Raw genomic sequence first — 288358 nt, forward strand, 5'->3', positions numbered from 1 at the left:
AGTGAGGGAACCGCCAGAAGGCCCTCGGCGCTGGACATCAGCATCCAAGCAGAACAATGGGGGTGTTGCGAGTGGTTTCCCCACACAGGACACCAATACCAGGGGGGCGCAAAATTGAGAAGACCTATAACTGAGAAGATACATTTGGGGTTCCAAATTTTGCCCATGAATAGGGTGCTATGTAACAAAAGATTACCAAAGTCTGCCCCTGCTACAAACCCTACAATACCTGATCACTAGCCATGCTGGCTGGAGCTGAAGGGAGTTGCAAGTCCAAAATCAGGAGAGCCCCCATTCTGGTATGATAATGCGGCGGGTGCATGAACTGTGGAGCCATGTGGAGCCTAGCTTTATGCCACAGTTAGGTTCAAGCGTGCCAACCCCCCACTTCTGCCAATGGGGTGCATGTTATTTTTTTATTTTTATATATATTAAAAAGTCCATAATTTTTTTATTCTGAACATTGCTTTCAGACAGTCCCTTCTCAAAGACTAAAAAGCACAATGATTTGTACCAAGACACAGGAGGACGTATGTCCAAGGACACCAATAACAGGAAACCTCATGTAAACTGAGACATCAGATTGAGAGTAATTAAGAAATAATCAAACTGTGTAAATACAAAATTATCCGGGGGGGAGTGGGGGGAGAAAAAGATATAAGCATATGGTCTTGGTGCAGATGGGCATTTCCTTCTGGTTCGCCAGGATTTAACACCACAGGCATCGCAAAAAGGAGAACCTCCCTCCCCACCTTTAGCGCCTCCTTCTGTCAGGACTCCTGCTCCTCCTTCTATGGCCACCCCTTCACTTCCCTCTTGGAGGTCCCTTGACAAAACACCAATCCACGCTGATTGGCTGCCCCATAAGCTCTTGCCCATTCAGTCCCTCCAGGGCTTCCTGGGCTTCTTTGTACGTTTCATATTCTACCAGGGTGTAGGTAGCCCTTTGGTAACCTGTCCGCCAGTCAAGATTCAGGTGGAGGTTCTTGATTTCCCCAAACTTGTCATGAAAGTCCTCTTCGGTGGCCTCCTCATGGACACCCGTGAAGAAGAGAATCCGGCCTTCCACCGATCTCTGGGGACCCGGCTCATCCCCATCTTGCTCCACGCTGTGGTAACCCTCACGGACTTGGGCTCTGGAACCCTTCTCTCACCCAAACCTTTCCTCTTCTTTGCTTTTTCCTTCAGTTTGTGGATGCTTTCATCACCATCCTCGTCCATGGCAAAGTCCTCACCACCTGCCTCATGGAGGTCTAATACATCCACCATCTTGGCCACTCCATGGGGTACATGTTATGACCACTTAACATGATATTATGAGACATCACTAATAAATGGGGAGTATATTGATGAAAACTGAGTTATTTGCAGAGTTATTTGCAGCCGAGATTGATCACTTTGTGCATTCAGCATCATGCATATCATTTATGGCATGTTCTGTAGAACAGCCAGATCTCCAAAAATCTGATTTGTAAGAAAGGGGATAATTGAGAACAAACAGCTGCACTGAGCATTTGTGAGGTTATTTGTTCCCGGAGTGGGGTAGAGATTAACAATTTTAATTAACACCAAATCAATCTATAAAGATGTCTTAAGAAGAGGGTTTTTGGAACAGGGTCGTTTTCATAGTTGAGCGGGTTGGCAAAGAGTCTGTAACAGCCCAGAAGTTACTCTGCCAAAACAATCACAAAGAGACTGTGACACAAAGGAATCAGATGCACTTATAACAGAAAAATACATGTGTCAGTAGGCTTTTTCCTGGAAATTGTGGGTTATAATCTCATATGTGATAGCCAGCCAGAGGGATAATGAAGGGACCCTATTTTTAGCCGGGGCTGTGCTCTCTGGCCTACTTAGGATAATGATTGATCTAGCCCTTATAGCTCACTAGGGCAGCCTCCATCTGAATGGTGAAACACGGCAACATTTTTGAGAACTTTTTTCTCTGCTTTCTCTTGAGAGCATTAGAGAAACTTCTTAACAGGTTTTTATGAAACAGGGAACTACATTGTCTGGGAACAGGATGCAAAACTGTAGCAGCTATTTGACGAATTAATGAATGAATTAAAAAAGCAAGCAATTGTGACAGGGCAGCCTATTGCACAACCCCAATCTGCATGCCTTTCAAGCCTCTCACATTCCCTATGTAATGGCCAGATATGGGAACCATTAAGTGGGGAATTACAGGGTGTTCAGAGCCCCCCCCCCCGCCTCCCGGGCACAGAGTACTCTCACTTTCCGCTTCAGTGTAGCTTTCCAACTGCCCGGTGGCTTTATACAGAATCAATAGGACAGGAAGGAAATCTAGATTCTTGGCACAATTAAAGGGGACACATATTGCTAGGCTACAGAATGACTGTCAAACTGTGCAGATATTTAACTCTTAATGCATGTCTGCTTTCTTAAAATAGCTCCAGAGGATGCTGTTATCTTGCTTCCGTAGCTTTCGAATGAACTCCCCACATCTTCACCCTTTTCCTTTCTTTACCACTTTCTCTGCAAAGAGTAGGGCTGCTTCCAGATGTGGGTGGTTTAGCAGCACCAAGCAATGCTGTTCTGCTTTAATCTAGAAGAAGAATCCCAGCCTCTGCTTTTAGAATCTGTTCTGTAGCCAGGTGGGCTGTTCTTCATTCCCAAGCCTCAAATGTTGAAATACAGTGGTACCTCGGGTTACATACGCTTCAGGTTACATACGCTTCAGGTTACAGACTCCGCTAACCCAGTAATAATACCTCGGATTAAGAACTTTGCTTCAGGATGAGAACAGAAATCGTGCTACTGCGGGGCGGCGGCAGCAGGAGGCCCCATTAGCTAAAGTGGTCTTCAGGTTAAGAACAGTTTCAGGTTAAGAACAGACCTCCAGAACGAATTAAGTACTTAACCCGAGGTACCACTGTAATGCCATTTCAATTATATGAGGTGGGGACCATGATGTAAGGGAATGCACTCCTAATCATGATACTCCCCCCCCTGGGGTGGGGGTGGAGAAACGGGTATAAAGGCAATGGCAGTTAGAAAGGGAAGAGTTAATGTTATGTGCTGAATCCTAGAACAATAGGATCCAGAATGCAGCAGTCTAATTGGTCCGCAGGAGCCACCTAATCCAGCTCCTGGATGAAGTGAATCAACAATCTGATTGGCCTGCAGGAGCAGCCAATCAGGCTTCTGGAGGAGGTGAATCAGCAATCTGATTGGCCTACAGGAGCAGCCCAGAATTAGCCAATCACGCAGGGTCCATTGTTTAAATAATGTATATATAGCTAGACATTTTTTTAAAAAAATAATATTTATTGAATTTTCAACAAGAAAAAAGTTACAAAAATAGTAAAAAAAAGAATACAGAAAATACAAAAACCAGAAAAATAAAAATAGTAAAGAAAAGTAAAAACAGTTAAAAGTAAATCCCTCTTTCTATTTTCTTACCACTCATTTACTTATTTTCATGACTTCCTCACACCTCCCTTTTTTGTATTCCATTTAATAATTAGTTCAGCAAATCCATACCCTCTTTGTTTACCCTTAATTTCTTATCTTCACATATTATAACTTTGAATTTTCATCTAATATCAATCCATTTTTACATATTCCTTTTGCCTTATTGCTAAAACCACTTCATTTCATTCCAACATCATTAACATTCAATAATTTTGCAATGTTTCTGTAAATAGTCTTTAAATTTCTTCCAGTCTTCTTCCACCAACTCTTCTCCCTGGTTTCGGATTCTGCCAGTCATTTCCGCCAATTCCATATAGTCCATTACTTTCATCTGCCATTCTTCCAAGGTGGGTAGATCTTGTGTCTTCCAATACTTTGCGATGAGTATTCTTGCTGCTGCTTTAGCATACATAAAGAAAGTTCTATCCTTCTTTAACACCAATTGGCCGACCATGCCCAGGAGAAAGGCCTTATATAGCTAGACATTTTGAGGAAAGTTTCATTCATTGCTACTATGAGCTGAATAAAGAGCATGAAATTCACACTCAATTCTGAGTATATTTCAGTTAAAGTGAAGAGCCAATTTCCACAAAGGAAGGAAATGCAGGTTATAACTAGTCAAATCCTCATAAAACAGCTGGGGGGGGTTGTGCAGTAGTTCACTTCTGTCAAATTGTCCATAAAGTCAAATTTTCTGAGTGGAGGGAATAAAACATGGGAGGAGGGTGTTTTGACCAGGATTGTATTTAAGTAATTTTGGAATCTGGACTTAGTGGTCTTGGGGAGCCTCCTCTTGAGCTGGTAATGTCTGCTGCCTCACTTCAAGATGTGGTCACTTATTCCTCCTGTGTTTGAGGGAGTATCTTCTCCTTCTGCTGAGTGGGATCCTGAGCTCCTGCCTCAAAGTCCTGCCCCAGCACAGCCACTGGTTTTGATTATGATGCCATGCAGATGCCCTGTTTAAAAGTGAGTGAATGAAGCACGGCTATTCCACGATAAATGCCCATTGTGGAGGCAGCTTACTAAACACATGAATCTTTAAAACAAAATAAAAAAATTCCTTCCAGTAGCACCTTAAAGACCAACTAAGTTAGTTCTTCTAAGTTAGTTTTCGTGCATGCACACGAAAGCTCATACCAAGAACTAACTTAGTTGGTCTTTAAGGTGCTACTGGAAGGAATTTTTTTATTTTGTTTTGACTATGGCAGACCGGCTACCTACCTGTAACTGGAACACATGAATCTTTGGCAGCCATTTTTATACCAGTTTCTGGCCTGTAGCAATGAGGAAATAACCCAGTGTCCTTAGGAATGACATCCTGCAAATAGGCGAGGCTTCATATGGCAACTCACAGACTGAGCAATCCATATTAGAGAATCCCCCAAATATCAATTAAGAGTTTAGAATAGACCTTTTTTAATTGTTGTGCACTAATTGGGCAAGTGCCTTTTACAGGCACTAGACAGATGTGTGTTTCCTACAGGCGGTGGTGGGGGGAGGAATCTCCAAAAGAAAGGGAATAATCTCTAGTGAAACCTTATAAATATTTAACTTCTCACCTAAAAAGAGATGTTTGCAGAGAAAAGAAGGTGAGCAAATTACTGTCGCACTCTCACGGAATATAGTAATAGATGATGGCACCCTTGAAAAAGATGTGTGATACTCTCCCAGTCCGTGTTAATTGAGAACAATTACTCTTGTGAGGGCTCTGTTTAAGTTCATGCCACAATATGCTGTAAAAAAGCACAATGTGAATTGGGTTAGCCTTTTATGCAAATCCTTCCTGTACTTGGCATGGCTTAGTTATTATTGATGGCCACTAGCAGAGCATTGCTGCTTTTTAAAGCACCTTGCATGTGAGACAGTTGTACTGCAGAAGACACTACTTTTGCATTCCAGTTTTCACATTTCCCTTCTTCCATGCCCGTGTCTATTGCACTCCCTGCATTGGAAGTTTCTGCTCTGTACTCGGAGGCTGATGGATCCAATCTGCCTGGACACTGAGGTCCAGTGCCAAGGGCCTTCTGGCGGTTCCCTCGCTGCGAGAAGCCAAGTTACAGGGAACCAGACAGAGGGCCTTCTCGGTAGTGGCGCCCGCCCTGTGGAACGCCCTCCCATCAGATGTCAATGAGAAAAACAACTACCAGACCTTTAGAAGACATCTGAAGGAAAGCTTTTAATGTTTAATAAGTTATTGTATTTTAGTGTTTTGTTGGAAGCCGCCCAGAGTGGCTGGGGAAACCCAGCCAGATGGGCGGGGTATAAATAATAAATTATTATTATTATATTATTATTATTATTTATGACGTACTCCTGTCGAAGCCCTGGCCAACTTGTGGAACATCTGGATGGCTCAAGCCATTGACACAATCGCCACTTTGTGGAGCCCACTTCCGTCCCTGGTAGGGTGATAGCTTAGGGTGAGGAAACAAGCTGGGAAACAGCTTGAACATGAGTGGAGGTAAACTCCAGTCAAACACTGGTGAGGACTAATATCATTGAGCATACTTTGCTGCCTCCATTGCATCCTCATTGTGCCATCAGGCAGAGCTTTTCTGAACCAGGATGAATGGCAATAAACAGCAACCCTAGACTTTAATGTGCAGCAAAGCCGGGTGTTGTTTTTGCTGCAACAGAATAACTAGGGAGTGGCTAGCCTTCTGGAAATACAGTGGTGCCCCGCAAGACGAATGCCTCGCAAGATGGAAAACCCGCTAGATGAAAGGGTTTTCTGTTTTGGAGGCGCTTCGCAAAATGAATTTCCCTATGGGCTTGCTTCGCAAGACGCAAATGTCTTGTGAGTTCCTGTGGGGTTTTTTCCCTCTCCCCCCCCCTTTTCCTAAGCCCTAAGCCGCTTATCAGCTGATCCGCTAAAAGCCGCTAAACCGCTAATAGCGCTAATCCGCTAAGCTGTCAATGGGCTTGCTTCGCAAGACGGAAAAACCGCTATACGAAGAGCCTCACGGAATGGATTAATTTCGTCTTGCGAGGCACCACTGTAATTCCAGCTTGGGTTCTACCTGCAGCAAGTTTGGGGTAAGAGAAGTTATGGTAGCAGATGCTGATTTGTACTTAGAAAAAATAGACTAAAGGCTTAGCTACACATAATGCCAACTATGTTTTTACTTTTTTAAAAAAAAAGAAAAGACAGGTAATGTTGGGAACACAGCACAGCGGAAGAGGCTGCCCAAATGAGTGAAAATTCCTGCTGTGCTGCAGTTAGGCTTGCTGCCAATGATATCTTTTCCCAAAGCCTAAATGCAGTACATGTGTGCCAGGGGAGGGGTTTCATTGTTTTCATGGTGGGGGAGAAGTTAAACCAGGGGTCGGCAAGGCTTACCAGGCATGGGCCAGATCACTCCTGTGGAGATCCTCTGTGGGCCGGGCCGGCACAGCGCAACACTGGAAATCGCGTCTGCGCATGTCCACGGTGCCAGAAATTGCTTATGCACATGCCCAGACACCGAAAATCATGCCTGCACAGAAGCGATTTCTGGCATCTGGGCATGTGCAGAGGCGATTTCCGGAGCTGCAGAAGAGAGTCCCTGCACTGCGCTGTACTGGTTTAGCGCGGCTCGCGGGCCAGTTAAACGGCCTCTGTTGGCCCCTTTCGGCCGATGGGCCTTAGGTTGCTGACCCCTCAGTTAAACCTTGCTTTTTGCAAGTTGTATTCCTGATGAGCATCACTCCCCACCCCAACCTGTAAGGGTTGTGACAAGTTTGAATTTGCTGCTACCTGTATGCAGTGGTACCTCGGGTTACATACGCTTCAGGTTACAGACTCCGCTAACCCAGAAATAGTACCTCAGGTTAAGAACTTTGCTTCAAGATGAGAACAGAAATCATGCTCCGGCAGCGCAGCGGCAGCAGGAGGCCCCATTAGCTAAGTGGTGCTTCAGGTTAAGAACAGTTTCAGGTTAAGAATAGACCTCCAGAACGAATTAAGTTCTTAACCCGAGGTACCACTGTACTTGTTCTTGCATCTCTTCCCATAATGCTGCTCAGCCTGTACACACGTAAATAAGCACATGGTGACAGAAGAATGCCATAGTTGATTGGCATAGGCCGAGAATATTGCACCGTGGGCATTTGGTCCACAGGTTGAGACAGCTTTGGTGCTCCCTGTTTAGTGTCATTATGGTAGTTGTAAGGATGGACAGACGAATCTGATTCTACTTCATGTCACTTTTGCATGCGTTGGTTCAATGTCTATTTCATCCTGTTTCCACATTAAACTATGAACTGTTGTTTATTTTTTAAAAAAATTCTGTATGAAAATTATCACAAAATATTGATTTTATACCAAAGTACAGATTTCCAAAAGGGACGTGGGTGGTGCTGTGGGTTAAACCACAGAGCCTAGGGCTTGCCAATCGGAAGGTCAGCAGTTCGAATCCATGTGACAGGGTGAGCTCCCGTTGCTCGGTCCCAGCTCCTGCCAACCTAGCAGTTCAAAAGCACCTCATGTCCAAGTAGATAAACAGGTACCGCTCTGGCGGGAAGGTAAACAGCATTTCCGTGTGCTGCTCTTGTTTGCCAGAAGCGGTTTAGTCATGCTGGCCACAAGACCTGAAAGCTGTCTGCAGACAAACACAGGCTCCCTCGGCCTATAGAGTGAGATGAGCGTGCAACCCCAGAGTCGTCCGTGACTGGACCTAACGGTCAGTGGTACCTTTACCCATACCTTTACTTTACAGATTTCCAAAGCCAGTACTGGAAACTTCAGTTGCTGTTGTTTAGTCGTTTAGTCATGTCCAACTCTTCGTGACCCCATGGACCAGAGCACGCCAGGCACTCCTGTCTTCCACTGGCTCCTGCAGTTTGGTCAAACTCATGTTGGTAGCTTCGAGAACATTGTCCAACCATCTCATCCTCTGTCGTCCCCTTCTCCCCTTCAGAGAAGTGTGAAATCTGAAGAATAACTCCAGGGAAGCAAGAGTTTTGCCTGTTCACTTAAATACACAGACCAAATGAAATTTGCTTCCCTCCCTGTATAGTTGCAATGCCTTCTACATATTATTTCTAAGATCCAAGTGGCATAGTTGTTTATAAAGAAATCCTATTTAGTTCAATAGACTGAAATATCGGCTTATTTTGCAATGTTCATTTTTTTAAAAGACTGAAATAAATCTAACATTATCACCATCAATAGCCCAGGACACACATATTAACCATGCATAATGGTTATTATAGTAACTGCTGCCTCCCGCATTATTATTATTAGTAGTAGTAGTAGTAGTAGTAGCAATAGACTTGTTAGTCTCTCACTGCAAATGTGTCTCTAAGCAATGAACAATAAATTAAGAGCCAAAGGCACAGCATAAAAACAAACAGAAGAAATTCAATAAATTTACAATGACCCCCTAAACTCACCTAGAAGTGCTGTGGAGATAGAATATAAAAATGGTGACCAAACTGATCTATTTTTCTAGTGTTGAACAAGTTGTTCACTCAGTCTTTAAATGGTTACATGTGTCAGAGGGCCTGGGCCAGGTTCCCGGTCATTTCACATTTAACCAAACAGAAATCCCTTTCGCTTCTAGGCATTTTCTCACCAAGAAATACAAGCATAACCATCTTCCTTCCTGGCCTTTGAATACTTTAACTTGAGATGAAAACACAGATTGAAGTCTAAATGACTTACAGCCGCCTAAGGAGTCTTTTGTGATAAATGCTGGAATTGTAGAAATCTCATTTTGGTGTTTATGTGGTGTGAAGGCTAAGTGAGTTCATATTTCCATTTAGTAAATCAGTGGTCAGCTAGATGGCTTTCATATGGTAGCAGAAGTGGCAGGAGGAGAAAGTAATAAGATTTATTGGAAAACATAAGCTTAAATATGGTTGTTGTGACCACAGAAAGTTTCCAAAGTCCCGAAAGACCATTTCTCGTTCCCTTACCCCCCACTGAAGCCATGTTACACTTCTTTGGTTTGTTGCTGAAATGATGAGATTAAATGGTAAATAATAACCGATAATCATAACCAGCCATATTGCACAGAATAGAATTGAAAGTCATGGGCAGAACAGCTGTCATTCTGTTTTCCCTCACTCTAAGATGCAAAGTGTCTGTTTCACATGGCTATACTAACAGCCTTATAATGGCTGTAAAAAATTAAAGGCAGACCCTCGCGGGAGTCTCCCTTGAGCAGCTTTTAAAATCTGAGGATGCAAATTTCAGAGGGAGCTGCCATTAGTGGTGTTATACAATATTCCCTTTTCAGGAATAGAGGGGTTGGTGGTCCACCTTTTGACATGAACTAGCCTAACCTCCAGCTTGGGATCAGCCTGTGCTATGACAACCTTTGATGCTTCTCTTATGGAAACACTTCGCAAGCACTTCCACATGAGCTGACAAATTACTATGAGCAGTAACCTTTGTACCCAGTCCTCATGTGATATGATAATTCTTGGCATAGCTCTTTAGATGGCCTGCCATTGCATTGTGGGATTTCACAGTCCCCCGTCTATTTCAATTAGCCTATAATAAAATGCTACCATATTTTTCAGTCATTGCTCAGAGCTGGGCACATGCATCATCCCTGTTAACATCTTTTAGGGTGAGGGGAGGCTCCGCTAAAGCAAAAGTTCCCAATTCTTGTATGAAGGGAACCGGTTAATTAAATTTGTCTTTGTACATTGAACCTAATTCTCGGGCCTGCTCATGGTCTCAGAAGGAAGCTCAGTTTTAGAGACACATACTTTGTGCTCCTTTATCTCCATCAGACATTCATAGCCAGCTTATGAGATAAATGAGGAAAGCTGCCACTACCAGACTTGGAGCTGCTTCACACGTTTAGGACTATGTCAGGTGGTGGTGGAAAGACAAGACGGAGGTGAAAAATACTTCTGAGCTACATGGGAAGGGAACAAAGAGCAACAGGTGTGGTGAGTGAGTATACCTTGTTCTATTCCTGTCCGGTGTGCTCCAGAGCCCATAGTGTGCCAACCATATTACTTGGCATCTGTTTCTATAAAGGCAGGAATCTAAGAGAGAGACGTTTGGGTTGGGACAGGATCCCATGTCTAATCCAAAGATCCACAGTGACATAGGATCAGACTTTAAAATAAAAACTAGGAGTTCTGTATCCCCATTCCTTCACTGACCAGTCTTTCTCCATGTGCGGCCAACAAAAGAGGTTTAAAGACTCTCTCTAGGCCATGGGTAGGCAAACAAAGGCCCGGGGGCCAGATCTGGCCCAATCGCCTTCTAAACCCGGTCTGGGAATCAGTGTGTTTTTACATGAGTAGAATGTGTCCTTTTATTTAAAATGCATCTCTGGGAGATTTGTAGGGCCTGTCTGGTGTTTTTACATGAGTAGAATCTGTGCATCTCTGGGTTATTTGTGGGGCATAGGAATTTGTTCATTTTTATTTTTCAAAATATAGTCTGGCCCTCCACAAGGTCTGAGGGACAGTGGACTGACCCCCTGCTGAAAAAGTTTGCTGACCCCTGTTCTAGGCAAATCAAAACAATCTAGTATAAACACTGACAATTGGGAGACACTGGCTTACAAGCGCTTCAACTGGAGAACAGCCTTGACCAAAGGTGTCATGGGCTTTGAAGACACTCGAATGAAGGACGCAAGGGAGAAACATGCTAAGAGGAAGGCACGCTTGGCAAAAGCTCACTGTGATCAACTCCTGCCCGGAAACCAATGTCCCCACTGTGGAAGGATGTGTGGATCCAGAACTGGCCTCCACAGTCACTTATGGACTCACTGTTATGACTGTGTTCATGGAAGACAATCTTACTTGGAAGACAATCTTACTTGGCTATGAGTGATCGCCAAAGAAGAAGAAGAAGAAGAAGAAGAAGAAGAAGAAGAAGAAGAAGAAGAAGAAGAAGGGGCTGTCATACCATCCCCTGACGCTGGTGCATGTGTGTATTTTTAGGCCTTAAAACAGTATTGTCACTTTAGCCCTCCAAAGAAATGAGTGGTCAAAGGAGGAAGAAAATATAAAGAGTCAAATAGCATATTGGGAATAATAAGGGTGGCACTTTCAAATGAATGAATGTTCGTTGTTTTAGCTCTAGCCCCTAACCAAAGTAAAACTGTTGTCTATGTACTTAGTGATGGTGGTTTACAAATCCTAATGCGCTTGAATTGCAAACAGAGGGGGCAAAAGCTTTTTTGTTTAATGCATGCTAAGGTCAGATTGCAGCATGTAAGAGAAGCAAGAGGCCAGCCTCCTCAGAGACCTATTTTGCTAGAAGGCCAAGAATCTACTTAATAATAACATACTTAGGCCTGTCTCCCATGGGTGCTCCAAGGATAATGCTTGTAAAGTGCTTTGAAGATGCAAAGTGCAATCTAAGTACTAAGAATTAGTGACCTTCAGCAGAGCCCTGATGAGAGGGATAAAAGTGCCTGGAGCCACTACTTTCCATTCAGCCTCATATGTCCTTACCATGAAGGCATAGGGAACAGGTCGACCTAGTTTATAATGCAGCGTAGAAGGCACCTCCTGTTTTGTTGCTTCGTCCAACACACAGAAAGAGCCTTGTGTTCAGGGTAAAGCAGGGCAATTGCTATACCAATACATCATTCCTAACCATGATCTTTCAGAGCTGTTGACATCATGCTACCGCTTTGCTGCAGGTAGACATGTCAGGGTCTAGTGTTGTGCTAAATAGGACATGTGCTAAATAGGATTAGCACAGTGGTGGGGGACCATCTCCCACTAGTGATTGGGGAGGCCAGAAGCAAAGGCACATAGAGCAATAAATTTTAAACTAGGCTAGTTTCCACATACACTTACACACCCCTCTTTGTTCTCCATTGAGAGTTCAATGACACATTCTATACCAGGCAAAACAAACTCAAGGTATGTGTGAAGCAGGGCTGAGGTTCCCATTGGTTTTGTTTAACTTGGGGATTGCTTTATATTTGAAATATTGTTTTTGTTGTTTTGACGTGTTAGCCACCTTGTGTTTTATCAAAGTAGGCTGGATATATGTTTTTTTAAACGAATCAGTGTTGGGGACACCATTTGCATTTCCCTCAGCAGCCCAGAGCATCACTACAGAAGAGCACTGTGGGGAGTTAAAATGGCGGCTTCAGAATCCTCCCCCTACTTGTCACTGATGTTTGGCTGTGTCCCCTTTTGGCCCAATAAAGGTTCTGTGGCATTGAAAAACCTTCATAAGCCCTGCACTGATGAGAGCCATTGGTCCAATACAAAAAGGTTGCCACCCCTTTACCGAGAGCGCCCCATCTTCCATGCCTTTGTGGCCATGCCCTGAAGAAGCTATTAACAAGCTTATTAGCACTAACAAATCCTTTTATGAGGCATTTTGGAAGGCCTTCCCCTACCAAGGAGCAATGAACAGTTAATTTCCTTTCCATGCTTCACTTTCAGTATGTAAATAATTAATCACATTGATATTCTGTCAATACATCTTTCTTTAATGTTTAAACACGTGTTAATAATTCAAATATCTATGGGTGACCTCTCTGCACTCCTGTGATTTTTGAAAGCCCCAGTGCTCTTTGAAGGAAGTCTATCCTTATCATGTACAGCACAAGTTAAAAGCCTTTTGTTTCGTGATCTCCCTCCCTCCCCCTCTCGCAACCCTTCCAGCAGGGCTCCTTTTCAGAAGGTGTCCTCTTTGCCTGCACGGCCCCAGTGCAGTTTTTAATGGAATACAAAGTTCAAGGAGTTCGAACCACCAATTCAATTATAATAAACAGGCACAGCGAACCACAGGCTGATTGACAAAGGCAGTGTGATGTGAAACCTGTTCACCCTCAGTTACATTTTCAGGATGTGTTCTTGTTTGAGGACAAAATGTGAATGGGGGAGACTTGGTTCCATTTACATAATGAACTGGTGGAATCAAATGGCTCTTCAAAGCATACTTACCGTAAAGACTGTGATTTCTCCCACAGTTTTCTTCAACACACATAGCATATGACAAGACTGGGCATTTATCACTACACAATTGCTTCCAGGACTATCTATCTATCTATCTATCTATCTATCTATCTATCTATCTATCTCTCTATCTCTCTATCTCTATCTCTATCTCTATCTCTATCTCTATCTCTATCTCTATCATCTATCCATCTATCATCTATCTATCTATCTATCTATCTATCTATCTATCTATCATCTATCTATCTATCTATCTATCTATCTATCTATCTATCTATCATCTATCTATCTATCTATCTATCTATCTATCTATCTATCATCTATCTATATCTATCATCTATCTATATCTATCTATCTATCTAACAGGCTTTTTATACTGTCCTGTTTAATCCTAAAAAACCTCAAAGCATTGTCATTGTACGTTTCTGAGCACAATTCAAAGTGTTGGTGTTGACCTTTAAAGCCCTAAACGGTCCAGTATTCCTGAAGGAGAGTCTCCACCCCCGTTGTTCTGCCTGGACACTGAGGTCCAGCACTGAGGGCCTTCTGGTGGTTCCCTCACTGCGAGAAGCCAAGTTACAGGGAACCAGGCAGAGGGCCTTCTCGGTAGTGGCACCCGCCCTGTGGAACACTCTCCCATCAGATGTCAAAGAGATAAACAACTACCTGACATTTAGAAGACATCTGAAGGCAGCCCTTTTCAGGGAAGTTTTTAATGTGTGACATTTTAATGTATTTTTAATCTTTGTTGGAAGCCGCCCAGAATGACTGGGGAAACCCAGCCAGATAGACGGGGTACAAATAATAAATTATTATTATTATTAACCTGTCCCCCCCCCTGTCCCCCGTTGGTTTCATCCAGGTTAGCTAATGCATTTCACACCTTAAGATGTAGACCCTCTGTGGGCTAGGGTTAACATGCAAGAACTTCAGTAGACTTTCCAGCTTTCATGTAGCTATGCCACACAGAATAGCTGCCACTGCTTTGCCTTTTTCTAGGTCAGTAAAGCTATCTTGCTATCCCTCCCCAGAAAAGAAGTGCCTAGATCTGATGAGAAATCTATGCAGTTTTCCCCCCTGTTTGAACCAGGGGTTCAACCATATCATATACCTAATGTGTATTATCTAAATATTATGCAGGTCGATGCATTTATATATTTGAACAGACATTCTGATCTCCAAGACAATAGTACACAATCCAGTTCTCTCCACCCCATTCATCCAGCGCCGAGGGCCTTCTGGTGGTTCCCTCGCTGCGAGAAGTGAGGTTACAGGGAACCAGGCAGAGGGCCTTCTTAGTAGTGGCACCTGCCCTGTGGAACGCCCTCCCAGCAGATGTCAAGGCAATAAACAACTATTTTACTTTAAAAAGTCAACTGAAGGCGGCCCTGTTTAGGGTAGTTTTTAATGTCTAATGCTGTATGGTTTTTAATATTCAGTTGGAAGCCGCCCAGAGTGGCTGGGGAAACCCAGCCAGATAGGTGGGGTATAAATAAATTATTATTATTATTATTATTATTATTATTACTACTACTACTACTACTACTACTACTACTACTACTACTCTAAGCTAGTGCCTGCTTAGTCTGTACTATTTTTCTAATGGGCATCATAATATATGATTTGGCCTCCCAGAAAAGCCTTCATTCTGTCCCACAGAAGTGCTCTGCTGACTGTAGACAAGTCATCAAATGGCAGGAGATCCTTGATTTCTGTTTTGATTGTTTGTTGAAAGTGTAGCTCATGTAGCAGTGATGTATTTGGTTTCTAGTGTGGAGATCTTTCACTTCCCATATTCTGAAAATGAACTGTGATAGTCACTAGGGTACGATCTGATATTATATAAGGCCCTGTAAGTAACACAGCCAATAATGGGAGTGGAGATCAGAAAATTATCACGCTGCAAGCTTATTTGATAGTCTTTGGCAGATAAGTTATAACCCTTAATCTGTGAGCGACCCATCTCTACCTAAATGTACTTCATACTTTGCCCTGTAGAACTGGGGACACGTCTGCAGAAGCCAGCTTCCACTTATGTATGCCTCCACCTGGATTACAGCAAATGTAGCACAGCTTCACTGCGCTGGCCCTACATTTCTGCACAACAAAGCAAAACTCTATGTCTGCTTGTACGTGAGCAAGCTGAGATGCCAGTATAGCTATAGAGCAGTGCCACCAAGTGATTAACTGATCTAAGTAGCCAGAATGGAATATTGCATGACCACAAGCTTAATGTGAGTCAACAGCGTGATGCAGCAGCAAAAAAAGGCTAATGTTATTCTAGGCCACATCAACAGAAGTATAGTGTCCAGATTAAAGGAAATAATAATACCACTCTATTCTGCCTTAGTCAAACCACACTTGGAATACTGTGTCCAATTTTGGGCACCACAATTTAAGAAGGATGTTGACAAGCTGGAATGTGTGCAGAGGAGGGCAACCAAGATGATCAAGGGTCTGGAAACTAAGCCTGATGAGGAACGGTTGAAGGAGCTGGGTATGTTTAGCCTGGAAAAGAGGAGACCCAGAGGAGATATGATAGCCATCTTCAAATATCTTAAGGGCTGTCACATGGATGAGGGAGGATGCTTGTTTTCTCCTGCTCTGGAGGGTAGGACTCGAACCAGTGGCTTCCAGTTGCAAGAAAGGGGGTTCTTACTCAACATCAAGAAGAACTTTCTGATGGTAAGAGCTGTTCAACAGTGGAACAGACTCCCTCCAGAGATGGTGGAGTCTCCTTCCTTGGAGGTTTTTAAGCAGAGGTTGGATGGCCATCTGTCATGGATGCTTTAGCTGAGATTCCTGCATTGCAGGGGGTTGGACTAGATGACCCCTGGGGTCCCTTCCAACTCTACAGTTTTTTGATTCTATGATATTTTAATGGGTAATACAAGGGATGGCTGTCATTGTTTTTTGGCCATGCTTTCCTTCCTGTGTTGCCTGTTCCATCCTGCAGACTCCAGCTGGGTCATGATATTGACTCTTTTCCTAGTATAAATACAGAACCAGATTCCACACACTCCCCTTCTCTCCTAATGCTTCACTTTCTGTGCAGTGTGGTGTAGTGGTTAAGAGCAGTGGACTCGTAATCTGGTGAACTGGGTTCGATTCCCTGCTCCTCCACATGCAGCTACTGGGTGACCTTGGGCCAGTCACACTTCTCTGAAGTCTCTCAGCCTCACTCACCTCACAGAGTGTTTGTTGTGGGGGAGGAAGGGAAAGGAGAATGTCAGCCGCTTTGAGACTCCTTCGGGTAGTGATAAAGTGGGATATCAAATCCAAACTCCTCCTCCTCCTCCTCTTCTTCTTCTTCTTCTTCTTCTTCTTCTTGCCAACTCCATTTTCTTTCATCTTTCTTTCTATCATTATTTTTGATGTGCTGCTGCTACTGCTGCTATTATTATAATATATCATTATAATACCCTCATTGTGCATGGCAAGTCACAGAATACAAGAGAGTAGGTCCCTGCCCTGAAGCGCTTACAATGTAAAATTCAATACAGGGGAAACAACAGAGGACAGAGGAGGCAGGAGTAAACAGGAGATGAATGGGCAATTATTGCAGTTAAATGTACTTAGGATAACTTTCAGACTTAGTTATAGTGGGCCCTATTGGAAATACGCTGTCATATAATGACATTATCATTAACCTTACTGAATGACATTACCTTACTAACATTTCTATCCTAAATACACTTATGCTCAAATTTACATGGTATGATTATTTCCTCTGTGGCCTTTTTTAAAAAACAAAACAAAATACCGAGACTTGAAGCAGCCTGCATCTGATCTGAAGCACAGGCAGAGAGAAGCTCACTACTTTCCCTCAAGCTAACCTAAAAGTCAGTTCCAGACTTTTGTCTGCATTATTTGCTTTTTTCTGGAAGCAAATAATAGGGAAATGAGAGCTAAGCCTTTAAGTCATGTGAAAGCTCAAATATAATGCGGAAATTAACAGTTAGGGAAACATCAGGAGAATGGAATAAACTGCCCTATGATTTCAGCATTTGTCACTTCAGTTATGTATAGTGGTACCTCAGGTTACAGACGCTTCAGGTTACAGACGCTTCAGGTTACAGACTCCGCTAACCCAGAAATAGTACCTCGGGTTAAGAACTTTGCTTCAGGATGAGAACAGAAATCGTGCTCTGGCAGCGTGGCGGCAGCAGGAGGCCCCATTAGCTAAAGTGGTGCTTCAGGTTAAGAACAGTTTCAGGTTAAGAACGGACCTCCGGAACGAATTAAGTACTTAACCCGAGGTACCACTGTACATCTCACTTCTGCCTCCATGACATACTTGAAATCTTTTAAATTTCAGTACAGATGTTGGGAGGGGCATAAAGGCTCTCATTTTTCACACTTTTAGCCAGAAGCATGAAACAATAGGCAGGTGTTTCTTAAGAAGAAAATTCCATGTGGGTAACAATCAGCATGCTATGAGTTTTTGGGTTGCTATGTTTAAGTCCCCCCACAGCCAAATATACAAGCAGGAAAATGAAGAGGTATTACATGGTGGGATAACTCACTAAGTGGAGGCTGTTTCCAGAAGCAAAAGTAACAGGTGATCCTGCCCTCTGGCCCACTGGATGGTTTTAGTTTTCAGGAATGACCCAAAAGGAAGAAATCCATGCTTGTTAATGATGAACTTTCCAAGTCCAGTTACTGGCCAGTTGCTTCATTCTCCAGTGAATGGCCAGTTTTAACAAAGAGCCGCATGTATGTTTATGCAGGAATTACCAGTAGGCTATCATTGCCTTTTAACAAATGTGATACCATTAGAAGTTTGATCACATGTGTCCTTTTTAAAAAATATTTTAAAAATGGATGATTATTTGAGTCATGTCACATGAAAGCTGCAATGGAACACTTCCCATCCCCTTCCGACAATAAATGCTACATTCCTGAATTTGCAGAAAGCAACAAGAAGACAGATTTTTAATAATAATAATAATTTATTATTTATACCCCGCCCATCTGGCTGGGCCTCCCCAGCCACTCTGGGTGGCTTCCATAAAAACCAAAAATACAGTAAAATCACACGTTAAAAACTTCCCTGAACAGGGCTGCCTTAAGATGTCTTCTGAATGTCAGGTAGTTGTTTATCGCTTTGACATCTGCTGGAAGGGCGTTCCACAGGGCGGGCGCCACTACCGAGAAGGCCCTCTGCCTGGTTCCCTGTAGCTTTGCTTCTCGCAATGAGGGAACCGCCAGAAGGCCCTCGGCGCTGGACCTCAGTGTCCGGGCAGAATGATGGGGGTGGAGATGCTCCTTCAGGTATACTGGACCGAGGCCGTTTAGGGCTTTAAAGGTCAGCACCAACACTTTGAATTGTGCTTGGAAACGTACTGGGAGCCAATGTAGGTCTTTCAATGCCGATGTTATATGGTCTCGGCGGCCGCCCCCAGTTACCAGTCTAGCTGCCGCATTCTGGATTAGTTGTAGTTTCCGAGTCACCTTCAAAGGTAGCCCCATGTAGAGTGCATTGCAGTAGTCCAAGCGGGAGATAACCAGAGCATGCACCACTCTGGCGAGACAGTCCGCAGGCAGATAGGGTCTCAGCCTACATACCAGATGGAGCTGGTAAACAGCTGCCCTGGACACAGATTTGACCTGTGCCTCCATGGACAGCTGTGAGTCCAAAATGACTCCCAGGTTGCGTACCTGGTCCTTCAGGGGCACAGTTACCCCATTCAGGACACTTCGATTCTATGCATACTTGAATACACAGCATACATTTAAAGCACACACTCCCAGAAGAATCCTGGGAACTGCAGTTTACCCCTCACATAGCACCCTTAACACACTACAGTTCCCATGATTCCTGGGGGCTAGGGTCGAATGTGCTTTAAATGCATGTGTGTACGCAAGCAAGTGCTGTTTATTTCATTGGACTCCTTGTCATTTAACTCTGCTTAGGATTGCATACTTACGACGTTGTTACCAATGGCAACTTACCCTGAGCTGGCATTCCAGCCTCCTCCTTCCTGAAGCATCTGTGTCTTCACTCCTTTGATTAAGGGACCGTCAGCATTCAAAGCAACACCATCTGCCTCAGTGGTGATTGTCTTGTTTGTTTCCATTTATATCCCGCTTTTATACAGCTTCACATTGAAACTGTGGTTCTAAATTCTTATTTAGCCGTGGGAGTTCATGAGGTCAGCTTGTGGAAGAAATTCCCATTTTGGGGGCTAACTCTTACCTCACATATGGTTGTGTGGATGCAGTGGGATCACACACACAATAATAAATATATATGTCTGACAAAAGAGAGGTGTGGCGATCACACAGGGTCCCTGGGTGTTTAACGGTCTATTGATCCCTGTGCCACCACTGTGATCGCTTCCCCGCTGCCACCAACCAGTTACTCTCTGGTAAAACACTGAATCCAGTCAGTTGTTAAAAGTGAACCACAAAAAACAAGTTTATTTCACAAACATTAACACGTTTATGGTTTCTCCGATAATATTCCTGTCAGTATCTTAACTTTACAGTGGTGCCTCGCAAGACGAAATTAATCCGTTCCGTGAGGCTCTTCGTATAGCGGTTTTTTTGTCTTGCGAAGCAAGCCCATTGACAGCTTAGTGGATTAGCGCTATTAGCGGTTTAGCGGCTTTTAGCGGATCAGCTGATAAGCGGCTTAGGGCTTAGGAAAAGGGGGGGGGAGGGAAAAAACCCCGCAGGAACTTGCAAGACATTTTTGTCTTGCGAAGCAAGCCCATAGGGAAATTCATTTTGCGAAGCGCCTCCAAAACGGAAAACCCTTTCATCTAGCGGGTTTTCCGTCTTGCGAGGCGTTCGTCTTGCGGGGCACCACTGTAGTTTCTTTACCAGCCTATACCTTCCTAATACCTTCTGACTGATTATCTCAGCTGTTTGACTGATTCCTCTTAACAAATTCTCTCACACCAGACTAGCCCAACCCACAGACTTATCTTCCCTTTCTCGTCTAACTCCAGACTGTCTTCTCAACCACTCTAACTCTAACTTTTCTTAACAAATTCTATCTGTGCTTAAACCTTATACACAGTTAACTCTGCCTCTTGGGTTCCCACTGGTTAGTCATTTTACAATTAGTGAACCCTTTCCCTATGAACCCATAGGAGGGCAAACGCCACAAGAGGCGCTTCTGTGTTTATGCTTGTGCGTGCATAAGCATGTTCCAGACATGTATGAGAACACACACAGCAATGAGGAGAAGCCTGCTGCCACAATGTCGCTGTCTGCCCTATGCACATTCATTGAACATATGGAGCCCCAGAGGCTTTTTTGAAAAGGCACTCAAGAAAGCACAGTACCACCAAATCCCATAGTTGCTGGAAAGGTTTTAGAGAGGAGGATACAGTGGGACTCTGTGCATGTGCTAATGCAGGGGTAGGCAATCTAAGGCCCATGGGCTGGATCCAGCCCAATCGCCTTCTAAATGCGGCCCGCAGATGGTCCGGGAATCAGCGTGTTTTTACAGGAGTAGAATGTGTCCTTTTATTTAAAAAGCATCTCTCGGTTATTTGTGGGGCATAGGAATTTGTTCTTTTCCCCCCTTCAAAATATAGTCCAGCCCACCACATGTTCTGAAGGACGGTGGACCGGCCCACGGCTGAAAAAGGTTGCTGACCCCTGTGCTAATGGCATACTTTCCTAAATGAGTGCTGCACAAGTCCTATTGTGAAGAAAACAGCAAAGTTGAAAATTGCAGTCCTCCCAAGTCAATAGGTTACCAGTCTCTGCTAGATACACCTGTTTCCACATAATGTTTTTATATATCAGGTTGAGATGTATCCTTTAGATGTTGAGATGTAATCCTTTAGGCCTAAGGAGATGCCTGATTTAAGAAATAGCTTCTTCTGCTTCTGGGTTGCTGTTTTATGATGTTTATCGGTTTTATGCTCTGTATTTTAATGAATTGTTTGTGTAACCAACCTGGGTTGGGTATAATACAGAGGAGAAGGAGAATTGATTTATTATTATTACTTAAGAGCATTTTGTTGACGTTGAAATGTCTTATTTTTTTCTGCCAGCCATTCTCATTCTTACTGAGAGAATATATCTATGACAGGTTATTAAACCGTGGCTAGTAGAAGCAAGCTTCAAAGCACTCATTTTAAATGCTTTTTATTTGTGCAATTAAGTGCACAGGTTTTTTGCACGCTCTATGGAAATGGCTTGTGGTACATTATTTACTCAAGCAATAGTATGTTTTAAACAAAAGAACATGTTTTGCGGAGTCCTGTTACGAAACAACACTGCCCAGTAAACTAGAAACTTTCCCTCAAGGAACTGTGTTCAAACATGTGCTAGAAAGTGGTTTATGAACATATTTAAGTATTTACATTCTGAAGACGATGCAGCTCATCAGCCATGTTGAAAGCCTCTAGAAGAAATGTGACTTTCACATTCACCTGGCTCTTAGTGCATGTCTACAGCAGTTCTGCTGCAGCCAAAGTCTTTCCCAGCCCCCTGAGATTCTTTAACTGGGCATGCCAGGAATTCAACCCAGTACCTTTTCCATGCAGATCTTGAGCTCTAACTGAGCTTTAGGACTGAATCTAAAACCTACCCAAGTCCATCATCTACAGCCTATGCTTGTTATTGTTGTTGTTTAGTCGTTTAGTTGTGTCCGACTCTTCGTGACCCCATGGAGCAGAGCATGTCAGGCACTCCTGTCTTCCACTGCCTCCCGCAGTTTGGTCAAACTCATGCTGGTAGCTTCGAGAACACTGTCCCACCATCTCGTCCTCTGTCGTCCCCTTCTCCTTGTGTCCTCCATCTTTCCCAACATCAGGGTCTTTTCCAGGGAGTCTTCTCTTTTCATGAGGCGGCCAAAGTCTTGGAGCCTCAGCTTCAGGATCTGTCCTTCCAGTGAGCACTCGGGGCTGATTTCCTTCAGAATGGAGAGGTTTGATCTTTTTGCAGTCCGTGGGACTCTCAAGAGTCTCCTCCAGCACCATAGTTCAAAAGCATCAATTCTTCGGCGATCAGCCTTCTTTATGGTCCAGCTCTCGCTTCCATACATCACTACTGGGAAAACCATAGCTTTAACTATACGGACCTTACAGCCTATGCTATCCCTCTACAATTGGGCTGCTGTGTGCATGTCTTTCATACCTTATGTGACAGACCAGAGCTAATTGCTGAGGTGCCTGAGTGCTGCAGGGTGCTATTGGTTTGCGTCCATGTCCTGCTTGCAGCCTTCCCAGAGGCATCTGGTTGAGCACTGTGTGGTCAGAATACTGCGCTAGTTGGGCCTTTGGTCTGGTCAAGGAGGGCCTCTTCTTATGTTTATCTGTGGCCAGCCATAGCAACATTACATCATCATCTTTCCAACCTCATCCTGCCCTTTTGGAATGCTACAACTTACTGGAATTTAAAAAACAACAGCACTCACTGGCTGCAAAGAGAGGGAGATGTAACAACAGGGCTTACTGTTTTTTAAATTCCATATTTATTTTTATTGTTGTTAGCTCTCTTAGCACCATACATATACACGGGTGAGATACAAATCTAAATTAGAAAATATAAATCAATACAGGGGTCCACGCAACCCATTCTGGAAAAAGCGTTGCTGGAAATGAGCCAAAGTGCTGATTGTTCAAAAAGCTTCATGCCTTCTAAAAGGAAACGGGCCATTCTCTACAAAAGAGGTATTAATCTTGGGGGTGGGAAAGTGATCAGCCCCCTTTGGTGCGCTGGGTGAGAATATATTGCTTTCCCTTTCTAGGATGGGAACATCTGCATTCACTGTGTCCACACAAATGTTATTTCTTCATGCGGCCAGACACCTGAATGGTAATACAGACAAAATGTCTCTGTCCCCCTCCTTTCATTGCACAGTGTGATCCACAAGAAGCTTCTCCAGCTAAGAAACTAGAAGGAGGAAAACCGAGAGAGTATCATAAATCTCTCCACTTGCTCACTAAGCATAGAAGGGACCAAAGGACTAATGAATATGTAATTATTCACTGGCAAAATCTGGCAATTAACCAGCTACTTCTGTTTCCTTTGTTCACTGAGCCAGGGGCCCACCTTCTTCTCTCCCACCCAGATATATTTTTGACATCCTTTCCTATTAGAATTCTGAACCAAAATTAAACCCATCTCACAATCGAGCCTTGTTGCTGAGGAATGCTCCCACGTCATCTGTGTCATGACAACAGATGATAGAAACACAGCTATTCAGGATTCAGAGTGTGTATGTTTTTCTTCCCCTCCGTCCTCCCTCTCTTCCCCCCTCCCCTTCTCTCTCTCTTTTTTAAAACAGCTTTAAAAAGATTGGATAACAAAAGTGATTACTTAGTGATGCTGTGCTGAGCTATCTAAAGGAAGGGGCAGGTAGACCTGCCCACACCTCAAGAGACAAAAATAAGGTAAAGTGGGTGATGCTTCCGGTTGAGTTGCGGGGGTGCAAGAAAAGGCACTTCCAGGGGAAAGAAGGTGGCCAGAGAATAGGGGTGCGAGAGGAAAGGATGGAAGGAAGGAAGGGAGGGAGGGAGGGAGGGAGGGAGGGAGGGAGGGAGGGAGGGAGGTCATTAACAGAGAGAATCACAGCAAAAGCTGGGGAAGATCTAGCTATGGTAGAAGTGCCAGTATAAACATTTCAAATATATATTTTTGGCCATGTGGGCTGGGTGTTTTTTAGTTCTCTGTCAAAGCTAGGCAAGAGGTGGGCTTATATATGTAGGGCCATTTGCTTGCTTGAAGGTGATTTAGCAATTCTGTAGTGAGAAACAGTTTTCCTCTGTTTAGGAAACGTGCAATTCAGTAGCCTTGGAGAGATATGGGGGAACACCCTCATCTCCTGCTATGCCCACCCAGAATGCCTGACCACTAGGGATGTGCAATTCTGTCAATTTCAGTTTCAGCCCCACATACGGTTTTATAAAATCAATCCTCAAGGTTACAAACACTTGGATAAGGACCCTCAGAAGAACCAGAACCTCTGTAGCAGACACTGGTGACAAACTTTTGGATGCTGTCATAACCTGTTTCTCCAGAAGGAAAGGAATTTTAGGAAAACATTTTAATTTTAGGAAATTTAAAATTTTAAGGAAACATCAATGCGCCAACATTAGTTTAGTCTGAGTACCTTTCCATCTTCAAAAGCAAGCATTAGAACTCCCTAGGTAACATTGGGGTTGCTTACTAGAATTGTAGTCATCAACTCCAATTTGTTCAGCTTCATTCACTTGTCAGGACTTCCAAACTCTGATTTAGGGCAAATTTGCCTATACAGTGGTACCTCAGGTTAAGAACTTAATTCGTTCTGGAGGTCCATTCTTAACCTGAAACTGTTCTTAACCTGAGGTACCACTTTAGCTAATGGGGCCTCCCGCTGCTGCTGCTGCTGCCACCGTGTGATTTCTGTTCTCATCCTGAAGCAAAGTTCTTAACCCGAGGTACTATTTCTGGGTTAGCGGAGTCTGTAACCTGAAGCGTCTGTAACCTGAAGCATCTGTAAGCCGAGGTAAAGGGTAAAGGGACCCCTGACCATTAGGTCCAGTCACGGACGGCTCTGGGGTTGCCGCGCTCATCTCGCTTTATTGGCCGAGGGAGCCGGCGTACAGCTTCCGGGTCATGTGGCCAGCATGACTAAGCCGCTTCTGGCGAACCAGAGCAGCACATGGAAATGCCGTTTACCTTCCTGCCAGAGTGGTACCTATTTATCTACTTGCACTTTGACGTGCTTTCGAACTGCTAGGTTGACAAGAGCAGGGACCAAGCAATGGGAGCTCACCCCGTCGCGGGGATTCGAACTGCCGACCTTCTGATCGGCAAGCCCTAGACTCTGTGGTTTAACTCACAGCGCCACCCACGTCCCGTAACCTGAGGTACCACTGTATTATTGATGAGACCCAAGTCCCAAGATCCAGATGCTCTCTCACAATAATGTCATATAGATGTTAAACAACACTGGTGAGAAGCCATTATGTGTCAGTCCTTCTTTTGCAGAACTAACTTTTTGCAGAACTAACGCTTTACCTTTTAAAAAATATATATAGAAATGATAGAAGCATATGGGGCATCAGGCCTGATTGGGGTAATCGGGTGTTGAAGTCAGTCTAAATGAAGGTTATTTTCTACAATAGAGATTGGCTGATCTTTTTGTTGGCCTCCAGGGTCCACATGGGAGTTGTAAGAGTGGCCACCAGTGGGTACGGCCACCCTACATTCTTGCATGCAAACCCACCCACCCCCAATCTGATCCATGCAGAAGCCAGCTTGTAACCCCATTCATCAAATAAGTAATCTGACAACCAGGGAAGGGGTGATTTGCATCTCCATCAGAGTGCAGGGCTAGGTGGGAAGATTTAAACTTCTCAGTGTACCCCGGTGCTTTGTCTGCTTTACACACACCCCTTCTTTTTGCTGTTGCTGCCAAAAATCAGTGAGATCTTGAAGGGAAATTTGCTACTTGGGCTCACTCAGGCCTGCGGGTCAGAGGTTAACCACCACAGTTCTACAATGTCAAAAGCTACGGAGAGGTTTAACCATATCAACAGGGAAACGTTTCCCCATCAGCCCTGAGGAGAGTCAGATTATTCATCAGGGCCATCTATCTCAGTCCCATAACTACATCAGGACCTAGACTGAAAAGAGTTTTGGGGAAGTTGTGTCACCCAGAAATGAATGAAGTTGCACAATCACCCTCCCTAAAAAGGAAAGGTTGAATATTTGTTTAAAATTGGGATTTGCATCTTGTCAATAAAATATTACAGCTTAGGCAGATAGACATCTGATTTAATTCAGGGGGCATCTACCACCCTCTAAAGAACAACATATTATCCTAACTGGTTGATTTAAAGATGTGCCATGGCTCTGTTTTGGAGTGCAAGGTGTTGGTAGTTAGCTCTCAAAACAACTGCAAAAGCTGGGAGCAGAACCTGGGTTCGTGACTCCATTCAGAAATCCACTCATGCTTTCCATACAAGTCATTATGATTTATTACAAATTGCTCTGGGTGTAATTAACTTCTATTTTCTTCTGTCACCGATCCAATTGATGAGAATGGATTTGATTTCAAAATCTTTTAACGTGATAATTCTGAAACAGCTTTTCCTTTTACATCTGCGTAAAGTTAAAACAGCCACAAGAAAGCGCAAGCAAGTTGTGATGTAATGATGTGGGAAATGAAAACAAAAGCAAACTGTGCTGGCAAAGACATAAACTGGATTCGACTCCAGTAATTAAATGTGAGCTGTGGAAGACGGAGAGGGAAACCAGAAAAACATGCAAAACAAATTGCCAGAAAAGAAAGGGAGAAAGATAAATGAGAAATAAAAGGCCGAAAGATTATAAACAAGGCATCATTATATGAAATCAGGAAGACTGTTTTCTCTCACTTATCAAATTGTACACAAGTATAAAGCCACTTTTCTGTTTTAAGGGTAATAAGATTAAGGTCCCATGTAAATATGACCCAGTGCCTTTTTATATAAAATATGACATGTTCAGCAAGGAAGGATGTGGAACATTAGCACATCTTAACAGTATAGATTACTTTAAGACAATTTCCCAGGCCCAATAAAGGCATTTCTCTTGCTCAGACAGATTGCCTCTCACACACAGGAAAAAGACTCTGCCATGGAAAATCCCTGTGAGGTGCTCTTGGCAGGACTGGAGCTGTATTTCAGTTTTTGATCTAATATAGTCTGGGCAGGGTGGGGGGCGATCATCTCACACCCATCCCCACCATCCCACATGGTTCCCAAAACACACTCCTCCCATGCCTTTTTAATTAAAAATGAACAGAACATTTTTTTTAAGCTATGTTTTTTAGCTGCCAGGCAGTTCTTTTTCCTACAGTCTACTAGAAATGACCATAGTTATCCCTTATGAATCAAACCAACCAAGTCCTCAAGTGAACTGTCAGTGTGAGTGTCTTTAAAAAGCAGAGAGAGAGAGAGTTTGGATTTGATATCCCACTTTATCACTACCCTAAGGAGTCCCAAAGTGGCTAACGGTTTCCTTTCCCTTCCTCCCCCACAACAAACACTCTGTGAGGTGCGTGGGGCTGAGAGACTTCAGAGAAATGTGACTGGCCCAAGGTCACCCAGCAGCTGCAGGTGGAGGAGTGGAAACGCGAACCCGGTTCACCAGATTACGAGTCCACCGCTCTTAACCACTACACCACACTGGCTCAGGCCCTACACGTTGCTTAAAGGTAACAGGAAATTGCTTTATGCTGAGTCCGACCATTGGTCCATCTAGCTCAGGGGTCAGCAAGGCTTACTGGGCATGGGCCGGATCACTCCCGTGGAGATCCTCTATGGACTGGACCAGTGCAGTGTGATGCCGAAAATTGCATCTGCGCATGTCCATGACACCGAAAATAGCTTCTGCGCATGTCCAGACACTGAAAACCGCCTGCGCAGAAGCAATTTTCGGCATCTGGGCATGCGCAGAAGTGATTTCCGGTGCCACGGACATGCGCAGACGCTATTTTCTGGTTTTCTGGAGCCATGGAAGAGAGTTTTCATGCAGCCGGTTTTCATGCAGCACTCGGGAACTTGCCAAGCGGGCAGCTCTGTTCAGGGGTGGCTCATGGGCCAGTTAAGCGACCCTCATGGGCTGCTTCCGGCCCATGGGCCTTAGGGTGCTGACCTCTGATCTAGCTCAGTACGGTCCACACTAACTAGCATCAGCTCTCTGGGGGTTTAGGCAGGGACTGGATGCGAAGCAGATCCACTGCTCCTCAGCTATGACCCTTCAGCTAAGCAGGGGAATGTCCTCTATTTGGAGTGCTGTCTGCTCCAAGTCCAGTTTAAAGAGGAAGAATCGTAAGAGTTCCGGCACCTCTTTTTCTAGAAAAATCACGCTGTGCAAAGCTGATACAAAACGATGTCCTATTTTGTCCTACTTTGGTGAGGAAATATCAGTGGCCACCCCATTCCAAACAGGGAAGATTTCCCTAGTCACAATCTTCTTGGATACTAGGCCAAACCGCCTGTTTCTGCTGGATATTAACAGAATGATGAACTGCAGCAGGGTTCCCGTCTAATGAGATTTTGTTTATGAAATCCTTTAATAAAGCTGCAGAGAGTATATTTTTGTTCCCACTAGCTTCCAGCTCTCCTTTGAAAGGCAAAATTACCACAATTAATAATACCCTGTTTTGCTCTATATAATTCCTGCAGATTGCATTCTTTGTTCTGCTGTTTATCATCTGGAATTTTTAGTGTATGCGCATCAACTTCAGATCCATCTCTACACCCACTGGTGCTCTTTAGAAGCAGAATACATTTCATTGATATTAAAAATAGTAAATGAATCCCATGTTTTCTTCTTTCTACAGCGTTTTGTACCATGTAAAAGAGATGAAGCATATTTTTTTTACAGCTGTCTTGGCACCATGCCTCATATATAGGGATAACACACACACCAAATTCACTTTTCTCTACTTTATAGTTGCAAGCATTTTTTCCTTTGCCATCCTTTTTAGGTTGCAGAATTTTCACTCTAGGAATTTCCACAACAATATGCATTTTGACCAATTATTATGAATGTACAAAGCGACCTTTTAATGGCACAGACCAATGGGCAATCTGCTACGATTGTCTGCTATGATTGGCAACTGTTAATAGCTCTCCAGGGTTCAGAAAAGGATCTTTCTTAGCCCTACCTGTAAATGCCCAGGGCCGAAACTGAGATCTTCTGCATGTTAAAATTGTGCCAACTCTTAGGGGCCAAGGTCCCTTTGGGTCCCCCAATAAAACATTTGAGGGGGCCAGCCATTCAAACGGTGTATGTGGGTGGGTGTGTGGGTGTGTGCACGAACACACACGCCAAATCTTGTGATCAATTATGTGGGATGGAACTTATCTGCCTCCCCCCAATATTTTATTAAAGATGGCACCCCTGGCTCCACCACTAAGTTACACCTTCTTCCCACAATCTTGTTCTGTCATACGGGTTTAACAGTCAGGGCACTGAATTGTTATGTGGTTTTTATCTCTGTTAAATGTTCATTGGCTCTTGTGCTTCCACAAAACAGGGATTGGCCAATCAGTTGCTCCCATGGGTACCCACATGCAACCCAACCTCACTGCTGTCCTGTACTACCCCAGCTCCATTGCGGTTAGCTGCAACTAACCAGCAGACAATCATCTACTGAAGAGCTGTCCAGTCCAAGTCTGGTTTAAAGATTAAAAAATGCAGGGCCCTTGAAGCTGTCCAGCAAGAGTTAGCTCCAGGACAGCTGACTGAATAAGACACTGAGGTCACCAGGGCGCAGTCTTCCTGTTAGAATTCCTGCTCCGTGATTGCAGTCATGGGATTGTTGTCTTTCACATGACGCTGTATGTTTTGACTCTACAGAGTGGGAAATGACGGAGACAGGATGTTTGTGTTACTGTGTTCCGTGAAGTGGGACTATTGTCCTTTGTTTTGTTTTTTTCTCTTTGCTGTCTGATGCTAGAGAGAGAGGGAGCCATGGTGCAGTGCTCCGTGTGTGTTTATATGTAAATAAAGTAGATTAGCCAAAATGCTGAGTTGCTAAGGTCTGTTACACAAACTGCGAAGACTCTGCGGATCCCTAAGTGTGCCGGTGTCTGTTGGCATCGGTCGCTGTGATGTTCGGGCTGAAGAAAGCTTTTGAAGCTCCCGAACGATTGACCAGGAGGGAGAGAACATGCCAGTTGGGCATGTGTCTCTGCCAGGGTCCTACTCGAGCTACTATGGTGAGATGCATTGTATTTCCATTTAGATTTACAGCTATTATTTCCAACTTGACATCTACACATATTAACATATGCAGTGCTTATGCAAATCTGCGACATCTGTTGTCCTCTTTTTTGTGACGTGTAATTGATCACCCTGGCAGGCGAAAGGACCAAGCAAGACCAGAAGGCTGGGCCCTTGTATTGAAGCCAGGCTTGGCCAATCTAAGGGATGCGGAACCTGTGGCTCATTTGATGTTGCTGTACTCTGATTCCTTTCAGCTCCAGCCACAATGAGTAATGAGCAGGGATGATTGGAGCTTGTAATCCAAGAACATATGGAGGGCCATAGGATCCCCATCATGGATTTTGAAGGTTCAGAGTATCTACTTATCATAATGGCCAGTGCTGTGCTCACCTATTCCCTTCTGTGCCTAAAGAAGACTCTGATATCCAGTCCTTTTTTTCTTTTTAAAAAAAAAAAAAGTTTAGGGGTAATCTCATTTTGACTCAAGAAAATCACCAGTTTATAGTTCAAATCAGGGGAAATAAATACAGTAAATGGACAAAAGTACAAAGAACATGCAATACACCGGGAAAGGAAATGAAGCCGCCATCAGAGGTGGTAACAACAAAACTGACCTATCACAGTGCTAGATTCCAACTCCTATTTCACACATTAAACGCCCGCTTCTGTCTGAGACTCAGGAAACACCATGACAGGAAATGAGGCCACCATCGAGGGTAGCAACGGAACTGGCGATTCACTGTGCTAGAGAAGAAACTAATATTTTAAAAGAAATTTAGTTTCTTCTCCCATTAGATTCACAAAGTGTTTAGGGGTATGCGTACCCCAGTGTCCCCCCAGAAAAAAAGCACTGCTGATATCTAGCTGAGTGCATAGAAGCCTCCAAAGAAGCTAGACTAGGCACCAGTTCTGTTCTGTTCTCTCTCTCTCTCTCTCTCTCTCTCTCTCTCTCTGTGTGTGTATATATTCAGCATTCATTCACACAACTGCCCTGCTGATCCCATGCAGACTTGAGGATTGCAATGCCATATGTCCTTTTCCACTTCCCCCAAAGCATTTTTCCATATATTTCAATGGTGAAGGTGCATCTGTTTACACCAGGGGTCAGCAACCTTTTTCAGGTGTGGGCCGGTCCACCGTCCCCCAGACCATGTGATGGGCTGGACTATTTTTTGGAAAAAAAATATGAACGAATTCCTATGCCCCACAAATAACCCAGAGATGCATTTTAAATAAAAGGACACATTCTACTCATGTAAAAACATGCTGATTCCTGGACCGTCCATGAGTTGGATTGAGAAGGCGATTGGGCCTCATCTGGCCCCCGGGCCTTAGGTTGCCTGCCTCTGGTGTACACAATGGGGCATACACACCACAAAGCTGTGTCACACATTTAAATGAATGGAAATATCCACGCATTCAGAAACTCCATATTCAAATTACAGCTCTCAGGCTGTGCTTAAGAGTAATGTGAAGTCATCTCAACGCCAATAAAGGCAATCCAAGAATTGCTCCTTAGTTCATGCTAGGAAGAGGTCTGCCTCCTCATACCACTGGATTTAATGCTGGTTAAATTAGTATGTCCTAGATTTACACGGTTCAGTGTTTTGAGGTTTTTTAATGTATTCAGCTGTAATGAAGTATGATCATACTTGCTGCATAAAGCCAAGCGATTTCCTGAAATCTGAAAGGCTTAGGAAATTGGTTTTTCACATCTCTTCAAGCTCCTGTACTGACAAAATCCAGCAGTCCAAGGCCACACACAAAGAAATACTTTACTGCTAAATAATATGATCCATTGACAACCATATGTCAGGAGTGCTCTGATGGTGTTTCCTGCTTGGCAAGGGGTTGGACTCGATGGCCCTTGTGGTCTCTTCCAACTCTATGATTCTATGATTCTATGATCTTGTGTTTTGTTCAGCCATAAAGTTAGAATTTTATAAACATAAACATAGAATCATAGAACTGTAGAGGAATCTTTTGCCCACCATGGGGCTCAAACCCACAACCCTGAAATTAAGAGTCTCATGCTCTACCAACATCCTGGTATTAAGTGTTAGAAGACACTTAAATACTGGGTTGGATCCTGACTAAGGCTGCAAATCTAACCCAGTTTGCCTCATAGTAAGCCCCATTGAATTCAGCTTCTGAGTAGAAATGGAGCAGAAATTGAAGTGTGCTAGTTAGCTCCCCTTAAAATCAGTGAGACTGAAATCATGACTAACTTTTCAAACTGATTTAAATGGGACCCAAGAGCATCTAGCTTATTTGCCTCTAACCCACTGTCTTTATACTCCCAAATACTATTATGGCATACGCAACTACTCACAAGATTTGGCATGAAGAGTGGCGATAGGAAGGGGACTTTGTCACATTAATGAACAAAGGACAGACAGACAACATATAGAATCTAGAAGGCTTGACGTTTACTACGACTCTGATAATGATTCTTTATGGAGATATATAATGAATGTGAAATAATTACACAGCAGGATCCTTGGAAAGAAATAACACTTATTTGCAAAAGAGGACCTCTGTGTCATTTGTCTTATTAGCAGATGTATAATTGCAGAGCAAAAGCACCCAGATTGTCAGCCAGCTTGATGCTAAAATCTGCATTCAGAGGTGAAAATTCTGCAGTTATGCAGTTGTGGTTTTACAAGCATGAAATTTTGTGAGTAAAATCTGAAGTTTGGCATCTAGAAAATGAAAATTTAGGAGGCAACATTTCCCCTCCTGAAATCAGTTTCTGGAACCTAAACTACCTTTTTATTTCCATAGCAAACAAATTGGATTTCCAGTATATTTCTTTAAATCTGTCAAGGTGGATTCCTGATGTTCACTGAATGCAGTTTGAAACTGTAGGAGGGGGACTCTAATTGGTCAAGCTGAGCCTCATAGGAACAAAAAGAAAGCTGCCTTCTACCAGGTCCATCTATCCCCAAATGATATTCTCCAGGGACTTAGACGGAGAAAAGTATTTTCCATCACCTGGTACCTGACCCTAGTCTGGGGAAGCAAGGAATTCCCCCTAAACTGGGGAAGCAAGGAATTGAGCCTGCAAAGTAGGTGCTTCACTACTAATCCATCAACCTTCACTCATTTTTAATTTTTCATTAACAACCTGGGAGCATGCATGCTACTTTGGGAAGAGGATGATTATACCTTCACATATTTTAGAGATTTATTTATCATTTATTCCATTGTAGTCCCGTGGAACAAGAGATACAATGCCAAATTGAAGAGGGTAGAGGTGAAGGTGCAGAGATCCCCCAAGCTAACCAGTTAGTTCCGTTTTCTTTTTGATATTGGTGACATTCCATGGGAATATTGTGTGCAGTTCTGATTGCCCCATCTCAAAAAGGACATAAGAGGCTGGAAAACATGGAGAGAGGGAAACCCAAATGATCTAAGTGTTGGCACATCTTACCTTCAAAGAAAGACCCAAGCATTGCAGCAACCATATCTCCCTTTTTCCTCTCTCACAATACTAAGTCACGGAGATACTCCATGACATTGATTAGGTTCAGAAAAGATAGAGGAAGGACTTCTTTGCATAATACAAATTTATGGAATTTGCTAACACAAGAAGTGGTGATGTCCACAAGTTTAGATGTCTTTAGAATGGGAATCTGTTTTATATCCAGAAGAGAAGAAGAAGAAGAAGAAGAGTTTGGATTTGATATCCCGCCTTTCACCCCACTTCAGGAGTCTCAAAGCGGCTAACATTCTCCTTTCCCTTCCTCCCCCACAACAAACACTCTGTGAGGTGAGTGGGGCTGAGAGACTTCACAGAAGTGTGACTGGCCCAAGGTCACCCAGCAGCTGCATGTGGAGGAGCGGAGACGTGAACCTGGTTCCCCAGATTACGAGTCCACCGCTCTTAACCACTACACCACAGGGGACAGTGCTGCAAGTCCATCCCCAACATCATGTGGCAGCCTGCCTTGGTGTCCACTCATTGAGCATGGGCATCTGAGCAGGAAGCCTTCAATCATACAGCACTATGTATATAGTTTTCCCACACAATATTGAACCCAGATCACATGGAAATCCTACAGGTGGAGAGCTCTACATCTTGCTGAATGCTTCATGATTTTTTTCTCTCTTTTTTGTATTTGTAATTGTTTGCTGCAGTTTTTAAGTTTCTCTATTCAGCTCCAATTGCCCACAGTCTTAGTATCTTCATTTCCTATATTGTGTCCCCACTGTCTATTTTTAGAGTGTAAGTTATTTGAGGACAGCGACCGATCTTTGCCTAGGGACCGTAAGGCTCAATGTACATGGATTGTGTTGAGGACAGAGATGTATGTACACGTTTGACTAGATCACTGTAAGAGACTCTGCAACCAATTGTGCTGAATTATTGTTATGATTATTGCCTAGAAGCAGTAGAAATTTATTAGTAGTAGCAGTACTTCAGTTTAGTAAGATGAATGAACATAGGCAATTGAGCAGAGTGTTGGATCATCTGCTTTGCATACAGAAGGTTCCAGGTTGAGTCCCTTGCACCATATTTTAAAAGGATCTGGCAACAGAGAAGTGGAAAAGTATTTGCTTGAGACGGCTGTTGCAAGCCTGACTTGACAACACCAAGTTTGATGGACAAATAATCTGACTTAGTCTGAGGCAGATTCCTGTGTGAGGTACTCCTGAATACTGGGGAATTTTTCCTCATAAATAACTCTGTGAATGTGGACCTTTTCCCATCCATCTCAGTAAGGGCTCTTCTGCACTGCTCTCAAAAAATCCACATTTTTCAAATCCGTTTTGTGTATTGTAGCCCTCTGTGGTTCTGTACCTATTCGAGTTGTTCGCTGTTCTTGCATTCCATTGTATCTGGACCACACATGCTGCCTATTTGTATTTCAGATCTAGAGTCATGTTGCTTATTTTAAAAGCCCCACCCTTCACAAGCAAACCATAAAACCCACTGACATTCTCTTCTATCCCTTTTTTCTGGCCTGCAGCATTACTGACAACTCAGTCTCAGGCACTCCTACTCAGAAGTAAGCCTCACTGAGTGCAAAGGGACTTCATCCTAGGTCAATATTGTTACACATACACCCAGTCTGTGAGCGGAGTGAGATTTCAGGGGTTCCAGGCTCATTTACCTGGGGTCTGGGTTTCCTTTTGATAATGAGGCACAGCAGAGACTGTGGTATCTTTATGATCTATGGTTTATTTGCATATATATACAACCTGAGCCTATGATGGAGAGGTTCCATGCCACAGCCTTAGATTCAAACAGAAATCAGCCATTGTGCCCAATGACTCACTATCCAACTTGCTAACTCTCTAAGCTTCTAGCTCTCATTGCTTCTAAATTCTCACCCCTAAGGGGGCCCACTAGGGGGCGCATAGGAAGATGGCCGACAATAACATCTCTCCGACCCACGGGAGGTATTTGGAGGCTATGTTGGGAGTAATTAGCCTCCCTAAACCCACTCAAGATGGTGAGTGGGGCCGTATGCCTGCTGTGCCCGATACCACCCCCGAATTTTTGAGGGGGATGGGGGCATTAGGCACAAAACCCTCCCGTGGGTCAGCACTCCTGGACGCCATCTCTGACCTGCGCCACTAGCTGCGAGAACTTCAAAAGAAACGATTTGGCACGAAGGAACGCACATACTTCAGGAAATGAGGAGGAGTGAATACTGCAACAAAGAGGTCTCTGGAAAAACAAGATTTAATTTATGAGAATATACGTCAAGATACGGTATGGCAAAGACTGATGGGGAGGGGGAAAAACATTTTATTTTTACTTATGTGATTAACCCCAAGAATCCCCTCCCTTCAAGAGTCAAAAGCCAGAAATGAGGTTTTAAGGACTTAAGCTGTGAATCTAAGGCTGTGTGGAGATAAAATTTCGAATCAAAGTATGTTTTTAGAAGACTGTGGAATCTATAAGAGCTTTGTTCTGACGCATTCAAAAATGTCGCCATCGCCATCTTGGGAAGCTCTGTCGGAGGAATAAGCCTGGGAGGACAGTGAATATCGTGGGAGAGACTCATCAAAGAGGCTTTAAGTACGACAGAGCTATGAATTTACAAGGGAAAAAGTGATCTTATCTCCAAAGGTGATGATTTATGGGAACCATCTGGATGGAGGTTCATGACGGAAAATCTACGCAGGAGTATATCGGCTTAAGGAGACCATCAGGAGAGACCATAAAGGACAAAGAGAAAATATTTGATTAAGAAGTGATGTGGAAACAGCAAGATAAGACTGGAAAGAACTATGAATATGTGTTTGGACTGTTTGAACATCTATTTGGACTTATTTGGACTGATTTGGACATTAATGCAGAAGTAATGATTAGATCAGAATCCCTCCTCAGATCTGGAAGTATGGGACCCCCCAACAAAATTTAAAAAATTGGCACTGTAATTTGGAATCTATGTGATGTGGTTTGATTTGATGTGATTGGCCGGTTAATAAAAATTTATTTAAAAAATAAAATAAAATAAAATAAATTCTCACCCCTAAGCCTTACCTTTTTCTGTAGAGTGAAAGCCAGCCCCCCTCCATTTGCCATCACATGCAAAGTTTAATGACTCATCTCCCAGGCTATCACACCATGATGAAGTTAAAAGATAAAGGGACCCCTGACCATTAAGTCCAGTCGTGGACGACTCTGGGGTTGCGGCGCTCATCTCACTTTATTGGCCAAGGGAGCTGGTATTTGTCCACAGACAGCTTCCAGGTCATGTGGCCAGCATGACTAAGCTGCTTCTGGCATAACCAGAGCAGCGCACAGAAATGCCGTTTACCTTCCCGCCAGAGTGGTACCTATTTATCTACTTGCACTTGGACGTGCTTTCGAACTGCTAGGTTGGCAGGAGTGGGACCGAGCAACGGGAGCTCACCCCGTCACGGGGATTCAAACTGCTGATATTCTGATCAGCAATCCCTAGGCTCAGTGGTTTAGACCACAGCGCCACCCGCGTCCCATGAGGAAGTTAGCCTTGCTTAATTAGCTATTAATATTTTGTTGATTCTAAGAGATTGTCTAGCACAAAGTTTAATATGCACAAGTCTGGCTTAATGCACAGGTGTCTGACACCCAGTCTTAACACTCCAAGCATTGATTAAATTCTAACCTTTGCTTGATCCAGAGATTATAGTGGTCTAGCACCCACAAACTCATAGCATTATGTTTCTCGCTGTCTGCAACCTTGCTTTATGTTTGCAGGCACCCAGTGGCAGGATTCAGCAATGGCACAGAGGAGAAGTTAAGGGGGAAATGGGATAACCCCAATACTGTGATATGGCAAACACACATTACATAGCACAGCAGAATGTAATCGGTTTAAAAAAACCTTTTCAAATTGCTACTGATTAGCTGAAAGGCAGATTTTAGCTTCAGAAAAACTGATATGTCACCCAACCAGTAGAAAAGGCAGGTACTTTTCTACTCCCAAAAGGTAGGAAAATTTCATTTTACCTACATGGTAAAATCTGAGACGGTACAGATGAGGCTTAAAAAACAGCAACAACTGTTAGTGACAGAAAATGTGACTTAGAAAAACACTAGAGGGCAGTGGATGCTGTGCGCTATATCACAGTCTCCAATGAGCTCTCCATGCAAGTGAAGTTACCAAATTCCTTATCTTCAGCAAATGCCAGAGAATGACAAAGAACAGTCCCTTCAATTTTGGAGAAGGGACAAAGTGTGCTCGCAGGAGTTTACTGAACCTTAAAGATACGCCACATCCATTGCGCATCACTGGTCTTTTCAAGCTGAATTCCCATGTGTCAGTCTTAGGACATCCTTTTCAGACATCAAAGGAGGCTCTGTAGCGAAGCCACACACAGTGAATACCAGCAGGCGCAGCAGAGGAAACAGAGGCAGGAGAGACCTCAGAGTTAAAGTCATCTGTAATTACAGAGGCTGTGGGATCAAACAACAGGATTGTTTTTAAAATCCTGCCAAAAAAAAGGGTTGCGTGAGTAAATAAATAACCACAGGGAGGCATTTGGGGAGAGGGTCTTTCATTGATTAGCTTTTAAGCATTTGGCAGATATCTATCTATCTATCGCATCTATCACAGCCTTAGTGCCACGATAGGTGCTTTGCATTTTAGTGCCCCAATCCAAGGCTTGCACTTTGGGCTTTTGCTCAGGGGAGGTTTGGTGAAAGTAAGGGCTGTCCTGCTTTTCAGTTGCACAGGACAAAACCCACAGGAGAAAGGTGATTATTAACTCCCATCTGCTGGAAGAAGGCTGCTGGTGCTGCAGGGAGAGGTTTTGTTCCTGCAAGCTATGAAGATCTGCTGAGAATTCTAATGCTTGTTTACCAACTGAAATGTGCTTTGTGAAAGAGCAGGATGTTTCCAAGCAAACAAGGTGTGAACATCTAACACACTCCCTCCCCTCTTTCCATGACCCCCCCACCCTTCAGATGGAGTTATGAATTTGGATTCAGTTCTGTGCAATTTGGATTCATTAACCCATTCATTATAAGATTGCATACAAGAAGTATGGTCGTTCCATCACTCTTTGTGCCTTTCACTAATGATGGCTCTGGAATATATATGATGGTTCCTTCTGCAGAAATGCCAGATTCAGGGTTTCTAATGCTTAATTTGATTAATTGCATCCTATATCTCATTATATGTTGGGACACTGGTGGCGCTGTGGTCTAAACCACTGAGCCTAGAGCTTGCCAATCAGAAGGTCGACAGTTCAAATCCCTGTGATGGGGTGAGCTCCCATTGCTCAGTCCCAGCTCCTGCCAACCTAGCACTTCGAAAGCATGTCAAAGTGCAAGTAGATAAATAGGTACCGCTCCGGCAGGAAGGTAAATGGTGTTTCCATGTACTGCTCTGGTTACGCCAGAAGTGGATTAGTCATGCTGGCCACATGACCCGGAAAAACTGCCTGCCGACAAACGCTGGCTCCTTCAGCCAGTAAAGCGAGATGAGTGCCACAACTCCAGAGTTGTTTGCGACTGGACTTAACTGTCAGGGGTCCTTCACCTTTACCTTATCTCATTATATAGCTGTCCCAGTGTGCGGATTTATTTTTAAAAGAATACTGAGAAATATTTATAGGAAACAATCCTATGTAGCTACCACTAAAAGAAATTGGGATTGGGCTGGGAAATAGCAATTCTTGGTGCAGAGATCTCAGGGTGATCATTGATTGCCCTGGGATCACATGTGAGCAGCACCTTGCTGAAGCCAAGCAAGTCTAGGTTTGGACAGTGCCTGAATGGGTGACTACCAAAGATCTACTACATGTTTACATGATGGAGGAAAGGTGGGAAATAAATGCAAGAAAGTTAACATTAAAATGAAAAAGGATAGAAATCACGGTGCAAATTCAAACAGGAAAATTAAATAATGAGGGATGAAGTGTGAGGCAGTGGTCATGAAGAGAGACAAAGGGCTCATCCATACTGGAGTTTAATGTGGATTTGAGGTTCCTTGTGTCTCTATTTTTATTTTTGCAGGTTCCACACAACAGTCTCCTCATCCAAGTGGCAGCATGAATTTCTCCTCCAATAAATTCAGATTTTCCTGATCCATGGATAATCTGACAAGGAAGAAAATGCAATATAAAATCATGTCTAAACTAACTGTGGATGCTCTGAAGCACGTTGTGTGGGCAGGATTTTAAAAACCTGTTTTACTGAGTGTCATCTATCACCACACCCCCTGCTTCCATCAGTCCAAAGGAAAGCATTCAGCCTGCCCTTTCCCACAAGTTGTTGCTGAAGGCATGTCTGCTGCAGGCATTTTTATTTTTTATTTTGAAAAACTCCTTGGCACAGAAGTGCTCTTGCACAAAAGTAAGTATTGAAAAGGAAAAGGAGAACTGCAGCCTTTTACAAGAATGACTCCAAATCCTTGCCTGTCATGGAGCGATACACATTTTCTTTTGTGCAAATCAGGTATATAAGAAAACTTGTATTTTTAAAAGAAGAAGAAGGTGCACTGGCAGATTTTGGAAGCATGAAATTGAAAGCACACATGGGTGCATGACAGTGACCAATATGTGCACAATGTATGCACAAATATGGGCACAGCCAAAGTGACGGAGATGCCCAAACGAAGCACACAAAAACTTTTATCCTTTTGTTGACACTGGAGCTGCTTAAATGATGCCCAGCCATTAAAAGAACAAACAAACAACTGCTCAATAGCCTTCAGCATTTTAGAGGAATCTAAATATTCCTATGTTGATAAATCGGATAGCAAGAATGTCTTTAAAAGTCAGAATTCATATGAGTATCAGGGATGGAGAACACCATGCTCTTCTTAATTGTTGTGTGGTACACTCTAAATATAGCATGTAGATAAGCCATGGGGCAGGGAGGGGGTAGAGAGAGTTCAGCACATCTTTGTAAAGCCATAGCTGATAAAAGTGGCAGAACTGTGAAGTGAGCCCATGAGCCAAGAGGGCAGTAGTAATATGGGGGAAGGACTGGCTGGGCCAATGAACTTGTGGGAAGAATATTCAGGGTGAAAATATAACCAGTATCGACAACCTTTTTATAAAACAATGGAAATGGTTTATTGACTATCTACAAACAAATTGTAAGCAGATAAAGACATTGGCAGGATTATTGTAATAACCTGCAGTTTCAAAAGAATATATAATCAAAATAGATGAATAAAAGAATTTAAGGAACTGCAGAAAGAGGAGGAAGGAAGTCAAGGTTTGCAATGTTAGAACTATTGTTAAACTATTGAAATGTTTATAAATGAAGTTATAGAAAAATAAAATATAACCAGTAGGTTTTTTTTGGTACCTAATTAATTAAAAGGAATCTAAAGCAGAAATATCTGTATACAAATTTCATTTCTCCATCCAATTAAAGTGAAAATGGAAAATATATAAGGAACCAGTCACTGTGGTCTCCAGGGGAGTCACTGTTAGTGGTCTGCCATGGCCGTAGCAGGAGTTGTTCAGTATTGGGGGCCCAGTTCTGTGGAACTCCCTCCCAGATTAGATTCCCCCCGCCTTGAACTTCCTATGCCAATTGAAGACCTTTTTATTTCAGCAGGCATTTTAAGTAATTTAACTGATTTTATGGTTAGCTTTAGCTGGCTTTATCTTTATTGTATCTTTTTAACCCCACGGTGGCTGGATCTAGACACATCAAAGAAGCGTTTCAGTTAAACGTGTTGTAAACTCATACAGGGAAATCCAGTCGGGAAATACAGGACTCCAGAGCGCCACCTGGTGTCACAGTGTTATATCACCTTTAGTGACATCTTTTATGCATTTAATTGAAAAAGCCCCTGTTCTGCTCTTTTAGTGACATCTTTTATGACGTTTCCAGGTCACTTCCGGGTTTGGCGTGATGCATGTATACACGCATAAATGGGGTGTTGCTTGTATTAATTTCTAAGCACTAAAACTAGAAGCTGACTGTAGACAGATACTCCGGTGATCACTGTACTGTTTCTATGCTGGAAATAACTTTAATTCAGAATATCCCCAAGGACACCAAAGAAGTATTACTGGGCTGTGAAGTGACTGTGGAAGGTCAGATATCAGAGCTACCGGAACCAAAGTTTTACCCTAGCCTCAAAAGGTGGTGCACCACACTCTGGCTCTGCCCACTACCACCAACACATTTCTTGGGCCACTTAAAACCAGAAGGCATTAAGGGTTTTCCTAGTGGGATTGTGTGTCTTGCCCAAGAAAGGAGATTCCAACTAAATATGAGGAAGAACTTTCTGATGGTGAGAGCTGTTCAACATTGGAACAGACTCCCTCCGGAGATGGTGGACTCTCCTTTTGTTGTTGTTGTTGTTGTTGTTTAGTCATTTAGTCGTGTCCGACTAAACAGTGAGCCAACAGTGAGACACAGCAGCTAAAAAAGCCAATGCAATTCTGGGCTGCATCAATAGGAGTATTGCATCTAGATCAAGGGAAGTAATAGTGCCACTGTATTCTGCTCTGGTCAGACCTCACCTGGAGTACTGTGTCCAGTTCTGGGCACCACAGTTCAAGAAGGACACTGACAAACTGGAACGTGTCCAGAGGAGGGCAACCAAAATGGTCAAAGGCCTGGAAACGATGCCTTATGAGGAACGGCTAAGGGAGCTGGGCATGTTTAGCCTGGAGAAGAGGAGGTTAAGGGGTGATATGATAGCCATGTTCAAATATATAAAAGGATGTCACATAGAGGAGGGAGAAAGGTTGTTTTCTGCTGCTCCAGAGAAGCGGACACGGAGCAATGGTTCCAAACTACAAGAAAAAAGATTCCACCTAAACATTAGGAAGAACTTCCTGACAGTAAGAGCTGTTCGACAGTGGAATTTGCTGCCAAGGAGTGTGGTGGAGTCTCCTTCTTTGGAGGTCTTTAAGCAGAGGCTTGACAACCATATGTCAGGAGTGCTCTGATGGTGTTTCCTGCTTGGCAGGGGGTTGGACTCGATGGCCCTTGTGGTCTCTTCCAACTCTATGATTCTATGACTCTTTGTGACCCCATGGACCAGAGCACGCCAGGCACTTCTGTCTTCCACTGCCTCCCGCAGTTTGGTCAAACTCATGCTGGTAGCTTCGAGAACACTGTCCAACCATCTCATCCTCTGTCGTCCCCTTCCCCTTGTGCCCTCAATCTTTCCCAACATCAGGGTCTTTTCCAGCAAGTCTTCTCTTCTCATGAGGTGGCCAAAGTCTTGGAGCCCCAGCTTCACAATCTGTCCTTCCAGTGAGCACTCAGGGCTGATTTCCTTAAGAATGGATAGGTTTGATCTTCTTGCAGTCCATGGGACTCTCAAGAGTCTCCTCCAGCACCATAATTCAAAAGCATCAATTCTTCGGCGATCAGCCTTCTTTAGGGTCCAGCTCTCACTTCCATATTTATATGTTACAGTTATAGTTTGCCCTTCCTCCACGGACTTGAGGAGGCATGCATGGGAGACCATGAGACCATGGGACTCTCAAGAGTCTCCTCCAGCACCATAATTCAAAAGCATCAAATCTTCGGCGATCAGCCTTCTTTATGGTCTAGCTCTCACTTCCATACATCCCAGAACTACTGGGAAAACCATAGCTTTTACTATACAGACCTATTGTTGGCAAGGTGATGTCTCTACTTTTTAAGATGCTGTCTAGTATCTTAAAGACTCACCTTACTTGGAGGTTTTTAGGCAGAAGTTGGGTAGCCATCTGTCTTGGATGCTTTCATTGAGATTCCTGCATTGCAGGGGGTTGAACAAGATGGTCCTTGGGGTCTTTTCCCACTCCACAATTCTATGATACCTTTAAAAGCATTCTTACTCCACTTCAATAGTCATGGCTTCCCCCCAAAGAATCCTGGGAACTGTAATTTGTTAAGGGTGCTGAGAGTTGTTAGGAAACCTCTTGCAGAGCTACGGTTTCCAGCACTTTTAACCAACCATGCATGGTGTGGATGTGGCCTACACAAGCGACCTTATGACACCACTCAACTGGTTGGAGTACATTATTCACATTAGCATTTATGCCACATACTGGAGAAGGTTATCTCTGCTTCTGCCACTGGTTCAAAGCCACACACTGGGTTTGCTTGTGTCGCTCACCTGAGATATACCAAACCTGGTGAGGGAAAAGGAGAACCATGCTTGTCAACTTCACCCTTGGTACCCTTGGTACGGGAGAACTCTCAGCCCTGACACCCATGTGATGGGCAGAATATCAGAAAGAAGTATCTGCACACACCGACCACCTGTGCCCTCAGGAATCCTGATCATGCAGGGTTCTGGATGATGTGCACAGCCTGAATATATACACTTGTACACACATGGGTTGGGACGCGGGTGGTGCTGTGGGTTAAACCAGAGCCTAGGACTTGCTGATCAGAAGGTCAGTGGTTCGAATCCCTGTGACAGGGTGAGTTCCCGTTGCTCGGTCCCTGCTCCTGCCAACCTAGCAGTTCGAAAGCACGTCAAAGTGCAAGTAGATAAATAGGTACCGCTCTGGCAGGAAGGTAAACGGCGTTTGCGTGCGCTGCTCTGGTTCGCCAGAAGCTGCTTAGTTATGCTGGCCACATGACCAATGCCAGCTCCCTCGGCCAATAAAGCGAGATGAGCAACCCCAGAGTCGGTCATGACTGGACCTAATGGTCAGGGGTCCCTTTACCTTTTTACACACATGGGTACCCCCTTCCCACATTCTGTTTGACATGGATGTCTGTGGCATGTGAACACTGGGATGGGAGCAGGAGGCAGAGTCCCCCGCATGGATTATATGCACTGAGTGGGAACTGGATAACTGCCCTATGTCTTGGATTAGCAAATGACTATAATTCCTGGGTCTACAGGCTTTGTTGCCAATGCAACAGGCCACAAAATCAAGCCATAAAGGAGCTATAAAGAAGGATATGCATGAGAATAGCAGGTATGAGTCACCTCTGTGAATATTCATCTGTTGGATCAGATATCCATTTAGATGTGTTGTTCTCCTCCCAAGGAGCCCATTGTGTTAAGGTCTGTTACAAGACTCTGCCAGAAATACTCTTAGGTGTACAATAACTATATTGTGATTTGTCTGGCACAGAACAGAGATTTTTTTTACAGATGTTCCCATTACTGGCCACTTGTTCTTTTATGTTGCTCATCATGTCTTTCTTCCCTACCTGAGGCCCTCTAAGCAAACCTGTTGTGCTGTAAAGATTCTTGCTGTGTCTTTTCTTCCTGTGTAGTAGTTCCATGTAGCTGCAAGTACCGTACATGGTTGTGCGTTCGTCTTATTCAGAAAATCAAGTTCTCTAGGAAGGAGCCAAGACAGCTTTTAACCCATTGACCAGAAATGAGAAAACATGCTCTGAAGAATGGACACTAAGAGAAAATGATGATCAGTGTTTAGGTAGGGTTGCAGCTACAATGCAGCCTCTACAATACTGCAGTTGCTGAAGAACTGTGATGGCAAGTCACTATATTAACCGAAGGGCCCAATTTATTACCAGTGTTACAAGGTAAAGGGATCCCTGACCATTAGGTCCAGTCATGACCAACTCTGGGGATGCGGCGCTCATCTTGCTTTATTGGCACAGAAACGCCGTTTACCTCTCTGCCGGAGTGGTACCTATTTATCTACTTGCACTTTGATGTGCTTTCGAACTGCTATGTTGGCAGGAGCAGGGACCAAGCAATGGGAGCTCACCCCATCGCAGGGATTCGAACCACTGACTTTCTGATCGGCAAGTCCCAAGCACCTTTTGAGTTTTCAGTGACTTCTTCAGGCAGAGGCTGCATAGCAGCCATCTCAACCTCCCCTTCTCACTTTCAAGATCAATTCAGCAGGGAGACAGGAAGGCATGCTACATTCATTTTCATTCTCACCCCATCCTGGAGAGAACCTGTTATGTACTGAGCTGAATCCTAGAACAATAGGATCCAGAATGCAGCAGTCTGGTTGGTCTGGGGGAGCCACCCAATCCAGCTCCAGGTGAAAGTGAATCAGGTGAAAGTTGAGATGGCTGCTATGCAGCCTCTGCCTGAAGAAGTCACTGAAAACTCAAAAGGTGCTTGGGACTTGCCGATCAGAAGGTCAGTGGTTCGAATCCCTGCGACGGGGTGAGCAGCCAATCAGGCTTCTGGAGGAGGTGTATCCGCAACCTGATTGGCCTACAGGAGCAGCCCGGAATTAGCCAATCACACGGGGCCCATTGCGTAAATAATGTATATATAGCTAGACATTTTGGGGAAAGTTTCATTTATTGCTACTATGAGCTGAATAAAGAGCATGAAATTCACACTTGACTCCGAGTATATTTCAGAACCTTAAGTGAGATGAACAGCAAAGCGGCAGGTGAGTGGATGGGGAAAACACAGAGACTTGTTTCCAGTGCAGGCACAAGCATCCTGTCAGCGTAAGGATTCCCACTTGTGCAATGGGTCATGACTTTGGGCAGCTCCCATTTAAAAGACTAACATTGAACCATTACCTTCTGGCTGTCAATATTTTGTGGGAGGAAGTCAAGTGCATACTGGAAATTTTAAAAACTTAAAAAAAACAAAACCCTATTTATCTGCAGCTAGAAAACTGACAGGGAAATATGTGAGATGAACAGATGATGAGTGGAAAGACATATAAACATCCCAAGAGCATATCAGAATGAATGGTTGTTGCTGTATAACCACTCTGCAAACAAACTGGGATGAATGCACTATAAAACTGGATATACTCTAACATCCTTGTGAAGTTTGTGTAAAGCAAATTAAGATGAATGCTCAACTATTAGATCGTCTGGAGGAATGATCCCGCAGTTTCATTTGTTCTTTCTGGCACACTGATCTATTGGTCAATGGCTCATCTGATAGGCCAATTGTGCAGCAGGCAGTTGCACTATGTTTTCCTGCCTAGTCAACTTCATGAAGAAGAGATTTCATCCACAGGTCACAAGATGAAAATGTGAAGTGCTGTGCATATTTTTGGCTGTGGCCAGGCTTAGCAAATGATAAAATATGGCTCACATGATTTATTTATATAATTTATTAGTCAAATTTCCTCAGTAAGACCATGATGAAGGTGACAGACAGATAAATTACCATAGATCTTAAAAAAACAAGCTAAAAATCTGCACTTGGGTGCATAGCAGTGATTCAAGCTTTAAAGAACTTGGGGAAACTTATTCCAAAGCCCTGTTTTAGCAACCGGAGTACTTGGCTATTCTGTTTTGCTTTTAATGGAAATTGCTTCTAAAAAGCTCGTTTTATATAATGTGTAAGATGTCAGGAAAACCAATATAAATGTTATTGCAGGAGGAAACCTGTTTCAGTTCCCATGATTACACTTTAAAGCAGCTGTGCCCCTTGAGAACAATTGAGAGATTTATTTCTCTTATAAATCCTAATTTTATGAAAAGGTCATGGTTTCCTTAAATAAAAAGGAATTTGTTGAAAGCTATAGGAGGAATGGCCTAAATTGCATTGTTATGAATTTGTGGGGAAGGAAGGAAGTTACATGCAAGATCCTTCTAATCTATGGTTACCAGATTTTTTCCAATGAATCCGGGGACATTTTTTTAAAAAATAATAATCATGTTTTATTATCCATAATAATAATAATAATAATAATAATAATAATAATAATAATAAAAAATTTTATTTATATCCCGCCCTCCCCAGCCGAAGCCGGGCTCAGGGCGGCTAACAACAATAAAATAGTACAACATTCTAAAATCATTTCACTATAAAATTAATTCAAATCAAATTGATGGCAACCATTAGGCTAAAGTTCTGTGAGGATTACCAAAGGAGGGGGTCAGACTGTGCCTTGGCCAAAGGCCTGGTGGAACAGCTCCGTCTTGCAGGCCCTGCGGAAAGATGTCAGGTCCTGCAGGGCTCTAGTCTCTTGTGACAGAGAGTTCCACCAGATCAGAGCCATGGCCGAAAAAGCCCTGGCTCTGGTTGAGGCCAGCCTGACTTCTCTGTGGCATGGGACCTTCAGGATGTTTTTATTTGAAGTGTGTAAGTTCCTCTGTGGGACATACCAGGAGAGGCGATCCCGTAGGTACGAGGGTCCTAGGCTGCATAGGGCTTTAAAGGTTAAAACTAGCACCCTAAACCTGATCCTGTACTCCACCAGGAGCCAGTGCAGCTGGAATAGCACCGGGTGAATGTGATCCCACGGCAAGGACCCCGTAAGGAGTCTCGCTGCGGCATTCTGCACTCGCTGGAGTTTCTGGGCAGTCTCTAGGGCAGCCCCAAGTAGAGCAAGTTACAATAATCCAGTCCGGAGGTGACCGTCGCATGGATCACAGTGGCTAGGTCAGGGCGAGAGAGGTAAGGAGCCAACTGCTTAGCTTGGCGGAGATGAAAAAATGCCGCCTTTGTTATAGCTGCAATCTGCGCCTCCATGGAAAGGGAGGTGTCGAAGATTACACCCAAACTCTTAACGGATGGTGCTGGCACTAATTGCATCCCCGCAAGAGATGGGAGTTGCCCCCCCCCCAATCCCATATCATCCCGTCTTAGCCAAAGGACCTCTGTCTTCGAAGGAGACATGGTTTTCATGGGGATCCAGGCTGTACACTCCTGTGCTCCTGGCCAAAAATCAAAGCCCTTGACAGGATCCAGTAAAAAGCTGGAAGTTTATTATTTGGAGGAAAAGAAATACCTGTACAAAAAATTAATTATCTAATAATTATAATTCCTCAGGTTTCAGGGCTGAACCCTATCTCAAATAGCTAGAAATATTTTTCGGAGGGGGAATAAATCCCCTCAGCCTTGACGATACAGTGGGTTTGTGCTAGTTTTTAAAAGGAGAATTGAAAGAGCCGGAAAGCCTGGCTGTTGTGTCAGGCGACACGGGGGGGGGGGGAGAGAAGCGCTTTGCTCATGCTCAGAGGCACTCTTTCCCCCTCAGCCGTGAGTGAGCCTGGTGCATGGAGCTTCACGAGGGATCCTGGACAGGCCCAGACAGAGGGGGGGGCATATGGGCCACTTGGTCCCGGCCTCCAATTCCAAAGGGGGCCTCGGTCAGCATATTCACAATCACAGGGGATGCATTGGGGCAAACGCGGAGGCGCAAAGGCGGTGGTGGTGGTGGGTGGATTCCCTGGGGCCATGGCTGGCAGCACAAGAGAAAAGCATCCCCAATGTTTATATACTTACTTATTTACAGTCATACCTTGGGTTGAATATGCTTCGAGATGAGCGCGTTTGAGTTGTGCTCCGCGGCAACCCGGCAGTAACGGAGCACATTACTTCCGGGTTTCACCGCTTGTGCATGCGCAGATGCTCAAAATGACATCATGCGCATGCGCAGAAGCGCCAAAGCATGACCCGCGCACGCGCACAGACACAGGTTACGTTTGCTTCTAGATGCGAACGGGGCTCCGGAACGGATCCCGTTCGCATCTAGAGGTACCCCTGTATAAGACTTCGGTTATCCCCCGTCTGGACTTATCTGGAATTTTGGACTCCTGCGGAGCTCGATATATGGATACCTTTAAAAATTTAAAATCTGGCTGTATAATTCAGAACCAATGTGATTTGAATAATGTGATGTGATTGGCCTGTTAATAAAAATTAATTTAAAAAAAAAAGTCTTCGGTTATCCTCAGGGTGAAAAGGGGGGGCACATTATCTACCTGGCGTGGGCCTCTGCCTGGCTCTGCAAGGCCCTGATCCTGGAGATCAGCAGGCTGAGAGAGGATAGCCTTTCTCTGCAGCCTCAGACGCAACAGCAGTCACTGCCGCTGCTGCTGCCGCCAGTTTCCTGCAAGCCTGATCTCCTCCTCCTCCAGCCGAGCCTCCTTCTGAAGCCGTCTTGCCTTCCTTCCTTGCCGCCAGCTCTGCATTGCCTGCATGTTTGACAAGCCCATAGCCAAATGATGCCAGCATTTCATACAAAATTTGCATATATTATACAGCACATGCACACACGTTTTGAAACGATTGTGAGAATTCAAATAGAAATGCAGCACATCTCATCACAAACTTAGAGCGGGTGACCATGTGCCTGATTAATCTGCTGCTAATGGGCAGCTTACAAGGTCCCTGCTCTCTCTTCCTATGGTTCTTTACAGTCTTAGCCCAATAGCACTTGGGCTACCCCCATCATTCTGCCCGGACGCTGAGGTCCAGCGCCGAGGGCCTTCTGGCGGTTCCCTCATTGCGAGAAGCAAAGCTACAGGGAACCAGGCAGAGGGCCTTCTCGGTGGTGGCGCCCGCCCTGTGGAACGCCCTTCCAGCAGATGTCAAAGCGATAAACAACTACCTGACATTCAGAAGACATCTTAAGGCAGCCCTGTTCAGGGAAGTTTTTAACGTGTGATATTTTACTGTATTTTTGCTTTCTATGGAAGCCGCCCAGAGTGGCTGGGGAGGCCCAGCCAGATGGGCGGGGTATAAATAATAAATTATTATTATTATTATTATTATAGCACTTCAAACAGAGGATGCCTTCACACCAACAACTATGTAAATTGGGACATGTGTTCATCTTAACTCCTTTCCACTAAAACCCCCCGAAAACCCACTCTGAATTGGCTGCTTCAACCAAGGAACCTACTTTCCCCCCTGCATATTGTGGCACCTTTTCATATTCCCCCTCCCTTTAAACTTCTTATTCACATCTTTGCTGCTTCTGCATTGGCTCTGCAATTGGGAGACTCCCCGCAAGAAAACCTCAAAAGGCTAAAATGTAGTTTTGTGCACATGTAGTGCTACTTCAAGCTTGGAAGTACTCAAAGTTGGAGCTGAGAGGGTCAGGCAGGGCCAATCAATCCAAAATATTTCCCTTTGGGACTGTCTTTGTGAGTAGAATGTGTGGATCAGTCTAAAAGTGGTTCTGTGTGGCTTTCCCTGGTACATTTAGAAGTTATGGAATAAAGGATAAAGGTCTGCTGTCAACATCAGCTAGCAAATCACACTGGAATTTAGCAAGTACAAGAAGATCTTCATATTCTGCCATCAGAAAGCCTGACTTCTGTGTTACAGATGACAGCAGCAAACCTCAGCTGCACACCAAACAGAAAACAAAGTTGGTAGCGGCCAAGTATGAGAGAAGATGGGTAACAGATTAAAAGAATGCATATGTCTTGGTTTTGGAAAAAGTGATGCAAGCAGGGATATTAATGGCATTGAATTCCAGTGGCCCTGACATATGCATTTGGTCAGACAAATGTTGCTTTTCCAATAATATTCTTTGACTTTGGACTAACTTGCCAGCAATTTGCCAAACTATAAAATCACAATACCACATTTGACAGGAAGCAACTCTTGCACAACATGAGTTTCAGACAGTGTGGTGCAATGCACTTTGCTTGCTCCTGTTTCCTGACTGAGTCATACTGCATAATATAGTGATATACAGTAGGCATTTGGAAGCTAGGAAGATCCCTAGGACCCAAGCATGGGGCAAGAGAGAGTCCTCAGCAAAGTATTAAAATCACAGAATCATGCAGCACAGTGAAGCGTGAGGAATAATAGGCTGTTAGACCTTGTAAATATTCTGTTTAGTCTGCTTACAGTGCTTCCCCTGTTTCAACCTCTCTCATGATGAACAGACCACACCATTTAGTAAATCCAAATGCTGTACTTACAAATTCCAAAGGTCAGACTCACACATTATTCCATGCAGCAGCAACTAAACTCAGGCAGAAATCTAGGGGTGCAAAATATAGTGAAATAGCTCTATGCACGCAGTCTGAGCTAGCAGGGAGCAATCTTAAACTCCTTCCTTCCAGGCAAGGGGTGTTACCCAACTGAGTCTAGGAATACAATTCTGTGGTCTTAACCCTTTCATGCAAGAAGGCCAATTTCAAAAAGCTTAAGGAGCTACTGGATGAGAGACCATGGTCAGAAATCCTCAGAGAAGGTAGTCCAAGATGCATGGGAGTCTGTAAAAGGAAAAATACTGAAGACTCAAATACATATACAGTAGCAGGTTGAAAAGCTGGCAGACATTGGGAGGAGAGGAAGCGCTGTAATGGCATCTGTGTGTTACGCAGCCATGAAAAGTCCATTAGACAGACGCATGAACTCATCCAGAACCTCCATGCAAATATTCCCTTAGTTATAGTATGTATCTGGCAGGATACAGCCATCTTGTAAAGGAGTCACACTCACATCTTTGAACTCCGGGAAGGCCCTAGACTAGTTTGTGGTGGGGAGCAGCAGCAACTAAACAATGAGAATGACCTTGGGAAGACAAGAATTTGCTACACATAATTTCCTAAAATCAGGGGAAATAATGCCAGCAATGTTTATTTTCTTATTGAAATTGGCTTCTAATGATCCCATATGTCCAGGATTAAGTAATGAATGGTAATGGGAACTGCTCTTGTCCAGGTCATCCTTTTCCCTGGATGAATAATGTCAAGAAAAACATTACGGAACATGCCAGCCTTAAAAGCTTATACTCTCACAATAGGGTAAAATTAAGGAGTTCCAAGGCAGTTCCTCCCTCCCTTGCATTAGAGGGCTGCCTAGGACAGAGGAAGCCTTAACCCATTTCTGTGTCTGTGTTTATTAGGCCTTCTACACCATACATGAAGCGGGCCAAAGTTCAAATGTGAGGTAAAATTCTGCAGCTCCTGACTGACTGCAAGATAGTGATGTACAATAGGGTAGACAGCATGTCACCACGGTTGCCTGTCCGATGACACCTGTTAATGGTTTCCCTAAAAATCTCTTCAAAAAGCCACAAAGCAGGAGAGACTGTTTGCTCTTCTTGCACTGAACACACGAACTGTTAAACATGCCAAATTTCACTGGATACCAGCATTGGAGACCTTCCTATCTCTTCTGAACAGAGGAGAGGTGAAAAGAGCTTCTCTTTGTGAGGAAGAACTTCAGGGGCAAATACTGATGGCTTCCCCTCTTCATACATGTGGGAGCAGGCTTATGGAAGGCATGCCCACCATTTTCTACTTTTTTTAGATGTGTTATGCCATGGCCCCACAGCAGTAATCTTTTGCTCTGTCATGCCACAGCGGCAGCCATTTTGTGATTGGCATTCACAGCACTCAAAATTAGGTATATATGCGCCCACTGGATCAAACATATTGGTGATCCCTGGTTACATATTATTGTCAGGCAGCTAGGAGAGATCAGGAGATAAAAAACAACTAGCAATGGGACATGGAGCTATTATTCTACGCTCCCTTAATGGGGAGGGATTAATCTTTCTATTTTGGTTTCTTTCAGTCTCAAATATGCCACATTTCCACATCAGTTTGTGATATTATTATTATTATTATTATTATTATTATTAAAAAGAACCCACACACTTCATGAAAATTCATCAAAGTTTTCGTGCTCATTTTCTCAAATCCAAAAAGTTCAGACACAATTTTGTCTAATATCCACATGTTGCAAGTAACATTTCTTAATACAATGCAATTTTGTATGTTATTTTCTCACTATATGTACTTTTGCACACACTTTCCCCCACTATATGAATTTTCGTGCCCATTTGTTGGAGAAATGTATCACAAAATTCAGAAGTGTGTGGATTTTGAATAATAGTTTGAATAAAAGTTGTGCCCTTGCTTATGTATTGTTTTGAAAAGTGCAAATTAGGTAGATGTGAATTAAAATGAGAACAGGACCCAATTTCACTCCTGTGTCCAAGTGCAAACCTTGTGCAAGGGTTTGTGCAGCAGGGCTCGTTTCCTCTTTCCAACACCACCAAATTTGGGTCTGGGGTCAGGAGAACCTCCAGAACAGCATACAGGGCGAGAACAATGTTGAATTTGATCAAAGTCCTTCTGATTCCAAATTACTCAATAGCAGCAAGTTTCAAAAACAACAACAACATCTTTCTGCCATGGCTGGCCTAGTGTTAATTGCTTGCCTCAACGCTCCTTGCCTGTAAAATCTGAGTATTGATTGGCTGCCCTTGATCAGATCTTTGTGCGGCCCTGCTTGTTGCTCTGCAAAAAGAGGAATAACCAGGCATCAATATGACATTAGAAATAGCAGCATTCAGATACCATCGGGAGAACATTGCAATCTCACAAGACACTCTGTTGCTGACATCGAAGTTGCCATTCTCTAGCTCGAAATTGCTGAATTACTCAAGAGGGTTGATTCTATTTGATTAGGCTTGAATGGAGTCAATTGTTTCATGCCCCGCAAGGGGTGTTAATTAACATAGCAGAATTAGGATGGGTTGTGTGATCAGCAATTACTGCTGTTGTGACCGGTCTCTTTGTTTATCTTAAAGTTCACAAAGGACTGTCGCAGACTGTACTTTTGCATTTCATTCCCATTTTCCCATCTCCCCTGCATCCCATTCCCATGTATTTTGACATATTTTGTACAGTGGGGGGGGGTATTTGTATGTTGTTGTTGTTTTTTAGTCATTTAGTCATGTCCGACTCTTCGTGACCCCATGGACCAGAGCATGCCAAGCACTCCTGTCTTCCACTGCCTCCCGCAGTTTGGTCAAACTCATGTTAGTGGCTTCGAGAACACTGTCCAACCATCTCGTCCTCTGTCGTCCCCTTCTCCTTGTGCCCTCCATCTTTCCCAACATCAGGGTCTTTTCTAGGGAGTCTTCTCTTCTCATGAGGTGGCCAAAGTACTGGAGCCTCAGCTTCATGATCTGTCCTTCCAGTGAGCACTCAGGGCTGATTTCCTTCAGAATGGAAAGGTTTGATCTTCTTGCAGTCCATGGGACTCTCAAGAGTCTCCTCCAGCACCATAATTCAAAAGCATCAATTCTTTGGCGATCAGCCTTCTTTAGGGTCCAGCTCTCACTTCCATATGGTCCAGCTCTCACCTTCCATATTTATATGTTACAGTTATATTTTGCCCTTCCTCCATGGACTTGAGGAGGCATGCATTGTTCTCCCTCCCTTCTTATCCTCATCACAACAACCTTGAGTCACTCAGTGAACTTCATGTTGGAGTGGGAATTTAAATCAGAGTTTCCACAGTCCTAACTTGACACTTTAATCCAGCGTGGAGTCTTTTTTTCTAGGCCAAAAGCCACATTACCCCACAAGAATGTTTTCAGGGGGTACATTGAAGTTTTTGGGGGTGGCCAACATGTTGCCCTCCAGATGTTTGGACCACAACTCCCTCCAGCCACACATCCAATAGTCTGGGGAGGTTCCTGATGGCGAGATAAAAAGGACTAGCGGGCTGCATTTGGCCCCACAGCCTTGAGGTACACCACCGCTGCCCTAATGCAAGGGATTTATTTTTGCTTCTCGTATTTAGCATTCAAAAGCTATGCTACTTTTGTGTTGCAGACCATATTAAAAGAATATTTTTTTCCATCTTCTTTATCCCTAGGGACTGTACCTTTCAAGTAGGTTAACAAATGCATTTCTGGATCAAGAGGGATATTAATTTGCAAAGTTTTAGCATTAAAGAAATCAATTGCTAACATTGCTTCACCTCTGAAGAAATCCACCATTACGTTTTGGCAAATCTCAGAACAGGGAGCCAATTGCTTCACCTCACTGGTAAATCTGCTACCTGACAGTCCATTGAGCGAGGGCGGAATTTGCTATAGGACAGCCAGTGTAAACTGATAACCTCCTTCCATGCTATTCCCTCCTTTATCAGTTTTCTCGACTCAGCCAGTGGATCCCTGGTGGAGTCATCTAAACCCATCAAATTCTGAAGCTGATTTTTAACTAGCGGCAGAAAGCAATGCATCTGAAGTAACCATAGAAACCACAGCAACTAGGACACAGCTGAAGGTTGCCATGTTTTGTTCTACCCCCTTTAAAAAATGTTCCTCATCCAAAGTCTTTTTTCACTTGCCATATAATTTCAGCTGGGTTTTTTAAAATAATGCACGACACCCTACGTAAAACCACCAAAAGAAAAAAAAGCCCTGTGTTCGCAGGCTGCCTCTTGTGTTGTCCAAGCAGCAAAATTGTGGGGATGATAATAACTTGCATCTGGCGGTCTCATACGCATTCACATTTGCTTCATTGAATGATGAGTGTTCCTCTCCCAACCACATACAAGAACTGGATGTCTCTCTCCCAGATTACAAGACATTGTCAAACTTGAAGGAGAATGTCACATGTTATAAACATGAGCACAAGCTCGCCTTAAAAAGGCCTTCACTTTTTGAAAAATAAGAAGATGTTATGTTCTCCTGGTTTTTCTGGGATGTGATGGGAGTCTATTGTTGAGCTGAAATTACCACCTGCTCCCACAACCCCATTCATAGGTCATGAAAGTGAGGTTGAACAGCAGTCTCCAGTGCTTTCTTCAAGGGAATAAAACATTCTCATATACTTAATGCGTTCTGGAGGTCCGTTCTTAACCTGAAACTGTTCTTAACCTGAAGCACCACTTTAGCTAATGGGGCCTCCTGCTGCTGCTGCGCCGCCAGAGCACAGTTTCTGTTCTCATCCTGAAGCAAAGTTCTTAACCCGAGGTACTATTTCTGGGTTAGCGGAGTCTGTAACCTGAAGCATATGTAACCTGAAGCGTATGTAACCCGAGGTACCACTGTACAGTAGAACCTCGGCTTACATTACCCTCGGGTAACATAAACTTTGGGTTGCGAAAGTGGCAAACCTGGAAGCATTTTTCCGGGTTTCACCGCCGCACGCATGCACAGAACAGGCATCTCTGGTTGCGGAAACCTCAGGATCCAACCTGAGCACTGAAATGGATCCAGTCCGCAATGGGAGGTACCACTGTATATATTGTAACGTCTATTTTTTTTCAATTTATAGAATCCTTTCTATATGGCAGTTGCATTCAGTGCGAGACACAGCTATCATAGGCCTTGTGGAAGAGGGGGAAGAGACATTTTCGGTGCTCGAGTGCTTACTCGGACATGTGGGGGAGACCTGCCCCTGCTTGTTCTCGTGTCAGACATTATTTCTCTGTCATCAGGGACAGGTGTCAGCCCTGCTATCAGCAATCCAGAAGGCTATCATGCTTCCACTCCATGTGCTGTTCCAAGTGAGGCATTATGGGGGTGGAGGGGAATATGGTGGCCCCCTGGCAGTGTCCAAGCTATAGTTTTGAAGGGGTGAGAAGGACGCTGCTGCTTCTGTCACTTCTCCTACCTTCTAAATTTTCTATAACTTCTTTCTGCCTTCCTAAATATCCTTCTCTCTCTTTTTTTCCTCTGCCCCTTTTTCGAATAAAAAAAAATATTTTGGGCAGCCCTGGGTGGGGCTTATTTTCCTGTATAAGATTCCACTCATAATTGTCCTACTAATTTTTCCTGAGTCAACTGATTATACGTGATAAAACTTGAATTTTTCCTAGTAACAATTAATGGAATACTGTAAATAATTGACAATTTGCTGCCCTTTAAAGGTTCCCAAAAAGTTGCCACCACATCCAGCCTAAACTGGGCCCTGTGTGAAATATTTTACCGCAGATAAAGGTACATGGAATTAAGGATTAGGCTTTAAAGCATGCTCCCAAATCAACTCATCTTTTATCAGTATTGAACCTCTCTCTCTCCTTCCACAGCAAGATAGCCTTGATAGTGTGGGTTGGGGTATACGGCGTCTCCGAAAAATTTTACACATCACTTGGGAAGACAGGCAAACTAATATCAGTGTAGTGGAAGAAGCAAAGATCACCAGTGTTGAAGCAATGATTCTTCAACATCAACTTTGTTGGACTGGTCATGTTGTGCGGATGCCTGATGATCGTCTTCCAAAGCAACTACTCTATTCCGAACTTAAAAATGGAAAGCGTGATGCTGGTGGTCAACGAAAGGGGTTTAAAGCAAAGCTTAAAAAATGTAGTATAAACACTGACAACTGGGAAACACTGGAGGAGTTTGGATTTGAGGAGTTTGGATTTGATATCCCACTTTATCACTACCCGAAGGAGTCTCAAAGCGGCTGACATTCTCCTTTCCCTTCCTCCCCCATAACAAAAACTCTGTGAGGTGAGGCTGAGAGACTCCAGAGAAGTGTGACTGGCCCAAGGTCACCCAGCAGCTGCATGTGGAAGAGCAGGGAATCAAACCCAGTTCACCAGATTATGAGTCCACCACTCTTAACCACTACACCACACTGGCTCTCTAGTTGGAGAACAGCCTTGACCAAAGGTGTCATGGGCTTTGAAGACACTCGACCTCAGAACGCAAGGAAGAAACGCGCTAGGAGGAAGGCACGCTTGGCAAATCCACACTGTGATCAACTCCCAACCGGAAACCAATGTCCCCACTGTGGAAGGACGTGTGGATCCAGAATTGGCCTCCACAGTCACTTAAGGACTCATTGTTAAAACCGTGCTTACGGAAGACAATCTTACTCGGCTATGAGTGATTGCTAAAGAAGAAGGAATACTGTTACTGAATAGCTTGGCTTCCAGTGGGGCTGAATTAGGTAGCATTTGATGAGCTCCTTCATCATTTGTGAGGTCAACAGTGGTGTGTCCATTTTCTCATCCCTGTTTGGATCATGTCCCCAGGTCATTTACAACTCACTCGTAAGCATGTTTGCTCAGAGGTAAGCCCTCTGAGATGTATTCAAGGAGACGTATTTTTCAGAAATTGTGCACAGCATTAGTCTAAGGCTCAGGCAGTCCAATCTAATTTTAGGAAGGACTGTGGCAACATAACCACAAAAGTAGGAAGCTGAGCTGGCAGCAGCAAAAAGGGAAAGAACCACAGAAAGAAGAACAAGGAATTCTTTAGGATCCAAAATGTCTCCTCTGCCCCAGACAATGTCCCACTGGGATCTTCCTTTTCTGAACCATCAGCAGTCAGCAGACACATGTTCAAAGCTGTTCGTAAGGCACAGAACATTTGTTTTGGCGTTCTATTGAAAACAGTTGTGCGCCTCTCTTCATCCAGCAGATTCCAGGGCGGTGAACAATGAGCATATAAATAAATATATGTCATAGAAAACACTAAAATGTACAATAAAACCAGAGTGTTGATCATCATACGACGTGGCAGGTTAAAAGCATTCAGTAGGCATTACATGAATTAAAATGCCTCGGAATAGAGACATGTCTTACATTAAAGGTAAAGGTTTAGTGCATCCAACACATGGAAAACATGGCAGCTCAGAAAGTGCCCCCCACCCCAGAAAAAGACAGCGATCCCAGTCCAACTTTGTCCACATGTAGCAGCCAAACAGTGGACAGCTGTGGGTCTTGCTGGATCGGGAGCGGCTCTGAAAATTGGGGAGGGACGTGGGGTTCCATTTTGCAAGTAATGGTAGCACTGCTTGCGTTAGGAGCCTGTTCTGCTTGCATATTTGGAAGCAAACAGATGCAAACAGAAAGTCTCCAATGCTTTCTAGCTAAATCCTGTGGAATTCTCATTGCTGAAGGAAATTTGTGCTGTATGACGATATACTGCTGCAACACTTCAGCTGAATCCTAGATTTGTTGTTGTATCGGTTATATAGACTTACTGAACTCACTTGCTGAGCAGAACACGTCCTGCGGTGTCAGTTTTCATTCCAGGTACAGTGGTGCCCCGCAAGACGAATGCCTCGCAAGACGGAAAACCCGCTAGACGAAAGGGTTTTCCGTTTTGGAGGCGCTTCGCAAAACGAATTTCCCTATGGGCTTGCTTCGCAAGACGAAAATGTCTTGCAAGTTCCTGCAGGTTTTTCCCCCTTTTCCTAAGCCGTTAAGCCGCTTATCAGCTGATCCGCTGATAAGCCACTTAACAGCTGATCGCTAAAAGCCGCTAAACCGCTAATAGCACTAATCCGCTAAGCTGTCAATGGGCTTGCTTCGCAAGACGAAAAAACCGCTATACGAAGAGCCTCACGGAACGGATTAATTTCGTCTTGCGAGGCACCACTGTATCAGAGTTAAAGGTAAAGGTAAAGGGACCCCTGACCATTAGGTCCAGTTGTGACCGACTCTGGGGTTGCGGCGCTCATCTCGCTTTATTGACCGAGGGAGCCAGCGTACAGCTTCTGGGTCGTATGGCCAGCATGACTAAGCCACTTCTGTCAAACCAGAGCAGCGCACGCAAACGCCGTTTACCTTCCCGCCAGAGCAGTACCTATTTATCTACTTGCACTTTGACGTGCTTTCAAACTGCTAGGTTGGCAGGAGCAGGGACTGAGCAACGGGAGCTCACCCCGTCGCGGGGATTCGAACCGCCAACCTTCTGATCGGCAAGTCCTAGGCTCTGTGGTTTAATCCACAGTGCCACCTGCGTCCCATGGTATCAGAGTTACCTTACAAAACCTTACAATTTGGTTTTCGGGTTGTATGATACAGATGAGCAAGGTTGCTATAATGATAGAGGAATGCCTACTGAGAAAATATTCCAGTTCGTAGTCTACGTATTGTTAATCTTTGAACTGAATCACATTATAATTTTCTAAATGAAAGGATGACATGAATGCCCCAAACGAGCCTGAAGTCCCGTACCACCTTACCTGGGAGTAAGCCCCACTGAAGTCAGTTGGACTTGCTTCTGAGTAGGCATGTACAGGATCGTGCAGTCAGCTCAGCTACCTTTATCTAAACTGCTGCCAGGCAGAGAGGATTTTGGAGGTATGACTTCTCTCATAATTAGGCATTTTTGGAGTAGGGATTTGGCAACCTGAATAACGTGGATCTCCATTTCGTTAGAACTGCCTGCTACACTGTTTTCCTCATAAAAGCAGAATCTTCCTGACGGGAGGATACTGCCACCTAGAGCAGGAGACACATCAGTACATAACTGCAGAAAAGTCGTCAGGTTAAAGTCATAGTACACTTCACAGATTTTATTTTTTAAAACATATTTTTATTAACGATTTGCAAAAGTAGGTTCAATGTCTCTTTTTTCAAGTTACATTTTCTAGAGATTTAGAACCAATTTTGTCTCGCAACCATGTGCATTAGGAGTGAGGGACAATTCTGTCACATGCAAACTCGTCGGCTATATCCTGTCATAACCCAAACCCTGTCTCACTCAGCGACTCAAGCAATGCGACTATTATTGGAAGCGATTTGACAGGGCCTGTGGTATCTCTGATAGCAAAAGAACATCCCTCTCCACGAGCCCTAGATTTGAAGCCGTTTTAAAAGGCCTTTTCTTTTTCAGATGAGCGTAAAACGTGTGTCATCCTGTCTTACCACACAAGCAGCCCTGTAGCCTGAGAAAAAGAACCACACAAAAAATAGTGAAAGGTTACTGTTTTCTTTGAACAGTGCTCTGTCATTCAAGAACTGTTTTTATATTTACAATTGCTTTTTAAAATTGTTATATATATATATATAAATAAATATCAAATCAAATATCTTTATTGCGGTCCATAGACCCACAAAACAGTTTCAGAACAAGATACAGTTAAGACAACCAAACAACAGGTGGAAGAGACTGAGGTAGTCATTTTGTTATGTCTAGAGCATGATGGTCTTTTCTTTCTTGCGACCGCCGAAAGAAACTTTGCCGCCGTCAGTGTAATATCATTTGACCTATCCTCCAGAAGGTATTTAATACGGGAGGCTTCAGATTTTCCCGGTAAATTTGCCAGTAAGGGTTTGATCAGTTGATCCCTTGCTTGCTCATACTGCCCACAATGCAGTAGGTTATGCTTCATGCAATCAACGTCCCAAGAACATAAACAGAGCCTATATTCTGATAGGGGATGCCTCTCAGTCTACCATTAGAACTTCCGGTGGAAGTATTGTACATTTAATCTACCTTTGGTAAATAAATGCCAGTAGTATGGGCAAAGTAGTATGGGTATGGGCAAATTCCTAAAATATGAGGCTAACTGAAAGTCGTGCCCGTATTGGATTCCAGCTGCAGTCAGGCCACAGATTACAACGGATCTGGATCGCAGGTTGCTATGTGAGATATCCCAAAGGGATACAAGGATAGTATCGTAGCCCAGTTGTTACAAAAGGGATGATGACAGTCCAATCGAGGTGGCTTTTCTGGCCATAGTTTTCAGGCATGGGCTGATACACACACACAAACATATGCAATCATCACATTCAAAAACTGTTTTTATATTTATAATTGCTTTTTAAAATTGTTTTTATATATGCAATCACCATTTTAACTGTTACTATATTGTGAATCGAAGAATTGATGCTTTTGAATTATGGTGCTGGAGGAGACTCTTGAGAGTCCCATGGACTGCAAGAAGATCAAACCTATCCATTCTTGCCCTGAGTGCTCACTGGAAGGACAGATTGTGAAGCTGAGGCTCCAATACTTTGGCCACCTCATGAGAAGACTCCCTGGAAAAGACCCTTATGTTGGGAAAGATGGAGGGCACAAGGAGAAGAGGACGACAGAGGACGAGATGGTTGGATGGTGTTCTCGAAGCTACCAGCATGAGTTTGACCAAACTGAGGGGGTCCATGGGGTCACGAAGAGTCGGACACGACTAAACGACTAAACAACAACAAACAATATTGTGAATTGTTTCAGGATGCCTCGAGGGAAACTACTAATAAAATAAAATAAAATATTAACAACAACTCCTCTAATAAGAACATTTCCTTTTTTGATCCCTCTTGCCCAGCACCAGCCTTCGCATATCCTTTAATAATTAAAAATTTAGAATATAAAACAAGATTCTCTCACAAGCAGATCTGGGTTCAGGAAAGGTTCTTTGAGGCAACACACAAGGAGTGTACGAAACACACACACTGCTGCTGAATGCCTGGGACTACAACTACCACCAGAACTATAGCAGCATGTGAGAAATTATCCCAACTGATCCCAAAATGATCGTCGTCTTCATTCTACGAAAAACAATGTTCTGACTCTTTAGAGACTTGGTCTCGTGATTGAAGATGATTTTGTCGAGAGTTTTCTTTCTCCCCGCTCCCTCGCATGTTCTGTGCAAAAGTGGTCATGAGAAACAGGATAGGCCAGGAGTGGCCATGACCTTACATGATATATTGGAATGAAGAAAATACTAGCTTACAGTGCAGTATATCCCATGAGACATATTCCCACGTAAATGCGTATAGGATTGTAGCCTTAGGCAGGCAAATACCATAATGAGACGAGTGAGAGCCTGAGAAAAATCTGATCTAAAACCAAAAATGCACATTGTGGAGCCAGCAGTGAATGGCTATTCCACTAGACTCTAGAGGGGGGAAACTGCTTTGTGGGAGGCCAGAGGGACAGCTTTTATTTCTTACATTAATAGATTTCCTCACTATCTCTATCTAACCTTTGGCTTCTGCAATTCTTTTGCATCAGTTTCAGAGCTCTAATGACAAAAGGATTGTGAAAACAAAGAAAATTCATCTTTGGGTGTTTAATTCACAATGTCCTTCCCCAAATTTTTACTGTTATTGAATAGTCAGTAAAGTAAAACTTTAAGTACTGGTGGTTAACTTCAAATATATATCTGTTTAAAGTATCAAGCAAAGGCCCATTTTCAAGTGAAACCAATACACAAAATGCAGGACAAATGAAAATAGAGAGGAAAGGAGATTTTAATTTTTTTTGCATTAAAGATGAGCATAACTAACTCATTAAGGAGAAGAAATGTCTGTAATGTTTCAACACAAAGTACAATGGAGCACATCTATTTCATGTATTTGTACAAAAAAGCTTTTGTTTCTTTTTCGTTGCCCACCAAAGGCATTTTTGATTATTTGTTCATTTTTCACTGGTTATTTATATATTTGTATCCAATTCAGTGAGTATAGTCCAAATGGTCTACCCATGTATTAATTTTGAAATAGATTTATCAAGCTGAAGAGATCAGTATTTCATATATTAATGGAATAATGTCTAAAATGCTACAAAACAAAACAAATTCCTTCCAGTAGCACCTTAAAGACCAACTAAGTCAGTTCTTGGTATGAGCTTTTGTGTGCATGCACACTTCTTCAGATACACTGAAACAGAAGTTTCCAGACCCTTCTATATAGTGAGAAGGTGGGGAGGGGTATTACTCAGAAGGGTGGTGGGAATGGGTGATTGGCAGATAGCTGTGATGAGCCTGTTGACGACTCTTAACGACTGCAATAGGTCTTACAGGAAAAAGCAAGGGGTGAAAAGGTGAAAAATGGCTTTGTCATGTATAATGAGATAAGAATCCAAGGTCTTTGTTCAGACCAGGTTTCTCCATGGTTTTAAGTTTGGTGATAAGTTGTAATTCAGCAGCTTCTCTTTCCAGTCTATTTCTGAAATTCCTTTGTAGTAAAACAGCTACTTTGACGACGTTAAGAGTCGTCAACAGGCTCATCACAGCTATCTGCCAATCACCCATTCCCACCACCCTTCTGAGTAATACCCCTCCCCACCTTCTCACTATATAGAAGGGTCTGGAAACTTCTGTTTCAGTGTATCTGAAGAAGTGTGCATGCACACGAAAGCTCATACCAAGAACTGACTTAGTTGGTCTTTAAGGTGCTACTGGAAGGAACTTGTTTTGTTTTGACTATGGCAGACCAACACGGCTACCTATCTGTAACTAAAATGCTACAAGCAATGAAAAAAAAAAACAACAACACCCCAACAGGCAATGGAAATGAAGCTGCCTTTAAATTTTGGAAATGCATGGGTATTTGGGCTTATTTTCTCTCTGCATGGTATATGCAGAGATACATAGAAGAGGGAACAGTTACCACATCTATATAGCAGTAGACCACTTATGTAGAGTTGTGCCTGCTTATAGGATATGCATTTTAAACACATGCATTGACAAGAAATCTACTGTATATTCATGTTGACATGAAGCAGAATTTGAAACGTATCAGATTCATTGCTCTTCGAGTTTAACAGAATCACAAAAATGTCTTAGTAGCAACACTAGTAATCTGTACAATGTCTTTTAAAACATGCCAAGACTTTTGCACTTTAAAGATTCTTTACACTCTCCACCAAAAAAAAAAAGTACTGAAACCAGGTGATAGTATTTTTTTTTTATTATACACTTACTTGATAAATAATATATCTGCAGGGGCATGCACAATAATATTGCCACAATTTATCATTACAGCATTACATTGAATAATTATTTTAAAACCTGGGCTTCCGGACTTTTCTACAAATGTTTTTGTTTTGACAGCCTAATTTGAGTATTTGCTGCCTTTCGTCAGCTAAGAGAAGTGTAGTATTTCACATGATACTAACACCTGAAAATTGGCACAAATGGCAACCTTTGCCTGAGAGGTACAATACTTTAAAAGGAAGATTCCAGCATTCATTAAAATGTATTACTGGAAAGATACACAATTTTCTCTCTTAAATTCAGGAAGTCCTCAAAAGTTAATAGGGAAGTACAACCCAAGTCTATATACTTGCACCATTTCAAGCTTGCATCAAAAATCACTTTGTAAAATCAAAATTAGGTTAAAAGGCTTTTAAAAACACAGGGATTTATTCCAGATTGCCTGCAAGATTGTTAAATCCTCATAGATTAAGGAGATGGGGAAAAGAAATGAAGTACTGCTTGTTATGCCAACGTAATTTATAAAACCCCATGTTCACAAGAAGTTTGTTTGTTAGAAGAAGAAGAAGAAGAAGAAGAAGAAGAAGAAGAGTTTGGATTTGATATCCCGCTTTATCACTACCCGAAGGAGTCTCAAAGCGGTTAACATTCTCCTTTCCCTTTCTCCCCACAACAAACACTCTGTGAAGTGAGTGGGGCTGAGAGACTTCAGAGAAGTGTGACTGGCCCAAGGTCACCCAGCAGCTGCAGGTGGAGGAGCAGGGAATCGAACCCGGTTCCCCAGATTACGAGACTACCGCTCTTAACCACTACACCACACTGGCCAATGCAAACAGCAAATAGGTACAGAATCAATTAATTCTCATTTATGTTTATGGCAATATATCCCCCCACCACCACTTCTGTAAGTCACAAAAGGGATGGATCAAGGTTCTGAACCAGTTTTACTGAACCACAGAGCAACAGATACTGGTTGAGTGTTAGCTCCTCAAACATCTGTTGAGGAGAAGGGAATCCTGGAGCCTGGTTGCAAGGATGTTACTGCTGCCAGGAGGAGTCATTGCATGCCCCATCCTCCCAGCCTGAAATGTAATATCACCACTAGGAGAGTATTTCTGTATACCTGGGTCCCAGGAAACAGTATTGGCACAGCAATGCTGCAAAGTGTAGCAAAAGTGGCAGGTTGGGCCCTTAATAATTTTTATACTGGTTTGGAACTACAATACTAATTCTTGGTTCTCGATATTTCGGTTCAAAGCATTTCATAAATTTATTCATTTTACCTTACAATGTGAAACATTTCCAAGCGTTTTTTAAAAAAAGATCATTTGACAAACACGCGCGAAAGAATGCTTTGATTATGTTATTTCTTTCCGGACATTTCCTTAGTAAGTGAAGGACCATTTACAAAATTAAACCAGTTCCTCTTGACCAACAAGCAGCTGGTTTAAAAAACAAAACAAAACAAAACTGCAAACCAGCTCCATTTCTAATGCCCCCCAAACCAGAGATAGGTGTTTGTGAGGGTGAACAGGTGTGTTTTATCTAGGAAGATGCAACGGGGAAGTAACACATGGAGTTCTGCCCTCTCAATATTCATGTCTTGGTGCCAATTTTGCATCTGATTTGATCTACAATCTCAAGAAAGTAAGATGCGGGGTAGGGTGGGAGAGAAACAGCAGCTATAATTGGGTATACCCAAGACAAAATGAAAATTTGAGCATCTAGGGCAGGAATAGGCAACCCCAATCGCCTTCTCAATCCAGCCTGCAGACGGTCCAGGAATCAGAGTGTTTTTACATCAGTAGAATGTGTCCTTTTATTTAAAATGCATCTCTGGGTTATTTGTGGGGCATAGGAATTCGTTCATCCCCCCCCCCCATACAGTCCGGCCCACCACATAGTCTGAGGGACGGTGGACCGGCCCACAGCTGAAAAAGGTTGCTGACCCCTCATCTAGGGCATCTGAATATTTAGGTACCACATTTAAACATTCTCAATTCTCATTTTAATTTTCTCTGAATCACGCTGAATTCTAGTGGTACAACAAATATGCATCTGGAAACTCCATTCCAAATGGACACCACTATCCCTCTAGGAGTACATGTGCAGAACTGAGAAGTACAAGTAATGCATCCAGGGCACACACAATTTATTTTAGCTATGGGCATGTTAAATGGGGGGCAGGACTAAGGCATGTATCCAGCAACATTGCCCCATTTGTACAAGGACCCCCTCTAAATCTGTTCTGTGGGTTCTTCCAAACCCGCATATTTGGGGGGGGGGCACAGGGAGAAGAGAGGGAGGGGAAGTCTTTTCATGAATGGGATGATTTAATTGAATACAACCATGTTATTGGTATCTGTCACTAAATATACATACAATTAAAGTTTATACTTACTAATAAAACAGGTTTCCCCAAGTTTCATATTTACTTCAGGAGGAAGGTTATGAATGCATATAAAATATATAACTCCTGGAAGGCTAAGTTCTCATAAAAAGCAGGTGAGATGGCAACTGTATGTCTGGACTATACCACTTCAATCTACTAGTGGGGGAGAGGCACACGACAGAAAGCTCCTCCATTAAAACACACACACCAAATTGCTGCACATAGAATGCTATGCCATGAAGAACAGACTCCTGCCTGTTTTCCATGGTGATTTCCTATGCTCAGTAACTGTTTTTATATGGCGAAGCTTGCAACCATATGAGCTCCTACTTGTTGTATGACGTGGTATAGTACAGACATTGATGGGTGTGTTTTTACAAAGACTATCAAAGCCTTTGCCTGGCAAAAGTAATTACTGTGCAAAACACAAATATTTTCTGAATTAGATATTCAGATAGTAAAATCATGTAATCACATTTTATTTAAGGCTCAAGATATACATCACTCAGTACATCCGTTTTCTTTCTCAGTTAAGTGCAAACTACTGCAGAGTGAGCCCTGCACTGTGTTAAACACAAACAGCAAAACATGGAGGGGGAAATGTCCGCACAAACACACACACAACCAACAAAGCTCTGTTTATGTGAGTTTCAGAAACCAGCTCAGAAGTCAGCATCATAAGGAATAAAGTGTAGCTGCTGCCTTCTGAAACACCAATAACCTCTTACTTAATTTTTTTGGTAATTATAGGGATGAACACAAATAGCCATGCAACAATATTTAACAGGCAATCAAGTGATAAAGCTCAGTGCTCAGGATAAGAACTAAATTCTTTAAATAAAACAAGTGTCAACTCATTTAAAAGCCAGAGACATTTATTGTTTTTGAACTGGACTGACTGCAGTTAATTTGCTCGAGCAAAATCTCAGGATTAAATACCCCTCCGTGTCCATCTTCCATAATCAATCCAGAGTATTTAATTTCTTCTTTGTGCTCCAAGGATGTCTCAAGGCAAATGCGTCCTTGTAATTTCAGAGTCAGAATGTCCTTCTTCTTGGAGACTGGGCTCATAGTCACCAGCATTATTGGCCAACTCAACATCTGGCTCATCATTGCTCTCGGCACTATAATCCACTTCTTCAAGAAAGCGAGGTTCATCTTCTTCCAGGACGTACGTAGTGGGGCTGCAGCAAGAACACCAGGAGAGGAGGCTTATCGTCTATTATGCTCAAGTGAAGCAGCTTCCCAGCATAAACATATTTAACTAATTAGTTTTTCTAAAATGTGACCAAGACGCTCTGAACCAATAACATGATAACTATAGCCATTCATTCTATCACTGAGTGCCAAATGTTATATAGGAGATGAATTATCATTCTCCCCCAAAATTGGCAGCAGCAACGTCTTACAAAGCCCTTCATCAATAAATATGAATCTTATCTTATATTAACAAAACATTCTGAACTCTGAATTTTCAAAACACGCAACGCATAGACCCAGAAACATGAAAGCCTGTGTGGCAAAAGGCCATATGCATTCTCTCTATCCTCTCTGCATGGATAAGCCCTGGTGACTCCACCTATGACATTGCGCACTGAAAGGAAGGTCTGAATGTTCTCTTGAAGCCTCCTGGGAACAGAGATCTGTGTGATCACGGCTCCTGACTGCAAGAAGGATCCCAAGCGCATCCAGCTGGAGATGCGAAGAATCCAAGGCTGCAGCCAGCAGTGATGGGGATGTGGGGGCAAGTCATGCCTCCCCGCTCCTCCATCAACACATTTTTAGGCAGACATCAGAATAGGGCATTTTTATACATTGGATAACTGTCCCTTTCACAGCATGCCGAACGGCACCAACTAGTTTGTCAGAGCCACAGAACGAAAAGACAAACTAAAAATAGAAAAGCAATTTCTACAGCAACATAACTGAGGCTAGTGTTTATAACAAAAGTTATTCCAAGATTACTGAGATTTCAATGTGTTTTTATTAAAATGCAGTCAAGTAAAGAAAAATAAGCAATGGGTATCAATGTGGTCTCCTAAGGAAACAGGTTTTGGGGATTCGATCAGGAGGACGTTTTCTACAAGACAAGTTTCTTCACTGAAGCTTTACCCTTCCCATGTGACAGAATGGTTCCCCCCCCCCTTTACAAAACATTTTTGCAGAGCAAGTCAGGTCAACTTTCATATAAAACCTATTAAAGTGCATCACACAAAGACAACAGAAATGAAAACAGTGCATCACTTCACTTCGACAGCACAGCAAAAAGCTTTGAAGCAATTGAAGTAGGTGAGTGAAACCACAGACAGTGGGAAAAGGGAAGCGTCATCACATGTCTGAAGACAAAAGGGAAATCTCACCTTTTCCCAGGCCATGAGAATCTGTGCCCGCTATCAATTCTAGCAGTGAAATGTGCCACTAGACTCTACCAAAAATCAATCTCAAAACCTATCCAACAAAGATAATTAGGAAACTTACCTCTGAAAGGAAGCTGGTCCTTTCATTTTAGGTGTTAAAATGATTAAAGAGCTGAGAAAGCCATAGTAAGGTACATACAGTGGTACCTCGCAAGACGAATGCCTCGCAAGACGAAAAACGCGCAAGACAAAAGAGTTTTCCGTTTTTTGAGTCGTTCTGCAAGACAAATTTCCCTATGGGCTTGCTTCGCAAGACGAAAAGTCTTGCGAGTTCTTGCGAGTTTGTTTCCTTTTTCTTAAAGCCGCTAAGCCGTTAATAGCTGCTAAGCCGCTAATAGCCATGCTTCGCAAGACGAAAAAACCGCAAGACGAAGAGACTGGTGGAACGGATTAATTTCGTCTTGCGAGGCACCACTGTACTACAAAATGTCTGTCTGAAATTGTGTTCTTTACACAGAGATCCTGATTCAGATTCAGCAACCCAGGTTGCGGATGCAGAGTGTTCTTCACATGCACACATAGAAAAACTAGTCTTGGGAGCAATGCTTTTCTTTCTCCATCTATGTTACACCCCCCCCCCCCCCCGCCCACAAATTTGCACTAAAATCTGCCTTCTGCTATAGTTATTTCATTTTAAATTCCCCGCCTCTAACTATTTCATAGGACATCACTGAGAACTGTTGCCTGGCAAGAGAAGACTTGCCTCCATCATGGACTGGATGAGACCCAGCTGCTCCATCCACTATCCCTTGTCTCTAACATCATCAGTGATGTCTGCAGTCTCATAGGCGGAGGCGGAGGGGCAACACCAGGAAGGGCACAAGGATGAAAAAAGGAAATGTTAGCTGCATAAACCTGGCACCACAGGGTTACCGTGGTATTCCTCTTCCTGTTACCAGATTTGAATGTATTGTTTTATTGTAAGAATCTCTTGAAAACAACTTCGTAAGTGGAATTTAAGTATTCTGTAAAAAATAAACATTTAGCACAACAACATTTTCAGCTCGTACTACCTTGTCACTTTACAATTGGATTCAATCAATTCATTTTCAATGTCAAAGAGCGTAGATGGCAGGTTGTATTCTAGTGGTGATGTCAACCTTTTCAAACGCAATAAACCAGAACAGAACTTGGCTCCCATCTCTTCGAGTTCACGTGTCCCAATCTGTAAGCCCTAATTAGAGAACAACATATTCACTGAGTGGTTAGTTTAATTATGTCTGATGCTATTGCTAAAAATAACTCCTGGCACAGTTTGTCTTATGAAGAGATGCAAGACCAGCTAATTAAAGTATTAAAGCAACAAATGCAAAACCGGATGATCCCCAAAGTTTATATCTTTATAAGATGTGTTTGGAGTCCAGAATACAAGCTATGATAAACATGCTATTCAAAAAGTAGGCTAAACTGGCCACTTTATTTTGAAGGAAAAGCATTTGCGGGACACCATTATGAACATAAAGGTAAAGGGACCCCTGACCATTAGGTCCAGTCATGGCCGACTCTGGGGTTGCAGCGCTCATCTCGCTTTATTGGCCGAGGGAGCTGGCGTACAGCTTCCGGGTCATGTGGCCAGCATGACTAAGCCGCTTCTGGCGAACCAGAGCAGCACACGGAAATGCTGTTTACCTTCCCGCCGGAGTGGTACCTATTTATCTGCTTGAACTTTGACGTGCTTTCAAACTGCTAGGTTGGCAGGAGTAGGGACCGAGGAACGGGAGCTCACCCCGTCGCGGGGATTTGAACCGCCAACCTTCTGATCGGCAAGTCCTAGGCTCTGTGGTTTAACCTGCAGTGCAACCCACGTCCCTTTTATTCTGAACATGCTTCTGGCCTATTATTTGCTTTAAAATCTCCTCTGCTATTAACCCCCAAAGGTATTGCTTACTGCAAAGCACATTCAGGGACAAATTACAGGCATGGTTAGGGGCAGTTTTTGGCAGGAAACCTTTGCAGGGACACAATCCAGATCAGTGGCATGTCCCAGATTGAGACCTGACAGATTTTCCCTTTCACCTCCCTTTTTAAAGAAAGTGGCCAGGCTGAACCATTAAAAAAAAAAAATGTTTGCTTACCCTAATATGTGGTTTGGCCCTTACATAATACATATTTCAAAGTGTTCCTCTAAAGAGAATCCAGGCAGTGCACAAGATTACTTTTTCAGTCTCATTAAATATTCAGATGCCATTTTTACAATTCAGTTTTATTTTTTACCTTGTACTTCCCCTGGTCACATCCACATAATGTGCTTTCCATGGTGTAACTCCTCTGAACGCCTATTTCTCTCCAAACAACAACACGTGCCGTAGATTCCTTGGACTTTTCTACCACAAAACTGCAGCTGCCCATGCAGAATGCTGGTGCTGTCTGACTCAGAATCTTTGGAAGGGTCTAGAGGAAGGAAGTATTTAACAGCAGTCTGAAACTGTTAAAAAGTTTAGCAGGTACAATGTCAAGAAACCACCGAATATTAAAAGGTGCATTACTTGGTCCACTTTCAATATGTGAAAAAGTATATAACCGGAACTGAATTCCTGTGGATTTCAGGCTACATATTATTTAGATGCAAATAAATAAAAAATTAAGGATAGAAGAAGGATGCATTCCAATAATTTATTTCAAACGATTTATTCCCCCAAAAGCGAGCCCAGGGCAGTTAACAAATATATAATTCTAACAACACAAAATACAATAGCAGCAAAAAGCTCCACTTAAAATATCAATACAAACACAGAAAATGACCGTAATAAAACAGCAAGATAGCAGAAAAATTATTACACCACGAAGACATGGCAAAATAAAAATGTTCTCACCGTGTGCCTAAAAGTAGCCAGAGTCAGGGAAAACTACACAAAAAATGAGAGGAACTTTTGTGATGTAGTGGCCACTCATGAGACTACCACCCAGCTATTTAAAAAAAAAGCAGGGCATTCCCTATTTACACAGTTTGTACAACCAAATGGAAGTCCACTATGTGAGAGGAACAGCAGTATGAGATACAACCCAGCATGTGGAGGCTGTGATTTTATATCCCACTGCAGTGATACCAGATGTAGAACAGAGGGGAAGGAGCTTCTAGCCTCATGAAACTTGCCCAAACTGTTGAGGATCTGGTTTGCCAATTCTTCTCCAATTGTATTATAAATATACTTCTATTCTTAAGGCGGAAAATATGAAAACAATGAGAAGAGGTAGGAACGAAGATTTGGAGATATGCTTCCGAGGTCCAGACTACGGGGAGCCCGGAAAAATTAATAATTACATTTTGGATTACAATTTGGTTTTTTTTATTTTAGTTTTTTATTTTTAATTTGATTATGATACAGAAATGTTGATTGGCAGTTTTATTGGAAAAGCAATAAAATTATTAAAAAATAAATAAAATAAATATACTTCTATTATTTATCCTTTATAATTCTGCTGTCATCACAATACAGCATTCTCCTTAGTACAGTAATAATATATTATTGGGGTTTCAGGCTATAGCCGTAGAATGAACAGACAGTGAAAATTAATTAAAATATATTTACATATGATGCATATCAACAATATATAGAACATTTATCTATCTATCCCCAATGTTTTAATAGTTTCTTACATAAAATTTTACTGTTTTTTTAAGGAAGCTGTTTTATGTTCACTTCACTAATTAAAAACCAGATAGTTAAATTTTCCAAAACAGTGGGTTGTATTCATGTTCAAAGCTCATTGAGTGGACCCACTGGAATTTGTGGATATGACTAACTTAGGTCTTTCAATTTCAATGGATCTCCTCTGGGCAAAATACTACTGGCATACTACTGACAGTGTTATCACTTGAGGATTAGACAAAATAAATAGAAATAGAATTTATGAATCCATTGTGGCCTTGTTTGGATTTTTAAAGCAACAACTCACCCTATAGCCAAGGTCTTCAACCACATCACAAGAAGCAGCACTAAGATTAGTGTGCCACATGGTTTCCTTGATGCTGCAGCCATACATAAATACGTTTTTCTTGCGAGAATGACCATGATAATCACAAAAAACCTATGAGAAATAAAGTTTTCAAAAGTTATAAAAGATGAAACTTTCTTGTATCTGCAGTGGGGCAGAGATATTGTCTTTTTTTGCAATGATATTTTATTAGTTTTCAAATATTCCCCCAATAATAGCCAAATTATAACAATATCAATTAACTGGGGACAGAGATATTTTCACAAATATTCCAGCTCATCAATTATATACCGTTTGTTCAATTTCTGTGCTGTCTTTTACTACTCTGTAATGAATCCCATTTCTTCAAGGAGTCAAAGGCCACATTCTGATGTAATGATCCCAGGCTAATAAACTATGGTTTATTGGCTCAGGAGCCAACTGTATGCTCCTGCCTTCCCTCACATAAGCAGCTTCAGTGAATCTATCTGTTTCTTTAACCAGTTTCTTATGATGCTTGAACTGGGAAATCGTTATTAAAATGTTCCCTCCAAATGAGGATATGAAACCAGAATCAGATCCTGCTTTTAATCGGGAACTCTTAGTCACAGATTCCCAGTTTGGTTGTGCAAAGAAGGGCCAAGAAGGAGCACACAATGTTTTATCAGATCAGGACTGTTGCATATGAACGAGGACAAAAGCGTGAAGTTTGGCTTAGAACTTTGATTTTAAAAAGAGAGAAGGAAACATAACATAAAAAAGAAATGAATGAAATGGATTTAAGTATTGTTAAAAGTCACTTTACATAACAATGAAATCAAGTAACAAATCCTGAGAAATAGTCCAAAACCTCTTCTCTCAGATGGTTCAACTATGTAAAAAAGGAAGAACAAAAATTAGGCCCAACTAAATGTAACAGAAGCATTCATGTCTTTCCCTTTTCACCAACATTCTGCCTCCATTCACATACAAACATCCTGGGATCCTGAAGTCTAATTTCCTCTGCCTGCTCTTCAAAGATTTTCTCTAAAGAGAGACCTTTCATCTTAGCATGAAACACCACAGAACTAAGATTTGGGATAAAACCTGCTTGCTTTTTCAGAGGGAAATGCAACATTTCCACATATATCCAATGCTGGAGTAGAGATAAATACTGCTTTTTATGTTGCCTAGAATGACCTATGTTGGGATGCAGATGGCACTGTGGTCTAAACCACTGAGCCTAGGACTTGCCGATCGGAAGGTCATCGGTTCGAATCCCCGTGACGGGGTGAGCTCCCGTTGCTCGGTCCCTGCTCCTGCCAACCTAGCAGTTTGAAAGCACGTCAGAGTGCAAGTAGATAAATAGGTACCACTCTGGCGGGAAGGTAAATGGCGTTTCCGTGTGCTGCTCTGGTTTTGCCAGAAGCAGCTTATTCATGCTGGCCACATGACCTGGAAAAACTGTTAGCGGACAAACGTCCGCTCCCTCGGCCAGTAAAGCGAGATGAGCGCTGCAACCCCAGAGTTGTTCATGACTAGACTTAACTGTCAGCGGTCCCTTACCTTTATGAATGACCTATGCATAGCAAACAGTACTGTGCACCTGCATGTCTACGTATGCGCATGTGTGCATGCACACACATTGGCCGCACACACTACTGACATGAGGCCTGTGGGGGTGGTGGCAAAGCGTCAATATGGCCGTTGGACCAACAAAACAATTAGTCACTCCTGAAAACCACACCTACAGAAAACCACATGAAGAGTCTCATCTGTCTGTGGCTGCTAATAATACTGACCACATTTAAAAGCAGAGCATGGGATCTGCGGAGGTAGAACTGTAGAGGTTTCTGAGGAGAAACATCTGTCAAAAGAGTTCCCTCACAGATTTCATATATTTTGGGAGAGGAAGGGGCATTTTCATGCAATGCCAGAATGACTTTTACTTACGATGCTTTTACTTCAGTGGAATGAACTGGGTGAGCACACGGATACGAACACTTACCAGGGGCAAACGTTTTATAGTAGCCAAATACTGCAGCAGGCCTTTGGCATGATAAATGGTGGGGTGCAGATCTAGGTTGGGGTTTTGCCATTGTCTGTTCAAGTCCTCCCCGCTTAAAGAACAGCGATGACTACAGGAGAAAGACAATCTCAGTAAGTTCTTACTGTCCCAAGCAAAAATGTTTCCCCCTCCAAGTAAGTTTGTGAGACAACTTTTGTGGATATTTTGTGCTATTTTATTAAGACAAAAAAGGCGGCTCTTTAAAGTCTTGCTTTAACTGTTTGATTTTTTAAAAACCAGTTCAGTGAAAATGAATCATGATATTAGAAAGCTAGCCTGCTTGTATCCAGCATTTGTCTAAACTGGTGGGGACTATTACATTTTGTGATAGTAAATTCCACAGTTTAGCTATGTGCTGCATGAAAAAGTGCTTACTTTTGTCGGTCCTAAATATCCCACCATAAGAGCAAACCCTTAGAGGCCGAGGTGCCTTTCCTCCCCCAAAAGTTTTTTTTTTTGAGGGCACTGCCCCCCAAGCTGATGGGCATGACCATTCAAACGGTGTTTGTGTGCCACATCATGTGAATAATTATGTGGGGCAGGGCTTACCTTGGGTCCCCCCAATACTTTATTCAAGTGGGCACCCCTGTCACCCACATTTCAGCTTCACTGGAAGACGCCGGGTTCTAGTGTTACGACAGGAAAAAGCCTATACAGTCATACCTCGGGTTAAAGTTGAGCGTTTTTGGGTTGCGCTCCGGGGTGACCCGGAAGTAACGCGTTCCAATAACGTGTTACTTCCAGGTTTCGCCGCTCGCGCATGCACAGACGCTCAAAATGACGTCACACGAATGCGCAGAACCGGCGAATCGTGACCCGCGCACATTGTGTTCTCTTCAGGATGTGAACAGGGCTCCGGAACGGATCCCGTTCGCATCCAGAGGTACCACTGTATACTTTTTCCACACCATGGATAATTTTACACACATCAATCATGTTCTCATTTAGTTTAGAAAAAAGGCAAGTAACCCCAAATGCTGTAATCTTTCCTTATAAGCCAGTTGCTCCAGCCCCTGATAATTTTGGTTGCCCTTTTCTGACTTTTTCTAGCTGTACAATATCCTTTTTGAGGTGCGACAGCCAGAACTGTACACTATATTCCAAGTGTGGGCACACCATGGATTTGTATAAAGTTATTCTGATATTATTTTTTATCGCTTTTTACTGATCCCTAACATGGAGTTCACAGCTGCTGCATACTGGGCTGACCGTTTTCATTGCGCTGTTCATTGAATATTGAGGCAAAAGGACAGAAGGCCCATGGCCTAAACTTGGTTTGGAAGTGCCTAAGAAGCATTATCTTTGCTGCTGAATACACTTAAAAACTTACTTTCCATTAATGACCCCATCAGGATTAAGCATTGGTACAATTTTAAAAATATAGGATTCTCGTAAACTTTGGGCAGCAGGAGTATTACTCATGAGATATTCCAAAGTTCCCTTCATAACCCAGCTTGCGTTAGTCTCTCCAGGATGAACACGAGCACATAAGAAAATATAAGGACGGTTTCCTAAAAAACACAAAAAAAACACCGCACAAGCAAAATAGCATGATACAATTACAAGTCACAGCAGCTTGCTTATTACGAATTGACACATATGAACTAGAACATGAAATGCACGTAATTAAAGCACTTGAATTCATTAAAGTAGAATATACATATGGCATAAAGTGTTGAACAGGTAGGTGTGGCCACCTGGCATGTTCAATTAGGCCCACAAATTAAACATTTTCCAGAACATCTATATGCAATTCACATATCTTTTACAAAGCAGCCTGCATTCAGGAAAACAAATATATATATAAATTCTCAGTGAGAAAGAGGAAAAACGTTGTACTTACTGAACTGACAGATATGTTCATAGTAATCTGACTCCGGCATGGCTGTTATAGTTACTATGGGACAGCTGTTTCCAGAGAGAGTCTCACACAAAACATCTTGTCGAAAATATATCTGCTGAGGATTGTGTGTGGAGTCCAGTTTTTTGAGATGCATCTTCATGACAAAAAAGAAGTAGACTGTAAGCCTACAGCCAGGGTTTGTTTCATATTTTACCATAACTACAGGTTTAGCTTTTCCTGTGCTTAAAAGACAGCAAACACCACCAGCAGTTCTAGAACTGTTCTCCACCAGTATATTTGTAAAACAATGCAGTTTTATTTCAAAACAGAGTTTTTCTGAAGACCACCCCCCATCCGACAGAAAACTGCTTCCTCTGTTATCAGAGGCCACCATACATTTTTTTGGGGGGGGGGGCACGACATCTGTAAAGTGTTATATGTATTCCTACATTTATGGACCGTAACCTCTTGCAAACTGAATGCATTAAAGTTTACATTTCTTATTTTTGTACCAACATCATTTTGTCAAACCCAGTCTCTAATCTGCATTGCTATGGCCTACAGCTGAAACAAATCAACTAGAGCCAACGTTGTGCTCTACATCTGCAAAGTCCTGGTTATTCAGAAATAATGCTAAACTTTTTACCGCATTAGTTTACAGGAGCTTTACTAGTAATTTTTTTTTTTTTTAACTTTCCTAAACTTTACGTATGAACATTTCAGGTGTTTTCAAGCAGAAAGAGCTTTTGCATCTAGCTATTTTTGTGATCACTATCAAACCATGTAGCTAAAATACTTGAAATCGTTAAAGTAAAAATGTGCATAAACAAATTATGCCTCTACCTAAGCTCAAATTAACTCACCATTAAAGCTGAGTAAGTATATGGGTAATGGTAAGCAAAGTAACAAACATCATCCTTATGCTGGAAACTAACAGTGAAGGTAATTGTGTAGTAGGACTTTCCCTTCTGGCCACCAGCTGCAATGGAACTTCTTGAAAAGTGATTCCTAGAAACAACATATTAGAATTAGCTTAAAGATGCAGTGCATGCTACAATTTATGGTAAATAATCTGCAGAGCAGAGATGCATCACTCACTCAACTATTACAGTACCTTTAGTACAAATTAACAAAGGTTGAAATTTGAATTCTCCTTTCATTAGTTTTTATTTTTAATTTTTTATTAGAATTTTATTTACAACATAACACAAACCTCACATCCCCAATACACAAATCCACCGACATTAAACATGAACCTAACATACAGTGAGCATAACATACAACAATACAAGCAACCAAATAAAAGACTTCCTTTATCCTGTATCTGGCCTCCTTATTTACTTCTTACAAACTGCTTCCTTTATGAATAATTATTAAAATTTTTCTAATTGTAACTTAAATATCCACAAAGTCTCCTGCAGACAATAATCGAAACAAGTCCAGGTGTGTATTTTAGGGTACTGTTTTGTGAAGTATTCTCTGCATTTTCCCCATGCTTTTTGAAACTCTTGTCTAGTGTGGTGAAAGGAGGGAAAGTAAAGTTACATCACATTGAGATAAATTACAGAACAAAAATTGGAAAAGATGGAAAGGATTTGCTGAAATAGTTAACCGAATTAGAATACAAAAAAGGGAGGTGTGAGGAGGTCAAGGAAACAAGCAAATGAAAGATAAGTTATGGGAAGATTAGCTGTTGTTTTTTCCCTTTTCTTCTTTCTTCCTTATTGTGATGTGTTGTTTTGTTTTTGTTTAATATGGTGTTATTACTTTTGCTTTTTGTAACCCTTAAAAATTTTAATAAATATTATTTTTTTTTAAAAAGAAACTCTTGTCTAGTGCCTCTGTTAATCTAGCCAGTTCAATATACCCTAACATTATTAGTTTTTAAAACAGTGTTAATTACGAATATAGCTAAGTTAGTTTTTCAGCCCATTTAATTCAATGTTTTATTTCCTCCATTTACAGTTATACTTACTTGTAGTAACAAATATCAGTTCCTACACGAGTCCACCACGGTTTGCCATTTAGTGCATCTTGAACAGAGTACATAAGGGGCTGCATACCTTCAAGCAAAATATATTACGTGATTCAACATGGTTGCATGTATTCAGTGATAAATATACCCGTCTAGAGCAGGGCTCAGCAAACTTTTTCAGCAGGGGGCCGGTCCACCGTCCCTCAGACCATGTGGGGGGCCGGACTATATTTTTTTGGGCGGGGGATGAATGAATTCCTATGCCCCACAAATAACCCAGAGATGCATTTTAAATAAAAGGACACATTCTACTCATGTAAAAACACACTGACCATCCGCGGGTCGGATTGGGCTGGATCCGGCCCCTGGGCCTTAGTTTCCCTACCCATGGTCTAGAGAGCATAGAGTTAAAAGAAAACTTAACTTTTTAATCAAGGAAAATACCATCTAATATATTAAAAAGTTATGATTCTGCATTCTGAATATGCCAAGATAAATAATCAACTAAGTTTGAGTGTCATTTTGATTGCTGAGAGTTCATAAAACTGCGTAACAATCTAACCCTTCAATATATATATTTCTTTATCACTGGGGGGAAAGCACTGTGAAGGTTTTGTACATCTGAATAAATCCACATTCTTCCTAGGCACTTCTTTTGAATAAGAGAAGAAAAACAGGTCTTACCATAATTAAACTGACTATTTGTCTTTTCACAGTTGATTATATTAAATCGGTAGGCAACACCTGCTCGCATTCCGCTGACTTCGAAGTAAAACCACTGATGATAATGATTGCTGTTTATGTCAGAGTTCAGAATGAGATCATACTCATTTCTAAAGATGAACAGAAACAAGTCTTAAAATGAAGAACAGCTTCAAAATCAAAAACAAAGCAAAACAAATGACAACATCTTACTTTCTGATCTGAATAACTTTGCGTAAATTTCCCGATTCAAATTTGGAGTTAAATTTCAGGACGTCTCCTTCATCTGGCACTGGACAGCTTAAAGAAATAAAATCACAGGGAAATGAAAGTTACATATATATTTATCATTCCAATTTTATACTATACTATAAATATAGCTGGGTGCATATAATGAAGTGGGCGATGGAAAATAAATAATAACAGTTCCTCCTTACGATGGCTACAAATATCACTTTTAGTTATATGACTTTAATTATTCAGGGCTTCGTATTCCTGGTTTCTTTTGAAACTGATTCAACCAATAAGGCACAGCCTACAGGAGTTTTGATGTTACTCATCAGTAGGATTATTCTGGGGTAAAGCACATCAACTGAAGTATCTATGTAATGCTCAGTTGTCATAGAGCAGTCTTTCCCAGCCTGGGGCCTTCCAGATGTTTTGGACTACAACTCCTATCCGTCCCAGGCAGTATATATCTGTGCTGACACGGCCACATGGAAGTTGTAGCCCAAAACATTTGAGGCTGGGAATGGCTGCCATACATTTTACTTTCCCCAACATTTCTGGTCTTCTTACACAATAAGGTAGCACAACCCACCATGATGTGTGTTCACCAGAAAATAACATTTCTCCAATCTTATTCTCACTGAATTTACAAAGAGTTTTGCAAAAACCTCAAACAGATATCGTATTTTTCACTCTATAGGGCGCACCGGACCATAGGGCGCACCTAGGGGTTTTTTTTTGGGGGGGGGGGAATAAAGGGGAAAAAATCCCGCTGCCTGTCTTGGCTTCCTCTTTAGCCACGCACAACCTCTCCAGCCGGGGGAGGCTACGTGCGGCTTTGCCAGAAGCCAAGACAGCAAGCGGGATGGATCCCGCTCGCTGTCTTGGCTTCCTTTTCAGCCGCGGGGCTTGGGCGGGGGAAGCCCGAGCTTCCCCCGACCCCAGCCCCCAGAATGGGTTTGGGAGTGGGGGCGAGGTTGCGCACAACCTCGCCTTCGCTCCCGGAGTTTGCTGCTATCCGCAAGCCCCGCTGGGCTCCCAAGGCTTGCGGATAGCTGCCCAAAGCCTGGGGTGTGCAGCGCTGTGCTCCCCGGGCTTCGGGCTACAGGCTGCTATCCCGCCGCACTCCGAAGGCTTGCAGATAGCTTCCTGAAGCCTGGAGAGCGAGAGGGGCCAGTGCGCACCGACCCCTCTCGCTCTCCAGGCTTCAGCGAAAGCCTGCATTCACCCCATAGGACGCACACACATTTCCCCTTCATTTTTGGAGGGGAAAAAGTGTGTCCTATAGAGCAAAAAATACGGTACCTGCTATTTGCAGAAATAAAATATCCAATTAACTCAGGGATTTACTTAACCCAACGAAAATGTTTAAGAAGATGTTTAGATATTAGAGTAATCTTTGTTTCTCTTGGAGAGACTTTCAGTGGAGTCAACCTGCTGATGCAATGGACCTCTGCTCACACAGATGTTGGGGACCTCTGCAGCAGACTGCAGGAGGGGACGTGCATAGCTACGGAGGGGAGGGAGCGCAAAGGGAAATCCTGTCACATCCATTCATGTGACGTTGGAATCACCCACAATATTTCTTTAAAGAAGTTTCTTAACTTGACAAAAAATAATGGAATAACACATTCCATATAAACAAGAATATGGGAATATTTGGCATAATGAATATCTAAGTAAGTTATTTAATTGCTTCAGTTTGCTGCTCTACTGGCTAAAAGTGGTGTTTTTCAAGTTTCCAAGGTAGAATAACTAGGAAGCTTTTATGGAGTTTGTCGAAGAGAAGACTAGTAAGAGGTAGAGAAAGCACACTTTTAGAAGTTTGCTCACTAATGCCAATCTTCACCTGCAGTGTTCATTCATAGGCAGGTGTTAGGGAAGTATTTTAAATTCATATTTCATGGACCAATGGTGAGTTACTTTCCCAGAATACTCTGCAACACACAAGTGTTTCACTGCAGGCATAGAGAGGTTCCTCAGAAGATAAGGAGGCACATGCAGTCATACCTCGGGATAAATACACTTCAGGTTGAGCGCTTTCGGGTTGCACTCCGTGACGACCCGGAAGTAACAGAGCGCGTTACTTCCTGGTTTCGCCTCATGCGCAGATGGTCAAAATGACATCATGCACATGCGTGGAAGCGGCGAAATGCGACCCGTGCACGTGCCGTCGCGTCTTACGTTCTGTTCGGGATGCGAACAGGGCTCCGGAACGGATCCCATTCACATCCTGAGGTACCACTGTAGTGGGTTACATGAAGCTGCAAAATTTGAAACCACTTGAAGTAAATATAATAGTGAATCAAATCAACCTATTTTACCAATTAATAAAGTGAGCTTTATATGTTATTTTAATTGTTGTTTAAATACAAACAATTACAACTGATATTTTAAGCTATAACTGCATCTCATTGGAGCAGGAATCAACTCCCAGAACTTTTACAACTATATGAATAGTCTAGGAAAGCAACTGGCTACCATAACCTCACTTTCTGATCAGCTGCATTTTCTTACTTATTTTCTGTATGTATAAATTAATTTAAAACGAAAGGAAAACCAGACCAAAGAGAAAGTTAAAACAGGAACTTTACCTGTGAAACCTACCTGGGATTATCAAGGTCATACACAACTCTGTCTATGATATCATTAGGATGAATCAGCCTTTCAATATCTTGGGCAATTTTTGTCCTATAAAATAGAGAGAGCCCTTAGCTCACGTTTCATAACGAAAAAGGTACAACGCCAGTTATTAAAAATACATCATACGGTAAGGAAAGACCATGAGATGAGGTATCTAATTTTGCATAGAATGTGATTATCTATCTGGGGGACACATTTTCCTTATGGAGAGAATCAACCTATACAGAAGACATCAAAGATTCAAGATCAAATGTTGAATTCCTTTTCCTTCCAAAGTGCATAATATCAGATATCAATTATTATATCAATTAGTATTATTAGTTTAAAACTAATTAAGCTTTGAGAACAATTAAGTTATATTAGCAATTCATGCAATTACAGCTGCAGTAAATAAAGTTTCAAAGAGTACTGTGCAGTGATTGGGTTAGTGTGCGAGCTTCTCACCTACAAAAACCTCTGCTTAAACATGAGGTTATAAATAAAACGTACACTTAATGCAAGATTAACCATGTGACACAACTATCATTTCTGCGAAAATAATTCTATGCTCCCAACTCTGTGGAGCATTATATCTGGTGCTTTTATTCTGCCATGTGTAGATGCTGTAAGAACTCTTGAACCAGATGTACAAGCATGTCTGTAACCATGTGCACAGGAGACACAAAATTCCCTACACAAATGTGTTGTCTATGTCAGAAAGAAATCTTCTTATGCCTCATGGCACAGAAAGTCTATGCAGTTGGAAATACCTGCTCAGAAAAGTTGAACACCCTGGAAATTAGCTTTATTCAATAGCTGAATAGTAAAGAGTGAAAAGCACGTACAATAATAAAAACAAAGAGGTAGATTTTGACATTGAAAAATATTTCTCAATTGCCATTCTGTGTCTGAAAATATATCGCGACTGGCCTTGATATGGGATGTAGAAATTGTGCCAAAACAGAATGGAGTTATTGTGTAGTAAGCTGACAGTGTGAACAAAATGAAAACCTACTGTAAACTATCATTTAGAAGACATATTAAGCACAGGCACCAAAATATAGAAATGAGTAGCTAAACTAATAACACAGCTTCACTCTTCTACTCTTGTCAAAAGTAATGTTTATACAATGTCAAGAAGGTAAGTTTAGAATCGTTACTAAGTAAAACCTAGACACACTTGCCACAATTTAGTTTTTTTAATGTCACCGTTAAGGACCCATCTGACTACTGACATTTTTTAAAGATCCATTGCTACGGAAATTAGTCTTATTTTCTCCATCAAGCCTAACTAGGCTCATACAAACTTGTTTCTTAAGACAAACTTGATATTTAGGATTACAGGAATAATGTAATGTAATAATAATAATAATGTATAATATAATGTAATGTAATGAATAATATAATATGATGTTTGGAATTACTCTGGAAATAATGTTTTGTTTGATTCAGTTCTTATATATTAAAATTATCTTAGAATATTTGTTCCTTTACAACTAAACAAAATCATTGACATACATATTCTAAGTTTGCTTCCCTGCTTATTTTATTATGCCTTAATATTTCCTGCATATTGTTAAGTGGCCCAGCTTGCACGTAACACTAAGTCAAGGTTTGTTTAGCCAAAGTGTAATTTATGAATGTCTGAACCCAGCTTAGGACACTAACCATGGTTTATTTTCCGGCAACAAACCACAATGTGAAACCATGGGTGGTGACTGGCTTATGAAGTACAGTTTGCTTTAACTATGGCTTGGCACTATGTCTGAACACAACAGCTATGGTCTGTTTGGCAACTCCACCTCAGGTACATTCCAGGTTACAAAGGTAGATGGTAATGGCAACTTTTTGTGTGTGTGTGTGTGTGTGTGGTTTTTTGTTTTTTTAAAAAAGCTTAATTTGTTTGCTTCTCTGCAAGATGGCCCTTGGCTTGTTGAACAAACCATAGTTCAGCATTCTGTAAACACAGTCATTATATTAAAATCGTTTCAGAAGGAAAGTAGGAAAAACACGTCTTTTAATGGAATAGTTTTGAACATGCTTTCAAAGTCTACTTGTGACGCTAGTCAATTCAATTTTTTTGAAATTATCTTACCTATTTTTTCTCAATACCAGAGACCAACATTATCTGATTTGGGGGTATTGCCAAGACCTGAAAAATAGTATTAAGCTAGACACTGAATATCTCTCAGTGGTCAAGTTGTAATTACACTTATTTATTATTTTGGAACTTTGATTCTTTGGAGCCATGACTAACTAACAAACAGAAGCGTTAACACTTCTAGTACACCTTTGAATCTTTCACTCACTGAATGTACAGTGCAAGGCAAACCAAATCTTTAACTATGAACGTTGCCACATTTATCTGTAACTCGCACAATGTTAACATGAAATTCTCTGGCACCGTTACAAAAGTGTTGTCACTGCATTTGTAACTAGACAAGACATATGCAACAAGAAAGAGTAATGTTGAACCAAAACTGAGGTGCAGAGGGCATCTCCATCGCATTTTCTAGCTCTGGCCCTTCCGGTAGCAAATGAAACCTGATCTAATTTGTAAGGCAAACACTTGTAATCCTTGCTGTAGTCAAATTCTAACCTTAAACACAGGACCAAGAATGACAGCACAAAAATGTTTAAAGATGAGGACATCAGAACATTTGCATCTGGTGCCCTATGAACAAATGAAAGCAGGGTCTTAAGGTTCCCTAAAGTCTTTCTGAGTGTTTTGTCAACAAATGACCAGCATCAGTTGCTCTACTTATCTGCACACCATGATGGGACTCTGGAATGACTGTAGATTCTACGTAGCACCACACCACAAGCTTTAGTAGCAATTCACACTGTGTATTAGAGCAATCCCATGTGTTTTTGATGTAATGGAAAAGAAAGGAAGATTTTGAAAGAGGAGAGAGAAAACAAGATCATTTTTTAAAAAATTGATTTTCTGCCCTATCAATTTGGAATAAGGTTCAAGGAAACTGCACACACCCATTCACTGCCAACTATTGCCAAAAAGGAGTTCAAGAGACCCCGATGTTATGAAGGAGAAATATCCAATATTTCTTTCACATACATCAGAGTTCGCATGTGACTGCCAGCCATTCTCTTCTTCCTTGTGGAAGAAAGGGAATAAAGTTTGAGATTATGAAACACCTGTGAAGTCCAACTCCTTTTTTTTCTTTTTTACAACAACAGATCTTAGCATTAACATCATACTTTAGCATGTTCAAGGCAATTTATATAACCCAGTAAGTTATACCACCTCCCTGTGAAACAGGTTGTTGTTATAATCAAACACTGCAAATAAGGAAACTGACAGATTACTGAGGTTCATGGCAGAATGAGAGCTAGACAGGGGGCTTCCCAGCTCAGCTCAGTTTGCTACTGCATACATCTATCTCCTGCTTTATATATATACTTCAGAATATTTATTTCAAGTTCTCAGTGGGCTTCATTATTGTTAAGGGGGGAGGGAGCTTAAGAGAAAACAAAATTCTGTGTTCAAAAAACATTCTCCCGCATTAGCTAAGAGCAATAGTCACAAAGGGAGTTCACATTCATGGAACAGGGTGTTGTTATCAGTTCTTTGCTTCCTCTGTAGCCCTTCTAAATCCCCAAAGACAGTTTCAGGGAGGTTTGCATTGTGGGGGATATAGTTCGAATTGTGGGGGGGATATAGGGGGAAATGGCCTCCTCTGCACTGGCTCAAAGTCTCTTCCATTCACAAAAAAAAATCCTCTGCATTAAACCCAACAATATTTTATTTAATTTTACTGTTCACAGTACAGTCATTCCTCATGTTAAATATGCTTCAGGTTGAACGTTTTCAGGTTGCGTTCCACAGCGACCCGGAAGTAACGGAATGGGTTACTTCCGGGTTTCGCCACTCGCGCATGCGCAGACGCTCAAGACGATGTCACGCGCATGTGCAGAAGCAGCGAATCACGACACATGCAGACGCGGGTTGCGTTCTGCTCAGGATGTGAACGGGGCTCCGGAACGGATCCCGTTTGCATCCAGAGGTACCACTGTAAATCGTAGCTTTAGATGATCCTTGAAACATGTTAAGAGAAATTGGAAACTCACCTCTGCACACCGTAAGCTCTTTCAAGAATAGGCTCTTTAAACGGAGGTGGAAAGTGTCCGAAATAATCAGGATAAGCCACTTCTGAATATTCAGGAACAGACTTCGTATTTTTCACTACCTCAATATAAAGTTCTGGGTCGTGGAGTTGGAGCTTATCAGGCACCTCGAGCATCACTTGCTCTCCCAGAGAAATGGAACAGGAAATTTCCTCCTCTTCAGGCTCCGCTCCAGAACAGCACAGCTTCCCCAGCTGGACAGACCGTCCTTCAAACAACACACTTCCGCAGGATGAAGCGTGTTGAAAAGGTTTATTACAGGCAACTTCACTGAGGCTAGTTTTACACTCTTTTTTGGTCATGGCCCTTGTACTATAAGAGTGCTCATTTTTGGAAGCATTTTGCAACGAAATTCTGTCAAAGTCTCTAACTATTTCATGGTTTAGGCACTGGCATGATGAAAACAATTTCTTGCGATCGCTTTGATTCTGTAAGCTATTGTCCGTGTTGCTATCACGGCTTACCAGACCCAAAAAGATGGGTCTTTTGTTACAGTCCTCTGTTTGTAGAGGAGGGCCCTCCTTCACAGGAATTTCTGTTGCAGGGTTTGCTGGAGATGGCTCCTCTCCAGCGGTAGGGACAACAATAGGCCCTCCTAGGGTTACATTGGGTGAAAAAGGCTTTGGTTCCTTGGAAACTAAGTCACACTCCTTAACATTAAGGAGAGAAAGGAAAAAGAGAAGGGGAAATCATTATTTAGACACTTAATTTAACAATGCATAAATAACACCAAAACTCCTGCCCAGAGACCTTACAGTCTTAAGTTTTCAAAAGTGGAAGAATGAATCAGAAGGGAGAAACTTCCAGGTAACAGCAGCAGAAAACCTAGAAGCAGAATAAAAAAGGAGGAGCCAAATGCAGGTGAACTTGTTTGCAAGAACAACCAGAATGTGAAAAAAATGAGACTAGAGATGTATTTCTAAAGAGCTTACACACTAATGCAGAAATGGAAAAGGAATCACTTTACAAGCATAAGGAACAATTTAGCAATAGGTACAAATAGCAAATATCTTATCTTACTAATAATAATAATAATAATAATAATAATAATAATAATAATAATAATTTTTATTTATACCCCGCCCTCCCCAGCCAAGGCCGGGCTCATTTCCGAGAAGGAAAAGAGTAGATCCTGAAAACAGGCTACATTCAGGGAAAGATAATATCTCTGAGTCTGACAGCCAAGGGTATGCTGGACTTTGGCAGGACATGAAGAGCCCCACCATTGGCAAGATCAGTTTGTTATCTTTAGATTTAAAAATTCACTCAGGAGCCGCTTCCAGTAAGATGTGAAATAGGACAGGGGATGAAAAAGAAGTGGAGAGAAAAAGAAAGAGTCAGCAATATAAAAGTGCTTGGTGAAGCCATAGGAACAAAATGGAAAAATAAGGTCAAAAGATAGTTAAAGTAGGGGAAATCATCAGAAAGGGACAGCACTCAGAAAGACATCGAGAGAAGCAGGAAGAAAAAGTGTCACAGAAACCAAAGACATAATTAACAAATTAACAAAAGCAGCAGATAGCTGAAGGAGTGCTGAGAAGAAACAATTAGCTGGAAAGGGGTTATTAGAAATCTTGGTTACAGTGCATTCCATTAAGTGAAGGCCATTCATTCAAGGAGTCACGTAGGGAAGATGAAAGGGTAGCAGCAAAAGAAAAAGGGAGGTCTAATTAGGTGTTTTTCTCATCTGAAATCAGATGAGTAGAAAGTGAGCAATGTTATGAAGAAAAAGGAGGAGTATGCTAAGGAAGTGTCAAAAGAGGCATTCTATATATTTTTTTTAATGAATTTTTATTAAGATTTTAAAGGTTACAGAAAAAAAATAAAAAGATAACAATCGAAGAAAAAACAAGAAAAAACAGTACATATAAAAAGAAAAAAAACAGAAAAAACAGAAAAAAGAAGTAAAAAACAAGTCAAACCTTTAACTCACTTAGTTACATTCACTTGTTTCCTTGACTTCCTCACGCCTCCCATTTTTGTATTCTAATTCAATTAGATATTCCAGCAAATCCTTCCAGCTTTGTTTTTATCCTAATAATTTAACTTAGCATACTAAAATTTCCCTCTTTGTTCATATTGATATTTCAGCAAATCCTTCATCTTATTTTTATCCTTAATATACTATATCTTAATATACTATATTAAGTAGTCTTATCTTAATATACTATAATTTTTTAGTAGTTTATCTTAATATACTATAATTTTCCATTCTTTCCTTCACCAAGTAACCATCCGCTTTTACTTTATTTAATCTTATTTCTCATTAAAACTTATATATCTGTACTTATTCTTAAAACGTTTCCCCTAGGGTCAAAAAAGATTCCATTCCATGATTTTCCCATCTCTCATTAAAAGAAAAGAAAAAACAAATTATATTATATACACTTTAAATTCCCAATTTTCTTCCACCAGATCCCCTCCCTGGTTTCGGCCCCTGGCAATAGTTCCGTCAATCTCGAAAAACCATCAACCTGGAGATCTTAAGTCCGAGGCTCTCAAGTCTCTTTCATGTCCCCTCTGCCGGTCTTTTTGATAATCTTTGGTGTTGAAAACCAGATCTTGGGGAAGCTCCAACCCAACGGTAACCATATTCCTTCCTGCCAACAAAGGAGGCATTCTAACAGCTTACGGGCAAAGGCAGATGCTGTTCCCTCCAGATGTTTCTGACTCCAGCTCCCACCATCCCTGACCACTGGCCCTGCTAAGTGGGGCTGATGGGGAGTTGAAGTCAATCAAGATCTGAAGGGCATCACACAGACTATCCCTGCCTTAAGATCTCCACTTTAACTTACAGAAATGTGCAGGTTTATTTACAGGTGGCAACCAATTCATGTGGGGGTTCTGTTCCTGGCCCCTGCAAGCATCGGTGGAGCGTGAATAAGCACACCCCACTCTGCCTTCTTCTGGGTACCAAAGGGCCTGCATGTCAGCAATCTTGCGTCAACTGGACACACCTAAAATGGTTTCTGCTTGTACTTACTGTGGCAATTCATTTTCTTTCTTCAGTTCAGTTGTTTGAATAGCAACTCTGCAAGCTTTGAATGCTGATTTGTGTTTCAATAGAAGTAGCAGCCAAATAAAACGCATCTTAGCAAGACTCCTAAACTATGCTTTTATTATTATTATTCTTTAAAGATATCAATGTCTGTACCTGAAAGTCCTCTATAAGTTCTGGGAAGAACTGTTCATACATTTTCAGATCTTCCACTGATCGCCCCAATTCCTGCTTTGGTTTCAGTTTGTTGATATCAGTCTCTATGTCATCATTCTGTAGGGGAGGAAGTGAACTTGCATTACTAAAAGATACATGAATGAATGAATTTATTAATACGGTCACAGACCAGCGTCAACACACACAATATCACAGAGCATAAAAAATATCAAAAATACAAGAGACAATATGAATATAACAAGGATTTAAATATAAAAATTAAAAATTAATTGTTAGCGTGCCCCCTGTAATTAACATTTGGGGGTTTGGTCATTATGGGCTGCCACTTGCTTCCTGCGATTGATTGCAAACGCACAGAATTTAGCTACATTTAATGTAGTCTTGGGATTCTTGTCCTCTAGCAGTAGTTTTAAACTATGGTATTCCGATTCTTTCCTAGACTTTTGCAACACAGGTGTTATAAAAGTCAAACGTATATCCTCATAAAGACGACAATGTAATAAGGGATACATGATACAATTTCCAGTTTAAGGTTACTGAGAATGTCTAGTATTTTCTTCATGCTGCAAATAAGGTTCTTTTGCACCTCAAGAGAAAATACACAAAAGCTCTTATTGACTGGTAAGCTGATACTGGAATGGATCCCAATAGAAGGAATCTTCCTCCGTTCAACCCATTGAAAGGATTTTACAACAAGATGCTAACATACTGGTTAATGCCCTGATTTGTTGGAAGTGTTGTGATGTATTGTGAGGAAAAATATACACAGATAATGATCAAATGAAGAGAAGAGAAGCTTCCTTTGTCACACAGTATGGGGATGGTTGGAGACGGGGGGGCTAATATGCACAATGATGTTGGGTTGTGGCTTCCATGTATATATCACTACCCCCTATCCACACATTGAGAGTTCAGACAAATGGCTCAACGCGCATTTTCATTTATTTATTTTTTAATTTTATTTAGAAAAAAGTAGTAACAAAGAAAGAAAAAAAAAGATAGTAAAAAACAGGATTCACAAGAACAGAAAAGAAAATGGAAAAAACGATAAAACCAACTTCCATCCAGCTTGGTCTAGGATTACATAACCAAAACCATACTACAATCTCCGCAGTAGAACTTACAATAGCGTAGTACATCGAAGGTATTAATTATCGTCTGCTGTTATATTGCTGGCTCAACGCGCATTTTCAAAATGCTTTGCTTGAAACAAGACAATGCAACACCTGTCCCTTCCCCGACTGTTTTTACAATTAATTCACAAGCATATTTATGATTTGAAAAACAAGCATATTTATGATTTGATGCACACACAAGCAATTTTTCTGAAGGCTAATGAAAATAACTGCACAATATCTGAGTAGTATGCCCTCAGTTCCACTAACCTTAAAATCTATGTCATCTTCATTATCATTTTCAATCTCAGACTCTGTTTCGGCGTCTTCATTGTCATCACTTTCATCTACTACGTCATCCACTGTGATATAAAATGCTCTATAAGTAGGGCAGATGTACGTTTTCTACAACATGTACATCCCAGAAAAGAAATGATGCATGTGAAACTTTTCACTCTCCAACTGAAACCTAATACTACTTATGAAATTAAATGAGCCCAAATGCTGCATATGTAATTACACAGATTCTCAATGTTACAGAAACAAATCTGTTACACATAAGAGGACATGAACAATGTAAGGTAGAACAGGACAGCTAAGGCTATGCAAGCTATCAAAAGTTGTTCTCTGTATCATCCAGAGAGTAGAAAGAAATCTGGTAGTTTTTGTCCTTCTGAGGCACTCCAGCATCCTTGAATAAGGCACCTCAAGTAGAAGCCCAGGGGAGTACAGAATAGAATGCTGGCTTATGTAACTGTTCCTATACAGGATTATTTAAATATGAACAAATTCGGCAGTTTTAGAGCAAGGCCTTTTAAGGGTGGAATTACATTTATCTTGACAAAAGCATGCTCCAAAACCTGCATTGGTTGTGATTCCTGGAAGACCTGCTCCCTGCCTTGCAGGCCTTTTTCCACCTGGCCTGGGAGGGAGGGGCCCGGACTGACTCCAGCTACAAAAGCTGAGGATTGCTAACCAGACTCTTGGGCTGGGGTAATGCTTCAGGGAGTGTGTTGCGGGAGGTGGTGGTTGTTGTTACTTATTTATTTTTTTGGTATCTTTATGTTTAGTGAAAATTGTTCAATTTGGTTCTGTACATTTTGATGTGTTTTATTTATTGTTTAGGACTGCATTTGTTATATTTGTAATTATGTAAATGTTTTTCAGGTTATAAGCCACCTTGAACATAGTTTGAACTAGGGAAAGGTGGCATGCAAAGAAAATTATGTATGTGTGCATGCATGCATGCAATGCAGATTCAGGAAAAGTTGTATTTTTGAGAAAAATAGCCTGTGGGCTTAACCCATTCCATGCCCACCATTTCTACCAAAGTGTATGTCTTCAATTCATGAATGGCAGCACAACTTTTTATTTTAGATACACTTCAAGAAGACCGTACACATGGCTGTACACTAGACCATACTCCCCAATGCACCCATTCATTGTCAACTTCAAACCTTAAGTGGATGAAGTATGAAAGTACTTTCACTTCTGAGATACACAAGCAAATTATAATTTTAATGTTTTGAATGCTGGATTAATAAAATGAATTCAGGATATACAGCACACATTTTCAGACTCATTCTTTTGGATCTGTCAGGCTTGTTATACATTCTAAAGATTTCAAAAGGCAACAAACTTTGCTGCAGAATTTATCTTTGTGTTTTTGATTTTACTTAATCAAAATGAAAACTGAGGTGTCACATTTTGGTCTCCTATTTATGAGGCATAAATTTCAATCATCTAAATATATAATCTTTTCTTTAAAAGGGGGATATAAGGTTGTTGGTTTTTTTAAAAAAACAACAACATGACATTCTGCATTGAACTGTGTAGTATTATGACTTCAATAGTAGGCTGCTAGAACAACCAGATAATTGTAAGCTTCTGTGTCTATGCTTTTCCCTAATTCTCATAGGAAAGCAGATATACACAAGACCATGATGTTTCAAAATTAAGCATACCTTCAGGAGGCAAACTATACAGCTGATACACTGGACCATTAACAGGGATGACAGGTAGTTGGAAATGGAAAGCACTTTTAATGGTTGGCAGTGGAAGACGGTTTTTAGGATAACATTTTCTCATGATTAGACTGGATGTGTTGACCAGTGGATCAAGCGTCCTTACCGCAAGGCATTCCTAGTACAATAAACAAGCATTATAAAACAAAGCACTGCATGTCAAATAATTTCACTGTTTGTGCACTATAGTTCTACTGTGGTAAAATGCTAGGAATAGGAACTCTTGAAGAAATCTCTTCATTTTATGATGGAATATTTGTCTTGATTATGTATTGTCATTATTAATATACACATACCTTCAAATGATCTAAGCCAGGCATGGCCAAGCTTGGCCCTCCAGATGTTTTGGGACTACAATTCCCATCATCCCTGGCCACTGGTCCTGTTAGCTAGGGATGATGGGAGTTGTAGTCCCAAAACATCTGGAGGGCCAGGTTTAGCCATGCCTGATCTAAGCAGTTCACATAGGCAATATACAGAATACAATAAAAGACAATTACAGATATAAATCACAAACTTAAGTATATAATAAACTTAGAATGGAGATAAAATGCAGTCTAATCAAAGCCTGAGAAAAAAAGAAAGTTTTCAGTAAGTGTTGGAAAAATATATAAATTTGGTGCCTGTGCAACACATACAGGGATACAGCTCCCTGTATAGGAACTACCAACCCAAATTTCAGTGACACATAACTGCTAACTGGAAACTGCTAACTGCCACATAACCGTGGGGCTTGGAGTTATCAGTAAAAATTGTAGCATAACTCTAGTGAAATGAACAACATTCATGAACTACTGCTCAAGTTCAAAGGGCGCCATAGCCCAAGGAAGTTGGGAAAGAACAAGGTAAATCTCATGTCCTCCTGATGCAAGATAGAGATGCTGGAATCACTGAAGCACAACTGTTAATGGAATTAAAATCAAAGTTCAAGCAGCAAGGAAGTTTTTCCACTAGAGAATAACATCCCAAGTGGGATGTTCAAGAATGACTGCAGTTTACCAACATACTGCAAAATGTTGCAAAGGACATATGTTCAGTCTTGGTTCAAATGCTTCTGCAAATAGTCTATGATCAAATTCCTGATTACGTACATTAACCAACTTCAAGTAGGTCAAGTACCCAATAATGTACACAATCCAATTTCAAGACAAATGGCCTTGCATAACTGTAAAAACTAGAACGTCATAATTCAGTTTGGAACAAATCAATAGCAGCACAGGTGTAGAATCTGCTCCCAAGAAGATTGAGGGAAGAACTGGCATAACATTCAGCAGATTTTTGCATTTCATTCTGCTGCTGCATTTGGCAGTAGATAGAGGTGGGCTGGTTCAGCCTTAGCACCAAGAACACTGCAGACATTGATGCTATCATACTGCTTTTAAGTAGTCGTACCTTGGATCTCAAATGCCTTGGCTCCTGAACAAATTGGCTCCCAAAAGATCGAAACCTGGAAATGACTGTTCCAGTTTTTGAACATTCTTTTGGAAGCCAAACATCCAATGGGGCTTCTGTGGCTTCCAATTGGCCGCAGGACCTTTCTGCAGCCAATCGGAAGCCATGCTTTGGAAGTCAAATGTACTTCCAGAACGGATTCTGTTCGACTTTTAAGGTACAATACATTGTAATCGTTTTTTTGTCTCCAATTGGTTTAAATCTCAATCTGAGTCTCCCTCAAAAACTATCTGAAGTTACGCACTAACCCTTTCTAAGATACAATTTTTTAAAAATAGCTTTTAAAGATTTTTTTAGTGTACCTTCTCTGTGTGTACTTCTTCCCTTTCTCAAAATCCACCACCCCTCTTTTTTTGAGCATGATTCCTTGACAGTGATAATAAAGATTCATAGAGGACTAAACAGATTAATACAGAACAGGGATATCAATTGTTAAGAGATGAAGTGATTGGGTAATGAACTGTCAAGTACAGCTTAATTTAAATTTATAATGTCAAAAGTAGTGGATGAGATTGAATGCATTTCCTGTGAAGTATGATGATTTTTCAGTTGGTGAAGAAGAGCAATAATACAACTTTTACGATTTTACCCACGTATTGGGACATGCACACAGGCAACTTTGTATTACCATCTTAATGGTACATATAAATATGCTTCGCTGCGCATTCATAGTAATATAAGCTTTTTAAACACTTACTTGTGAAGTGTTGTACAGAATTTTCATCCCATTGACATCAATGAATGCTTTCCTTCCCAACTTGATGTTCGTAATGCTCTTTATAGACTGCAAGATGCCTTTGCGGATCAACATATGTCTATGCCGACTATCATGCCGATGCCAGTCGACGTAAATTGTCAAAAGCACTTGGACATAGCCTCTGTCTACGGCTTTCCTTGCATTTGTTTCTTGGAGGGGCAGGGGGGAAATCAAGAGATCTCAAGAAACTATAAGCAGTAACAACATGCCAAAATGTACCAAAAAATGTAAATCTTTTTTTAAAAAAAATGTCTTTTATGATAAAATACATTTAGAAATGCATACACTGAGATTATCTTGTAATAAAATATGCACTTAAATATTTCCTCCCCTACATATGCTTTAAAAAAAATCTTTGCTGATTGATGTGAGAACAGGATGGAATGGACGTATGAACATATGCAAAATTGGCACAGACAAGAAATAGACTTATCCGCCCATACCAAGCTATAGCCATGAACAGTTATTACATACAGAAGTCAATGTGGGGTAGCTATCAGAGTACTAGACTTAGACTGGGGACACCTGAATCAAATTCCCATTTAGGCTATTAAACTCGCTGGGTGCCTTAGCACCATCTAACGTTCTTTCATCCCAACCTAACTCACAGTGTTGGAAAATTAAAATGGAAAGCCAGGGTGAATGTATACATTTCTGAACAAACTGGAGAAAGTTTAGGAAACAAACTGCAATTTTTAATAACCCTCAATCAATAAAAATAGATATTGGAAGCAATTCCAAATAGCATGATGAGTACTGCAAAACAGAGATTAATCCAAAGTGTGCCCAACAGATGCATGCATTTTCTGCATATTTTGTTCTATTCCCTCATCAGAACAGCTCACTGATATAATAATCACGGAATTGCTGAGTCTTTCAATGCACAATACAGTACTGACTACTAAGCTGCAATCTTTAAAATGTTTATTTTCAGTTTTACCTGTGTAAACACAGGGTGATTGCCAGCAAAACATATTTTAATCTGCTCACATTCCATATCTTCTGAAATATTAAGGCACACACTTACTTGATTTTAGCAATGCAGCAAGGGTGTCTAAAGCAACTCTGTGAATATGAATATAAATATAAACAAACAAACAAAAAAACAGACACACTGTTAGATTTAGGTAACATTCCTGATCATTGATAAGCATCCTAACTCTGCATGTGACTGCAATCCTAAACATGATAATGTGTTGAAAATGAATATTAATTCAAAGCCATTTTAATTTGTTTTATATTCCACAAGTTTGGTCTACCTGCAACAGCAAGTATCTTTGGGGTAGCGTGAGTTGATTGGCTAATATGCACAAAAACAGGGCACAGATCACATTTATACTCACCATGTTTTCCCAGCTGCCACGCCTCCCCTCCTTGCCCCCCCCCCAAAAAAATTCAGCACAGCGGAAGTTTTTTAAAGCTTAGTTAGCACATGGGATGACAGGGCAGAGGAGAGGCGGCCACAGACAGGATGGGGAGGGCCACCTGTGGGCTAAAAGTTTTCTACCCGTTTTGAAAGAACTTAGGTAATCTCATGGAAATCTGTGGGCCTTAATTCAAAATATATGTGCAAATGATCAGGCTGCATGTCTTTTGGGTACGTAATTAAGAATTAAGATGTTAAAAATAGATTGTCTGATGCATTTATGTTATCGTCAATTCATTCTTCCTTAGTTCTGTGAATGTATCAGGTGCTGGTTCTTGCTAGAAGGAGCTTGTGGGGGGAGAAAACCCAAACCCCTGTAGGGCTCACAGAACAAGTCACATGGTTCTCTGGATTGTGGCCTATGAAAGCAGTAGATAGGCTATTTCAGTATATTAAGTCTCAAGGACAAATACTTGAAAACAGAGGTGAATCAATTCAATTGTTTTCAAAGATTCGTTTAGCAAAATGACTTCAACTTACTCACACAAATCACAATCTCCTCCCCACCACAACTGCTGGGTTTTATTTATCTACTGGTTGTACTTACATCCCACTCTTCACCAAATGACCCCAGGGTGGGTTACAAAAAGTATCACAATTAAATCGGGTGCAATTTACATTAAAGTTGCAAAACAAAACTAGAAAACGAACAAATGTCAAAGTTAACAAAACAGCAGCACAAAACAGAAGAAGTATTAAAATAAATACGGTCCACAATATTTAAAAAGAAAATAATCAGATTTTCTACTCACTTCATAAGACTTGTGTTCTTTTTGCTAAAAGGACCAATTATCTTAAATATCAATTCCACGAGTCCATTCCTGCCCAAGGATACAGCATTTACAGCTGAAATTTTATTTAAAAAGTTAAACCAAAGTGCAAAGTTATAGATATAAATGCTTACACTTGAAGCAAGGCAAATATAACCAATGCAAATATAACCAAAACACCATCTTACCTATTTATATTTCACCAACTTAGCATAAAAATCCCAAAACTAAGCATTCAACTTGAAATTCTGTATGCACATGTCTAGTGAAGTTTCAGGATACCTAAATGCTAATTATATGTATAAACTCTAATGAGGAACATCTGCTATTACACTGGAATGTTAACTACGTTTTGCAGATATGCGCCTGTTGGCTATTGTTTCCAGAGCACCTGCACCTATCAGAACCTGTGCCTTGGTTTTTGAACATTTCGGAAGTCAAATGGACCTCCAGAATGGTTTAAGTTTGGCGCTTTTGTTTTTGCTATTTATTTTGTGTGTGTTTTTGTTTTGTTTTTGGAGGCTTTTTTGATTAATTTGTTTTTGTGACTGTGTGGAACCCAGTTCAGCTACTGATTGATTGATTGATTGATTGACTGACTGATTCTGTGACTGTGGAAATGGATAAAAGCCCCCCCATCCAAACAATGACTATCATCAGTGCAGGTAAGAAAAAACAATAATTTTAATTTTTATCTACTACAATACTGTCTTATTTATTCTATAGTACAGTACATTGATTATTGCTTTCATTTTATGGACCAATGGTTGTTTTTAAAAGTCTGGAATGGATTAATCCATTTTGCATTACTTTTTATGGGAAAGCGCGCCTTAGTTTTAGAATGCATTGGTTTTGGAACAGACTTCTGGAACGGATTAAGTTTGAGAATCAAGGTACCACTGTACGGCACAAGAGTTGGCAAACTACACTACTTCAGTGCATTTGTTCACTACCTACTCTCAACATTTCTATGATCGGAGAGGTTTTCCCATGCATCCTTAAAAGACCTGCACAGCTTAAGAATGCCTAAGAATGTGTTCAGAACTGGTAAGCAACATTTACTTTTAGGGCTGTTACAAATATAACTGGACTCTGGAGATTTTAACCCCAGGGAAAAAACTGGATTTTTTGGGCAGGGGGAGTGGGGACAGGTTTCTTCCATTATTTCTAAGGACATTTTCCCAACATAAAAATTGGCAATTTTGGGGAACTGAAAGTAACTTCCTATGAATTTTTTCCCCCTTTTGGAATGAGTGCATTAAAAAGGTAAGCTGCTGCGTCCCATGTTATTCATGCTTAGAGTAGACCTATTTAAATTAATAGGTCTGCCCCCCCCATCCATCACCCATAGGAGTGATGTCAGCTGGTTGCTAGGTAGGCAGGGTTTTTTTAAAATGACATCACAAGCTAATTTTAACGTACAAGATTGGCTCTCCAGCATCAGGTATCTGCAACTTGCATAAAACTAAGGCATTTATGTTTTTGAGCATGCAATTCTATGTCTGCTTACTTAGGAGCATGCTCCAGAGTAGGACTTGCTTTTGAGTAAGCATGCACAAGATTGCATTTGGCATATTTATGTTACAGAGCAATGCTCTATGCTAAGCTATAAGTAACTTAGGGTTGCTCTGTCCCCTTGAAGTTCTTCAGAACACCAAGCCACTCTTGCTTCAGAGAAGACATGGTTAAGTCATTTGTTTTCAGAACTCTGCAGCCCACTTCAACATAGGTAAAGGTAAAGGGACCCCTGATTCTTAGGTCCAGTCGCGGATGACTCTGGGGTTGTGTGCGCATCTCACTCTATAAGCCAAGGGAGCTGGCATTTGTCCGCAGACAGCTTCCGGGTCATGTGGCAAGCATGACTAACCCACTTCTGGCGAACCAGAGCAGCGCATGGAAACACCGTTTACCTTCCCACCAGATCGGTACCTATTTATCTACTTGCACTTGGACATGCTTTCGAACTGCTAGGTTGGCAGGAGCAGGGACCGAGCAACAGGAGCTCATCCCGTTGCGGGGATTTGAACCGCTGACCTTCCAATCGGCAAGCCCTAGGCTCTGTGGTTTAGATCATAGCGCCACTCGCGTCCCTCCACTTCAACATGGGACCCTCCTATAGGCATCTCCTATCTTCCTGTGCTTAGGTTCCCCACTTCCTTGAGGCTTATCGCTGCAGTTAGCATAGAAATCACTACACCTCCTTCCCTCATTACGATCCTCCTGTATTCACCCCAGCAGCCTTCCACCTGGCTTTTAGGAATTGAGGTTAACACGATCCTACTTAGCCCATGCCCAAATATGCTCCTATAGCAAGCGTCAGAGCCTATAAGGCTTTTCCTGCAGCCCCACCTCCTCCTACATCCTCACCCTGTCTTTTGCCCCCAGGCCCACACTTCCTTCTCAGCACTTCTGCTTCATCGTTGTATGATGAGAGAGGCAGTGCACCTCCAGCCTCACCCTGTTTCTTGATGGCAGGACCTCTTGCAAGCACTCACAGAAGCACACTTTCACTAATGCCTCCTCACAGAGGCATCTTACGTTGTTAAATGTAGTATCACCCCATTTAGGCCTATATGAAAGTAAGCATTGAATATACTTCCATTTCCCCCCCAAAAAAATTTTTCCCTTTAGGGAAAAACTTTTTTTCACAGCTTCAGCATTTCTGGAAATTTTACTATGCTAAGCCACAATTCTTGCTTAATTGTGATTAAGGCACTGGGCCAAAAGAATCTTAATTCTAAGTCCCTCTCCTCCTGTTACTGAATTCCCCTTGTCCTTAACCACTCTTGAGGGGTACGTTGGCAGTAAATTAATAATGGCTAACACTAGTGCAAGTTTGCTGGCAAATCTTCAAGGGAATCCTGGTTATCATTAAGTATGGTTAATGTTAGCAATTCAACATTTAACTAAGATGGAGGCTGTATATAAAATTGAATTCAATGGGGCAAAAGTACACATGTGCAGAACTGAACTTTAAGGCTGGCAAAATCTGTCTTTCTCTACCACTAAAACTGCTAGATCTACATACCCACTCAGCAACATTCCATGCTCAGGAGTTAGAAAGCCAACATACAGATTTTTATAAGAAAATAGAATGCCTATTAGCTTTCAGCACTAATGTAAATGGGAGATGAAGGTCCTTTGATCTTTCATATTAAACATCTTTGTAAACTAAGATACACTGAGAGAAGAATGTCGTGGTACTTACAATTAGTTGAGTAGACTCGTAAAACTTGGAGACAAGGTAATATTAACCTTTGATTCTGCAAGTTCTGTTTCACTAGGTTAAGAGTTATATTTAAAGCACCATTAACTCTGGCTTTTACTCCAAATTTTTTATCTGGAAATTCAAAAGGAACAGCAGCAATATTAGAACCCATGAAAACTATAATTTGGGGTGGGGGTTAGCTGGCCACAGCTTTTTAGATTAAAAAACGGCAGTACTTATTTTCTTATTTATAAAATTTCCTGCCTTTCCACCATAAGATCCAGGGTAGGTTACAATGACCTTAGTAAAGACATGCATCTTCAGCACATAGCAGAAGCTGAATAATGAAGGTGGTAGACACACCTCAGTGTAGAGGGACGGTCCACAATTTAGGGTCTACCACATATATATACTTCTCCTCGGCCACCATTCCCTGCAATTTTTGGGGTGGTGGAACTACTACACAAGCCCCATTAGGGGCTCATCTTTCAGATATTTGGGTGTCTACGTTATACAGGGCTTTAAACATTGATGTGAATGACTGAACTGAACCAAGAAACAAACTGGCAACCAAAACAGGGAGACTGCCGTGACAAAACCCACAAATCACACAGCACAGGACAATGAATTAACCACAGAAGGTGGAAGAGAAGTTCATGTTAGTCTCTGAACAATATTCACTTGATTTGTTTCCCTTCCAGCCCCGTGCATGGGTTGATCTCAGTAACATAGTTTGGTACCAAGAAGGCCCTACATAGGGCTATTGCTCAGTAGAACAGTCCAAGCTAAGCAGAGGCCCAAGATTCAATTCCTGGCCATGGACTTTTTGGGAAAAGAGAGCTGCACAACCTACAGCCAATCTGTGCAAATGATACAAGAACCAATTTACTAATTCAGGTGCCTCAAGTGGCCCCCAGTTTAGCTTTAGCTTGCCAAAACTGTTCCCCGTATGAATTTGAAAGCCTCCTTCATAGCCATGTGGTTAAATTAGAGTACCTTCAGTTTATTTTCCCACCTTGCTATCCATTTCCCCCCTTCCATTACACAATCTCGCTGCATACAAACGGTATCACACCTGCAGTAGCCACTGGAAGGAGAGCGAGATGTTGGCGCCTCCCCACTCAGATCTACCACTGTTCTTCCAATGGCAGGGTGCAGTTTTGTGGGGAGGGAACTAAGCCCAGTTTGCATTGTGTGTCCAGTCCTGAACACAATCAAAGTGAAAAACAAAGTGTTGTCACTATCTGCTAATCCTTAGAACAGACCTGCAGAAGAAGCAGTCACAGCTTTTATTGAACAGTGCCAGTAGCAGAATGAGTTATTTTTTTGCAGGGGTTCTGAGCCTGGGAAAGCCACACGACGGCAGCTCCACAAAGACAACATATGCAAGAGTATTTTAGTTAGGTTTGACTTACCTTTTGGGCCAATTTTTGCAAGAAGAGAATGAAGCAGCACCATTAATTCTTCATTTGGAGGGGAATCTTTGCTGACATTCACAAGCAATTGCAGTAAAATCTGTGTCCCTCCTCTAGAAACAAGAACACTTGTCCTTCTGCTACTGCCTAAAAATAGAACGTGAGCCATTAGTAGCAATGCTAAGGTATTCAGATTTTACTACCAACTCTTACTTTTTAATAATATAGTCACAAGTATAAGGTTACATGTATAAGGCCGGTCATATATAAAAGGCCACATGAAGTATTTATTATCTTTATGGCAGAAAACCTTAGCTATGTAAGTGTTTCTAAACTATCTAAGACTATAACAATTCACATTTATTAGATAAAACACACTACAAGCCTAGACAGATGTTACAAATTTGCAATTCAATATAAAAACACACCTGCTGCCACCAGCTCATTTAGGATGTTCAAAATATTTAGTGTAGTCTGAAGATCTCGGGTATTCTGAAATGAACAGAGTATTTCTTAGTTATCATATTATACCTTTCATGATACATATATACAAACATGCATTCTTAAAGCACTGGAATGGGGATCCTAGTGCCCTCACAACTCCCATCTGCTCCACCATTGTGGTCAATGGTTAGGCATTATGGCAGCTAAAGTCTAACAACATCTGGAGGGCCACACATTCCCTTCCTTTGACTTAAAGCTTGAAAAAGTACAAAAATTCCAGAATCAGGACCATGAACATTCAGTAATATTTTAGATCAGGCATAGGCAAACTCCAGCCTTCCAGATGTTTGGAACTACAATTCCCATCATCCTTTACCACTGGTCCTGTTAGTTATGGATGATGGGAATTGTAGTCCCAAACATCTGGAGGGCCAGAGTTTGCCTATGCCTGTTTTAGATATAAAAAATGATAGCTCTATCTCTGACATCAATGCCCTACACTAGGTTTTCAAATCACATCTTAACAGTGGCACTGGCCAATTAACCAAAAGTATCAATTCTTTTAAATGCCACTACTTTGGGACACCATCAACTTTGTGTTGAGTTTTGAATCCTTAATTTAAAAAGAATTTGCTATAGCTAAAATCTCTAACATCTACTTTAAAGGAAAGTAACAAACTTCTTACTCTATCCCAAACATGAAAATCCAGTGAACAGAGTGACTACTCTGACTGAGAAGCAAACTTTAGAAATTCAAACTGTGCAAGAAACTTAAGTCATACCGACCCACTATTTTACCATAAATTAGTTTTTAAAATAAAAATAGTACCTCTAAAGTTGACAGAATAACTTCTATTCCAGTTGAACCTTTTGCAGTCATTTCCTTCCTGATTTTTTCTGAAAGTTAAATACATGTGAGAACTTGATAAACCAGGAAATTAATTTCAAATGTGGGCAACCAGATAGTAGCTGCTGAAAAGCATAAAGTTCAATAGTAAAAAAATGTTTTTAATCCCCAATGGTGATTACTTTAATTAATAAATAACAATCTACATTGCAAAAATACCAGATGCTTGAAATTATTCCTTTTAACAATGTAATAATTCCTACCTATCTGCATCAACAGAAATTAAAGTAAAAGAAGACTAATATTAGGAATGAGGTAAAGGTAAAGGTACCCCTGTCCGTACGGGCCAATTGTGTCCGACTCTAGGGTTGTGCGCCCATCTCACTTAAGAGGCCAGGGGCCAGCGCTGTCCGTAGACACTTCCGGGTCACGTGGTCAGCGTGACAAGCTGCATCTGGCGAGCCAGCACAGCACACGGAAATGCCGTTTACCTTCCCGCTAGTAAGCGGCCCCTATTTATCTACTTGCACCAGGAGGTGCTTTCGAACTGCTAGGTTGGCAGGCGCTGGGACCGAGCAATGGGAGCGCACCCCGCCGCGGGGATTCGAACCGACGACCTGATGATCGGCAAGTCCTAGGCGCTGAGGTTTTACCCACAGCGCCACCCGTGTCCCCTTATTAGGAATGAACCTCATTATAAAAAGGGAACTTTTTAAATACTGAGAACTCAGCTAGACTGGTAAAGAAAAGGCAAGCGTTATATATGTGATATAACATCGTGCCACCAAATGGCGATGTGGAGTCCCATTTTTCTCTACTTGTTTTCCCAGTTTAAATTTACAACGTTTTAAACTGAAACGCTTCTTTGATGTGTCTACATCCAGCCTGAGCTGAGTGACTACATCTTCTAAGCAAGAAAAAAAGTGTTTTGTTCTATGTGTGCAAGCATACTGACTACAATTTACAATCAGAACATAACAATGTACCATGACATATGGGATCACATACATATATTATATACAGAATATTTTCAAGAGTAAAGTGCATATACATTTAAAAGCTGATTTCAATGTACAAATATTTACCTTGACTCTGAGCCAGGTGGAGAATTTTTGATGTAACATATCTGGTAGTGTCAGCTTCCACCAAACATTCTGTGTTGATCTTTTCCAGTTGCGACAGCAAACTCAGAATCCGAGAATTGTTTGTTAGACTGGAGCAAATAAAATTATTATTATTATTATTTATTATTATTATTATTATTATTTGATACTGTCACTTTTAATATGACAGGCATTTTTCTGAGTGGCATTTTAGGAACGCTTAACATTAGGGTGATGATCCAAAAATTAATAATTAGTTAATTACTCTCAGGTAAGAATGTAGCCTTGGTCTTCGTTTAAGGTTGACACTGTGGAGAAACAGGGTCCTTGTGCCTTTAAGGGCTGTATGAGAAGCAGAAATTGAACAAGTTTTTTTTTTTTAATGATATTTTATTAAATTTTAACAATAGAAAAGTTGTAAAGCAAACAGTAGAGAAAGCACAAGAAAAAATACAAAAACACAAAAACACAAAAATACAAAAAATAGAAACAATTAACATAAGAACAAAAGAAAACAGAAAAACAAAAATCCCTCTTTTTTATCTTCTCCTCTTTGGTTAACTTATTTTCCTGACTTCCTCGCGCCTCCCTTTTTTGTATTCCACTTAAAAATTTATTCAGCAAATTCATTAATTTCGAACCTTCTTCTAACATCAGTCCAATTCTTACATAATCTTTACTTTATTACTAGAACCCCTTCATTTCATTTCAATGTCATCAACATTCAAAAATTTTACAATGTTTCTGTAAGTAGATTTTAAATTTCCTCCAATCTTCTTCCACCAACTCTTCTCCCTGGTCTCGGATTCTGCCAGTCATTTCCGCCATTTCCATATAGTCCATTACTTGCATCTGCCATTCTTCCAAGGTGGGTAGATCTTGTGTCTTCCAATGCTTTGCGATGAGTATTCTTGCTGCTGCTGTAGCGTACATAAAGAAAGTTCTATCCTTCTTTGGCACCAATTGGCCGACTATGCCCAGGAGAAAGGCCTCTGGTTTCTCAGAAATTGAACAAGTTAAGCTGTTCACAATCAGGGCCAGAAGCCGACTTCTACTGATAACCATGATGTTGTTGGGGCAGGGGAATAGCAATTACTGTTCTCTCCAATTTTCTGTTATGCCATGCCACCCTATCACAGCCATTTGGTGTTATGCTACACCCACCTGGCACCCACAACACCGTCTCAAAATTTGTGATGCATCCATTGGTCCAAAAAAGTTGGGTGACCCATGCTTTAAAGGTTCCAGCAACTGAAAATAAATCACAAGTCCCAGTTATCCATTGTGACATCACACTCTCAGCCAGGGCTACCATCCTAGAATCCTTTACACCCAGAATTTCTGATGGGAAAACAGGAAAGAAAAATCCTCCCTTTTGCCTTTTGACATTGCTGCTGCTTTCGAAAAGCAGGGGAGGGAGTGCTGGTGATGGCATGAAACTTCATCTTCTAAGAATTCCTGAAAGCTCTGGAGAGGAAGGGTAGACATTTGAACACTTGTTTCCGGTTTGGATTCAGGTCCTATTAACACCTTGGTTTCTATTCCAAGCCAGCCTCAGACAGACTTTCACACCATCTCTAGTTGAGACAACAAGAATTTCCCATCTTGGCAGAATTTCAGATCTGATTAGTATCAAAAGGTCCATTAATTAATCCATTATGTAGCCTTAACATAGCCCAAGAGAAGAAATATAAACTGCAAAAAAGTGGAAGTTTATTCAAATAAATTTTAGCTTTATCAGGCAGCCCAGTGATTTACATTGGCTTCCACACTGAGCTGCAGGAATGTGATTAAGCAATGTTTTTCATTCTATAATACATTTAATTAAGGATATTTATAACGTAAAATGTTTTCATTTTAAAGGAAAGTAATTCTACTCTCTGTCATGGATCCAGAGGCAGCTGTCTTTTGAAACTCTCAAACTAAAATAGGCCAACTGGATTTCACATCAGGGGCAGACTCAAGTATATGATGCTAACAATATCACTTAACATCTTGCTTTACCCGATCTGAAATCCAGGAGGTGAGAATACCTCTGTGTTCACCTCTTCCTCTCACCCCAGTTCAGGACAAAATTCATTTTGCCTTGTCAGGCTAGGCGTATGTCTCTGTGTCTTTGCCAGTAGCCTTTAAGGCAGGGGTGGCTCACATGCTGCCCCCTCCAGTTGTTGCTGACTCCCAACTCTCACCAGCCCTAGCCAATATTCACTCCTTGGGAATGAGTGAATATAGAGGATCACAGGCTTCCCATCCTTGCTTTAAAGCAAGAAGATACACAAAATCATCCATGTAGACAGGGCTGCACTGGACTAGTTACAAATAGCACTTTAGGTTGGTTGGTTTGAAAGAAGTGTTGATTTTGCATAGATTGAGATAATCATTGCAATGTTCACAGATCAGTTTCAACCCAGAATGGTATTTTTAAGCAATTGAGTTAGTATGAGGTTGTCATGAATTCTAGACCGATTATCTGAAAACAGATTATTTTATTTACTGGAATGCTCAAATGGCAATACTCCTAACAAGTCCACTGAGTCATTATCAGGGCTCAGAACAGCCATGGATCTCTTACACACTTTTACACACACACCTCAACTTAGCTCTAAGCATCTACAGTGTAACACAATCTTTAAGCCATTAATGACGTCCAAAATGTGACTCCACTGGTAAAAGTACACACATTATTTTTGGAGTGATATCGTTATGTAACTTTCCTTTGCCATTGCCTTTCTAGAATGACAAAATGCTCCTGTTGCATTTAACTGGCACCATAAGCCATTCTGCTTGTCAGCTTACCATGCAGCTAGCTTACACAGCAAGTGACAATTTGTTATACACATTACAATGAAATATGGTTAGCTGCAATAAAACTAAAAGTATATGGCACTAGTTTAATAAATACTGCCACTGCTGGTTTACCAAAGATATGATAAATTACTATTCTTCGCTCAGCAGCTTGAAAACAGTTCAACTGCAGTTAGAAAATGATTCTGTATTTACCACCAAGTTGCTCTAAGATAGACATTGTCAATGTCGTGCCTTCCAGATGATGTTGGACTCCAACTCTCGCCAAACCCAGCAAGAGTTGCCAATGGCCAGCGATAGAGGGAGTCAGAGCCCACCAACATCTGGAGGGTACTGTGCTGGCTATCCCTGCTGACATATGGCTGTATTTCAATCAAATACTTGTAAGATGCCCCAGGAAGTTGGTGGAGGTTGGGGTATAAATAAGCTTCATCAAAAATTCACAAAACTATTCTAGTAAGAGGCAGCCACAAACAGAAGTACCTCCGGTTACAAATGGGATCTGTTTTGGAGGCCCAGCTGTATCCCGAAAATTTTGTAACCGAAGGACTGCTTCTGCGCACACACATGTGGCAAACCCACTTCCGGGTTTCCTGCATAACCTGGAGGTTACGCAACATGAAGTACCACTGTACTCCTGCATAGATACTGCAGTAAAACATGCAGCAACACAGAAACTGATACACTGGCACACATTCAAATAACCAAGGGTCAGTGTAGCAGGTAAAAGCTATCTCAAGGTTCCAAGCTCTACTACATCACGTCAAAATTGGCAACTTCGCACAACTGGCATAATCCTGATTACAAAATTGTATGTGCCACTTGCACAATTAAAGCCGCCCACCAATCTGGAAGGATGACATCCATATAAAAGTAGATGTGTTTTGGAAAAAAAACCCTCCAAACTATATGTAAATACTTATTATTATTATTATTATTAATCTGAGAGTGGAGTTGAGGTGTTTTAAACAGGCAACCTATTCTGAAAACGGGGTGCAGCTTTGTACATTTAAAGACAAAATATTTTAAAAGTTTAGAGGAAGTAACATTCTCTCTTATTACATCTTTCAGAAAGATTAATCTCTTCTGTGTGATGTATGGAAGTTTGTTTTAGGACCAACAGCTAATAGTATAAGAAATAGGAATTTTCTAGAGAATTACTTTTAGGATACTTAGAGCACCAGCAAAACTTAAGTAACTGGAAACAGATACCCTGTTAGGACTAGTCTTAAAATAAATTGTTATGGAGATCCCAACTACTCTCAAGGCTGATATGAAAATAAACTGAGCAGCTGGAAGCAAAAATAGATGTTAAGTAAATAGTAAGTATAAATAAACGTTAAATAAATAGTAAGAATGTTTCCCTTGGTATTATCATCATTCCACAGGCTTTTCCACTCACCGGGGATTAGTTCCTACAGGCCAAGGATGAGAGGAGTTGTCAGATCCTACCCACTTCCCAAGTGGTCTAAACATCCTGACTCTGATATGGATCCGAGTGCTGCGCCTCATGTTTGCATTATTTCCTCTAATAATGCCTTTGACCAAGCTACAAACCTACAGCTTAACCATTTCTTACATAGTGACCTTATTCTAGAGTCCAACCCAGACACAATTGCATCGTAGGATGTTACCATGGAAACCATGTTGTGTCATAAGGCTACAATTCCTCTGAGTTTACACACTCTCAGAGAGTTTTATTGGATTCAATCAAATGATTCTGGAATAAGCATAAGAAATGTTTAAATTTATTTGCAAACAAGTTTCCTTAAAAAATATATGGCGTGAAGAATGGCCCCACAAAGTATCAATTCCAAAATAACTGGCACTTCAATGGATGACGTATTATATAACTTATATGTAGAGCAGTTCAGATTATTTTAAGCACATGGATCCAATGCTCCATGTGCTTAGTCCCACTGGCATAATGTAAGCCCCACTTACATTCTTACATAAGAAAAGAAAAACTTGTTGGATCAGGCCAACATTTGGTCCAGCACCCTATTCTCATAGTGGCCAATCAGACACAAGTAGGACCTGAGAACCAGAGCACTCTCCTTTCTAGCAGCTGGCTAGTAGCTTTCATTTCCTCTCCTCCCACTACACATCTGAACCATCTGGAGTTGATTTTGAGGGTGTGCAGGGAGCTTGAGCAGACAGAAGAGCAAGTTCCATTGTACACACAGAAGTCTATTATGTCAACAGAGGTGAATCAATTTCCATTGCGTTTATTATATACAAGTGAAATCACGACTAACTGCAACTTCTAAGCATGTGTTCACTACTAACACAAACCACTGATAAGCCCACATGCAAGATCACAGTAAGTGTCAGTTTACAGGATGCCATCACTAATTTCTAACCAGAAGTGAAGTACCGTATTTTTCACTCTATAAGACGCACCAGACCACAAGACTAGTTTTTGGAGGAGGAAAACAAGAAAAAAAATATTCTGAATCTCAGAAGCCAGAACAGCAAGAGGGATCGCTGCACAGTGAAAGCAGCAATCCCTCTTGCTGTTCTGGCTTCTGGGATAGCTGCGCAGCCTGCATTCACTGCATAAGACGCACACACATTTCCCCTTACTTTTTAGGAGGGAAAAAGTGAGTCTTATAGAGCAAAAAATATGGTATGTAAAGCAGTAGGGAAAGGAAGGACATGAAAAGAGCAGCCATCTGCTCGTGCAACCCTTGGATCCAATCCAATCTCCCAGTTCACATATCATGGTGAATGCTAGTTACAGGTTTATCGCAAACACCGACGTAGTTTCCACTGTGATCCCTTTGAATCTGTAGCCACTGATGGATTGCATCGTAATCTCTTAGTACCTACTCCAAACCAGGGATCATGGTTTGTTTTGCTCAAACATAAAAAAATGGGTTATCGTAAAATTACATGGATAGCATATAGGTACTTGTATAGTTCATTAAAATATCAAAGCGACAATTATATTTACACAATAAAAACTAAATAATATTTATAATTACAGGCCACCAACTATTACGGAAAATATTTTTCTTAATCATCTGATGGCTTTGTGTTCATTTATAAGCTATCTTCAAGGAATACAAACCCAGCTGTTGAAAAAAAAATATCCTGCAAGTAAGATTAAACAACATCTGCATCTCCCCCCAATCCCCTTACCTTTTTTCTGATGCCATTTTTATTTTATTCATCATGTAAAGTTCTTCATATCAATCTGGAAAGCTTAGTTCTTCCACAGCAACATCTCTAATGATCGGCAAAAATGAAAAAAGAAGAAGAGTGTGTAAGTATACTCAAATTCTAGTGTGAGAAACAGGATAATGTTTGAGAAAACACAGCAGAAATAACACCATCTGCAGAAACCAAGATAGCCAGCAAATACAGCCTTATAAGGGCCTGAGAACAAAAATGTCAGGGGAAAAATGTAGCTGTAGCCATTGGTTAAGCAAAAAGCAAAGGTGTCTGCTAAAGAGGGTGTAGCAGTGACAAAGATGGCAGAGACTGTGGAAAAAGACATGGATAAGCAATCAGTGGAAAATATTGCTGGGGAGAGTAATAGGACACTATTGTACCTCTTGGCAATAGGGAGGTTTTGCCATGCTGACGTTTTTCACTCATTTCTGGCCCAAAAGGGTAAATTAAAAAAACTGCAGCTCCATACAAAATCCTGAAGAAAATTAGTACTTTCCATTCGGGAAATGCCACATGTAATATTTTCTGACCGGCCCTCATAGAAGTCACTTGATATTAACATTACCCAATCAAAACAAGGTATCAGCAATTATATATAAGAAGCTATTAGTACCAAAAGCTTTTCCAAAGTCTAGTTGTTTTCAGATAAACAAATCCATTTTTTATTACTGAATGCATACCTGCTTTAAAAGGAAAATGTTTAGCAGAATACTGAATTTTCCATCTTTGTGAGCATCTTCTTTTTTTTTTTTTTTTTTTTTTTGTTTTGTTAATAGATGCTAGTATGGTCTCAACTATATTACTAAGTAAAATAATAATTTACTTTGCTGGAATAATATGCTTTGTTCCATAATTACCCCTGTAATTTCTATTCACGAAAGATTTACTTAGAATAGGGGTCTCTAAACTGTCATTATTCTTTAAATGATTTCATAACAGACACCAAGTTGTCATTTGCTTGCATTTACCATTACTGGAAAATCAAGATTTTCATAACAAATTGGAACTAAGAAGGTGCCATCCATGTGTTCCAGCTAAGCTTTTTAATGGATAAGCTCCCCTTTTTACTGGAGAAACATTATTTCAACAGTTGTGTATCAGGGAGTTGTTATCAGTTACTCATCTCATTTAGTCCTCAGTTCTACTCCAAAAAGTTCTTAACTTACTTAAATCAGCAAAACTGGAGTTTATAAACTAAAGACAAAATCCACAAAAATATTATGTCATACTGACATAACACAATTCTTCCTCAAGGCAACCAAGGCCTAGTGAGTTTCAGAAATGCATGGGAACCAGATATTGTGCAATTTGCATGCTCTGCATCTACTGGCTAAAAACCCCATTCTTTTGCAGGAGGAACTCTCCCAGGTCCTGCAGAGAATGTCCCTTTTTAATCTGATTCTTGATCCTCACAGTCAGATAAATCACTCTGAAAGCAACTCAGTGCCCTCTGAGGATCATATCCTGGCCAAAAACAAACAGTCTGTGCGTTCCTATGCCCTGTAAATCACTGCCCCGTACGAAAGATTCATGACAGGGAAGTCAGCTGGTATCTGACATACAGTGGTGCCTCGCAAGACGAAATTAATTCGTTCCGCGAGTTTTTTCGTCTTGCGATTTTTTCGTCTTGCAAAGCACGGACTTTGGAAAAGCTTCAAAAATCACCAAAGTCTTCAAAAACCTCAAAAAAGGCTACCACACCGCGTGCTATGAGTTGCTCCTCGAAGTGAATGCATGGTTTTAAGAAAAAGGAAACAAACTTGCAAGACAAAGGAAACAAATTTGCAAGACGTTTTCGTCTTGTGAAGCAAGCCCATAGGGAAATCCGTCTTGCGAAGCAGCTCAAAAAATGAAAAACTATTTCGTTTTGCGAGTTTTTCATCTTACGAGGCATTTGTCTTGCGAGGTACCACTGTAACACAATTCTTCCTCAAGGCAACCAAGGCCTGGTGAGTTTCAGAAATGCATGGGAACCAGATATTGTGCAATTTGCATGCTCTGCATCTACTGGCTAAAAACCCCATTCTTTTGCAGGAGGAACTCTCCCAGGTCCTGCAGAGAATGTCCCTTATTTACTCTGATTCTTGATCCTCACAGTCAGATAAATCACTCTGAAAGCAACTCAGTGCCCTCTGAGGATCATATCCTGGCCAAAAACAAACAGTCTGTATGTTCCTATGCCCTGTAAATCACTGCCCCATACGAGAGATTCATGACAGGGAAGTCAGTTGATATCAGACATTGCCTGACTCAGATGTATGGTTTCTTGAAAAATAAATGAGCTGTGAACTCAAATGTTTCCTCTTTCCTCACACTTGGCCTCAGAGGAAACTTCCTGGTTTATGAAACCACATGTTTGCCATGACCAACCAAAAACAGAAAATGTGGTTTAACCAACCAAGAAGTTCCTTTGTAGTCAGATGTGCAGGGGGAGGAAGAAGTGCTTAAGGTTGTATTGTGGTGTGTTTTTCTTTGTGTGTTTTGTTGTGTCATTTTGAGATAAATGTGGGAAATCAATAACAAAAATGGGGAAAAAACAAAGGTTGCTGGCTAAGAAATGCAAGAAATGCTAGATCCCTACATGGCACTGTTTGGTAACATCTTTGGCTAGCCACCCTTTCCAGCTATACAGTGGTGCCCCGCAAGACGAACGCCTCGCAAGACGGAAAACCCGCTAGACGAAAGGGTTTTCCGTTTTGGAGGCGCTTCGCAAAACGAATTTCCCTATGGGCTTGCTTCGCAAGACGAAAATGTCTTGCGAGTTCCTGCAGCCCCCCCCTTTTCCTAAGCCGCTAAGCTGCTTATCAGCTGATCTGCTAAGCTGATAAGCCACTAAAAGCCGCTAAAAGCCGCTAAACCGCTAATAGCGCTAATCCGCTAAGCTGTCAATGGGCTTGCTTCGCAAGATGAAAAAACCGCTATATGAAGAGACTCACGGAACGGATTAATTTCGTCTTGCGAGGCACCACTGTATTTTGATTTTGGCTGTTGTATTATAAAACCAATTCATGCTCCATATAAACTACTGTTTTGCTTTTCATAGTATCAAATACCTTAAAGTGCATTTCACTTTTCTTTTCTTAAAGATTTTCTCGATTTACAAGTGTGTGCAATGTCTCTCTCTCGCATTCCCCCCCCCCCAATGTAACATTTTTACAAATCAGTTTCATTTGTTGAAACATTAGGAAGAAAAGGGGGAAAGAGGTGGAGGGGGGGAAGATGGGTGGTGGGGGTCGGGTGGCGATGTTTCTATTTTACTTAATATATGTAGGGTTTGGTGTCAGTGTTGCTTGTGCAGGTTCTCTGCTGTTCACTTGTGTTCCTTTGGTGGTGAGAGAGGTGGGGTTGGCCATGGGTGTGGTTGTTCATTTGTGGTTGGCTGTGTTGGACTTTGTTTTCGTGAGCATTTCACTTTTCTAAATCATAAACCTTTCCCCAAATAGACCAACTGTTTTGTGAATGTATAGTATTGACACTTCCACATAGGACGAATAAATTTTAAAACTGAAGGTGAAAACTGGAGATACAACACTCACCTGAATTTACTACATAGTAAAACTTTAAAATACAAAAACACCCACTCAACAGATATAATCAAAATTCTGCAGTATAGCTAATATACAAGAAAAATACTAGAAAACAATTAAGCAGTTCCCACATTCAATCCCCAGCATCTCCGAGTAGGGCTGGGAAATTACCTTGTCTGAAATCCTGGACAGTCACTATCAGTCAGTGTAGACAATACTTAGCTATATGAACCAATAGTTTGATTAGATATAAACCAACTTCCTATGCCCCCATAGTTTTGCCTTAGAAAACTCAACAAACTTGCTGTACCTGGAAGTGGATGTGCACAGTGCAGCTAAATGGGACACAGCTGTGGGCAGTCTGAGAAAGTACCATCCACCTTGGGCCTGCCCAGAAGAAGCAAGTCTTAAGTGAGGCACTGGGGTGAGACTTTTGTGGGTGAGCTGAGAGTTTGTTTGGACTCTGGGTGAGAACCTGGAGGCTGTGAGGGTGTGTCAGAAGGAAAATGAATTGCTATTGATAGAATTAATGTTAGCTAGCGGGACCAGTGGTCAGGGATGATGGGAATTGTAGTCTCTAAACATCTGGAGGGCTGAGGTTGTGGAAGCCTGAATTAATGTCTTTGTAACTGTGTGCTTCTGCAATATTTTAAGTTTCTGTTGTTGTGTCAATTTCTTCTACAATTTTTAATATATTAAGCAGTATAGAAATTAAATAATCAATCAAAGGGCCCACAATCATAGGGCCTGACCTGGCTGATTTGAGGAGGAGTGCCATCAGGTATTTGGGCCTTAAGTCATTTAGGGCTTTCATTGTTAAAGTTAACACTATGAATTGGGCCTAGCAGCAATAGATAGCCAGTGTCTTTCATGAAGATTGATGTTATACTGTTATATGGTGTCTTGTGACACTGCTTACAGTTCTTACATCATTCCTGTTCCTTCCTTCTTTCTCAATTTTGCATAGTCCAGAATGTCTGTTTTCTGCCTAAACAGGTCCTACAACATTTGTTATATACAAATATCAACACTCACCAATTCTCAGAGACCTTTTGTATGTTGTATCTGTAGCATGGGAGTCATTTTTCTATGACATTATATTCCATGCTGCTGCTGTTCAACAGCAAACAGAGAATCAAGCATTAATTCTCACTGGGTAGCCACTGCATGAGAAGCACCCATGAAATTAAAGGGCTTTAACCATACAGTAATGATCAAACATTTCAGCAGAATGAGATGGAGCCACAAAAAATCATTTCTACATAGCTGCTGTAAGAAATCATCGCTCATATGATAATATAAAGAGATAAATCAGCTAAATCTCTGGCCAAATATAACATGAATTATCTTCTTACAGCCACTCAGTGCATCAGTCTCACAGCAACATGGAGAAATAAAAAAGCAGCTTTTGACTTCTAGTGTGCTCACAGATGCAAAATGACAGCTTGCTTCTTTCTGCAAACCAAGTGAGGCAAGGATATTTATGAAGACAGTAGATACCTTCCTGGAGACCTTTACATAGATCAAGAACCGTTATCTCAGACAGACACATCCATATATTAGGGTGGAGTGAGCAAGCTGTCTTAGTGATAACCAAATGAAGCACAGTTAAGACTCTGACTTGTGTTTTCCCTGTAACTTTTTGAAAGATCTGCAGCTGACATGTAAAAAACACTATAAGGGAAATTCAGAATAATGAAGAAAAACAAGGTGGCGTAATATCTCAGAGAACACAGTCCCGCTATCTCTCTAGTTGATTTTGACAGAATAATTTTTAAAATGCTGAACAAATACATTCTGGCTACGGCGAGTTGATGGAAACTAAAATAATCAGAATTCCATAATCAGTTCATTTCAATGCTTGTAAAATTGAACCCGTAACTACAGATAAACAAAACTGCCTATTGCAAACTGCAGACTTGACGCTTTCCCTCTGTTGGGACAAGGGGATGGGCTTAGCCAAGAGCTTAAGAGCTTTGTTAGCAATGCAAACCGTCTTGGGTGGTTGCCAACAAGTGATGCTAAAGGGCATCGGCCTAGTTTGTTGGTGTCCTTTTGCAGTGCTTCCAAATCCCAAACGCTCGCAGTAAGAAATAATGAAGGAGATAAGAGGAAGCTTCATTTTTTTTTCTTCCTGCTCCTCAAAATTACTTTGTGGTAAAAAACGTGGAACGCCATTTCCCCATGTTTCCCCCATTCAAAACACAGTGGGCCCAAGAAACCACATTTTTTGGTGTACCTTGGATCTAGTTTTGTCTTGGTGCTGTTCCTCTCCTACACAAGCAATGAGCTGCACAGGAGGCCCATGTGATTTGACTGCACTGCTTTGACTTTACTATGAGCTGTATCTAACAATGTTCTTCCATTCATAGAAGGCTCTTGGGTCCAGCAGAGGCTTCCATGAACACCAAACTCTGTTCCCGATAGTTGTTGACGGGCCCTTTGGGAAAAGTATAGATGGTGCTACATCAGACTGCAGTAGAAAGGGGAAATTATTAGAAATCTCGTTCCTCTCCCTTCAGTTCAGGGAAATCTCCAATGGATATAAGTGGCTTCTGTGAACAGCAACTTTATGAGTTTAACCATTTTAATAGTATCTGACCTAATTTTAGTTGCACTTGCAATGTAATTTCAAGACTGGCAAAATAAAATACAAGCAAGCAGTGAGTTATTGTTTATAAATACTTTAGAGAACATTAATCAATTCCACTTTAAACATTTTACATTGCAGTTTTGCTACATAAATTCATTTTGAATGTGTGTGCTAAAATCCAAACTTGGCTAAGTTTTGAAGGTCACACAAATAGGGCTTATAGTTGCTCAAAGGCAGCATCAGTCTTCCAAATCAATCTTCCAAAGTCACTCAGGTTTGTAACTGCTCAAAATGCAGACCTTCGGCCACACTGAATCTCTGTGCAAACCATGGGCTTCCTGGATCTTTGAGTCACTCCACCCCATATCATTTGATTAGTCATTTTACCAAGAATCTCAAATCTTGAACTCAACACCATTACGGGTAAAATGATTACGACAACCAATCTTATTATTCTGCTTTAAATTATTTTTGTCTCCAGAATACCTCAGAAGTGCCTTCTCCCATACGAGCACTAAGATCAAGGATCCCCAAACTCGGCCCTCCAGATGTTTTGGGACTACAACTCCCATCATCCCTGACCACTGGTCCTGTTATCTAGGGATGATGGGAGTTGTAGTCCCAAAATATCTGGAGGGCTGAGTTTGGGGGTGCCTGACTAAGTTCTCCAGCTGAAGCCCAGAAGGGCAAGCACTGATTCAAAGTGAAGCTTTTCCAACAGTGAAACCTCATTTGTAGAAATTCTCAACTGCGAAACCTACTGGGCTAGATCACGAAGACCTTATGAACCATCCTGTTTCAGGACCTTCGCTGTATATCAGGGGCTTGATTGATTCATAGTGAAGGCACAATCTGCAATCAGAGGTTTCTCCTATGGTTCACTAGAGCCACTTTTGTCTCCTCCCTTGCCTAGGAACACAGAGATAATGGCCAGCTACACTAGGGGACTCCTGCCAACCTAGCAGTTCCAAAGCACGTCAAAGTGCAAGTAGATAAATAGGTACCGCTCCGGTGGGAAGGTAAATGGTGTTTCCGTGCGCTGCTCTGGTTTGCCAGAAGCGGCTTAGTCATGCTGGGCACATGACCTGGAAGCTGTACGCCGGCTCCCTCGGCCAATAAAGCGAGATGAGCACTGCAACCCCAGAGTCGGTCACGACTGGACCTAATGGTCAGGGGTCCCTTTACCTTTACCTATTTACACTAGGGGAATGAAAAGCTTGTACACACTTCCCACATCCTCGGCCCAAGCTTCTCATTCTCCAGAATACACACAACCTGCATCAGGTGGAGCGGGAGAAGTGGCTGGGGAGAATAGGAGAACCACACAGGCCTGGCTAACAGGGGCAGTAAGGGCAAGAAGAGGGTTCTATTTTGTTCAATGGGAATTCCCATTACACAGGTGCCCACACTGCAAGTGGCTCGACCCACCTGTGCCTTACTGATCTGATCCCTTTTTCAAATGCCAATGCATTATGATCTTATTATTGCCAGCGCAAACCACCCCCAGAGCTTCTCATGGAATGGAAAAGCATAGGGGCCGAGCATCATAATAATAATTTATTATTTATACCCCGCCCATCTGGCTGAGTTTCCCCCAGTGGCGTAGCGTGGGGGGTGCAGGGGGGGTGCCGGCCGCACCGGGCGCAACATCTGGGGGGGGTGCTCGCACTCGCAGCTCTCTACCCCCTGCAAAAATCCATGGGTTAGGGGGCACAAATTACTTGCCTTGCCCCGGGGTGCTGACAACCCACGCTACGCCACTGGTTTCCCCAGCCACTCTGGGCGGCTTAGTTGTTAGTAAGGGCAAGAAGAGGGATCTATTTTGTTCTATGGGAATTCCCACTACACAGGTGCCCACAGTGCAAGTGGCTGGACCCACCTGTGCCTTACTGATCTGATCCCTTTTTTAAATGCCAATGCATTAGGATCTTAATATTGCCAGCGCCAACCACCCCCAGAGCTTCTCGTGGAATGGAAAAGCATAGGGGCCGAGCATAATAATAATAATTTATTATTTATACCCCGTGGTACATGACCCCAGTCAAGCTTGCAAAAATTTACCATTTGCCCAACAATAAATGCTGGAAATGTAATGAGAATGAAGGTACCTTTTATCACCTATGGTGGACCTGCCCGAGGGTGAAAGCATTCTGGGAAATGATCTATAATGAAATTAAGAAAGTCCTTAAATGGACATTTACTAAGAAACCAGAGGCTTTTCTCCTGGGCATGGTTGGCCAATTGATGCCAAAGAAGGATAGGACTTTCTTTATGTATGCTACTACTGCAGCAAGAATTCTTCTGGCAAAGTATTGGAAGATGCAAGAACTACCTACTCTGGAAGAATGGCAGACAAAGGTGATTGACTACATGGGACTGGCAGAGATGACCGGCAGAATTCGTGACCAGGGGAAAGAGGCAGTGGAAGAAGACTGGAAGAAATTTAAAATATATCTTAAAAACTGTTGTAAAATTGAGGAGTGTAAAGATGTCAAGGGGTAAGAAGCAGAGAACTACAGCTGTAATTAACAAATTTATGGGAATTTAATGAAGGGAACTAAATGGATAAATTGACTAAAGGGCTGCTAAATTTTTTTTTTTTAAATAAGGATGCAGCGAAAGGGAGGTAAGGGGAAGTCGAGTGAAAGAAGTTACAAGAAAATAAGATTATGAATTTATTTATGTTTGATTTGTTTATGTTTGTTTGTATTTTGTGATGTGTTTGTTTTTTAATTATGTGTTTTAAAAACTGAATAAAAATTATTATATATATATATATATATATGCAGGTTTTGGTGTCCTCGGGTGTCTTCCCGTGTAAAAGTTGGGGTGTCTAGGCGACGTTTCGTCATCTTCAGGCTGGTGCTTTCGGCTTCTTGTTACTGGAACAGAGCAGGATCTCAGTGTTTGAGTTCCTATAAATACTGTAGAGGGGGTATATTATTTATACCCCGCCCATCTGGCTGAGTTTCCCCAGCCACCGTGTTAAAAACAATGCAGCATTAAATATTTAAAATAAATTTAAAAAAAAAAAACCATTAAAAAACAACAGCTGATGAGGCCACTAACAATAAATCAAAGTTTGTTTACTGAACAGGAGCGCCGCATTGAAACGCAACGGGGCCGATTTCAAAGCTACCGGGGGGGGGTATAAATAAAAGGAGGAAGGACCAACTTGGATGACCGCGAAGCCTTTCGTCAAAAGGAGATTTTAACGAGAAGAAGCTGCGGGGACAAACAAGGCGCCCCTCTCCTCCTCCTCCTCCTCCTCCTCGGAGGGGTCGCCGCCACCTCCGCCCGCCAGGCAGGCTCTCGTTCTTTCCCTCACCTCCTTTCCGGCAAGGGCGGCGCTCCTCTTCAGCGCCCGGGCAGGTCGGAGGAGGCTCTTCTCGGAGCGAGGCAGGTGAGGCGCGGCGGGCCGGCTCCGGACAGCGCAGCCGCAGAACGCCGCTCGCAGGAGGAGGAGGAGGAGGAGGGGGGGGGACTTCGGGCCCCGCCCACAGCGGCGGCGAAGGAACCTGTCCGCATCCGGGAGACGTCACCGCGCTCTCCGTCCCCACCCCGCCCGCGCGCGTGTGCACGACCGCCGCCGCGCGCTCTCTGCGCCCTTAAGTTCTCCTGCGCGCGCTCGCGACCGCGTCGCCCTCAGGGCGGGCAGCTGTGGCCGCCACGCCCCGGGAGCCAAAAGCTGAGGGGGCACCCAGGTTGTCCTTCAGTTATAAATAAGAATAACAATAATAATATTTAAAGAATATTAATATTAATATTAATACTATTATTAATATTAATATTATAATATTAATATTAATAATATTAATAATATTAATATTATATATTATATATTAATATTAATATTAATATTAATATTAATATTATCTGAAGAAGTGTGCATGCACACAAAAGCTCATACCTAGAACTAACTTAGTTGGTCTTTAAGGTGCTACGGGAAGGAATTTTTTGTTTTGACTATGGCAGACCAACACGGCTACCTATCTGTAATAATAATATTTATTATTATTATTTATACCCCGCCCATCTGGCTGGGTTTCCCCAGCCACTCTGGGCAGCTTCCAGCAAAATATTAAAATAATTAAAATTAAAATCTGTTAAACGTCAAAAGCTTCCCTAAACCAGTGTTTCCCAACCTTGTGCCTCCAGCTGTTTTGGGACTACAATTCCCTAAACCAGTGTTTCCCAACCTTGTGCCTCCAGCTGTTTTGGGACTACAATTCCCTAAACCAGTGTTTCCCAACCTTGTGCCTCCAGCTGTTTTTGGACTACTGTTTTTGGACTACAATTCCCATCATCCCTTGCCACTGGTCTTGCTAGTCAGGGATGATGGGAGTTGTAGTTCAAAAAAACAGCTGGAGGCACAAGGTTGGGAAACACTGCCCTAAACAGGGCTGCCTTCAGATGTCTGGTAGTTGTTTTTCTCTTTGACATCTGGTGGGAGGGCGTTATTTGTGAAGAAATAATGTAAATAGAAAATAAGGACTTGGGTTCACATGTGGTGGGGGTGTAAATACCTACAGTGTTTGGGGCAAATATAGACAAGGAAGCATGGGAATGATTGTGGAATATAGACAGGGTGGATAAAAATCAATGATTACAAAAATGATTTTTTTAAAAATTAAATTGGATTTTTAAAATAAAATGCTTTTGGAGGAAAAATCTTTCTAAAGATAGTTTTCTATTTAAGTTACATTATAGCCCAAAGGCTATTCATCAGGAAATAAGGATTTGTTTTAAGTTTGTCATGTATGCTAATCGCTTAACCACATCAGTTAACAAACATGGATGCATATGCTAGAATGTTAATGTTTTAGTTAAATAAATTGTTATTAAGGAAATGGTTATTTTTCTCCTTCCAATAAAGTACAGCAGAAAAGTTGTCCAAATATAAAGTTAACTTATATACCTCACAGTAATTTCATAATTATCTATGTATTTCTAATATAACCAAATCAGTAATTTTTGATATAAGTGTAAAAACTACTCTGAAAATTTATTATTCATCTGGTTAATATTAAGATTATACCAGCAAGAATGAGTTTTTCTGTAAAAAAATATGATTTAAATCAAGTATTACTGACTAGTGATTTAAGTCGATTTGATTTAAATAAAACCCACCCTGAATAGGGATATAAAATTTACAGCATGCTATAGTCTAAGAGAAAATTATATGAAAATGATATATCAGTGGTTTCTAACACCGAGTAAATTGGCAAAAATGTATAAATCTAAATCAAATAAGTGTGGGAAACGTAAAGAGAAGGTTCATTTTATCATATGTGGTGGTCTTGTAGTAAGGTTAAAGCTTACTTGGAAAAGATATATCATGAATTGAAAAGAATGTTTAAAATAATGTTTGTAAAAAAAAACAGAAGCTTTTCTTTTGGGAATTATAAGGACAGAACTACAGTACCTAAATTGTATAAAAACGTATTCATGTATGCTACTACAGCGGCAAGAATGTTACTAACCCCAAAATGGAAAGAAGCAGAAGTCCCAGCAAAGGAAGAATGGATACAAAAACTAATGGAATGTGCAGAAATGGTGAAATCAAGATAACAAACTTTTTATAAAAGAATGAAAATGATTTATTGAATATTTACATATAAATTGTAAACAGATAAGAACATTGGTAGGATTATTGTAATAATCTGCAGTTTTATAAGCATATATATTTAAAGTAGATGAATAAATGAGCAAATTAAGTTAATTTGGATATGCAGAAGATTTTATTTTTATTTTTAATGGCAAAGGGTGTTTAAGGAGATAACAGAAATCACTGGGTTAAAGCTGACCCAAAATCCAGAGGTTGAATTATTATCAATTTATGGAAGAGTCACAGGCTATGAAGGACTTCCTCACCAATTTATTGACAGCTGCGCGAAATATTATAGCTAGGAAGTGGAAGGGGCAAGGGGAATATAAAATGGAAGAATGGTATAAAGCGGTGTGGGATATAGCTATTAACGATAAATTAACATGTGCCGTTAAGGTAAGACAGGGAATATGCAAGAGAAATTATTTTGAGGAGATATAGAAGGTGTTTGTAGAATTTGTACTGTTAAATACGGAAAAGGGTCAAACCATCGCAAGAGCTGTTGAAATTTTGGGAGGTTGGATAGTTACAATGGAATGGTCTCAATGGTAGGGTGCACATTTTTATTCTTATTTATTTATTATTATTACTTTGACAAACCCGCTTCTCTTTGGAAGGCAGTTTTCATGCGCAGCCTGGGAGTCATTTTGGATTCACAGCTGTCCATGGAGGCACAGGTTAATTCTGTGTCCAGGGCAGCTGTCTACCAGCTCCATCTGGTACGCAGGCTAAGACCCTACCTGCCCGCGGACTGTCTCAGCAGAGTGGTGCATGCTCTAGTTATCTCCCGCTTGGACTACTGCAACACGCTCTACGTGGGGCTACCTTTGAAGGTGACCCGGAAACTGCAATTAATCCAGAATGCGGCAGCTAGACTGGTGACTGGGAGTGGCCGCCGGGACCACATAACCTGTTCTGAGAGATCTGCATTGGCTCCCAGTACGTTTCCGAGCACAATTCAAAGTGTTGGTGCTGACCTTTAAAGCCCTAAACAGCCTCGGTCCTGTATACCTGAAGGAGCGTCTCCACCCCCATCGTTCAGCCCGGACACTGAGATCCAGCGCCGACGGCCTTCTGGCAGTTCCCTCATTGCAAGAAGTAAGGTTACAGGGAACCAGACAGAGGGCCTTCTCGGTAGTGGCGACCACTCTGTGGAACACCCCTCAGATGTGAAGGAAATAAGCAGCTATCCTCTCTTTAAAAGACATCTGAAGGCAGCCCTGTTCAGAGAAGTTTTTAACATTTAACGCTGTATTGTTTTTAATACTTGATTGGGAGCCGCCCAGAGTGGCTGGGGAAACTCAGCCAGATGGGCGGGGTATAAATAATAAATTATTATTATTATTATTATGTTTGCCACCCAGGAATTTTCATCAGGGCAAGGAGCCCTGGAACAGAATTGCGTGTGACTTGAAGCCTCCAGCACAACAGCAGAGAGAAGCCCAAGCTTCAGAAAGAGGCTGCCTGCCTGCCTAAAGGTGTTTTGGGGCTCTATAAAGTTACCCAGGGAAATGGCCGGTGCCCCGACCTGTTTTGCTTCTGTTCTGCAGACAAAACATGTCGCACCATTAATAAGCAGTGTGTTGACAGGGACATTTTAAGGGGCGTTAAGTGCACTGCTAACAGAGCCCTCGGTAGTCTCCTTTATGCAAAGCAGGAGTGGCCCTTCTAATATTGTTATTTACTTCTGTTACATTTATACCCCACCTTTCCTCCAAGGAAGTTGGTTCTCTTTGCTCCCCCATTTTTTTTCTTTGCTCCCCCATTTTATTCTCACAAACAGCCCAAGGTGAACTACACTGCATAATGAGGACTTGAATCCTGGTCTTCCAGGCCCTAGTCCAGCGCTAGCTACCCCACCACAGATGATGTTGGATTCCAGCTCACATCAGCCTTCGCCAGCATGGCCAATGGCCAGAGATGATGGGAACTGAGGGCCCAACAGCAGCTAGAGAACCCAATATCAGCCATCCTGATGTAAAATATATATGCCATCAACTCATTAAACACTTTTAAAAAAGTTTCGCTACTCCATTTCTAGGGCATTTAAGACAATGTTTTTCAGTTTCCCAGCTTAAGTTGGTTTTCAAGGAATGGAACATCTCTGATTGGCATATATCCTTGGTTTAGCAGCTAATATAGTCCATTAGAAGAAGAAAATATGCAAGATTTCCCTTTTTCAAGGGACTTCTGCTGGAGAATCAGTTATATATAATAGCCCCTTAGAAACAACAGTACTGTACTCCAAGGAAAATTACTAATGCAATAATTTAGCTGTTGAGAATGAAAATGTTCATAAAGATGGAGATTAGATCTCAGTGCATAGGTTGCAAAGTGCATTTTAATAACAGATAACTTTAAGGGGAGATGGGAGGTTAGAACATTTTTCAGTTAGAACTTGTACAATCCTATACATAAATGCCAACTCACTAATAATTGTATTTAGAATCGCAGTCTACTGTCTTTGTAGCAAGGTACCCAAAAACGTTAGTTCAAGATTATATACAGTATATTATAAAAATATGATGTTCAGGTTATCAGGGTTGCAGAAAAATGTAATTTAAAATGTATACCACTTGGAGAGTGGGTCCGCTCCAACTGTCCAATAATGCTAAATATGCAATGCTACAAATTACTCTCTACACTCTTGCATTTCTTCAAGGCCAATAAAAACCCTCTAAACGTGGTATTGTCTACTGTATGTTCAAGCTGGTAGCAGCCCACAGCAAAAGGTACAAGGCAATATGGGAAAGGAATAATATTCATATATGACATCTCCTTTCAGAACATTGAAAAAAACGGAAAGGCACAACTATATGGGTGCATATGCTGTCAAAGTTGTCCATTCCTAGTCAAACCAAACACCATTGAAATGTATAAAGTATCATAATCATACTCATATCAAAATGTTCACTGGGTATATAACATGACTGAGAATTTTACTGCAAAAGTAATAACATCATTTAAGGAAAAGAGGATAATTACAAGGGCAACTTTCTGCTATTTCTTTATAAATGATTGCAGGCAAATATGAAAAGTATCAGTGTAGTTTCACTTGTAGATGTACTCTTGGAAAAATGTCATAATTCAAGAGGTCATCTGTTTTATATTGTTTCAGGAGACATTAATAAAATGAATCACTATTCACATACGTCAAACTAAATTGGTCTCTTTCTGTGCATACATAAACAGAATGAGCAAAAGTTTGGTGACTATCCAAGAGAGCATTAAGAGCACTTAAGCCTGTTGAAATTAATGGTTTTAAGTGTACTTGACTCTATTGGATTGTGGCCTTTATTTTGATGATGACAACTGGAAATGTTGAACCGCCTATATAGCAATAATTGTGGCAGTACACGTTCCAAATCTAGTATTCCAATAATGAAAGCGGATCAAAACACATAGCACAGCATGTAACAGAAGAAATGTTTGTGAGCCACAATCCTGCAGTTGGCTTTATTTATCCTCTATATTTACACAATCATACCACCCATTCCTAAACGCATACTCTATCTATAGGCTTTTCCCCCAAATAAATGTATTTAGTATTGGGGGTCTACAGTGGCTCTAGATTTCACAGTTGATAGCTTAACAAAACAATTTTTGTTTTCTAAAGTCCAGTCCTTTCTCCATCCATCTTAACAATTGCTTGTCACTAGGTGACTCCGTTTCCTTTGTTGGAAGTACTGTACAATTCCATACCTGCTTGCCAGAATGTAAGCCCCCTTGAACTCTTAAGTAGTCTTGTACAGGATCACGCTGTCAGGTGTTATTTACTGGCACATAGCATTAGCAAGTAAGGTAATGGCTATTCAAGTAAGGCAAAGATGAAGTGATTTGTACATTTACATACAGTGGTGCCCCGCAAGACGAATGCCTCACAAGACGAAAAACCCGCTAGACGAAAGGGTTTTCCGTTTTTCGAGGCGCTTTGCAAGACGAATTTCCCTATGGGCTTGCTTCGCAAGACAAAAACGTCTTGCGAGTTTTTTTGCTTTCCCCCCCTTTTTCTAAGCCGCTAAGCCTTTAATAGCCGCTAAGCTGCTAATAGTGCTAATCCGCTAATAGGGATGCTTCGCAAGACGAAAAAACTGCAAGACGAAGAGACTCGCGGAACGAATTATTTTCGTCTTGCGAGGCACCACTGTACTGAGTTTTAATTGTCTTCCTTATTGGGGCCAGTTCTTTGATCCTTGCCTTCAGTAAACCCTTTTGGTGCAACTTCTGTCTGGAGGATACAGATTACCGTATCTGGTCTCATTTCCACCTGGCTTCCAAACTGGTTTTGAAATGACTTTGGCAACTTTAGTGGATGGCACGTTCCGAGACTGAGTGCATCCTTTCTTATGCTTCTGGATTTTCTGTCTGGAACGGGAGTTGGATGCACCAGGCCTGGTGGTTCTTTTCATATCTAACTGGTATATTTCAGAAGTTGCTCAGGAACAAATGCTCAACTGTGGCATTTATGCTACATGGTTCTGCATCGTCATCTTGGTCCCCAAGCTATCTATCATCCCTCCTGCTAGGGCCAAGGTTTAGTTTTGTTGCACCATCCATATACCGATTTCTGCCTTCATTTATTCTCCCTGCCTCATGGTGCTGCCAGAAGAGTCAATCAGAGGCAGGACCAGGGTGGGCTTCAAGCTCAAAGAGGACTTTAAATTTAGATGCTTATTAGTTTTTGACATTTGATAAGCTTCACAGCTTGTTTTTATGTGCATTGAACCAAAAAGGTGACACACACTCTCAGCTTAGAGCTGCAGATTCAAGAAAGAGATATTGGTAAGAGTTAGATTTGAACATATTAAACTATTAGTTAAATTGATATCAAATAACAAAAAAGCACTATCTGATCTGTTGGCACATAATCAGGAAGTGAGCAATGAACTCACTTAGACCAGCTGTTCCTATAAACAAACAACTCCTCTTTTTTCTTTTTGAAAGGCGGTACCTTACTATGTTTAAATGCACCATCATTTTTTATTTTTATTATGGCTAAGAACCTCAAAAGCTGGAAGTAGCTCAGGCCTCTCTGAATCTATCTGAGGGCCTGGCTACCTGAAGCAGGCTTCCCCCTGCTTGCATGGTCTGTCTGGCCCTGACCCCAATTGTGGGATTCCCTGCCCAGACACAATCCCCTGCCATCTATGCCCAGTGATATTAATGTGATTACTGGTTTTAATTGCTATTCTTGTCATCTTTACTATATGTGCATTTACAAACTGCTCATTTCTGTTAGGGGCTTCTCATATTGTGTTATGGTGGCTTACAAATTTGACTTGAATGTCTGTATAGCAGCAAAACAGGCTCTAGATTTATTTTAGGTTAAGAAGAATTCCAGAGAGTATCCCAACCAAAAGGATACTCTGGAATGGTTTGACTTTGATTCTGAATGCTTCCTGAATAGGAAAAATGGCAATCTTTAAATAACAAATAGAAATAATCTAGCCTTTGGGAATTAAAATGAACATACTAATTATAGACTGTAGCAGGTTATCGTCTTTCCCACACTTGTACATTTTTCTTGGAGCCTTTATACACATTCCTCATAATTTCCTAATCCACAGAGTATGCATAGTTGTTCTTCATACTTTCTACAGTTAAGAGTTCTACACATAATTAACTGTATTGTTATTCATCACTCATTTTTTGGAAACATATTTCTTGTTACCATGATACATTAAAAATGACATTCCACATGGCCAACTAAAATAAAAGTACATGAAAACCAATACGACAAAATGTACATCAGAATTCACAAGTAACTAAATTGCAATAAACCACTTAATGGGGCCGAAAGGCTGAGTAAATGAGTAGGTCTTCAACAAGTGTCAGAAGCACATTACCATCAGAGCTTGCCTAATTTCAGGAGAAGTGATTCCATGGAGTGGCTGGCATGGCAGAGAAAGCCCTCCTGCTATTTACCAGAAGATGAACATGTACAGACTGCGGTATAACCAGGAGGGCTTCATTTACAGACCTCAGTGGTCAGGCAGGTTCATACGGGAGAAGGTGCTCTCTCAGGTAGCAGGTAGCCTGGCCCCAAGTTCTTTAGGACTTTAAACAGCATCAGCAAACCCTTAAATACAACCAGCGCAGATCTTTCAGAAGTGATTGTCATATGCTCGCATTCAGCAGCACTACCTAACCACCTTGTGATATTCTACCATTGCAAAACTCCATGGCACTGCTAGGTGGCTGAACACCTCCCTTTTCGTCTACTTGGCAGGAGGGGAGGCGTTCTGCAGAGCTTTGCTGCCAGTCCATCTGGGTGGTGGAATGAGAGTGGCACCCCTTGAGGATGCCGTCTGAGGTGGCCACTTCACCCTGTTTGGGACTTGGGTCTATATGTATGATCCTTTGGATGAGCAGCAGCCTAGAATATTTCTTGACAAACAAGAAGCCTGTGCAAAGTGCAACAGAAGCGTGCACTTGCAACTCCTTATGCTTTGTGTGTTCTAAATGAGGTTACCGTATGTATTTGTAGCTCTGTATCAAGTTTAACTTTGCCTTTTTACATGATCAAATGAGATATGCAGCAAAAATAAACAGAACTGCTACTGTAAGCATTTTAACTCAAACGTTTGATTTTACTGTCTCTTTGAATGGGCTGTAGTTGCTTTGTTTAAATCTACTGTATTAGTTTGTGTGTTTTTATTATTATTTATGATTATTACATTTTTATTTCTTACTATGCCGTTAGCTGCCCTGGAAACATAAATTTATGTCTCAGGCGTGGGGTATAAATTATGAAAATAAATATGTTGCAGTGTGAAGTGTTTCTTCTTCATCATCCAGGCTATTTTGTTCGATTTCCTCTCCAATGCCTCTCTTCGATTTCCTCTCCAATTCCTTTCCAGGTATTGCTCCCGATGTAGTCACTGAGCATGCTCAGTTATCAGTGGGATGATTTGGCAATTTCCCCCTTGAGGGTTCTTAATATTTTATGTATTTTGGATGCGCCACATACCTTGGGGTTCCCCCAAGACTTCCAAGACTTCCCTCTTGCATATGTGTAGTACCAGGCAATGGAACTCATACCTGGACATCTGAATTAGAGGGAACAATACCAGATAAATATACTTTTTAAAGCCCAGTGGTCAGGGACCAGTGCTCAGGGATGATGGGAGTTGTAGTCCCAAAACATGCGGAGGGCCGAGTTTGCCTATGCCTTAGTTAGAGACGCCACTGAAGACTACCAAACCTTTGAAAATGCAGAGGTAGATTTAACTAAGGATGAGAACAACCATACTGTCGAAGTTCCTTTATTTTTTAATATTTCAATTATTTTCTTTTTTAACCTTTTGTATATTATTATTATTATTATTATTATGGGTATATGTCAATGTAAACATATATTTTGGTTGATGGGTGGTTTTTTAAATTGTATTAGTGTGTATTTTTTTTAACCAGTAGTTGATACGGCCACAATGGTTGAAAGAACAACAGTAAACTAACACATCTGAAAACCACCATACCACAATGCTAGAGCATTAGTTTTGCATGCAGAAGGTTCCAGGTTCAATTCCCAGCACCTCCAAATAGGGCTGGAAATGTCCCCTGCCCCAAACCCTAGAGAGCTCATGGAACCTCTGGTGCACAGATGTTGGACTACAACTCTCATCATCCCCAGCCAGCTTAGCCAATGGTCAGAGAGGATCACCCTATCTGCATAACCTAGGAATTCTAAAATACAGATGCGGTTTTACTCTCGCAAGATTGAATGTATTGCCCTCGGCTGTTCTTGAGGGGCGATTCCAACAGATTACACACGGAAAAAGCTTATGTCCCTGTGGAGATGGCAGTACCGAATCGGTGGCGCGTGCCCTTCTGACTTGCACTCTTTATAAAGACTTGAGGAATGAGGTTATCACCCCTCTTTTATTGTCCATTCCAAGTTGCCCAACCACTGCCACAGTGTCGTTTCTCTTGGCAGACAAAGATAAGCAGGTGACAGCAAAGGTTGCAAGGTTTTTAGCTGGGGTTTATTACCGTTTAACATTTATTTAAAATATGTGATAAAATGAAGCAGGGAAACAAACTGGAAAAGGTACAAATCCTATGACGTAAAATTGGAATTATGAATATATATAAAAAAAAATTTAAAAATTCCAGTAGCACCTTAGAGACCAGCTAGGATTGTTCTTGGTATGAGCTTTCATGTGCATGCAAACTTCATGCACACTGTAGAAATGTGCATGCACACAAAAGCTCATACCAAGAACAAACTTAGCTGGTCTCTAAGGTGCTACTGGACACGGGGACACACACACACACACAATAATAATAATAATAATAATAATAATAATAATAATAATAATAATAATTTTTTATTTATACCCCGCCCTCCCCAGCCAAGGCCGGGCTCAGAGCGGCTTACAAGCAATAATAAAAACAAGATGAATGATTACAACTTAAAAACAAAAATTAAATACAACATTAAAATAATGGAACATTAAAATATTAAAATGTAGCCTCATCGCAGGAGGAGAAGAAAAAAGAAAGAGAGGGAGGGAGGGAATCAAATTAGCTCCAAGCCAAAGGCCAGGCGGAACAACTCTGTCTTACAGGCCCTGCGAAAAGAAATCAGATCCTGCAGGGCCCTGGTCTCATGAGGCAGAGCGTTCCACCAAGCTGGAGCCAGAGTTGAAAAGGCCCTGGCTCTGGTTGAAGCCAATCTAACTTCCTTAGGGCCCGGGACCACTAGGGTGTTGCTATTTATGGACCTTGAGGCTGTCCGTGGGGCATACCGGGAGAGGTGGTCCCGTAGGTACGAGGGTCCTAGGCCGTGAAGGGCTTTAAAGGTCAAAAGCAGCACCTTAAATCTGACCCTGTACTCCACCGGGAGCCAGTGCAGCTTGAAAAGCACTGGGTGAATATGCTCCCATGGCAGAGACCCCGTGAGGAGCCTCGCTGCAGCATTCTGCACCCGCTGGAGTTTCTGGGACAGCTTCAGGGGCAGCCCCGCATAGAGCGAAATACAGTAGTCAAGCCTGGAGATGACCGTCGCATGGATCACTGTGGCCAGGTCAGGGCGGGAAAGGTAAGGGACCAACTGCTTGATGCGGCGAAGGTGGAAAAATGTCGCCTTGGCTGTTGCTGTAACCTGCGCCTCCATGGAAAGGGAGGCGTCAAGGATTACACCCAAACTCTTAACGGAAGGCAATGGCACTAATTGGGCCCCCGCAAGAGAAGGGAGTTGGTCCCTCATCCCCATGCCATCCCGACCCAGCCAGAGGACCTCTGTCTTCGAAGGATTTAGTTTCTAAAGGATTTAGAATATATATATTCTACTGCGTCCGACCAACACGGCTACCTACCTGAATCTGGAAAAAAAAAAAATTGGATTTTTTTTGGGGGGGGGATTTTTTTATTTTCAATGCCGAATCATAACAAAAATTACAAACATTGAATCTGGAATTATGAGGCCGAATGGAGGGAAGTCTTAGCTCGTATGAGCAAATAACGAAAGAGTTTCATAAGGATGTATTTAATATTATAAAATGGAAAACTTAATAAATATATTATTTTTTAAAAAAGGACGAGAGCTGGAGCCTCGGCTGCACCGTCAGGAGGAGCGGGGTATCAACAACAACAACAATATTTATTACGGCCATAGGCCCATACAGGTAAAAACAACACATAAATAACAGCTTGTGCACATGGGAAAAAAAACAGCCGCTAAAACACCACTATAACAATAAAATACTATAAAATAGAATAGCATACTACGCCTTAGTTAGCTTGTAGTGCTCCTTGGCGTCGCTTTTGGGTAAGGACAGCGACCAGGAACCTAGCCACATTCAGGGTCGTATGAGTATCCTTATCCTGCAAGATTTGAGCAAGGTGGAATTTTGGTGGGGTACCCTCTAGTTTCTGTATGATTGATCCCAACAAATTTGCCCGTGGCACATTGAACAGGGGGCAAGTGAACATGATGTGCTGGAGCGACTCTGGCGTCTCCTTATCACATTCGCACGTGGCGGGGGCTTGGCCCTTTGAGAATCTATGTCTCAAGACATTGGAGGGAAAAACGTTGAACCTCGCTTTGGTGAAGGCCAGTCTATGGGCAACAGTCGAAAGGGAGAACAAAACAAATTCCTTCCAGTAGCACCTTAAAGACCAACTAAGTCAGTTCTTGGTATGAGCTTTCGTGTGCATGCACACTTCTTCAGATACTGGAAGCAGTGTATCTGAAGAAGTGTGCATGCACACGAAAGCTCATACCAAGAACTGACTTAGTTGGTCTTTAAGGTGCTACTGGAAGGAATTTGTTTTGTTTTGACTATGGCAGACCAACACGGCTACCTATCTGTAACTAGTCGAAAGGGAGGAGAGGTATGATGGAACGCAGTAAGTTAAAGGGATACCAATGTTCTGGGGCGAACAAACACCTCCCCCCAGCATATAATTTCGCTGTAGATCGATGTCATCCAGTCTTTGGCGGATCAGTCTTTGAGCAGTAATTTGGTCTAGTTTTAGGGAATCTGAAGGAGAGATTCCATAACTCAGGAGTTTGGCATGAATTCTACTAGTCCAAAGGCTAGAGAATTCATCTCGCCATAAGCATTGGACAAGGTAGTGGTTTGGTAATCTATGCCACCATGATAACCAATAATTGAAGACTTGCTTCCACAGACAAGTTTCTAAGGATGAGATCTTCAGTTCTAGTCGCATGGCTGCGTTGCTTACGCACAGGGGGAGCATTAGGAGCCGACGCAGGAATTGATTTTGCAGTGAGGAGCGGGGTATCTTTGCCATCAGGTTTGACCTCACTCCCAACCTTTCTCAGCTTCCTGCCCCCCCCCCCGGCCATAGGACCGCACTTCATCCATCGCCCTGGTCCGCCCTCCATTAAGGTCGCCCTCGAGACTCCCCCCCCCCCAAAAAAGCCTCCCCGCCTCAGGAGCCAGACGCCATTCTCGCGCACGCCACTCACCTGCCAGAGCGCCAGGAACAAGCCCGGGGCGATCCCTGAGGGGAGCCCGCCCTGCATTGCCCTCAGTCGGGACCCCCCAGCCCCGCTTTCCTCCAACCGCTTTTCCAGGAGCGGCTGCCTCCCCCCCCCACCCCGCCGAAGGAAGCGACCCGGAAGTCCCGCTCCCAGTCTCCGGGAAGAGTTTCTGCTTTCTTATCTCTATGGCGAAAAGGAAGTACGGGCGCGACATCTGCATCCGTTGCGGGGGAAGGGGTGGGGGTGGGGGAGCCAGGTGCGCGCGCATAACGAGGAGGGGGAATGTGTTGGTCCTGCGCGTGCGCAGCAGGCGCGGCCGGCGCTTGGGCGTTCTCTTTCTGGTCCGCGCCTGAGAGTGGGAGGGGAGAGCGGGTTCCTTCGGCTGCGCTGCGCGAGGCGAGCGACTCAGGTGAGGCAGCCGCGGAGGGGGGGGAGGGGAGGGGAGGGGAGGGGAGAAGGTCGGCCGCCTCCTCCGCCGCCCCCCCCCCCGCTTTCCCTTTTCAGCCGTTACGGTCCGAGGCGGGACAGGGAAGTGGCCGTTTCGGGGCCGGGGAGCCTCATTCCGCCGCCCGGCGGAGCAGGTGGGAAGAGGCCCCGCCTCAGGACTGAGGCTGCCGAGGCGTCTCTCCTCCAGCCGCCTTGGTCGGTGGAGGGGTGGGTGTCAGCAATTAACACGTCACGGCCAGGTTTTAAAACTGGCTTTCGCCCCCCCCCCAATGATAGTCTTAAAACCTCCTAGAAAACCGCAGTGACAGGACAAATAATAATAATAATAATAATAATAATAATAATAATAATAATAATAATAATAATAATTATTATTATTATTATTATTATTTATTATTTGTACCCCGCCCATCTGGCTGGGTTTCCCCAGCCACTCTGGGCGGCTTCCATAAAAACCAAAAATACACTAAAATATCACAGATTAAAAACTTCCCTGAACAGGGCTGCCTTAAGATGTCTTCTGAATGTCAGGTAGTTATTTATCGCTTTGACATCTGATGGGAGGGCGTTCCACAAGGCGGGTGCCACTACCGAGAAGGCCCTCTGCCTGGTTCCCTGTAACTTGGCCTCTCGCAGTGAGGGAACCGCCAGAACGCCCTCGGCGCTGGACCTCAGTGTCCGGGCAGAACGATGGGGGTGGAGACGCTCCTTCAGGTATATTGGGCCGAGGCCGTTTAGGGCTTTAAAGGTCAGCACCAGCACTTTGAATTGTGCTCGGAAACGTACTGGGAGCCAATGTAGGTCTTTCAAGACCGGTGTTATGTGGTCTCGGCGGCCGCCCCCAGTCACCAGTTAGGCCCCTTCTCAGTGAGCACAGTTAGGCCCCTTTTCAAGTAAAGCCCTTCCACTCCTCTCCCCGGTTCCGCAGGACCAGGTTTGAATGCTCCCTTCTTTTTTTTTCCTGTGTCCGTCCCCCCCCCCCCAAAAAAAAATATCCTTGCAGGTTAAGATCATGGTTATGAAGGCTTCAGTAGAAGATGATGATTCGGGATGGGAGCTCAATATACCTGAGAAGATGGGAAAGAGTAACACGAGCTGGATAGATATCACCCAAGACTTTGAGGACTGCTGTAGAGGTAAATAACGCCCCCCCCCCAAAAAAAAAGTTTTTCTCTTTGCACAAGTCGATGCTATGCCCTCAAAACGTCTAGAGGGCAGATATGATACAATCTCTGTAACTGAAAGATATTGTCGTTGTAATATTAAAAAAAAAAGGTGGAGTCTTTGTCGCATGAACTCTGCTGCCTGTCGCTGCTTTGATGGGGAGGCATGCCAGGCGGAAACTTAGAAGAGAGTTATGGAGAGTTGTGGACTTGACTTGGACCCTTCCCATCCCATTCCCTCCATCACTCTCCCACCTTATGTGCCAACAATCCACTTTAATTAGTGGCAACAGCTGGTTTTTGCCAGCTTCTGATTGTTTAAGGAAATTCCTTAAACAATTGTTTAAGGAAACAATCAGAAGATTCTACTTCTCTTTTAGATTAACTGCAGTATAGTATGTCTTCCAAATCCTAAACTATGCTTAGTGAAAATAAGCCAGGATTGAAACTTATGTTTTGAACTTGGTTTGTTTCCACTAACCATATGAAGATCAACCATGTAAATTCAGATTATGCAACAAGCTTTGGTAAAGGACAGTATATAAATGTAAGCCTCATGTTGCTCACAAACAAAATAAAAAAATTCCTTCCAGTAGCACCTTAAAGACCAACTGAGTTAGTTCTAGGTATGAGCTTTCGTGTGCATGCACACTTCTTCAGATACACTGAAACAGAAGTCACCGGACCTTTCTATATAGTGAGAAAGGTCCGGTGACTTCTGTTTCAGTGTATCTGAAGAAGTGTGCATGCACACGAAAGCTCATACCTAGAACTAACTCAGTTGGTCTTTAAGGTGCTACTGGAAGGAATTTTTTTATTTTGTTTTGACCATGGCAGACCAACACGGCTACCTATCTGTTGCTCACAAAGTATAGAGAATGTATGAGCCAAGGTTGGGGAAAGTTAAGCTTGATGTTTTAATACTAAACTGGAGCTGAGCATTATGTCAAAACCAATCCAGTTTATTTTTCATTTTTATTATATATAATAGTTTTTGTGAGTAGTTATGTAACGTTTTTGAGTTGTTCTTTTTTAATTTCCTTGTAGAATTGAAGTTGGGCGAGTTGCTTCATGACAAACTGTGAGTGAACCATTAAAAACAAGTTCTCATAATGTTTTTCTCGCATCTTAGTCTGAAACAAACACATAGAAGTGTCATCTACTGATTTTTGTGGTGCTTACTCTTAATCATGTGCTCTTGACAAATCTGTTAGCTAGTTAAAGAACATTAATTAACATTGTTTTATGCTATCAATCTGAAAACTGTTTAAAGCAACCTAGAGCTTCAGCATTATGCACACTTACTTGTTGAGCTTGGGAGGACTTAAAGTAAAGGTACCCCTGCCCATACGGGCCAGTCTTGACAGACTCTAGGGTTGTGCACTCATCTCACTCTAGAGGCCGGGAGCCAGCGCTGTCCGCAGACACTTCCGGGTCACGTGGCCAGCGTGACAAAGCTGCTCTGGCGAACCAGCACCAGAGCAGCACACGGAAACGCCGTTTACCTTCCCGCTATAAAGCGGTACCTATTTATCTACTTGCACTTAAGGGTGCTTTCGAACTGCTAGGTGGGCAGGAGCTGGGACCGAACGACGGGAGCTCACCCCGCCGCAGGGATTCGAACCGCCGACCACGTGATCGGCAAGTCCTAGGCGCTGAGGTTTTACCATAAATATGGTATAGTCATACTTGCAGCTAATAATAACCTGCTCAGGAAAAAAAGCTGTTTAGGACTGGGGTATACGGTTCCTAGATAAACCAGATTCTTATGCCTCAGCCACAAACACGCTTAGTCAGAAATAACTATAGGTAGAATATTAATCTCTGGAACTGTTTTAACTGGCATCTTTCATAATTGTTAATTATGCTGCTTAGTTAAGTCCTCAATTTCTTAAAGCTTTGAAACCTTAGAAAGCTTGGGCACATAACATACATTTGTAAAAGCTTTGTAAAAGTAGATGAAGATTATAATCATTCAGATTATGGAAAAGAATTAAACTCATGCTCTATATTTGTTAAATTTTTTCACTCCATTTTTTTTCACTGTGGATATGACATTCACAGTAATCTCAGTCCATAATATATGTATTTTATGCATGCATGGAATGCCTAAGTCCATTAGCAGATTTGATTTCAATGTAAACTCTGACATCTGTAGACACAGATGCAGTCTCCTCCCTGAGAATGCTAATTCCTTTACATCAGTGATAAGAAACCTCTGTGGCCCTCCAGATATTGCTAGACTACGGTTTCCATAATCTCTGACCATTTGCTGTACTCTTGAGGTTGTTGGGAGCTGGAGTCTGACAACATCTGTTGGGCAACAAATTCCTAATCCCTGTATCAGGGAAGCACACTTGCCAGTGTCACAGTGAAACTTACTTCTGTGTAGTCATGAATAGGATTGAACTGCTAAGGTATATCCATAGTAATGAATAATCTTACTGCTTCATTAATTCTGCATTTAGCTGGTATTTTGCTTTTCAGTGTGTTGAATCTCCCAATTCCTTCCTTTAAAATGTTTTTAAAGACTTCATATATACGTTCTGCATCTTACTAGGGCATGTTACTATTCACTTAATTTAAGGTAACTACTCACGAGTTGCATGATATGAATACATTGCATAAACTCTTTGATTTTATTTCACAGTATTTGGCAGTTATGCTTTGAAACAACTTTTGCTTTATATATGAATTGATTAGTTCCAGCTTAGGTTTTCTTTTCTGTTTGTGTTGCTCTCCTTAGTTTTGGTCTTTTTGAAGCAATGTCTGCTATTGAAATGATGGATCCCAAGATGGATGCTGGTATGATTGGAAACCAAGTTAATCGAAAAGTTCTTAACTTTGAACAAGCTATCAAGGTTGGCACACTTTGTGTTTTTGTCAGCTGCTTGGTGATTCATGAAAATGATTATCATCATTTAATGAACTCTAATATGCTAAACTTCAAATTTAAAGCAGTGTGTAATTTCAGATCTACGTGAGTGTAGAACAGCTCTGTTCCACTATTATATTCCGCCTTTTTCTTCAACAGGGTCTAAAGGCAGCTTAGTACTAAAATAGATACAGTGTAAAACATAGGGGATGGGAAGCAATAATTTAAAAACAATTAAACATCAACTCACTCTGTGTGTGTGTGTTGATGATGTATTAAAACATACAACCATTACAATAAAACTATGCATGGAGGAGAGGTTCTAAGGGAGAAGGCAGAGAGGACTGTATGGAGTTCCATACATGACTCTTGTTCTATCATACAGCACTACAAACTCAGCAGAAAGCTGCACACTGCTTCTAGAGTCTCACTTCCATTTGTGCACATCACTTTTGCCTCCCTGCCCCCATACAGGTGCTTTTATTCAGTAGGCTGATGAAATTTAATTTGCCAATGATGGAAATTCATGTGCGCACTCTCTCTTTTTTAGGATGGTACCATTAAAATTAAAGATTTATCATTACCTGAGTTGATAGGGATCATGGACACTTGTTTTTGCTGCTTGGTAAGAATATTATGTTTTTATGTTTGATTAGTATGAGTAACAGTACTCCAGGAGTGTTTTGATAGAAGTTCCCAGTCAAGTTACTAGTTTGAACAGCTTATCAATTTTAACTCTATGGAGTTTCTGGAGATGCAGTTCTAAACACAACTACTAGATTTCTATTAATGTGGGTGGGATTACTTCTGAGTAAACATGTATAGGAGTGCACTTAGGGTCCAGATTAGAGCTATGGTATATTTCCTCTGAACAAATAATTTTAAAAACATGGCTCAGTTTGCATAATCAAACTTCTGACAAAATGAAAAATGTACAGTATTACATTTCATCCTCCCAGATTTTGTTTCCTTTGCAGAAATAAATTTATGAATGTAAACTAACATTGGGTAAAATCCAGGAAAACCAGCCATGCATCACCCACTATGCTAGTGCATCCTTTGGAGGGAAGGTGAATTCCAGGTAGATTGCAGCCCTTACTGATGCTCTTGGAGTGAATAAGGCTGTGTTTGGAGATCTGACCTATTTGGCCCTGGTCTGTCTGCCATGCCACAGCCTCCTACATACAAGTGCCCTGATAACAGTAGTGACAATCTTGCAGCTGCACTAGTCCTGAATAAACATCCCCTGCACAGATCCTGACTGATGTCTAGCTTTCCTGTAGGACATGGTAGTGCTTCCATTGTTGGGCCAAGCTTAGTGTGCTGTTTTATATGTTTCATATGTGAAAGAGCAAGTGGAAGGTCATTGTATCTGACTTCCTTTGGATTGCAGTTTTCTGATAGCAGCTCTGACGGGGCTTCTGCTTTAAGTCCCAGCTTATTGTGGAGTTTTATACCTGGTGAAAATGTGGTAGAGCAAGTTGGAAGGTCATTGGGCCTGAAGTCCTTAAGAATTAATGCCACTTGCTGTAGCACCTCTTACGTTGCCACTCAAAGTACATTTGTGCATGAAGTTTCTACTCCCTACCTTCTTATGACTTTGCCTAGGTTTCCAGATTGTGTCCATGAGCATTACTACTTTATAGAACCTATTTGGTGCCCAATATTTGTTCACTGAAGTATAATGGATGTAAAACACATTAATGACATAAATCAGAGCATCTTTGTTTTTTCATGCGGTCTGTAGAATGGAGTAGGCAATATTCAAATGAACATTTTCCCACCTCTTTTGGATCGTGGAATTGAAGTTAAATATTCAGTTACTCTTTAGTGAAAAAAATATGAATTGAGTAACAAAATTGGTCTCCTGCCCTTTTCATTCTGTAAGCTTGATTTCTTTTTCAGATTACATGGTTGGAAGGCCATTCTTTGGCACAGACAGTATTCACTTGCCTTTATATTCATAATCCAGACTTTATAGAAGATCCTGCCATGAAGGCATTTGCTCTGGGGATCCTCAAAATCTGTGATATTGCTAGAGAAAAAGTAAACAAAGCTGCAGTATTTGAAGAGGTAAGTCATTGTTCAGCTGATGATTTCTCCTACCCATTATTAGTAAATACAACTTGCCTTGTACAACTTTTTTTAGTTTGCTGCTGTCTTCCAATTGTAGCTTCTGGTTTTAAAATCATAACTAGTTCTTTATTTAATAATTCTTTATTTCATAAAAAATTATATACCTTTCAATTGGTTTTTTAAATCTCATTGTGGTTTACAAAAAGAATAACAATGAAATTATCATTAAAAATTGTGTGGGAAACAGCTTCCTGGGCAGCAGTGTTTTTGTAACACTATGTCAATGATAGGCAACATGATGCCTTCCAGATGTTATGGACTCCAAGCCCCAGCATCCCTGACCATTAGCCATGCTAGAGTCTGTAGTCCAGAACATCTGGAATGACACTAGACTGCCTATACATCTTTTATATTATTATTCCAGGAAATTATATACAGCCTAGAATAGTTATTTTTGTTCCCTAGTACTTTGATGGAATGATGATTTTAACATTTTATATTTCATTTTACACATCTTGCATTTTTTAAAGCAATCTACTGAAATTATCTGTAGGCATAGCTTCCACCTAAAACTAGAGCCGGATTTTCAGTGCTTTGTGCATAAGGTTGTGAAGGAAGCTGTTGTTGTTGGTAGATACACCTTGATTATAGCACTTAATTTATCTTTTTTGTGTTTAGGAAGATTTTCAGTCTATGACGTATGGATTTAAAATGGCGAATAGTGTGACAGATCTTCGCGTTACAGGTAAGAGCTGAAACAATTCGGTCCTTTTTCTGGGAAGAAAGTTGTGCTTCATAGGTTTTAAAGGATAAGATTCTAGTCCTATGCACAGTTACCTAGGATCCAGTTCCATTGAGCTCCATTGAACTTTGACACAAGTACTAATGCTCAGTCATTATGCACAGACTGTACAGTCAAGAAATTAGCTGTATTGAAATGGTCCTCCAAATGTCTTATCAAAGCCAAGCTTGCCATTATGTCCGATCTTGGTTTGGATTATTTGAAATACAATACCTTCAGAATAAGAATGCTGTCATTAAATTAGTGAAGGCAAATCAAAATAATAGATTTTAGGGTTCTGAAAAGATTTTAAGGGCTAAGGAACCTATGACCTTCCAGATGTTGTTAGGTTGCAACTCTAGCCATCATTCTTAATAGTGGGGGGTGATCAAAGTTGTGCTTCACCATCTGGAGGGACACAGGTACCCCCTCCCTGATTTCGTTAGAATGACTTACATGTAGCATGGAAATATTTACTTAGATACACAAAGGAGTCTGCCAAGTGGCATTTATGCTTCTAAACTGAATTACATTTTTCCAGGTATGTTGAAGGATGTTGAGGATGACATGCAACGGCGAGTTAAGGTATATTTCTTTCATTCCCCCCCCCCCCTCAATTTTTAATTTTATATAGAAATTTGTAGCACAGTTAATGCAAGCTAAATATAGCCCAAAAGTGGTAAAGAGTACAATCAAATGCAGCTAATATAAAACACAGAATCACAAACTTCAAGCTTTGGTTGCTGACTCTTAGTAGATCTGCAATATGGTGTAACAATCTGGTGGCTCTTCATAAATTCTGTCATAACAAAACGTGTCTTAGGTTCTGACACTAGGCAGTATTTATAAATAGAGGCCAAGTTCACATGTACGAGCAACTGGGAAGGAGATCATGGTGGCTTCGCTGCTTCATGGCTGTTTTGCTGATCTAAGCCATTGTTTTGCTTATTGTGTTGTCTGAACCAATCTTTATCTTATGACTTGTCTTAGTGAATGAGGACATAGAGTTCTCTCATCTAAACAGATTACTAGGGAGGGATGGGTAATGGAAGACTTTATAAACTGTTGTTGTTGTTTAGTCGTTTAGTTGTGTCCGACTCTTCGTGACCCCATGGACCAGAGCACGCCAGGCACTCCTGTCTTCCACTGCCTCCCGCAGTTTGGTCAGACTCATGTTTGTAGCTTCAAGAACACTGTCCAACCATCTCGTCCTCTGTCGTCCCCTTCTCCTTGTGCCCTCAATCTTTCCCAACATCAGGGTCTTTTCCAGGGAGTCTTCTCTTCTCATGAGGTGGCCAAAGTATTGGAGCCTCAGCTTCATGATCTGTCCTTCCAGTGAGCACTCAGGGCTAATTTCCTTAAGATTGGATGCGTTTGATCTTCTTGCAGTCCATGGGACTCTCAAGAGTCTCCTCCAGCACCATAATTCAAAAGCATCAATTCTTCGGCGATCAGCCTTCTTTATGGTCCAGCTCTCACTTCCATACATCACTACCGGGAAAACCATGGCTTTAACTATACGGACCTTTGTTCGCAAGGTGATGTCTCTGCTTTTTAAGATGCTGTCTAGGTTTGCCATTGCCTTTCTTCCAAGGAGCAGGCCTCTTTTAATTTCGTGACTGCTGTCATCATCTGCAGTGATCATGGAGCCCAAGAAAGTAAAATCTCTCACTGCCTCCATTTCTTCCCCTTCTATTTGCCAGGAGGTGATGGGCCCAGTGGCCATGATCTTAGTTTTTTTGAAGTTGGGCTTCAGACCATATTTTGCGCTCTCCTCTTTCACCCTCATTAACAGGTTCTTTAATTCCTCCTCACTTTCTGCCATCAAGGTTATGTCATCTGCATATCTGAGGTTGTTGATATTTCTTCCGGCAATCTTAATTTCATCTTGGGATTCACCCAGCCCAGCCTTTCGCGTGATGAATTCTGCATATAAGTTAAATAAGCAGGGAGACAATATACAGCCTTGTCGTACTCCTTTCCCAATTTTGAACCAGTCAGTTGTTCCATATCCAGTTCTAACTGTAGCTTCTTGTCCCACATAGAGATTTCTCAGGAGACAGATGAGGTGATCAGGCATTCCCATTTCTTTATAAACTTTATAAACTACTTAATCCAAAATTTCTAAGCAGTGTGTATAGATAGAATCAGCAGAATCTGAAAAGTGAAATTTGTACTTCACTTAATATCTAATTAAATTGTTTCTAATGTGTGTGATTGTAGAGCACTCGAAGTCGACAAGGGGAAGAGAGAGATCCAGAAGTAGAACTTGAAGTAAGGATGGTTGCATGCTATTACAGATTGTAAAAAGGTTACTTGAGCAACTTCTAGTGACCTAGAATATGCTCTAAAAGAAAATATTTCTCAAGAAACTACAAGGAATTATGCAAAAAGACCAATCACATGGTTGTTTATTATTATTTTTTTAAATGGGCTTGAAGTATGCACCAGATTATCTAGTATCTAAATATACATTAATCACATAAGATGCAATAATTTAATCTTATCAGTAATAAAGTCCCAGCAAAACGATAGTTTTTGGAAAAACAACTTTTGTATATATGAGTAGTAAATGTGCTTGTAGTATTTCATCTAAAGGTTATTTTTCTGGAAATTTGGAAATCATTAATTTTGGGATTGATTTTTTCCTCCCTATAGCATCAACAGTGCTTTGCAGTATTCAGCAGAGTGAAGTTCACCCGAGTATTACTGACTGTATTAATAGCTTTTACCAAAAAAGAGGTATGATTGCTACAGAGTATTGCTGCTTCAAGTGTTAAAGGCAGTTGGGTATGTGAAACCTCGCTTTTCAGTGGCCCCCTATGGTTGAATAAAGATGCTGGGGCCACAGAATGGTTGTGCTGGGCAGGAGGCTTCTGTCTTCATGTCCTGCTTACGAGCATCTTGAGGGGCAGGATCTGCCCTTCATGTGTCCCAGTAGCCGTTTTATGCCACACTAATGAAGCCTGTAGGGTTACTTTCTACTGATTACATGGCTCATAGCTATCAATTGCAGCATGTATAAAACAGAAGCATAGCTTTAGAGATAAACCTTTACACTTATATATAACATTTTTGTTGCATAATTTTATTGCTTTGTTACTGGACCATATGGTAGACATTTATCCATTGCTCTTGAAATACTGGTGTTCTTTTATTGCCTAGTGATTTATTGGCCACAGTGATCCATGCGACGGTCATCTCCAGGCTTGACTACTGTAATTCGCTCTACGCGGGGCTGCCCTTGAAGCTGTCCCAGAAACTCCAGCGGGTACAGAATGCTGCAGCGAGGCTCCTCACGGGGTCTCTGCCATGGGAGCATATTTACCCAGTGCTTTTCAAGCTGCACTGGCTCCCGGTGGAGTACAGGGTCAGATTTAAGGTGCTGCTTTTGACCTTTAAAGCCCTTCACGGCCTAGGACCCTCGTACCTACGGGACCGCCTCTCCCGGTATGCCCCACGGAGAGCCTCAAGGTCCATAAATAGCAACACCCTAGTGATCCCGGGCCCTAAGGAAGTTAGATTGGCTTCAACCAGAGCCAGGGCCTTTTCAACTCTGGCTCCGGCCTGGTGGAACGCTCTGCCTCATGAGACCAGGGCCCTGCAGGATCTGATTTCTTTCCGCAGGGCCTGTAAGACAGAGTTGTTCCGCCTGGCCTTTGGCTTGGAGCCAATTTGATTCCCTCCCTCCCTCTCTCTCTCTCTTTTTCTTTTTTTTTTTTTTCTTTTTTTTTCCTTCTCCTGCGATGAGGCTACATTTTAATATTTTAATGTTCCATTATTTTAATGTTGTATTTTATTTTTGTTTTTAAGTTTGTAATCATTCTTCTTGTTTTTATTATTGCTTGTAAGCCGCTCTGAGCCCGGCCTTGGCTGGGGAGGGCGGTGTATAAATAAAAAAATATTATTATTATTAGTGTCATTCACAGAGATTTTCAAATTGCTTTTTTAAGACTAGTGCAGTTGCAGAAGCTCAGAAGTTGATGACTCAGGCAGCTGACTTGCTTTCTGCTATTCACAATTCATTACACCATGGCATTCAGGCTCAGAATGACACAACCAAAGGAGGTAAGCAGTTATCTTCAGAAGTGTTCTCTGCCTTTGTTCTCTCTTAAGGTATAAAACCACTCAGTGACCTGTTGCTACGCACATCTAGGTTGATCTTTTGTCTTGATCTGTTACTTTACCTCCTAGTTATTCTAGACATAGATATTTTTATTGAACGTTCCTCATAATATGTGGTTGTTCAGCTAATGCAGTCTTGTTCACAGATGCAGAACTCTTGTCCACAGAATGTAAAAGTTTGCAAAATTCTGTGGATTAAGAATCATTCAGGCAGCTTCCCATCTTGTAAATCTCCAAAAGCCACTCTAAATAAATGGGCATTGGAGCTATTTCAAGAAGAAGGAGGAGCTAGTTCACATGTCATTAGGGAGGTTATTCTAGTGCAAGGTTGTGGAAGCTTTTTAGCCCAGTGGGTCAGATTGTTATCTCTCCCACCTCTTGTGGGCCAAGTGTGCCAGAGCTGTCCCTCAATCAATCACCTGTTGGCGCAAGGATGTCAGGTGATCTATATTGCTTTTCTTCAGAAACTCCTTTCAAAACACTATTTTGCTCAGCAGTTTGAAAGGGGCTTTTCAGGCACCACTGATTTGCGGTACAAACACCCCGTCTGCTGAACCAGGTTTTAAACTGCCCCACACCAGATGCTTGCCCTCTGCACACAGGTGGGGTGTGGCAGAGCTTTCGTGGGTGTAGGCCAACTTGGCAACAATCTTTTACCTCATTTGCCCTCTGGATGTTATTGAATGATGCTATACCATGCTTGATGGCATACACTTCCCATGATACAGTCAGAGATTTGCATAGGTGCTGTGAAAAAGCAATCATCTGGCTGTCATTGATAACAGTTCACTAGCTGTGATTTGATACGTGTGAATCGGTACAAGGTTGTTTCTCAGAACAGCCGACTGATGAGTCATAGTGGGCTATGGCCCTCTTAAAAACTCAAGCAAATCCAGTCACATTGCATGTAGCTCTGAGCGTCATCCGCACAAAGTAAAGTATACATTAATACACATAAAATGGTGTCCCTTCTGAGAAGGAAAAATGCAGAGTCATAAATCATAGTCACTTATTTATATACTGGGGTTTTTGCAGGTACACTACTTCTCAAAGCAGTTTGCAAAAAAAGAATCTGTCTAAATACAACAGTACAAATAAGCATAATGCATAATAGCAATTACAATGCCACTAACAAGTCTAAATTACCTTGAGCATATTATTTTTCTAATATTCATTTTAAATTGCTTAATTGACAAGATGAAATTGCTTAATATTTTGAATGCCTTGTTTTCCCCCCACCCTAATTCCCCCCCCCCGATGAAGTAACTAGTGCATGATACAGCGCTTAGTTGGGATTAAGAATAGTAATTGAACATTTGTTGTTGTTGTTTTTTAATAGATCACCCTATTATGATGGGTTTTGAACCCCTTGTTAATCAGAGATTGCTTCCTCCAACATTTCCTCGATATGCAAAAATTATTAAAAGGGAAGAAATGGTCAACTATTTTTCAAAACTTATAGACCGAATAAAAACTGTCTGTGAAGTTGTCAATTTAACTAATTTGCACTGCATACTGGTAAGTATCAACTGTTAGCTTTTTGTTCATAGGGACATAAGAGAATGTTACTTGAATAGCTCCTGGGACTTGTGCACAAATATCTGCATACTTTTTCTTTGATTTTACTTTTTGTTGTTTCACATATGGAATAAACATAGAGGAAACTTAGAATATAAAACTTAGGTGAAAACTAGGGAAAGAATCTTGGTGTGAAAACTGGGGTGTATTCGGTGGAGGCAGACATAAGCATTTCTACTCACAGAATGCAAGTTTTTGCTGATATCCCCACCACCACCCATGGCAGTCCACCTCGTTATATTTGTTATACAAATCCCCCCACAAACCTCAGCAGCAGCTTTTCAAGGGGTGCAGGGAGTGCGGCTGTAGTATGTAGGGAGGATCTGTGACAACGATGTTGGGAATCTGAGGTGAGATGTCCATGCAATGGAAGTTGCCCTCAGTGCCAGTCATCATACAGAAGTAGCTTAAGGTCCAAAATAGTTTACAGCTGCAGAGGATAAGGCTTCAGTAATATAGTTTTGAACACTGATACAGTCATACCTCGGGTTAAAGACGCTTCAGGTTGCATTTTTTCAGGTTACAGACCACCGAAACGTGGAAGTACCGGAATGGGTTACTTCCAGGTTTTGGTGGTCGCACATGTGCAGAAGTGCTAAATTGCGCTGAAGCGCAATCCATTCGTGCACAGACACGCTGTTGCGGGTTGCGAATGCTGCGGGTTGCGAACGTGCATCCCGCATGGATCTCGTTCACAACCTGAGCGTCCACTGTATATTCACACAGCTAGTAGGAGTAGTGGTGGTGATGATGATGATAATAATAATAATAATTAATAATAAATTTATTATTTATACCCCATCCATCTGGCTGAGTCTCCCCAGCCACTCTGAGCAGCTCCCAATCGAGTGTTAAAAACAATACAGCGTTAAATATTAAAAACTTCCCTAAACAGGGCTGCCTTCAGATGTCTTTTAAAAATAGGATAGCTGCTTATTTCCTTGACATCTGATGGGAGGGCGTTCCACAGGGCGGGTGCCACTACCGAGAAGGCCCTCTGTCTGGTTCCCTGTAACCTCACTTCTCGCAATGAGGGAACCACCAGAAGGCCCTCAGAGCTGGACCTCAGTGTCTGGGCTGAACGATGGGGGTGAAGATGCTCCTTCAGGTATTTGCAGATACAAATATATACAAGTTCAAAGTATTTATGTTGCTCCAGCAATTAAAGATTTAACACAGACTCCACCTCACTTCTCATGGTTGACCCTGACACAGTAGGACAGCACAAGAGCCCAGACACAGTGAGCTGACTCTGGCACTGGGCCATTGTCATAGCAACTGGCTTGGCTGACCTTGCACCTGTTGGCTTATCTCATACATGGGGTGATTTGTGCTCATGAAGGAAATTAAGCCCTTTCTCTATGTCCAGTTCCTCCAACAAACTGGGTGTCCAGTCTTGCACAGGCAGAAGTGCTTCCACTTCATGCCACTGCTGGCTACAACCCTATAGTTAATGCAGAACTCAGGGAAGTTTTTCTTTTTCTTTTCATTCTATCTGCCAAAAATTTCTCCATACCAAATGGAGATAGTAAAACTCACCCAACTCTCTCACTATGTCTTAGAGAACCAATACCCTCTCCCTTTCAACATTTTAATGGTATCTACATCAGCAAAGTGATCAAGGAGTAGACAAACAAATCAAATTATAGGCATTTAGGAGGTTATTATAGAGAGTCCTTTCTAATGGATTCATATGTTCACTGCAAAGCTGAATTTTATTTCTTCAAGGTGTAAATCTTTGTGTTATGCTAATCATAATTTTTCTCAAATTCTGTTTATAAATTAGGATTTTTTCTGTGAATTTAGTGAACAGTCACCTTGCGTTCTTTCAAGATCATTGTTACAGGCAAGTAGAAAATGACGTATACAGAAAATACGTTTTAGGTATGTGAAGTCACTGTGTGAAGTAACAAACTTACTGTTTGTTGCAGACTACTTTTCTTGTGGATAACAAAAAGGTATTTGGTACTCATCTCATGCAAGATATGGTGAAAGATGCCCTGCGATCTTTTGTCAGTCCTCCAGTACTTTCACCTAAGTGAGTAACAAAATCTAGTTTTGATATTATTATATGCATGTTTACCTCATGTCTCATTATTTAACAAAATCTTACAGCATCTGACTAGATTCAGTTAAATGAAAATTGTTCATGCTTTGGGGTCTGTAAAAGGCAATTATTTGCAGGCTGTGATACCAGAATGGGACTTAGATGCTACCTTCTACTGCATTGTAACTTTGTACATGAATATGTGGCTGTTGGATGGAGTCCACACGCCTCCCTGCGCCTCACTGGGCTCCCTTGGCAAGCTCTCCATCAGCTTCCTGTAGCAGAGTTGTCGCAGCGGCAGAAAACTGTTGCTGTGTGTGTGTGTAATAAATCAGACTGCACGCAAGTGTTCTTGCTTATCTCTAACAGTCTTTAATCGTGTAGAAAAACATTATAAATCAACCCGGCGACAGAGCGCACATCTTGCTGCCTCGCCGCAAAAACGAAAGGAAAAAGAACACAGAGAAAACACTCCCCTCTGCGAACATGCCACGCCTCAGAATGTGAGACGTCACTCAGAACTGTTTAACCCTGTAAGTTCTGAATCTCCTAACAGAATAATGGCGAATCATTTGCCTCTCCTTGAATGTCTGTAAGTAGGCCAAAAGGAGGTGATATTTATCTTCCTCATCAGACAGTCCAGCATGACTACAGTTGTTCCCATGTGATGCCAAACTTTTAAAGAGGAACACAAAAATGTGAGATGTAAATCTGCAAGGAACACTTAGAACCTAAAATAAGTTTGATTATTTTCCCATTCAGGATCATGCAGCTTTTTATACTATCAGCTACTTCATAAGAACAGAGTCCCTAATGAACACAATCTCTCACTAGTTTTCAATGCTTTTGGTTTACACATCCCCTTAGAAACATTTCTGAGATCAATATGGCACAGCCATATTCAGGATGGTTAGCCAACCCCTTGATTTTACAACACTGCAGGATTTTCACTTAGAACAATTTTGTCCCTTCTCTCTTAGATGTTGTCTATATAATAACCACCAGGCTAAGGACTACATTGACTCCTTCGTCACGCACTGTGTTCGAGTGAGTATTGATGGCATTACAGAATATTTAAACACTTATGCACATTAAGTATAAAAGATGGTATATTTTCATGTAAAAAGAGGACTGTTGGATCAAATGTTCATCTAGTCCAGTGTTTCCCAACCTTGTGCCTCCAGCTGTTTTTGGACTGCAATTCCCATCATCCCTTGCCACTGGTCTTGCTAGTCAGGAATGATGGGAGTTGTAGTTCAAAAACAGCTGGAGGCACAAGGTTGGGAAACACTGATCTAGTCCATCATTCTGTTCCTACAGTGGCCAACCAGATGCTTATGAGGAGCCCACAAACAGGAGGGCAGAACTACTCTTTTGCTTGCATTCCCCAGCCATTGGCATTTGGGTGCAGCCTGCTTCTGCTCCGAGAGGTAGTACACGACTACCATGACCAGTAGCTTTTGATGGCATTAAGTGCCATGCATTGTCCTAGTCCCCTTTTAAAACTTTCCAAGTTGGTAGTCGTTGCTGCATCTTGTCATAGGGAATCCCATAGCCTATGCGCTGTGTAAAGAAGTACAGTGGTACCTCCGATTGCGGATGGGATCCATTCTGGAGCTCCAGTCAGATCTCGAGGTTTCTGCAATCGGAGGGACCACTTCTGCGCATGCACGCACACTTCCAGGTTTGACGCTTTCGCAACCCGAAGTTTACGTTATCCGAGGGTAACGTAAGCCAAGATACTACTGTACTTCCCTGGTCATTCCTGAATCCCTTCTGTGACACTGGGGGTTGATATTATGACAGAGGGAGAAAAACATCTGCGTGAGGACCATGATCTATAATATAACTCCTTGGGAAAGGAGGAAGCCCAGCCTGAAGTTATGGTTTCAGTAAGTTTTGGTTTTTGTCCCCATGGCAGAAGTAAATGGAGAAATTCTGGATTTTACTGTAGCTGTGATTGAGTAGCAAGTGTCGCCTGCCCCCAGCACAGATTACTCTCCTCTTCCTCGAGTTCCTTCAGTTTATCTGCCTGTAGGGATTGAAGTTACTTGCACTTTGCAAGCTTGGATGAAGCAGTTGAGGCAGCAAAAGATAAAGTACAGAGATAGTTTGGATGGGCATTCTAAGTCACCTCAGCTTGTTTTTGTGTAAAACAGACCTACCTCAGTTGGGTGCTTCCCCTACAAGCAGCATCTCATTGGGTCCTCAGGCACCTGATCAGGCTTTAGCACACCCCCCCCCAAAAAAATGCAAGGTTCTATGGGAAAATATAGTGTCTATGAAGCAGAACTCTTAAGGGTGCAGAGATCTCTGTGATGGAGACCTTAAAATACTTAGGAAATGTTCAGAACATTATCGCCTACTCTTCCTCCACCCCCAATAAATAGAAAAGAAAGAGGTCTGACTCCTCATCCTTCTGAAGGCTCCTTCTCCCTTTTTACAGACCGTCCCTTAATGCCTGCTAAGGGCACTGGGACCCTTGCTATTCCTGCCCCACCGAGGATTAGAAGAAAGAGGTATTGGGGTGAGATCAACCTTTAGAAGCAAGCTTTGTCCATGTTCGATGATGGATAGAATGTTAACGTTTTAAAAGGCTTGGAGAGATCTAAGCAGAGGTTTCCATAGTCTGCATGCTGAAGAGCAATCCTAACCCAAATGTTGAGCCTCCAGCTTTTACCATAATAAGGCACTGGTAGCAAGCTTTTATTTTGTTACTGCATCATTCTACTGAAACAGTGAAGTTAAATATCAGGCAGAGGGGGATAAAAAACTGGCACCCACCTTAATCAAGATGTCACTAGTAGCAATATCTATTGCTTAATCAAGATGTCACTAGTAGCAATATCTATTGCAGCTACCTCTCTCCAGCCTGGCAGACCTTTCTGCCCAAGCCATGTTCACAAAGGTCACAACTGGCTCAGACTCTAAATCACTGATCCCCTCATCTCATACTGTCTTTGGTGAACCTCCCAACAGCTAATCATGGACCTATCAGAGAAAAAGAAAAAGTTTCTGCCAAATCCTACTTTTTATCCCTGTGGTTTCTTTGCTAGACACATGCAGAAGTTGTACCAAGTGTATCCAGTGGCATCTAAAGCATCGTCTTTGAAATGAGTGGCATCTTTCTATACCTGTTTGTTTTAACAATATGCAGGATGTGTTTGGCCCTGTGTTGTGCAACCAGCACATAGACTCAGATAAATAGCGCCCTGACTGGCTTAAGTCAGCACTGCAATTGAGCCAAGAACTCAGCCAGGTTTCCTTTGGTGGTGTTTCAAAAGGGCCAAGACGGGCACAACAAAGTGTCAGGCTACCTCTAGTTAACTTAAGGAACAGCCTTATGATGTGTAATGCAAATAAAGTCTAGGGTGTGAAAATGAAGTACAAGTCTAAAAATTCACCAGACTTTCTTTTTTTCCAGCCATTCTGTAGTTTGATTCAGATTCATGGGCACAATAGGGCTCGTCAGAGAGATAAACTTGGCCATATTCTTGAGGAATTTGCTACTTTGCAAGATGAGGTAATTCAAAGGGAGACACAATACTGTACAGAGCATAAGATCATGAACAGTGCTTTGTGTTTTCTATCCTTCCCCCACAACAGCTCTTGTAACTGTCAAATGTGTAAGCTGTGCAGTCAGCATTAGAACCTTGGACAGAGTTTCTAATGGCCAAGCTAACTGCTGCTGCTATTCCTTCCTCATGCCTCCAAGACCCCATTTGCAGGCTTGCTTTGTTGCACTCTCCCTGCTGTTTCAAAAAGCATTTAAATTTAATCCAAATTTCATTGTCGAGGAATATTTACCTTTAACTTTGGGGAGAAATATTTTTTTCTTTACGCATGGCCATACTATGTTTTATTGACAAGTGCTTTATCTCCTTAAAATGATGTGGCATAACACAGTACACAGGTTCAGTTACAGATAGGTAGCCGTGTTGGTCTGCCATAGTCAAAACAAAACAAATTCCTTCCAGTAGCACCTTAAAGACCAACTAAGTCAGTTCTTGGTATGAGCTTTCGTGTGCATGCACACTTCTTCAGATACACTGAAACAGAAGTTTCCAGACCCTTCTATATAGTGAGAAGGTGGGGAGGGGTATTACTCAGAAGGGTGGTGGGAATGGGTGATTGGCAGATAGCTGTGATGAGCCTGTTGACGACTCTTAATGACTGCAATAGGTCTTACAGGAAAAAGCAAAGGGTGAAAAGGTGAAAAATGGCTTTGTCATGTATAATGAAATAAGAATCCAAGGTCTTTGTTCAGACCAGGTTTCTCCATGGTTTTAAGTTTGGTGATAAGTTCTATACAAGATCTCAAAGTAGCTGTTTTACTACAAAGGAATTTCAGAAATAGACTGGAAAGAGAAGCTGCTGAATTACAACTTATCACCAAACTTAAAACCATGGAGAAACCTGGTCTGAACAAAGACCTTGGATTCTTATCTCATTATACATGACAAAGCCATTTTTCACCTTTTCACCCTTTGCTTTTTCCTGTAAGACCTATTGCAGTCATTAAGAGTCGTCAACAGGCTCATCACAGCTATCTGCCAATCACCCATTCCCACCACCCTTCTGAGTAATACCCCTCCCCACCTTCTCACTATATAGAAGGGTCTGGAAACTTCTGTTTCAGTGTATCTGAAGAAGTGTGCATGCACACGAAAGCTCATACCAAGAACTGACTTAGTTGGTCTTTAAGGTGCTACTGGAAGGAATTTGTTTTGTTTTGACAGTACACAGGTGTATTAAAGTAGAGAATATGCACTGGGATTAGTGAAAGGAAAAGCATTCCACAGTGGGGAAATGTTGATTATAGTGGTTAAGAAATGTCTAGGTTACACACAAAAATTAATGTGCCTAAGAAGCAAATTTCTGGGGTGTGACATCCTCTGGGAAACAGAGTGCTTAATTTAATACAAATTAGAATATTTTGAGCATGACCTACTATTCCTTTGAACACTTCTTCAATTTTGCTGTTTCAAGTGTATGACATTCTTGTCATCTAGCTTATCTGGAATGTGACTGCGGGCATAATCATGACTTTTGTCAATATTGTTTGGCAATTTACAGACGTGATACTTGAGCATAACGCCACTTCTTTCAACTTGTTAGGCAGAAAAAGTGGACGCAGCGCTTCACAGTATGCTGCTGAAACAAGAACCCCAAAGGCAACACTTGGCCTGCTTGGGCACCTGGGTCCTTTACCATAACCTTCGCATCATGATACAGTATCTTCTGAGTGGGTTTGAACTGGAACTCTACAGTATGCACGAATACTACTACATATATTGGTAAGAGGAACAAATTACCGTATTTTTCACTCCATAAGGCGCACCGCACCATAGGGCGCATCTAGTTTTTACAGGGGGAAATCAAGGAAAAAAATATTATTCCCCCCCCCAGCCCCAAAGAGCAGCGTGGCTACGGTACAAGCCAAGACAGCGAGCGGGATGGATCCCACCCACTATTTTGGCTTCCTCTTTATCTGCGCGCAACCTCTCCCTGCCAGAGGGGTTGCACACTGCTATGGCACAAGCGGAGCTGTCTTGGCTTGTGCCTTAGCCATGCGCAAGCCCTCCAGCAGGGAGAAGCTGCGCGGGGCTAAAGAAGCCATAGCCGCGTGCAGCCTCTCCCTGCCAGAGGGGTTGCGCACGGCTATCCCTGAAGCCTTCCAAGCGCAGCACAAGTTCCCGCTGCGCTCCTCAGGCTTCGGGTTTCTTTTGCTGAAGCCGGGAGAGCAAGACACACCTGGCTTCAGCAAAAGGTACCTGAAGCCTCCAGAACACAGCGCTGTGCTCCGAAGGCTTCAGGCAGCTATCCCTGAAGCCTGGAGAGTGAGAGGGGTCGGTGCACATCGACGCCTCTCGCTCTCCAGGCTTCAGCAAAAGCAACGTGAAGCCTCTGGAGCGCGGACGGAGTGCTCCCTCTGTGCTTCGGAGGCTTCGCGTTGCTATCGCTGAAGCCAAGGAGCCTGCATTCACTCCATAGGACGCACACACATTTGATGGTCTTAAGTGCCATGCATTGTCCCAGTCCCCTTTTAAAACTTTCCAAGTTGGTAGTCGTTGCTACATCTTGTCATAGGGAATCCCATAGCCTATGCGCTGTGTAAAGAAGTACAGTGGTACCTCTGGTTGCGGATGGGATCCATTCTGGAGCTCCGGTCGGATCCCGAGGTTTCCGCAACCGGAGGGACCGCTTCTGTGCATGCATGCGCGGCAAAACACTTCCAGGTTTGCTGCTTTCGCAACCCGAAGTTTACGTTATCCGAGCGAAAAATACGGTACTTGGGAGCAGGGAGGAGATACTGTTGTCAATAAAATACAATGCATTCTGTAGCAGAATAGGCAGTGCAGCATAAATGTATTCTTTGAACTGCTATTTATACTGCACAGGATTTGCAAGAATTTACCGTAAATTGCAAGGATGTTTGTTGTAGGGCTGGGCAATATCTGGTTTTCAACATTGTGATATATCGTCAGGTAACTACAACAATACGCTGATGTATCACGATGTTTGAAATGCATCTCATCAGCTTCTTCCTCCCCGCCTTATGGTAGGAAGAAGCAGCCAAGATACATCGCCCAGCCAAGCCCCAATACCTCTCCGACTTGTGTGCAAGCCAGAGGGACATTTTTAAACTGCTCAGCTGAGGCATGGAAGCCTTTCTGTGCCTCAGTTGAGCTAGTCGTGTGATAGCTAGAGGAAAGATCCTGCTCCGTGCCTGCTTTGTGGTTTGCTGCCCCCTGCAGGAGGCAGAGGAGAGCTGGACCGGTTAACAGACAAGAGCATTCTCTGGCTTCAAGCAGTTTATTGTCAGAGCAAATATTTTGGACTGTTTTATCACAATGTGGACTCAAAACTAGTTTTCAACAATCTGTCACCATATTGCCAAGGCCTGGTGTGTTGCTTATACTGAAAACCTGTTTTTGTATTTAAAGCATTTATAGTGGTGCTCTTCAGCTACTCAAGAATGAGGTCTTGCTCATCCCAGAAACGTAACCAAGATTCGCCTAAATTTAGTACTGTTTTCTCCTGTAGGTATCTCTCTGAGTTTCTCTATGCATGGCTAATGTCAACACTCAGCCGTGCTGATAGCTCTCAAATGGCAGAAGAAAGAATAATGGAAGAGCAGCAGAAAGGCCGGAGTAATAAAAAAACCAAGAAAAAGAAAAAAGGTATAGCTGCTTTTCAAATACCTTGCAAGCTGGTTTATATCACATCTTATGTTTCTGTTAGAACACTTGAAATTGATGTTTTTCCTGTGTTCAGCCATCTAAAGATGGTTGTTGTTCAATAGGTATTTCACTTATCTTCATATAGAATGAGTCTAATGTTTGTTGTTGACCCATTTTAAAATGTAGGTTCATAAGATTCATAAGACTGTTATGTGTGACTGAATGATGAAACTGAATGATGAAATTGAGTATAACTATTTATAGTTACTTTCCAAAATTGGTAACCACTGAATAAAGTGTTTTATTCTCTGTAGTCTAGGGATTACGGAACTAGATCTCGCCAGTAGGCCAGATCCTATATCCCCTAATACCCCACCCCCAGGACAGATTTGGCAAGTGCGTGGGGGAGTCCTTCTGTTAATCACCTGTCATCCCCTGTGATTGAAACCTTACTAATTGGCTGAACATTGGCACTTCACTTTTATTGTTGGGTAATAAAACTCCTAATTCATCTACTTATCATCCTATTTTAGTTCTTTATACAGCAACAGTGATTTCTCCCTCCCCAAGTTCTTCTGCCCCTGAGAAGTTGAAGCATGATTTTTGTTATGGCTACATGAATCCTGTAGTTTATTTTGGGTTTTGCAGGGTAGTAGGTCTGTCACTTGCAAAAACTGCCGTAGTTGTTTATATTCTGCATTTTTTAATTCTGGTGAAATCAACATTACATGGTAAATATTTCTGTATACGGAATTTGCAGCTCGTCCTCTGAGCAGAGAGATCACCATGAGCCAAGCCTATCAAAACATGTGTGCTGGAATGTATAAGGTGAGTGATGTATTGTGAATTGTGATTGTAAAGATAACCCTTTTTTAAAAAAACGAAATTTGGATACTTTTCAGAATTAAGGCAAGAAAACTGTACTTGAACACTCCTAAATGACTGCATGTTTTCCTAAGTAATGCTTTGTGTAGGAACAGTGCAAACATAGCTTAACTATGAAACAATTTCAGTTGTTGGCTATATTGGATCCCAGACTGGTTAGTATCATTCTTCCAGCTCAAAAGCTAGCTATGGGTTGCGCTTGGCAGGCGAATTTCTGCTGCTGGGAGAGAGCATGTGATGCTATAGTTTTAGAATGAGCAGTGTTATGTCTGCATTCTGTAACACTTTTCCAAATGAGTTAGTGTGTGGATAAAACTATAGTCAGCGTGTTGTGGTGTTAAAAACAAAGATTATGATCCAAAGAAACTGTGCTTGTCCTCAATTAAGATGGGATGCATTTTATATGCCAGATAGTACCTAAGGAAATGTTGGCATTCTTTTTGTTTTGTTTTGTTTTGTTTTGTTTTGTTTTGTGGTGACAAAGCAGAACTAGCACCCGCAGATTTGTTCCGTACAACTTGTATCGCAAGTTCCTCTCCTTTATACTGGCATAATTTGTCTCTAAGGTGTGAGGCTACTGGAATCAGTTTGGCAGATTAGTAAATACTTTTCAGTTGTAACACCCCTTTCAAGAGTCCAATGAGTGGAAACCATATGTGTCACGTTTCATTGTGTTGCAGCTACATTTATTTTTCCTCTGGCATCTTTCTGGAGTCACTTGTGTCTGTATGTGCGCCAGTGCTTCTGTTGCTGATACAGTGGTACCTCAGGTTACATATGCTTCAGGTTACAGACTCTGCTAATCCAGAAATATTACCTCGGGTTAAGAACTTTGCTTCAGGATAAGAACAGAAATCGTGCAGCAGCGGCGCGGCGGCAGCAGGAGGCCCCATTAGCTAAAGTGGTGCTTCAGGTTAAGAACAGTTTCAGGTCAAGAACAGACCTCCAGAACGAATTAAGTTATTAACCCAAGGTACCACTGTACATTGCAATAAGCAGATTTCTCATTCTGTACGTTTCTCTTCCTTGTCTCCCTATTTCTCCTGAAGACTATGATTGCTTTTGATATGGATGGCAAAGTGAGAAAGCCGAAGTTTGAGCTCGATAGTGAGCAAGTTCGGTACGAGCACAGGTTTGCCCCTTTCAACAGTGTCATCACGCCACCACCCGTACACTATTTGCAGTTCAAGGTGAGCCACAAGAACATTACAGGACGTGTGTATATTATATGGTTTCTTTTCTCTTCCTCTTGCATCCTTACCAGTTTGATGGGTTTCCCTCTATTGTAATGGAGGCAGGCAACACTCTGTTCAGTAAGCAGGGCACATCCCAAGGTTCCTTCTTTATTTGCCTGCCTACGCTGGGGAGCGTGCCATAGTTAAAACCAAAGCACACGAAATAAAAAGCCATTTCCCAAGTGTTCATTAGTTGCAAAGCATTAAATCTTTTAAAATTATTTAATAGATCGCCTTTTATCCAATTACAAAATTATACAAGGAAGAACTAGGGAGTAAATGTGTAGAAACTATTTTTGCTTCATTGTCCTGTCACCTCTGTGCCTCTAAAGTGTAGCCTCATTGAAAAGAAAGATCTTTCTGGGGGATTTTGGCTGTTCTTAAAGGATACTTATTTTTCTGATATTTAGGAAATGTCTGACCTAAACAAATACAGTCCTCCACCTCAGTCCTCTGATCTCTACATGGCTGCTAGCAAACACTTTCAGCAAGCTAAAATGATCCTGGAAAATATCCCTAACCCAGACCATGAGGTGAGATCCTTTCTAACATATGTTACTAAGAATTGGCTGTATAAATTGTTGGCACTTGATTCGGGCGTTTTTTAAACAGTGAGCATTTAACATTGCTTCAGTTACAGTCCTGGCTTCTGGCTTAGCCGTGCACAGCCTCTCCCGGCTGGGGAGGTTGTGTGCAGCTAAACAAGAAGCCAGGACAGCCAGCGGAATTGTTGCGCTGCGATCCCACTGGCTGTCCTGGCTTCTGGGATTCAGAATATTTTTTTTCTTGTTTTCCTCTTCCAAAAACTTATAGAGCGAAAAATATGGTAACTTGAAAGCAGAGTGTTGGTGTTTGGGTAAAGTTTTGCTCCTTTTTAAATAATACAGAAAACGAATACAGTAAACACTGCAATTACCATTTTATTGTGAATTCAGGTTTTTTTCCTGCCTGTGAACTATATCAAACTTGGAATATTTCTGTTTAGGTCAACAGAATTCTTAAAGTTGCTAAGCCCAATATTGTGGTCATGAAGCTGCTGGCAGGAGGTCACAAAAAGGATTCTAAAGTAAGCAGATTGTTGCTAAATTAATATCACTGCTTTTGAAACGTAGCATTGGACTATCAGAAGGGGTAGATGTATTGCAAATATGTCACATGCTAGCGGGCCATGATTAAATAGTATATTTGTAATGGCATACTCGAGAATTGGTGCATAGTTTCAGTTAAAATGGCAGATAACAAACTATGTTGATGGGGCATGTTGCTATAACAACTTAATAGTGTAATATTTAATACATTTATTCTAAAGGATGTTGTGCTATGTTGTAACCTTAAAAGTCTTGGTTGGGCTGCAGCCCTTTACCAACTTAACTTGAGAATAAGCCCCATTGAACTCCATGTCCTGATTAGTACATAACACCAACCCACCAGTTTTTTGGGTTTCCTAAATTAACACACCCAATCTCCACTTCCCAGACTAGTGTGCAGATTGGAATGTAGTTCTCTGTAGGAATCCTCACACCGTATTTGTATGAAGTGGTTGAGGGCTGATGTCAGTGCTTTTTGTTCTTTTAAAAGTTACTAGCTGCCTGACACAGCTAAAAAACATAGCTCCCACCACTCAGGGTGAAAATAAAGCTGTCATTGGAGTGGCAAGTGTCATCCCTCCCAGAGACTTGTATAGAGGAAAGAATGGCTTTTTTACATGCATTGTCCTTGAAAGCCTCCCAGGATCATTATATGAGTGAAAATGACAGCTCCATAGCTGTCAACGTTTCCCTTTTTAAAAAAAGGGAAATTCCCTTATTCTGAATAGGATTCTTCACAAGAAAAGGGAAAAGTTGACAGCTATGGACAGCTCAGTGGGTTTATCATAAGCTGCTATTCCCAGAGCCAGTTTCGACCCCATTTTCAAAATGTGTGGCAGGAGCTGCGCTTTAGTCACTCCAGGCAGTTTGTGCCTATGAAATGGGGGAAAATAAAGTCATCCCTTGTATTGCAAGTACTTTGAAGACCCCCAAAGCAAACCCTAACCCCCCCCCCAAAAAAAAATCAGAAAAAGTCTGCACACAATCAGGATGTATTGAAAAGGCACATGAAATTTATAAAGACTGGCCCATCCATCCCTAGTCCGATATAGTGCACTTGGCAGTGTATCTAATTTTTGCGTAAGTTCTGTATGGTTTGTGTCTGGAAGAGAAGGTAAAGAGTGCTTTGTCTCACCTTTTTGTTGTTCATCTTCAGGGTTTTCTCACTCTTGGAATCCAAAATGCTTAATTAAGGAGTCATTTGGACATGCTTTAAAGTATCTCTCAATGCTTTTTCTTCTAGGTTCCGCCAGAATTTGACTTCTCCCCTCACAGATACTTCCCAGTAGTGAAGCTTATTTGAGGCAAAGGATTAGGAGAACAAACAACCTATAATATGTACAACAGAGCTGCTTTGGTAGGCTCTTTTATACTGTGCTCAAAAGGGACATGATTCACTTGGACAAAAGTACTGTTGTATTGGGAGTAGCTTGATTTTGGCTTCCACACAGCCTGAGTGACAACTGCTGTTTTAAAGTGGTTTGTGAAATGTTTTACCATTGGACCTGATTTTAACAACTTCATTGTTAAAGCATTGTATGTTTTGGTTTTACTTCAGTTTTACCCATAAATCATTTTTATGAATGGCTTTTGAATATTTGTAAGCATTTCAGAACACACTTGCCCACTTCAAAAGTACACTGCAGTAAGGGAGCGGTTATATTTTGATGACTAAAAAGCAGGACTCTCCTCTGAAGGAACACTGGTAGGCTCTGCAGATGTGCTGCATGTTTTCATTAGACCACATATGAAATGTTCTTAACTTACACACACACAAAAAAATGTATTGGGAGTTTTGCTAAGAAATAATTTGGAAGGCATATCCTTTTAGAGTGCAAAATCTTCAAAAGAAGGGGGTGAAATTTCTGGCCACTGGTCGAGTATTCTAGACAGATGTCTTTGGATTTAATTGCTGAGAGTTTGCATTCAGGACTTGACATTATTTGGCAAGCCTTTAGACATACATGGTTGCACCTTCCTCTCCACTTGTTTTAAAGGCTGCCCTATACCAAGTTATTTCTGTAAATTGAAAGACTTAAAATGATTTGGACCACTTTTATTTGGTTAGCTAAATGTTCTGTGCACTGTTTTCATATTTTAGTTTTTGAAGCATAATACAGTTGAGGGTTTGGGAATTTTTTTGTTTAAAAGTTTGAAGTATCAGCTAAACAGCAGCATTAAAGGTAAGGATATGTCTATGCAAATAAAGAGCCAGCTAGTTTCATGGAATGTTCTGTAGAATACGTGTTTCCTTCTTCATAGCTTAAATAGGAGACCTAAAATCTAGACACACTGTATAGTACATTTTGTATTCCCCTTGAATAAGACACCATCAACCAGGCTATTTGGGTTTTTTCTACTCTTTAATTTGATTCACCATTGATCGAAATAGGTTTTCATTTCACAAAGACTAGGCTGTTTTATTGAAATAATCAAAATCAGATACGTAATGGAATATCTAATTGGTTAGCCTTGTGCTTATGCCACAAGTGGAAGGTAATTGCAAAAGAAGGGAGGCCATTTTTGTTATTACCACCAAACATCCCCAAGACAGTTCCGAAAGGTTAGGGGATTCTCCAGAGATTTTCAATAGCTGGAGGAGGGGATAGGATTTGGGTGGGGGTAGCCACCCCCTGCCTCAAAAGTGCTTGTGCAAGGGCACCAACTGGATGTAACCATTAGTTGATAAACATGAAAAAAGATTATGGAGCAACAAACTTGTACCACATTTTCTATGTGCCTGTTATTTTTAAGGGTCACCACTACGGTCAAGGATGAATTTCAACAGGTATAAAGTTCTATGACCCTATACTGAGTCCACTTCAGTACCATGTTCTTTCCTATTCGTGTGATAAGATTAGAGTACTGAGCTTTGTTTTACATTAAGATGCTTCATAAGAAATAGTCAATATTATCTGAGGCTTGTAGATTCATCTTCTCCATGTTTTCAAGTTGCAATAAGATCATAAATCATGCTCTTGGCTACTACTATGGGCAAATATTTCAGTGTTTAAAACTGGTTTATAGAGTATAACCCTAGGATATCTTCTTTCTGGAGGAAATTGCTATGGAAAACAAGTACAAAATCCAGTAATAATTGGGAAGAACTGTCTTTCTTTGATAGCTAGAGAAAACGATGGCATTTCTAAAGCTAAAGTTTAAGAAATTCCAGTTTTGGTAGCTAGACAACTTGTATTTGGGGGCTTTTTTTGTCACAGTTCAAGGAGAACCAGAAGAACAGGTATAGATTCAATTATTTTTTTTAAAAAAAAGGCTTCCTCCTGAAATGTTTTCATGGCACACTTCATAGGAATAGTAAGAACATTACACCAGGAGACAAGTTAATAAGGTCAGAAATTATTTAAATAAACCCTAATTGATCCGCTTCAGTCTAACATTTCAAGCCTTGAAGGTTTCAAGCCTTGTCTCAGTGTTTGTAGTTGTTTCCTGCAACAACTCATTATTCACAGCCTCTGTTGATGTTCTTCGCCAAGCTTAAATAAGTGGTTCTGCATGTTGGGATCTTCAAGTTTCTGGACTGAAAAGAAGAAATTTTATGAAATTCTAAATACATAGAGTTCGGTTACTTAGATATTTAATCACAGAATATTTAAACATAAGCATTATGTCTGTATGTTGGTCATCGTGCAAAATTTACATATTTTCAACTGACAGTTTTTCACAACATATTGGCAGCTGTCAGGGGTGACGTCCCATGTTGCTAAATTAGGACAAAGTTCGCTAAATACCCAGTTTGAAAATGTTTTAAATGTCACTGAACTAATGACAAATCTGACTGATCACTGTGCAAAATAGTTTTAAGGTATTCTAGAATATCTTTGAGAACTATGACCATCAGAACAGAAAATGCGCCACTTACCATTAAAGTTACTTTGGTTGTCAACAAGAGCAGCTTGCTTATCTGTTTCAGATTCCGCTTCGTTCATTTCTAAATTGTAGTCCACTACGTTATCCTGGTTTACTGTTTTGATTCCAAATTCACCTGCAAAGACAAGTCAGAATAATTCTTTTTATGAATCTTATTGAATATAAAAGTTGTCTTTTACTGTAGAGCATTCAATATTTCAAATATTAACACTGGGCTTTCTTGGCTCATAACAATCAATCAGTCAATCAACCAACCAGCATAGGCACGTTACATTTTCAGTAGCTAGGCGAGATTACTAATGGTTTTATTTAAATATTGTAATACCTGATAATGCCCATTTGTCTCAACACTTTTATACCCTGGTAAACTCTTGCAACCTGATCATTTCTTTGAGATACAGGCAATATTTGCATTGGTGGCATGCTAGATCAAACATTCTTATAGTCACCTCTTTATTCCTTCAAGTGGTCTGCTGTATAATCTCTTCTTACCAATAGGTAAGGATCTTTTAACAATTAGCAAGAGGCTGGGTGGCATGTCCTTCCTTAGGGTTTGGAATTAGGATAATTATTTTAGAAACCTGCTATGCCTTGTCAATGCAGTAGAATGAGTTTTGGATGTGTAGCATACTGCCCTACTGCAGGAATGGTCAGCATCCAGCATGCCCAAGAAAATTGACATCCTCCTCACAAAATGTTTATATTTAAAAAATAATTTTGACTTCCTATGTTGTGAGGCCCTCAAGGCTTCCTCCACTGGGGGAAAAATACCATTCCTACAGGTCCAAGATGTTTGAGACCTCCCCACCCCACCCAAAATCTGTCTTTAATAAACTGGCCACACACCCACACTTTTGGCCTCTAACCCCTGGCCCGGCAGCCCAAACGAGGTTAGTCACTCCAGCCCTGTGATAACCTCTAACACAAAGGTTATCCAATCCCACCACCCTTCTGAGTAATACCCCTCCCCACCTTCTCACTATATAGAAGGGTCTGGTGACTTCTGTTTCAGTGTATCTGAAGAAGTGTGCATGCACACGAAAGCTCATACCAAGAACTAACTTAGTTGGTCTCTAAGGTGCTACTGGAAGGATTTTTTTTATTTTGTTTTGACAAAGAGGGAAAGTAGTATGTTCAAAGTAAAACAAGCTCACTTCTAAACATGGTTTTGGAACTAAAGACACTCCACCATTTTGCTTCCAGTGGTAGATAGACAATTAATATACTTTGAATATTATGGGGAGAAAAACAAGTAAGCATAACTATTAATTATAAACAGGAATGGAAGTTTGACACCAAGTGCTACACCCAAAACAGAGTTTTTCAGGAGTGATAGATGTCAAACTACAGCTGGTTATATTTTTCCTTTGCTGTTTGTTTATTTATACCCTCGAATATGTCCTTCCTGGACAGCAGCCAAGCCTTTATACTAACCAGTCTTTCTGGTCTCCTGTTCATCCTGCTGCAGCTCATCATTTAAAAGGTGCTCTCGTTCAACTTCTTCATCGTCTGCTTTTGCTTGATTGGCATTTTGCTGTCGCATAGGTTCTGTCAATTTGCCTGCCTGCTTTTCTGCTGCAACTTCAAGTACATTTTTAACTTCTTCATACGACTTCTGTTCCATTCCCGGTTCTGGGGGCAGACCATTATTATCTGCATTAAGCTTAGCAACTATTTGTAGGTTGTCCTGTTCAACAGAGTGTTCCTCTTCCTTGGGTTCCTTTTCGTTGACAGCAAAAGCAGTTCCTTTTGTAAACAATTGTAAAAGCACAATAAGAACACGGTGCAAGAATGGGATTGGTATGAAAATTTAAGTATTTAAAACTTAAGCTGCTTTTCCTTGCCTAACTTGTTTCACAGAATGGGCACACCACCTATTGAAACCAGAAGTCCATGCAGTCTTTTGGTTGGTTAAAGGAGCTTGTCATACAAGACACTTACTAAACACATTGTTCCAGTTCTGGAGACTATCCTGAGCTTCTCTTTTAATACATATTCATGGACTGAGAAAGTATATGGCTAGGAAAGATCTGCAAGGCATGCAACCTTTACATTGACTTGAGATCCTCCATGCCAAAACATTCTTCATTCATTAGGCCCTGGTATCCAGCACAGTCAAATCAAGTATAAAATGGAGGAAGAGGTGTTGGCAAGGTACATGATAAAGGTAAAGGGACCCCTGACCTTTAGGTCCAGTCGTGGCCGACTGGGGTTGCGGTGCTCATCTTGCTTTATTGGCCGAGGGAGCCAGCGTACAGCCAGCATGTGGCCAGCATGACTAAGCCGCTTCTGGCGAACCAGAGCAGCGCACGGAAACGCCGTTTACCTTCCCGCTGGAGCAATACCTATTTATCTACTTGCACTTTGATGTACTTTCAAACTGCTAGGTTGGCAGGAGCAGGGACTGAGAAACGGGAGCTCACTCCGTCGCGGGGATTCGAACCGCCGACCTTCTGATCGGCAAGTCCTAGGCTCTGTCGTTTAACCCACAGCGACACCTGCATCCCAAGGTACTTCCAATGGGCTGTTCCACTTTCAGAGTTTAGATAGTAATAGTTGACAAATAAAGAGAAACTTTCACCAGGTGTATTTTGTATTGCTTCAGGTTTACTGGGCAGGAGTCTAGGAATCAGCATGATGACGAATGAGATGGGACTTTTTCACTCAGTAAAACCTCCCATTGTCCACATCTACAAACCCTTAAAAAGGACTCTGAATAAAGATGGAAAATCAGTAAATACAAAGCAAGTGAACAGATAGCAGAGTTTTCTGGGCGAGCTGGCTATTTCTCTTAAGATCAGCAAAATGGGTGCAAATTTTTATAAGCTGCTCTCACAAGCTAGATGTTCAACATTCATCTCACAAACAGCAGCACAAAATACACAATGACGCAGTACAGGTATGACTCAAGTGTCTATTTACCTGCTGTAACCAGATTTTACTACCATCCTCAAGACAAGAGAAAGTTGGGTGGGGGGTATTAATCAAGGAGATGCATCAAAAGCGGGGGGGGGGGGGGGAATCCCCAGGATCCAGAATCTCATTTGGGTTTGGGACAAAGTTCCATCTTCAGAGGACAACTTGGGACAGGATGTGCCAATCTCCAAACGGTATGCAGAGATACATGAGCAACAGATTGATCAACGAGAGAGGAATGGAATGTTCCATGCAGTGTCAGGAAAGCAGCAGTGCCCTGTAGCTTAGGATCTGGCACATTTTTCGCCATAACAACCGTCAACAAGCATAGTCTTGCTTAGGCCAGTTGGTTTACAAGAGAGGTGGTTAACCTTTTTCGAACTGATGGCCACATACCAGCGGTAGGTATGGTCAAAGGTATTGTATATACGTATTTTCCGCACCATAGGACACAGTTTTTCCGTCTTGAAAACTAAGGGGAAAAGTCTGTGCGTCCTATGGAGCGAATGCAGGGGGGGGAGGCTGGCAGGAAAAGCCCCCAAGAGCCACACACAAGCTTTGTGCGGCTCTTGCGGGCTTTTCCCATCCCAGGAGGGAGAAGGGATTGACGCGGCCAGTCAGTCCCTTCTCCCTCCTCTAGAAAAGCCTTGTGCAATCTCTCCAGCCACGGGGAGGCTGCGCAAGGCTAAAGAGGAAGCCAGGGCAGCAAGCGCGATCCATCCCCTCGTTGCCCGGGCTTCCTCTTTAGCCTAGCATGCCTCTCCAGCCGCGGGAGGCTGTGCAAGGTTAAAGAAGCCAACTTTTAAAAAATCTCTCTACCTCTTTTTCTTTTTTCGTCCTTTCTCCACCCCCTTCATTTCCTCTGGATCAGTGTTTTTATCTAGATTAACGTTTTAGTTTGGAGAGGGGGATATTATAAAAAAGGAAACTTTGCAGCTTTTATTTTAGTATAGAATAAAAACAGATTAAACAAAACACAAAAGAAGGAAATAGCATAGAAGAAGAAGAGAAAATGGAAAGCCATTTACCAGAGGTAGATCTTAACCCTTGCCTCACCTGGGAGCTTCTCTGGCAGGAATTCCCTCGGCTTAAGTGGGGTGGGGGAAGAGTGGCAGGTAGGGGGGTACCTACCTAGACACTGAAGCCACATGTCTCTCCAATGAAAATTGGGAGTGGGCATTGTGTGAAGTGGCTGTGGATCTCCTGCCGCAGAAGTGTAGGACTGTATAGAGTTGGGAGGGCCACCTGAGGGTCATCTAGCCCAGCCCCCTCACAATGTAGGAATTACAGCTAAAGAACACCAGGCAGATGGTCCCCCAGCTGCTGCTTAAAAGCCTCCAGTGGTGGAGACCCCCAACACCTTCCGAGGTCATAGAAGTGCAGGGTTGGAAGGGAACCCCAGGAGTCATCTAGTCCAGCCCCGGTGGACAGCGGGCACGATCCATCCTGTTGCGCAAGGCTAAAGATGCTGCTCAAGACTAAAGAGGAAGCCAAGGCAGTGAGCGGGATGGATCGCGCTCACTGCCTTGTCTTCTTCCTTATCTGCGCTGGAGAGGTTTAGCTACTGGCTGGAGAGCTTGCACAGCTATGGATCCCGCTCGCTGTCTTGGCTTCTTTGCTCTTTGGGGCTGGGGGGGGGACCCAGGCTTCCCCCGCAGCCCCGAGAAGCTCTGGGAGAAGCGGACAGGCTGCGTGCAGCCTGTCCCTTGCTCTTTGGGGCTGGGGGGGGGGACACTAATATTTTTTCCCTTGATTTCCCCCTCTAAAAACTAGGTGCGTCCTGTGGTCCGCTGCATCCAATAGAGCGAAAAATACGGTACACCTGCACGCACACATGCAACTATGTACATTTAGGAATGAAGAAGTTTTATCTGCCATTTTGCCCTCAACTGGATGCTACTTCTCAATGTGCCACTGCACTTAATTTGAAAGCCCTTTCCCCCAGGCCTTAACTTTGTATGAGGGAGAGAATGTTTGTGGTTGTGGTAGTGGCTCCTATACAGCCGTTTTGGGGGTACAGTCACCTTTCCCCCTCTGCAAGCTACCAGAAAGACGATTATTCTCCATTAACCATCTGAACCAGGGGGGACCAAGGCAGCACTGCAAAGGCTTTCTTTCATTGGCGCAGGTGTCCTAAAGTCTGAGCTTTCATTTAAATAATCATATCTAGTCCTCCAAGAAAGAAAGTTAAGAGGAAAGATGTGCAGCTACCTTCTGAAACTATTTCTGTACAGTGAGTTAGTGTTGTATATGTTTCCTAATATTGAGGAATGATCCTTGTTGATTAGCCAGCAACTCACTGTGTGTGTGTGTGTGTGGATATATAATCATGTTGTCAGGGTGGTTTGTGTTATGCCACATTCCTCATGGCAGCCATTTTGTGGCTGGTGCTCACAGCAGTCTCTCCGAATTCAAAATGTGCACAGGGGTCCAAAAATGTTGGGAGACCCTTGTTCCACACAGTGACCTATCAAGCAATAGCCACTTCCACACTACATGGTAAAGGTAAAGGGACCCCTGGCAGTTAAGTCCAGTCGTGAACGTCTCTGGGGTCGCGGCACTCATCTCGCTCTACAGGCCGAGGGAGCCGGTGTTCGTCTGCAGACAGCTTCTGGGTCATGTGGCCATCATGACTAAGCCACTTCTGGCGAACCAGAGTAGCGCACGGAAACACCGTTTACCTTCCCACCAGAGCGGTACCTATTCATCTACTTGCACTTTGATGTGCTTTCGAACTGCTAGGTTGGCATGAGCTGGGATCGAGCAACGGGAGCTCACCCCATTGCAGGGATTCGAACCGCCGACCTTCTGATCGGCAAGCCCAAGGCTCTGTGGTTTAACCCACAGCGCCACCCGTGTCCCTACATGATAAAGATACAGAACCGCAAATGTGACTTTAGACCTTTCCTGCTTCTTGCTGACTTTTGCAATGCCACGTAGCATGGAATCGCATTATAAATAAGGGAGAAACACTGTTGTGTTTCCAAATGTCATGTGAGTAGCGACTGAGTTTGTGAAAAAATACCAGCGCAGCAATGCCTTGCAAACAGTAGGGTCTTTGGTTTGGATTGCAGATGGGAAAATCCCTTTTAAAACCTAGCAGCAAAGAGCAGAAGTAAAATGAGGCCACTAATCAAATGCCTGGAAAATGGTTTTAACCCAGCACCAGAATACATTGTCCAGGATCCCTATCATTAGCTGTGACCATATTTCATTCATTGGTGGGGTGAGCGGGAGCCCAACGAAAACCGAAAGCACAAAGTCGTTGTTTTTGAACCTAAAATAACACAAGCGGGATCCTTAGTTCTACAGAAGCAAATTGAGGACTATAAATTGAGGCCTTTTATGATTGAATCTAGAAAAAGCCAGATTTTGAGGATTGGATCCCGGCTTGGACTGAAGAAGGAAAGTTGGAAAGATCTCTCTATCCAGGGATGAATTGACTTTTGGGACATGGACTTGGATTTGAAGGAGATTGAAGTTTTGGGGGCCTTTGGATTTGGAGGAATCTTGAAATATGTCCTGAAACACTGTATAGACTCTAGCTTCAACTATGGAAATTTGGCTGAACTGTCCAGAAGGAATAAAAGTAATGTTAGGATGGAGTTCTCTCGAGATTTGCTCTCCAGCATTAAAGAATACGAAGAAGATCTGCAGAAGGGACCTGGAAAAGAGTTAAGAGCCTCGGACATAAGATCTCCAGGTTGATGCACTATATGGAATTGACGGAAAGGACTGGCAGAATCCGAAACCAGGGAGAGGAGTTGATGGAAGAAGATTGGAAAATTTAAAGTTTATATATAGAAATATCGCAAAACTAATGAGTGATAGAAAAATGGTGGATTGATATTTTATGGATTTAGCAGAAATGTTATAAGGCGTTAAGCACATATAAGTATTTTAGTTTTAATGTTAAAATAAGGTTAAAAAATTGGTGAAAGGAGGGAAAGTAAAGTTACATTATATGGAGATAAATTACAGAACAAAAATTGGAAAAGATGGAAAGGATTTGCTGAAATAGTTAATCGAATTAGAATACAAAAAAGGGAGGTGTGAGGAGGTCACGGAAACAAGCAAATGAAAGATAAGTTGGGAAGATTAGTTGTGTTTTTTGTTTTTGTTTTTGTGTTTTTTTTCTTATTGTGATGTGTTGTTTTGTTTTTGTTTAATATGGTGTTATTACTTTTACTTTTGCTTTTTGTAACCCTTAAAATTTTAATAAATATTATTTTAAAAAAAGAAAAGAAAACCGAAAGCACATTCCTTTGCACAGGCAACGAAAGCATCGCTTCAAGAACTGAACACTCACATCCCTATATTTCTAGCATTGCTAAGCTCACAACATGACTACTGTGAAGATAGTAAGCCTGAGAGCCTGAAAGTGACAGAATCACTGTTTCAACTCTGGCCAAAGTCACAACATTGTACTGGGAAACAAATCTTATTCATGCAAAGTCGTTCTGTGTTTTGGACTATTTGTTTTAGATGCTAACACCTAATGAAGAGATTGGAAATTAATAGTAATCTTTGCTACAACACTCTTACCTTTTTCTCTTTGATAATCCAGTTCTGCCACATTTTTTATGCTGGGTGGTGCTGGCTTTAAAATTTCTAGTTTCAAAGAATCATCAGAGATGTAATGTTTTCCTTGAAGTTCATTTCCCTGTTTTGTCAGGTCACGCTGCCCAAACTCTGTTGGCTCTTGAATATTTATCTAAAACGAAAACAACAAAAAAACAGCCCTACTTGATTCATACAATTCTTCAACGCAAATGAATAATCTACTATTAGAATTTTTACTTTAAGTGGTTTCACAGCAAAATTAAAGTCCCTGCTAGAAACTGAATGACAGTAAAACAGACGGCTGTTTTCCCTTCCTTTTTTTTTTTTAATATTTTTTATTAAGGATTTTCTTGTTTTACAGAAGTGTAGTGCCTCGTGTTTTTTTTTCTTCTTCTTCTTCTTCCATGTAACGTTTTTACAAATCCGTTTCATTTGTTGAGGCATTAGGGGGAGAAGAAAACAGAAAGAAAAAAGAAAGGGGTGGGGTGGGGAGAGGGTTGTGGCTGCTTCACAAGCCACAAGATAATGCAGCCTGCTATGTTTGGAAGAAGTTACATTTGACAATAGCTACATGCATATATTTCACCGCATGCCTGTGACCTGGGGAGCAGGTCCCATTAATTTCTAGGGGCAAGTTAAACACTTTTCTCTCCTACTGAAATCAGAAGAGACTTAGGTAGTTTTCAGCTTTACCACATTGTGACAGGATCTAGCCGGATTTGTGACTGGATCTCTCCACATAATTGTCTGCTCTTAAGAAAGGTTCATGCAGGGAGATGACAATTTTAATCAAGGCTACTGTATGAGGAGAGTCAGTCTCCCCATAACCTTATTGGGGGGGGGACCCATAGAGCTTCCTCCCCAAGCCAGCTTTCAAAAGATTATTATTTCAGGTGATCCAGTCAAGAGTTCTCTCATATAGTTGGCGTAGTGAGAGAGAGAGATGGAGGGAAGGTAATTTTGGCTTTCACACAATGTGACGACTCACAGGAACAAACTTTGAAAGCTGTTTGGATACTTCTGAGCAACTTTATTTTTAAATTCATTATAAAAACTCACTTTTTACGGTTAATCATTTCCTCAAACCTTCACAACTTTATGAAAATGTACTAAGTACAACTTTTATGTGCCACTCCCTGTCACCTATGGTGACAAATGATTTTATGTCCACAAATAAATCTCAGTTAAGGAAGAGGAAGTTTACCTGTTGGCATAGAATGGAGCTATACTATTTACAAAAAAAAAGAGGGTCAAAGGTTTTGAAGGAAGAAGGTGTCAGAAATCTTCAAACAACAGGTGTTGAACTGAAAGTTCCTTGTTTAAGTTCAAAAACATAAATAATTTAACTGAAACCATGTTGATTCTTTTAAGTTGCTGCTGTAACATAATTCCAGTCACCGGACTGGGGAGTTAGATAAGCATGCCAAAGTTTGGCATTTCTAAAGTTGAATGAGCACACTGGGATTCCAAAAGGTCAAGGCAGCAACAAATGGAAGGAACATGCATTCAAAAAATGGAGAAGAGAAGAGAAGCATTGTGGTTTACCTTCTTCCTACTTTGGGCCATCAAAAATTGTAGTTGTTCAGCCCCACATAGAGGTCTGGATAATGGCCTGAATCAGTTCAGCCAGCCTGGTTCACCTACAATTTGTGTATAAATACCCCTCTAAAACAAATTTAAAAAACTTACTTGATCATTTCTCTCTAATATTTTTGAACTATTCTTCATGTCTTCTGATATCTGACTGCCTTTCTTGCAGCCTGCTTCTATCCTTTCTTCACATTGTTCTTTCAGTTCCTTCATCTGACTGATACACTGAGACCTAGAACCAAGCAACAGAATGTTGTTTGTAAAATGTGTTCTTTAAAACACGAAAAATCTGCACAACTTGAAACCCACAAAGTCAAACACAGCCTGTCAGACACATACTCTTGCCTTCTCCCTGATTGACAACCTCCTTGTTTTTGTAGTCCTAAAGAGATCATGAATTGGAGGTTTATTGAGCCCCTCGCGGGGCTTGTACAGTCACAAATTGTGCAGGCCCAGTGGCAGATTTATAGCTTTGCACAGTAAGTGCAGAATTAGGGCCTCGTGGTCCTGAGAAACCTCCCATCTATTAGTGTATATTGTTAACTGAGAGGCTATCTTTGAAACAGGACTACCAGCAATGTATTACCAATTGCCGAATTTGAGTGTTTTAGTTACAGTGGTGCCCCGCAAGACGAACGCCTCGGAAGACGAAAAACTCGCTAGACGAAGGAGTTTTTCGTTTTCTTAGCCGCTTCGCTTCGTTTTCTTAGCCGCAAGCTCCGGGGATAGCGGGGAAGCGCAGCGCGTCTTCCCCGCTGTCCCCGGACCTCTTTTGAAGCAAGGGGCGGCGGGGAGAAGATCACTTCTCCCCGTTGCCAGCCCCGCAATCTCCGGGGACAGAGGGGAAGGCGCGCACGCCTTCCCCTCTGTCCCCGGACCCCTTTTGAACCAAGGGGCAGCAACGGGGAGAAGCGATTCTCCCCGCTGCCCCTTCCCTTGCTTTAAACAGGTCCAGGGACAGAGGGGAAGGCGCGCGGCGCTTCCCCTCTGTCCCCAGACGGTCTCCATAGGAACGCATTGATTGATTTTCAATGCATTCCTATGGGAAACCGTGCTTCGCAAGACGAAAAACTCGCAAGAAGAAAAAACTTGCGGAACGAATTAATTTCGTCTTGCAAGGCACCACTGTAGTTGCATCATTTCTGCTTTTCACTTCTCCTACTCCCTGATTAAAGTTAGTACAGGCTGGTCCATTAGGCAACTAGGGCTTAGTTCAAGCAATTAAAAAGTGTTCAAGCAATTTAAAAAAAGGTCCCAAGAATCTCAAAGCCGCACTTGTTCCTGTCCAACCCTGGCAGACATTTCTGCCAATCTCCTGAGACAACCAGCTCTCTGCACCACTCAGCCAATTGCAGGCCAATTGTTGTTGCCATGATGACAATCCAGCTACATTAGCAGACAGACTTTCCTGGTAGACCCAGGAGCCAGTAGAACAGAGGAGGGATATAGGTAAGGCAAGTTAGAAACATCCTCTATTTAAATGCGAAGTCGTACCCAACCTTTGTCATTTTGGTTTGTTCACAGGTACAGTATTATAATTAAATTCTTAGATTTGTGAGCCAGTGAAGCAAAATATTTACAACAGCAAACCTGATTTTTATATATTTAATCCCATTGATTTCAATGTAGGAAACATATTGTTTAAAGTCTAAATATGTAACCAAAGCTAGTGCTTGAATAACTTGGCTTGTGGCCATTTCACCTGTAAAGAAGCTGGCCAATCGTCACATACTTACATGTCATATGTAATTTTTTTCTGAAGGTTTGTCTGGTTTTTCTTAAACCTGTAAATGTCGAGTTGGAGCCTTCCACATTCCTTCTGCAGACCTCTCAAGTTTTCTGAGTAAAAATTAAATTTTATTAAAAACAAACAGAAGGAGAAAATAATGAACGATGAGTAGGAAAGAACATTCTTATTTATTTCACCAATTATTCATAGTAATTAGATTAAAACGCTGCTTCAGTCTTTTCGGTTTATGTGATCTGTGTAGCTCAAACATATGCATGTTTAGTAAATTCCACTACATTCAACGGAGTTTACCGCCTAGTGTCTGTGAAATCCATACTGCACAAGCAGACTTCCATTTGCTCCCGACTTCTCCTTCCTTTCTGCCCCCCAAAATCTGGAGCAGGTTTGGGGGCAGTAGCAGGGGGGATAACAGAAGTTCTGGTGTGCAAGCAGAAGCCTATTCTGCTGGTGAACAGGCACAACTGAATATCACCCTATACATAATTTGAAGTTTACAGCATGCACCACCCTAAAGGAAAATGTTATGAAAATGGTATACAGATGGTACATTACACCAGTTAAATTAGCAAAAATGTTTAAAACTTGTAATAAGTGTTGGAAATGTAAAGAGAAAGAAGGAACATTTTTTCACATGTGGTGGGAATGCAAGAAAGTGAGGGGGTTCTGGGAGATGATATATAACGAATTAAAGAAGATGTTGAAATATAATTTTGTAAGGAAACCAGAAGCCTTTCTTTTAGGAATAACAAGAAACGAAATAAACAGAAAGGATCATAAACTCTTTCAGTATGCAACAACTGCAGCGAGAATATTAATGGCCCAAAAATGGAAGCAGGAAGAACTACCGACTCTTGAGGAATGGAGAATGAAGTTAACGGACTATGCAGAACTGAATAAACTAACTGGAAAAATAAGATACCAACGAGATCACAAGTTCATTGAGGACTGGGGAAAATTTTCTGAGTATTTGAAGAGTGTATGTGATGAACAAACAACACTAGTGGGTTTTAAAGAAGCTTTGTGAAAGAATAAGGAATATTGCAAGAATGCAAATATGTCTGTAAAGGTATTTTTAAAAGGCGATATTAATTTTGGGAATGCGTAGATAATAAACTTAAATATGGATGATTGTCAGAGAAGCTGAGGCAAGTCCAAAAGAGAAAAATATGTTAATTGGGAGTTGTTAATTGGAGATATTTGTGTAAAATTTAAAAAAAATTATTTTTAAAAAAATGAAATGAGACTATCGCACTGGGGATAGGGGGAGGAGAGAGGGAGCTAACATTTCTACCATTGCATTTAATTGATGATTATTCCATTTTCCTAAAACTATCCCCAGTTGATCAAACAGCAGCTGGCGGGGGCACCATGGCAATATTAATAAGAAAAACAGCATTGAGAAAGGTTTTAAAAAACCAAAACCCTTCCCCAGAATGACAATCTTGATCTAATAAAAGAGTCCCTTTGTGGCTGCTTTTAAGAAAATAAAAAACGATTTCCTAGGTTGACCCAAGGCTCTGTCTTCAAGTACAGTGGTGCCCCGCAAGACGAATGCCTCGCAAGACGGAAAACCCGCTAGACGAAAGGGTTTTCCGTTTTGGAGGCGCTTCGCTAAACGAATTTCCCTATGGGCTTGCTTCGCAAGACGAAAATGTCTTGCGAGTTCCTGCGGGTTTTTTTCCCTCCCCCCCCTTTTTCTAAGCCGCTAAGCCGCTTATCCGCTAAGCCGCTTATCCGCTAAGCCGCTAAAAGCCGCTAAACCGCTAATAGCGCTAATCCGCTAAGCCGTCAATGGGCTTGCTTCGCAAGACAAAAAATCCGCTAGACGAAGAGAATCGCGGAACGGATTCTTTTCGTCTTGCGAGGCACCACTGTAGTAAGTTTCTAGGTCCCACAGTTTTATACTGTCTCTGTTTAAAGCGGGTGAGGGGTTATATTCTGAAACAGCTACAGCTGCCCCCATACTTTCCTACTATTCCAGCTTTGGGGGAAATGTATCAGTAGACATACAATGGGCAAAGGTATAAAAATAAGCAAACTTAATTGCTGTGCAGATGGTGCTTTGCTGAGATTTACCTTTCAAATTCTGGATCAGTCTTTCATTTGTTGTAATGTTATTCATCAGCATTGCCTGAAAAAAGGAAGGAAGGAAGGAAGGAAGGAAGGAAGGAAGGAAGGAAGGAAGGAAGGAAGGAAGGAAGGAAGGAGGGAGGGAGGGAGGGAGGGAGGGAGGGAGGGAGGGAAGGAAGGAAGGAAGGAAGGAAGGAAGGAAGGAAGGAAGGAAGAATTGTTTGAGTGCTTGAAAAACAATGGTTTCCATTTCTACATTATCCCAGCCCTATATATTCGTTGCCTATGTTCTCCAGGCAGGAAAATCAAAAGAGCAAAGATCTCAGATTGGCCATGGGGCCAACAAGAAGACTCCACTGGAATGCTACCTAAACAAAAAAATTATCCCCAAGTGGCATAAAGAATCATCTTGGGGGGCAGGATTAGCACAAGGACAGGTAGAATATACATCAGGGGTCAGCAAACATTTTCAGCAGGGGACCGGTCCACTGTCCCTCAGACCTTGTGGGGGCTGGACTATATTTTTTTGGGGGGGGAGGAAATGATGCAAGAGCACCAGGAGCCCCGGTGGCTGCTTTCCTGTGTCTTGTGAGCGACAGGGGCTGGCGGTGGTGGAGGGACGATGAGCGGCGCGCAAAAGGGCTCCAGAGAGGGGCTGCTTAAAATGGCGGCCGCTCAGGCACTGCTGTTGCTGGCACCAACAAAGCCCAGCCCCCTTCCTCCTGTAGGCTGGGCAGGGAGAAGCCAGGAGGAGCGAGGGAGGGAGGAAGCACAGCCACTGCCATGTGAGGAAGAGGGAGGGAGAGGGAAAGAACGTGTGCGCTGGCGATCCAGAAGGCAACTGGGCCTGATCCGGCCCGCGGACCTTAGTTTGCCTACCCATGATATACATAAATAATTATAACCGTTTCAGCTGTGATTCTCAGGATCATCAAAGCATCCAGCAACTATACGCTAATCGGTATACTGCACTTTTAATTCATCCCCAAGCATGAAGCTCTTTCCTTATCAAGCTACCTCAATTTAGCCTACAAGTTAAAATTGTGTGTGTAAACTCTCCTCACAAAGAGAGAGACCACTGAGGTGGCTGGTACCATTTGCTGCTGCTTTGACAAAATCCTGTGGAGCCGCATGGAGCTCAAATTCAAACTAGCTAGGAAACTCCGCTTAATTATGTGGGCATAAGATCTGGCAAATGCCTTGGAGCTAACCCTGCACAAAGTTAATGCAGGCAACAGGAGAGGGAGAGATCAGCAAACACAGAAGGTCTTTTGTTTTTGCTCTCCTTTAAATCTCATTCTTAAAATAATACAGCAAGCCCTTGTTTGTGTAAAAAAGAGAGCCGATTCATTTATTACAGCTAGAGCTTAGATATCTGATCACAAAGTTGAACTGTAGCTAGTTTTGCAAAAATGTCTTGCTCCAGCTGGGAGGCAGATGGTATAATACTGCTGGTAGTAATTTCCTGGAGAAAGAACAGCTACATAAAAATAATCAATTCAGAGCATACAAACTACTTCATTGTGTATCTGTAGTATACATGTGTCAGTTTATTATGATCAAGGCTGAGCTGGGCTACTGTGCAAATACAGAATTATAGGTATCAGATGGATAAGCCATGGTTTGCCCAAGCCTGGCTCATGTTTAGACTCCCCCAAACTACAAGCAGTACAAACCTTGGCCTACAGCTCATGTTTTGCACGCAGCAATACAGATTGGCTCAGCTCCAGGCAGTGCAGCAGTAGCAGGATGACCAAGCAAGGAACAAAATGGCTGCCGTTTTTACTATGAGCGCCTGTGGCTTCACACACTGGCATGGTTTGGCTTAGTGCTGCCTGTGAATCAAGGCCATTGAGTTGTATCCATTGGTTGCAAGGGCACAAGGCAGCTTGCAGTCCAGACTTTCTCTTCCTCTTCTCCCTGATGTAGACACCAAGGACCCTCTCTAGAGCAGTGGCTCCCAGCTGGTGGTCTGTGGACCCCAGGGCTCCCGCGTAACCCACCCAGGTGGTCCGTGGCACAGTGGCACCTTACACATAAGCTTGGCTTTTGAAAAAGGGGAGGTCTGCAGTACTTAGCTAATCGATAGCCACTGCTCTAGAGCGTTGCAGGACCTCCTGAGTGTATGCAGTTGCAGTACAAAGGAATTGGCCAATTCTTCCATCCAATTTTGGGCAAATCCCCCATCCCTCTGCAGTGGAGAAAAAGCACACCAGGTTGTGTTTGCAGGTACATTTGTATGCAACCCAAGAAACCTACCAAAAACCTCACAAGGGCACTTCCACAGCAGACTCTCTGCTAAAATATGTACATTTGCATGTACCTTTTTAGGATCTTTCTAGATGCTGAGGTTTTTCTAGGATGAAGTCACAGCTATGACTCAACCACTGAAAGGACAGTGTGCTACAATTCTTCTACTGTGGAGAAACGGCTAGTAATTAACGTTCAGACTGTTAATCCAATCTGCCAGTAGATGGAAATGATCCCACCAAGCATGACATTTCACATCCCTCGCAATGTGGAAGGAGCTGTTTGTTAGTCTCACAGGTTGTCATACCATCTTCACAACACCCCACTTCAGTTTTCCTCTTACGTTTTTTTCCCCTCAAGAAGCTGCTTCCAGCACAAGGTGTGTAAGTAATAATAAACTCTCTTTAAAATGTTTAAAATGCCTTTTTATTTTTAACCTCATTGTTTTGAATGTTGTGTTTGCCACCCTGGGCTCATTTGGAAGAGTATTCTTTATTCAATAAATAATAATTTTATATTAAATAATATTTATACAGTTTTAAGGCACCTTCCCTTTCACGGACAGCTACAATGGCGAGGCCCTTTCCATTATAGTAGAAAAGAGACAGTACTGGGATTTTTTTGACCCTAAAATAATACTGGATAAATCTACAGTCTATTTTGCAAAGAAAGACTTAGCAGCATTAGGACAAAGGAGGAGCTGCATAGAGAGGCCCAGAGCAGAGTGACAAGGATAAATAAATAGCTCTTACCTTCTCATCCATGTGTATTTTGTTAGTATTTTCCAACTGGAAGTTATGCAGGCTCTGAATTCTGTCAATCTGTTCCCTCTGTTTCTGCAGCTCTCCTTGGAATTCATTTTTTTTAATTTCTACAGCACCTCGTTCTACAGCCACCCGGCGGACTCTTCCTTCTAGCTCCATTATGCGGTTCTAAGAGGCAGCAGATACAAAAATTCAGAAGAGAATGTTTGCAGTCTTTGCTGTAAATGTGTGTAATCAAAATTTTAACTTCCCGATCTATGCTTGCAGAAAACAAAATTGGACACCGCACAACTACCAGTCACCTGTGAGCCCATGCTAAATGCTTCTAGAACATGGGATAGGATGGATGGTAAGGGGGAAAAATCACTAGGAATATTGATAATCAGTGCTGATGTGAGGAAAGATTCTTGTTCCTTGGGTTAGGGGCAGACAGGGTTGTGTGTAGTTAACAGGAAGTGAGGCAAAAACACTGAGTAGAGAGAGAAGGGACACAGAAGGAGCTATTTTCTCTTAAGTAGGGAGTAAGGCAGAAAATGGACTGAGGGGCAGAGGTGTTGGGTAGCTGGATGATTGTTCCACACACTAATTCAAAACAGCCAGTCCCAACTTTGTCTCTGGGTCTGTGTTCATATATGTGTATCCATAGGTATGAGAGAAACAGAAAGAGTTTTTTACATTGATATAGCAGGCAGCAAGGGTAGCATAAAGCTCCACAGTTTCCTGGTTGAGCAGGATTCAGTATTTAACTTCTATCATCACAACCTTTTCCCAGGCACTTCTCTTTTCTCTATTTGCTCTCCTGGCTAGCATCCAAATTCCTGTCAGGTATGATGATTTGGAAACCCTGAAGTGCTTTTTAAACTTCAATAATTCACTGCAATTCTGAACAAAGGAAAACATCTTTGCTGATTCCATCAATGTGGAAAACCAATAGAAGAGTAATACCTGCAAATCAATACTGCGGGAACTCGCAATCCAGTAATTGAATCCCAGGACTATTATACAAGCCACAAGCGCCGCCACTAGGAGGGGTGGAGACTTCATCCCGCGACGGCTATTTCCTAGTCCCACCATCTCAAAGTGAAGAGACTAATATCTGTTGATTGAAAGGGGGGAAAGGCATATTTACATATCCCTTTGCTGAACTTGCAGTTGCATCCAAGTCACACCAGAGACACTGACAGCCCAGTTACAAGCTCAGAAGTAAATCCTGTTCATTTCAACACTTAAATCTTATAAATTCCAGTTCTCTTGTTCTACAAAGATGGATGAACAAAGCTCAAATATAATCTGTAAACAAACGAAATAGTCTTTAAAAAGTTTCTACCATTTGTTTTACGTAGTATCTCCTGTTAACTTCAGTCAATAATTATTTTTTTAACTGTTCATGAAACCTTGAGATCTTTTTAAGATAAAGTTGGTAGAATGAATGAATGAGGCAGAAAAGGTATTAGTGACTGAAACCGATATACTTATATTTGATCATCTTCAGTTGTATCTCCTTGAGTAGCCCTATGGCAGCTGCTAGGGAAGAGCTGCCTCAGCTGGAACACTCAGAGAGAAAAGTTGGGCAGATCATGTCATATCAGTTCTGAATTTTACACAGGAATTATCTAACTTATACAGTGGAACTTCAGTTTTTGAACATACAGTCATACCTCGGGTTGCGATCGCTGCGGGTTGTGCATTTTCGGGTTACAGACGCGCCAAACCTGGAAGTACCGGAACAGCTTACTTCCAGGTTTCGGCAATCGCATATGCGCAGACGCGCTAAATCACGCTTTGCGCATGCGCAGAAGCGCCGAATCGTGCCACGCGCATGCACAGATGCGGTGCTGTGGGTTGCAAATGCTGCGGGTCACGAACGTGCCTCCCGCACGGATCACATTCGCAACCCGAGGTTCCACTGTAATCCGTTGCAGAAGTCCTTTCGACTTCCGAAACATTCGAAAACTGAAGATCAAAGGGCTTTCAGCATGTTCAATGGGGAAAATTGAGAAATGTGCCTTGGAAGCCATTCGACTTCCGAGGCACGTTCAAAAACGGAAGCATTCACTTCCGGGTTTTCAGCGCTCAGCTTCCAAACGTACGTTAGATGAGATGTTCAAAAACCGAAGTTTGACTATACACTTATTATCTGGAGGCGAGGAAAGGGGAAACTAACTATTCTGCTCCTTCCTTCACACAACACATTTTTACAACATTTAAAAAAAAAATTGTCTCTTTCTGCATGTGTTATGCTTGCGTTTGCGTCCACTTTAGAAAAATATTTCCTTGCCAATTAGGCCTCACTCTCGACAACCGTTTGGCAACATGAGCAAACCTCCATTTCAACAAAACCTGCTGTGACCTGGAAGAAGCGGTAGCGAATGAAAGTTTAGGTTTAACAAAAGTTCTTACTGTCACCCATTACTATAATCCTCAGCACAAACATTATAGAAAATGTAGGAACAATTGTGTTCATTTATTGCCTGGCTTCTCTCTAAAATAAGATATCTCACAACACAACCAATAGATTATACTAAAGAATAACAATTTAATAATGTGTTCAGTTGATTGCTTTGTGTTAAACACACCATTAAAACATGATATATAATGGGAGTTAGCAAATATATAGAGCTGAATTAGTACAAGCCTCAATGAAATTAACAAAGCTTGAACTAAATAAGCAGTATTAATATTCAATATGCTATCTTTACCAGTCAGCCAGACCCTTTTTTATCCATTCCACATTGGGTGGGTCTTCACAGAGAGGTGCCTCTGAGGCAACAGCATAGTGCCCCTTCTATCACTGCTGTGGCAAAGAGTTCCCCCCTGGTTCAGATCACATATCTCTTGGTTTTTAAATTAGTCTACATCTTGCATCAGCAATTATTAAGGCTGCCCTTGAAAACTGTTCAGTGGTACAGAATGCAGCTGATCAGCTTCTGGAAGGCAGGAAGATTAGAGAATGCAAAATACACCAGGGTTCCAAAGTCAGCCTTCCATGCACAGACCCAGGATGATAAATGTAATCTCTAAAGCCAATGATGGCTAATTTGTGGCCCTGAAGGTGACAACTCCCATCATCACAGACCGCTGGCCATGTTGACTGGGGCTGATGGGAGTTGGGAGTCCCACAACATCTGGAGGGCCACAGGTCAGCCAGCCCTAAATTGCCCAAGGCACTTGTTGTTGTTGTTGTTGTTGTTGTTGTTGTTGTTGAGTTGTTTAGTCGTGTCCAACTCTTCGTGACCCCCTGGACCAGAGCACGCCAGGCACTCCTGTCTTCTGCTGCCTCCCGCAGTTTGGTCAAACTCATGCTGGTAGCTTCAAGAACACTGTCCAACCATCTTGTCCTCTGTCGTCCCCTTCTCCTTGTGCCCTCCATCTTTCCCAACATCAGGGTCTTTTCCAGGGAGTCTTCTCTTCTCATGAGGTGGCCAAAGTATTGGAGCCTCAGCTTCAGGATCTGTCCTTCCAGGGAGCACTCAGGGCTGATTTCCTTCGGAATGGAGAGGTTTGATCTTCTTGCAGTCCATGGGACCCTCAAGAGTCTCCTCCAGCACCACAGGCCCTACATATAACTTGAATAGCAGAGCAACATAGCAATAATGAACAAGTAGCTGCCCAGAGGAAATGGCAGGCTCGCTCACAGCATTATATTTGCTTAGCATCATATCCTATTACTGGTTCCACTTAAGACATACAGGAAAGACCTATTAGGATTGAATGCTTTTGCTTTCTCATACAGCTCATTTCAGCAAGGACATCAATCAATGCAAAGCCAGATAAGAGACAATAAGAGCCAATGAAGAGACAATTTCACCATGACGTGTTCCTCCCCTTCCCTGGTGATGATATTGTGTGACTGAGGATAGGCTGGTCCTTGAGCAACATGCCAAGGTGGATGCTAATCATCACTATCCTCTCCAATGTTCCAAGGCAATCTTTATGTTCAACTAGGGATGGGGGTGGCGCTGTGGTCTAAACCACAGAGCCTAGGGCTTGCCGATCAGAAGGTCGGCGGTTTGAATCCCCGCCACGGGTGAGCTCCCATTGCTCGGTCCCAGCTCCTGCCAACCTAGCAGTTCGAAAGCACGTCAAAGTGCAAGTAGATAAATAGGTACCACTATGGCAGGAAGGTAAACGGAGTTTCCGTGTGCTGCTCTGGTTTGCCAGAAGCGGCTTAGTCATGCTGGCCACATGACCCGGAAGCTGTCTGCGGACAAACGCCGGCTCCCTCAGCCTATAGAGCGAGATGAGTGCGCAACTCCAGAGTGGGTCACGACTGGACCTAACAGTCAGGGGTACCTTTACCTTTAGAATCAACAAGATCCTCAAGGAGGATCTTGGTAATACTATATCAAATATAAAAAGTAAAAGAATGAAGAGATACTGAATGCTTCTGAGATTCATCAAAGCAAGTTCTGGAAGTCTTCAAAACAAAGTGTTTTTTAATAAGGAACACATCGTTTTCTCCCCTTATGATTTGTACTGAACCAACAGCACAGGGCAGAAAGCAAATATTCCACATCACCATGTCTGACTTGAAGTTAAGCCCAACAACAATAAAAATGCTGCAAATCAATTCTACTCTTGTCTACTGCATGCTGCAAATCATACTTGAAAGCAGTGATGCCACAAATAAATGCTATTTATCAGATGAATTATCTGAAAGTATAATTCTGACAGCATACGGCTGGTAGACATTGCTTGCAGACGACTTGCTTCAGTTATCATGAAAACCAGAAAGTCTTTCCCTAGAGGCACACTTTCCATATGGGAGGAAAAGAGGCAGGACCGGTACGTACATGCTGAATCACTAAACAGAGACTCAAGTCAAGAGTGGATAAATCTCTGTGGGATCTGTGGAACACATGGCAGAAATCACTGGGATTTCTGTTTTAACCCAGGCTACTGATTGATTGATTGATTGATTGATTGATTGATTGATTGAATGTATATAGCCACCTATCAATAAATATTCTCTGTACAGCCTTACACCAAAACATTTCTAAAATATACACAAATTAAAGCAAATAAAAACAGAGGAAACTTCCTTAACAAAAGAAAGAGCATTACAAAAATGTACAGCCCAGACCATGGGTAGGCAAACTAAGGTCTGGGGGCCGGATCCGGCCCAATCGCCTTCTAAATACAGCCTCCAGACAGTGTTTTTACATGAGTAGAATGTGCCCTTTTATTTAAAATGCACGTCTGGGTTATTTGTGGGGCATAGGAATTCGTTCATTCCCCCCCCCATATAGTCTGGCCCCGCACAAGGTCTGAGGGACAAAAAAGGTCTGCTTAAAAAAGTTTGTGGACCCCTGGCCCAGACAATGGTGTCCAACAATTCTGTGAACTGCCCCAAGACCTTATGATGAAGGGAGGTATATAAACCAAACCAAACCAAAACAAAACAAAACAAAATATGTTTGTAAGGAACAGAATGCAATGTTGTTGCCAGTTCACAACTCTGAAAACAGAAGTATATTCCTCAAGGCAAGAGGAAAAAAGGATGGCTTCTACTCCCTATTTCTGCCCTGGTCACTTTGGTCTGGCTCACTTCTGTCTGCTGCATAGTCTTCCAACTATTTTGAAAGCTACTATTTCTAGCCTTGAGTCCTGCTCAAATGAACAGGCAGGGAAAGGGGTTCAAATGACAGGAGAGGCCAACTGGAGGAACAGTAAAGAAAAACCTTGCTGCACTGGGAAATTTAAGGTTTGCACACATGTTTTCTGGTTTGGGACTCATCCAAAACACTGTGCAGTACTGATTGTATTCAAATAGGAGGTGGCAGGATTTGTCCAGGTCAGATATGTTAAATTTTAGCCGCTAAAACAAGTAACAGTGTACTCACTGGAATTTTAAGATTAGAAACATGGGAAACTCCTTATATCAAGTCCATGTAGTTCAGTGTTGACACTGACTGGCTCAGAGCAGCTTACAAAAACTAAAACACTAACAAAACAATATAAAAACAGTTAATAATTTCTTCAAGGTATTTATAAGCAACATTCTGGGGACATGCCTCCACAAAGTGATGCGTAAGAAGGGAGTATACTTTTTAACATAACTTGTTAAATTATAATTAGTGAATGATGTATATAATATATATATATATATATATATATATATATATATATATATATATGCAGGTTTTGGTGTCCTCGGGTGTCTTCCCGTGTAAAAGTTGGGGTGTCTAGGCGACGTTTCGACGAGGTCTCACTCGTCATCTTCAGGCTGGTGCTTTCGGCTTCTTGTTACTGGAACAGAGCAGGATCTCAGTGTTTGAGTTCCTATAAATACTGTAGAGGGGGTGTGGTGTATAGCCTCCAATGTTCTGGGCAGAGAGGAAGTTCCCAGGCTAGTGTGCCTTTTCTTCTTTTGTTCCTTAATTACTTGAGAGATATCTTGAGTGGTTTCTTGAGTGATATCCTGAGTACCACTTAGGTGGGTCATTAGGTGTGGATTAGTTGTTAAAGTCTTTGTGTCTTGACCTCTTGAACTTTGTGAAGAGTTTTCCTGAGAAGATGGCTGTACTGTACTTAGTTGTGCTCTGGCTTGGCTTCGTGTATAGGGGCGAGCTGTGGTTTTGTGGCTTGTGTCAGCCAGATCTGTGTAGGGATTGCAGGGGGGTGCAGCATCCGGAGGTGCCATGGAACGCCAACACCAATCAACCACACCAGACCCAAACCCAGACCCTCTCCACAGATGAATTACAGACACCATCCAGTAGCCAATCCATGGTGGCACCTCCGGATGCTGCACCCCCCTGCAATCCCTACACAGATCTGGCTGACACAAGCCACAAAACCACAGCTCGCCCCTATACACGAAGCCAAGCCAGAGCACAACTAAGTACAGTACAGCCATCTTCTCAGGAAAACTCTTCACAAAGTTCAAGAGGTCAAGACACAAAGACTTTAACAACTAATCCACACCTAATGACCCACCTAAGTGGTACTCAGGATATCACTCAAGAAACCACTCAAGATATCTCTCAAGTAATTAAGGAACAAAAGAAGAAAAGGCACACTAGCCTGGGAACTTCCTCTCTGCCCAGAACATTGGAGGCTATACACCACACCCCCTCTACAGTATTTATAGGAACTCAAACACTGAGATCCTGCTCTGTTCCAGTAACAAGAAGCCGAAAGCACCAGCCTGAAGATGACGAGTGAGACCTCGTCGAAACGTCGCCTAGACACCCCAACTTTTACACGGGAAGACACCCGAGGACACCAAAACCTGCATTCCTGTACCCGTGAAAATCTACGAAAGCATATATATATATATATATATATATAAAAATCTGTATTATGGTTTGTTTATTTACAGGTATATAGTTGTTCTTCAGTGCAACCTGAAGGTCTTTACCAAAATGTGTTGGCCACTGTACCATTTAATGGTACATTTCAAATTTTCCGTAACTACTTTGAAGCTTTGCTGCTTTTTGCTTGCTTGTTTAACCCAAAAGCCTTCTATTTGTGATCCAAAGATACAAAAACCTTAAACCAGGTGTGTGTCAAGGGTTGCTAAAAGGAGCATTTTCACACTATTTGCTTTAACAGTCAAGCTTCCTTTTTGAAATGTAAATGGAATGTTAATGAGTAACACTTATAGTACTACAGTACTGCTTTACAACCGCAATTACATAGCTCTCTGCCCAAAACAAGAATCTGGTGGTAATTCATACTGAAATTGGTTATTCTTTACCAAATAACTTTTTTTAAAAAAGCATTTGTCTTTTGCTGTATTATCAAAGATCCTGCCTGGTATGGATGGTTGCTTTGTCAATAACATTCCATTATGTTCACTTGTTGCTTTTATAAGCAAAACATCAGAAAAGAGTCTAATCTTGACAACTTAGAAAAGTAGTTGAGAAGTTTAAACACCAAACTCTGCATATGGTTGAGCATGTGTGTGCATGAGTGTGTCTGTGAGAGAGAGAGCATGCATGCTGTTCTACAAACTCTCCCACAATGTTCCCCCCACTTTTCCCACAGACCACAGGCAAACCCAGGCAAAGTTATGTTTCCATAACATGGGGTACAGTACATTTTAGAGGCATGTATTTTACATATCCATTGCCGATCTATGCACAACGCAAAACAAGCGCACACACACACACACACACAGAGAGAGAGAGAGAGAGAGAGAGAGGGAGAGAAGTTTGAAGCCACCAATATCCCCTGAAGTCTTTTCAGAGTCCCATAAATTCTACATTCAGGGAAGGGTCAGAAATTGAGCAAACTCAAAAAAGTACCGGTATGTTTGTTTTCAAGGGCTGGGAATAACTTCCTCATGAAGCCACCTGGTGATGGTGGGTCCTTGAAGAAACCATGGTGCTGATGATGGCCAGCCATTAGCCCCATAGGCAGAAGGCACACAGGGAAAAGTTGCCATGGTAACAGTAGGTATGATGTCATCATGGGTAAAAAGTGGGTTTTTTGCAGTAGGCTTTTGAAACTGAGGTTAAGAGAGATGGGGGATACTGAAAGGCACCAGCTGGAGGCTGCACTTAGAGACGGGGGGCGGGGGGCAGGGGGGCGGATGACTGCTGCTTTGGATCCAAGCTTGCTGAAGCTATTAGGGGAGCAACAAGAGACACTCTAAGGGCATAATGTTCTGCATGCATATTCTCCACGGAAGGCTTTAGATGTAAATTTGTGTAAAATAAACCATATTTCTGAAAAAGACGCTAGTCTCTTCTGTGCCTCTTTCCAAAGGAACACAAACCCTAGTTAAATGCCAAGACCCCTGGAAACTCTTGTTCAGCAGAGATTGGGGTGGCCTGTAACATGTTAATATCCAACATTATGTCAATATCTAAAAATGTGTAGCATAAACACCGACAACTGAGAAACACTGGCCTGCGAGAGCTTCAATTGGAGAACAGCCTTTACCGAAGGTGTCGTGGGCTTTGAAAACGCTCGAACTCAGGACGCAAGGGAGAAACGTGCTAAGAGGAAGGCACGCTTGGCAAATCCACACCGTGATCAACTCCTGACTGGAAACCTATGTCCCCACTGTGGAAGGACGTGTGGATCCAGAACCGGCCTCCACAGTCACTTACGGCTCTGTTAAAACAGTGTTCATGGAAGAAAATCTTACTTGGCTGCGAGTGATCGCCAAAGAAGAAGTTAATATCCAAGCCTTCATATGTATTCCAACTGATTAAAAAATGCTCACTGTAATGAACTATATTTTCCCATCAAAGCATAATAAATTACACTACAATAATTCTATTTTTTCACAGTCAACGTGTAAAGAACTGAAGTCAGAGTCTGCATGAGGTTTAATTCTAAGGGGACAATCCTCTGCTCAGTATAAAGTCGGCTGAATGATTTCAGGATGCCACGTTAGTGCTTTTCCACTGTCAGAGAAAGAGCTACATTGGTTGGGCAATCTTATTCCCTTGCGTGCATCATCAACAGAAGGGAAGAAGTAAAAGCTTCTCATACACCCTTCCCATACTGCCTGCAGCAAAATGGCAGGGCAATAGAAGTGGCTATTGCCCTGCCTTGTAGGTTCCCCCTCCCTCCATAAATATGCAATGAAATTACTCTGTAAATAATTTAAACCTGATGCACAGTGAGGTGATTTTTGGATTGTTGTGTCATAATTTGCACACCGTCTAACAGCAGGAATAAAATAAAGCATCACTCATTATCATAATCACGCGCAGTGTAATCCACCTATAGAATAATGCAACTCCCTAATAAATAACTCCCCCTCGGGTGTCACTACTGATACTTGCTTAGAAAATGTATTTATTTGGCATTGTTTTTTGAATACACCTAAAGGGCTGTATAAAGTTGGTTGACTGCAGCCCACATGATGAGGGTAACTCGTCTTCATCATGAGAAATGTTTGTTTCTGAATTCTTATCTTTTCCATGTACAAAATAATGCTGAATTCTTAAGAAATTGCATGTCTTCTCAAGTGGTATGTTTTAAAGCTAACATTAGCGTCATCTTTAGTGTACTGCATTTCAATTCCTTAAAAGTACTAAGACTAATCTATGTATTATCGGGACAAAAAGAGAGGGATTAAGCAATGCATACAAAATAACCACCAACACTTTGTGTTTGCAACACAAGTATTTTATACCCAAAATAATAACTAACAGCAGCAATTCAAGTTAAAACTAGCCTACTTGTATTGTCAAAGTGATGTTAAACTTTTAGAAGCTAAAAGGGGGGAGTAACTTTGAGTAAACTAGTTTAGATTTTTTTCTATCTGCATAACTGCTGTACATATAGCCCAACTGAGCAATCAGAAGTTTGTGTTTTTGCTAAAGATTAGGTAAAGGAACACCTGACCGTTAGGTCCAGTCGCGGGTTGCGGGGCTCATCTTGCTTTACTGACCAAGGGAGTTGGCGTACAGCTTACGGGTCATGTGGCCAGCATGACTAAGCCGCTTCTGGTGAACCAGAGCACTGCACGGAAACGCCATTTACCTTCCCGCCAGAGTGGTACCTATTTATCTACTTGCACTTCATGCTTTCAAACTGCTAGGTTGGCAGAAGCTGGGATCGAGCAATGGGAGCTGACCCCATCAGGAGATTTGAACCACCGGCAAGCCCTAGGCTCTGTGCTTTAACAGAAATTAGATACTACAGTAGATATGAAAATCTGAACATCAAAGAGGAAGTACTTCAAAGATACCATGCAGCAATTCAACATTTTCGACTCCTCCACAAAAGCACAAAGACATATTAATAAATGTCACAACCTGAAACACTCAGTATATACTATCTGAATCACAGAGTAAATTATTTAACCGTAGGGTCTTAATCTCAAGACATTCGTAGGCCCTCTTAAAAATCAGCTAATGACTTCAGCGTAACTTGATTCGTGGCAATTTGAAGTATCTCAAACATAAACCAGAACTGGGAATCATTCTGCATTTATGGGATGACTTTTTCAACCAGTGCAAGTAATGAGATCCCACAACCTACATCCTCCTTCTTTCCATGCCCCTTTCAGAGGTGCCAACGTCAACAGTGGTCTCTTCTTAAGAAGCAACCATGACTGAGCAGCTTTAATTTTCCAACCACCATGAGCTGCTTCACTCCCTAGAAATGTCAGATTGCATTCTCAAGCCAAAAGTCTTTTTAAGGGGTGAGGAGCCAAGAATCCTGCTGGACTGCGCTTCTTCTCGACTTTTAGATGTGCCTTGGGGAGACATTGCCAAAGCGCAGGTGAGGCTCCCGAGGAAAGGAAGGGCGCGCATTCCGACTGCGCCCATCCCCACCGTTCTCTCGTCTGGTGGGAGAGGGGGGGGGGTCTGCTTGGGACGCCTCGATTTGGGGGGGCTGACCTCGCTTTAAAGCGCCATGGGAGCCCCCGAGAAAGACAGAGCCCCCTTCAGACCAGAAGAAGGCGGGGAGACTTCGGCGCGCAACCACATCCCCTCGCTCCAAATGGAAAGGTCGGGGGGGGGCGCAGGGAGAGGCGGCCGCGCGCCCAGGGAACCCCGCCGGCCGGGCAAGCGCGCGCGCCCTCTTCGCGCGGGGACTTGGGTGCGCCCCGAGGAAGACCCCCGGCGCGCCTCCGCGCCCCTTGGCTGGCGGAAACGCGCGCGCAAGAAAGAGAGAGAAAGAGCCGGCCGTGCGCAATGCGCCTCGAAGCGCCGGCCTGCGCGGAGACGCCTCCTGGCCCGCTTTCATTCCTCGAGGGAAGAAGAGGGCCTTTTCCCCGGCGCTGCCCCTTCCTCGGCGCAGAAGGAGGCCGGGTCTGAGGAGAGGCAAGGCGGAGAGGGGGCTCACCTTCCGCGCTGCGCGCCGCCTGGCCTCCCCGGCGAGGCCCGCTCCTCCCGCCGGCTGCCCGAGGAGCAGCAGGGCGAGCGCCGCTCCCTGGCCCCGGGGAGAAGGCGAGGAAGCTGCCCCGGGGAAGGCTTCTCCTTCCCGGCGCCTTGGCCAACCTGCCCGCCTTCCTTCAGTAGTACCAGCAGCCGCCGCCGCCGCCGCTGAGGGAGAGGAGGCGGCGGTGGGGAAGCCCAGAGGCGAGCCGGAGGAGCTGGCGCTGCTGCTGCTGCTGCTGCTGCAAGGAGGCACTGCGGGCAGAGCAGGAAGTGCAGCAGGCGGCAAGGAAGCGGCGGGAAGGGCTGCCCAGGCTGGCCGCGCAGGTTGCGCGCCGGGAGCTGCCCCCGCGCCGCCCCCCGCAGCCGCTTGCGCGCGCGCGCTCCCAGGAGGAGGAGGAGGAGGAAGAAGAACCGGCTCCGTCCTGCAGCACCTGCTCCCTCTCGCCCGCCGCCCGCTTCCTGTCTGGGGAAGACGGGCCGGCGAACAAAGGCTCCTCCGGAGAAGGACGAGACGGCAGTCGATGGAGCCGAACAACGCGAGCGTTTCTGGGGGGGCCTGCAGCGCTCAATAGCGTGGGGGGGGGGGGAATCAAGGTACACATTAGGGCGCACAGAGGGAGCATTTTATTAAAGGAAATGGAAAAAAGAGAAACGGTTCCTCGAGAAAATGCACAAATGCAATAGTAATACGAAAGAAGGAAGGGCCGTTAGTGGTTTGCAAAAACCGAAATATATAGGTTTAAAACGCATTATAAGTGATCCCAAACGTTATTAACACACTGCTGCCCACTAAAAGTTGCATGATACAGCAGAGAACATTAGCCCTCAGTGATGCATATAAAATAAACATGAAATGGGATGGCTGGCACAATTTCAAACCATGCCTTCCATGGGAAGCCTGTTGTTCCAAAATGACAGAAAGGCTCCTAATGTTTTGATTTTTTTTATGCAAGAACAAAGTCTGAACAAATATAAGCTAGATGATTAGGATTGCAGACCTGTTTAACATAAGCTTAGCATACCAGATTTGTTCAGCCAGTGAAAGGCCCTTTGTTTTCTTTTTCTGTTATTTGCCTATACAGTGGTACCTCGGGTTACAAACACCTCTGGTTACAGACTCCGCTAACCTAGAAATAGTACCTCAGGTTAAGAAATTTGCTTCAGGATGAGAACAGAAATCGTGCTCTGGCGGTGCGGCAGCAGGAGGCCCCATTAGCTAAAGTGGTACCTCAGGTTAAGAACGGTTTCAGGTTAAGAACGGACCTCCGAACGAATTAAGTACTTAACCAGAGGTACCACTGCATTGGCTAGGAATACATTGATCTTAGTTTATAAATTGATTATATTTGATAGTTTTTATTCTGAAGGGAGAAGAAACATCTAATATTCCCTTCATCTTGTTAGATGCAGAGTAGAAGTCTTGACAGCAGCATCACTATGTCAGGGATTAGATGATCCCTGAGGTATTGCACTTTTCAATTTTGATTCTTATCTCTAGAGATACCTAGCCTGGATCTCTGTATCCCAAGTGAGTCTGAAATTATATTCTACAATTACTCAGATGATACTTGCTCCTTTGGTACGTCAGTACCAAAACAGGAATGACATCTCAAGGCTGACAGAAAAAGTATGTGGTTCTTCACATGGTCAGCTGCCTTTTAGCAAGATTGCATTAAACATTTTCACCTAAAGGCTTAGATGAAAACTTTCCACAGAAGACAGGTCTGGTTAAGGTGCAAAGAGCCTATGACAGAGGATCAGACCATGGGGTTAAAAATCTGCCAAGGTGATAATATAAATGCCTTGTACATGGACACATGTTCCTTTCTGCAAGGAACCATCACTGGAACTTAAGTGCTTACAGATGTGCTGCATCAAGCTGGTGGACACCAAACGGATGTATAGCAGGCCTTGCACCTGAATTTTTAGGGCTCCTCCACAGCCTGTTCATTCATCCTGGTTTGCAAAGCTTGTTGTTGTTGTTGTTTAGTCGTTTAGTCATGTCCGACTCTTCGTGACTCCCTGGACCAGAGCACGCCAGGCACTCCTGTCTTCCACTGCCTCCCGCAGTTTGGTGAGACTCATGTTTGTAGCTTCAAGAACACTGTCCCACCATCTCGTCCTCTGTCGTCCCCTTCTCCTTGTGCCCTCCATCTTTCCCAACATCAGGGTCTTTTCCAGGAAGTCTTCTCTTCTCATGAGGTGGCCAAATATTGGAGCCTTAGCTTCAGGATCTGTCCTTCCAGTGAGCACTCAGGGCTGATTTCCTTAAGAATGGAGAGGTTTGATCTTCTTGCAGTCCATGGGACTCTCAAGAGTCTCCTCCAGCACCATAATTCAAAAGCATCAATTCTTCGGCGATCAGCCTTCTTTATGGTCCAGCTCTCACTTCCATACATCACTACTGGGAAAACCATGGCTTTAACTATATGGGCCTTTGTCGGCAAGGTGATGTCTCTGCTTTTTAAGATGCTGTCTAGGTTTGTCATTGCTTTTCTCCCAAGAAGCAGGTGTCTTTTAATTTCGTGACTGCTGTCACCATCTGCGGTGATCATGGAGCCCAAGAAAGTAAAATCTCTCACTGCCTCCATTGCAAAGCTTACTCAGTGTTTATTCTTATTTCTCTAGAAGGGAATTATAGGACAATGAGCATTCATCCTGATTTGCTTGCAGTCAGTTTGCATATCTTCCCATCAATGTTTTGTTCATCCCATCCCTTTCCTAACCACAAAAGTCAGTGTTGTTGTTTTTTAAATAGATTTGGTGTGCTAGGGTGACAGAGCACTTCAATCCATTTAAACTGCACAAAGGTAAATATCTGGTATTAACTTGAATCCTTCCCACAATATTGTGACAACCTGGAAGCACCCTCAGAAATAAAAAAAACAAAACCATTTTCATTCCACGAGCTGCAGAGGGCGAAGGAACAGTAGGCAGCCAGAACAAACAGAAGGTTGGGAGGTGAACTTTAAACATCCGCACCCAGCAAGCATGCACATACAAACCTTCGCTGGTTGCCTTTGTCCCAGAGGCACTGAAGTTTCTTAACCAGCTTGGCAAAACCGCACTGTCCCTTGGAAATGCACAACACCAACTGCTAGAGTGGGTGCCAGAAAGTATCCTTCCAGTGGTGATTTCTCCCCAAAATCATGATTCCGCCCCCCAGATGCTCACTTAACTTTAGTAACATTAAACATGGCACCTTTAGAATAGTTATTTCAAGGGTGCACCTAAAGTAGGGGCCAGCAAACTTTTTCAGCAGGGGGCTGGTCCACTGTCCCTCAGACCTTGGGGGGGGCAGACTGAGGGACAGTGGACCAGACTATATTTTTTTGGGGGGGGGAATGAACAAATTCCTATGCCCCACAAATAACCCAGAGATGCATTTTAAATAAAAGGACACATTCTACTCACGTAAAAACACCAGGCAGGCCCCACAAATCACCCAGAGATGCATTTTAAATAAAAGGACACATTCTACTTATGTAAAAACACTGATTCCCAGATTGTCTGCGGGCCGGATTTAGAAGGTGATTGGGCCGGATTCGGCCCCCAGGCCTTAGGTTGCCTACCCATGACCTAAAGCAGGGATCAGCAAACTTTTTCAGCAGGGGGCCGGTCCACTGTCCCTCAGACCTTGTGGGGGGCCAGACTATATTTTGAAGGGGGGGGGAATGAACAAATTCCTATGCCCCACAAATAACCCAGAGATGCATTTTAAATAAAAGCACACATTCTACTCATGTAAAAACACCAGGCAGGCCCCACAAATAACCCAGAAATGCATTTTAAATAAAAGCACACATTCTACTCATGTCAAAACATGCTGATTCCCAGACTGTCCGCAGGCCGGATTTAGAAGGCAATTGGGCCACATGCGGCCCCTGGGCCTTAGGTTGCCTACCCATGACCTAAAGGGTATTGCTCCACTGTTACCTTTGGATGGGATAGATTTACTATAGCAAAAGGGGCAACCGCACTGCAGGTGATTGCTGGAGGCAGCATAAAAATAACATTGTTTATGTATGTATGGACAGTTCCCATCATCCCTGACCATTGGGCATGCTGGCTGGGGCTGATGGGAGTTGGAGACAACATAATCAGAAGGACCATGGGTTCCTTATTCTGGTAATAGATGCCTAAGGAGCGGTGCTCCTTTCAAAGTAGGGGTGGGGTGGGGGGAGGACTGGTATTGGGAACCAGATGAGAAGGAAACGTGTCAGGCGTGTTCTTTCCATTCTTATCTACCCTTCATCAAACAAGTTATCAGAGGGTGAGCTACCCAAAAAACTAAAACAAGAGAACAATGCATCATCAATGAAACACTGACAATATATAAATTTCGTAAATATTACATCTCCCTCTTTTTTCTATAGATACATTTGGTGTAGACACACAAAACTCCCATGTCACTGAAAGCTTGATGGAAAAGAAAGGTTTTTAAGCTGACTCCAAAATATCAGTAGTGTTGTAGTGTTGGCACCAGCCTAATAATAATAATAATAATAATAATAATAATAATAATAATAATTTATTATTTATACCCCACCCATCTGGCTGGGTTTCTCTAGCCACTCTGGGCGGCTTCCAACCGAATATTAAAAACAAAACAGCAATACACATCTCAAAAGAGGAGGGCATAGTCCAAATTGCTCTTTCCTAGAAACTTTGTTCCATTCCCACACTTCCAGATTCTACCCCACCCTCCCACCTGACAGCCAGTCAGCATCCTGTGCACATTGGGTATGCCAAGCCATCATTGGGCTGTTCCTCCTCCCCTCATTTATTTTTTCCTTTTGTATTTCTGCAACCTTTGGAGTTTCCCCAAGCCTTCTGATACCTCCCTCTTGTGCCCAGATGGTGCCGTTTGGGCAATATAAGGATTAATACCCAGACTAGGATGGGCAAAATGTGCTTCGGGTAGCAGCTCTTAGAAACTCTCCCTCCCCTTTCAATGCTTTATTAATGCGGACACTGATTACATGCAAAAACAATGCAAGCCGGAATATAAAGAGGAAGGATTTTGTGAGCACATCCCAGAGTTTAGATCAGAATTGCATCCTAAAACATTTAAATAGAGGAGCACGGAAATAGCACTTGTATGTCAGCCGTTCCCTGTGGAATTACACTTTCCAGGTTTTAGCAGAATATTATACACATGACTGAATTCTACATGACGTTGCCCCCATTTTAAACATTTTCTTTCAACTGATGTATTACCTCCCAGTTATTTTTTTTAAGGGTTGCCCTTAAAGAGATGAATGCAAGGCATCTAAGTGGATTGTTTCCTTTCATTGTCGGAAATGAAAATTAAGTTTCCTAATAGATGTTATTTTTCAGTGGAAGATAGAAATTTGTATTATTTGGATACATTAAGGCTAAAACAGACTTTTACCAACATTTTAAAAAACACCACTGCAACATTATTCCCAAAATTACATGCTCAACATATTAAAATATGCATTCAAATATGGTTTCTGTGTGCTCTATTTTTACGTTGTCTGTGCTGATGCTAAATGGAATGACTGTAGTTGCCACCATTATTCTTTGTGTGTCTAATTTTGAACAGGATTGTGAGCACTAAGGGGAATCTGTCCTGGAGGTCCAAAGTATAATGTCTGCAAGCATCAGCTTCCTATCCATGCAGCAGTTACATCTCTATCTGCCCCATCACTTGACATCACCTGTGTTGTCATGTGTGGGGCAGGTGGGTGTGGTTTCACAAAACCAGTCCCAAAGGCCAAATTTGAACCCCTGGTGGGCCAGGTTTGGTCTGCGACCTGCGGGCTTGGAGATTTCTCATCCCATGATAGGGTGAGTCATGATCATGACCCAGAGAGCCACACTTTTTCTCTTATTCCACGCCCCCCCCTTTCCTGCTTGCTAACCCCTCCTCATCACAAACAATACAGGAGTTAAAGAGGGTCAAGGACTTAAAGCAGGGGAAAGTTTTTGTGGCTTGGGCCGGTTCACGGTCCCCCAGACGCTGCAGTGGGTCTGAGTGCACACACATGCATGTACACATGTGCAAATGCTATTTCCGGCGCTCCTTCCGGCGTGGAGGCGTGCGCAGCTTCCCATTGGCTGCAGGAGCTTCCTGCAGAAGGCGGTCCCTGCTCTGCTCTGTGCCGGTTTAGCGCGGCGCATGGGAGCTGACCGAGCAGGTGGCGGGGGTCCATGGGCCGGTTAAACGACCCCCATGGGCCGCTTTTGGCCCATGGGCCTTAGGTTCCTGACCCCTGACTTAAAGCAAACAAGACTAGACACAGCTTAATCAGATGCACTTTTAAAGATTTGGAGCTCACAGTTTCAAGTCAATGTTTTATGGTGGCGCTGGTGCACCCTGTGCAATTGATCCATTACTGACCCTTCTCTTCTAGCTTGGCCATGACCCCCCCCCCCCATTTCTCCCATCTGAGTGGAAGAAGCCTCTACAGGGTGCTGCTATTGTAACCTAGAATCATAGAATCCTAGAGTTGGAAGAGACCACAAGGGCCATCGAGTCCAACCCCCTGCCAAGCAGGAAACACCATCAGAGCACTCCTGACATATGGTTGTCAAGCCTCTGCTTAAAGACCTCCAAAGAAGGAGACTCCACCACACTCCTTGGCAGCAAATTCCACTGTCAAACAGCTCATACTGTCAGGAAATTCTTCCTAATGTTTAGGTGGAATCTTCTTTCTTGTAGTTTGGAACCATTGCTCCGTGTCCGCTTCTCTGGAGCAGCAGAAAACAACCTTTCTCCCTCCTCTTTGTGACATCCTTTTATATATTTGAACATGGCTGTTATGTACTGAGTTGAATAGGATCCAAACTGCAGCAGTCTGATTGGTCCTAGAACAATAGGCTCCAAAAGGCAGCAGTCTGATTGGTCCTAGAACAATAGGATTCAGAATGCAGCAGTCTGATTGGTCCTAGAACAATGCAGCAGTATGATTGGTTAGCAGGAACCACCCAATCATGCTCCAGATAGAAGTGAATCCACAACCTGATTGGCCTACAGTAGAATCCTGGAATTAGCCAATCATGTGCAGCCCATTGTGTAAATAATGTATATAAAGCAGATACTTTGAGGGGACATTCATTCATTCCTCCTCACCACTATGAGCTGAATAAAGAGCATGAAATCACTTTGCGACTCTGAGTATATTTCACTGGCGACGAGGATGGGATCCCGCTGAGCTGACTGCCACACACAGCACCGCAACCTGCCGCACCGCTGCCTCGCACCGTGTATCCAGGCTTCAGCTCCGGGACACAAGGAACTCAGAATGGCAACTGACAGCAGCTTCTCGCCATTCAACCCAGCATCTGGAGACTGGGAAGCGTACGCCTCCCGTTTCACCTTCCTCCTAGAAGCCAAAGGGGTCACCGATGAAGAAGACGCCAAGAAGAGGGCAATATTCTTCAGCGTCTGCGGAGAGGAGACATTTGAAATCGCCCGGGCTCTCCTTGCGCCTGAAGACGTCGCTACTGTTCCATACAAAACAAGAATGGAACAGCTGAAGGGGCACTTTTCGCCACAGCCCTCAGTGGTGGCTCGTCGAAATGCCTTCTATGCAAAGCGGCAAGCCCCTGGGGAAACCATAACTGGGTTTGTGACCTCTCTCCGCCAAGCTGCCCGGTTCTGCAACTTCTCAGAGCTGGAGAACATGCTTCGTGACCGCCTCGTCGGTGGCCTGAAGGATGAGAAGCTGCAACGACGCCTCTACGCTAAGAAGAACCTAACGTTCCAGGTCGCTTTGGAGGAGGCCCTGGCAACGGAAGCTGCTGAGAGGTCGACGCAAGAGGCACGGCTGAGCCAGCCGTCCCAACCGAGGGTCCACCACGAAGACCTCACCAACGACTCGGGATCCGACAGGGAGGAGGTGCACCGAGTACAGCAGCGCACTCAAGCAGCCCACATACCACAGCTGCCTCGACGAGAAGGAGGGAACTGCGCAAGCTGTGGAGAAAGTCACGAGAGGAGGACCTGCCGTTTCCGCAACGCAGAGTGCAGGCAGTGCAGGAAATTGGGACACATCGCCCGGGTGTGTCGGGCTCGGCCCACCCGAAGCCAGGCATCAGATGACCAATCCAAGAGCCCCAGGTCCCGGGGCCCAACGCACCAAGGCAACTCGACGGAGCTCACAGACTTCCAGGTATACCAGTTGCCCCACCCCAACGTAGAGAAAATTTATGTAGAGGTACAGATAGAGGGGGCCCCATGCCGCATGGAGCTTGACACGGGTTCAACTCTATCCATAATCTCGGCAAGGACCTTAAGGAAACTGTGTCCTACTGGGGGTCCCAAACTCAGGCCGGCCCCATTCACCCTCCGGGACTTCCAGAAACGTAAGGTCCCCACAATGGGGGTGGGGACCTTCAGGGTGCAATACCGAGGGCGGACGCGGCAACTGGACTTGCTTGTGGTCAAGGGCCCCTACATTAGCTTACTGGGGTTGGCATGGTTTGGACCACTGGGACTAGCCATCACCGGGGTGAACCACATGAGCTTACAAGTGGACGTGGACGCCATATGCAAGGAGTTTCCGGGGGTTTTCGATGGGAAATTGGGACAGTATACGGGCCCCCCCATTGCTCTACAGCTTGACCCCGCAGTACGACCAGTCAGGCTCAAGGCCCGCCGGGTCCCATTCGCCCTGAAACCCCGTATAGACGAGGAATTGGACCGACTCGTGGAGCAAGGAGTGCTGGAGCCGGTGCCTAATGCCCCCTGGGAAACCCCAATCGTCACACCCGTCAAGCCTAATGGTTCGGTCCGCATCTGCGCAGACTACAAATGTACCATAAACAAGGCCCTCATGGCCCATGCATACCCAGTGCCAGTGGTCAGCCATGTCCTTGCCACCCTGGCTGGGTCGAAAATTTTTGGCAAGCTGGACTTGGCCCAAGCATATCAACAGCTGCCAGTAGATGAGGCCACAGCAGAGGCACAGACGATTGTGACGCACAGAGGAGCGTTCAGGGTAAAGCGGCTGCAATTCGGGGTCAGCGTGGCACCAGGCATATTCCAGAATCTAATGGACTCTCTCCTTAAAGGGATTCCTGGTGTCACCCCCTTCTTTGATGATGTGTTGATTGCCGGGCCCACACCAGAGGAGTTTGAGGACCGCCTCCGCACTGTTCTGCACCGTTTCCAGATGGCGGGTCTCAAGGTGAAGCGGAAAAAATGTCTACTAGGAGTGCCTCAAGTGGACTTTCTGGGATTTATGGTGGATGCAGAAGGGGTTCACCCGACTGGGGACAAGGTACGGGCCATTTGTGATGCCCCAGCGCCCAAGAACAAGACTGAACTTCAGGCCTTCTTGGGATTATTGAACTTTTACCATTCCTTCCTTCCCCACAAGGCGGCGGTAGCGGAGCCCCTACACAGACTCCTGGACAAGCGGGCCCCTTGGGTGTGGGGCCAGCGCCAGGAGGCCGCATTCCAGGCAGTCAAGGACTTGCTTGTCTCAAACTCGGTCTTGGCACACTTCGACGAGAGGCTGCCGGTGGTGCTAGCATGCGACGCCTCGCCCTATGGCATCGGCGCTGTCCTGGGACACCAACTCCCGGATGGAAGAGAGGTACCGGTAGCATACTTTTCCCAGACACTCAACGAAACCGAGCGGAACTACTCGCAAATCGACAAGGAGGGTCTGGCAATCGTGAAGGGAGTAAAAAAATTCCATGATTTCTTGTACGGGCGGCCCTTCACCGTGGTGACTGACCACAAGCCGTTGCTTGGCTTGTTTGCCCCCGAAAAGCAGACCCCCCAAGTGCTGTCTCCTCGCGTCCTCAGGTGGTCAATTTTCCTTGCCAGCTACCAGTATGCACTGATTCACCGCCCTGGAAAGGCGATGGGCCATGCAGACGCCCTCAGCAGGCTACCACTACCGGAAACAGGCCCCGACCCAGCACCTGCACAAGAGGTTATGAGCCTGGAGCTGCTTCCTGACCGCCCCATTCAGGCACAAGAAGTTGCACACCATTCCAAGAAAGATAGGGTCATCTCCCGGGTCCTGGACTGGGTGTGGAGGGGATGGCCCAGCCGCAGCCCCGGGCCAGAATTCGCCGGCTACACAACCCGCAAACATGAACTGTCAGCCCACAAGGGGTGCCTGTTATGGGGAAGCAGGGTCGTTGTTCCCCAGCCCCTCCGCAAAAGGGTCCTCACAGCCCTACACGAGACACACCCAGGGGTAGTAAGAATGAAGGCCCTTGCCAGGAGTTATGTGTGGTGGCCGGGGATCGACGGAGAGATAGAGGCCTGGGTCAAACACTGCCAGGCCTGCCAGGAATCCCGCCCAGATCCCCCAAGGGCCCCAGTCCAGTCCTGGGAGTCCGCCCGAGCACCATGGTCACGCCTGCATGTGGACTTCGCTGGCCCCTTTCAGGGGAAAACATTCTTCATAGTGGTGGACTCCTACACCAAATGGCTGGAAGTCGCACTGGTACCGTCCACTTCTACGTCCGCAGCCATCCGGGTACTACGCAGGCTGTTTGCAACCCACGGGCTCCCTGACACTCTCGTCTCAGACAACGGGACTGCATTTACATCAGGAGAATTTCAAACCTTCACAGTGCAGAACGCCATCCGCCACATCCGTTCGGCGCCATTCCACCCTGCCACCAATGGCCAAGCAGAACGCATGGTGCGGACCACCAAGGACACCCTTCGCCGCATGACGCAAGGGGATTGGGAGTACCGCCTTGCCACATTCCTTCTAGCACAGCACAGCACCCCCAGCTCAACGACTGGCCGGAGCCCCGCTGAACTACTAATGGGTCGGCGCCTTGCAATCAGATTGGACCGCCTTCACCCCGATAGAGCTCAGGATGAGGTAGTGGTGGGGGAAGGCAGGAACCCCCGGACCTTCGAGGCCCAGGACCCAGTGTACGCAAAGAATTTTGGGGCAGGCCCTGCATGGGTACCTGCCACAGTCACCAGGGTCACGGGCCCCGTGTCGTACGAGGTGCTAACAGATGGGGGGCAATGCTGGCGCCGCCACTGCGACCAGATACGGCGACGATTCCCGGGAGAAAACCAGGAGGAGGAGGACAGGTCAGAGGAGTCCCAAGGGAACAGTGGGGCAGTGAGGCCCATAGAGCAGCAGGGGCAAGCAGGAGAGGCAGAATCAGTAAATACAGAGAGGACCCGCGAGGCCGAAAGGACACCGGAACCAGAACCACGACTGAGCGAGCCGGTTGCGCCAGACCAAACAGCCCCATCCTTGGAACACGAGCCAGAACCTGAACCCCGGACCAGGGAACACCCCAGGCCGCAACGCACACGTAGGCCACCGGCGTACCTTGAGGACTATGAATGCGACCTTCCGGGCAGGACTGGAACTTAGAGGGGAGGGGTGTTATGTACTGAGTTGAATAGGATCCAAACTGCAGCAGTCTGATTGGTCCTAGAACAATAGGCTCCAAAAGGCAGCAGTCTGATTGGTCCTAGAACAATAGGATTCAGAATGCAGCAGTCTGATTGGTCCTAGAACAATGCAGCAGTATGATTGGTTAGCAGGAACCACCCAATCATGCTCCAGATAGAAGTGAATCCACAACCTGATTGGCCTACAGTAGAATCCTGGAATTAGCCAATCATGTGCAGCCCATTGTGTAAATAATGTATATAAAGCAGATACTTTGAGGGGACATTCATTCATTCCTCCTCACCACTATGAGCTGAATAAAGAGCATGAAATCACTTTGCGACTCTGAGTATATTTCACTGGCTATCATATCACCCCTTAACCTCCTCTACTTCAGGCTAAACATGCCCAGCTCCCTTAGCCGTTCCTCATAAGGCATCGTTTCCAGGCCTTTGACCATTTGGGTTGCCCTCCTCTGGACACGTTGCAGTTTGTCAGTGTCCTTCTTGAACTGTGGTGCCCAGAACTGGACACAGTACTCCAGGTGAGGTCTGACCAGAGCAGAATACAGTGGCACTATTACTTCCCTTGATCTAGATGCTATACTCCTATTGATGCAGCCCAGAATTGCATTGGCTTTTTTAGCTGCCGCATCACACTGTTGGCTCATGTCAAGTTTGTGGTCAACCAAGACTCCTAGATCCTTTTCACATGTACTGCTCTCAAGCCAGGTGTCATCCATCTTGTATTTGTGCCTCTCCTTTTTTTTGCCCAAGTGCAATACTTTACATTTCTCCCTGTTAAAATTCATCTTGTTTGTTTTGGCCCAGTTCTCTAATCTGTCAAGGTCATTTTGAAGTGTGATCCTGTCCTCTGGGGTGTTAGCCACCCCTCCCAGTTTGGTGTCATCTGCAAATTTGATCAGGATGCCCTTGAGTCCATCATCCAAGTCGTTGCTGTATCAGCCACTGCAACGACATTCCAGATGTTTTGATATCAGACCATTCTTATGCGGCTTGGGGTGTATCAAAGGCCATAAATACACCAAACCACATAGGATTTGGCTGAGCATGGGTGCAATCACAAAGCGCAACATTGCAACATTGACTTAAGAGAGCGAAGGTGGTTCTGCATAGGAATGACATGAGGCTGCTGCCATCTCGTGGCCAATTCACGACACCATTCGTTCTGAGATTTGACCCATTAGCCATTGCAGTATGACAGATGGCTTTATTTAACTATTCTGTGCTAGTCTGGGATTCAGGTGTTGATTTATTTACCCTTTTTATTGTCTTTGCTCTTTGCACCAGCTCCTTTACATATCTGCGTCACAAAGCAGATTGTTAGGTTGGGCAGCAACACCTTAAAGGAAGATTCTCCCTGGTTCTTCAAGTGTAAAAAAATACATAATGAAACATCTATTAAATAACTTTTGATCATTAACATATTAATGATAACTCTAGAACTTGATGGTTAAGTTGCAATAGTGTATTAATTGCTTTGTATCCCATTTCCCAGACCATCAGTAACATGACAAAGTTATGACGCCTCTCACTTCCGGGCTATGTACAGCTTCTGTCATGTTCATTACTCAACAACTTTAAATAATATATTTAGGAGGTCCCTTAGAGGTCATTGAGCCCAACCCCCTACTCATTGCAAAGGAAACTTGCCTAGGAGGTAGAACTATTGCTCTGCAGCAGTTGCAACTCCCATGAACAAGCTAGCATTGAAACTTCTCCCAGTAACAAACTAGTCAACATGTTTGTAAGTGATGTGGCTGCCTATGGAAGTGTACCTATATGTAGGGAGTAGGGCTGGGTGACATCTGGTTTTCAGCATCGCGATATATCAGCAGCTAAATATGCAATATGCTGATATATCACAGGGTCTCTTCACTTTGCCCTTTCAGTGCCCTCTTCATATACATGATGCCATATATACATATGTGGAGCTGAAGCTAGCTGGGGATAAAGAGGGCACGTGATGGGAGAAACAAGTGATTCTGTCTGAGGTCAGCTAGACAGATTTTTGGCAATTTGATTCTCCAGAAGGGAAATGAGGACAGCAAACTCTCCCCTTGGTTGCGCAACTGCACTGAAGGTGCCTGCAGCCAGATCCAAAATATTTCCGAATGTAAAAAGGTGAGATCTTTCAGTGATCAGGTGGCCCTACAGAGAAGTGTTAATAACCCAAATACAAGATTGTAGCATGATAGAGGTAGAGGCTGCAGCAAAGGATTATGCTTGGTCTGGGACCATTGACCATTGACAATGATGAGAGTTGGAGTCCCACAACATCTGATCCCCCATTCCTGCTCATGGCAGATGCCAAAAAGCCCACAGACGCAAATGGCTACGAAGCACCACACAACTCACCCAAGACTGAAAGGTGTTTAATGCCATTTTAGACAGATTTTCTCCCCTGTCAGACCCTGCCCTCCAGTAAGTCTGTGTTTTGTGCAAACAGGACAACCATATTCTCAGAAAACTTGAGAGAGTCATCAACTATCCAGCCCTTCGGGATCAAGGGGAGGACGTACTCTGTAAATTTGGCAAAGGTGGTTCCTGTGACTCCGTAGCTGTAAGATGATTTCCTCTCCACGCCAATTGTTTTGGGTTTCCGTTTTGCAATGCCTTTGTATAACTTCCACTGTAGATCCCTCAGGCAATCAAAAGTTACATAGCCTGTTTCTTAAAAGAAAAAGAGAGAAGAACACTAGATGCAAACATTGCTTTTATTATTCAAAAGGGGGTGGTGGGAGGTATGGCAGAAATAGATTAAAAAGCAACCACGAACAAACCAAGCCAAGTGAAGCCAACCCAAGCCAACCCCAAGAGTGCCAAACATAGCCCAGTGAGGAGGACTGAGCATGCCCAGTAGGCATGGAATGTTGAGTACCTGTTGGAAAAATCCGCTCCACTTCCCAGTGGGGAGGAGTTGTGGTGGATCACGTGGCCACCCACTCCCCAGTGGGGGCGGGGGACTTTGTCCCCCATTGCCCAGGGATCCCAGCCATGTCAGAGCCCGGCTGGCCAATCCGCTGGCCTGGGGGGGCGTGGCCGGGACAGTTCAAACCAAGGAGTGAGCCGGAGGACTTCCTCTTGGCTCGCTTCCTCAATCACCAGCCCTCCCTCCCTATTTGCAGGTTAGGCACTGGCCTTGCTATGGACTTCAGTTGGTCACCTTGGTTGTCCAATGGGCCTGGTAGGAATTTTTCCACTTGGCAAATTGGCTCTGGCCACTTGGTTTTCGCCTACCTCCTAGCAATCGTCACAACTTTGTTAGGGTTGCGGTTAGGCATTGTTTGACCTTGTGTGTGGGAGGGGAGGTGTGGCCATCACCTGCTCCTCCATGCTTAAGGGTATTCCGTTAAAGGAATCTGGGGGTGTTGATCTTGTCCAAAGCCCGGCTGGGAGCTAGGGCCTTGACACAACCCTGACGGGAACACAAGGAGGAGCTTGAGTTGGTTTGCACCGACAGGGCTCCCCCTACTGGTGGTTTACCCTTACCGGACTTCCTGCACTCTGGGCAGGAGTCAGATATACAGTGGTGCCCCGCAAGACGAACGCCTCGCAAGACAGAAAACCCGCTAGACGAAAGGGTTTTCCGTTTTGGAGGCGCTTCGCAAAACGAATTTCCCTATGGGCTTGCTTCGCAAGACGAAATATCTTGCGAGTTCCTGCGGGTTCCCCCCCCTTTTCCCCCGTTTTCCTAAGCCACTAAGCCACTTATCAGATGATCCACTGATAAGCCGCTTATCAGCTGATCCGCTAAAAGCCGCTAAACCGCTAATAGCGCTAATCTGCTAAGCTGTCAATGGGCTTGCTTCGCAAGACGAAAAAACCGCTATACGAAGAGCCTCACGGAACGGATTAATTTCGTCTTGCAAGGCACCACTGTAGTCGGGTCCAATCAATGCCTAAGCCAATACCGCTCACATTCTGTAATTCAATAAAGTTGTGGCCAAATTTGCCCAATAACATAAACCTAATATCTGTGTCCTTGTGTGTGTTATTTCCCAATGAAGGGGTGGTTGCAGGGTCTCGACATGCAAAAAAACAAAAACAGAAAATGGGAGAAAGGGAAGGGAAGGAAGTGGCCTGGTTCTGCCATTTACCGCTTACATTATCCTGGAGAAGGTCATGCCTGGTTAGCTGAACCCCTGGAGTAGGACCACTCCTGTTGAGGAGAGATGATACACTGCAACAAATTTGTTGCAGCTCCAACTTGCACTACTACCTCTGCAACAATTACTGCTACTAATGATATATTTGTAATTTCCCCTGCCGCCCAGTTAAGAAGGAAGACTTCTATAGCTGATCAGTATATGTTTAGCAGGATTGTATGGCACGTTGGGGATGGGGCAGTGCCTCTGGTGCGGGACACGTTGTGCTCTTCCTAGGGTGGGTTGTCCCCACCTGTGGCTCCTAGAAGCTGTCGGCACACAACAGTGGCCACACCCTGGGAACAGCTTCGACTGGCCGGCTAAACCTGATGAGGGTAGCTGATGGGTCTCAGTGGGTTGGAGACTTCCCCTACCTGCGAAGACAGGCTCTGGGAGATTGAGCAGACAAGACCAAGAGTGGGTCCAACGGTCAAGAAGGCAGCTACTGCATGTATTGTAGAGGGAAATGAGGGGCAGATGGGGCTCGCCAACCTGTGAAGGTACCCCATCTTGTTGGCGTCTGTCTACTTGAGAGAGACAACAGATTTCGCCTCTGGGAGTGAAGTCAAACTGCTGAGTTAGCAGTAGTGAAGTGACCTTCCTGGGACGCAAGCTTGGGCAATGTGTATGGAGATCCTCGGAGACAAGGTTCTGTTTGAGAGAGAGGGATGGAGATGGGAAATAGGATTTGTCTGAGGGAGAACTGGTTCTGATTTGAGTGGAACATCCACCATGAGAAGTCTATAGCAAGAGGAAAGAGCCTCACAGCTTAGACTGGGGAAAGTGTCTGGGGAAAGTATACGGACAGGAGTTTACTGGAGGGCTGAGTTTGAGTCAGGAGAGGTAGAAGCTGTGAGGATACTGTCTACCTGGGTCTAATTCCAGTCATGAGGGGAGAGTTCTTCTAAGAAAAGAAGACCCCGAAACCAGTAACAAGGGGTGAGGTGATCCCCTGGGTCTGTAATACTAATTGGAATACCTCAGGAATTGGAATACCTCAGGATTGCTAAGAGAGTGGGTAACTAGGGAAAAAGTGCTCCTCACTCATGAAATTGTAAATTGTAGACATTCATTTAGTTGAAGTACCATGAGGTGGGTCTGCTATGCTTAATTGGGGGCAGTTAGTGGGGTGAATCTGCTACATATTAACTGGTGTTAGTGGTGGGATCCGCTACAGGGGTGTTTTCATCATGGTAACAATCAGGCCCAAATAGTTTTAAGTCCACCTCATAGTCATGTTTATGATCCGAATTAAAGCTTTAACATCCAGTCTCTGCTTGCCTGGAGTCTTTTTCCATTGCCAACCATAAACTATTTAATTTTCTATACTTTCACTTAATCCCACTCATTTGACTAGGCTGTAAATTGTACTGGAGTCTAAGAGCTCCCTTCATTGCTACTTGTACATAACTGAATAAAATTTGCTAACCTCGAACTATTGGTGGCCTATGAGTGGGTTGTTCTGCTAATGCAGCCCGAGACAGTAGTTTCTTCTTTTGCAGCTTCAGTGTAAAATACTGTATTCTGCACAATATCTCTCCCGAAAGACACTGCTTTTGAATGGCGGAAATTGGCAAGGACATGGCCCTCTTGATTAAAACCAGGTAAGGAAGCAGGTGTGCTGGTGGCAGTTCTATGAGGTAACCTTTCTCTTGCGTTCTAGAAATAACACTTTTGCTTTTTAATTTAGACTGACTGGAAGGCACAGGTGCAGAAGTATCTTTGGCTTCTCGGGAGTCCTTAGCCAAATCAGGATCGCGTGAGTCTTTTGCCAAATCCGGATCCTGTGAATCTTTTGCCAAATCCGGATCCTGTGAATCTTTTGCCGAATCAAGATCCTGCGAGTCTTTAGTTGAATCAGGATCCCATGAATCTGGATCTTGTGAGTCTTTAGTCAAATCAGGATCCTGTGAGTCTTCAGTCAAATCAGGACCCTGTGAACTAGATTCCTGTGAGTCTTTAGCCAAATCAGAATCCTGTGAGTCTTTAGCTGAACTCGAATCAGAGTCCAGAAAAGCTTTAACCAAATCTGGATCCCAGTAGTCAACATCCCATGAGCCTTTAGCCAAACCAGGATCCCAGGACTCAGGATCCCAGGAGTCCTGTGCCAACTCAAGAACCCATGTGAAAGGATCCCAGGAGTCCTGTGCCAACTCAGGACCACGCGAGTCTTTGGTCAAATCACGATCCTGTGAGTCTTTATCCAAATCAGAATCATGTGAGTCCTTAATCAACTCAGAACCACGTGCATCAAGATCCTGTGAGTCCTTAGTCAACTCAGAATCCTTAGTCGACTTAGAATCCCGTACGTTAAGATCCTGTGAAGCTTTAGCCAAGTCAGATTCCTGTGAGACAAGATCCTGTAAGTCTTTAGTGGATTCAGAATCCTTTGAGTCATGATCTTTTGAGTCTTCAGCCAAATCGCGATCCTGTGAATCTGTAACCATAACAGGATTCAGCAAGTCAGGATTCAATGAGTCTCTATCGGAATCCTGTGAATCTTGAGCCAAATCAAGATCTTCCTTTATAACAGCCTCTTCCTGAGATGCGCCAAGGTCCATGTGACGACGTTTCGTGACCTTCAAGGTTATGCCACCTTCATGCTCTCCAAACTGTCTAATAGATTTTGTGATTGAACGGATGGCATGGAAAAGAGACGCATGGGACTCCATAAAAGGCAGCCTATCGACATGCTTTGCTTGCCCTTGTTTAACGCTTTCAGAGGTCATTATCAGTTCCGACACCTGCACCAAAAAAAAAGACACGATGCCCTTATATCAAGCAATGGCCAGAGGCATGTAGTCATAGATTAAAACATTTCAACCCTACCTTTTGATCTATGGATTCTACAAGCCAGTTAACGGCAGTGCTTGAATGAAGACAAAAACCAATAAAACTGAAAAAGCACAGCAATATACAATGCAACAAATCGAGAAACAGCAGCAACAGTAATCTCTCAGTAAGCTTCGGAAGCTCTCCGGGAGAATGCTCCACCTTTGGTTGGAACCTAAAGGAAGGGATGGGAGTTCTGCCCTCCTGGTGCCACTGTTAAAAAGTCTCTGCCCACTAAGGTCACCAACCATACATCTGACCTGGGGCAGATATAGAGAAAGCCTCCCACCTACCCCTATTCATTCGTCATGCTGGCTGGGGCTCATGGGAGTTGTAGTTCAGCATCATCTAGAGAACAATCCATGCCTGCATTAAAGTATTCCAGGCTGGGAGCAATTAGGGTTCGGCTTATCACTTCTTTCAATGGTTTTAATGTAAGGAAAGGAAAAAGGAGACAACAAACGAGGACTTGCTACAGTGCAGAGTGTTTTTGTTCAAGGTCCCAGCAGCTCCCTTTATTCCCCCTTACCAATTTTCCACCCCTCAACAGCAATCCATGCTCACTGAGCATGCTTGGTCCTCATGGGGTGGTTGGGTTTCCCTCTCCATTTTGGGGGAGGAGGTGGTGGTTTTGTGTTTGTGTACACTGGCATCTGTTCCCGATATGATGAACAACTGGGGCTCCCCCATTGATTTCTATGGGTACCCTTCGCTTCCATCTCTGGAGACATTTAAAAATACCTCCTCAGTGTGAACCATGAAACCACCTGCCAAAACAATGAAATGAGTTTTCAGTGGAGTGCTTTGGGTGTCCCCCCCCCCTTAATGCATTAATTCCTGCTAGATCCCTCCCCCCCCCCAGTAAACATTTGGGTGGTTTTGAGTTGGCTGATAGCTCCTTGTTGTGTATGTGTGTGGTGCAGAAAAGGGTTCAAAGGCTTTTAGTACTTCAGAGTCCTATGCCAAGCTATGGTTTTCCCAGTGGTGATGTATGGAAGTGAGAGCTGGACCATAAAGAAAGCTGATCGCTGAAGAATTGATGTTTTTAAATTATGGTGCTGGAGGAGACTCTTGAGGGTCCCATGGACTGCAAGAAGATCAAACCTCTCCATTCTGAAGGAAATCAGCCCTGAGTGCTCACTGGAAGGACAGATCCTGAAGCTGAGGCTCGAATACTTTAGCCACCTCATGAGAAGAGAAGACTCCCTGGAAAAGACCCTGATGTTGGGAAAGGTGGAGGGCACAAGGAGAAGGGGACGACAGAGGACGAGATGGTGGGACAGTGTTCTTGAAGCTACCAACATGAGTTTGACCAAACTGCGGGAGGCATGGAAGACAGGAGTGCCTGGCGTGCTCTGGTCCATGGGGTCACAAAGAGTCGGACACGACTAAATGACTAAACAACAACATGTCATGCAGCTTATGTTTTTTAACTTGGCTTCCCATATATCAGTAGCAAACTTAAAAAGTGTATATATATATATATATATATATATATATATATATATATATATATATATATGCCTTCCTACCATCCTGGCCCTGAACTGAAATGCATGAAGGGGAAGCAGCAGTGTTAAGATCATTGTACCTGTGCAGGTGGCGCTGTGGTCTTAACCACAGAGCCTAGGGCTTGCCGATCAGAAAGTCGGCGGTTTGAATCCCTGCAGCGGGGTGAGCTCCCATTGTTCAGCTCCAGCTCCTGCCCACCTAGCAGTTCAAAAGCATGTCAAAGTGCAAGTAGATAAATAGGTACCGCTCTGTGGGAAGGTAAACGGCATTTCCGTTCACCAGAAGTGGCTTAGTCATGCTGGCCACACGACCCGGAAGCTGTCTGCAGACAAACGCCGGCTCCCTCGGCCTATAGAGCGAGATGAGCGCTGCAACCCCAGAGTCATCCACAACTGGACCTAATGGTCAGGGGTTGCTTTACCAGTGCCAAGTACAGTTGCCACAGATACTGTTCCAGAGAGGAAAAAAGCATGCTCTTTTAGACAGGAATTATCCCGGAGAAACCTGTTTTGGAAATGACATTTTATGTTAGAAAGCTTGTGACAACCGGCTTGTTCGGTCATCTGAACAGCACCAGATCGGGGGTGTGTGTGTGTGTGTGTGGAAATGATGACTCTCCATGGATGCTTTTGAACTACAACTCCCATCATTCCTGACCACTGGTCCCACTGGCAATTCCTTTTTCTGCTTTTATAAATCTGCTTTTTAAAGGAAAATTATGAGAAGAAAAAACTGCAGAACGGTCTGTTGCTTTTTCATTGTGAATCACTCACATTGCAGCTGTTCTTGGCTGGCTCATCATCTGGACTCATTTCAGCTGCACTTTGCTGAAAAAGAAAACAATTGAGCTCTGGGAGGCAGAAATCAGAAACTAGCGCCCTTAGAAAAGGCCTGATAGGGATTCCCACTTTCACCTTTTAATTTAGTATATAGCATAGAGAGGTTAGCTAACTTGGATTACACCCAAGTATTTATTCTGACAAAGTTTATATACTGCTTGATTGTAATAAAACCTCAAAGTGTTTTGCAAAAAGAATAAACAATAAAGCCATCAGTAAAAAACAACAACAGTTGAAATCAACTATTTAAAACATTCAAAATATAATTAAAAGCAAAATAAGCTAAAACCAGGTTTAAAACCGTGACAGCTTCTATAACACAAGATGCGGCAATATGAAACTCTCAGAATTAAAGGTTGGTTTACTCCTGTGTATTGTTAGGCACTTGCATTAATGGGTGTTTGCTACAATTTTAGCTATTTATTTATTTATTTATTTGTTACTTTTTCTGAGATTTAGATCCCTCTTTTCACCATAGATGATCTCATTCCTGTAATTATAGAATGCAATAAAATATAAGATGCAGTTAAAACAGTTTTTTTAAAAATCAGTTATAATGGAAAAATAAAACACAGAGCAAAACACTGATACCATCTTGCTGTGCAGGCCATCTGCACACATATTCAAAATGAGTGGAAGAAGCGGGCACCCCAAGAGAGACAGCATTGGTGCCTGCCAAACCTTGGGGGCAGGAGGGTGTTGAACAACCAAGGGGCCATCACCAAGAAGGCCCTTTGGTGAGTAATGGGTTCTCTGACCTCATGCGTTGATGTTATTATCAGAAGTGCTTCCCTTAGCAGGTCGCAAAGGACAGACAGGACAGTACAGGGGCAGGTGCTCCTTTAGGTAACTGGCTCCCAAGCCATTCATAGAATCATAGAATCCTAGAGTTGGAAGAGACCACAAGGGCCATCGAGTCCAACCCCCTGCCAAGCAGGAAACACCATCAGAGCACTCCTGACATATGGTTGTCAAGCCTCTGCTTAAAGACCTCCAAAGAAGGAGACTCCACCACACACCTTGGCAGCAAATTCCACTGTCGAACAGCTCTTACTGTCAGGAAGTTCTTCCTAATGTTTAGGTGGAATCTTCTTTCTTGTAGTTTGGAGCCATTGCTCCGTGTCCGCTTCTCTGGAGCAGCAGAAAACAACCTTTCTCCCTCCTCTATGTGACATCCTTTTATATATTTGAACATGGCTGTCATATCACCCCTTAACCTCCTCTTCTCCAGGCTAAACATGCCCAGCTCCCTTAGCCATTCCTCATAAGGCATCGTTTCCAGGCCTTTGACCATTTTGGTTGCCCTCCTCTGGACACGTTCCAGTTTGTCAGTGTCCTTCTTGAACTGTGGTGCCCAGAACTGGACACAGTACTCCAGGTGAAGTCTGACCAGAGCAGAATACAGTGGCACTATTACTTCCCTTGATCTAGATGCAATACTCCTATTGATGTAGCCCAGAATTGCATTGGCTTTTTTAGCTGCCGCTAAAAAATTCATTTTAGTCTCTCCAATTGTGAAATATGACAGGTTTCACTCTAAAAATGGTGCCATTTAGAATTAAGTTTGATCTAGAATTTGTTATTTTTTAGATTTGCTTTATCATTTTAAGTCACCCAGAGAACTACCCTTACTTGGTGACTGGTAAATAGAACTGATGAATAATAGATTTCCTAAGGAAAGCCCACAATGGAGATGTTGCCAATTTTACCATTATAATCCATATGTGTGCACGCGTGTGTATTAAACCTCTCTTTCAACAAACCAGTAATAATTCTGTCTCTTAGCCATTAAAGTTACAATCTCTTTTTTGAATTTGGTATCTACATGCTTTGGTTTTCATTTGTTTCCCAGGTAAGTGTTTTGTGTATTTCTCCCCTACTCTGATAAAAGATTAAAAAAACAGAAAGGAAAGCTATAGATAAATAAAAAGATGTATAAAGTGGAAGCGACAGCAGAATTCTCTTTGGCTTTTTCATTATGAATCACTCACTTTGTAGCTGAAGGGAAATAACTCATTCTTCTCCCTATCGTCTATTCCCTCGCTGTCCTCAGCTTGACTCATCATGGCTGCACTTTACTGACAATGCAAAACAACTCTGTTCTGGGGAGAAAAAGACAAAGAGGGATATGCAGCATGGACTTCTTGAAGTTTAATGTTGTTACAAAGCCAGAGGAAATTTCTAGTTGCTGCTTCATATTGTTTTAAACGCAATGTTGGGTTTTCTTGAACATGACACTTGGACTGGATTTATCATGTTGTGAATTGCCAAAAAACCCCCACAAAACCACAGCTAGAGGGGCAAATAGAAGAAATATAATTGAATATATAAATAAATACTGACAGGGTTCGCAGATGCCAGAATAACTTGGCATGCCTTGGGTACTATACATCTTAGGGTAGCATGACTTGGGCAGGGCATCATTCGCTGTCTCAGGCAGCAAAAGGTTTGGGGCTGGCCCTGGCTGTTTACTAATTCAGGATTATGCTTCATGCATCTGTTGACCCATGAAAACCCATGCCAGAATACATTTGCAAGTCTTCAAGGTACCAAAAAACTCTTGTTGCTTTTAATGCAAGAGATGGAAGGTTGCTTCCATTTCTCCTGATATGTTTGCTCAAAGTTTGCAGTAAGGTTGGAAGGAATTGGCTATATTTTGAGCACCCTTCCTGACTTGTTTGTGGGGAGGTTATATAAAATTGTGTCAAGCAAGTGTTATCCCATTCTTTCCAGTGCATTTTCTCATAACTGCCCTCATTGCTAAATGTCTGATTCTTTTTGGGAAGGGTAGAGTATTTGTCGCTCAAGAGTTCCAGGTCAACTTCAATCGCACAACCCGAATCTGCCAGTATGTGACTGAACCCACCTGTTTGGAAATGTCCTAGCATAGGAGCCCCTTCTGTGAAATGCACCCATAATCTTCTTTCCAACATGTGCACAAAGGCACTTCCTGATGGTCTGCTTATTCACACAAAATTGTGTTGCTATCCCACCTATTCTAGTAGACCAATTATCCCATCAAAATTACAAAACTGATAGGAAAAGTGAGGGGAAATTGCACTAGGATCATTAGCTGGCAATGTCACATAACCTCTGCAAAAACATCAGGATGACAGGTGTTCAATAAAGCAGGTGACACTCTATTGAAATTTTGAGCGAAAATGTCAGCGTGAAATTTTGGTTGCCTCCAGAGGACTTATTTGCTGAGCATTCCCTCTGATTTGTGTGTGAGGAGGCAAGATGACCTTGTGTCCGTTTCACAGTAAGTGTTGTTATCCCACTTCCCACTGAATTTTCCCATCACTTTCCTTACTGCAAAAGCTTTTAGGTAAGCAAGTTTGTGGCAAAGAGTTTCAAATCCAGGATTTTGCAGACTTGGAAAAGGTACAAATAAGGGCAATCAAAACTATCATGGAAAAAGATAGTTTGACACAACTTGGTCTCCTTTTACTCTTTTATTGAAGAAGAACAAGGTATTTCAATGCCATCATCATCACAGTTTTCTGTGGACATGATTGAAAATGTGTAGTAAACAGATTGCTAGTTGGGTGCCGATTGGAGCCAACATGACAGTGATGGCAGAATGAGAATTGGAGGGGCTGTTTCTTCTGTGGTTTATGGCATTGGACAAAGCCGTAATGTAACTTTTGATTTTGATTCGTATAGTGGTTAGTACTCTGCGTTGTGAAATGTATTGTTATGATTTCCTTTAATATCAAATAAATGTGCAATTTTATTTTGTTTTTAAGTGCAATAAAAAATGATCATGGATGTGGAGTGACTCCCCTGTAAGGAAAGATTGCAGCATTTTGGATGTTTTAGTTTACATACCGATAAGAGATGGCATGATAAAAGTCTACAAAGGCATGCCTTGCAGGGAAAGTGGAAGATATTTTCCCCCACCTCCGTCGCTCATAACACCAGAACTCCTGGACATCCAGTGATGCTGCCAGAAAATTCAGGACAGGTAAAACAAAATCCTGTACTTCATGCAGTGCCCAACTGAGCTATGGAACATATCCCACAGGAGGGAAATTAATGGAGGGCCTTCTGGCAGTTCCCTCCCTGCAAGAAGCCAAGTTACAGGGAACCAGGCAGAGGGCCTTCTCGGTAGTGGCACCCACCCTGTGGAACGCCCTCCCACCAGATGTCAAAGAGAAAAAACAACTACCAGACTTTTAGAAGACATCTGAAGGCAGCCCTGTTTAGGAAAGCTTTTAATGTTTGATGGACTATTGTATTTTAATATTTTGTTAGAAGCTGCCCAGAGTGTCTGAGGAAACCCGGCCAGATGGGCGGGGTATAAATAATAAATTGTTGTTGTTGTTGTTGTTGTTGTTGTTGTTGTTGTTGTTGTTGTTAAGCTATCAATGACTACTAGCCACAAAGGCTATCCTCTGCATCTGGTTGGCCTCTGTGAAAACAGGACACTGGACTAGAGGGGCCTCTGGCATGATTCAGCGAGCTCTTTTTACATTCTTAACCAACCTTATTTGTAGAATCTGAATTTGCCTCTATGCAACTGAATCCCTACCCCACCCCCCTGCAATTGGCGACACCACCAGTCGTCATCCTCTGTTTGGCTCTGTCTAGCACAGAGGTTTTCAACCTTTTTGAGTCCAAAGCTCCCTTAGGCAACTACATTCTTTCTGTGGCACCCCTGTGGACAGTGCTTTTTATTTTCTTTCCTAAAAAAATGTTTAGGGGTACTCTCATTTTGACTCAAGAAAATCACCATTTTATAGTTCAAATTGGGGGAAATAAATACAGTACAGTGGTACCTCAGGTTACAGATGCTTCAGGTTACAGACGCTTCAGGTTAACCCAGAAATAGTACCTCAGGTTAAGAACTTTGCTTCAGGACGAGAACAGAAATCATGCAGCGGCAGCAGGAGGCTCCATTAGCTAAAGTGGTGCTTCAGGTTAAGAACAGTTTCAGGTTAAGAACGGACCTCTGGAATGAATTAAGTACTTAACCCGAGGTACCACGGTAAATGGACAAAAGTACAAAGATTCACAAAATGTTTAGGGGTATGCGTACCCCTGCGTCCCCACAGGAAAAAAAGCACTGCTTGTGGGGCTCAGGAGCCCAGTTAGGTCACACCTTGCCTGCAACCTCTCACCCTTTTTCAAACCACCTTCCGTGTGGCTTGTTCCCTCGGCTCCCTCTCCTGTCCCCTCTCCTTGAGAGTCCTCTGGGCAGTCACTGCTGCCACCCCTGGTCTCTGAACCAGCGGCGTAGCGTGGGTTGTCAGCACCCGGGGCAAGGCAAGTAATTTGCGCCCCCTAACCTGGGGCAAGGCAAGTAATTTGCGTCCCTAACCCCTAATCTGCCGCCGCTGCCAGCTTCTTCTTGCTGCTGCCTGGGCTGGGGTATTTACGGTAAGGTAGCCACGGCGGCGGCGGGTCCGTGTCAGGTGATCTGAGACGAGTTGCTGCTGGTGCTGCCGCCCAAACGATGCCGCTTGCCCGGAGGAAGAGGAGGGCAGAGAGGCGAGGAAAATGCAACATGGCCCTGCCGCTGCAGCAGCGGCGGGGCTGTGAGGAGGGGCTGCCTGGCGCGCCCTCCGTGGCTATGACGCGCGGGGACCGCGGTGAGCGCTGAGAGCCGCTGCCTGCCAGACGCCTTCAGCCCGGACGCGCGCACAGCTCGTCGGTTCTGCGAGACATGGGGCTCTGCTGCAGCCTGCGCCCGAGGCTCTTTGGCGACTCCGGAGGCGGTGAGTGCGCCCCCCCCCAGATGTTGCGCCCGGTGCGGCCGGCCCCCCCCCTGCACCCCCCACGCTACGCCACTGCCCCTGACCATCATTCAAGGCACCCCAGGATGCCATGGCACCCTGGCTGAAAACCACTGGTCTAGCAGTTTGGGAATGAAATGATGTCTCAATCACCGTTGTTTTAAATTTCTGTTGACCTCAAGTGCTCAGTAAAATTTGTCACCATCTTTCTACAATTTTAGTTATTTTTATATACTTGGGGGGGGGGTCTCACCCTGGCTACATGGGTGACAGAGTGAACCCTCCTCCCACCCAGTCTGGAAGCTCCCCAACTTTCCCGGCTGCGCTAGGAGCCTTCTTTACCCTTCACACGTGCCAGCATCGTTACTCACGGGATTGATGCAGAAAGCAACTTCCAGGAACACCTGATATGGGACCAGAAGATTTCAGGGCAGGTGCATTTGGGGTTGCTAGGAGACGGGGGGGGGCAGCAAAGGATGCTGCCACCAGCGTCAAAAAGCAAAGCCTTGAATCCTTGGACTGGGTGACGGGGCGAGTGGGCGCTGCAGAAGGGTGCCGATCCACCGGATCCACGTTGGGGTTTTAGGAAGGGAACCCGATCGGAAGCAAATCGTGCTACTCAGAAGAGCAGCGGCGGGCCAGCAGCCGTCGGGGCGGGGAGAGGTTTTGCCGGCGTTTTCATAGTGACCCCCATTATCACGCCACAACTTTCCCGGCACGTGGGAATGACGCCCGGGCGCGGGGAAGGGAATCGGGCCGGGGCTGCTGCTTCTTTCAAGGAGGCATCTGCCGTCGCAGCCCAGATCTTTTTTTTTTTTAAATAGATTTTTATTAAGATTTTAAAGGTTACAAAAAGAAAAATAGAAAAGATACCAATTTAAACAAAAAAAAAAATTAAAAAATTAAAAAAACAGAGCAATACATAAGAACAAACATCATCACAAAAAAGAAAAAAAAAAGAAAAGATCCAACCTTTACATAACTTTGCTTATTTCCTTGACCTCCTCACACCTCCCTTTTTTGTATTCTAGTTCAATTAGATATTTGAGCAAATCCTTTCCATCTTTGTTTTTATCCTAACAATTTATCTTAATATACTATAAATTTTACATTCTCTTCTTTCACTAATTAGCAATCCATTTTTACTTAATCCTTTATATCATTTCTGCTAAAACCACATAACTTCATTCCAACATCCTTCTAACATTCCTTAATTTTACAATGTTTCTGTAGATAAACTTTACATTTCTTCCAATCTTCTTCCACCAACTCTTCTCCTTGGTCTCGGATTCTGCCAGTCATTTCCGCCAGTTCCATATAGTCGTTTCGGGGCCCAGATCAGGGCTGGAGGGAACCGATCCGAGCATTGCCCTTCTCCAAACAGTGCTCCCGGTGCGCCGAGTCCCGCCCGCCGAATGCAAGAGGCGCGGAAAATAGTTGCGCTGCGAGGGACCTTGGGATTCCCTTAAGAGGGCCTATAAGACAGAGCTAGTCCGCCTGGCTTTCAATTTGAACTTAGCCTTATTCCTTTTCCTTCCTTCCCTTTTTATGAAGATTATCCGCTCTGAGACCCCGCAGCTAATTCTCCCCTGGTCTCCTCGCTGGCCCAAATAGGACTAATTTAGCCAGCTAGCCCTGGTGATCCTCTAATGTTTATTGGATGGATTTCCCTCCTAAATTGGTTTTTGAATTCCGAATTTATTGTTATTCACGTTTCATATGGTATTTTATGCTGTTTTTTTGTTGCATCAATTAAGTGTTTTAAATTCGTTGTTAGCTGCCCCAAGACCGGTTTTCTGAACCGGGAAGGGCAGGCTATAAATAAAAATTTATTATTATTATTATTATTGTTGTTGTTGTTGTTGTTGTTGTTGTTGTTGCCAACCTTCGAATGGAGAGTTGACACTCGGCTTGTCCCTGCCATCGCTGCTTGCTGTGTGGGATCCTGAGCAGTGCTGGATTTACGTATAAGCTAAACAAGCTATAGCTTAGGGTCCCACTCTCATGGGGTCCCCCAAAAAATTTAAAGGAAAAAAACCAATGGATGTACATTTCCAAAATATAAGATAAAAAAACCAATAAAATAAAACCTATATACAGCAACAGTGTTTTGTGTTGTGTAGGCTCCTATGATGCAAGTCTTGGGCCCTGCCTGGTTGCCTGCTTCCTAAAATATCCCTTGTTTGCTCATTTCTGTATCAATTACTTTTATAAAATACATATTTTGTTATGTGCAAATGGCTTTAGGTACCTATTAGTTCCATAAATTACCATATAGCATATATTCAGCACAAAAAACAGCGACAATTTGTTGTTGACAAAGGACAGCTGGACATATAAAGGGCCCCATTACCTTCAACAGCTTAGGGCCTCATCAAACCTAAATCTGGCCCTGATCTGAGTCAGAAGTTTTAGATGCCAAAATACAACCTAGCCCCAAAGTTTTGATGTTTATTTAGCTTTGAGGGTGCCTTACTTGCTCCGTGTTGGAATTAAGTAACGGGCCTTTATTAGAAGCCAGGCTTGTGGGACGTGTGCCTTAAGGTTGGTGCAATGTCTTTATTAAATCCATAGAAACCCCTGAATCTCTACACTGTAATACACACAGCAACCATGAGAACAAAGCAGCGGGAGATGGGAGTGCAGGGTCTCACTGTTGGCTCAGCTGACAGATCAGTAACTTTTGGATCTTCCACTCCTTTTAACTTTTTCCATTCTGACTCATTGTTACAAGAACTCTAAGAACTAGTGATTGGGTTTCCTTTTTTTCCTCCTCCCTACCAATCCATTTTCCTTGAGTGTTGCTTTTAGATTATAAAATGGAAGGCAGAGATGGTCTTACAGATATTCGTAAGCTCTGCTGGGAGGAGCCTTGCTTTGGCTGAAGTGTAGGGTAAAGATCCTTAAAATAAAGCAGAAATCTAAAAAATTCATTTAGGATTTGATGTAGAAACTACAAAACGTGTTTTCCATGTTTAGCAAAAGTTAATATTTATTACATGTCAACATTACATAATTGCACACGTGATAGATGATTAATAGTTACAATCTCTTAAACTACTGATAACAAAAATTTACTTCCAATTTGCGCATCAGGCATTTAAATACAATGTACTTTCATAGTACTGAAGTGCACACTTTCATAAAACACGGAATATACAACATTTCTAAAAATATTAAGATGTAAGAATACAGCAATACCATTTTTACACAGTACTGTCTACATTCAGTGTCCTCTCTTCATTCATTAAGAAGCAGTCAAATACTGGGGCTGTTCTCCATATGGAATTTTTGATTGCACTAGCCCAAAATTTCCACAGGGTAGAAATGCAGCAGTCCTAAGCAAAGGTTCTAATAGTCTCAGACATGCTCTTAGTCGCTGGCCTGGTTTGCACAGTACATTAAGCCATGGTTTAATGTAAATGAGTTTCACACTGGTACACACTCTATGTAGTGCTTATTCTTCATTCCTGTTACTGACACGCGAAATGAAACAAGCCAGTCTTAACTTCTTGTCACCCAAACCCAGCCTCATGCTTGTTCCCTTAAAACCAACCATGATCACTAAGTTTGTTTGGGAGGAAACAAACCCCAAACCTCAGTTTGGAAAAATTTCTTTTGAGTCCTGAATCTTCCAACATACTGCTACATAAGAAGCACATGAGTTCTAGTGCGCCAACATGCCAAAGTTGCACAGAACTGTCTTTCCCTCTTTCAAGCATTTTTTAAGTTGCACATTTGGTAAAAAAAGGTAAAGGACCCCTGGACGGTTAAATCCAGTCAAAGACGACTATGGGGTTGCAGCGCTCATCTCGCTTTCAGGCTGAGGGAGCCGGTGTTTGTGCACAGACAGTTTACCTAGTTGCACATTTAATTTACTACGTAGGAAAAGCCTGCCTTGAGCTTTTTCAAGGAAGTCTGCAAGGCAGGGATTCCACAGCTCACCAGTTTGCCCCACTGCCGAACTGTCCTCACAGTTAAAATTCCCGCACTCCCAATGTTTAACTTAAATGCCAAGGCCTGAATGGGTAGAACTGTGGCAGGTGATAAGGTTATTGCACTAGTAATCTTGCACTGAAACACATGTACCATCCTCCCAACACTGCATATCCCTCTCACATCAAGCACAGCGTGAATGCCTGTCTATATAAGATAACTGCCAGTGTTAGAACATTAGTTATACAAAGCCTTATGAAATACTGGGGTGAAAAAATGGCTCTGAGTTTTCTCAAACTAATAAAACAGCCACCACCTTCTTATGTGCAACAGTATGTTAGCTGGAAGATGATATAAACAGGCTTTTAAAAAAAAATCATTCTTAATATGAAACATAATAAATCTCATTAAAATAAAAACAGTAGATTTTTTTAAAAATACTCCCTCCCTACTTGAACAGTTGTTATCAACATTCAAAGTTGGTTTTACAAGATGTTTTGTTCTTATTTAGGTTGTAATTTGAAGACTTCTTAAAATTAACTCAGGCCACAAGTTGTTAGGGTAACAAAATCACATCACCCAGAAAAAATAGTGTCCTCTGCTGCTTGACAGGAAGATAAAAATAAAATAAAATATCTAGACTTAGGAAACGTAGGGAGTGGTTTTAGAATTAGCTTCAGAATATTTTTAAACTGATTAAAACAAGCAACGTCAAAGATTCTGCATTACCTTCTTTAAAATCACAGTGACTACATTGTTCCTTAAAATATTAGTGACTTTCCTAGTGGCAACCAAAAATTATTAATGCCTCTTAGAATAACATAGGATGGTGGGAGAGAAGAGGGGGCAGAATATCCGCATGTGTAGGATGTCTGAAATGCAGATTAGATTGCAATCCTAACCCTACTTACTTGGGAGTAAGTCCCATTGAATTCAAGAGGACTTACTTCAAAGTAGATATTGTTAGGATTGCACTGTGACTCACCTCAACTCTATTAGATCATATGCCCCTCAAAATTCAGACTTAACATTTGAAGAGAGAGTACTAAAAATACTTTGTAAAATTCTAGTACATGGTAGGATTATTTTTGCCTTAAAGCATGCATTAATGTTAGGCCTACAGTACTGGAATTCCTTCTACTCCAAGATTTAAAAAGTAGCCATATGGCCTTAATACAATATTTTTCAGTCTTGCAAAGAACTGACAGGAGCTTTCTGCAGATTGAAATTTGAAGAGGTATCTTACAGTAAACCTAAATATTCCGATCTTCTGCAGACCAATTCCTCTCCACACTCTTAAACCCAAAATATACAAGGGCTAGAATTTAACACACAGATTACACTTTCAAAACACAGTACTTTTATTCTCCTGGAAAGGCGGCTGTATATTACAAAGCCTAAAGATGTGAAAACACACACACTGAGTGATTACTTCAGAAAGCAGTGTTGTGGTCTTAAAAGTTAACAGTCCCGATGTTTTAAATGTTAAAGCTTTCTCCACAACCACACGTTCCTTTGATGTTTGGGTTATTGAAAACAAATTCACTGGACAGTTTGTCTTCTATATAGTCCATTTCAGTTCCTAGAAGCGTGAGTTGCGCTTTTTTTTCAATAAACACTCTAACACCTTGACAAAAAGAAGAAGAAACAATTATGAGATTTGAAAGAGAGCAAATTCTGGATTCCCCACCCCCCAGCCCATGCAAAATATTTGTAAACAGCTAATCCTTGTCCTAGCATGGCATCAAGACACATTATTTCCCCCCAGAGACAAGCCACAAACACCTGAGGCCTGTTGCACTACAGTTCAACACCCCACCCCACAAATTAGATTGCAGCCGTTGCATGGCTGCCCTGCTCTAACTGCAGAAAAAGTGCTTTCTTCGTAATTCAGCATAATTCTAGTCAGCTTGAGCTGATGCCATCTATTAGTGATTTATTTTCAATCTATTTAAAATGACTTGGTGGTCTCAATTCTGTTTTTTGTCCATTTAAAGCTGTGATTCAAAGCATAAACTTAGAAGTGCTGCTCCAACAGTATGTGAAACTTACCACATAAGAAGCACATTCAAATATTAGAACTTTAATGGCTAGTTACAGAAATCAGGTCTGATTGGTGACAGCACCAAGTTTATCTGAGAGAAAGTCAATTTATCAATTAAGTGAATTAGGGTTACCTTTTAATTTACAGACACCAAGGTTAGTGAGAAACATGCACAACTGAGATTAAATGGCATTAACAATATTTTAGGGGAGTAAAAAAGGACTTACAATTATCTCTGGGATACCAAAACACACTTACCATCCTGTACTACTTCCTCATCAGAGTCCCCCTTTGATTTTGTGTATTCTAGTGTATAAGAAAGTCCATTACAGCCTCTTGTACGGACACCAACTTTAACGCCTACCTGAAACATAAGTTTAAAAACCAGTAAGAAAACATTTTTAATTAATCTAAAAATTTCATAGCATCAGCAGAAATACAAATTGTTTTCAAACATGCATAACCTCAGCTAATATGATTAGTACATTTACACGGCTGCACGAAGTAGAATCATAAAATATAAAAAATGTTTTTTTAAATGGTACAGAATGTTAATACAGGAAGCCCACAAGGCAACAGTCAATTAATCTACTAAAATTTCATGTCTGCATAGAAACGAAAGCTTGACATTCTCTGGTCTCCCAATCAGTAAAAAGGAATTGAGTTTCAGTGACGTCAACAATTTGTGCATGATTCAAGCCTGGTAGACTTCATAAGTTGCATCCAACTGTATCCATCTGCTGATAGGTTTTTTTAATCCAGGAGATGCTTGTCTAAGTGTAAAAGGGAAGTGGTGATATTTTTTGCCAATTCTACCTTTCCTTTACAGTCCCCAGCACCCCTTACCCCAAAACCTTCTGCAGAAATTTGAAATACCCTTTGAAACAGCAGAGGAGGTGGTGCAGGGGGTTATAGGAACATAGAAAGCTGTCATACAGAGTCAGACCTTGGTCCATCTGGCTCAATGTTGTCTATACTGAATGACTGCAGATCTCCAGACAGAGTTCTCTCCCAGCCTTAACTGAAGATGCCAGGGATTGAACATGGAACCTGCATATAAAATGGATTCTCTTCCGCTAAGCCTCAGCCCTTCTCCAATGGAATCTGCAAGCAAGCAAGCAACCCACACATTTCCTGCTTTCAAATGGAAGCTTTTGCTGGATCTAAGAGCCTTCTAGCAGCAGTGGAACACAACTGGATACATCCCAACAGCACCAACTTTTTAAGGACTGGGACAATGGACTTAATAATGAATGAATCACATGTTATTCCAGACATTCTCACATGATATTAAGAAGCTCAGAACATTTCACTATATTTTTAATACATGTGAAAAAACAACAGTGAGGCTTCATCACTATCAATATGCAACAGACTCTAAAACCATTTTCACCAGGAACAGCATTGCCTTTCTCCACTGTTGAACATGCAGTTGCTAGATTAGTAGTTTCAAATTTAAAATACAAATTCACTCTATTTTACAACGTATTAATTCAAAGGGTATCTGCTAGAACTATAACAAACAACAGCACATGTAAACGAATATTAAACAGATGAGTAACGTCAGGCATACTCTCCATCTCTACTTACATGGTCAGGTTTGTCTTTAAGCAGTTGTTTTATCTTCTGCACAGCAGATGGGGTCTGAAAGGTTTTTAGGAATAGCTTTGGATTAGATGAATACTCAGCTGCATCTTGTTATCTTAAATCAAAACCTGTTTTCCCCTCACCACTTTCAGATCCTAGGTTCAGTACAAATTCTCATATCCCCACAATCAAGAGCTCATACTAGCAACGAACAGCAACTATTTGATTTCTTGATATTTTAGGATCAGTTGTAACTAGAGATCTGTGAACTTCACTTGGTTTACTTCAAAACTGGGCTCAGCAAACAACAGAACTGCTCAGCAACTCTAGTTTTTTCAAGCACAATCCCAGAATTTGGTTGCCACACTTCCAACGGCATAACATGGTCTCAATCCACCCCCCATCTTTGAGTCCAGCCCAATGTCTCCTTTCCTTTCCATTTCCCTAATTTGATGGCAACTGGGATACCTCAATCCCTGGATGCTACAAGGCAACTTCCCAGGCACCTGAGAAAAATAGTTTTCCCAAATCCTTAATATAGACATCAAGTGTCCTGGAGACTACTATGTTGCTGCTGTAACACACAAAGTGCACAGAGGGAGACACATTAGCTCAGATAATAAACAGAGCACAAGAACAACTTTCTGGAGAGATGTTGCTTTGTATGAAATTAGAGTGAGCATTAAGAGTTGGATAAATTTGTAATCCAAACCAAGTAACCATGAACTTAGGTAATGCCACTAGTTCTAAACATCTTCAATTACAGTGATACCTCGGGTTAAGTACTTAATTCGTTCCGGAGGCCCATACTTAACCTGAAACTGTTCTTAACCTGAAGCACCACTTTAGCTAATGGGGCCTCCTGCTGCTGTCCCACCGCTGGAGCACAATTTCTGCTCTCATCCTGAAGCAAAGTTCTTAACCTGAAGCACTATTTCTGCGTTAGCGGAGTCTGTAACCTGAAGCGCATGTAACCTGAAGCGTATGTAACCCGAGGTACCACTGAACATAAATAAGGTGACTTTCTGGGATGGATTCTACTCTGATTACCCCTAATTGTCACAAACACTGCAGCACAAACACTGCAGCAGAATCCAATGCAAATTTCTGAGAAAAGCATAAACTTCAGTAAAGTATAAAAAAGGAATCAACTGTCAGGAATAAATCACCCCGAGTAAGTGAAGCTAACTCTTCATTAGAAGAAACAAGGTGAGCTCAAAAGCGCTAGGCTTCATGAGCACAGCAATTATTTGGTAGGTCTTGCCCCTATGAGGCAGTTGCAGAAGCTAAAGATCCCAGCCTTCCCACAACTACCTAAACTCCTCCTCTCTTGGGTCCTTCCCAAGCAATCTGAAACTTTGCCATTGCACCTGTCTCTGTTCCTCCCTTTTCATACCTCCTTTGGTCCAGGGAGACCAGGGGAGGAGGGCAGCCTGACACAGCAGCAGGAGGAGACACCCTGGATTCTTCACCAGCCTGACTCATCTCTGCCTCTTGGCCTCCATCCTCTCCTGCTTCCACTTCTGCTTCTCTCTGCCACAGACTCTCCCTGCTCACTAAACCCTGTTCCCTCTTGGGACACCTCTAACCAACTGAGCTATCCAGGCTGACATCCTCCTCCCAAGGCTTTTCCCTCTGACCACTCACTGTCATCCCACCACCAATCCCCAGCCTCTGAGCCATCATCCCTTGGGGGCTCTCTAGCTGGTGCCTCCCAACATTCCTTGGTGTCTAGCCAGTCCATGACATCAACTACACAATCTGCATATGCTAACCATAGTTAATGGCTTACCATAAAGAACACACTGATCTTGACTACTTTGCTCCTTCTTGCTACCAAACAGGAAGAACAAACCACAATCTTGGGCATAGTGTTATATCCAGTTCAGGTGACAAAACAAGCCACATTTGTTCTTGCCTTACTGACTATGGTTGAGGACTACCCAACCAATCTGTGTAAGCTGGCAGGGGGAGATAAGGGTCAGGCACACCTAGCAGGTGCCATCCTGCTCCCCTGCATGCATTCCTCAAAGAAGTTGTCCAGAATATGAGAAGATGGTTTATGAAGAAAGAAAAAACATGCCATACTGCTCATACTGGGTTTAGCCAATGAAAAAAAATTCCTTTCTCGTATTCTTCCCCCACTTTGTAAAAAGAAAAGGATATTCCAATGATCAGACACAGAGGATGACTAGGCTACATCTTCAATGGTTGCATGTAACAGATTCAGTGGCTGGAACTTGTCTGAAGAGCCCTATGTGCTTTGATTAGGGAAGCTTTTAATATTTGATGTTTTATTGTGTTTTGAACATTCTGTTGGCAGAGTGGCTGAGGAAACCCAGCCAGATGGGCAGAGTACAGTGATACCTCAGGTTAAGAACTTAATTCATTCTGGAGGTCTGTTCTTAACCTGAAACTGTTCTTAACCTGAAGCACCACTTTAATTAATGGGGCCTTGTGCTGCCTCCATGTGATTTCTGTTCTCATCCTGAAGCAAAGTTCTTAACCCGAGGTACTATTTCTGGGTTAGCAGAATCTGTAACCTGAAGCGTCTGTAACCCGAGGTACCACTATATAAATAAATTGATACTACTACTACTACTGTTGTTGTTGTTGTTGTTGTTGTTGTTGTTGTTACTACTACTACTGTTGTTGTTCTTACTACTACTACTGTTGTTGTTGTTACTACTACTACTATTGTTGTTGTTGTTGTTGTTGTTGTTGTTGTTATTATTATGTGGTCCACCTTAGCGGAAACAGGACTTTCCCAAGTAAATTCCTTTAAGGCAAAGGCTTGGGAACCAACGAGACTGCATGGGGGGGCCGCCTAAATTATATAATTTAGTACCTGAATGATTGGTATTAGTAACTGTACTATAATTTCAGTTACAGATAGGTAGCCGTGTTGGTCTGCCATAGTCAAAACAAAACAAATTCCTTCCAGTAGCACCTTAAAGACCAACTAAGTCACTTCTTGGTATGAGCTTTCGTGTGCATGCACACTTCTTCAGATACACTGAAACAGAAGTTTCCAGACCCTTCTATATAGTGAGAAGGTGGGGAGGGGTATTACTCAGAAGGGTGGTGGGAAGGGGTGATTGGCAGATAGCTGTGATGAGCCTGTTGACGACTCTTAACGACTGCAATAGGTCTTACAGGAAAAAGCAAGGGGTGAAAAGGTGAAAAATGGCTTTGTCATGTATAATGAGATAAGAATCCAAGGTCTTTGTTCAGACCAGGTTTCTCCATGGTTTTGAGTTTGGTGATAAGTTGTAATTCAGCAGCTTCTCTTTCCAGAATGACAAAGCCATTTTTCACCTTTTCACCCCTCCCCACCTTCTCACTATATAGAAGGGTCTGGAAACTTCTGTTTCAGTGTATCTGAAGAAGTGTGCATGCACACGAAAGCTCATACCAAGAACTGACTTAGTTGGTCTTTAAGGTGCTACTGGAAGGAATTTGTTTTGTTTTGTACTATAATTTGGCATTGTTATTATGAGGCTATTACTGGACTGGACTGTAATTGAAAATTAATAAAAATTCTATTTTACACACACATACAGATAAACTGCAGGAGCAAAGCAAGATCTCCCTCCCTCCTGTGGCGAATGGCATCTCCCAACAGAGGCAAGGAGGGGAAACGCTTCACCTTGCGAACTTCCGCCTGCCACCCCCAGACCGTGATGTGGCCTCTAAGACCTGCCCCTCCCCCAGCCCCTGGAACACGCCGCAAGTGCGCCTGCGCAGCCCTCTTGTTTACCGGCCAGCGGAGGGTCGAGAAGCCCCGCCCCCAAGCGAAAGGTGAGGTGCGCGCGCACCCGCCTTCCCTCACCCCCCCCGCCCCTCAAGGACTGACCAGTGTGAGGGCGGCTCTCGTGGCCTGAATCTTCCTCTTGCTCACGGCCCGAACGGTGGCTCTGACCATGGAGGAGGCCATCTCTCTCCCGCTCCGCCCTGTCAGCCCCGTCCTCCGAGGTCGTCCATGGACACGGCGCACGGAGCGACGCGCAGCAAGACGTCACGGCGCGCGGGTGGCGTCACTGGAGGGGGCGGGAGCTTAAGGACGGCGCGCTCCTATTGGGTACGCGGCGGGCCAGTGGGAAGTCTCGCGCGCTCTCTCTCCTCCCTCCCCCCCCCCCGTCCTTCTCAGGATGGCTGACCAATCAGCGGAGAGAGGGGGAGCGGGAGAGGCGGGAAGAATTCGATTCCGGCCCTTGAGGAGAGAGAGAGCGCGAGGCTCGCCCGCTGCGGAGGGATACGAGGCCGAGGGGCGCCGGGATTACTTCTCTGCGCGGAGGTGTAATACTCAGGCGGACGTAGTTGGCGCAATAACAATAGCAAAAACTAAACATTTGCTTTGTCTTCTTTCAAACTTATTTTAAATTCAATAAATGATTAATCTTATTGAAATATACTCAGAGTCGCAAAGTGATTCCATGCTCTTTATTCAGCTCATAGTGGTGAGGAGGAATGAAAATGAATGTCCCCTCAAAGTATCTGCTTTATATACATTATTTACACAATGGGCTGCACAGGATTGGCTAATTCTGGAATTCTACTGTAAGCCAATCAGGTTGTGGATTCACTTCTATCTGGAGCATGATTGGGTGGTTCCTGCCAACCAATCATACTGCTGCACTGTTCTAGGACCAATCAGACTGCTGCATTCTGAATCTTTTTGTTCTAGGACCAATCAGACTGCTGCATTCTGAATCCTATTGTTCTAGGACCAATCAGACTGCTGCATTCTGAATCTTTTTGTTCTAGGACCAATCAGACTGCTGAATTCTGAATCCTATTGTTCTAGGACCAATCAGACTGCTGCATTCTGAATCTTATTGTTCTAGGACCAATCAGACTGCTGCAGTTTGGATCCTATTCAACTCAGTACATAACACTTATTAAAAAAAACCCACACGCATTGAGGTACCTCAGAAACCCAGGTTGCATTCTTTTATTTTGGGGTTCCCTCAATCTTAGGAGTAAATCCCATTCAGTGCAGTGAGACTACCCTTTGAGCAAAGGTATAATAATAATAATAATAATAATAATAATAATAATATTTATACCCTGCCCATCTGGCTGGGTTTCCCCAGCCACTCTGGGCGGCTTCCAACAAAACACTAAAATACAATAACCTATTAAACATTAAAAGCTTCCCTCAACAGGGCTGCCTTCAGATGTCTTATAAAAGTCTGGTAGTTGTTTTTCTCTTTGACATCTGGTGGGAGGGTGTTCCACAGGCTGGGTGCCACCACCGAGAAGGCTGGTTCCCTGTAACTTGGTAGAATGAGCTGCACTCTTAAAGACATACCGTAATTTGGCATCTCGTTCAATAGGATTGTTGAATAAATTAACTGAGAGGCCTTTTGACCAATTGCAGTAAATGGTAAAGGACCCGTGGACGGTCAAGTACAGTCAAAGGCGACTTGGGGGTTGCGGCGCTCATCTCGCTTTCAGGCGGAGGGAGCCAGTGTTTGTCCACAGTCAGTTTTCTGGGCCATGTGGCCAGCAGGACTAAGCCGCTACTGGCGCACGGAGGACCATGACGAGTACCAGAGCGCACAGAGACGCCATTTACCTTCCCGCCACAGCGGTACCTATTTATCTACTTGCACTGGTGTACTTTCAAACCGCTAAGTTGGCAGAAGCTGGGACAAAGCAACGGGAGCTTCACTCCGTCGCAGGGATTCAAACCGCTGACCTTCTGATCAGCAAACCCAAGAAGCTCAGTGGTTTGGACCACAGAGCCACCCGTGTCCCACGGCCAATTGCAATATCATGAATTCAGAACCATTAAGTTTTGGCAGACTGACTCCCATTTCCTCAGGTCCACTGTTGATTTTAGTTCCTGCAGCTTTCCGGAAAGCAGTTCCTAAGTTAGTTTGCACAATACATCCAAGACGAGGATATGCAAACAAGTTATTTGACCCCGGTTGCAATACCTGCTAAACTATTCCTGATGTAGGTGGAACCCTTTCTGGGTTCTGGAATTTGGCCTCTGAACCTAGTGCCTTGTTTGGGGCTAAAGCTCCCATTCTTTCTGATCACCACCTATGCTAGCTGGGGCTAACAGGAGTTATGATCTAAAATATTTAAAAGACACCAGGCTGGGGCAGACTGCTGTTAACAGACATCCTTTATTCTACAGCTATCCTTGAACCATAGATTCCAGAAGAAAGCCAGTTTGCTGGGTCATAAAGGAGCTTATATGAACAAGGTTTCACTTTTGTAAACACTACTTTAAGGGCATCTGTCAAAGGTGGCGTGAAAACATATTAAACAGAACCAGGTTCTACTATGATCTAAAGATATTGGGGATCTGTGATTAGAAATGCTTCATGGTAATTTTTATACTTCCACCAGTTGACCAGAGATTTTGACATACAGCAGAGTGACTAAACTTACTAAACGTATGCAAATTGTGTAACAAGCACCGCAAAGCAGGTCAACTGCTCAGATGCTTACTTAAATGTACAGTGTCAGGAATTGTGAGAAAAAGCCTGAAGTACAGTGGTGCCCCGCAAGACGAACGCCTCGCAAGATGGAAAAACCCGCTAGACGAAAGGGTTTTCCGTTTTGGAGGCGCTTCGCAAAACAAATTTCCTTATGGGCTTGCTTCGCAAGACAAAAATGTCTTGCGAGTTCCTGCGGGTTTCCCCCCTTTTTCTCCCCTTTTCCTAAGCCCTAAGCCGCTTCTCAGCTGATCCGCTAAAAGCCGCTAAACCGCTAATAGCGCTAATCCACTAAGCTGTCAATGGGCTTGCTTCGCAAGACGAAAAAACCGCTATACGAAGAGCCTCACGGAACGGATTAATTTCGTCTTGCGAGGCACCACTGTACAACCAAATGCAGAGATTGTCTATCTGTGCAGTAGTACTTTAAATAGCAGACACTTGGACGCATGCTGATAGGGATGCCCATCCCACTGAAAGTGATATTCCAAAGATTAGTAACTTCTGATTTCTGTCTACCTGATTTGCATTGACTCATCTCCAGATCAGAGAGTGTCCGTGAAGCCGATTACTTAATGTTTTACATCCTTTGAAAAGCCAAACCAACTCTGAAAAATTATTAGCTTCAACTGGAATACCTGTAACAGTTTATAGTGCAAGAGGGAAGGCAAGCTGCTCTTACTGGACTTTTCCCTCCACACCACAAGGCTATTCTTACCACCAACTGCTCTGTAGGAACGACCCGGATGACTTGTTATGTAAAGTCTAATGTTTTGTGCAACCTGCCTTGGAAGGATACATTGAAAGGATAAGTAACTAATAAACAAGACTAAATCTTCTTTATGATTCATACAATACAAAAAAAGCAACTTTAAAGTTTTCTCTTGGTTGGTTTATTTCAAGGTCATAAATAACAGTGGCCTAATTTTTTGTTGTATATTTTTCCTGGAAAGGGTATGTTTTACCATATCCAGAAAACCTGACATTAAGCCTTGATGACAATAAAAAAGCAAATCCTCGTCTACTTCGTGGATCTTCTTCACTTTTCAATAAAGCAGAAGTGGATTCATTTTAACTGCCAAATATACCTCTTGTTTCCTTATAGGAGTTTTGTGTGTTTTTTTGTGTTGCAGACAATGGGAAAATATTACAGCAGCAGCAAACAGAACCAGCCTCTCAGTCTCTCCGTACAGAAGCACAGCAGCATATCAAACCATAAAACAACAAAGGGAAGAATTCATTCAATGGCACTGCTTTTCTACAGAGATTTTACATAAAAGTTTGCTTACGTCCATGTGTTAGCTCCCCACAGATTAAAATATTTGCAAATACGGCAGTAGCAATCCAGAAACATTTCAAAACACTTTTACGCAAGGAATCAGTAAATGATCATAATTAATAAATACCCTTTTAATCCTTCAAATATAATATTTTGAAGGAGACACTATATTTGGCTTGCACATCATTTAAGTGCACTCAAAACATTCTGATCGAATGTAGAAACTCTTAGAAGTGGTTTGAGTTAGGAACCTCCCTGATCTACATGTTTTACCTAGTAAATACAAAAACATGGTTTTCTATTAAAATGCTCATCTATTAAGAGCTGGGATTCATGGTATGAACAAACATTAAAATCCATTGCTTTTTATCTTTAGCAATTTAATTAAAATAAAATGTGTTTTCTTTAAACTTATATTGAAGACTGTTTGTGCTGCTGTTTAGTGAACCTGGAGGCTATAAAGAAAATAAACATTTAAGGAAATGGACGGTCTGTATTGCAACGTAAGATTGCTTCGATCCCTCATGAATCTTGATGAGGCCTCTTCTGTGAAGCTTTTCCCTGAGTCATATATTTACTGGAAAGGCTGCCTGTATATGGGGAGAAAGACCACAAAAATGAGTAAATAGGTAGAAACCAAACTAGTTAATTTTTTAGTAACATATGTTTTTAGGTTACAATGATGCAAACTCAGCAGAGCCAAGAAAAACGGGGCACTTGGACACTTCCAAGTCTATTCCAAGCTACCCACCATGTCTTTGACTGTAACCTCCTGTTACACATCTACACTAAAGCACCTTCTTTGTTTTCTCTAAGCATGTCTCTGTCATGATCTCAAGGTATATTTATCCAGCGGCACCAGCATGCCTCCACTTCTGTATTCCTTTCTTTGGTCTGTTATTTCTGCCCATACATTCTGTCACTAAATTTGTTTCTCTTGAAGTTTCCAATCTAGCGCTTCATACAAAGCCTCTGTAGATGTCAAATATTGCAGCAGCTTTTGGAAAACTCCAAGTATCCCATTCTTTGTTGAAGTGCTTGAGTGGTGGTGGCCCTGCAAATGCAGGCATTCTGGGATAAGACTTTGTCTGGATCTATTTCAACTGGTTTTGTTATTTACTAGTGCTGTCTTGATCACTCTGACGGAAGGAAAGGGGACCCCAACTCTGTTGGTTCTTCTAGACCAGGGTGGGGAACCTCTGGCCCAACAGACTTCCCCACTTGGCCTGTAGGCAGGGCTGTTTTTGCCAAGCAACACCCACCTAACCCACACCTGATACAACATGACACCAAGAGTGGGACAGGTATATAATAATAATAATAATAATAATAATAATAATAATAATAATAATAATAATAATTTGTGATTTATACCCCACCCATCTGGCTGAGTCTCCCCAGCCACTCTGGGCAGCTCCCAATCGAGTGTTAAAAACAATACAGCATTAAATATTAAAAACTTCCCTAAACAGGGCTGCCTTCAGATGTCTTAAAAATAGGATAGCTGCTTATTTCCTTGACATCTGATGGGAGGGCGTTCCACAGGGCGGGCGCCACTACCGAGAAGGCCCTCTGCTTGGTTCCCTGTAACCTCACTTCTCGCAGTGAGGGAACTGCCAGAAGGCCCTTGGAGCTGGACCTCAGTGTCCGGGCTGAACAATGGGGGTGGAGATGCTCCTTCAGGTATACAGGACCATTTAGGGCTTTAAAGGTCAGCGCCAACACTTTGAATTGTGCTCGGAAACGTACTGGGAGCCAATGCAGATCTCTCAGAACCGGTTTTATGTGGTCCCGGCGGCCACTTCCAGTCACCAGTCTAGCTGCCGCATTCTGCATTAATTGCAGTTTCCGGGTCACCTTCAAAGGTAGCCGCACAGGTAAAGATGTGACTGGTGGAGTGCTATGCAAGGGACTTGTGAAGAATGCTCCAGTACACCAAACGATCAGCTGATTCTTATGCGTGCAGAATGCTATGCATAGGCCAAGTCTAGTTCACAAACCTGATTGGGGACTCAAGAATATTCTTCCTTTCTGTTTCTTTTTTTCTTCTTGTAAAAGCAGTGCCTTAAAAAGAAAAGCCAGGAGTGACCATTTGAAGATAGTTATTGCAAGATGTAATAGCAGCATAACATTTAAAATAAGAATTGTGCTATGCGGCCAAAAGTTAATTTTTTACTTTAAAATAAATAAATCACACATGGTAACTGTTTACCTGATTCAATCGACCAGAATGCTTAACAGCACTGGATAAAGGGGACCCACATGGACTTTCCAACTTCAAGGCACCTAGGGAAGGTAAAATCTAATGAGATTAAAATTTACCTTACAAGAAAAATCTACTTTGGAAAAATCCACCTATTAATTGGAACAGTAAAAAGCATGCCAAAGGTCAACTTTCAAAATATTTTTTTTCTTCCTTCAGGCCAGTTCTGATTTATTTATTTTTTTAAAAAATAAAAATAAATTCCCCCACCCGCTGGCTTTGTATTTGACAACCACAAAGGCTGCCATTTGAAGTAGGGGCTTTCCTTGCCCCATGCTCCCATTGAAAATATCACATATCTTAGGCTGCTTTTACTCTCTCTCTCTTCCTAAGGGGGGGGGGGGACAGCTTTGGTGGGGGAGCTTTTCAACAAGGAAATGGCATAAAGGGAAATGGTTAAAAAGCTACCAGCCACTCCTAGGAATCAAACAAAACATCTGAAAACATTTACTCTCTCTACTGAAAAGTATTTCAGAACCACAACTTTAGAAAAGTTTTATGGGACAATTTACTGCATTCATCCGTTGTGGCAGGAGGGGGAACTAATTGTTTTGATAATGTTACGCTTAAGCTTATATCCTGTTTCATGATTTTTTTAAAAAAAAACCCATCATATTGGTTGCCCTCGTCCGCAAAGAAAAGAAAAGAGAAGAGAAAAGAAAAGAAGCCCACAAGTGTCACTAAAATTCCCAGTTGACCTTAAAACATATTTTTAGTACCATGAACACTATTATTGTGGGGCTGAGTACCTGCAGCTCCTTTGTGCTGAGAGCACTCTTTTTTAATATGTCCTTCCCTTCCACAAATAAAGCAACGCTTTTCTCTGTCTTCCTGTCGCTTCCATTTCTCTGCTGGCTGCTTGGGTGTCTTCTCTTTTGCAGTTTCCATTGCTCCCCTACCCAATTTGTTTTTGTTAGGTGTACATATCTGCAGTCTCCCATCTTTTAGCAGGACATCTCTTTCTGCAATTTTAACAGGGGTCTCTTTTTCCTCTTTACTTCTTTTTTCTTTGTTTTCTGTGTATCTTTGGTTTTTAAGATCTTCACTCTCATGCCGTCTTCTGGGTCTAAGAATGCATGAATCACAGTAAAATTTATCTTAAGGCAGCCTGAATAGGAAAAAATGTACTAAAATTCCCTTAAGGCTTGCTAAATGTCACACAAAAGCATTTATATGTGCTAAGAATTACTACACCAAGGGGTTTCACACCCAACGTTCCCCAGTGTACTCATAATATTTCCAATCCGCTAACAATGGTTAGGAAATGGGGAGCGTTATGTCTGCACTACTGTCAGTAAAAAAAATCTGCACAGTTAGAGGCATATTATCCTTCAGCGAGGCAAAGTGTACTTACTTTCTCCGCATGGGACAGTCTTTCATGAAATGCCCAATTTTACCACAAATCCTGCAACATCTATCATTTGGGGCCAGTTCGCCTTCTGTCAGCACCTCTGGGTCAAAAAAATATTCCTAACAAAAATACAAAATGTTAGCATTGAACTGAAATGGGCAATTCTTTCTGACTAGTGCAAAACAAGCAAACACTACTGGTTGCATATTCCTGTGTTTGAAAATTTCAGCAAGGACTAGTGAAACATCTAAGACAGGGTTCCTAAAGTGTGGCTCACAAACTGAATTCAGGTAGTTTGCAGGGTGTCCATACTAAATATTTATAATGATTTTAAACTTTATTTTTGTAGGTACTTTGATTTCTTATCTATATAATTCAAATTGTAATGCAGTACAATACAGCATAGAACATCTTAATAAAATGTTGTTAGAAATCTAACACACTCACCATCTTTGAAGAGTATTCTTTAGGAAATCCTCTTACTGGGGTGCCAAACACCCTCCTACCATTTATAAAAGCCTTCATTATAAAGTTTGTCACTAGAGTAATCAAGACAAAAACAATGATCAATTAAATGGAAACAGAGTCATATAAAAGTATATCTCTGTACAACATAATTTATGGCAATCACTTACTTTTTCTTGACAAACCGGCTCCAAGATTGTGATTCAGGTCGAAAGGATCTGCAAGAAGGGTGTTGCAGGTTTTAACAAAACCCATATTAAAATAGCTCATGAACAAACAGAATCCAAAGAACAAAAAAACCAATGGGAATGCTGGTTACATTTTTAATGCTGAGCCACATTTATAAAACAGATTACTTCCCCTTCCTCATGTACAAAGAAAGGGAAAACACTGAAGAGTGATCTAAGATTTTGATGACAAGAAGATGAAAAACCTTCAACAAGAAAGCAACACTTGTTCAAACTGAAAAACTAAGCCAATCATTTTATTGCCAAAAAAAAAAAAAAAAAAAAAAAGTATAGAGGAGAAAAAACTGTAGTACAGGGGAACCCCTACTTACTCAGGGGTTCTGTTTGCGGCCACCAAGCAGAGCGAGTGGCGATTCCCCCGTTCCGCCCCCACCATACCATCTTTTGGCGCCAAAAACAGCGCATGTGTCAGTGGGAATGTGCATGCTGATTGCACACAAGTGGGGAGACACCTGTATAGTAATCCGCAGGCAGAAAAAGAACCACCAGTAAATCGTGCCCGATCCTTGTATTTACTGGTTTATTAAGAATAGAGAGGCAGGGATTATATAGATAACACTGCACTGCACCGACGATAGAAGAATGGAGATTAAAATTGATAGACTATGCAGAACTGGACAATTTAACTGGGAAAATCAGATTTACTAAAGACCAAAAGTTCATCGAGGACTGGGGAAAATTGGTGGATTATCTGAAAAACATTTGTGGTATAAATACAACGTTAGTGGGATTTCAAGAGGCACTGTAAAAATACAAATAAGTATTGTTTATTAAAAAAAAAAAAAGGGAGTAAGGAGGAATAATGGCAATATGAAAAAAGGGAATGTGTATCAAAGGTATAAATATGGATGATTGTCAGAGGCGCTGAAGGAAGTTCAAAACAGGTATAATATGTTGTATTCGGTTTAAAATGTATAACTGGATGAAAATCAATAAATTTATTTATATATAAAAAAAGATAACACTGCACAGCCAAACAGAACTACAGTGGTGCCCCGCAAGACGAACGCCTCGCAAGACGGAAAACATGCTAGACGAAAGGGTTTTCCGTTTTGGAGGCGCTTCGCAAAACGAATTTCCCTATGGGCTTGCTTCGCAAAAATGTCTTGCGAGTTCCTGCGGGTTCCCCCCCCCTTTTCCTAAGCCGCTAAGCCGCTTATCAGCTGTTCCGCTGATAAGCCGCTTAACAGCTGATCGCAAAAAGCCGCTAAACCGCTAATAGCGCTAATCCGCTAAGCTGTCAATGGGCTTGCTTCGCAAGACAAAAAAACCGCTATACGAAGAGCCTCACGGAACGGGTTAATTTCGTCTTGCGAGGCACCACTGTAGTCACTTGGGGATTACCAGCATGAGCTCCTTGACAGCTAGCCAATAATATTCTATGTCTATTCAAGGGAAAGCTAGAGCAAATGCAAATCAAGGCAACAAGATATGCAAGAAAGCTGGAGTGATAAAAGGCTACCCTTTGATGGTCAATATCACGTGCCTAGCATGGACCATGACACTTCATAAGACACAGAAGGGAGGATCAAAGGAAGCCAATGATGGCATACTACAAAACACCACCATCAGTCCACTTTATATACCAATCTAACTTGGGGTCTAGGGATGCAGGTGGCCCTGTGGTCTAAACCACTGAGACTCTTCGGCTTGCCCATCGGAAGGTCGGCGGTTTGAATCCCCATGACGGGGTGAGCTCCCATTCTCAGTCCTGCCAACCTAGCACTTCAAAAGCACGTCAAAGTGCAAGTAGATAAATAGGTACCACTCCGATGGGAAAGTAAGTGGTGTTTCCGTGTGCTGCTCTGGCTTTGCCAGAAGTGGGTTAGTCATGTTGGCCACATGACCCGGAAGCTGTCTGCGGACAAACATCGGCTCCCTCAGCCAGTAAAGCGAGATGAGCGCCGCAACCCCAGAGCCGTTTGCAACTGGACTTAACTGTTCAGGGGTCCTTTACCTTTACCTAACTTGGGGTCTATTGGTGTTTCCTTCCCCCTATATCTCACATCCCATTGTTGAACATAACACCTAGCCTAAAGGTAAAGGAGCCCTTGATGGTTAAGTCCACTCAAAGACAACTATGGGGGTGCAGCACTCATCTCGCTTTCAGGCCAAGGGAGCTGGCATTTGTCCACAGACAGCTTTCTGGGTCATGTGGCCAGCAGAACTAAACTGCTTCTGGTGCAATGGAACACCGTGAACACCAGAGCGCACGCAGACACCATTTACTGTCCCGCCACTGGTATCCATTTATCTACTTGTACAGGTGTGCTTTTGAACTGCTAGGTAGGCAGGAGCTGGGACAGAGCAACAGGAGCTCACCCCGTTGTGCGGATTCAAACCACCAACCGGCAAGCCCAAGAGGCTCAGTAGTTTAGACCACAGCGCCACCTGCATCCCTATAATGCCTAGTCTCCTTAATCTCAATGTATGGGGCAGCTTTTTCATGGACTAGACGCTTCCACAGATGAGTGTCAAAGAAGAAAAGGGAACGTGGTACCCAGGAAGCATAATGTGCAGGTGCATTACTGTCAAGTGGAGAGCAATGTTCTGGGCGAGTCAGTGATCTCATCTGTGCTCATGCCAGGCGGGGCTCAGTGCTGAAGCAACAGACCTGTGGTGTCTGTTGTCTCTTCCCACCCCTGCTGGTTAAGGGTCCTAGGTCCCCCCTCCCATATTCAGTTGAGCAAAGTGGCAGTTGTGCCAAGGCATTGCTAGTCTACAGTCAGCATCCAATAACTGTGGCATCACAGCTCATGATGCTGTGTTCATACAACAGCTCGCGGTGTATTTTTAAAACTAATTTGCCAGTACAATGCTTTTCAAATCAGGTTGCTAAAATGCAAATTCCTTCGAGCAGTTTGCTGCCTATACTGTGACAGACCTTTAACTGTATTACTCCCCCAACAGAAATTAAGCATTTCACCAAACTTGGCCCTGTTGTTCAAATATATTTGTTAAATGATGAATAAAGGTCTCATAATTTAGAGGAATACTGTACCTTCAATAACTATGTATTTTGAAGTCCACTGCTTCTTGAATGTTGTAAGCAAACTTTTTCTTCGGATGCAGATAACGTGCTCTTTAAAATCAAATTCTTCAGTATAGAAACGGAGAAGTCCTAGCCATAATTCACCAATGGATTCTTTGTTTTTACCAAAGTCTGGCCAAACTGCAGGCTGGAAGTGAAATATATATCTTTTTCAGGTGTAGACAATAGCATGCAATTTACTGATCTCTTATCACTCTTTGCCTAGATGTGTGAATTGTTCCAACCTTCTAGAAAGGGTCAATTGCCAGTTACCCTGGGGCTGCCAGGCTAAAGAGAAGCATACTCTAGCTCTATCCAGGGGGCTACTGGGCTGTCAAGGTATTGGATTTGTGTTTATGTAAATTATTACAATATATTGTAAGCTGCATTGAGAATCATTGGATTGAAAGGATGGATACAAGTTTTCTACTAATTTAAGTAAATTGGAGGGTGTGGTGTTTGCCCTCCTAGGTTTGTGACATCATACTGGGTTCATAAGGAAAGGGTTAACTAAGTGTAAAATGACTGACCAATAGGAACCCAAGGGGATGAGTTAGAGTTGTTAAGAAGTCAGTCTGGAGTTAGAGAAGAGAGAGAGAAAGGGGGGGGGGGATAAGTCTGTGGGTTGGGCTGGTCTGATGTGAGAGAGTGAGAGAAACTGTTAAGTTGAGATAATCAGTCGGAAGGTATTAGGAAGGTATAGGCCGGTAAAGAAACTAAGGTTAAGAAACTGACAAGAAAATTAACTGAGAAACCATACTTGTTAATGCTTACAAAATAAACTTGTTTATTTGATTTAATTTTAACAACTGTCTGGACTCAGTGTGTACCCAAGAGTAACGGGTTGGTGGCAGCGGGGTCCGGGGACCCTGTGTGATCGCCACAACGGAGGGTTCCTAACTGAGAACTGCTAGTAAATCTTACATCTGCTGAGATCCTTGGATCTGGCTGCAAATATTTTGCCAATCATGAGCTACCAAATAAATGATGGGTTAAAATGACCCCATCTACTGGATTGGCAAGCATTTCCAACATGAATTCTGCAAATAGGTGTGCTAAGAATGAAACAGTTTTGATGGTTCATGTAAGGAAGGTTCCAACTGCTAAATATATACACCACAATTCAGGTTTGTAAGGGGTTTTTTAGGGTCTTACTTTTATTAACTCCCCAAAAGCCTTTGCAGTGATATTTTTGCACAAACATAGATTAATACTTAAGTAAATCAACAACGTTCTGTGGGATAATCTGCCTCATATAATCAACACGTTTAAGTCTAATTAATGAAGGGGTTAAGACCATAAAGTAAGCTGTCCTGCCAGGCTTAGCTTACCTCGGGAATTACTAATAATCAAGCCTTTGTTTCCCTCTAGCCTACATGTGAACTCCAGTGTGCAAAGAGTTCTGAGCTGCTGCCTCCAGCCACATGGCTCTAACAAGTCTCTTTTAAGTTCCTGTACCAACAATTTAGGAACTTTCACCAGTTTGGAATTAAACTAAGTTTTACTGCCTATGCAACATGAATCTGACCTCTGGACAGTTTATGTGAACCATTTTTATCTTACCAAACATGTGGTCTTTTTCTATGCGAGGGAAAGAGGGAATCTTTGGAAGGAACTTAGAAGGGCATATTTCAAAGGTCTAACAGACTATATTTCCACACTTTGTTGAATATTTTTGATTTAAACTCTCTGCTGGAGTTCTCTCACCAAATAAGACTTGTCCCAAACTCCTTTTATATCTATATTTTTTTCCTTGTCACCAACACATTCTACATTTCACTGTGTATGCTCTCATAATGTTTTCTTTCTATCTTGGCAAAAAGGAAGTAGATAAATGCAAAGAATGAAGAAAATGAACAGAACTGGTTCTGATCTAAGTATCTGCTGACATAAATATTAGTGAATAACTTAAACATCATTGTAAGAGGCCACTAGATCATTAGGATCTTATGAGCACAGTACAGTGGTACCTCGGGTTAAGAACTTAATTCGTTCTGGAGGTCCGTTCTTAACCTGAAACTGTTCTTAACCTGAAGCACCACTTTAGCTAATGGGGCCTCCTGCTGCTGCCGTGCCACTGGAGCACAATTTCTGTTCTCATCCTGAAGCAAAGTTCTTAACCTGAAGAACTATTTCTGGGTTAGCGGAACCTGAAGCATATGTAACCCGAGGTACCACTGTACAGCCCTTTTCTCATGCCATACAATTGAGGTAAAAATGACCAACAGTGTCACAATGTCCTCTGCAGTTTATAAAAAGTTACAACTGGGATCACGAAGCACAAGGTAACATACTTCGTTAAGTGTGAGCAAACTTACTTATTCCCCCCCGCCCCCAATTTCCCATGGTCAGTTTGACCTCATTAAAAAGGTTAGGAGTGTAACTTTACTTAAGATTACATAGCAGAGTTGTTTTCGTATTAGCCAGACTCACCAGTTCATCTGTTTTGTCAAAGAAATAGACATTCCAGCCATCAACTAGAATTTCGGGTTTCTTTGGCTCTTGGTATATCTAAGAAAATAAATATCAAGACTATCAGGGCAGGAGATTACAGTGGTGCCTCGCAAGACGAAAAGAATCCGTTCCGCAATTCTCTTCGTCTAGCGGTTTTTTTGTCTTGCTAAGCAAGCCCATTGACGGCTTAGCGGCTTAGCGCTATTAGCGGCTTTTAGCGGCTTATTGGATAAGCGGCTTAGCGGCTTAGAAAAAGGGGGGGGGGAGGAAAAAAAACCCGCAGGAACTCCCAAGACATTTTCGTCTTGCGAAGCAAGCCCATAGGAAATTCGTTTTGCGAAGCACCTCCAAAACGGAAAACTCTTTCGTCTAGCGAGTTTTCCGTCTTGCGAGGCATTCGTCTTGCGGGGCACCACTGTAGTGCTTTTGAGATGTTTTCAAGTGAGTGTGCAAGCATAACAGGGTAGGATCCAATGCTGTGCAAAGAAAATTCCAGTCCTGCAACAGCACTTTGCTTTCCTCTCTTCCCCAGTTCCCACCGCATCCCCAAAATCTGTTCCAGAGGGTCTCCTGGCAGTGCAGAGCAGTTTTTGATTGTTTGTAGAGGCTACAAGAAGGAGGGAAAGGCGAAGTCCCTATGCACAATGTTGTGCACACACACACACAGGCTTAAAGTGTGTACCTCTTGAAGAACAGGAATGACAGGAGGGTTTCTCTGCTGAAGGAAGTAGAGCACCATTAGAGTATAGGCATAGGAAGATAGGCTGCCTCTAGATGCATCACCAATATCACACATCTGAAAAGACGGGGGGGGGGGAGTAGAAATTAGTGGAAAAACTTAACGGGTATCACTTTTTCTCCCCCCAGTTAACTAGAACATTGATGTACCTTTGTGAAGACTTTCATTGTATAGCAGAGATATTTTACTCTTGGATCAATAGCTGCATAAGAGGACAAGAGTCTTGTGTTATGCAGAGCCTAGAAAGAAATGAGATTAGAATTTTGAGATGGATTGGTGAAGGAGGACAGCAACTGTATGACTTGGAAAGCTCTCTGAAATACCTCAGTCAACAGAAACAGCATTATTTCAGAAGCATGCGATCGGAATGTGGAATGAGCATGTACACCACAACCACAATTTTTTTTTACTTGCTATCTAAAAATTAAACAACCTTGTTTTAAAAATACCAAGTGAATAAAACACATAATTTCAACAAAAATATGCTGAAAATCACAGTGCATGTTTGGACAGATTTTAATACCAAACATTTCTACAAGATACTGAAGTAACTACCTTGACATATTTATTTTTTTTATTTCCCAAACTCTGTTGATCAGTTGTCCACATGAACCCCATTTCTGTTCATCATAAATACGGAAGAACTCATCAATGTAATTTGGAAAGCTGTTTTTCCTCCATAACAGTAGCCCCATATCTCATTTGCTATATCTCCAGTGGCTATTTGAAGAAGTGCTTCAATTTCAACTAGGAGATGTTCTTACCAATGTATTATACAAGCTGATGTCTACTTCAAGACCACTTCGTACATGAAAGAACTTGACAATTGGCACTTTAGCAGTTGTTATCGGTAATATATTTCTTAGACCTATGGAAGTACAAAAATGAAGATTTATACCAGTTGAACTCCATAGGAATGATGTTGGCTGAAATTCAGCATTGTTAAGTACACAATGATACTTAGGCCACAACCCTATACAGAGTTATTCAGGAATACATCTCACTGAACTGAACACATCTCATTTTTGGCAGTGGTTTTCAACCATGTTCCAAGACATACTTAGGAAGCCTAGGGTTCCATGGAAGCTTATCAGGGATTCCTCAGTGTGAAGAACAGTAACAGAAGACAGACAACTTGCACACTACTATTGATCTTTTTCTGCAATTTACACCCACAGGGGAGTGCTAAGTGTATTATGGAACACAGTCATTTCAGGAAAAGTGATGGCAAGGCCTCAAAGCCCTGGCTAGCACACTCTACGAATGCCTTATAACGTGCTCCAAAAGTTTTAAAGCTATGGGCTACAACATGCCTGGGTTTTCCTATACACTTTGTCCAGTTTTGACAATTCCACCCAGAGGCCATTTTCGGCGGATAAATCTCGCCTATGTCTGGTGGATTCCGGACGTATGGCAGCCCTAACTATGACCAAGCTGACAATGACAATGTTCTTCCAAAAGAAAACAACATGAATCCACACAGATCTGTCTAGTGTATATGTTTTTAGCTTTAGAAATATCTATGAAGTGCTAGCAGCCTGGCTACAAGAAGACCCGGCTTCATTATTATTATTCCTCCTAAATTTAATTTCTTCATCATTTTATGCAGACAAAGGTTATGCTAATTGTGCTATTTTTTTGGTTAGGTTTATTCCATCACCACCATTTTAGGTCATTGCAAGAACAGATTTTCACACTTTATGGCAACTAACTTGCATGTTTTTGTTTTGACTGTGGGCCAATGGCTAAGGGCAGACAGAGTTGCAGATATGTGGGCTAACAGACTTTAAGAATATATCACTATTATTGCAGACAGACCAATACTATCAAGTATTGTGCATCCAGGAGGGTTTGGGGGGGAAATTAAAATTTGATTGTTAGGATTCTGTACCAAAAATCAAATAAATGCATGCTAAATCAGGGAAGATGGCCAGTCCACCAATAACTAAGCTAAATTTCTCCATTCATTTATCACATAAATGATATGCAAAGAGAAGTCAATGCAAGTGGCTTTATGGTTTTCAGACATACTAGAAAGCTCTTGTGGCTAAAGTGCATCAAAAGCCTGATCCTAAATTTAAAATCCACTTGTGAGTGTCTTGCATCTGCAGAATCTGAAATTCACAAACATCCTCACACAATTCATGCTCCTGTGTACATGCTTTAAAAAACAACAACAACATACAAACCAACCACATTTTTAGCAACAGTTACCTGAATGTTTCTTGAGCACTCTTGCAAGTTCTTCAATAATCCTTATACAGTCAAGTCCCTGTGATAAAAAAAAATACACCAGAATCCTTTTTTAAAGCTTTAAAAGCACAGCAATACGACAAAGCTTAAGGAAAAGAATTACTCCCCAATATTACAATTACCAGCATTACAATAGGCAGATCAATGGCTACAACATGCAGACCTAGTGAAGTTGCCCCACTGGGTCAGGAAGTTACATCTGCAAAATGTTTTCGTTCTGTTTGTTGGAATGTTTTTTCTTTTAGATTTTTGTAAGAGGCAAAAGCTAATTAAAATTAATTGTAAAAAACAAAAAGAAAATTTACACCTGCAAAATGGGACTTCCTTACCATATATGCTCCCCCATCCCTTCAGAGGCCTGGTAGAACCCATATAATGGATTTGGAAGCGATGCACAGGGAGAGGAAGAGAAAGATCACTCCCAATGTGGTGAGTAGAACTCCTTTGCTTACAGGACAACTTCACTGGATGTAACCCAGTGGGTGGGTTTTTTTTTTAGAGGTCCTCTCATTCATACTGCACTTTTCTTCTATCATGAACCTGACTGTGTAACAGATCAATCCATACGGCTTTTAGCACCTCCAATTTAGAAAACGGCAAACATAAACTTGCTGTTGCACTCAACATCTCAAAGCCCTGGTCAGATTTCATCTGGCTATCCAGGTAAAATTTCACAAGGGGGTTCCCAATGAAACCTTTCATAATTCCAGTTTCTTGTTAAAGGCTAGGAGGGAGGGGGAGAAAAGTACAGTGGCACCTCGCAAGACGAATGCCTCGTAAGACAAAAAACGCGCAAGACGAAAGGGTTTTTCATTTTTTGAGTTGCTTCGCAAGACGATTTTCCCTATGGGCTTGCTTCGCAAGACGAAAACGTCTTGCGAGTTTGTTTCCTTTTTCTTACAACCGTTAATACTCAGGGAATCCACGCTCCGCAAGACGAAACAACTCGCAGAACGAATTAATTTCGTCTTGCGAGGCACCACTGTAAAGACACTTTTTTCTGTTTCCTGCAAGAGGCAAACCAAGGCCAATCTACTATTGGGAAAAGACCATCGTGAACAAGCAACAGCACTAACGTGCACAAGTTGCCCGCAAGACACAGGTGTCTCCTTTTTGCCTTCCATGCATTAGGTTACTGTACCCAACTACACCAGATTTACATAACGAATAGACTGTTTTCAAGTGCAAATTGTTGTGACTTTGTTTATTCTCCTTTCCACTTCACACATCTGAAGTAGTTGCCGCTGAAAGTTGTGCAATTTTTAAAAACCCCCAGAAATAAACAGTCACCACGATCAAGGTGTCACTACTATTTTAGCAGCGATGTCGGTGGTTTTATGCTGGTATTAATGCGACAACAGCATTGTAAGTGGTAGATTCAGGTAGATTCAGGTAGATTCAGAACGTGTTGGTCTGACGCAGTCAAAATATATCAATATATAATATATAAAAAATTGTCCAGTAGCACCTTAGAGACCAACTAAGTTTGTTCTTGGTATAAGCTTTCGTGTGCATGAAGAAGTCTCTAAGGTGCTCCTGTACAATTTTTGTTTGTTTGAGCATTGTAGGTGATTACTGAATATCCACTTTGATGTAAAAAAAGAAAGAAAGTGGCTTTATCTGGAATCTATCTGGAATCTAAAAGAGTGAACCTGCTCATTTATCAGCCTCTCTTGTTTTCTTGCACTGAATAAATTATGATTAACTAGACATGTCTGTGTGTGCACACGGAACACTATCAGCTTAGAGGGGGAAACCTGAGAAAGATGCTTAGTAGATCAGCCTGTGTCTTCCAGAGGAATGAACTTTTGCTGGCACAATGTAATCTCCCCTTCTTCTGCCCCCTGCACTGACCCCCCCCCCCCAAGAAATCTGTACTGGAGGTTTGGAGAACCCTCAAGAGGAGGGGAAGGGGAACAAGAGGAAGGGGGAATAGCCTACTGTGCAACTGAATATCACCCATAAACACACTTATATGTACTTGTCGTGTTGCTCATGTTAAAAAGGCTACCTCAGCTGTTTCCAGACCATCAACTGTCATACAAATATCGAGATCACTTTGCTTGAAGCCAAATCCATTCTTTGAAGAGCCAAATAAGTTTAATTTAGTGCCTGTAAAGGAGGATGTATTTCAGAGAATTATTTGAGCACATTAGCATTTGTTAGTAATAAATATTGGACAATTAGGCCAAGAATAAAGAAAATGAGCTGTAATAAATATAAAGCATATCCTTAAATTTTCTGCTAGGTAACACATTCTGTAGTAACTGGATTGAGATTAGTGACCTAAGGACATCATAAAAATTACTTTAGTACTTTGAAAATAAATATAATCACAAAGAACACCTGGAAACTCTTGTCTGATGAAATTTTCAAGATTTTGCCGTATATATTCACGAGCCTGGTCTTCTATAATGTTTGGAGCAAAGTCCTCTGTTGAAGAGACAGCATATATTCATTTAGAATCAGAATTATGATAGCAAGTAGACGCACTAGAAAGACAATTTCTTTTATAATAATAATATTATGCTACACGTTAATTGACTGACGGTATATCTAGTTAACTTGAAGCATCAATATGAAATCTATAATGCAATACCCAATGCTGTTAGCCTAAAGTAACAGAACCAATTACAACATATAAATCTACATTTTTGGACAAAAACTTTGCGATTAGACTGTATCTTATATTGTGGTAAGCAGTGATGTAAGAACAAAGACATATATTTTACATTTTATATTAAATGCTACTTAATATACAACTTCCCAATGAATGTACAGGTGAAACTTGAAAAATTAGAATATCGTGGAAAAGTTCCTTGACTTCCGTAATCCAACTTGAAAAGTGAAACTAATAGATGAGATTGACTCATGACATGCAAAGTGAGATATGTCAAGCCTTGATTTGTTATCATTGCGATGATCATGGCGTACAGCTGATAAAAACTCCAAACTAACAATCTCAGAAAATTAGAATATTCAAGGAAATCAGCAAAACAAGGATGCAAATAGAGCAAGATTGGACCTCTGAGAAGTAGAAGCAGATCTCGCTTTGCATGTCATGAATCGATCTCATCTATGAGTTTCACCTTTCAAGTTGAATTACTGGAATCAATTAACTTTTCCATGATATTCTAATTTTTCGAGTTTCACCTGTATATTTTAAAACTGTTTTGTGGGTTTTAAGCAGTACGCATTAGTGTACAGCCTCAGCAGTGGACCTGGTTTGGAAATTGCCAAATAGCTGGAAAACAGTGAGGGATGGCATGATAGGCAGCAGAGAAAATTGCAGGTAGGTAGGGGCACTGGAAAAGACCCTGATGTTGGGAAAGATGGAGGGCACAAGGAGAAGGGGACGACAGAGGACGAGATGGTTGAATAGTGTTTTCGAAGCCACTAACATGAGTCTGACCAAACTGCGGGAGGCAGTGGAAGACAGGAGTGCCTGGCGTGCTCTGGTCCATGGTGTCATGAAGAGTCGGACACGACTAAACGGCTAAACAACAACAACAGAGGCACTTAATTCTTCCAACTACTTTCAACTTTCTTCTGCTCTCATCTTACAACCCTACCTCCAAAAATCATTTTCTCCAGCCATCTGCAAACACACTCCCCAACTCTAACGTGGCAGAAGATTGTTGAGTGTTTATTTTGTACAAGTATTAATTTCCAAAAACTTTCAACCAAAATGAAGTTCAGTCAACTTACTATAACACTGGATGCACACTTGATCCAAAGTATTTAAGAACTTGGGTGTTAATGGTGGCAAAGGGTCCAGCTCAATTTTTTTGAAGTCTTCTGGGCAGTCCCTCTTTAGATGACCTTCTCGCTTACATAGGCTACACACAACTGTAGGTGACTGTATCAAAGAGAAAGGAAGATATCCTTAAAACATTTTTCTTCTCTGAGCTAAACTACACTCTCAAGCTTGCTAAATGATAAGTGGGAACAAGGCCTGGTAGGAGACAGCAAACATCACCTAGCTTAAAGTATAAATGGGGAGATAATGAATATATCTGTTATCAGGAATGGCCAGACTATGGTCAACGACACTCTCTGTACATCAGTAACAGCTTACCATATTATACATGTCTGACTGCAACTTCCAACTGTCATGTCATACTGACCATGTTTAAAGCCTGCCATGCTATTTGCTCAAAGCTGACATGTGGCAGCAACTCAAAATAACAGTCAGCTTGATCATGGATTGTAGAAATTATAATGCATCAATGGAATTTTTTTATTTAAAAAACAAAAAACTTGTTCCTCTAGTCCCGATTTATGACTCTGGAATTAAATGACATTTGTGGGACCAAACACACAGCCTCTAATGTAGATTAGTCCTACCTCTACAGATTAACATGCAATGGAATGAAGGAACTGCAGCATAAATAGTATTTTACAATTTAGATGTTATTACCTTGCCTTTTGTGAAAGAGTATTTATTAAACTCATAGAAGAAGTCAGATTTGCCACATTGATCTATGAGCATGTTGCTTTCCAAAGACGCTTCTTTTTCAATATTATCTTCTTTATCCAAATCTGCCCTTGGAGGTTCATCTGCATTCTTCCTGAACTCACTGTCTTCATATTTGACAGAAATAAACAATTCTTCCTCTTCCGATAGAGGCTCTTCAACGCCAGATCCAGTGTATGTGTTATCCAGCTCATCTTCAGTATTGATAACATTACCAAGTTGTCTCTGGTTTATGATACTGTGAACTTCCTCCTCCTCTTCCTCTTCCTCCTCCTCCTCTTCTTCCACTTCCTCCTCCTCCGAATTATCCATTTCAAATACTTGCTCCTGAGTTGCTGGTTCCAGTTTCATCAGGGAATCATCCAGTTCATCAGTTCCTTCTGTGCTCTCTGCATCCATGTCAACCTTATCGTCTAGTCCACCGCCGCATTCTGAACCAAACCCGTCAAGAGCAGCTACTGTATTCTGAAAATTCTCCATATCGGAAATGCTGTCAGTTTCAACATCATGCTCACCAGCTGGAATGGCAAGATCTCCATTTTCACTGTCTTCATCCAAACCTTGATTGATACCCAAACGTCCCTGCCATTTTCTATCACGTTCGTGCCCATCTTCTTCTTCCTCTTCATTTCCACTCTCTGTCTCCTCACAGCTCGGTTTATATTCCTCATTGTCGCCCGAAATAAATTCCTCAATTATGCAGTCTGAGTCCTCATGGGAAACACCTAAATGCTCTATATCGTCTGCCAACTGCTCTTCCACAAAGCTTTCAGCACCAAACACCTGAGAAGGATCTAACGCAGGTTCCTGAGGAAAATAAGAACTTTTCATGCTAGCAGGTACACAGCTGTCCATTGGTGATTTCTCTGCCTCATCATGTGCATTTTGTATGTCAGGGATGCCAGGTTTAAGAGCGCTCTTATCCGGCTCTGAGAGTACCAAGGATTCAGCAGGTCTCTTTTGGTTGTTTTTTGTACTTTGTTTATGGGGCAAGGCAAAATACTTGTAAGTTGCCCGTAAGCAGTGAAGAATGTATTCATAAACTAGTTGACTATTAAGGGTTCTTGCCACATTCCTCTTCACAGAGTAAGGATCTGGGGAAAACAAGAGTCAAAGTCAACTATATAATAATAATAATAATAATAATAATAATAATAATAATAATAATAATAATAATAAATTTTTTATTTATACCCCGCCCATCTGGCTGGGCCTCCCCAGTCACTCTGGGCGGCTTCCATAGAAACCAAAAATACAGTAAAATCACACGTTAAAAACTTCCCTGAACAGGGCTGCCTTAAGATGTCTTCTGAATGTCAGGTAGTTGTTTATCGCTTTGACATCTGCTGGAAGGGCGTTCCACAGGGCGGGCGCCACTACCGAGAAGGCCCTCTGCCTGGTTCCCTGTAGCTTTGCTTCTCGCAATGAGGGAACCGCCAGAAGGCCCTCGGCGCCGGACCTCAGCGTCCGGGCAGAATGATGGGAGTGGAGACGCTCCTATATCTTACTGAAGGTGTTACAGCAGGTCTTAATATTATCATCCCCACCCCCCAAGGTCTAGGTGAATAATAAGATTTCCTCTTGGCACTCAAAAGATCATAAAGGAGGCATCAAGTGAGCAACTCTGGGAAGCCTCTCTCCATAGCAGACACCCACTTCACAGATTTATCTATCACATCTGAGGCATGAATAAAACACACTTAAAGCCACATAAACAGATGGCTATTAAAAACCCACAGGATATACTTCAATCATTGAACTTAAGAGAAAGCAATGGAGCTTTTTAGCCAACAGCAAGCTGCTTAAACTATGAGTGGCTAACCTTTAGCCCTCCAAGATCCCATTGAGAATACAGCTGCCACCAGTCCTGACCACTGGCTACTCTGACTGGGGCTGATAGGAGTTGAGAGTCCCAATACAATAAACCTGCCCACCAGGTGATACGGGTCATTATGCCCGGACTGTGAAATTCTGTTCAATGCCTCATTGACAATAGGTCAAAACATTTTCATTTAGGTGAGCATGCTTATTGAGTCCAACTGCCCTGGTTTTGGGGGGTGCTACTGTTACTGTTCAAAGGGATGCGGGTGGTGCTGTGGGTTAAACCACAGAGCCTAGGGCTTGCCGATCAGAAGGTTGGCGGTTCGAATCCCCACAATGGAGTGAGTTCCCGTTGCTCGGTCCCTGCTCCTGTCAACCTAGCAGTTCGAAAGCACCTCAAAGTGCAAGTAGATAAATAGGTATTGCTCCGGCGGGAAGGTAAACGGCGTTTCCGTGCACTGCTCTGGTTCGCCAGAAGCGGCTTAGTCATGCTGGCCACGTGACCCAGAAGCTGTACGCTGGCTCCCTTGGCCAGTAAAGTGAGATGAGCGCCGCAACCCCAGAGTCAGCCACGACTGGTCAAGGGTCTCTTTACCTTACTGTTACTGTTCATGGAATGTGGTTATTACTTGAGTTTATTCTGCTTTTGATGGTTTTATTGTTTTATACTTGCAACTGTAAGCCACCCTGAGGGTCTCCACAGGGATGGACAATAAGAAAACTATTTTCATGAAACAGATGTTTATCAGAAATATTTTGCAGCAAATGATTCTCTAGGAGCTAGTTTACACAGCTGCTTGAGGTGAGGTGGGGCGGTGTGTGTGTGTAAACCACCTAATCTTTACCTCCAAGTGATGCAGTGATAAAACTGCTTACTGCATTGACCCGAATATAAGCCACAATTTTTTTCTAAATTCAGGCCATGAAAAGTTAAAGTGTGGCTTATATTGGCAAGCTTATCACGCGGCTCCCCTCCCCAGCCCCCGAAGCAGCCCGGGAGCGCGGAACAAAGGCGTGTGTTGAGATTCTTGCATTGCACTGGGTTGGACTAGATGGCTCTAGAGCAGTGTTTCCCAACCTTGTGCCTCCAGCTGTGTTTGGACTACAATTCCCATCATCCCTTGCCACTGGTCTTGCTAGTCAGGGATGATGGGAGTTGTAGTTCAAACACAGCTGGAGGCACAAGGTTGGGAAACACTGCTCTAGAGGTCCCTTCCAACCCATGACCAGCAGGTGCCCAGAGGTGGCTTGCCACAAAGAACCAATAGTAATGGAGACCAATGTAAAGGCATGCTCAGCTGAACTGTCGTTCCATGCGCCACGGCCAAAACCAAGAGTCCTTAGACAGTCGTAATGAACACAAATAGAGAAATCAACAAAACAAAACTTAGTCTGAGTTTTCTCAGCTGTAGCTAATACTGACAGTAAGACCTGTTTGGAGGGTTCTAAGCAGAGGTTGGGTGGCTATCATCAGCGGCGTAGCGTGGGTTGTCAGCACCAGGGGCAAGGCAAGTAATTTGCGCCCCCTAACCCAGGGCAAGGCAAGTAATTTGCGCCCCCTAACCCGGGGCAAGGCAAGTAATTTGTGCCCCCTAACCCAGGGCAAGGCAAGTAATTTGCGCCCCCTAACCCGGGGCAAGGCAAGTAATTTGCGCCCCTAACCCCTAACCTGCCGCCGCTGCCAGCTTCTTCTTGCTGCTGCCTGGGCTGGGGTATTTACGGTAAGGTAGCCACGGCGGCGGCGGCGGGTCTGTGTCAGGTGATCTGAGGCAAGTTGCTGCTGGCGCTGCCGCCCAAACGATGCCGCTTGCCCAGAGGAGGAGGAGGGCAGAGAGGCGAGGAAAATGCAACATGGCCCAGCAGCTGCAGCAGCCGTGGCGGCGGTGGGGCTGTGAGGAGGGGCTGCCTGGCACGCCATCCGCGGCCCTGACGCGCGGGGACCGCGGCGAGCGCTGAGAGCCGCTGCCTGCCTTCAGCCCGGACGCGCGCACAGCTCGTCGGTTCTGCGAGACATGGGGCTCTGCTACAGCCTGAGCCCGAGGCTCTTCGGCGACTCTGGAGGTGGCGAGCGCGCCTCCCCCGATGTTGCGCCCGGTGCGGCCGGCCCCCCCTGCACCCCCCACGCTACGCCACTGGCTATCATATATGATTTAGTCGAGATTCCTGCATTGCAGTGGGTTGGACTAGATGACCCCAGGTCCCTTCGCACTCTACAGTTCTAAGATTCTATGATTTGAGGGGTACCTGCTTAAGAAGAATGTCAAAAGAGGGGGAAAGGATAGCCTGCTTTAAATGCCAAACAATACACATTTCTCCAACAGGCAATTCAAATTGGACCTTCCTGCAAATAAACTACTTTCAAATACCTTCCACAGCAATCCGTTTTTTAGGCCAGTCCTTCGATTCACGAGACACTTTTTCTTTGAGGCGTATGCTAATGACTAAGTCAGCCAAATTAAACTCCAGGGCGTAGAAACGAAGCAGTTCAACCCAGAGCTGTCCAACTGGGACTAAACATTGATGATCCGAATCAAACACTAAAGGAACCTGCCAATGAAAACAAAGGCTGGATTATTTTATTTGCCTGGCATCTGCACTCCAAAGCCAAAAAAAAGGGCAGTATCATACTTTGGCCTAGATTTTGAAGATTTAAGTCAAGCGAAGTACAGTGGACCCTCGGGTTACGTATCTCTCTGGATACGTAATCTTCGGGTTGCGAAAACGGCAAACCCAGAAGTATTTTTCCGGGTTTCGCCGTGTGCGCATGCACAGAATCGCTCTATCGTGCTGCGCACATGCGCAAATGCGGGGCCTCTGGTTATGGATTTTGGGGGGGTGTTTTTGGACCCCGGCATGAATTAAATCCGTATCCAGAGGGTCCACTGTAGGAGAAAGAGAGCTGTAATCCGGAATTTACCATATACCGTATTTTTCACCCTATAGGACGCACCGTCCCATAAGGCGCACCTAGTTTTTTTTGGGGGGGGGAAATAAAGGGGAAAAAATTATTCCCCCCCCCCAGCGCGGGGCTTGGGAGGGGGAGGCCCGAGCTTCCGCCACCCCAGCCCCCAAACAGGCAGCTCTCTGCAAGCCGTGGCAGCCCAGCGCTGGCTCCCGCTGCTTGCGGAGAGGTCCGCGAAGCCTGGACGCGCTGAGCTCAGCGCGCACAGGCTTCGGCATGCAGGCAACTCTCCGCAAGCAGTGGGAGCGCACTGACCCCTCTCGCTCTCCAGGCTTCAGCGAAAGCCTGCATTCGCCCCATAGGACGCGCCCTTCATTTTTGGAGGGGAAAAAGTGCGTCCTATAGGGCGAAAAATACGGTATTCCCCTGTACTGTATTTGCATTCATCAACTGTCATGCTGGGACCAAGTAAGCATGCACCCCAAATGAGCCCACCAGGGGAGGGGAGCGAGTAGGTGGCCTACAAAGGCCTTCCCACACTGGGGAATGAAGGGAAGAAAGCCGTTCTCCTCTTCGTCTCTCCCTCCCTGTCACTGTCACCAAGGAAAGGACTTCCTTCTCTGGGAGGCAGCAGAACAGCACGGGGACATGAGGGGGAGACTTGCTCCCCTTCACCCACCACCAGTGGTAGCAGGAGAGCACGGGGTAGGCAAGCTGTGAGGTGATGCTTCTTTTGGCCAAGCTGTAAAGCTAAATGGCGGAGGCAGCAGCCCCTAGACAAGGGCTAATAAATTTGCAGCTGTATAGTGCAACCCCGTACAGTGGTGCCCTGCAAGACGAACGCCTCGCAAGACGGAAAACCCTCTAGACGAAAGGGTTTTCCGTTTTGGAGGCGCTTCGCAAAACGAATTTCCCTATGGGCTTGCTTCACAAGACGAAATGTCTTGCGAGTTCCTGCGCGTGTTTTTCCCCTCCCCCCCTTTTCCTAAGCCGCTAAGCCGCTTATCAGCGGATCCGCTAAAAGCCGCTAAACCGCTAATAGTGCTAATCCGCTAAGCTGTCAATGGGCTTGGTTCGCAAGACGAAAAAACCGCTATATGAAGAGCCTCACGGAACGGATTAATTTCGTCTTTGCGAGGCACCACTGTACTCAGATCAGCAAGATGTGCAAAAAAATCATGGGAATAGATAATACCGAAGTATTTTAGGGACCCAAAGACAGACAACAGAATATCTATCTGACATTATTACAGCTGGAAGTAGTCGTACCTCTTGTTATGTTTGCTTCAGGTTGCACACTTTCAGGTTGTGTCCCGCGGCGACCCGGAAGTACCGGAAAGGGTTACTTCTGGGTTTCGCTGCTTGCGCATGCGCAGACGCGCAAAATGACGTCACACGAATGTGCAGAAGCGGTGAATCGCGACCTGTGCATGTTGCGTTCTGCTCATGTTGCGAATGGGGCTCCGGAACGGATCCCATTCGCAACCAGAGGTACCACTGCACTTGACTTCAAACATCAGATTATCAGAGCACAAGCTTCATTAGACAAGCTCTATCAAACATTTTGACATAATTCTTCAAAATCACCAGACAGTACCTTCAACAGACATATGTTTAAAGAAAGTGTTTGAGGCAATATAAAAAAACAGCACAATCGTTTCTTGTTTAATTCTAGATTGCTGCTACTTTTTAAAAATAAAAGTGTGTGAAGGGTTTAAAACTGAAGTTCCAGTTTTGATACCTTTCCCCGCTTAGGAGAAGTTTCCTTTGAAGAGCCAGGATCCTCAACAGCAGGATTGTGCTCCCAGACCACAAGGTCATCTTCAACTTCTTTTAGATTGAAGTTCACTAGTTTGTTCAATGAAAACCCTCCAATCTAGCAACAGGGGAAGAGAAAAGGATTAGAAGTCAAATTCCTCTCAGCAAGCTTCCCGTGAGTCTAGGATTCCCCCCACCCCCGAACAGTCACTGTCCACTTAGACCCTATCAAGCTTCATAAGAGACTATAAATTTTTCTTCCAGTTCCTCATCGCTTTGCACATACAATGTTATCTCCTCTGACATTACTTTTGCTAGTCACATGGCTTATAGATGACTTCAATTTTTTGTTATGAGCCAATACTGCTACCTTAATTTTTTGCTTTATGTCTGCCTTTCTTGTTGTTTTTTTAAAAAATCCACACTCACACCCTCACCTTCCTAAAATTGCACTCAAGGTAGCTTGTCAAGATCATCAATATAAATACAATAAATAATCTAAACATATAAAAACAGGAGCCAAACCAAAACTTTTGTTATAGCAGGAGTAAAATCTTGCACAGGAGAATGGGTCGACCCTTCAGAGACTCTGGACCCAAATAGTTGAGGGTGTTAAAGTTCAACATCAGCACTTTGAACTGTGCTTGGAAGATATGGTCATCAGCACAATCCCTGTTAATAACTCCATCACCATGTTCTGAACCAGATGAACTTGGGATTTCATCAACCTGAATACTGTGACGTCATCTGCTAACCTCACTGTTCCGACAGAGACAGACAGACAGACTCCAGGTAATTTATTAATTTAAGTAGCACTAGTATCAATGCAGGTCCTTGCGGGACCTCACTGTTAACTCTCTTCCACTTAACAATTTGGAAGAGGGTTTTTCTTTTATATCTTACATCATAACTGCTAGTTCACCTAGGAGTCTTTGGTAAAGAAGTTTCTCGAAAACCTTTAGAAACCTCATATAACATCTGAAAGATCAGATGTGAATTGCAAATCATCAGATTGGGGTGTATTAAAGCTGTGAGGAAAGCAAGAGGAAACATTTGAGCTTGTGGAACTCAGAGGAATGTCTAGATGCTGCTACTGTTTGAAATGCATTCTTTCTCTCTCTTCAATACTTTTTATAGAAGTTTAAGAAACCTTTATGCAAGGCACGCTTACCCATGATCCTAAATATACAGGCAGAAAGGGCTCTTTCCTCTGTTGCAGAAAGAAAATGACCATTAAAGCAAAGACATAAGGTGGTAGGCCACCCTCTTCAGGACGATCTGCACAACAGAGCTATAAGAAAGGGAAAGGAAAAGGAAACATTCATTGAAGAGCACTGTGAGCAAGCTTCAGAATCCTATTAGATGTGGCCTGCTGTTAAGGTAATGCTGCTATAGTATGGAGATCACAAGCACCCTGCAGGCTCACATCCTTCTACGTCCCCCACTTTCGCCGTGTGAAATCCCCCCCACGGCTTTCATGTTTAGAGCAAAGATAGAGAAGTGTTACATATGAACAGGAACTTTCACTCAGATAAAACTGTTTGCAAACCCACTTCTATCCATGGCTAGCCAAGCATCATTGTAGCTATTAACACACTACCATTATCAGCTCTGAAAATGAACAGAATGGGAGAATTTACACATCAGAAGAGGGGGAGAGGAAGGTGTGTGAGCTCAAAGAGCACTCCCAGTCACCTAACTGTGATTATGATATCAGGAAACATAATGTCTTTATTTCAGTGGACTTCAGTACTGGGTACAGATCTCGGATCCCTGATTTGAGTTTTCTTTTTTTTTTAAGGAGGTAGGAAACATGGCTTTGAAAGTTTGGGCAATGGATTTTAGTGGACAAAAAAAAAGTGTGCTGACTTTGACTCTGCCCATGAATAGTTATGATCACACAAAGCCAGGATTACAACAGAAGCTATCTGTTCCAACTTATGTCATACCTTAGGAATACTTCTGTGCTTGGTTAGATATAGATACATAGGTGAAACAAGTCTTACCTCCAGGGTCTTGTCTGATTTGGGCCAAAAATCTCTTACAATCAGGAGAGGTATCACTTGAAGCACCAAGCTATATATAAAATAGCTAAACTTGAAGGGGCAGCCTCAGGTTTCTACCATTTTCCAATCACTTGCTATGACTACTGTTTCAGAGTTATAGCAAGTTGGAGGCCCCACAAATTCTTCAGAAAGAAATATGTTTCCTAATCCAATATTCAAATGCTACTAAACAGAGTTCAGGTGTTGGAAAATTTAGCTGTGATTGTCTAAAGCTAACTTTCCCCCCATGTTTAAGAAACACATTATTTCAGATAGAGTGGCTGGGGAAACCCAGCCAGATGGGTGGGATATAAATAAGAAATTATTATTATTATTGTTGTTGTTGTTGTTGTTGTTGTTGTTGTTGTTGTTGTTGTAGCTGGTATGCAACATTCAATCATGAATGCCGAAAGGCTCAACTAGCTCCAAAGCGTTAAGTACATTTGCTTAAATTAATTATATATACAGAATAAAGTTTTTAAAAAATTAAAGGACAGAGTACACATTGTACACACAACCTTAATCATGGCCAGTGTTAGAAACTGAGATATGAAAGCTAGGAGCTACATGGCAGTTTAAACTGAGGTTATGGGCGCAACAACGGAATGTCTAGGTGTGCTTTTTAATAACAAGAATACAAAGCTGAAAATGAATGAACTGCAGCTAAAATATTATGTTCATTGTTCACATGGTCTAGGTCCTTTCCCTGCTCACCCCCCCCCCCCCCGCTAATATTCTTAAGAGGGTCTCTTCTCCAGTCTTCAGAGTAGCTGGAAATAGGGAGGCAGAAAAAGGTCCTCCTTTCCTTCTACTCTGCAGTTTTAATCTGAAATCTTAGGTGCAGTATTGAACCCAGAGCCCAGACACTGCTCGAGCTAATAAAATTCCCTGTCGCAAAATGCGCCTAGAACAATGGGATTTTTGAACACTGATCATGGCAAACAATGTAAGTATTTGTGCTTTGCTACAAAGCCAGACTTACCTTGGCCCAGTGTCTAAAGGCAATTACCAGGGACACAAGAAGAGGTTCTAGTTTTCCTAGTTTAGCCAAGTGATTTGTTGTCAGCCAAGCGTTTTCATTCCCAGCACTTACTCTGCAAACAAGGCCACTAAAATAATAAAAGACAGATATGTAAAAACCATATTTTCACTCCCTAGGAAAAGCAAACTCAGGGTACAACTGGAAATGTGTGGATACCGCAGAAAACAGCATTTCCTTATTTCTCCCAGAAATGTGGCAGAAATAAGCAAGATATGACATCATGACTACAATGTTGGTGCATCACATGCTCTTCTACTAAATGTTATTCAGGAGGTGAGGAAGTGGAACAGCTGTGAAACTGGTATTTTCAGTGGCAGTCACTGAATGGGTGGTTCTAAAGACTTAAATCACAGCCACCATGATGTTTGTTAATTCACAGATGAGATACCTGCTTGAAGAGTGAGATTTTTCTATTTAGAGTTGAATCAGGCGGTTGGATTAACATGCATTAACAGGGGCCAGTGTTGCATATGTAACAATCATAGTTGACATACTTGGGAATTATTGGATCCTAACTTATGTTTGCTTTATTGTTGTATGAAAGCTCATTTGTATACTATGGTGAATCCTCATTAGCAGGGTTTGAAGAAAGACAGGCTAATGGATTGTCATGCTATCAAGGAAGTAGCTAGAAGAATTTCTGCTTAAATGTCTGCACTGAAGCTATAATATATACATTATGACTGCATAAAACTCACTTGATGTGACGTGGATTATGCTTAATTACAGCCATTACTTGCACTAGCCTTCTAACAGACAATTATGCTTTGGAATAGCACTTTAATGACTCTTAAAAACTACATTAGCCTACTTTTTAATAGATGATTTACTTACTTCAGTTGGTAAACAAGTACTATGTAAATGTAAACCATTTAATTATGCTATGGCTCTTATTAACATATTAATAAACTGTAACAGCTTTAAGTAAGTGGTGCTATGTAAATGGTTAGAAAAATATACCAGTGTAGTCCTTTCCCCTATTTAATATTAAAGTTGTGCCAGCTGTTCTTGATGTTTCTCATAGCACAAATATGTCTACTGAGAAGTTCTGAGTTCAATGGGGCTTACTACCAGGTAAGCAGGAACAGGATTGAAGCCTTGGGGAGATATCCAACATTAGTCATATTCAAAGTAGTCTCATCCAAGTCAATAGACCTAAGTAACTTAAGTCAAGAGTCTACTGTGAGCATGACTTAGCTTGATGTTATCTTAGTAAGACCCTAACCCTAAACTTATTTACAAGAAACTACAGCTGGGATAAGGCTTTATGCTTGCATCACATGTGGAAATTGCTTCTTTTTGTTTTGTTTCTTTTGCCCTTTGAAGGCAAGGGCCCAGAACTGAAGTGATTCTTAGGGCACTGACGAGAGTAGAAGCAGCAGCCCTTACTGTTAGATTCTAATTGGTTTGCTCACATTACTATGGGAATCAATATATTTGGGGTGATTTAATACAGAAGCCAACAGAGATGTGTGGATCTTTAATTTACACTGTTCAATACTATACACACACACAAATTTGCTATCAGAGACCTTTGTTTTTCTTTGCACACCACCACAGGCACTCTAGCATGGAAATCTGCATCAACATCAACAAAAGATTCTAAGAAGGGGAAAAAGAAAGCCACATTAATCATGGTACTGAAGAAAAATAAAATGCAAAAACTGTCTCACACAGAGAAGAGCAGAGGAAAATCTTCTACTCCCTTGCTGGTCTTTTACATTCACATGTATGCAGTTTTCATGAGACAACTACAGCCATCCCTTTGATGCTATAATGTGCTGGTTCTCCTGATAAATACCTCTTCAATACATACAAGGTTCAGCTGTCAGTGGGCAAAACATTTGCCCAAGTGAATGGAGCTTCAGATGGTCATCTGAATCCATTCTTAGACTGCAAAAATTAAAGACCAGAAGAAACCCTCTAATGATACTAATAAATAAAACTAGTCAGAAGCAACAACAACAACTGTTCCGCTTAAGCCACACAAACCCATGGGCCTGATCCTGCACAGCTTGACCAGCGGTTCAGGCCCTTAAAATGAGAGATAGAAATGCAGCAGTGTTTGCCTGTTCTTTCTCTCTTTTGAGTAAGTAAACAGAAATTTTTGGGCACAGTGGTATCTGTGCCATATTAAATCATACATTTGAAGATTAAGGTACTTATCTAAGTTTCAATTTACACATATATTTTTTTCTTCATTCAGCTTCTATTAATTACCAAGGTATTAAAAAGGGCCACCCGCTACCTGTTTTTATAAGCATAATGGAAACAGGCAAATGAATATTTTATCCAGACATGACGCTTGGTCCACGTGGTGCTGATTAGGTGGCTGAGGTTGAAAAAATACCCGTAAAGCAAAGGCTCAGAAGTAACTGCTAACAGTAATCATCATAATAAATCATAATAATTTTATTAATTATACCCCACCCATCTGGCTGTATTTCCCCAGGTGCTCTGGACAGCTTACAGCATTATCTAAAACCGTCAAGTGTTAAAAACCTCCCAATAAAGGGGTGTCTTCTTAAAGTTGTGTAATTCTTCATCTCCTTGACATCTGAAGGGAGGCTGTTCCACAGAGAGGGCACCACTACAGAGAAGGCCCTCTGCCTGGTTCTTTGTAGCTTCACTTCTTGCAGTGAGGGAACCAGCAGAAGACCCTCGGAGTAGGACCTCAATGTCTGGGCTGAGTGATGGGGATGGAGACGCTCCTTGAGGTATACTGGGCCAAGGCCGTTTAGGGATTTAAAGGTCAGCACCAACACTTTGAATTGTGCTCGGAAACTAGGAGCCAATGAAGGTTCTTTGGGACCTTTTTAATGTATTTATTAAAGATGTGGAAGTATGTGATAAGACGGCAAACCATGTTAAGATAACTGACAGGCAAACAGAACCAACAAAATGACTGGCGAGACAAGTCTACGGGCTATGTTTACACTCACAATAAAATGTGTGCCTTAGTAGTACGCAAGTTGTACTTACTGATCAGTTTGTATAAGTGACACCTCTGTTGGTGTATAAAAAAATCAGGAACGATTGTTTCAGAAAATGATGCACCAACTAGCATTAAATGCCAAGGACTGCCCGTGTTACAAACCTTATTTTAATTATTGGTATTCGTTAGCCAATCTGCTTTATTCGGGGTTCTTAAAAATAGTTACAGTGGAGTTTTGTCCACCATCTTAATGCAGGTTTTGGGGTGAAGTGGCAATTCCTGATTCTAGCCTGTGGAACCAGCAGTCAATATTCCAGATAAATCAAGACAGAGTACAAGGATATAAGAACCTAAGAGCCCACTGTATCAGGCCCATGTGGTCCAGTATTCTGTTCTCACAGTGGCCATCCAGACATCAGATCACTTCCATTTTCCTTCAATCTTCCCTTATAAACCATCTCTTTTAGCCTTTTCCTCATATCCTGAATGAAGCCTTAACAACAAAGAGTTGATGGGTTGCGGTTGTGTATGGCCAAGTGCATACTATAGAGGTGTCGCCTCTTTTTCTGCTACCTGATACACGCTAACACCTAGGCCCCATCAGCTCTAAGAAACATTTGGCTATACTTTTCTCCTGTAGCCAAAATTTCTGGGGAGCCATTATGATCCATATGATTCCTCCATTCTTTTTCTCAAGCTATGGTTTGTTGAGCTTTGGATGAGCTGCTTTGAAAGAATTATAAATCAACCATTCCAATCCAGACATCTATCTAGTACCAACTTCCACCACTGTGTTAATACTCTCTCCTCTTAGTTGCTGTATGAAAATAGGGACAATGGCACCAATCATTAGATACAGGCAGTCCTGTGCACTGCCTACCCTCAAGAGATATTTGTTTGGTGCTACTTGCACAGAAATGACATTCTCACCCAATGTAGGTGAGGACATGGCTAAGTCGAGATATGAATGTATGGGCCTTACCACTATTCTTCAGGCTCTCTTGTACAAGTAAGAGAACATCTGGTTGGGACATCTATAAAGAACAGCAAAACAAAACTATAAAATTTTAACATTTACTGATGTTATTATTTATTTTGAAATATTAGTACAGTGGTGCCCCGCAAGACGAACGCCTCGCAAGACGGAAAACCCGCTAGACGAAAGGGTTTTCCGTTTTGGAGGCGCTTCGCAAAACGAATTTCCCTATGGGCTTGCTTCGCAAGACGAAAATGTCTTGCAAGTTCCTGCGGGGTTTTTTTCCTCCCCCCCCTTTTCCTAAGCCGCTAACCAGCTGATCCGATAAGCCGCTAAAAGCCGCTAATAGCGCTAAGCCGTCAATGGGCTTGCTTCGCAAGACGAAAAAACCGCTAGACGAAGAGAATCGCGGAACGGATTCTTTTCGTCTTGCGAGGCACCACTGTATAGTACTTCATGACATTTAACTTGGATAAACTAGCTGTCTGGTGGTACTTTAAAAAGAAGAGGTGGCTTTAATGCAAAAAAAAATTAAAAATAAATGATAACTAGACAATCATTCAGTGCATGTATCCACAGCAGTGACCTGTAATCAGCGGAGGAATGACTGCTGGGAAATATGCAGAAAGAAGAAACACCATGGTACATCGGTGTCAGCACAACCAGAAACCCTCACTTGCCCCAGTTGCAACAAAACATCTCTCTCCCATATCGGTCTCACAGCCACAGCATGTGCTGTAACTCTCCAATGGTTTGACTCTTCCACTGTCTCTGGAGACAGATGGATGCCAACCAATAACCATATTAAAAAAGAGAATCTCATTAAAACTTTAGTTCACATCAATAGTTATTTGAGGTTTTGTATATGCATCTTTGCTATGCTTTGCTTTATTTTTATAAACAGCTCAAATTTATAACTTTCCCAGAACTGTAGGCATGCATGTGGGTTTTTATAGTACCATTATGGCTGCTATGAACCATGTAAACTTAATTTGGCAGCAAAGCTGCTAGAATCCCCTTTATACAATATTTCCTGAAGAAAATGATTACTTACATTAGCTGGAAACTGGATATCTAGATTTACATCTGAGTTTTTGAAACCAAATCTGCTGCAAGAAGAGCCATACAGTCTTAGAGAACAATCTATAGTGAATGAAAATGGAAAATTTCAATTTGAAATGCAGAACAGGGGAAAATACTTTCTTCTCCACAAAGAAGTCTTGACCAGAGCCGATCCAGGAATAACAGGAGTTTACACTCCCCACATCCATTTCTGGTTAACCTATGTTCTATCCATGTTTAAACGACATGAATATGAATCTGATTTAGCGATATTTAAGCACTGCTTATTTTTAGCCATTATGCTGGCTTCTCCTTTAGCAGTTCATCTATTTTACAGCGCTGGGTCTATATTTTGCATCAAGTAACTAAGATACTGGGACGCGGGTGGCGCTGTGGGTAAAACCTCAGCGCCTAGGACTTGCCGATTGCATGGTCGGCGGTTCAAATCCCCGCGGCGGGGTGAGCTCCTGTCGTTCGGTCCCAGCTCCTGCCCACCTAGCAGTTCGAAAGCACCCTTAAGTCAAGTAGATAAATAGGTACCACTTTATAGCGGGAAGGTAAACGGTGTTTCCGTGTGCTGCTCTGGTGCCGGTTCGCCAGAGCAGCTTCGTCACGCTGGCCACGTGACCCGGAAGTGTCTGCGGACAGCACTGGCTCCCGGCCTCTAGAGTGAGATGAGCGCACAACCCTAGAGTCTGTCAAGACTGGCCCGTACGGGCAGGGGTACCTTTACCTTTACCTTTTTAACTAAGATACCATGGAAATACAACCTGGATCACCATTTGTTAAAGACAATTATAATAAAATGTTACCTGGCAATTTCTGATGCAATACACTTTCCATGGCAGTTTTAACTCCAAGCCGTTGTTCCAAGTCTTCATTGTTTAAACCAAACTCTTGCACTACTTTCTCAATGGCAACACCAATAGCTTCAATCTGCAAAGGCGTTGGTGGAGGTAGGGCAGTCAGCAGTTGTTGTTCTTGCTTTTCCTTTAGAGATAATATGCAATAAATATATAATTTTTTTCTCTCAGAATCATTTTAATAATGTAAAAAGTACAGTTTACCTACTTTTATTTCTCCATATTATTTTGGGGGTTTTTTTTCGGGGGGGGGGGGAAGAACCAATTCTAATGTCCCTGCAAAGAGCATTTCCAAAAGTATGTCCTCTTACTACCTAAAACATCACAGATAATATTTACTCACAGAAAAGTATTTCTTGTCCAAGAGAAACAAATGTAAGAAGACGGACTAGGTACTCCTATTTGTATTGTGGTAGTAATGCGCATAACAGTTTGCAGAACAAAAAGGTCCCTAGGTAACCCAAGGAGCTTACGACATAAATTCAACCTTGTTTAGAAAAACAACAGCAAGGGTAACAGGCATCAACATGGCAAGCCAGATGCCAAGAGAAAAGAAAGGTATTCATGAGATGGTAAAAAAAACCCACCAAAAAGAGGGCAAGGGAGGCCATTTTAAGCAGGGGATTTCAAATCCGTACCTTGGCTTCCTGCTCATGCCCAGATCCAGCATGAACCAACTGCCCCAACTCGAAAGGCTTCCACAACCTTGCCACTTTCTGATCTCGGCTCTCTTACCCAAGTACATCCCTGGCTGCAACATTCGTTCCTGCGTTTCAACCTCCCTCAGCTTCCTCAAGGTCTCTGGCTCCCACAAATGGCTTTGCTATTTTCCCCTTGAGCCACCATCCGAAGACATCTGTCCCAGTAGGGATTTGGACTGCTGAGTCAACGACTTTTCTAATCAACTCCCTAGAGCAAGCATGTGGCGCTGTGGGTTAAACCACAGAGCCTAGGACTTGCCGATCAGAAGGTCGGCGGTTCAAATCCCCGTGGTGTGAGCTCCCATTGTTCAGTCCCAGCTCCTGCCAACCTAGCAGTTCGAAAGCACGTCGAAGTGCAAGTAGATAATAGGTACCGCTCCGGCGGGAAGGTAAACGGCATTTCCGTGCGCTGCTCTGGTTCACCAGAAGCGGCTTAGTCATGCTGGCCACATGAGCTGTACGCTGGCTCTCTTGGACAATAAAGTGAGATGAGCACCACAACCCCAGAATCGGCCATGCCTGGACCTAATGGTCAGGATCCCTTTACCTTTACCATCAGAGCAAGTATGGTTCACCATCAGAGCAAGTATGGCCCAAGGACTGCATGTTTGGCTGCAGGCCACTTCCTCTTGCACACATGTGCAGCTCACAACATGCACCTATTACCCCTGCCTGCGTCATCTCTATTGCTCCCTCCCCACTAGTTATAGGTCCCAAGCACAGAACATCCTGCCCCGAAGCAGGGAAGGTTGGAATAAGGTTGCTAGGAGGGGGCAATGTAGGGGCTCCCATGTTTAGCTGCTGCTGCTGCTCATCAGCTACCATACTGACATGTGATATTTTGAGCTTTCTCTTAATAATCTGCACAACACACACACACAAAACCCCTGTAATGCTTCTATAGCTGGTCATTGACTCACCTTTATGTTTTTCTTGTGTCTCTTTTCTTTTATATGCTTATGAGCAAATGCCACCGACTCAATCAAAGTATCGCATAATTTGCAAGTGTATTTGGCTGTTGGGTAACTTCGAGGGCGCTAAGGAGAACACAATGTATTAAAATGTATTGATTTTAATTTATTTATTTCCTAAAATTTATTTACCGCTTGATCGTAGAAAACAACAACTTCAAAGTGCTTTACAGAAAAATTTCAACTGTAATTTAAAATACAGTCTTACCTCAAACGCCTTGGGAGTCTAACATTCTGGCTCCCGAATAATCAAAAACCGGAAGTGAGTGTTCCAGTTTTTGAACGTTCTTTCAGAAGCCAAACGTCCGACGGGGCTTCTGCAGCTTCCGATTGGCTGCAGGAGCTTGCTGCAGCCAATCAGAAGCCGCGCTTTGGAAGTCAAACGTTTCGGAAGTCAAGCAGACTTCCGAAACGGATACTGTTCGACTTCCGAAGTACAACTGTATACAAAAAGTTTAAACCACAATAAAATAGACTAAAACAAATCAAAGCTTCTACAAATATATCATTTCACAGTGTTCCTGTCAAGACGAGTCACCTGGACTCAGAGTCAAACCATTTGTCAGAAAACATCTAGGATCATTTAAACAGCACTGAGAAGTAGCATTTCAGTCCTATAGGAAAGCTATGATATGTATCTCCATTCATGCTGAACGGACCTTATTTCCAGTTCACTTAACTTCCAGTTCACTTAACTTCCAGTTCCTGCACAGGCATGATGTTTATATTGAAACATCTACGTACTACCTATTAAATCAGGCAGCTCCCCTGACTCTAAAAATTGCTTAAGGTCCAATAACGTGCCTTTGATTCAGATTTGAAATGATTTTTACATATTCATTCCTTGGGCCTAAATCTGAGCTGCACATTGATTGCTTCAATATCTGTGATGACAAGTGAGAATTTTATTAATAAAAATTACCCAGACATTTCATATTCCTGGATCAGCTCAACATTTAAGTTATGTTAATGATTTTGTTGTGTGATTTGAATTTTTACAAGAGACTATGGACATGGGAGTTAACTACTTCAAAGGAATTCTTTCCTTGAGGAGAGGGGAGAACTAGACCTCTTGACAGACTAACTCTCAACACACACCCTCCTGAAAGTGTCTGCAACCATACGGAGATGTGACTTTTAAGAAGGATCTGGGTAAGCTTTTCCATTTTTTTTATTCTAAGGATAGTACTGCGGCTTATGATGTTTCACATGAATTACATCAGATCATCAGTGTATCACAGAAATGGTAAGAATACTTATATAGCATTCCAGCTATGTCTCTGCTCTTTGGATTTTCTACCTATTGACCATTTTGCTGAATGTTAAAAAAACCTTCAAATATTCATACAGTACGTCTACTCTGCCCAATGCAAGATTCATTAAACCCAAGTAATAAATTACAGGTGCTCATCCAAATTATTGCAGCTCATCACAATGAACAAGCAGCACTATCCCCTTGTAAGCATTTTCAAATACATAAAAGTAATCTGTGGTTAAACATGTTCCTTGCTTTCCCAAGTCCTTTCCCACCATTGTTGCTCTTCTCATTTGCCAAGCATATTCCTAACTGGTATTCTTCAGTACCAATATTTGCACATTTCACCCCAAAACAAGAATATATATATATATATATTGCAGAAATAGGTACCTTCCTCAGTCTGTAAATGAAGTCTCGCTTAAGTCGCTCTTCAGCCTGTTGAAGCCCTAGCAATTCTTTTGCTGTCAGCAAAGACTCATCTATAACCGGCTCATCCATATCCTCCTCTTGGTCGTTTTCTTCTTTTCTTATCCGCCTTGATCTTCTTGGCTTCCTATGTTTCTTTGTTTCTTTTGAACAGTTATTAGAACAAAGTTGCTGTAAGTGCACGGCACAAATAACGACTGTGACCTTAGTGCATTTCCGCACCTAAACAAACCATTGTTGAGAAACCATTCAAGCTTCAGATGGAATCTACAGTTGCGATGCAAAAACTCTTGAGTTTGCAACCCAACAAGGGAAGGCACAACATAACATAAGGCACCTAGAATATGAAAAGATGTGCAGTACAATCCAATGCCCCCATTGTACCCAGCAAGACTTCATTTGCAACCCTATCCTTTGCTCACTTACCTGGGAGTAAATCCCTTTGCCCTCTCACTAGCCATCTATAAAAATTTGCTGTTACTGTGCATAGGGTTGCAGTCTTAAAGTATCACTGCTTTTATCTTCCTACAAATGCCGTTTTGGGAACCTTTTTAATGTACTTATTAAAGAAGTGGAAGTACGTGATAAGAAGGCAAACCATGTTAAGATAATTGACAGGCGAACAGAACCAACAAAATGATGAAGTACATTGTTAGGGAGTGGATTTTTTATTTGGGCTCCAATGCCAATAGGGTTGCTGTGGACCCCAGAAAGTGTCTGGAATACAGTAAGCCCTCAATGTACGCTGGGGTTACTTGCACTTAAAGCCAAAGTTGCATATGGGTGGGACTGCCAGTTTTCCCCTCCCCGACGCCTGTCCCCTTTTTAAATTTTTTTAAATTATTTGCCAAGCACATAAAGCTGAATGTGCACAAGTTAAATGTGTGCAAGTTGCCAGGCTTACTGTATTTGCAAACCTTTTTTTTGCCATGTGAACCACTTCACACTCTGTGTACTCCTCAACAATTATGGGGTCAGCTGTCCTGTGTTGCCCTGTTTTTCAGTTTTTAAAAAAGTTTAACTTACTTATGGGTCCAATTTACCTATCTGGACAAATGGGAAAGTGAAACTATCAATGCCTAAGCTCATTGAGACCCACCCCATCCCCAAGCAACTTCTCCAAATAGGGTAGGAAAACCTTAGCATTTTGCCTATATCAAAATTTCCATTTTTATGTGCTTATAGCACTTCAAGAGCACTGTAATAGATTTTTATGTTTGTATGTGTATATCATATATATATAGAAACAGAACAAAATGTACGTTCCTATGCACACACAAAACTTATAAAGGATCCCAGGAGTCAATTTTAACACACACACACACACACACACACACACACACACACACACACAAAGTTAATTCTGCTCATAGCTGTCAATGTTTCCCTTTTTTAAAGGGAAATTCCCTTATTCCAAATAGGATTCCTCGCAAGAAAAGGGAAAAGTTGACAGCTATGATTCTGCTCCAAATTGGCTTTTATCTTAACATAGTGCAGACTCACAACACTGATTTCTTTTTTGTAATATAGGTGGTGATCATTTCGCATGGGGGTTCCATACCTGGCCCCCACCTCGTTTTGCCATTTTCCAGGTCCAAAAGAACCCAAATGTCAGTGACTACACATCAATGGGATGCACCTAAAATGGTTGTCATCTGAATTTTTTGGAGGCAGGGAGGACAGGCCTCCCCATTAGGCTATCAGGTACATTGGATTCCTTCCATTATTTACTATGAGTCCAGAATTTCAGACAGGCATCATTTTGCTTTCCCTTTCATTAAGTTTGTTTTAGTCTACGCTTTTGAAATGTGATACCACATCCTGTTTTGTTAAAGTAGAATAGTGTTGAAATCAATCTCAGAGTAGTAGTGAACTAAATTTTACTCAGAGTAGACCCACTGAAATTAATGGCCATAACTAAATTAGATCCTTTAATTTCAGTGGGACTACTCGAAGTAAAACATAGTTGTCAAATTACTCTTAACCTTTATTTTCAGATACAACTTTAAAGGGGTCTACTGAACCCCAATAGCAGATAAGCACTGTCAAAAAGTGGTGAAAAAGAGTTAACTTGATATGATTTTATTTTTTGCTTAAATCATTTCCATACCACTTTATATCTCAAAAAATCTCAAAGTGGTTTGTTTTTCTTTCCAAAGTTTCCCAAACAGCTCCTGGTAATCTGAATTGCATTAAAAAAAAATGAGATCACCTTAAAATTCTCTACCCAACCAGGCACCTGTATGTTTTGCTTAAGGTGCAGGACTAATCTTGGTAACAGCTAGGATTTTCGTTTAAAAAAATGGGAGGTGGCCAATGCTTCTTTATTCCAAAATCCTAGGAGTGTAACCTGATCTATGTAGCATCTAGCAAAAATTCATTCAGCCTCCGTCTTGGAAAGGAGTCTACAAAATCACCTTATGGCTACAGCATCTGGCCTACTTTTTGCATGTGTGTGTGTGTTGTTTGTCCTCCCCCACCAACTCCTTTATATAACACCTTACTTGTTGAAGAGTTCTGCAGAACTCAAAACTTGTTATTAGTTTGTAACATTCTGGTTGATCCTACTAAAGGTATTACCCAACTGTGAATTTTTGGAATTTAAGCTTGTGTCTCTTAATATTTGTGTCACCAAACAGAAAACAGCATTATCCTAAGCGTCCTGTTCTCATGCTACATTAACTTACAGCCATGAATGCAGGTGGCGGTAGAGGAAATCAAATAGTTTTAAGATAGGGATGGGGAATCTGTGGCCCTCCATATGTTGAACTATAATGCCCATGCTAGATGCAGCTGATGGAAGACATGGTCCAACAGCAACAGAAGGGCAGCAGGGTTCCCACCAATGCCTTATGTGAGAGAGCATTCTCACATACTGTATTTGTGCCTGGTTCTCCAGCTGTACAGCTAGGAAGAGGAAGGTGCTCCAGAAGGTCATAACCACAGCCCAAAGGATTATTGGTCATCCCCTCCATCTTTGGAAGAACTGTACGGTTCCCGTTGTCTTAGGAAAGCAAACAATATCCTGCAGGATGCATCTCACCCGGGACACAGTCTGTTTGTACTACTGCCTTCTGGCAGGAGATACAGAAACATCAAGTCAAGGACAAATAGACTGAAAAATAGTTTCTATCCAAGAGCTGTGGCCTTCTTAAATGCAGTAACTCGATAGTGTGACCTGGAAGTTTGATGGGTGTGGGTGTGGGTGTGGCTGGAATGTGGTTTGTTTGGTTGTTGTTGTTGTTTTGCTTTTGTTGTTTTTAAGGGATGGCATCCAATTTCGTTGCACTTGTGCAATGTTGCACTTGTGTAATGACAATAAAGAATCTATCTATCTATCTATCTATCTATCTATCTATCTATCTATCTTAAGCCGGAAATCAAGCTTTTACTTAAAAGCACATTTTTATCCCTTAAGCGCACCCACTCAGGGCTTGGAAGTACCCATATGCCCCTGGCACCAGTGCACGTTTGATTTGGCTACAGCAGGTGGCTGAAGATGGAAAAATCTCAGACGCTTGTTTTACTCAATCCATGTAGGGTACAATACACCCCAAACTTCTCTTGTGTAAGCTGGGCATGACCATCACCATTTCAGTAAGGACTGTGCAACACAGCTGCTCATTAGATTTTGTCCCCAAGTACTGATTCTGCCACATGGGCATTTGTGCAATACTGTGTAAATTTAAGGACCCACTGTTCTGCTGTTTTAAATTTTAGATGCCATTCTTAAAATATTGGGATGACTGTTTATGAATCTGAAATATTTTCCCCCAATCTTTTCTTGAGGGTTTCATAGTTATTGGGAAGGCAGATAGCAACACAGCTTTTAGCCACTTACCTTACACAGGATACAACTGTGATTGCTACAAAGAAAACCCCACAACAGCTAAAGCAAGATATAGGATTGATATCAACCCAGTCATTCTTTGGTTGTTTTTTAGATTAGCAGGTATTGTGCCATAATTTAGCAATAGAGCACTATCTTGAAATATTGTAGATTTTATATTTTCTAAGGTTAGAAGATACCTAAAGACAATTCTTAAGACTACAGTCACCCCAAAATATTTGAACACATTTTAAAATACAAGAAAATGATCTAAAGGTGTTTATATTACCAGAATTTCCTTTCCTATCTGATAAATCGTCACTTGTTAAGTCTCTCTGGAGCTGCTTCCTTCCATTTCTGTTTCCTTGGCTCTCGCACTCATGAGAAGAATCCTTCCTTGTCCTGTTAACCACAGGAACCCGGGGTGTAGATCTGTACTCCCTCCAACTGTCTAAATTAGCATGATGGTTGTCAGACACCCACTTTTTAATTTGCTCTTTTGAGGCTTCATTTAGCCTCATCCCTTGATTGTGAACAGTGTTTTTAGAAGAATTTGGGTGATTTGAAACACCGTGTGCTCCCTTTCGGGGACTTGTTCCATAGTGACCCAGTGCTCCCTTTCTTTTCTCAATCCCTATGTCCATCTTGTTGCCGTGTCCATTTCCATAATCATCCATTGCTTGGTAATCGTGACGTAAAGCACACTTCTGGAAATCCTCCTCATTTAAAATCCCCCGCTCCTTATTACGTCTGGCAAAGCACGGTTTTGAGGCATCTCCCATCATATTAGCTGTTCGCTCTTTCCCTGTGGGATGGGGAAAGAAATACGGTAAATGTTCAAAACGGAACAGGTAGGATGCCATGAAGAGGGCAGGGGTGAGTTTGACTATGTGGGAGACTTAGGGTCAAATTTCTACTAAGCTTACTGGGGCACCTTGGGCAAACTATTCATTCTCACCCAGCCAAGCTTTTATTAGTAAACATAGAGTCACAGAATTGTAGAGTTGGAAGGGAATAGAAGGGTCATCCAATCCAACTCCGAGAAATGCTGGAATCTTTTATCCAATGGGGGGCACAACCCTGAGATTAAGAGTCTCAAGCTTTACCAACTGAGCTATCCCACATAAGAGAAGCCCAGTCCAAAGGCCCACCTAGTCCAGCACTCTGTTCTCACGGTAAGCACCCCAATGTCTATAGAAAGCATGCAAGGGACAACTTGAGCACAAGAGCACTTTCCCCACCTGTGATTCCCAGAAAACCGGTATTCAGAGTCATACTGATTGTGGTGGTAGAACAAAAATATGTTATCCCTACACAAACCAATTGTCAGATTTTGAAATAAAGCATGAAATGTGAGAGAGAAGAAAAATGGGTCACAGAATAAAGTTTATGCCAAGTATTGTGACCATCCAAGGTAGTCACACCAATACTGTAATATATCCAGATTTATACAAACTGCAGCGGATTAGCAGCTCCAGCAAGACTATTGCCTTTAAGAGCTCCTCTGAAGGGTGTGGGTGCGTACACAACCAACATTCCTCAACCTCTATCATTCTGCTAATGACCTAGAAAACATATGCAACACCCAACAAAGAGCACTGAACTCCAAAGACTAGCACAGCAAATAAGAAGCTGATGAGGCAACTACACAGCGCTAGCACTTTGAACTTCAAATTACAGGACTTGCCTCCTGCTCTTGTATTAACAGAGGCAGAAGTTGGAGAAAAGGAGTGGCATCAGTCTTAACTCATCCTACGATGAGTGTGCATGGCTTATAGCTGTGAGAATTACATACATCCATAGCTGTCAAAATTCCCCACCCCTCTGTCTGACAGGATTACAGAAAGCAGCCAAAATTACCAGCACAACAGACAGCACATTTGGAACATGAATTCAAATTGTATTGTATAAAATGGCACATAGAAAGAGAATTAAGTGAAAATAAAAGCAGGCAGCAACCAGACAAAAGCATTAACTCTATACATGCAGCAAAACTGTAAGAGATTTATTTAAAGTCCAGCCTCTTCTATCATTATTAAGACTGAGGGCACTTTATCTTCATGCATTCTTAAGGAAGCCATCACCTGCTAAGCAATTTAATGGGCATGCAACTTACAATAAGTGTGCACATAAAAGTAAGGGTTATTTCCCTTAAAAAGCAGGACTTCTCTTTCATCTTAAACTGGTATATCAAGTTAGCTGCTTTGAACACGACAGTGAATCTTTGTGCAAAACCAGCGCACCACAACCTTACACGGGAAGGGACCATAGGTCAAAGCCACACGATACCTTTAAAGCAATCCTATTCCACCATAAGTCATGGCTTCACCAAAGAATCCTGGGAAAGGTAGTTTGTTAAGGGTGTTGGGAATTGTAGCTCTGCGAGGGCACTCTTAATAATTTTCAGCACTACAGTCCCCGGGATTATCTGGGAGAAGTCATGGCTGTCTAAGTGTTTTAAATACACAGTGTGGGTTTGACTCATCCCTGGGCAAGCAGTATTTGTGACAAACTTCCTTGTTGCCAGGGCTTCTTGCTGGCGCTTGCAAGTGAGCAAGCTAGTGAAGGAGGGTTGGGTTGCTTGCTGCCCATCTACCAACTGAGATGATTGCTGTGCTAGCTGCAAAGGAACAAAAATGTATCCCTCCACACCCAGCATGGAAACATAGAGGGCTAGCAGTGAGGAGACAGATCACTCTGTTCCTCTTCCACCAGTGTGTTTGACAGGAAAAACTAGCCTGCTAAGACCCTACTTGTCGGTGTTTCCATTTTGGCTGCAGATGAGGGGGCTTCCCCTCCAGGGCCAGTATGGAAATATAAGTTACTAGCCTCTTTAGAGGCCAATACAACAGAAAAACAAAAATTACAGGCTAGGTCCTTTTGTGGACTTCATTATAAGGCTGACACTAGCTCTTCCCATAGGTCATTCAGCTTCTTTTTATGTACATTAACAGATTCTCCATGAAGATGAGAGAATATCATAAGGATACAGTGGTGCCTCGCAAGACGAAAAGAATCCGTTCCGCGAGTCTCTTCGTCTAGCGGTTTTTTCGTCTTGCGAAGCAAGCCCATTGACGGATTAGCGGATTAGCGCTATTAGCGGCTTATCAGATAAGCAGCTTTGCGGCTTAGAAAAAGGGGGGGGGGAGGAAAAAAACCCCGCAGGAACTCGCAAGACATTTTCGTCTTGCAAAGCAAGCCCATAGGAAATTCGTTTTGCGAAGCACCTCCAAAACGGAAAACTCTTTCGTCTAGCGAGTTTTCCGTCTTGCGAGGCATTCGTCTTGCGGGGCACCACTGTATCCTCAACGCTTCTGTTTTCTAATCATGTCTGGGGTAGGAGCTGACCACTATTTTAATTGTCACACAAAATGGCACAGTGTCAGGGAAACATAATTTCCATATTTCTGCTTCATCCTCACCTTGAGTCCATCCACTTTTTTCCTTTAAAAGTGCTGGTGGTTACAGCTGCCAAGCAGCAAGAACAGCACATGTTATATTTGAAAGTGTCCAACCAACAGTAAACTCCGGCAGTCACCACTCACAAGGGAGTTGTTCCCTGGACCCATCAAATACATGTAGCTCAGTAAATATGTAATTACTAAGGCAGAAGCCAGCAGGCAGAGCTTTTTAACACAGAAGGCTAAAGAGCACCTCTGAAACTTCCCTGCTTTGTCTTTCACATATGAATGCTACAGCAGGACAGAACGAAGATAAAGCCAATTACTTAATCGAATGTACATTGAGGCCTACATTACTTTATAAAAAACTGTGTGTGCAGGTAACATTTCAGTCCCTATCGCAAACAGATGTAAAATCTCTTATGAAAAAAGAGCTACCTTTCCAATGAACAAACCGATTTCTGCAAACCTCCCTGAGCCCCTTTAAGGATGGATGGCCAAGTCTCGGGAGTTTCATCCTCCCCAACATCTCCTTAAGGGGAGCGGGGATCACATTTGAGTATTATTCTCCAATTAAAGGCTTGGCTACACAGCCCGATCGGTTTTATTTTATTTTTTTTCCTGCGGCCAGGCGGGCAGATTTTAAGCTGAAGTTGATTAATTTTATAATGAATGATTTCAGAGTGTCGTTTGTGCTGTACTTTTTTGTACTGTTTTATTGTTGTTAGCCGCCCTGAGCTCGGCTTCGGCTGGGGAGAGCGGGCTAGAAATAAAAAAATATTATTATTATTATTATTATTAAGTCCGTGAAACAACACGCCTCAGGCACCGAGCGGGGGTGATGGTGGTGGGTGTCGCCATGGGCTCCCCTCCCCTTGCCCAGGCTGAGGGGACTGGGGCCTCTTTTTTGGGGGGGGGAGGACAAGAGCCCTCCAGGCCCACAAAGACCCCCCATTCCCCTCCCCCCGGGCGCAACCTCAGAGCGCCCGTCTCCCTCGCCCCCCCCCCCCGCGGGTACTACCGGCGGCGGGTGCGCGCTCCCCCGTCCCCACCCGGGAGCCAGTCCGCGCCTCATTGCGGGTGGGGGGGGGGAGAGAAAGAGGCGGCGGCGGCGGCGGCCGGACGGGTCTGAGGAGGAACTTACTCGCTAACCGATCTAACCGCCCTTCGGGCCGCAGCCTCCTCGCTTTCGCCTCCTCGCTGCCACGGCCGCCGCCTTACCGCCGCTCCATTGTACCCAGGCGGAAGCCGCCCGCAGCAGAAAACCCGTCGCACAAAACCGTCCGAGATCCTTGCCGCCCCCCCCCCTCCGCCGCCGCCGCCGCCGCCGCTCCTCGTTCCTCGTCCTTCCGCCCTCCAGCTCCTCCTCCTCCTCCTCCTCCTTCCTCTGCCCCGCCCCTCAGCAGCGCCCGTCGCGTCATCCGGCGCGCGGTGTTTACCTCACGGCCTGCGGGCGCCATGACACGAGAGGCAGGGGAGACGCCTCTCTCGGCCTCCGCGGATGGTCGGGAGGAGCCTCGCCGTCGGAGGAGGAGGAGGAGGGCGGAGAAGGCACGAAGGCGCGCTGACAAAACACAAACAAAGCCCCCGCCTCCCGGAAAAAAACAAACAAACGCCCCCACACCAGTGTTTCCCAACCTTGGGCCTCCAGCTGTTTTTGGACTACAACTCCCATCATCCCTAGCTAGCAAGACCAGTGGTCAGGGATGATGGGAATTGTAGTTCAAATACAGCTAGAGGCCCAAGGTTGGGAAACACTGCCCCACACCACATACCTACAACCCCAGCCACATGGGCGGGGTATAAATAATAAAAGTTATTGTGAATTATTTTACGTAGTTTTATTTGTACACAGTGGCGTAGCGTGGGTTGTCAGCACCCGGGGCAAGGCAAGTAATTTGCGCCCCCTAACCCGTGGATTTGCGCCCCCTAACCCCCAGATGTTGCGCCCGGCCCCCCCTGCACCCCCCACGCTATGCCACTGTTTGTACATGCCGCCTTTCCAAAAGCATGCTCAAGGCGGCTTACAACATGAAGAAAAATAATAATTGCATAATATTATTCATTGAATAGATTTCCAGTCTGCTTTTTGAGGGGGCTACAACCCCTCACAAAGCTGTTTGGTGCACAAATAAGATGGTAGTAGAAAAAGATACAGAAGGAGGAGGAGGGAGGACAGATTTCTTCCTGCCCGGTCTTTCCGCCCTGCTTATTTAATGGTATCTCATGCTATCGGGCACGGACACATATTTAAAACATTCCCTGCCTTAGTGTCCAGACTTTAGTGTCCCTAACCCTAACCCTAACCTTCCCTTTTTTTTGGCAGGAAATTCCCTTATTCCAGCACTGTTTTCCACTGCTTCCTGCTCCTATCCCATAGACAGTCCCTGGGACAGGTGAGGCTGCAGATCTGAAAGTTGAACACTGCTATGTATATGTTCACTTTACAGCTGTTACTTCAAATGCAAGGGCATCAGTGGTCGGTGGGTATGAGGCTGGCAGGGTACAAGCTCTGCTCTTTGCTCCACATTTATTGTCAACTTGCTCAGGAAATGTATCTGTGCTTTAAATGTTGTTGAAATATTGTTGAATACTGGCCACAGTTGGCTAAAGGGGTGGGAAGGGGAGAATAATCAGTAGGTGCTGTGCTAGTCGTGTGATGGCAAGTCAAAGAATTCTAAATTATCATAATAATGTGGCTGTGGATGGGATGAAATTGTATTTAACCATCACTCATCATTGTGATTTATGTTCAGGGGGAACTGTAATTCCCGTGGAAGGGAGGCATGAGCTTCCTTCCTTCTGTTGTGTTCAACAAATGGCAAAAACGACAAACATGGCAGGTCTAGAAGGGCCATAGAGAAGATGAAGTCCAGTATTCCAGCTTTACTAGTTGTTGCTGTTTTTAATAGGATTGCCTGATGGCCTTCTGATTTTTTTGGGGAATGATTTACAGCCTCTTCATCTACATATTAAAGTAGAAATAGCACAGTAATCTCTTCAAAATAAAGGTCTTTGCGACATAGCACCACACCCAAGCAGAAACTAGGCCAAACTAGCATATATGAATGACTCTTAACCTCATCCATGGACTGATTAAAAGGACTTAGATGTGACAGTGTCTCCTTGGAAATAATTGTCAAAATTGCTTCCAAAACATAATGACTGCTCAAGGTGTGTTTATAGCTGGCATTTCCTTTACATCTGCTGTCAGAGCATGTGTGAGAAGGCTTGAGATACTGACTAGTATATTATCCAAGGGTGCAAACCGGCGCACAGTGCTGCCAGCTATGTTGTCCTGCCTGAGATTAAAACAGTTTTTGATGGGTTCTTGAAGGTAAAATTTATGTTGAATGCTCATTTGCATTCTCCCCCTTCTCTTCTGAACAATTATATTAACATGAAAGAGAGGGAGAGGTGCTTTAAGCCTCATGCATGTAAACACTACAACCAATAGGCAAAGATAGGCTTTAAAGCTATTTAAGCCTCACACATGGGGGGTGGGGGGGCACACAAATTAGACTTTTTGATTGAAATGCCAAAAGGTGGCCACCACATGCAAACACATAGAAGGAAGACACCTAAGTGCAAGTATAGCCATTTATAACTGACTAAAATTATGATTTCCAATGCATCAAACATGAGATTTTAAAAATGTACTGTATTGTTTAATATAACACAAAAATTGTAGGTGTGTGGCCAGCTTAGAAAAGGGATTTTCCTTTTTGTCACACCGTAGGGAATGCCCCTTCTAAAATGATGTCTACTATGTTGTGCTTATAACTCATTCATTCATGTGCAAATATATGCAGATTTAGTTGATTATTTATTAAATCATGCACTTAATATTAAAAAAATATATAGTCAGGCTATAGCTGAACTATAAGAGAAACCATTGCCTTTAGCTGGTCCCTTCAATACTAGAAATACAGACCTAGATTGCCGTATTTTTCGTCCTATAGGGCGCACCAGCCCATAGGACGCACCTCATTTTTTTGGGGGGGGGGGGAAATAATTGTTTTTTATTCATTCAATAATTGTTTTTTATTCATTGTTTTTTATTCATGGCTGCCGCCCCATGCCTTGCGCACACCTGCCCGCAAGCCTTGTGAGCCCGCGGGAACTCCCGCCGGGCTTGCAAGGCTTGCGGATAGCTTCCTGAAGCCTGGAGAGTGAGAGGGGTCGGTGCGCACCGATGCCTCTCGCCCTCCAGGCTTCAGCGAAAGCCTGCATTCGCCCCATAGGACGCACACATATTTCCCCTTCATTTTTGGAGGGGAAAAAGTGCGTCCTATGGGGTGAAAAATACGGTAACTTTGACTCTTCTAAGTTCTGCCTCTTGACTCTCTGTAGTGGTTATTATTTAGTGCTATTTTTCTAGAAAAGAGGTGCCGGAACTCACCATGAAGGGTTCCCTTGTTCTCTTATAATGACAGTGGTACCCACCAAAGCTGCCAGAACTGAGTTCCAGTGAGTTCCAGCTGGGGAAAAAAGCCCTGGTTATAATCAATCAATTTTTGCTAGAAATGTTTCCTGAACCTGCAGCAGAATACTGGAAATATTTAAGGAATGTTAGATTCCAACACTATATTTGCTCTCTTGCTCACATAACTTACATTTGATGCTGATGTGTTCAGATCACTACCCTGAGCAATGAAAAGTCCTGAGGCACAACACTTATTGGTGTTCGATTTTCATTGGAATGCTTCCGAGTAGGTTGGGTGGAAACAGGAAGGAAGGGAACAGAACAGGGAGGGAAATTCAGTAGGCGTATATAAGTGAATTCCCTCTTCTTCAAAGCTATTAAAGGCACATAACTATTAAAGGCACTCCTTTGCTTATATCAAAGGTTACCCTTTATATCAAAAGGATACCCTTTATATCAAAGGTTACCCTCAAAGGTTACCCTTTGAGTAAGGCTTGCATTTAAAATGGAAAAGTAGAAGAGAAAAAGAGCTGTCCTCTTTGGTATCTAGCCACCCCACATGTATGGAAAGAGGCTGTATGAGGATGAAGACAGATTTCAATAGGAGGTCAAGCTAGAGATACTGGCTCTCTTGAAACACAATGTTTTGTGATATAAAGCACCCCATACCACTACAGTGGTACCTCGGTTTACGAACTTAATCCGTTCCTGAAGTCTGTTCTTAAACTGAATCCGTTCTTAAACTGAGGTGCACTTTCCTAATGAGGCCACCCCCCCCCCCGGTGCCCTTCCACCATTCGGTTTCCATTCGTAGACCAAGGTAAAGTTTGCAAACTGGAACACTACTTCCAGTTTTGCAGAGTTCGTAAACTGAATTGTTCATAAACAGGACTGTCCTTAAACCGAGGTACCACTGTAAAACATAAAAATATATCACAGTGGTTTACAACATTCACAAAACCCATATGATAGAAGCATTAAAAGGTTTAAAATAACATGTCCAGTAGGTCAGTTTCTGCTCACACATACACATCCCTCTCTGTTCTCCATCCAGAGTTCGTGGACTCATTTTAGCCAGACAAAAATATTTGGGATGCATAGGAGGACCAGTGAGCAGTGTGTCTTGGGGAGATTTCTGAAGGCCAGAAGTCTGCATTTGGACCTGAAGTTGACTACTCCTCATCCCAACTGCAAGATGATGGTGGACCATGGAATACAATAATGCAAAACTGTAAAGTATAGGTGAGGGTCAGAAGCAAAGCTGGGACTGTTTGGGGACGATGTTCCCAGTTTCATTTTAATGGTAATCATTATAGTATCACAACATTGTTGTGAGATAATACAGAAGTTTCAAGAGACCTACAAGATCAATTCAATCTGGGTACAAATCTGATTTGGAATGGCAAACGTTTTAAAATCAACAATTCTCACTAGATGGCAGCAGATTCAAGGTAGTGTAAAAAGGATTGTAGCTGCAGCCCAAATATAGATTTCGGATGTATATTCACATCACCTTGTGAAACGGTCCCTCCCATTTTATACACAACATAATTTCTATTCAGTAGTCAGTTTCCTATAGGAATCTTTATATAAGCCTTTTTTTGTGAATAGCTAACATATGTGCTGAAAACAGTTGTATGTAAACTTGAAAGCTGCTCTTGACCAGATATTCCCAGCATGTATACACATACTAATTTTCATATTTATGAGTTTATTACTTTATTAAATTTATATTCCACCCTTTATCCCAAAGGAGCTCAGGGTGGCAAGCAACAAGTGACAAAACAATAATAGAAAAATTAAAGGTAAAAGTAAAGGGACCCCTGACTCATTAGGTCCAGTCGTGACTGACTCTTTGGTTGCGGCGCTCATCTCGCTTTATTGGCCGAGGGAGCTGGCATTTGTCCGCAGACAGCTTCCGGGTTTATGTGGCCAGCATGACTGAGCTGCTTCTGGTGAACTAGAGCATTGCATGAAAACGCCGTTTACCATCCCTCTGGAGCGGTACCTATTTATCTACTTGCACTTTGATGTGCTTTCGAACTGCTAGGTTGGCAGGAGCTGGGACCGAGCAACGGGAGCTCACCCCGTCACGGGGATTCGAACCGCCGACCTTCTGATCGGCAAGTCCTAGGCTCTGTGGTTTAACCCACAGCGCCACCCGCGTCCCTAGAAAAATTCAAACATAAGATCAATAAGGCCTTTAAGAACCATATTGTCAGGAAAGCAGTGTTTAATGTCTGGACAAAATATAAAGACTTATTGGAAAATAAAACCCCAAGGTGGCTTTCACCTCTGGAGGCTAAGGCCCGAAAAAGACCCAATATGGAGGCCAAATGGCCAAAATATTGGGAAATATTAGAAAAAGATGGAGACAATTGGAAATTGCAGAGTTTGGAGAAAATGAAGGATAAGGTGCGAGACTGGTTACATTATGCTCAGATTAAAGAAGTTTTTAAAAATGACAAAAAGTTAGGGTTCCAGGTGGAGAAATCGAAGTTAGAAACAGAATTGTTAGAACCAAAGACCAAGGTACTATCTAGAATGTATAACTTGCTGCTAAAATGGAATACACAAGACGAAATGGTTAAATCGGCTATGATAAAATGGGCACAGGACATTGGGCATAACATTATGTTTGAGGACTGGGAAAGGTTGTGGACCACTGGGCTGAACTTCACCGCATGTAATGCTCTGAAGGAAAATGTAATGAAAATGATATATAGATGGTACATGACCCCAGTTAAACTTGCCAAAATATACCATTCGTCTGATAATAAATGTTGGAAATGTAAAGAAAATGAAGGAACATTCTTTCACCTCTGGTGGACATGCCCTAAGGTGAAGGTCTTCTGGGAAATGATATATAATGAGCTGAAAAAGGTATTTAAGTATACCTTCACAAAGAAACCAGAGGCCTTCCTTCTGGGTATTGTCGGCCAGAAGGTGTTAAAGAAGGATCGAACATTTTTTATGTATGCAACAACGGCAGCAAGGATTCTCATCGCAAAAAACTGGAAAACTCAAGATCTACCCACACTGGAAGAGTGGCAGATGCAGCTGATGGACTATATGCAACTGGCCGAGATGACTGGCAGAATCCGTGATCTGGGAGAAGAGAAGATGGAGGAAGACTGGGAGAAATTCAAGATGTATCTACAAAAATATTGTAATTTGGTTGAATGTTAAGAACCAGTGCTTTTTTTCTGGTGCTTTTTTTCTGGTGGAACGCGCCAGAATGCAATACTGGGACCATTTCTTTGGTCAAATCCAGGAAGATGGGATGAATGAGGTGCCACTGGGCTGGAACTAGGGAACCTCATTTATCCGGGGAAGATGGTGCTCATCAAGGAATTGTGAATGGTGGGAGTGCCGAGGGAGGGGAGGGAGTCCTCTGGCATTGTCCCCCTCCCCTTAGCACCACTGCATGTGGCCGCCCCTCCCCATGGAGCCCAGAGGTGCAGGCCATTGGCATCCCTCCTCTCCAGCCGCTCCCGACTAAGGGGATAAAAGTGTGAGGGAGTTAGAGAGTCCTTCCTCCACATTAGGGAGCACCAGCCTGGGCATTTCACACTCACATCCTCTCCAACACCGCCTTGTGGTGTTTTTGCGAGGTTGGGTGAGGATATGAGAAAGCAGTGGGGAGAGGTAAAGACCCCTTAAGCTGAGGGATGCTCTAAAGTTGTGTTTCGGAGCTGCTGAAAACTTTGCGCAAAGCAAGAGCCAGTTGTCAAGAATTAAGCAACAGGGTCATACGATTGTAGAGTTGTAGAATCATTGTCCAATGTTTATTGATCTTGGGTCCACACCTGTTGGTCTACAACTCCCATAATTCATTATGCCAATAAAGGCTGAATGAATGAACTCCCATCATCCCTGACCACTGGTCCTCCTAGCTAGGGATGATGGGAATCTGCAGTTGATAACAAAAATCAGGAAGCGATTTCAAGAAGACGAGGGTAACATCTTCATGGTGAGCACCGCCACCTTTCATTCTTGGGAAAAAGCACTGGATATAATATTCACAAAAAATCCTGTGCACTAGTTCCATGTAGCACTTTCTTCATAGATGAACAGAAGGGGCTTTTTGTGAGAAATAAACTGTGGCTTTAACTCTGGCCTGTGCTCCCAGTGGCTTCCCACAGCTGAGGCTGCTGAACAAACGCTTGGGCTGGGGTATTGGAGTTTGCCGTTGGGGGTGGGGTTGTTGCTCTTGGCTTTTTTGTATCTTTAGTTTAGATCTTGTTTCAATCCTTGTGGAAATGGTTCCGTTGGCTTGTGTATTCGTAATGTTTCATTTATTGTTCATGACTAATTTTGTTATGTTTTAGTTAAAGTATTTTTCTCATTTGTCAGCTGTCTTGAGTTTGAAATGTAGAAAGGCAATTAAAATCACATTTATGTATGTATGTATGTATGTATGTATAACATCAAGGACAGATTGTGCTGTTCTTGTTATTTTTCTGTTCCACTGAAATCAATGGGATTTGTTGTATTGTAAACTGCCTATTTGTGAGCTTGATTACAGGGGGGGGGGTTGGGTTGTTTTTTTTAAAGGCACAGTGACAAACGTTTCTGAGCTGGTGGGGTTGGATGTATCAGTTCTGACAGTGGCAATGATTTTTCAAGATATGTCCTCACCCTATAAATCCTGCCTCTCTTTCCTTATAGCAGCTGATGTATTCATGGAAAGTTGCAGCTACAATGGAAAACCTTAAGTCATAACTCCTTCCAACCATCTAACTGAAGCACATATGTGTAAACTAGATGCAATATTTTATTACGGTTTTATTTTGCCAGATAGTTTTGCAGACCACATTTTCATTTTCTTTGTTTCTCTTTTTGCCCGGTGCCATGTTATCTAATTTCTCCAAAAATATGGCAAGTTAAACACAAGGTGTTAAAAATACATTAGAGTGAGTCTGAGTCATTTCCCCCCAGCAAAGTATATACAACTGGGATGGGAGTAGGAAAAGAGCTAATTAAATATAATTATTTCTAACATGTATACATAGCCAATGCTAATTGGTTCTGCTGTAATGGACTGTGTTAGTTTACTTTGGCCAGTAATCTGGCCCACAGTTTATTGCAATTTTGCTTTGGTGGTGGAATCATCGTTATGGATGTATATGATTAATTACTACAAAAGTACACAGTCATACCAGTTGATAGTAGAACTTTGGAGCCCTGATCCTGCTACAGTTAGTACTCACAATGAAGCCCAACTGGAATGAAAGGAAAGAAGTTGACTAACAAGGCCCATTGCTTTCAATGGGAAATGCAAATCTCGGGTGGGTAACGCGTGGCCCTCCGGTTGTTGTTGCCCTACAACTCTGAAAGCATTGTACTTGAAAGCATTCATTTCAGTAGTGCAGACCCTCCAAGTGTCCCTATTTTCCAGGGACGTCCCTCATTTAGAGAAGCCATCCCAGTTTCTGAATTGATACTGAAATGTCCCGCTTATCCTTAGGATGTCCCCATTTTCACTGGAGAAATGTTGGAGTTATCCAACCTCCAAGCCGTCTGAAGGCAATCCTGTATAGGGAAGTTTGTTTAATGTTTAATGTTACTTAAGTTTTTATATATCTTGGAAGCTGCTCAGAGTGGCTGGGGCAACCCAGTAAGTTGTGTGGGATATGTTAAGTTGTGGATGAACACATCAGACGACACAGCGATTCTTCAAACAGCTCTTGTTTATTCACAGGCCAGAACAGAACTAAACTGAAGGGTTCAGCCAGCCTGCTTTTATAGAGCTCCATTACAACGTAACTGTAACAACTTTCTGTAACTATCCAATCACTGAACGTCACTTTCGATCCCTTATTTGCATATGTGGACCTGAACTATCTACAGTATCCCCCTGCTGGCCCAGGGTGAGAACTTCAGTACATAACAGGATATAAATAGTAAAATTATCATTGTGAAATGGGACATCCCTATTTGCATTGGAGAAATGTTGGAGGGTGTGGTGGTACTTTCTATTACAAAATTTATCTGGATCTGCAAAGGCTAACCAGATGCACATACACCTTTCAAAGTTTTTGAGGAAGAGGTAGTTGGGCAGCTTCCTATATACCAGGCACCCCCAAACTCGGCCCTCTAGCTTTTTTGGGACTACAACTCCCATCATCCCTAGCTAACAGGACCAGTGGCCAGGGATGATGGAAATTGTAGTCCCAAAGCATCTGGAGGGCCGAGTTTGGGGATGCCTGCTATATACAGTGATAAATAAATAGGCACTTGCTTAAATTCCTTCTTGTTCAGTATTGGTTTTTAAAAATTACTAATTACTGTTTTTGTTATGCTTGTTAGTCACCTGGTTGCAGAGTCGCTGAAAAGTGACAACACTTGAAAATGCAGAGCAGCCAGTCCTATGTTGGTTGTTGTTTGGCAGTGATGGCTGGGGATTAGAGCATGCATTACCACATAGGTTGCTGCTGGCTAGCTCCTCTTCACAGGTGCCTCCTGGAAAAACCAGAGCGAATGACTTCTCGATGCACAATATTTTCCAAAGGAATTATTCCAAAAAATGCTGTCATGGAGGGAAATGTTTCATTGGAAGATCACAGTGTTCCATTGCTCTGCAAAGGAAGGAGGGCATTAGAAGCTCCTGGACACAAAGGCACATTTTAATGCACCACTGTATACCTACAATGAGGAATCTGTGGCTCTCAAGATGTTGTTGTACTCCAGCTCCCATCAGCATAGTCACTGCCCATGGATTATGGGAATGGTAGTCCCTGGAGGGCCACAGTTTCCCCATTCCAGATGTGTACCATAGAACAGGCCTACACTGCTTGAGATCTACCCATCCAAACCAAGCATGCCCCACCAGGGGCTGAACAAATCTCCTTTGTTTTCTCCCTGCATCAATCTGCAAAGCCCTTGGCAGGCCCCATTGTACATGGCTGGAGGGGTTTGTTAGGTTTAATGTGTTAACAGTCGTGCAAACCTTTCAAAGGCCATCTATAGTTGCGGTCTACATAAATGCAAGCCCCTTATTTGATCCATTTTTCTGGCCAACAGGACACCACCACCACATTTTATAGGACCCATATAGTATCTTCACTTAGAAAACAAACTTTGGTTAAAAGGGGTAAAGCTATGACAATGTGAGATTACCAACCACAAATTTGAAATGCCAAGGTCTTCCCCATGCTTCATTCTTCCTGTAATGGAAGAAACTCCAGAAGTATCATTAAAGGAAGAATTTGACATTAAAAGATAAATATGCAGTTACGCTGACCTGATCTGAGGAAAGTAACAAGATTTGGCCTTGAGTTACCGTATTTTTTGGCACCATAAGACTCACTTTTTTCCTCCTAGAAAGTAAGGGGAAATGTCTATGTGTGTTATGGAGGAAATGCCTACGGGTGGCATGCCTACGGATTTTCTGCCTCTAAAAACTACGTGCGTGTTATGGTCGGGTGCGTGTTGTAGAGCGAAAAATACGGTATCTTTACTTAGTTTGTCCTCAGGCACAAAATACCAAGAGACTTTTGTTTGTAACCTAGGATTTATTTCTGCTTCCACTGCCTCCTTTCTTTGTCTCCATCAAAGGACTCAGTGGCGTAGCGTGGGTTGTCAGCACCCGGGGCAAGGCAAGTAATTTGCGCCCCCTAACCCGTGGAGCCAGGTAGGGGCAGAAAGCTGTGAGTATGAGCGCACCCCCCCCAGATGTTGCGCCCGGTGCGGACGGCCCCCCCTGAACCCCCCACGCTACGCCACTGAAAGGACTTTAGGTAAGTGGCATGAAAATATGGTCAAAACACCACTTTTGAGATGCAATTGAAAATAATCTAATAGAAAATTCTAGACTGTGGGGCTTGTGACAGATTCCCTAATTCATTCCCTAATTTTAGGCACTGTTCAAGAGCAGTGTCAGGGCACTTACAGTTTGAGCATGCATTCTGATTTGTTTTCAGGGAAAGTAAGGAAAAGCTAAAGGGACCCCTGACCATTAGGTCCAGTCATGACCGACTCTGGGGTTGCGCGCTCATCTCGCTTTATTGGCCGAGGGAGCCGGCGTATAGCTTCTGGGTCATGTGGCCAGCATGACTAAGCCGCTTCTGGCAAACCAGAGCAGCGCACGGAAACGCTGTTTACCTTCCTGCCGGAGTGGTACCTATTTATCTACTTGCACTTTGATGTGCTTTTGAACTGCTAGGTTGGCAGGAGCTGGGACCGAGCAACGGGAGCTCACCCCGTCGTGGGGATTCGAACCGCCAACCTTTTGATCGACAAGTCCTAGGATCTGTGGATGAGCAGATTAACCCATGAGCCTTCATTTTGAGTTGCTGATGGGAAAGTTAATGACGTTATGTCAAAGCAAAACTTAGGGCTACACTTTCCAGTGCATTTTCCCATCACTTTCCTTGTTGCCAAAAACAGGTTTTGGAAAGCAGGTTTGTTGGGCGAGAGCTCCAAATCAGCCTTAATTCTGCAACCTGAATTTGATCATATGCGATTGAATCCCGCCAGAAAATAGTGACTAGTCTGCAAGTGGCCTGAGTCAATGCAGGCTAAGTAGGGAAAGGGAACTTGTGGCCTCCATATGCTGTTGGACTCCAACTCCCATCAGTCCCAGGCAACTTGACCAATGTCAAGGGGTGATGGCAGTTGTAGTTCAAAGTTGGCCACAATCTTACATACACACCCAATTCCTGATCCAAGGTTTTACGTCAGAGGAGCAAAACAAGAGGGCATCTGGGGAAAAGAGCTGGGGCATTTGAACTACTGCAAAGTGGGCATGACCTGACTGGAAAAGGGAGGTCAAAAATACATTGGAGTTAAAGGTGAATCTGGAGAAGTTGCAAATAGTTTGGTGAGATGCTTATTTGAGACCTGACATTCACATCTTCAGCCAGCACTGCCCAAACTGAACCTTGACTCGAGTTGTTTTCTAAGGCTTCCAGTGCAAGCA

The 288358-nt window shown here is 42.6% G+C and overlaps 6 protein-coding genes, 1 long non-coding RNA gene and 1 pseudogene across 14 annotated transcripts; 2 read left to right on the top strand and 6 right to left on the bottom strand.

The window, feature by feature from the left end:
- Nucleotides 1–408: 408 nt before the first annotated feature.
- LOC309352589 (RNA-binding protein 8A pseudogene) lies at nucleotides 409–1299 on the bottom strand (annotated as a pseudogene). Its single transcript has one exon. The product of its transcript is annotated as an RNA-binding protein 8A pseudogene (transcript).
- A 66181-nt stretch (nucleotides 1300–67480) lies between these two features.
- On the bottom strand, nucleotides 67481–132987 carry AGTPBP1 (ATP/GTP binding carboxypeptidase 1). 5 transcript variants are annotated; one of them, XM_081880931.1, is made up of 27 exons: nucleotides 132904–132987; nucleotides 110204–110290; nucleotides 104237–104364; nucleotides 103134–103201; nucleotides 102289–102352; nucleotides 101861–102007; nucleotides 100446–100577; nucleotides 97220–97313; nucleotides 96069–96106; nucleotides 94982–95190; nucleotides 92773–92950; nucleotides 91079–91170; nucleotides 89673–89789; nucleotides 86462–87168; nucleotides 85449–85487; nucleotides 82358–82441; nucleotides 79736–79822; nucleotides 79505–79653; nucleotides 78821–78908; nucleotides 77709–77853; nucleotides 76846–76999; nucleotides 76333–76513; nucleotides 74943–75072; nucleotides 72938–73069; nucleotides 71255–71431; nucleotides 70054–70214; nucleotides 67481–67807 (listed from the first exon to the last, which is right to left on the bottom strand). In XM_081880931.1, exons 2-27 carry the CDS (start codon nucleotides 110236–110238, stop codon nucleotides 67630–67632), a joined length of 3714 nt encoding a protein of 1237 aa, XP_081737057.1. In that variant the 5' UTR covers nucleotides 110239–110290; nucleotides 132904–132987; the 3' UTR covers nucleotides 67481–67629. The 5 variants fall into 5 exon arrangements, with proteins under 5 accessions (XP_081737057.1, XP_081737058.1, XP_081737059.1 ...); XM_081880932.1 differs by lacking the exon at nucleotides 132904–132987 and adding an exon at nucleotides 119685–119703; XM_081880933.1 differs by lacking the exon at nucleotides 85449–85487.
- A 226-nt stretch (nucleotides 132988–133213) lies between these two features.
- NAA35 (N-alpha-acetyltransferase 35, NatC auxiliary subunit) lies at nucleotides 133214–161662 on the top strand. Of its 2 annotated transcripts, none has more exons than XM_081880982.1 (23): nucleotides 133214–133327; nucleotides 134369–134501; nucleotides 135576–135609; nucleotides 137275–137389; nucleotides 137954–138028; nucleotides 139309–139476; nucleotides 140158–140224; nucleotides 140802–140845; nucleotides 142484–142534; nucleotides 142919–143002; nucleotides 144214–144328; nucleotides 145725–145903; nucleotides 147750–147809; nucleotides 147895–148001; nucleotides 148991–149057; nucleotides 151435–151533; nucleotides 153129–153307; nucleotides 155058–155194; nucleotides 155955–156022; nucleotides 157129–157269; nucleotides 157725–157847; nucleotides 158300–158380; nucleotides 159646–161662. In XM_081880982.1, exons 2-23 carry the CDS (start codon nucleotides 134378–134380, stop codon nucleotides 159703–159705), a joined length of 2178 nt encoding a protein of 725 aa, XP_081737108.1. In that variant the 5' UTR covers nucleotides 133214–133327; nucleotides 134369–134377; the 3' UTR covers nucleotides 159706–161662. The 2 variants fall into 2 exon arrangements, with proteins under 2 accessions (XP_081737108.1, XP_081737109.1); XM_081880983.1 differs by lacking the exon at nucleotides 133214–133327 and adding an exon at nucleotides 133475–133499.
- Nucleotides 161663–161670: 8 nt separating this feature from the next.
- Nucleotides 161671–190148, bottom strand: GOLM1 (golgi membrane protein 1). The gene is made up of 10 exons (XM_081881059.1): nucleotides 189954–190148; nucleotides 179139–179289; nucleotides 178182–178361; nucleotides 175186–175240; nucleotides 173096–173198; nucleotides 171459–171591; nucleotides 169752–169920; nucleotides 163725–164036; nucleotides 162283–162405; nucleotides 161671–161940 (listed from the first exon to the last, which is right to left on the bottom strand). The coding sequence occupies exons 2-10, from the start codon at nucleotides 179265–179267 to the stop codon at nucleotides 161867–161869; spliced, it is 1278 nt and encodes a 425-aa protein (XP_081737185.1). The 5' UTR covers nucleotides 179268–179289; nucleotides 189954–190148; the 3' UTR covers nucleotides 161671–161866.
- Nucleotides 190149–203725: 13577 nt separating this feature from the next.
- Nucleotides 203726–216904, bottom strand: LOC309352492 (uncharacterized protein). Of its 2 annotated transcripts, none has more exons than XM_081881001.1 (5): nucleotides 216809–216904; nucleotides 212691–212801; nucleotides 210634–210687; nucleotides 206946–208260; nucleotides 203726–204041 (listed from the first exon to the last, which is right to left on the bottom strand). In XM_081881001.1, the coding sequence occupies exons 2-5, from the start codon at nucleotides 212763–212765 to the stop codon at nucleotides 203776–203778; spliced, it is 1710 nt and encodes a 569-aa protein (XP_081737127.1). In that variant the 5' UTR covers nucleotides 212766–212801; nucleotides 216809–216904; the 3' UTR covers nucleotides 203726–203775. The 2 variants fall into 2 exon arrangements, with proteins under 2 accessions (XP_081737127.1, XP_081737128.1); XM_081881002.1 differs by having other exon boundaries at nucleotides 212691–212796; nucleotides 216809–216898.
- A 4806-nt stretch (nucleotides 216905–221710) lies between these two features.
- Nucleotides 221711–228029, bottom strand: ISCA1 (iron-sulfur cluster assembly 1). The gene is made up of 4 exons (XM_081881111.1): nucleotides 227861–228029; nucleotides 224008–224061; nucleotides 222676–222781; nucleotides 221711–222000 (listed from the first exon to the last, which is right to left on the bottom strand). Exons 1-4 carry the CDS (start codon nucleotides 227939–227941, stop codon nucleotides 221852–221854), a joined length of 390 nt encoding a protein of 129 aa, XP_081737237.1. The 5' UTR covers nucleotides 227942–228029; the 3' UTR covers nucleotides 221711–221851.
- An 84-nt stretch (nucleotides 228030–228113) lies between these two features.
- LOC309352544 lies at nucleotides 228114–232152 on the top strand. The gene is made up of 3 exons (XR_014161356.1): nucleotides 228114–228301; nucleotides 230156–230235; nucleotides 231593–232152. It is a non-coding gene; the product is annotated as an uncharacterized lncRNA (long non-coding RNA).
- TUT7 (terminal uridylyl transferase 7) lies at nucleotides 231330–276320 on the bottom strand. Its single transcript, XM_081880914.1, has 29 exons — nucleotides 276154–276320; nucleotides 271898–272413; nucleotides 267744–267922; nucleotides 266045–266161; nucleotides 264373–264550; nucleotides 263553–263641; nucleotides 262505–262556; nucleotides 260120–260189; nucleotides 258528–258654; nucleotides 256672–256791; nucleotides 255484–255618; nucleotides 253207–253387; nucleotides 248963–250113; nucleotides 248251–248401; nucleotides 246889–246975; nucleotides 246554–246654; nucleotides 244504–244561; nucleotides 243054–243157; nucleotides 242439–242528; nucleotides 242233–242346; nucleotides 241530–241607; nucleotides 239067–239244; nucleotides 235988–236035; nucleotides 235800–235891; nucleotides 235356–235471; nucleotides 234751–235067; nucleotides 233951–234024; nucleotides 233739–233802; nucleotides 231330–232328 (listed from the first exon to the last, which is right to left on the bottom strand). The coding sequence occupies exons 2-29, from the start codon at nucleotides 272391–272393 to the stop codon at nucleotides 232261–232263; spliced, it is 4635 nt and encodes a 1544-aa protein (XP_081737040.1). The 5' UTR covers nucleotides 272394–272413; nucleotides 276154–276320; the 3' UTR covers nucleotides 231330–232260.
- Nucleotides 276321–288358: the final 12038 nt, after the last annotated feature.

This window comes from Podarcis erhardii (assembly GCF_964252035.2).
Source record: "Podarcis erhardii genome assembly, chromosome: 11".
Lineage (NCBI taxonomy): Eukaryota > Metazoa > Chordata > Lepidosauria > Squamata > Lacertidae > Podarcis > Podarcis erhardii.

Excerpts from the sequence above, each read along its gene's own strand:
- TUT7 (XM_081880914.1), bottom strand. The coding sequence starts at position 272,393 with ATGATGGGAGATGCCTCAAAACCGTGCTTTGCCAGACGTAATAAGGAG. Across the intron at positions 253,388-255,483 it reads CTTCTCCTAAGCGGGGAAAG|GTTCCTTTAGTGTTTGATTC; the intron begins GTATCAAAACTG and ends TTTCATTGGCAG. Across the intron at positions 234,025-234,750 it reads TCAGCACAAAGGAGCTGCAG|GTGCCTTGAAGTTGGAAAGT; the intron begins GTACTCAGCCCC and ends TACCTTCCCTAG.
- AGTPBP1 (XM_081880929.1), bottom strand. The coding sequence starts at position 108,571 with ATGAGGCGCAGCACTCGGATCCATATCAGAGTCAGGATGTTTAGACCA. Across the intron at positions 103,202-104,236 it reads CCACCTGGCTCAGAGTCAAG|AAAAAATCAGGAAGGAAATG; the intron begins GTAAATATTTGT and ends TTTAACTTTCAG. Across the intron at positions 87,169-89,672 it reads AACTTATAGAGGACTTTCAG|GAGTGTGACTTAGTTTCCAA; the intron begins GTACAGACATTG and ends CTTAATGTTAAG.
- ISCA1 (XM_081881111.1), bottom strand. The coding sequence starts at position 227,941 with ATGGCCTCCTCCATGGTCAGAGCCACCGTTCGGGCCGTGAGCAAGAGG. Across the intron at positions 224,062-227,860 it reads CGAGAGCCGCCCTCACACTG|ACCCCATCTGCTGTGCAGAA; the intron begins GTCAGTCCTTGA and ends AAAACCTTTCAG. Across the intron at positions 222,782-224,007 it reads TTAAAGACAAACCTGACCAT|GTAGGCGTTAAAGTTGGTGT; the intron begins GTAAGTAGAGAT and ends CTTATGTTTCAG.
- GOLM1 (XM_081881059.1), bottom strand. The coding sequence starts at position 179,267 with ATGGTGGGACTAGGAAATAGCCGTCGCGGGATGAAGTCTCCACCCCTC. Across the intron at positions 169,921-171,458 it reads TATTAGAGAGAAATGATCAA|ATAAATATTCAAGAGCCAAC; the intron begins GTAAGTTTTTTA and ends TTTTCGTTTTAG. Across the intron at positions 164,037-169,751 it reads GGATTATCAAAGAGAAAAAG|GAACTGCTTTTGCTGTCAAC; the intron begins GTAAGAGTGTTG and ends TGTTTACAAAAG.
- LOC309352492 (XM_081881001.1), bottom strand. The coding sequence starts at position 212,765 with ATGATGAGTCAAGCTGAGGACAGCGAGGGAATAGACGATAGGGAGAAG. Across the intron at positions 210,688-212,690 it reads TATTTCCCTTCAGCTACAAA|CAAAGTGCAGCTGAAATGAG; the intron begins GTGAGTGATTCA and ends TTTCTTTTTCAG. Across the intron at positions 208,261-210,633 it reads CAGCCAAGAACAGCTGCAAT|GTGTCGGAACTGATAATGAC; the intron begins GTGAGTGATTCA and ends TTTTTGGTGCAG.
- NAA35 (XM_081880982.1), top strand. The coding sequence starts at position 134,378 with ATGGTTATGAAGGCTTCAGTAGAAGATGATGATTCGGGATGGGAGCTC. Across the intron at positions 135,610-137,274 it reads GAGTTGCTTCATGACAAACT|TTTTGGTCTTTTTGAAGCAA; the intron begins GTGAGTGAACCA and ends TGCTCTCCTTAG. Across the intron at positions 137,390-137,953 it reads ACTTTGAACAAGCTATCAAG|GATGGTACCATTAAAATTAA; the intron begins GTTGGCACACTT and ends TCTCTTTTTTAG.